A 243793-nucleotide genomic window follows, 5' to 3' on the forward strand; every position below is an offset into this window, starting at 1 on the left:
CAGGCTCCGGACGCGCAGGCGCAGCGGCCACGGCTCACGGGCCCAGCCGCTCGGCGGCACGTGGGATCTTCCCGGACCGGGGCACGAACCCGCGTCCCCTGCATCGGCAGGCGGACTCTCAACCACTGCGCCACCGGGGAAGCCCTGTCTCTGTTATTTTTATTTTGCTTAACTTTTATTTTTTGGCCATACCACGCAGCACGTGGGATCTTAGTTCCCAGACCAGGGATCAAACCGGTGCCCCCCTGCAGTAGAAGCGCTGAGTCTTAACCACTGGACTGCCAGGGAAGTCCTTCTTCATTATTTTATCTGTAAAACGGCAAAGATGTTTTTCTTCTCCATCTGGAAGAGTTCTTGGCAGGATTGGTAAAGACGATAGGAGATGAAATTCTTATTTAAATTCCCCAAGAGCAAGGGGGCTGTCTCCTTACACATTACACACCCAATAAACATTTATTGAAAGAAGGGAAAAAAAAAAAAAAAAAAAAAAAAAAAAAAAAAAAAAAGAAAGAAGGGAGGCACGATTGAGTCTATCACGTCAATGGTAGACCAGGACCTGCAACCTGGAGCCATGTGAGGACTTCCCTGGGCCCCTCCCTCCTTAAAAATATATTCAAAAGTGTATTTTAAGGCTGCGTTGATAGAAAGAGGAATATAATCCAGGTTGGATTCATTATTATATTTTGGTTATTATTTTTATTCAGGCTTTTCCCTCCTCATTAAAAAAACTTAAAAATCAAGCATTTCCCTGGGTCCCTAAAAATATCATGGGCCCCAGGTGCCCAGCGGGGAAATCAGCCCCGGGCCTTTGTTGCAGCCTGGGAGATTCTGATCCAGTTGGTCTGGGGTGTGGCCAGATTGGGGAGTTTTATAAATGCTCCCCCAGCCCAGGCTGAATGCAGGCCAGGCCTGGTCCTGCTGTGGAGGTTTCACTAAGTCTTTCCCAACTGGAGTCACCCCCTACCATGGGGAGTGATGACAAGGTCAGGGAGGCCAGGGTGTCCACACCCACGCAGTATTCCAAGCAGCTTACATGTAGGGAGTGAAAGAAGAACGATCATTCTCACCCCTTAGTGGTCTCACCCCTGAGATCAGCTAGGTGACAGCCATTCCCCCGCTGGGTTGGTTGGCCTGAAGTCCTTGGAGGCCTCCCAAGCTGAGGGACTGAAGGCGCCTTCAGGGAGCCCTGGAGGGAAACGCAGCTCCAAGTAGCTCTGTCACTTCTCTTTCCCCTGCAAATATCCAGGGACACACACACACACACAGCCACTCACAGTGGCTACAGAGACACACATCACAGACACCTAGAACCATCCCTCAGCAAACATCCACAGACACACTCATACACACCCAGACACACACACAAGTCCAGACCCCCGTGTACCCTCACAGAGGCTGTGCACCAACACATACACACACACATATGCTCACACATGAGATCTGGTCTTGATGAAGGCCTGAGCTAATCTAAGACTTTAGGACAGGGACTTCCCTGGGGGTCCACGGTTAAGACTCTGCACTTGCAGTGCAAGGAGCTCGGTTTCGATCCCTGGTCGGGGAACTAAGATCCCACGTGCCGCGTGGCGTGCCCCCCCAGCAAAAAAAATAAGACTTTAGGACAGAGGGCAGGAAGAAGATAAAGTGAGGAGGAAGATACCTAGTTAGAAAAACAACAAGGTAGGGAAAGGTAAACCAATACAACCACAACTTACGTGCAAATTTTTAAAAGTAAGCAAAAGAATATCACAAAACAGAAACAGACTCACAGATGTAGAGAGCAAACTAGTGGTTAGCAGTGGGGAGAGGGAAGTAGGAAGGGACAAGATGGCAGTAGGGGATCAAGAGGTACCAGCTACTAAACATAAAATAAATAAGCTACAAGGATATACAGGACAGCACAGGGAATGTAGCCAACATTTTATAATAACACTAAATGAAGTTTAATCTATTGAATCACTATGTTGTTCACCTGAAACTAACTGTAAATCAACTATATATACTTCAACTGAAAAAAAAAAAAAAAAAGACAGGCCCTCAGCAAAACTAGGGAAAGAATCCCTAAATCACATCATCACAGGCAGCAGTGATCAGATTCAGCTGATGAAGCCGATGAGTTCAGAGCCTCCGCCCACCACCCCTCTCGCCCCCACACACCTCCCAGCTGCTGGGAGCTCCGTGTTGTGCTAAGAGTTGCAAGTTCAAGCATGTGCAGAAAGGGGAGACCTCAACCCACCACCTCCCCATCAGGCTTATGATAAGCTTTTTTTTTTTTTTTTCTACTACTTTAATTTCAGACATGAACAAGAAATGCAAATTATGGCTTAGAAAACAACCCTGAAGGGCTGTGAGAATTTTTTTTACCCTATGCTCCCTTCCCGGTTCTCTCTGCTGGGACAGTCCCCCCCACCCCCCAGAACAAAGCAAAAAAAACAATCCCCGCTGAAAGAAAAAGTGATTGTCAAACGTTTCCCTTTCCCTTTCTCTGCAGTGTCCTTGCTGGGGATGCTCAGATGAGCTCAGGTTGGAGAGGGGATCACCGACCAGCAGACGCCTGGGAAAACCCTGTGGCCTGCCAGGCAGGCGGAACAATTTCTACTGACCACACCCACCTGGAATCCACCCACTTACTTGAAGTCAGCCTTGCCCTTCCTGCTTATCAACAGGAAATCCGGGGACAAGAGCTAGAGTAAAGGATTAGGTTTCGCTCTTCCAAAGAAAATGGAAAGCACCCAGGGATTCCCCTGAAGAGAGGGAGACAGAGCAAATGAAATCACGTAAAGACACAGAACAGAAATGAACTTTCCTAACACAGTTTTCAGACTCATCAGGCAGTGAAACCTAAAGGCTGCCCCCTAAGCAGGTGAAAACATCAGAATGACTTGATAATTTGAGAGGATGAGGTGCCCCTCCCCCAAATACAATCACTACAAAAGTATCTGGCTACCCTGCGTGCACACTCCCCCTGTAGCTGATATACTGAGCTTGCAGCATTCATTTTGCCACAGTCCCCACCACTCCCTATCATCACACACTAGTCCTGCTTCACTCACAAATGTCACCTGCTGACCCTTTAGGCAGCTGATTTTGTCATTTTGCCTTGTTGAGGCTCCTGAAAGATCCTCTGATCCAGCCTAGAAAATTGAGGCCCAGGGGCTGGAGATGAGAAGGGGTCATACTTCAAGTGGGGTCACAGGACTACAGAGGAGGCACATTTGGGGTGGGGGCCAGGCTGCTTGACTCCTGTCCAGTTGACTTCCTATGACCCCAGGCTTCTTCCCGTGTGAATTGTTCAGAATTTCTTATCGCGCCTGACACCCAAAGTGACTCTCTGACCTTGCTGTCAGTCTACTCCCAAACAGGTGTGCATTAAAACATGGGGCAAAAACAAAAAATAAAACAATGAGGGGCATAGGATCTGAGACATAAAGGCTGGAGCCGTTGGGAGCCAGGACGCTTATTAATTTGAACTCTATTGTATTCTCTTTCCCAATTCTGCTTCACTAATTCAGCAAAACCAAGTCCAGGAAAAGTATAGCAAAACCTCAACAGCAATGCTCTAGGAATGCTAACGTCCTGGGGATTTGTCACTTTCTGGTTAACGAGGGTGATCTGGACGTCCTTTTTTTTGGTTTTAAACTTTAGAATCACAGGATGTTTCTTGAGTGAATGGATGAAGGAATAGATGGAGCTCATGAGGGCCTCAGGAGGTGATACTTTCAACCCCCCACTTTTTCAGAAGAGAAGGCCCAGAGAGGCACAGTGACTTGCTCACAGTCACACGGCAAGTTAGAGGTGGAGCCAGTACCCTGTTCTCTTCAGAACTTCCAGGCCTGTTGCAGGAAACCCTCAGCCCACTTTCTCCCCCTGGTTAAGGAGAGCTGAGGGGTCACACTGAGCCTGTCTTTGCTGTCAATGACTTTGAAGGACAGAGAGCGGTACCATCTGGTCTGGGAATGAAGGTGGCTATGGATTAGGACACACAGGAGGGTTGCCCTTTGAAGCTGCCTTACTCAATATAAGCTTTCATTCGTTCATTCATGTCTTCATTTGAAATATTCACCGAGCACCTGGCACAAGCCAACACCTGTGCTTGGCATTGTGGCCCCAGCAGGGACTCCGCCTGGCTGAGTCCTGCCTTCACAGAGCTCACAGCCTCAGTTGTCTGTCAAACAACCCAGGGAAAACAATTCGGTTTCACTGAGGAGTCAAATGAGATTTTAAAAATGGGCTTCACATGTATACTCATGTCTTGAAAAGGTGAATTTGCAAGGTCTTCTTTTACTCAACAGCTGGATCAGAAGGGGCACCTGGGTCTGAATTCCCTGAAGCTGAGCTCCGCCTGCTCCACGGGGACCCCTCCACCCTCCTCTCTGCCTGAACAGCAGCCCCAGGCCCTGCTGCCGCCCAGGCTTCTGCCCCAGGTCTGTTCGCCGAACCACATCATGTCCCCTCACCGCTGAAATTCACTAGCGGCTTCCCACGCAATCTTTCCCAGCTTCATTGACACGTAAGCAACGAATTGCAAACTGTACATATTTAAGAAGTACGGTATGATCAGTTTATCATTTGTGTCCAACCAACAAACCACAGCCACTAATCAAGATAGTAAATGAATCCATCACCCCCAAAAGTTTCCTCGTCCCCTTGGGCATCCCTCCCTCAACCAGGCAAACACTGATTAGTTCATGGTTTCTAGAATTTCATATAAATGGGATCACACACCATGCACCCCTTTTTTGTCTTGCTTCTTACACTCAGCATATTTGTTCTGAGACTCATCCATGTTGTTGCATGCATCAATAGTTGGTTTCTTTTTATTGATGAGTAGTCCACTGTCTTTCCCATTGTGATCTGAATAAAACTCAGGCCTCTGACTGGCGTTCCACAAACCTGCACCATCTGCCCTCTGCTTCCCTCCACAGCCTCAGCTCCTCCTCATTTCTCCACTCACTATGTGCTGACTGTCCTCTATTTTTCTCCATTCCTCAACACACCAAGTTCTGCCTGCCCCAGGGCCTTTGCACTCACTGTCCCCACTTCCTGGAATACTCTGTGTGTGTGTGGATTCAGCTTGTCATTCAGGTCTGAGCTCAAATACCACCTCCTCCGTGAAGCCTGCCCTGGCCGCTCTACCTCACCTCCCATCTCTGTGACTGTCCCATTACCTTGTTTTACATACTTCACAGAACTTATCACCACCTGAAATCCACAAGAGCAGGATGAATGAATGAATGAAACTATAAACAACCCATTTCTGTCATGATGTTTAGGTGTAGGTTAAAAACTCCAGTATGATCCCAATAAGACAAAGACGAAATTGTCCATCAACTGCTGAGTTTGAAGAAACCTCGGAACATCTACTTAGATGTCCTGATTTGAGCCAAGTAGTGCATTTAATTCCCACTTCGGGAAGCAGTAAATAAAGAGCAGTAACCAGAACCCTCCCCAGACTCAAACCCAGCTCTAGGGCTTTATTCACTCCTACTGCTAGCCGTCTTATACTCAAAAGGCCTAGCTTCATCCCATTGAGATGATCCCAGAAATTAGACCCTTGTGCCCCCCGGATCTATTTCCTGGGAACCCCCCACACACACACCTCCACATTCTCCCTCAGTTGTAGGTTTGATGATGCCTACCTCATGGCCCACACAAGGGTCAGTCAACCGGGAACATGGGTTCTATTTATCATGTCATTTTATGGAAGTGGAAAGTGAGGCCCAGAGAGGTTAAGAATCTCACCCATAGTCACACAGTGAATAAATGGCTGAGGCAGGACATAAGACCAAGTGTGTGACTTTAGGGTCTGAACCGCTGACCCCAGCCTCCCAAATAAGAGAAGAGCTATTGTTTAGAGTGGACCTAGAGTTCAAGAGGGATCTTGTAAGGCCATTGGCAAATCACCCCCTGCAGAGTAGTCTAAAGGAACAGAGGACCCCATAGCCTTACTCTCCAAGCAGCTGACCTGGGGGGACAGCATTTCTCTGTTCTCTGCTAACAAACAGCAGTAATCATAATAATAATTGGAGATAACATCTTCAATGCTTGCGAGATGCCTTACAAACACACTCTCGGAATGGAACCCATTCATATGTAGGGGACTTACTGTATGCTGTTTTCCTGCACTTTTCCCTCCTGGTTTGTAACAGGTTGGAAATGTTAGGTTTTCTTATTTGGTGTCTCTCTCTCCCCTTCTACCATCAATTCCATGAGGGAGAGGACAGTGTTTCCCACTTTACTGCTGTATCCCAAGGCTGGGCATACAGGTAAACAAAGGACAAACAGTTGAACACCTTAGAGGGTCCACTCAGAGGGGCCGAGATGCACCATCCACCCCTCCTCATTTTTCAGGCTCAGTGGGAGCCCCAGAGGATCGAATGGGGTTCAGATCAGAGGAGGAGTCTGGGCAGGACGGCCCGGGGAGCAGGTCTTCCTGCTCCAAATCCAGCTCTGTTGCCACCAGGCTGCTCCAAACAGCTCTCCCTGCAGAAGAGGGCAGAATTCTCCAGGGCAGGGCAGTTCCAAATGGTAGCCTGTGCCAGATGTGGCTTTACAATAGGACACATTTCTTTAAGAAGACATCGGGCAGCTCCTCAAAGAGTTAAACTGAATTACCATGTGACCCAGCAATTCCACTTGTACGTATATACCCAAGAGAACTGTAAACATACTCTCACATAATAACCGGTAAACAAATGTTCACAGCAGCCTTATTCGCAATCACCAAAAGGTGGAAATGACTCAAATGGGCCATCCATAGATAAAGGGATAAACAAAATGTGGCATATCCATACAACGGAATATTATTCAGCCACTAAAAGGAATGAAGCCCTGACACATGCTGCACTGTGGATGAACTTCAAAAACATGATGCTCAGTGAAACAAGCCCAACACAAAATGTCACATATTATGATTACGTGTATATGAAATGTCCAGAATAGATAAATCCAAAGAAACAGAAACAAATTGGTGGCTGCCAGGTGCTGGGGGAGGAGGAGTGACTAGGGACTGCTTAATGGGTATGGAGTTTTATGTTGGACTGATGGAAATGTTTTGGAACTTGATACAAGTGATGGTTGCACATCCCTGTGAATCCACCAGATGTCACTGAATTATACACTTTAATGTTACATGATGGAGGTTGAGATTGACATATACACACTACTATATATAAAAGAGATAGTCAACAAGAACCTACTGTATAGCACAGGGAACTCTATTCAATATTCTATAATAACCTATATAGGAAAAGAATCTGAAAAAAAATAGATGTATGTATATGTATAACTGAATCACTTTCCTATACAAGTGAAACTAACATGACATTGTAAATCAACTATACTCCAATATAAAATAAAAATTAAAAAAAAATGTTACATGAATTTTAGCTTAAAACAAAAAATAAAGAAGCCACCAGAAATGTTGGCAGGGTAGTTCTAGGCCCAGTGCTCACTTTTCCTGGGCAGGGCTGTATCTGGTATCCAAGCTATACAATGCCTTGAATACAGCAGGAGTCAATCAGTGATACATGAAAACCACAGATGTGCCAGACCAGAGGTTCCCAGATGTTGCCCTTGGCACTCACTTTGCACTGTGAACCCCCTGTAACAGCAATCTTCCCAGGGCATAACCCTCATGTCCTCCGCCTGCCTCTTGTATATAGAAAAACTTTAGCCAAGGAATAAATTTAATCAGAGAAGTGAGAAAATACAGAAGCAAAGGAAAATAATCAAACAAGACAAAATATTGGGTTGGCCAAAAAGTTCGTTTGGGTTTTTCCATGACATCTTATGGAAAAACCCAAACGAACTTTTTGGCCAACCCAATAATAATAGTTTAGCCATTAAATGAAGTCAAGGACCTTTAGTTTCCCCTCAAGGGCTATCAATAATATTTTGAGCCGTATCCTTTGAGCTGTTTTGCAGATACTAAAACCCCCACCAGGTGGGAGAAGTTAACTACATGATGACCAGACTGCAGCCGTCACATAAGCTGCTCCATTTTACACAATTCTGAGAACTGGCCTCATAACAAACCGACCCTGGAATTAAAGATGAACTGTACCTAAAACAACCATGATGACGCTGATCAGGCCACCGTATGACTAATTTCAAGGGGATTGTTGGAGCTGACTGTGCTGTTCTGCACGTAGCCCCCTCCCCCAACCCTGAAACACCCTTTTAAAAGCTCTTGCCCCCGACTGACAGTGGGGAGTTGGTTCTTTGGGTCATGAGTCCACCTTCTCCCCAGGATTGCCAGATTCCTCAATAAAGCTATCTTTACTTTTACCCAACACTTGTCTCTCAGTATTGGATTCTTGAGCAACGAACAGCCAAAGCTGAGCCTGGTAACCCCCCAACACATATACAACTATATAAACACAGGTTTCACAAACAATACTGTGCTCTCTGATGACACTGATGTTGGACACACGAGCTGCATTGATTTTGCCCATTTGGGAAACCAGGTACAACATCACCGAGACACTGCAGTACTAAGAACAATATAGGTACTTACCTGTATGGCACATCCAAAGGGATATTATCTGAATAATAAAGAAATGAGCTACCTAGCCTTGAGAAGACATGGAGAACCTTAAATGCATATTGCTAAGTGAAAGAAGCCAATCTGAAAAGGCTATGATTCCTGTATATGTTTCCAACTCTGCATGATTCCAACTGTATGACATTCTGGGAAAGGCAAAACTATGGAGCCAGTCAGATCAGTGGCTAGGGGCTAGTGGAGAGGGAGGAATGAAAAAGCAACACATAGATTTTTAGGACAGTGAAATTATTCTGTATGATGCTATGATGGTGGATACATGTCATAATACATTTGCCCAAACACACAGAATGAGGCGGTCCAGTGGTCATTGGGACTCAGGGCTTTCACTGCCGTGGCCCTGGGTTCAATCCCTGATCGTGGAACTAAGATCCCAAAAGCTGAGAGGCATGGCCAAAAAAATAAAGAAAAATAAAGAAACACACACAGAGAAATGTACAACACCAGGAGTGAACCCTAAGGCCAGCTATGGACTTTGGATGGTGATCAGATGTCAATGCAGGTTCATCAGTTGTAACAAATGTAGGGGATGCTGATGAGGAGGAGGCTGTGCACGTGTGGGGACAGGGGATGTATGAGAACTCTGTACCTTCTGCTCAATTTTGCTATGAACCTACAACTGCCCTAAAAAATAATTTACAAGGGGAAAAAAAAGGTATTTCAATGTGTGAACATTTTCCTAATACTGCAGAGAACAGTCACAAAACAGTTAAATGCACTAGACTGTACACGTGGCCATGAACTTTTTTCTTCCTTCTTTTTTTAAATCTTTCCAAGCCTCAGATTCTTGTTTCTTTAAAATTCTTAAGACAAAAAAAAAAAAAAAAAAAAAAAAAAAAAAAACCTCTGGGTTTCTCTCTTTCATCGCCCTTGCTGGATCTACTTTCAATTCACTGGTGTGCCCATGAAAAACAGACGACTCATTATAAACATCTGAGTCATAAATGCAGGAGATAACTTTAATAGGATCCAAAATGCAAATCAGAATTTTGTAAAATTCCAACGTCTACACTTACTCCTAAACAGAGACCTTAGAGCTCAAAATTCAGAGAAGGATTTGAATATCCCAAACACGAGAGGTTTGTCACTGGGGAGAAAACTGAGGCCAAATTGTGTGTGAGTATATGAAGCCACATTTATAAATAGTTCACGGCCCAATAGAAGTGTTCTCGGTAGCAACTGGGAAGCCAGTTGTCCCAGAGAAAACATTTTCATGGGTAATGTTGTGGTCAGCCAGGAATCAGTCATGTGCTCAAAGTTGGCTTAAACAGATGCAAAAACTGAATTCTTTTTGATAACAAGACACAAACCAACACTTCTATGTGTACAAGGCCTGGATGGACTAACAGTATATAAGATGTACAGCCATTTGGGGTTTGAAATTGGTAAATATTCTTCTTTGAGGTCCAAGTAGATATAAAATAAAGCTCTCGCATTAATTGAATGTGATTCAGTGTTTGCAACAAACTCCAAAGTCCCCAACAAACGGGGGAAGAACAAAAGAGCCTTTTAATTTGTAAGAATATATGAATAAGCCCGTATTTCAAAGAATAAAATAGAATGTCTGACGAACACTTCATGCTCCAGGCATCTGATGTTATTTTTAAAGTTTCCCAGAATATATATATATATGTTACAGTCCTCGAAATAGGGCTCTTGTTTTGAAGACTCTGCATATGTAATTGATAACAGCTTGAGACCATTTATATGCCACCATTTGAGCAAAACTGTTAAATATGCATGGCCTTCAATTTTGTCAAATGCAAGAAAAACACATGCTCAGGATCGGCTGAGTGGCAATTTTTTAAGACCAGAAGTTAGGGTTTAAATGACAAAGTCGCACCAAGGTGGCACGATTTTCAGGCACCTTCCAAAATGAAGCTTTATCACCAGGTAGGAAAAGAGGATGACATTCATATTCCCGGCAAGTTACAATGCCCTCCTTCTAGCATCTCACATCTACCCGGATCAATTAACAAAGCATGTTTTGTTCGGAGCATGAATGAGGACGGCTTTCTTCTGTGCATTTTATTAAAACTTGAAAGCTATGGCTTGCTGCCACTGATGACGCCTATTGGGTTCCAACAGCCTAATGTTCAAATCTGACTCGCTAGCTATCCACCCAGCTCAACATCGGTCATCTTGACATCGGGGGATATTCAGCAAGTCTGTAGTTTTTATCATGAAGGATTTTCTACTGTTATGGAACAAATAAAGGGTTCTTTGTACCAACGGCTGGAAACACAACATGAGACCTTTCTTCACACCGTAAGAATTGATGAATAGTTCACAGAGTGAACAAAAGACTTTATTTTTGAAAAGCAGATAACACCAAAGAACTATGTAGTATCCATAGTCATAGCAAAAATAATTACTGGAACTTTCGAAACATCAACTGAATAAGCTGAATCAATGGGTTATGACTATAATTTTGAACCAATATACAGATTTTCGATCAAGACCTAGGCTTGATTTCTACATAATATTATTCACATGCATTCCCTGTGCGTATTTATTATCAAAACGGGGACTCTTGAAAGTCGAGCCCGGCTTTGTCTTGATTTCAAAGATGACACAGCAGCGCACAGAGAACTCTGGCTTGCTGCTTCAGTCCTAGAAATCATGTCTTCAGATGTTATACAACAAACTGATTTCTGAAAAATAAAATCCAGACTTCAGATGCCTTTGAAACAGTCAGGTCCCCGCACTTTTCAGCACCGTGGTACTCAGACGTGCTCAAACACGCTTTCCTTTGTCTTTCCAAATATCCACCAGGAACCCAAAAGGGAACCTGCTTTAAGAGTTCCATTATGGAGGTGTTCAGGAACAACACTAAACCCAAGTAAAGGCAGTGGATGAAATTATCCCCATTACTTTTTCTGTTAAGGAAAAAGTGAGAATGCATTGGCAAATGGGAAAATGATACCAGTCATATGGTTAGGGAAGACAGTTCTATAAATCCCTCCTTTCAAAATTATGTTCAAAGATGTTTAAGACCAAAAGGAGGTCACAAAAACTGTTAATACAAACAATTCCTCTACCAAAAAAAAAAGCTCTTCGTGGAAAGTGGCTGAGGATCTGGTCCAAAGAAGGCAGATCAGTGAAAAGATCCAGCCTTCTATTCCTAGCCTGCGTTTATGACCTCATGGCTATGTGTCTGATGGGTGTGAATAACCCCTCCCTGTAGTTAAAAACAAATTAAGAAATTAAAGTGAATTTGTGTGCTATTTAAAAGCCTGCAGTTACAGAATCTGAGAGCCAAGCCCTTAGACTGTAAGGCAAGATTTTTGTCATCAGAAGTGAAACAGATGGCTATGACGGTAGGCACTGAAGGTTGGTTCAGCCGTACTGGGGTCAGAACAGTTTAAAAAATAAGGCAATCTGGGGCTTCTCAGTTGGAGACCACCAAGAGAAAGGCCCACTGAGGCAAAAAAATCAGTGGCAAATCACCAGAAGATACTCAGACGGGACAATGATCACAGCTGGATGGGCCAACTTGGGGTCACAGACGGGGAAGGCAGGAAACCATTGAACCAGCACTCAAGGAGAATGTCTTTGCATGTCCTGTGCACGACTCCAAGCAGCAATTTCTGGGGTTTGGAGGTGTGTTATTTTTGCGATATTTTCCCCCCAAAAGAAGACACGAAGGTGGAGACCCTGGAGAGATGAAACCACCAAAATGGACCTTCACCAGGGGCGGGGCTGGGCGAGAGTCGGAAAGGCCTTCCTGCAGCACACGGCTCCCTTCAGGTCTGGCTGAGTCCTACAAACGCTTGTAGGTGCCCAGGAGAGCTTTGCAGTTGGGACAGTAGTGGTCCACATCCTGCAGGGCGTCCACACAGAAAGGGATGAAGCAGCAGCCCGCGATGCACCTAGAACAAAAAAAGGCCACACATGGAGAGTGTTACAGACTGTAGTCGTTTGGATGATAGCCGCCCAAAAGATATGTCGGAGTCTTAATCCCTGGAACCTATAAATGTGACCTTATTTGGAAAGAGGGTCTTTGCAGACGTAATTAAGGATCCCAAGATGGGATCTTCCTGGATTATGAGGGTGGGCTCCTTAACCTCAAAGACCGGGATCCTGATAAGAGGAGAAAAGGACACACAGAAATAGAGAGAGGGACAAAGCCCACGTAAAGACAGAGGCAGAGACCGCCGCGAGGCACCACGGCCAAAGAACACGCGGATTACCAGAAGCTAGAAGAAGCAAGGAAGGATTCTGCCCTCAGAGCCTTCGGAAGGAGCACGGCACCTTGATTCTGGACTTCTGGCTTCCAGAATGGTGAGAGAATAAATTCCTATTGTTTTAAGCCACCAGGTTTGTGGTAATTTGTCATGGCAGCCCTGGGGAACTAAGACCCCAGCCATTGCCAAGGCTGCTCCCACAGACAGACTGCTCTGGGTGTATTATCAAGTCTTGGGACATTTAGGCATCTTTCTAAGTGTTAGACTGGAATCGGTGAACTTCTTTTGTAAAGGGCCAGAGAGTATGTATTTCAGGCTACATGGGTCTTGTTCTGTCACTGGAGCATGAAAGCAGCCACAGATAATCCGTAAATAAAGGGCGTGACGTGTTCCAATAGAACTTAAAATAGGCTGGATTTGGCCCCTGGGCTGTAGTTTGCTGCCTCCTGTCTTGGACTGATCACTTTTCCATACAGAGAGCCTGCTTCTCACAGCAACAACCATATACATTTCCACAAATCACGTCTCTTAACCTGCATAATCCATCATCAGCTCACGCAGGCAGGACCTCCATACAGCCTGAGGTGTAAGAAAAAATATATTTGGTCTTTGGTTCCCGGCACAGAGCTCCAAAACCCCTGGAATGTCCTGAGTGACAGGAGTGTCTTCTGTAATTCACAAAGAGCCCCTTTCAATCACACCTGAGTTTATGCTAATGAGGTGATTAGGGTGGGTCCCTAGATGGGCTGGGGACGGGCTGGGGAGGGGCTGGGGACGGGGATGGGCTGGTCACCAGAAAGACCAAGTGACTAGTGGGCTGGAACTTTCAACCTCAACTACAAACCTCTGGGGTGGAATGGGGGGCTGAGGACTGGGTTATAAAAACACTTGAACAGCTGATTTGGAGAGATTTTGGGTTGGTGCATCTGACATTTATGTGCGGGAAGGGTGGTGTACCCCAGCTCCAAGGGGACAGAAGCCCCTGCACTCAGGACCTATCTGGATCTCACCCTGTTACCTCCTCACCTAGCTGTCCATCTGTCTGTCTCCTGTATGACAAAGCTGTACATGTAAGTAAAGTGCCATTCTGAGTTCTGTGAGCCATTCATTCTAGCATATGATCAAACCCGAAGAGGGGATAGCAGGACCCCTGATCGGTCAGAAGTACAGGTGACCTACGACTTGCGACTGGCATCTGAAGTGGGGGGCAGTCTGTGGGACCTGAGCCCTTAAGCTGTGTGGGGTCTGCACCAACTCCAGGTAGTGTTAGAGCTGAACTGAGACACTGGACACGCAGCTGGTGCTGGAGCCTTGGCCAGTGTCAGAAAACAGCCCACAGCCTTACAACCAAAGTTTGCCAGAAAACAGTTTAGAAAAAAAAAAAAAAAATCAATATTTTACAGGAAGACACTGATTTATATAAAGCAGAATCAGGAAATATCCTGATGAGAAAACTATCTCATGAATGGAATTTCCTATTGCCTAAGCTTACCTGAGTTCAAATAAGGGCAGCCAGTGCATTCAGAGATCATCCTAACCTCCCGCCTGACGAGCGTGGGCATGGCTGCAAGAGGCAATGCACACACAGCCACCTACTTTATCCTCAACAGCCCCGGAGGTGGGCATTAGTACACCCCAGTTTACAGGTGAGGAAACGGGAGCACAGAGAGGTGAAGTCACTTGCCCAGAGCCACACAGCTGTGAGGGGCAGGATCTGAACACACAGTACTGCACTGAAGGAAGAAAAGGAGGAACGGATAGAAAAAGCTGCCTCAATGTGAAAGCCGGAGACCCATATTCGATAAAAGTTTCCATTTTGTCCTTCCCTGATTTCAAAGACAAAAGTTAGTCTTAACAGGAATGTCCAAAGGACGATGAGTTTTTACATAATGTTTTCTGTCTCCTTTCTTCCCCACTGACTGCAAGTCCTCAAGGAAGTTAATTAAGCTCTCAGGGGCTTTGAGCCTCTCTTCAAAATTAGGAAGACAACCATGATTCCCCCTCCACCTAAGTCACGAGCAGATAATGAGGAAAGAGCCAGGCAAGGGCCTCTGAAAAGAAACACACAAACACGGTTTCCTTCAAGGAAGAAAATGGAGCACTTTTGGTTTTCTGAGTGACTTGCATGGCCAGGAATAAGGAGGCTTTCATCTTTTTTGAAAAAAAAAAAAAAAAATTAAATGGTGCTTCCTCAACTTTCTCCCAGAACAGAAAGTATTATCTCTTTCAACATAATACCCTTGGTGCAGACATAAATATTTACACATTCTCCTTGTGTAGGCAACAGAAAACTACTGGGGTTCCTAAAAGGATAAGAAATTTTGAAGAGATGACTATAAAATATTTTAATGTACAGATTGTTTAAAGCTTCTCTTAGGGTCAAGCAAACATTATTAATTAGGTCATGAAATTCTAGAAGAAAAAGAAATCCCCAAGGGTATCGCTGTACACAGATACAAATGGCTGCTACGGTCGTCCCTACACGCAGGGAGTGGTCTGAGAAGAAATGATGGGACAGCAGCTTCCAGGGGCTGATATGCTCAAGGGCAGTGGTTCTCAACTGGGCACGATTTCTGGTTATGACAACGGGGGCAGGGGAGCTCCTGGCATCTAGTGGGTAGAGACCAGGGATGCTGCTCAACAGTCTACAGGGCACAGGACAGGCCCCCACAGCACAGAAGTAGGTGCTGAGGCTGAGAAATCCTACAAGAGAGGAATTCGGGAGAGCCCGGGGTCTGAGTGGACCTCAGACTTACCCCAACAGGCACAGGCTCCCGCAGGAGAGCCAGGTGAGGGCACCGGCATTGTAGGACAGCTGAGTCACGATCATCTTGTTGCAGGAAGGACAACACATCTGGACCGGGCGGTCGAAGAAGGAGATGGGCTGCTGCACGTAGACTGTCTGCACAGCAACTGATGGAAGGAACAGAACTGGGCAATCAGTAAATGAGGAAGACATTCATTAAGTGCAAAACAGTAGAGGCAGGATCTCGACAGATATTTGCTCACCCATGTTCAGGAGAGCACTGTTCACAAGAGCCCGGAGGTGGAAGCAACGCAGCGTCCATTCATAAATGAATGGATGAACAAAATGTGGTCTATCCATGCAACGGGTTATTATTCAGCCTTAAAAAGGAAGGAAATTCTGACACATCTTATAACATGGATGGACCTTAAGGGCATCAGGCTAAGCGAAAGAAGACAAATACTGTTGATTCCACAGATAGGAGGCACCTAGAGTAGTTGAATTCATAGAGATAAAAAGTAGAATGGTGGGTGCCAGGGGCTGGGAGAGAGTGAAGGGGGAGTTGCCATTTAATGGGTATAGAGTTTGTTTTGTATAATGTAAAAGAGATGGAAGGTGGTGATGATAGCCCCAAAATGTGAACGTACTTAATGCCACTGAACTGTACGCTGAGAAATGCTTAAGGTAATCAATCTTATGTTATGTGTTATTTTACCACAATAAAAAAAAATTGGGGATGGGTGAGGAGGGAGAAAAATGACAAAAAGGGAAGAAGAGAAAACAGTGGCAGATTTCCAGAATTACCAATTGAAGGGCTCTGGAAACCTCCACACACGAGATGGGGGAAAGGACTGTGTGTTTCTGGAGGAGATTTGGCCCAGCTCCACCAGGCTTTCAAACTCAACTGTCTCTGGACTCAAGTGCGGAGCTTATTAAGAATGCAGATTCCCTGGTCCTGCCCTCAAGACCGTCTGATTCGGCAAGTCTGGGGCAGGGTCCCCAAACCGCTTTTTAAGCTTTTGAGTGGTTCTACGAAGGTGGTCTGCAGATGGTAATTTCAGAAACAGTGATGTGATGGGTTTTAGCCTCAACTTTCTTCATCCGTAGATTAGTGGTTGCCAGGGGCTGGGGGGATGGAGGGTGACGGGGGTTTCTTTCTGGGGTGATGGAAATGTTCTGGAATTAGTGCTGATGGTTGCACAGCTCTGTGACTATGCTAAAACCACTGAATGGTATACTTTAAAAGAGTGAACTTTATGGTATGGGAATTCTATCTCAATAAAGCTGTTTTTTAAAAAATGGAATAATAAGGGTTGTCGCTAGGATTAAATGGGACAAAGGCAGTAAAGAACCTCACCCCGTGCCTGGTACAGAGTGAATCCTCCATAAACAAGCCTGCATTTCACACGGTCTCCTTAGCAAACTCCAATGCCCAGTAATAAGGCTGGCGTTTACCAAGCCAGGGGATACTGGCCCCGTTCTTTACAAGTCGGGGGACCATATTGATACACGCAGTGAGTATATGAAATCATGCTAAAAAAAGAAAACTATGTGAAAAACATGCACGGACATCCACAAGCATTAGAAGAGCACCTAGGGTGATAGAAATTACAAAGCCCTCAGAGCTTAGCACGTTCTTTTTGGCAAAGTTGTTTAAGCTTGTAGTTCTGTCAAAGTGACTTTTTTCTGTTCTTTTTTATGTTATTGAGATGCCATTTCTGTGATCTATATATTAGGGGACATGAACTGCTATCCAGGAGCTAACCAGACAATATTCCCAGAAAGACCTAGAAAACACCCCTGCCCCGACCCCTGCGGAAGAGCAGCATCAGGGCTTCCCTGGTGGCGCAGTGGTTGAGAGTCCACCTGCCGACGCAGGGGACACGGGAGAGGCCTGCGTACTGCACAAAAAAAAAAAAAAAAAAAAAAAAGAAGAGCAGCATCAAAGCATAATTTAGCACTTACACGTAAATTTTAATAAGGGTTATTTGTGGTGCAAGAATGAGTTATTTATTGATCAGAGTGTGATCTAAAATAGTCTGAAGTTGTTATCTTGTCCTCTTCCATCTCAAGGAGTCAAAGTCACTTGAGCACAACGACAAACAATAGTTCACATTTATCCAATGATTACTCATAGAACCTTATTTAATCTTAACAGCTTGATGGGCCCCATTTTACAGATGGGGAAACCAAGGCAGTCTGACTCACGGGCCAGACCTGCTCTCTGGGCTGCTTGTAATACTGAATCAGCTACATACCTGGGTGCAGATGGGCAGCAGGAAGTACCAAAGGGCAAGGACATGAAGAAGTTGCTGGAAGGCAGGGGAATCACCTGCACTAATGTTGGGCTGGCGGGGGGTGGGTTTCAGCTCACCCATTCCTCACTCACGGCTGCATCCTCTCCCTCTCCTACTCCAGCCCTGGCCTCGGGGCAGGGGTTCTCCCGCCAAGCCTCAGCAGGAAGGGCAGGAGCCCCCAAAAGCACACTCCCATTCCCAAATTTCTTTGGGATGGTTGGTTGTGCCTCTGTGATAAGCACCAGAGGCTCAGTTTATGGTGGACGTGGGAAAGTTCATAAACTGTGCTTTATTATGGAAAAGCCAAAAGCCTCACTGACATGGAACCCAAGACTAGATGAGAAATTTCAGGACAAGGGGGAAAGTTGGACTGACTGGCACTTTGCTTAGACTCTGGGGCACAGTCACTACGGCCACTCTCCTGATTCTCATGGAGTCCCAGGGCTGAGGGCCAAGGAGAGGTAAGGGGGCCCGGGAGGCCGTACGTACTTGCATTGGCATTGGGGACGGGTACTGGCTGGGTGTAGTACCCAGGCGGATTCATGCCCTTCCCATCCGGGCCCGTCATGAGCCCCGTAGCCGGCCCAGGCATGGGTGCTGGAGGTGTGGGGTAGTAACTGTTAACAGAAACTGTCTCTTCATAGGATGGGGGTGCAGTTGGCACCGAGGAAGGTCCAGCAGCCGCCTGGTAGGATCCTGGAGCAGACATTTTACCTAAAGCAAAACCAGAAGACACGAGATCAGAAATTCAATTGACAGGAACTTCCCTGGTGGCACAGTGGTTAAGAATCCACCTGCCAATGCAGGGGACACGGGTTTGAGCCCTGGTCCGGGACGATCCCACATGCCGCGGAGCAACTAAGCCTGTGTGCCATAACTACTGAGCCTGCGCTCTAGAGCCGAGCCGGTGCTCTTCAACAAGAGAAGCCACTGCAATGAGAAGCCTGCGCACCGCAACGAAGAGTAGCCCTGGCTCACCGCAACTAGAGAAAGCCCGTGTGCAGCAGCAAAGACCCAACGCAGGCAAAAATTAATTAATTAATTTTTTAAAAAATTCGGGGCTTCCCTGGTGGCGCAGTGCTTGAGAGTCTGCCTGCCAATGCAGGGGACACGGGTTCGTGCCCCGGTCCGGGAAGATCCCGCGTGCCGTGGAGCAGCTGGGCCCATGAGCCATGGCTGCTGAGCCTGCACGTCCGGAGCCTGTGCTCCGCAATGGGAGAGGCCACACAGTGAGAGGCCCGCATACAGCAAAAAAAAAAATTCAGTTGACATCTCCACATCTCTCTTTTCCACCCTCAATCTTTCATTTTTTTTTAAACATCTTTATTGGAGTATAACTGCTTTAAAATGTTGTGTAAGTTTCTGCTGTACAACAAAGTGAATCAGCTATACATATATCCCCATATTCCCCCCTCACCGAGCCTCCCTCCCACCCTCCCTTCCCACCCCTCTAGGTGGTCGCAAAGCATTGAGCTGCTCTCTGTGCTATGCGGCTGCTTCCCACTAGCCATCCATTTTACATTTGGTAGTGTATATATGTCAATGCTACTCTCTCACTTAGTCCCAGCTTCCCCTCCCCCACCTGTGACCTCAAGTCCGTTCTCTACGTCTGCATCTTTATTCCTGCCCTGCCACAAGTTTCATCAGTACTGTTTTTTTAGAGTCCATATATTTGCATTAGCACCTGGTATTTGTTTTTCTCTTTCTGATTTACTTCACTCTGTACGACAGACTCTAGGTCCATCCACTTCATTACAAATAACTCAATCTCGTTCCTTTTTATGGCTCAGTAATATTCCATTGTATATATGTGCCACATCTTCTTTATCCATTTATCTGTCGATGGACACTTAGGTTGCTTCCATGTCCTGGCTATTGTAAATAGTGCTGCAATGAACATTGTGGTACGTGTATCTTTTTGAATTTCTTTCATTTTCTAACTGACAAACAATCAGGAAATGACCTATGTCCAGTCTTGTCCAAAAGCCAGAAAGGGAGTTAACATCATCCCTTCCAGATCCGAGAATGAGAACCTTAACAAGAGATTCCCTACAGAAAGGTAAAAGGTAGGGGGACATCCCTGGCGGTTCAGTGGTTAAGACCCCATGCTTCCACTAGAGGTTCAATCCCTGATTGGAGAACTAAGATTCCACATGCCGAGTGGAGTGGACAAAAGAAAAAAAAGATTGCCTTGGGTACTGCTCACCCTTTGCATTTCCATTTAAAAAAAAAAAGAAAGAAGGTAGATGATGACAAGAAAATCACCCAAATCCCCAGGGCAAACATCAGCCAAATGCGAACATAAATTTTTTCACACTTGAAACCATCACCCAACCAAGACCTATCTTTCATATCTAGTGTTTTTTCTTTTCTTTTTTTAAAAAAATTAATCACTGTAGTTTTTACTAACAGTGTTTCAAGTGACAGAAAAGACAAAGGCCTTCAAAAGCCAACCACAAACTATGGCAAATACAGAGCAAAACGAGCCAGATGCCAAGAAACCCGCACCGTGAATGCCATGTACCCGAAGTTCAGAAGCAGGCAAAAGGAATCTTGGGGGTGTAAGTTAAGAAAACGGTTACTCTTGGGAGGGGAAGGAGAGTCTGGAAGAGGCTGGTGGGCGAGGGTGTCTAGTCATGTTCTCTTCATCTGGGGGTGGTTACACAGGAATGTCCACTTTGTGAAAATTCGAGTTGTACAATTAAGTTATGTGCCCTTTTCTGTATATATGTTATAGTTTTTAAAAAGTAAACACACACAGGGACACACAAACCAACCAGTTCTCATTTTGAAAAGTGAGAATCAGAGCAGCCAGGCACATATTTCCTTTTGTGAGGGCAAAGAACCGTTTTTCTTTTCCCTGCAGAACTGATGCCCGCCTAGAATTACATGGCCTGGACCCAGGGTGTGTTCCTGTCTGCAGTCCCATGCTCGGCAGCCCCCGGGCAGCTGGAGAAGGACACAGTGCCGTCCTTTGTCTGCTTCTGTTTTTCCAACGGGGCAGGGCTAACGCTGCATTAGAAGATCCATTCAAACCTGTCTCAGGAGAAACGGGGCATGGAGCTCCGAGGGCAGCAAGCCACAGTCCGGGGGCTTGGCCGGGCCTGTGCTGCTTCCCACGCACCATGCCTCCTTTTCTAGATCCCGTGGGAAGCAGAATCGATTCATTCTGCTGTGGGGAGAAGGGGAGAATCCTTCAAGGACGCTCTGTCTTTCAGCCCAGCCCGAAAGAGGAGATTTCTCTGGGGGAAGAGATGAAAGGGCTTTCAAACTGGAAAGAGAGGCATGGGAAAATGACCATGCATAAAACAAAATCCATAAATAAAGCCAGATAGGTTGGAACTGTGTTCTAGAAAATTGTGAAAGTCCTATGGAGATGTTTGGATCTCATTCTATAAGCCTGGGGCTGGTCCAAGGGAAACTTTCCAGAAGAATGGAAATGGTCTCTATGTGGGCTGTTCAATATGGTCGCCAGCAACCACACCACACTGCCAAACGCTTGAAATGTGTCCGAGGAACTGAATTGTTAAATTATATTTATTTAAATTGAAAATCGAATACAGGGAATTCCCTGACAGTCCAAGTGATTAGCACTCAGTGCTCGCACCGCTGAGGGCCCAGGTTCAATCCCTGGTTGGGGAACTAAGATCCCACCAAAAAAAAAAAAAAAAAGAAAGAAAATCGAATACACAATTCACTTACTGGAACATTTTTATGTAAGTCTGGGACTCCTTGGATATGTGAATCTACTTTCTCAACAGCAAATTTAAGGAACTCTGAATCGAGATCAAAATTTTTTTTTTTTTTGCTGCATTGGGTCTTTGTTGCAGTGCGTGGGCTTCTCATTGCGGTGGCTTTTGCTGAGGAGCACGGGCTCTAGAGCGCAGGGTCAGTAGTTGTGGCGCACGGGCTTAGCTGCTCCGCAGCATGTGGGATCTTCCCAGACTAGGGCTCGAACCCCTGTCCCCTGCATCAGCAGGGAGATTCTTAAACACTGAACCACCAGGGAAGTCCGTTTTTTTTTTTTTTTTTAAAGCAGAGGTCTTCTTAGAAGCTCATATGATTTCAATTTATTTATTTATTTATGGCTGTGTTGGATCTTCGTTTCTGTGTGAGGGCTTTCTCTAGTTGTGGCAAGCGGGGGCCACTCTTCATCGCAGTGCGCAGGCCTCTCACTGTCGCGGCCTCTCTTGTTGCGGAGCACAGGCTCCAGACGCACAAGCTCAGTAATTGTGGCTCACGGGCCCAGTTGCTCCGCGGCATGTGGGACCTTCCCAGACCAGGACTCGAACCCGTGTCCCCTGCATTGGCAGGCAGATTCTCAACCACTGCGCCACCAAGGAAGCCCCTAGATCAAATGTTTTTGATAAAATTTTACCATCCAATTTGGGATATGATGTCAACGTAAAATACACCTTGGATTTCAAAACATTTTAAAAATTAATGTGAAACCTCGTTCATAATTTTTTATATTGGCTCTAGATTGAAATGATAATACTTTAGATAGCCAGAGTTAATATGTTGTTCCAGTTCATTTCACCTGTTTCTTTTTACTTTTTAAAATGTGGCTACTAAACTATTCTAAATTGCCTATGTGGTTCGCTTTCTGGTTCTATGGGACAGGAGCCATGGAAGGTTATAGAGAAAAGGAAAGGTCCAACCCTAGACAGGGTAGATGAAGCAGAAGATCTGGAAGGGAAAGAAACAAGAAGCAAAGCTCGGAAGGCCCCTGTGTGTGGGTGGAAGGCCCAGGGTTGGGGGGAGTCCACATACCAGTCTACAGTGGGGGGGTTGACCCCAGAACATCTTTGTGAAAACTGACTGTGAAAAGTGGTTAAGGTATAAAACTGTGTCAATTTCCTCTGACGCACAGGAACAGAAATGCAGAAGTAGGAGGGAAGAAGGGCCACAAACATTAGCCCCAGGATGCCTTTCTACCAGGCTCACCTCCAACTCTGGCTGCTGTTCCCTCCTGGCTGGCCCCAGACCTCCCCACATCCCTGCACTGGGCTGGAGGAGACTTCAGCTGGGGGAAACACGGCCGCCTCGGGCTCCCGGGTAATTCACATCCGTGCAGAACGTCAAGGACTCACTGTCCCTTCCTGTCTCAGGAAAGGCAGACCCAGAGCTGCCAACACGATTTATTATGAAAACTGAGTCATATAAAAAAAACCCCACAAGAGCAGAAAGCACCATGCGTCCAGAAAGCCTAAAATAGCACAGTTTGCTTGTGGTTGCAAACAGAGTGCTTCGGGAGGGGAAACAGAAGGTCTTGGGGTGCCCCAAATTCTGCAAATAGTTTGCGTCAAACCATTGCCTCTCTCCTCCAAAAGGGAAGAAACTCGGAGACTGTAAACTGTACTGCTGAGAGCGAACACACAGGTGTTAGGAAGCTGGGGGGAGGCGGGGTTCTCTCCAAGACATCTAAAGGAAGGAAGGGCCTGAGCTTCTGGTTCTGGAAATGAATGTCTACCCACCCCTGCCCCTGTTTTATTTTTATTATTTTTATTTTTTTGCCCCTGTTTTAATTGTCCATCATCATCTTTCTTGCGGCCACATCCTATTTTCTGGAACTTCAGGACACTCTCTCAGGAACACTGCTTTTGGATCAAACAGCCACAGAAACATGCTCATAATTCTGAAAAGAACAAGAGCAACAGTCTAGAATGGTTTAAGGAAAGGAAGGAAGGAAGGAAGGAAGGAAGGAAGGAAGATGGAAGGAAGGAAGGAAGGGAGGAAGGGAGGAAGGGAGGGAGGGAGGGGAAAAAAACACATAACCAGCTGCTTTGAAAGCTTTCTAAATAAATTCCACAGCTTGCCTTCCCCCAGGCCCCAAGCCAGGAAATGCCACTTCAGTCAATCCCATTTCTCTCTCTTTTTTCTTTTCTCTCCCCACCCCCATTTCTTTTTAATTTGGTTTCCCCCAGGGGCAGGAGGCCCACCTAGCCAGCCACTAAGCCACCCTTCCAGAAAGGATTTGTTCAACTGGCCTCCACACCCCCATCCTCACTCCCACAATGTGAAATTCTTAAGGGCAGACACACATGTGGACACACAGACACACAGACACACTCCACTGTCAGCAGAGAGCCCTGCATGCCTCCAGAGCCGCCGCCTGTGTGCTGAGGCACTAGCACAATTCCATCTAATAATTGTGATCCGTTTTTCTGGGACAAACTGGAAACCACAGGAAAGTGTCTTTTAGTTTCACAAAACAGAAAAGCCACAGTTTTGCCACATAAAAGCACAGCCTTGAGAATCCTTTGGTGGCCCTGGGTGGCTGGGGTGCAGCCTCTGCAGAACCCAGGTTGCCACAGTTACGGGGAGCTTTGTGGGGGGAAATAAAGGAACAAACAAGGGGGTCTCCCTCCTCCCTCCCCAGTTGTTTAATTTTCTTATTAAGCCCCTGAGAGTGGCTTTTCTCGACTGTCTATTGAAAAGGACACATTGAAGGCGATTCTCCACCCACCTTCCACCTGCCCCTGCAGGAGGAATCGAGAAATGCTAAGGGCTGGAGACTTCTGTTTCCACCATCTCAGAATGACTCTTTTATTAGCTCCTTCCAAATGCAGAGAGAGGCATTCCAAACCCCTTTTTTTAAATATGGAAAATGTGACCAGGGCTGACATCACAGGCATGTGACCCGTGTAGTCCCACGGGGCCCTACACGCAGAAGGGCCCCCCAAGCTCAGTTGAATGCTGCCGCCATCTTGAAATTCCAAATACTTCTTGAACCAGAGGCCCTGCCTTTCCACGCTGCACTGGGGCCAAATGTTAGGTAGCTGAATCGTGACCACTGGTTACAGAAAAGGAAAAGGAGGCATTTCTGATGCATGAAGAGATGCCTTCCCGATGCAAGAAGAACAAGGCTGGGCTTCCCTGGTGGAGCAGTGTGGTCAAGAATCCGCCTGCCAATGCAGGGGACACGGGTTCAATCCCTGGTCCGGGAAGATCCCACATGCCTCGGAGCAACTAAGCCCATGCGCCACAACTACTGAGCCAGCGCTCTAGAGCCCACGAGCCACAACTACTGAAGCCCGCGTGCCACAACTACTGAAGCCTGTGCGCCTAGAGCCCGTGCTCCGCAACAAGTGAAGCCATGGCAATGAGAAGCCAGCGCACCGCAACTAGAAAAAGCCCGCATGCAGCAACGAAGACCCAACACAGCCAATCAATCAATCAGTAAATAAATAAGTAAGAATCAGGCTTGGACTTGGAAATTGGCCCATGACCAGCTGCATGATCCTGGGCCCCACTCTCTCATCCGTAAATATGCCAACTGGAAGTTTGGGGTCCCTAGCTGAAAACATCCCTTGTTCTAAGACTCAACAATTCGCTGGGTGAAAGATATTCTCTTAAATGGGCAGTGAGGGCTACATGTATATTTATTCCTGGGCAAGCCTATGGGAATAAGTCTGGGAGTAGTTCATTCACTGAACCCAGTATAAAACAGGATTTCCCAATCTTGGTTTCATTACAGCTGCCTCCCTCCCTCCCCTCCTACCCCTGGCCCCCAAGGAAAAAAATTAAATTATATTTAAATTCAATTAATTAACTTGAATATAATTTAATTTCTCCCTAACAAGAAAAATTAAATACTAAGAAATAAGATTTTGTTGGGCAGGGTTGAGTTTTGGAGGGCAACACACTACTGTAATATCTCAGATTTTTTTCACCTCTCCCCTCCCCCCAAAACCAATTTTCATTCCCTTGGATCCCCAGTGAGAACTCACTGTTTGGAAAGAGGTAGTTGGACCCAATGAGTTCCACTGATCACCCACATTTATTTATTGAGTATTTCTAAAATATGACTCCTCCTTTCTTGGTGTCATAAATGCAATTGTCCGAACTCAGTTTTTAACCTTTTACGGACCAAGTCCTAGGATCCCTTTCATCTGCATGTTCTTTTCCAGGCACGCCCAGCCCTCTCGCAACTTAATCTCATGAGCCACAAGGGAGGGAGGTGGACAGGGGTGTAGGTTGATCAGACGGACGGACACTCCCTTCTGTTGTACTGGGGCCAAGCAGGGCTGGGCTGGCATCTACTTCCTCCTGCACCCATCACTCCTCTGGGTCTTGAATCTGCTGGGTCCTCACTCCAGGAAGAAAGTAAAGGGTGCTCAGGGGTTCCAAATAACAGGACTGTTTACGCCTTATTTTGGCATCTCAGAGTCCAGAGGTCCTGGCCTGATCAGAATCTACTATTCATCTCACAACTGCTCCTCCACACCCCATCCCAGATTCACAACTGCATTAAGATGAACCATAACGGGCTCTTACTTTACCACAGCGGGCCCTGTAATTCACGCCCTTACATGCATCATCCCATGTCATTCCCACACCACTGAGTCAGAAATTATTGTTGTCATCAACCCGATTTACAAATGAAAAAACTGGGGCCCAGAGAGGTTGAGCGGCTTATCCAAATTTACAGAGATGGAGTGGTTTGAACCCATGCCCTTCAGACTCTGGAGCTCTTTAGAACTCATCAAAATACCTCCCAGGCTGGGAGACCCAGACACAATCAGCAACTCGTTTTGCACACTTTGCCCCCCCAATGAAACGTGAAAGGAAAATCAATTCTCAGTGGAAGCAACATACTTGAGCCCAAGGCGACAGGTCACCCCCTTTCTCTCTGCCTTCCTAACACCCGTGAAGAGGCATATACACAGACATTCACACCACACACCCAAGACAAGATTTTAAAAACTACCTGCCCATTATGGACTCCAACTAATTTTGTCATGAGGACTTTGCAGTTCAAAACGATCTACTTCGGGCTTCCCTGGTGGCGCACTGGTTGGGAGTCCGCCTGCCGGTGCGGGGGACACGGGTTCGTGCCCTGGTCCGGGAGGGTCCCACATGCCGCGGAGCGGCTGGGCCCGTGAGCCATGGCCGCTGGGCCTGCGTGTCCGGAGCCTGTGCTCCGCGGCGGGAGAGGCCACAGCAGTGAGAGGCCCGCATACCGCAAAACAACAACAACAACAACAAAAAAAAATGATCTACTTCTTTAATGAGAATCAGGGGTCCAGGAGGTCGGTGATCAGCCAAAGTTAGATATCCACAGAGCAATTCCTGCTCGTCTGGGGGACACAAGCAACGAAGGGGAGATCTCAGAACTTCTGAGATGCCACATTTGCTTCAAGCAGCAGTGAGGGGCTGGGATATCTCTGCCACCTGCTGCAGCTCCCAGGGAAGAAAAGGCAAAGGCCATGCCAACCGAGTCTCAGAGCAGGCTTTTTAATATCGCTGTTGAAAGACAGTAGCAAAAAGCCCTCAAAATCCTGGAGAGAAGCCACACCGGTGGGTGCAGTGATCTTCCCGCCTTGAGCTGAGATTAATGAATTGATCCTGAAACCTCGAGACACAGGAAAAAACTCGGAGTCACTTTCAGCAACAGATTTGTTACTAAAAAAACTCGGCCTAAACAGTCTTAGAATTCCCGGAAACACCCCGGTGGAGCTGCTATTCCGGGCGCTCACACAGGCTCTGGGAGTCATTGTACTCGATCTGAGCCTGCACCGGTGTTCACTGGATAACTTGGGGTCCCAGCCTGGCAGCGTTTGCCTGGAATCCTAAATTCAGAGGCAGGGACCTGACTTCTGGGAAGCCTAGAGATGGCTGGCCGACCACCTCGATCACTGATACAGCGGTTCCAAAACATCGCTGGGATGAACCTCGAAAACATGATGCTAAGTGAGAGAAGCCAGATGCGAAATCATTGTATGCTTCCATCCATTTATACGAAATGTCCAGGATAGGTAAATCCAGAGACAGAAAACCAATTAATGGTGCAGGAGCTGGGGGTGGGGAGGGGAGGGTATTGGGAGGAAACAGGTACCGGGTTTCTTTTTAGGGTGATGAAAATGTTCTGGAACTGGATGGAGGTGATGGTTGCACAACACTATGACTGTACTACTTGGCACTGAACTGTACACTTTCAAACGGTGAATTTTATGTTTGATGAATGTTACCTTAATAAAAAGAAAAAGAGAAAGAAAAAGGCAGTGCTAGAAATCTTCATCTATTGTCTCCATATCACAAGCCAAGGCCTGCAATTTCAGCCTCCAAATCCACCACTAGCCTTAGTTCAATGCATTCAGTGGCCCGTTTACCTAAAATTGAGACCACTGGGGTCTTTCTGACACCGGCCAACATGCCCCCCGACTAAGGTGACCTAAGGTCCTGAGTTGCCTGGGATGGAGGGGGTTCCCAGGACACGCTGGACCCCCAGCTCCCCACCCTGCTTCTCACTTCACCTTCCACTACAGTTGCAAATTGATGTGTCTGCAGCCTGGCTTGGATGTCCCCAAACATGCCCCAAGCATGCTCTTTCCTCTTTGCCCCGTTTCCTTCCTTCCCTATGGGTTTGCAAATTCCTCTCACCCATCATATCCCTGCTTGGCTTGCCACCTCCTCCAAAAGGTGATCTCTGACTTTCCCAGAGGATAACTAATTCCTCCCGAACCTCTCTCTACACATTGCAGAAATCAAGGGTGCAGGGTCTGGAGCCAGAGAGCCTGTGATCACATCAAAGTTCCCCTGGGCATGACTTTGGTGCCTCAGTTTTCCCATCTGTAAAATGAGCACACTGGCAGCTTCTTCCTCATGAGGCTCTTGGGAGGATTAAATGAATCCACTTGCGAAAAGGACCCAGAGCAATGAGAGACACGTATGCCCTCAGCACGTGCTAGCTGTCATTAACATATATTTCTCTTCTGTACTTGTCACAGGGCACCTTTCTCGTCTAAGACGTCTTCCTAACCAGTCTGTGGGCTCTTTAAGGGCAAGGATTGAAATTATTAAAATCTGCATCCCCAGCACCTAGAACTAAGCTCAAAACATCATGGGTGCTTCAAAGGGTAACCAACCCACTGTCCCAGTTCACCCAGGACACAGGGATTTTCCCGGATATAGGATTTTTGGTACCTAAATTGGGAAAGTCCCTGGCAAAGACCAAGACAATTTGGTCACCCCGATATTTCCACAAATGTTTGGAGAAAATGATACCTATGTGTAAAAAGGACACCAAGACCTATCTTGGATGGCATCAAGATTTGGAAGCAGACGTAAATGGGAGGGTCTTACCCTAAGAGCCTCAACTTAGAATCTGACAAAAATGAAGTTTTTTTTTTTATAGGAAGATGTTACTAACAACAGGCCTCAATAACAGATGGCCTCGCAGTTCAGTTCAAGGTAACATGAGGATTTGGCCAAATATGCTCCAGAACTGGAATCACTTAACTGGTCTGGAATCCTTTGTTTCTTCCAGAATTCCTTGGGGAGAATGGTATTTCTCAACAGGGCACCCTGTGATATCCAGAAGATCAAGGTGTGGGCGGAGGGACTTCCTTGGTGGTGCAGTCGTTAAGAATCCACCTGCCAGTGCAGGGGATATGGGTTCGAGCCCTGGTCCGGGAAGATCCCACGTGCCATGGAGCAACTAAGCCCGTGCACCACAACTACTGAGCCTGTGCTCTAGAGCCTGCGAGCCACAACTACTGAGCCCGCATGCCACAACTACTGAAGCCCGCACACCTAGAGCCCGTGCTCCGCAACGAGAAGCCACCACAATGAGAAGACCGCGCACTCCAAGAGTAGCCCCCACTCGCCGCAACTAGAGAAAGCCCACACGCAGCAATGAAGACCCAAAACAGCCAAAAATAAATAAATAAATAAGTTAAATTAATTAATTAAAGAAAGAAAAGTAAGAAGGGCTCTCCTCAGACCCTTTGAAAAAAAGAAAAAAGATGTGGGTGGAAAGAACTTGAAAAGGGAAGTGTGGAGGCAAGCAAACACAAACAAGGCAAAATCAGAGATTAAAAAGCCAGTCTCTAAACTTCAAGATCAGTTCATTTTTACTTTTTCTTTTTTTTTTTTTTTTTTTTTTTTTTTTTTTTTTTTTTTGCGGTACGTGGGCCTCTCACTGCTGTGGCCTCTCCCGTTGCGGAGCACAGGCTCCGGACGCTCAGGCCCAGCGGCCATGGCTCACGGGCCCAGCCACTCCGCGGCATGTGGGATCTTCCCGGACCAGGGCACGAACCCGTGTCCCCTGCATCGGCAGGCAGACTCTCAACCACTGCGCCACCAAGGAAGCCCTACTTTTTCTTTTTTTTAAAAACATCTTTATTGGAGTATAATTGCTTTACAGTGGTGTGCTAGTTTCTGCTTTATAACAAAGTAAATCAGTTATACATATACATATGTTCCCATATCTCGTCCCTCTTGCGTCTCCCTCCCTCTCACCCTCCCTACCCCACCCCTCTAGGTGGTCACAGAGCACCGAGATGATCTCCCTGTGCTATGCGGCTGCTTCCCACTAGCTATCCACCCTATGTTTGGTAGTGTATATATGTCCATGACACTCTCTCACTTTGTCACAGCTTACCCTGCCCCCTCCCCATATCCTCAAGTCCATTCTCTAGTAGGTCTGTGTTTTATTCCCATCCTACCCCTAGGCTCTTCATGACATTTTTTTTTCTTAGATTCCATATATATGTGTTAGCATATGGCATTTGTTTTTCTCTTTCTGACTTACTTCACCATGTACGACAGCCTCTAGGTCCATCCACGTCTCTACAAATAACTCAACTTCGTTTCTTTTTATGGCTGAGTAATATTCCATTGTATATATGGTACCACATCTTCTTTATGCATTCATCTGTTGATGGACACTTAGGTTGCTGCCATGTCCTGGCTATTGTAAATAGAGCTGCAATGAACATTTTGGTACATGACTCTTCTTTACCCTTTGATGCAAGTTTCTGAGGCTGCTCGTCCCCGGGCTCTGCAGAAGGCGCCCCCGAATTTTGCCAACAACCACGGCTGATTCTGGTTGGGGTTTCAGAAGAGAGCAAGAAGGAGGCGCTTCCTGTGGCTGCACCATCCGTCCAAGATCTGAACTTATGAGCAGGTTCCTCGCTGCCACCAGCCCAAACTCTCAGTAACACCTGTCACTCCATGTTCATCACCTGGTCCTTGGCATGGCCTGAAGCCACCTGTTCTACATGGATAGTGTGTCAACCATTCTCCAAAAATGACAATCTTTTTTCATGGGTGTCAAGAAAATTCAGAGGCTCTAATGAGCTTCTACCCCAAGATGCCATAAACATCAGCAACTGCTGCGGACACATGTGGACAGGAAGGGGGGGGCGGAGTTCACACCTTTGCAGCATCTCCACCCTCAGTGCTTACTTATAACCAGCACGATGGAAAGGGGACTCTTGGCAGATGAGGGGCTTAAGGAGTCTCAGGTGATTTTTTTCTTCCCACTCCCAATCCTTTCTGGTGAAATGACCGACAGGCAGGCAGGGTCCAAAAGCAAAGGAGGATGAGGACAGAGAGGTAATGCCCGATGCTGAGAATTCTCCTTGGGCAATTGTACAAGACACATGGGCTTCATAGGCGACTCCGATCAGGAACTGACCTGATGGAGAAGCAAGGCCATGGCCACTGAGCTCAGAAATGTTACAGGTGGGATGTCTCTGCCTGGTACCCAAGATACGGTCGCATGTGGGGTCTTCAGAAACATCTGTGTGTGTCGCCCGTCATTTATAAGCATGGGCGGGCACCACCCACCTCTCAGGGGTCAGTAGGAATGACGTGGACCACGACCTGGCCTGCTGAATACTCAACAGTGATTTGGAGAAAAGAGAAGACATGGAAGCATGTGAGCAGACGGGGTATGGACAGGGGAACAAAAAAGGCCCAAAGAAAATTAAGACGATAGGATTTTAAGGTAGGTTGAATGTTTAACAGCAGTAACTGGGACCAAACTTCCTTGGTTCAAGTCCCAACTCTGCCATGTCTAGGCTGTGTGAACTTGGAGTTGCTTCATTTCTCTGTGCCTTGGTTTCCTCATGTGGAAAATGGGCAAACAATCGTACTCACACCTTCACAGTGTTGCAAGTTGGATGTGCCCAGAACACTGGGCATGTGGGTCACTACGAAAGCATTAGTTCTAATTACTTACAGGGAAGCAGAGTAAAATCTGGGGAGGAGGTCACTTGCCCCCAGTGACACAGAGGTCTCACTGCCAGGAGGCAGGAGGACCCAAGCACAGATCCCATCACACCACGTGCCCCTGTTCTGAGGCCTCTACCTTCACGCCTTTGTTTGTCCAAACCCCCTACAGCCTGACCCTCCCACCCCCACCTGCAGTGCATAGACAGAATAATGCCCCTTAAAGCTGTCTATATCCTAATCCCCAGAACATGCCTTAAATGGCAAAAGGGACTCTGCAGCTGTGATGAAGTTAAGGCCCTTGAGATGAGGAGATGATCCAGGTGGGCCTGAGGCAACCACAGGGGTCCTTAGAATAGGGAAGCAGGAGGGCATGAAAGAGAGAAGAGGCCCATTGGCTTTGAAATTGGCCCACGGAGCCATGAGCCAAGACATGCAAGCGGCTGCTAGACGGATTCCAGCCTAGAGCCTCAAGGAAGAATGCAGCACCTTGAGTGTCACCCAGTGACACCCATTTTGGACTTCTGAGCTCTAGACTGTAGGATAATAAACGTGTTATTTCACCTACTAGGCTTGTAACTTGTTACAGCAGCCAGAGCAAACAAACCTGCCCCCTCCTAGCTAGGTTGTCGAATCCCCCTCTGGCCCTGCAGACTCCCATGGGGGCTCTCCCCCTCCCATGGTGGGTGTCCCCCATCAGATACCTGAGCCCCTCAACCTCCCACCCCAGCTCCCAGGCATCTGTCCGCCCGCCCTCGGTACTGAAGGAGCCCTTCTCTGGTTCAAACTCCACTTAAAGCCCATGAGTGTGGCCACCCCGCCACGCCCCACCACGTCGGGGGACTTTGCTCCAACAATGACCCCTCCTGCCAATCCTGCCCTCTCAGCTGGCTTCTCTCCTGATCTCTAGGCTGGTTCAAATCTTTCCTTATTTAAAAGTAAAAATCAGGGCTTCCCTGGTGGCACAGTGGTTGAGAATCCGCCTGCCGATGCAGGAGACACGGGTTCGTGCCCTGGTCCGGGAAGATCCCACATGCCGCGGAGCAACTAAGCCCGTGAGCCATGGCTGCTAGGCCTGCGCGTCCGGAGCCTGTGCTCCGCAACGGGAGAGGCCACAACAGTGAGAGGCCCGCATACCGCAAAAAAAAAAAAAAAAAAGTAAAAATCAAAACTCCTCTCTTCCCTCAGCCAGAGTCCTCAGTCCCTCTGGCTCCCTGCTTCTCTTCCGTGTCCACGGATTCACCCGTGACCACTAGCCTCCTTCCTCTCTTGGCCATGACCCCTCCAAGCCCACTTCCCGTTTCCTGTCCTCTTCTCCCAAGGCTGCTGGCATCTCCTCTGGAAGGACTGCCTCATTGGCCTGGCCCTGCACCTCTACCTTCAGGGGCTGTGCCTCCCCATCAGCCCATCCACAGCAGGTCCCTGGGGACCCGGGGGTCTGCACGCAATGCCCACGGTCCCCCAAACTCCTCAATCCCACACCCATCATGCTGACCACGACCCACCCCTGGACAGTTCCCCCCACCCCACCCCCACCCCGGCCAACCCAGTCTTCACATACAGAAAGATGCTTATCTCTCTCCAAAGCAGTGAAATGCAGCTAAAGTGACTCAGAGACAGATGGTCAAGCTTAATATCATCAGTGAGAAGTCATGTGGACATCACACACCAGCTGATCTGACAGAGTAAAAAAGGCACTCTGGCTTGGTGGTCTTGCTCCCCCAAACCCCTGACCCCAGGCTCATCACAAGAAAACCTCAGACAAACCCAAAGTGGGCGACTTTCTACAGGGGACCAGGCCAGAACTCAAAACAGCCAAGGTCATGGAAAAAGGAAAGTTTGAGAAACTGTCACAGACCAAAGGAGAATGACAGGTGACAACCGAACAAAAGGTAGGATCCTGGATTGGACCCTGGAATGGAATCCAGCGGAAAAAGTGGTGACACTCAAAAAGTCTGGAGCTTGGTTAATAGGAAGTTACCAATGTCAGTTTCTTAGCTGTGGCAAATACACCCTGATGATGTAAGCTGCTAACAGCCGGGGAGGCTGGATGGAGCATATGGCACCTCTGCACCAGCTCTGCAACTTTTCTGTAAATCCAAAACTGCTCTAAAATGAAAGGTTTGATAGACAGAGATAACAAAGTTATGGTTACCAAAGGGGGAAGGTGGGGAGGGATAAATTGGGAGTTTGGGATTAGCAGGTACACACTAATATACACAAAATAGATAAATAACAAGGACCTACTGTATAGCACAGGGAACTATATTCAATACCCCGTAATAAACCATAATGAAAAAGAATATGTATATATATGTATAACTGAATCACTTTGCCATATGCCAGAAACTAACACATTGTAAATCGATTATACTTCAATTAAATAAATAAATAAAATGAAAGGTCTATGTTTAAAAAAATCCACAACTGATACCAAGATCTTTTTCACCCATCATTAGATTTGCCATTTTCACCCTGGCAAAGAGCAGCATGTTTGATTGTACACAGAGCTGGCCTGGGTGTGGATGAACAGGCCTCTCTCCCAGAGCCGGCAGGAAGGTAACCTGAGTCTCACACAACAGAAGCATCTACCAAAATTTAACATGCGTGAGTCCTTTAACCCAGCAATTCCTCCTTTAGGAATCTGTATCAGAGCTGACCCCATGCATGGGTGCAGTGACAAAATGATAAGCACACAAGGGTACTCACTGCAATGTTGCCAGAAACAGCCTAACTGTCCACCAGCAGAGGCCTGGGTAGACCAGTTATGGTGCATCCACACAAGGGAATAGTATGCAACCATCAAGACAGAATGAGGGGGCTTCCCTGGTGGCACAGTGGTTAAGAATTCGCCTGCCAATGCAGGGGACATGGGTTTGAGCCCTGGTCCAGGAAGATCCCACATGCCCCGGAGCAGCTAAGCCCGTGTGCCACAACTACTGAGCCCGCATGCCCTAGAGCCTGTGCTCCGCAACAAGAGAAGCCACTGCCAATAAGCCCGCGCACCACAATGAAGAGTAGCCCCAGCTCACCGCAACTAGAGAGAGCCCGTGCGCAGCAGCGAAGACCCAATGCAGCCACAAAAAAAAGACAGAATGAGGAAGTTTATGTGCAGAAATGCAGTTATCTCCGAGATGTATCAGTGCATGAAAAAAGCCCAAATGGTGTTTATTGTCATAGGTCATCATTTGGGTACAACGAAGAAGGATATATGTATTTCTTTGTAAGATATGCATAAAATGCCTCCAAACGGATACGCAAGAAACGGATAACTGGGAATTCCCTGGCAGTCCAGTGGTTAGAACGCCACGCTTTCACTGTTGCATGTGGCTAAAAAGAAGAAAAAAAAAAAAAGAAACAAAGAAACTGGTAACAGTGGTTGCCTGTAAGCAGAGGGGGGAGGCACTGGGGGATGTAGCCAAATGAATGCTTTTCACTCTTATACCCCCAAGTTGATCTTTTGTATATTGAGCCACAGCAATATTACATAATCAAAAAATTAAATTAAGAAAAAATTAATAAGTTAAACATTTATAACTTTAAAAATTTACAGTTCTATAATCTATTATTTAATTATTTATATTAATTATGATGTATTTATAATAAGTTTTAAAATTAATGAAATTTAAAATAAAATACGTTAAATCTTTTACTTTAATAAATTTATTTTATTTATTTATTTATTTTTGGATGCGTTGGGTCTTTGTTGCCGTGCACCGGCTTTCTCTTGTTGTGGCAAGCGGGGGCTACTCTTCATCGCGGTGAGTGCGCTTCTCATGGCAGTGGCTTCTCTTGCTGCGGAGCACAGGCTCTAGGCATGCGGGCTTCAGTAGTTGTGGCACACAGGCTCAGTCGTTGTGGCTCATGGGCTCTAGAACACAGTCTCAGTAGTTGTGGTGCACGGGCTTAGTTGCTCTGCAACTGGCATGTGGCATCTTCCTGGACCAGGGCTCAAACCCATGTCCCCTGCATTGGCAGGTGGATTCTTAACCACTGCGCCATCAGAGAAGTCCCAAAACTTTTTTTTTAAATGGGGAAAAAAAGCCTCTTCTGCAAACCCATATTTGCCCTCCCCAGGTTGGTCTCTTTTGTCCTCCCACCTCTGGGTGAAATGACATCATCACTGAAGTTGGTTACTGATTACTTCTCTTTGGTGAAAAGATGTGCACTCCACCATTTCTGCTATATCAGCCCCAAATCTGTACTAACAACATCCTATTGGCCAAAATAAAATTCTTCTCTTCACATTTTACACTATGATCCATTTTTCAGGCGGGAGGTTTTTTTTTTTTTTTTTTTTTTGCTTTTGTGTCCTCAACCAGATTATAAGTAGCTTATTTAAAAATTCCTCTGGGGCTTCCCTGGTGGCGCAGTGGTTGAGAGTCCGCCTGCCGATGCAGGAGACACGGGTTCGTGCCCTGGTCCTGGAGGATCCCACATGCCGCGGAGCGGCTGGGCCCGTGAGCCATGGCCGCTGGGCCTGCGCGTCCGGAGCCTGTGCTCCGCAGCGGGAGAGGCCACAACAGTGAGAGGCCCGCGTACCGAAAAAAAAAAAAAAAAAAAAAAAAAAAAATTCCTCTGTACCCCTTATAAAAGGCTTGGAAGAGTGATTAGTCCAAAGTGGATTCAATCAATGCTTGCTGATTGACTAATTGAGCAATTTATTAAAATGAGACTCACCTTCATCTAATCTGTTGTTCTCATAACTGAACACTTACAAAATTCTTTATTTTATTTTATTTTATTTTATTTTATTTTACATCTTTATTGGAGTATAATTGTTTTACAATAGTGTGTTAGTTTTCCCTCTACAACAAACTAAATCAGTTATACATACACACATGCTCCCACAGGCGGGAGGTTCTGAAGGCTGATGGCAGATGTGGGATTGGGGAGGCATGGACCCTCCCTCAGTGGCCTAAAGGAACCCATCTAGGGAGGCAAAGTTAACCAACATGGAGAGACATGGGAGCAAATGCAAAGGGGAAACTGAGCCCAGATTCTAAGGCAAGCGGAGGGTCTAAGACAAGAGAAGGACACAGGCGAGGGCAGAACAGGAGGGGGGTGAACAGTGTGGCAGAAGACACTGAGGCAGGCACACCTGTGTCCTGTGGGGGGGTGAGCAGTGGTTAGCCAGGAGGGTGGGGTCGGGTTACAGGAGCACTTCTGCCATCAAGAGCCTGGCCCTGGGACTTCCCTGGCAGTCCAGTGGTTAAGACTCCCCGCTTCCACTGCAAGGGGAACAGGTCCTATCCCTGGTCGGGGAACTAAGATCCCGCATAACGCACAGCACGGCCAAGAGAAAAAAAACAAAGAGCCTGGCCCAGGCGAGGTGGGGACCAGGCTACCAGGCTGGACCTTCTCGGGAGGGACTCCCCCATGCAGGTTCTGTTTCATTAACCAGCAGCCCAAGAGCGACTTGAAAAGCTCCCCAAAGTTTTCAACTCCTGCCAGGGAAAATTCAGATTCTAAAAATAAGCCTCAAAACCTAGAATACCAGGAGAAAGCAACCACAGCAGAAGCCATCCAACAACTCCCCATCAGTATAAACACACATCAAAGGCCCAAAGGCCCGTAGCCAAGGGGTCCTCTCCCCAGATCACGTCTCAACACAACAAAAACTCCAGTCTCATAACTTCTGGTGTTGCTTCATTCTGATCGAGGCCCCTTTTTCAATATCTCTCCCCTGAAAATCTCTTCACCATTTTCTAAAATGATCCCCTATTATTTCTCTCTGCCTTCTTAAAGTCAAGAAAGAAAGGGAGAGAGAAAGAGAGGGAGGAAAGGAGGATTGGAAGGAAGGAGGGAAGGAAGGAAGGAAGGGAGGGAGGGAGGGAGGAAGGGAAATGCTTGTGTCAGCATCCTGTGGTTCTGTGACACCCCAGGCTGCTGGCAGCCCCCATCCTACTCCTCCATTTGCTGCTTCAAAGCTTCCGAGGACTGGAAAACCACAACCCAGTGCGTAAGAACTCTGTGTAAAGTAAGAATTACTAGTTTCCTTGGGTGCCTCCCATGAGGAAAGTAAACAAGCTTGGGCATTTATCTTGATGATAAATACCTGCGTTACTTGGGCGACTCTTATTTGCTTATTTTCTCAATTCTGACCATAGTCCAGATGACTGTAGGTTTTATAAATGTCATACCTTTGAAAATTATAGAACAGTCTTGCCTTTAGCAAGACTTAAGGTGAGAACAGGGTGGTAAACGTTAGCTACTTCAGTCTTTTTTTTTTTTTTTTTTTTTTTGTGGTATGCGGGCCTCACTGTTGTGGCCTCTCCCGTTGCGGAGCACAGGCTCCGGACGCGCAGGCTCAGCGGCCATGGCTCACGGGCCCAGCCGCTCCGCGGCATGTGGGATCTTCCCGGACCGGGGCACGAACCCGTGTCCCCTGCATCGGCAGGCGGATTCTCAACCACTGCGCCACCAGGGAAGCCCTACTTCAGTCTTTTAAGGCATGCCCCGCTTCCCCTTTTACCTATCCTATACAACCCAGCCCTGCAGGACAGAAGCCTTCCCCCTGTGTCCTAATTGCTTCCCGTCTGCAAATTAGATTCTGTTTCCCTAACTGGACCGACCGCATTACACCCCTCCAGGGAAGGGCTATCTTCCATGTTTCTCTGGATCCCCCAGAGCTTTAGAGAAAGCAATGCGCAGACAACCTCCTGGCAGAGCTGAGATTTCATGTGCACATATGGCGTATATATAGCCCATATACGATGGGGGAATCTATAGTGCACGTTCTTTGAAAGAGTGTATTTTTGGGGGGTAGTTTTCTTTTCCAGTTTGAGATATAACTGACATACAGCACTGTGTAAGTTTCAGGTGTACAACATAATGATTTGCCATACATCACGAAATGATTACCACAGTAGTTCAGTGAACAGCCATCCTCTCATAAAGATTCAACACTAAAGAAATAGGAAAAAAATTCTTTTCCTTGTGATGAGAACTCTTATGATTTACTTTCTTAATATGTTTCATTTATAATGTACAGCCATATTAATTACCTTTATTATACATTTACATCCCGAGTACTTACTTATCTTACAACTTAGAGAAGTATTTCCTAAATAAAGAAAACAAATCTTCCTTACAGAAGAATTCCAAATGATATGTGTAGAAGCCCCCTCCCTCCGGGAGGTGGAGATTAATCTAGCCCCTCCCTCTCCTAGGTGTGGGCTGGATTTAGTATCTTGCTTTTAAAGAAAAGTCTAGGGAAAGAGAAAAAGACTATCTACAATTGAGAAACCTGGCAAACACCACCTTAACCTTAGAGACGAAGGTTAACTTCATTAGCAATCTCTCTTGGGTATCATGTAGCCCCTGATGTGATGTGATCAAAGAGCCCTTCATCTCTGTGGCCTTCTTCCCCCAAACCCATAACCCCGGTGCAATCATGAGGAAAACATCAGACAAATCCAATGTCAAGGTAATTCTATAAAATCTCTGCCCGGTACTCTCCAGAAAGTCATGAAAAGCAAGGAAAGGAAAGACTGAGAAACCGTAGTAGACTGGAGGAGACTGGGAGATGGGGTGATTAGATGCACTATGGTACCCTGGGTGGGATCTTAGAACAGAAAAGGGACGATGGCGGGAACACTGGTGAACTCCAAATAACGTCTGGAATGCGATTAACAGTGAGGTACCAATGTCAGTTTCCTAGTTTGACAAACGTCCTGTAGTGATGATGTAAGATGTTGGGGGCTGGGTAGACAGAACGACTGGGTGAGGGGTAGATGAGAACTCCCTGAACTAACTGCTACTTTCCTGCAAATCTAAAATTTAACTATAAGATGAACTGGAGCAGGCAGGCCTCACTCAAAAGCATTCAAGTTCAGTTTTTAAAAACAAAAACAAAAAAATTTTAAGGTTTACTTTTTAAAGTTTTTTTTTTTCCCCTCAAGTGTATTTTGGTTAAATGGGAAAGGTTAAGTGGAGGCAGGGGTGATGATCAGGGTTTCTATTATTTCTCACTGAGGATGAGTGGATGGATACTTAAGTAGCTAGCTGGCTAGCTACATAACACCCTATTTAAGCAAATGGGCCTCAGAGTTTAATGAATCTCCAAACCTCCCAGCTGAATGCACACTGATTACCGGTCACAAATCTGTACCCCCTCCCTTAAGATAGATTTTAAAACTCTCACAAAGTGGCTTTAACCACAGGTAGGTGATAAACTCTTCTAAAAATATATCCTCCTGTTTTCTAGATTTAAGGTATCAGTTCAACATACAAAAGCGCAAAGCCTTCAGAGAGAAGATAAAGCAGCTTTTTCACCACCAACTTAATCCTCTAAGATCAGTTCTTGCAGGAAGAAAAAGAGGAAGACTATTCAATTCCACTCTCTGCCCCCACCCCGCGGCCCCAGAAAAGAATCTTGCTCTGAGTATACTTGCATCGCAGAAATGACCCCAGGAAAAAAGGCATTCCTTCAGCAAAAGAAGGACACACACACACATGCAAATTGTCAGGTCCCCTAAGAAAACAGTCTAGTTTGTACACAAGGTGGAGAACCAGCTGAGGTCAAAGAGAGCTGGTCTTTCACAGTCTCTAGAGAAAAATGTTCTTTACAATAACGTGAGCACAAGTGAAACCTGATTTCAAAAACCCTAACGAACTATCTGACTTCTACATTTAGTCAATCAAATATTGTTCAAAATTCTTAAACTAAAGGCCACTGGCTAGCAATCTTTAAAATACAAAGATTCTGCGACGCTGTGTTTGCTGTAATGTAATTTAACCTGTATATGGCACCAGAAAACGTCCCAGGCAAATGGTGCTTCTGAAACTCTCAGTCAGGAAGGAGGAAGAGTTTAGACAAAAGGGGAAATTGGGATCTCCAACTCTCTTTGGGAAAGGAAGTGAGAAATTACACTAAGGTTCTTAGGCTAATGGACCCCAAAACAAATTCAGATTCGGTCTCCCTCAGTTAAAAAATACCAAAGCTCACAGGGAAAGATTTCAGAGACATGTTTTCAAATGACATCTTCTAAATTCAGTCTGTTTCACAAGTCAAAGATAAAAGTGACCACAATCTGAGAGCCAGGTTCAAAGATGGCATAACTACAAATTACAGTGATTTGTAGAATGGAAAATCCTTCCACTGGGGAGCTGGGCTGCTCCCCCAGAATCAGAGAGGGCAATTTCCCCCTGGATTCCTGGTGAAACCACCATCCCCAGTTTCCACATGAATGATAGTTGTTTTTTGTTTTGTTTTGTTTTGGTTTGGTTTTGCGGTACACGGGCCTCTCGCTGTTGCGGCCTCTCCCGTTGCGGAGCACAGGCTCCGGACGCGCAGGCGCAGCGGCCATGGCTCGCGGGCCCAGCCGCTCCGCGGCACGTGGGATCCTCCCGGACCGGGGCACGAACCCGTGTCTCCTGCATCGGCAGGCGGACTCTCAACCACTGCGCCACCAGGGAAGCCCCGAATGATAGTTTTTGATGCAACAGCACAATGAGAACATTAATGGGACTACATCAGAAGACAAAATGATACGTACCCTGATTACAACTTCATTAAAAAAACAGGCACCATGACAAAAGATAAAACTGCCAAATAAAGAAAACTGATGCTAGTTGTTTCATTCACAGGGTGAGATTATACCTGATAATCTTCTTTATCTTTCACACTTTCTGTAATATTGTTATTTTTTACATAACTTTAAAAACTATCAATGCAGCCTTTATGAATAACCTCCCTGGATTCAAGGTTAGGGCAAGTCAATGCTAAGCTCTTAAATTTACCCCAGGAACACTGCCAATTCTAAAACTCCATGAGCTAAGTAAGCGTCAATTCTCCATCATCATTTTCCCTGAAGTTACCTTCTTCACCCACAAAGAAGAAAGTGCCTCTGGCTTTTCCCATCTTGGTGAACTAACTTCCTACCTACTAGGTGAACAGGGAATCACCACACAGACACCCTTGATATTTCCTTTCTTCTGTCCAGGTCTTAAACCCTATGAAACTACACACAGTTCTTCTACTGAAATAACCTGTGGCTAAAGGACAACTTCATTAGCTACGGAAGTGTTAGGATCCTGACTGCCCAGAGTACAAACAATAAGATGAAATTGTGAGGACCCAGGAAAGTACCACTTAGAACTCAAATAACAATGTTAAGATAAGTAAACACCAGTCAAGTTCAGAACAGGCCATGGGGGGTGCCAAATGGGCAGCAAAGACACCATAAACACATCAGTACTGAAGTCGGCAGAGTTAAGGAGGCCTTATTTGCATGATGAGATGGACCACCTCGCCCACTGAGCTATTTTTGTTGCAGTAAAAGCACAAATAAGGACAAGTCGGGATGCCAAGACTCTAGGACTTCGTGTCAGATCCCGCTTTTTCCACCGTCACTGTAGCTGGGGTTGATTCCTCTTCGGTGGGAGAATTTTAAGTCCCTAATGGCATACTCCCGTTCTCAGAGTGGCACCATAGTACCTCTGGTTGTGGGTAATGGCAACAAAGCATGCCCTATCTCCTTGAAAATGAACTGAGGCCTTCCGGTTCCTTTACTCTCAGTGGTTCCCCTTTAACTGTCCTCAACTATGGTCTAGTCTGTGCCTCCTCCGAAGCTTTGCCGAGCCCCTTCTGCTCATTCGGAATGCTGCCTATCTAGTCCACATGGACCTTCTGCTACATGTACTCAGGCCTCTGCTTTTCTATGAAACTTTCCCTGACTAACCTGGCCCCCAGCTCACAACTCCCTCCTTTCCATTCCTTTCAATCCTTCCAGAGTCACAAGGGCATTGCTGAGCACTGGCTTTTCACCTGTGTGTGTTTCCATTTTCCACCCACAGCATAAACCCCTCAGGACTGGGAGCCATTACTTTTGTGTCCTTTACAAGGCAAGGGTAGCACTTTATTTCCCCACAGCTATCCCTTAAAAGCGACCACAGGAACAAAGGGACGTTTACTTGCCAGAGACAGCAAATGACTTCAATCTAGTATTTTAGAGACTTAGAAACTGATTCTCCATCTCAGATCAATCACCGAGTCACTTAATCCACAAAAACATTACAACGAGGATACTTTTACAAATTTGAATAAAAGCATGTATTATTCATGCCTTTCAAGGAAAGAGGGAAGATGGGCCTCTCTCATGGTAGATCTACAATAAATGTTTCTTAGAGAGTCTGGTGCACATTTAAATTCCAGAGCAAGGACTGGCTGAGAGGTAAGTCAAGTGCAGCATGGGTGTTATTCTATGCCAGGTAGAGCAAGTCACCTGCTCTCTGGACTCCAAGCCAATTGTGATAAAACCAAACATGCTGGTAGAGTCCCAGATACCAGCTCATCCCACTACGCGGCATCCAGGTTAGTCGCATTTTAAGAGTCACCAGAGACGTCTTGGGGTGGGAGTAGAAAGGTAAGGGAGGCAGTCAAGCACACACTAATGCAAACCATGTCTTTCCTTAAAAGGGCCCCAGGGGAACTGCAGGGCCAACCTGCATTCCAGACAGCGCCTGAACCAGGGCCAGCTCACCAGGCCAAGGATTTATTCCCCTTGGGAAGACCGGTGGGAGAGTCTACACTGATGGGCTAAGATGGGAAGGTCCTGTGGCTTCCAGAAACTGGATTTCCCAGCCACCAAAGCTCAGTCCAACAGGCAATGACATCAGCCCCACTTATTGGAAGCACAAAAGCCACCAGAAAACTATTCAAAGACCAGCTGGCCTGATCCCTGGAATGCACAGCCCTTCCAGAATACACCCATTTCCCATCACCTCCTCTCCCTGACCCTGACCAAGGGCTTCTGGCACAACAATGACCCCACTGCCCAGATCCACAGGGGCCTGTACAGCAGAGGGAAGGGGGTGACCTGACTATCTTGCTAGGGAGGGGCGATGTCCACCTCGCCGGCATGTGCCACTGGCATCCATCCAACACCAGCAGTGGATGGGGTCCCGGCCCAGCCCTGCACTCTCAGGGTGCCCACCTTACCCCCCATGAAGGGGGCGTCTAGCCAGGGCCCAGGCTTCCTTTGCTGTGTCCCGGATTTTCATCTGCTGGGGGCTCCCTAGGCCCTCGGGGGTCCACACAGTCACCGGCTGAGTGCCGTCCTGAATCTTGCGGGGAACCCCCGGGGTCGCGGAAAAAACGCAGATGCCGTGGCCCCTAGAAGTCGAATTTCTGGGACCGCCGTCCGGAAATTCGTCGGGCTTTTTTGTTTGTTGTTTGGTTTTGTTTCTGAATCACCGGGTGATAATTCTGGAAATCTCAACTTTGAGATAGCTGCCACCAGAGCGAGTCGAGACTTTCCTGAAAAGCCTCGGGGCGTTCTCTCCGGGGAGGCGGCCCCGCGGGTAGGAAGGGGCGCGCTTTCAGGTTGGGGCGGGACGACCCCAACGCGCACGATCCGCGGGCGATCTGCCCACTTAGCAGAGCAGAAACGGAACCAGCCTGTCCCGCGGCGGGAATAGGCGCCGAGAGGCTGGAAACCCGGCCTCACCGGCCCCGCACGGAAGATCGAGGCGGGACCTCGACGCCCTCCACCCCACCTCGACCCCGGGGACCCGTCAGGGTTCCCGGCCGCCACGACCCGCGTGGAGCCTGGAGCAGGTGCTCGCGCCGCACAGAGCCCGCTCGCTCCCCACCGCCGGCCCGGGGTACCCCCGATCCGCGCCCCGGCCGCTACCCGCCCCCATCCGCGCCCCACACCCGCGGCCCGGCCGCCCGCCCTCCCGCGCCGCACTCACCGCCGCCCGCGCAGCCAGTCGAGCCGGGAGGTCTGAGCTGGCGGTGCAGGCTGGCGGGCTGGCGGGCGGGCGGCGGGGAGGAGCTCCCGGCGGCGGGGGCGGGAGCTGGACCAGCCGGGGCGGGACACTGCGGCTGCGGCTTCGGCTTCCGGCTTCTCCACGGACCGCGGGACCCGCGCCCAGCCACCTGCGGGGGCCGCTAACCCTGGCCTGAGAGCCCGCCAGGGACCTGCGACCCTCCGGCTTCTGCCCTTCCCCTCCACCCCTCCTATCTCCCACTACCCTCGAAACACCCCGGGTTACACCCCAGACCCCGTTCACTCCCTGGAACCCCCAGTTTCAGCCCAGACCCCACTCTCCCCATGTTGGTGTCTCCCCTTTCGGATTCTGCCCCTGCTCGTCGATCCCCGCCACGTGCCCGGACACCGTTGACTCTCCCCTCCTGATTCCCACCCCCTGCTCTCCCCGGCTCGCATGGGTCCCCCATCTCTGGCATTCCTTCTTCCCGACCCTCAGACTACGCGGAGCCCCACCCTCGAGTTCCAGATCCCGCGCCAAGGGATCCAGTGCTCCCTGCCCTCCGGAGGGCGGCTCTTCTCTCCCCATAACAAATTTCTGTACATTCAGACGCATCCAGACAGCTCAAGATGCTCTATGTGCCTTTGGCCAAGTGCCCACTTGCTCTGAGCCTCAGTCTCCTATCTGTAAAATGGGCATAACAGTGCATATCTCATAAGATATACGGGAGAATTAGGTGAGCTAATGCAGGCAAAGCATTTAACACAGATTGCGTTAAAAAAAACTTACCCTATGTTATAAAGCAGAAACTAACACACCATTTTAAAGCAATTAGACTCCAATAAAGATGCTAAAAAACAGAAACAAAACTTACCCTATATGCTAACTATTGTACTTTGTATGCCCCCAGGGTGGCCAGTGGCCCTAGGTACTTTCTCACTCCATCGCTGAAAACTGGAAATCAGTAACTACTGTTTCAGCAAAACCCTCTACCCCTAAACAGGTGCTGCGTATCTGATAAGAGCCCCCATTATGCTGCTACAGTAATAATAGCAGCCCTGATCCAGCAGGGCCCCCTGGGAAGTCATTACAGGGCACTGATGAGCTGATGTGGCTTTGAGAGTACAGAGTCCTGGAGAATGGGCGGAACCCTAATGTGGCTACCTAGAGAAATGCCACCTGGGCGGGGAGCCTAAGATCCCCCTTGCGGATTCATAGACCTGGATCCCAGAACTCCTCTGGTGGTGGAACCCTCCCGCCCTTTACACTGAGATCCAGGCAGAGAGTGACTTGCCCAGCGTCTTACAGCAAACTGTCCCATTCTTCCCTGCCCAAAGCTCTCACCACCTTTCACCACGTGGACCCAGCTACCAGCAGCCACGTATTACGACCAGCCCTGGACGTATTACTCAATTAAAGGAGCGGATTTCAAAGTTCTCCCCAGCATGAGAAGTTGCCACGTAGATGTTATTAATGATGCCAATCTTTTCTTGTTTTAAAACTATAGAGAAAGCTGGATTGTGCCCAACCCCTGATGTCTTGACATTAACCCAGAGTATCACAGACCACTGATAGCAAGAGGTGAGCCCTACAGAAAATCTGTCAGAGCAAAATCTTGAAGAAACAGCCTTCCTTCCTTCCTTCCTCCCTCTCCCCCATCCTCTTCTTTCCTTCTTCCTTTCTACTGAGGGAAAAGCAATCACACACCTGAATTTCCTTCTCTATTACTCATTGCTAAGCCATCTTCATTCATTTTTCTCCCCCCAAGTGCTGAGCCACAACAGGAGCTGGTTTTGTTTTCTCATCTGTCCTAAATACTTACTGCATCCGTGAGTTTGCGATTATTTATGGGGAGAGCTATAAAACTGTAACCCTTTTTTGATCCCTGAAAAAACCACAGAGTTGGAATTTCCAACCCAATGCTTCCAAGAAGGGAAGAAAAGTAAACCAGCCACATGATCATCTTTTTCTGTGTCATCAATAGACACAGAAAAAGCATATGACAAAATCCAAAACCTTTTTTTTTTTTTTTTTTCAGTTTTGGCCATACAACACGGCATGTGGGACCTTCATTAGTTCCCCAACTAGGGGTCAAACCCACACCCCCTGCAGTGGAAGTGCGGAGTCTTAACCACTGGACTGCCAGGGAAGTCCCCCAAATCCAACACCTTTTCAAGATATAAAGACACTCAACAAACTTGGAATAGAAAGACACTTCCACAACCTGATAAAGAGCATCTACGAAAAGCCCACAGCAAACATCATCTCCATGGTGAAAGACAGGATGCTTTCCCCCTTGAGATCAAGTACAAGCAAGGATGTCTGCTTTCACAACTTCTATTCAACACTGTACTAGAAGTTCTAGCCAGAGCAATTAGGCAAGAAAAAGAAATAAAAAGCATCCAGATTGGAAAGGAAGGAGTAAAACTATCTCTATTTGTAGATGACATTATCTTATATATAGAAAATCCTAAGGAATCCACGAAAACTATTAGTGCAAATAAACAAGTTCTGTAAGGTGGCAGGATACTAGATCAACATTTTAAAAATCAGTGGCATTTCTAGACACTAGCAAGGAACAATACAAAAACAAAATGCAGAAAACAGTTTAACTAAGGAAGCTTAAGACTTCTTCACTGAATGTTGCTGAAGGAAATTAAAGAAGACTAAATAAATGGGAAGATATTCATGTGGTATATTGGAGTTCTATCAGAGAAATGGAACCACAGATAGATAGATACATAGACAGATAGATACATAGATATAGATAGAGATATAGATACAAAACTCCTGAGCAGGAGCTGAAGCTCTAGTCCATAGGTGGAATTCTTCTGGGAAACCTCAGTTTTGCTCTTAAGGCCATTCAACTGGTTGGATAAGGCCCAAATTACCAAAATAATCTCCTTAAAGTCAACTTGTTGTAGAAGTTAACCACATCTACAAAATACCTTCATAGCAACACCTAAATTAGCATTTACTTGAATTACTGGCTACTATAGCCTAGCCAAGTTGACACATAAAACTAACCGTCATGGATGGTAATACTCCCCAAACTTATGTAGAGATCCAATGTAATCTCTATCTAAATCCCAACTGCCTCTTTGGCAGAAATAGATAAGCAGACACTAAAATTCATATGAAATTGCAAGGAACTCTGAACAACCAAAACAATTTTGAAAAAGAACAAAGTCGGAGGACTCACACTTCTTTTTTTTTTTTTTTTTTGCGGTACGCGGGCCTCTCACTGCCGCGGCCTCTCCCGTTGCGGAGCACAGGCTCCGGACGCGCAGGCCCAGCGGCCATGGCTCACGGGCCCAGCCGCTCCACGGCATGTGGGATCCTCCCGGACCGGGGCACGAACCTGTATCCCCTGCATCAGCAGGCAGACTCTCAACCACTGCGCCACCAGGGAAGCCCTTTAGGTAAGGCTTTATTGGGGCTCCTGCTGCAGCAGGAGGGAGTGAAAACAAGTAACAGATGCCCTTGGTTGCTCCCCGAGGGGCGTGGTAGGCTGAGTCCTGATATGGGGTGAGGGAAGAGGCGGGGCCATGGGTTGGGCAGGAGTAGCTTAGGTGGTCTGCCCACCCTTTTGGTGGTGTTGTGTGCAGGGTGCATGCACAGTACCCTGTTTTTGCTCAGGACTCTTCAGAAGTGGCAGTTGGGTTTTTGGTCTTTTTGTATCTTATTGTCCATAATTTGCCCCAAGTGCACATGCACACAGCTATTTTTTTTTTTTTTTTTTTTTTTTTTTTTGTGGTACGCGGGCTTCTCACTGTTGTGGCCTCTCCCATTGCGGAGCGCAGGCTCCGGACGCGCAGGCTCAGCCGCTCTGCGGCATGTGGGATCTTCCCGGACCGGGGCACGAACCCGCGTCCCCTGAACTGCGTCCCCTGCATCGGCAGGCGGATTCTCAACCACTGCGCCACCAGGGAAGCCCCCCACACACAGCTATTTTTAATCCCATATAGTTTCTTCGTATTTTGTTGCTCAAGGACACGTTTGTCCAGGTGCAAGCACTGCAGCAAAGGGTCCCAAGTCCCAGGTCCCAGCCTGTCTCAGTACCACTCTAGTGGGGGATGCTGATAATGGGGGAGGCTATGCATTTGTGGGGACAAGGGGTATAAGGGAACTTTCCGTGCCTTCCTCTTAAGTTTGCCGTAAACCTAAAACTGCTTTTAAAAAATAGTCTTTTTAAAAAAAAAAGTTTTAGAGATGGATAGTGGTGACAATTGCACAATATTGTGAATGTACTTGATGCCACTGAACTGTACACTTAACATGGTTGAAATGATAAATTTTATGTTATGTATATTTTACCACACACACACACACACACACACAAATTTAACTTAAACAAAAAATTGGCAAAGAACCTGAATAGACGTTTCTACAAAGAAGATATACAAACACCAACAAGCACATGAAAGGACGCGCAACATCTTTAGTCATCAGGGAAATGCAAATCAAAACCACAATGAGAAACCACTTCACACCCACTATGGTGGTCACAAAAAAAATTTTTTTTTTTGTTTTAATGGAAAATAACAGGGAGGATGGGGAGGATGTGAAGAAATCGAAACCCTCATATGTTGCTGGTGGGAATATAAAATGGTGCAGCCACTATTCTACCCCTGGTATATACACAAAAGAATTTAAAACAGGTATCCAAACAAAAATTTGTACAGGGATGTTCATAGCAGCATTATTCACAATAATCAAAAGATGGAAATAACCCAAATGTCCACTAACTGATGCACGGATAAACAAAATGTGGTATACCCTTATGATGGAATATTATTTGATCATAAAAAGAAGTGAAATACTGGGGCTTCCCTGGTGGCGCAGTGGTTGGGAGTCCGCCTGCCGATGCAGGGGACGCGGGTTCGTGCCCCGGTCCGGGAAGATCCCACGTGCCGCGGAGTGGCTGGGCCCGTGAGCCATGGCCGCTGAGCCTGCGCTCCGCAGCGGGAGAGGCCACAACAGTGAGAGGCCCGCGTACTACAAAAAAATAAAAAATAAAAAAAATAAATAAATAAAAAGAAGTGAAATACTGATACCTGCGACAGTGTGGATGGACCTTGAAAACATGATGCTAAGTGAAAGAAGCCAGGAACAAAAGGTCACATATCATATGATTCCATTTATATGAAATTTCAAGAACAGGAAAACTCTATAGATACGGAAAGCTGATTGGTGGTTGCCAGGGGCTGGAAGGAGTGGGGTAATAGCTATGGGGTTTCTTTTGGGGGTTGCTAAAAATGTTCTGGAAGCCAATAATGGTGAAGGTTGTGCAATATTTTGAATTGTGAAGTTTACTGAATTGTAGAGTTTAAAATGGTTAAAATGTTAAATTTTATATTATGTAAATTTATCTCAATTAAAAAAATAAAAGTAAACCAGGCATCTCACGTATGCTCTGTGAGGACAGAGCAGAGGGGGGGCAGTTATACATACATCTGTGACTGTTTCTCTTCCCACTAAAGATTTTGCAACTGTATTCTAACCTGAAAGGGCCCAGAACAAGATCTGGGAAGTGGACACATTATATGCCACCACGCCTGGCATCACATGAACCAGACAGAAAGGGGAAGATGTCCTCTGGGTATATTCTGAAATTTCAGCAGCCAGGGGAGAAAAACAGTTTTCATGAAAGAATGCAGGCTATAATCCCATTTTTTGTTAAAAAGAAAAAAAAATACACACCCATACACCTGGAAAAATGTCTTCACACTTTTTCAAGGATAAAAAACTTGATAAATAGTTGTCTCTGAGTGAGGAGAACTAAGGATTTTTCTTCTCCTTTTGCTACTTTCCATTTTCTAACATTTTAAGAACAAACACAAATTTCTGGTTTAGGAAAACTAATTTTCAAAAAAGGAAACCAGTTGTCAGAAACAGACTCCACTGACTGGTCTGTGTTATTCATAACAATGAATTCTGGTAACTAATGTTTCCATAACACCTTTTTCATTTCCAAAATATGTTTCCCACACACATCACACGATTCATCCTTGCAAAAGCCCTGTGCAGCCGAGATTCTTCCTGCTGAGTTACACAGATGGGGAAACTGAGGCCAGGCACAGGCGAGGCGCTCCCCGTGCCCAGATCCTAGCTTGCTGCCCTTGCCCGGGCTCTGGCCCTGGATAAGCCCTTTGCTTCTGCTGCTGCCAAGATAGAGCTGAAATGGGGTGAATTCAGGGGCAGAGAGAGGCCTTGGTGGAGTTGCCAGATGTAGCAAATAAAAACACAAGACTCCCAGTTAAATTTGAATTTCAGATAAACAGCAAGTAATTGTTTAGTATAAGTATGTTCCCAATGTTGCAGTGTTGCAGACTTGTAATATATTCTCAGCATTGTACAAGACATACTTAAACTAAAAAATAATAATAATAATAAAAATAATCACTCGTTGGTCTGAAATTCACATTTAACTGGGCATTCTATTCTATCTGGTAATGCTACCTGCCTGGTGCACCAAAGTGATGGCACCTACAGACAGTGGCCCAGGTGGAGGCCCCGGTGAGTTTCCCCAACCCTGCGATTACATGGGTCAGCCTTTCCCCTGGAGGTGTGGGAGACTGTCCCCAAACTAGCCAGGCCTCTGTCTTCACCAGGCCCAGAAGAAGTAGCAAGTGGGGCCTTTCCTGGCCTGCCTAGAGTGAGAACTTTGTTACCTGCTTGGGGGGCGGGGGTGGCCCGTTAACTGCAGGGGAAAAACAGGTCCTCAGGATGAGAGGCCTGATCCCCTCAATAACACCACCTAAATGACACGCTGTGTGCCTGTAGTTCTATTTAACAAGATATACCCTGACCACAGCAATGGGCCAAGGATGCAGAATAAACCCCCAGTGCAGAAGGAGGAGGATGATGATGATGATAGTGATGGAAAACACTAACACTAACCCTACCCCTGCTGGGTGCTGGCCACTGGCCACTTTTATATCCATTATCTCCTTTTCTTTAATAAAAAACCTCCTGTTTTACAGATGAGGCATCTGAGGTCCAGAGAGGTTAAGTAACAAGCCCCAAGTCACACAGCAAGAAGGTGCCTGGAGATGGGATTTGAACCAAGTCCAGCTGACTCCTGAGACTGACGCACAGCCTTCTCACTCCCTCAGCTGATGTGTCCTGGGTGCCAGGACTGTTCCAGAGCCTAGAGCTGGGGTAACAAAACAAAGGGCAAAGTCCCAATTCCCCTGGATTTTATGTTCTGGTTGGGAGCAGGAGATAGATAATGAATCAATAATGAGTACCCTGTGACTTTGCAGTCATCCCTGGCTCTTTCTAATTGCCGTAGCTTCCCGGAAACAAATGTCTTCATGGCACATAAAAGCTTCGTTCTCTGGGATCCATTCCAACCGCCCTGGGTGGGGAGAAGGGGCGGTGTGGATGGAGCCTGAATCCCAGAATCATATTTATTTAACAGTTGGTGCTCCCAACAACCCTGTGAGGGAAGTATTATCATCTCTACTTTACAGATGTAGCCATTGGAGCCCAGAGAGATTAAGCAAGTTGCCAAAAGTCACACAGCTAGTAATGATAGCAGTGGCAATTTGAGCCCAGGCTGGCTGGCTCCATGTTTAGTCACCACGCTGTGGAGAGCTTCTTGGTGCTTAGAGCCTTCTAGATCACCCAGACTGTATCTTTCAGCCTGTTGAACCTCAGAGCCTTTCCCTCCAATGTAGCCTCCTACAGAGCCACAACCCACAAAACAAAAATAAGCATTTCCAAGCAACACTTGGCCCTCCCTAGTCTGAAACGGAACAGCCCACTTCCCACCTCCACCCCCCCAGCCAAGGTCTCCATGCAGGTTCCTCTCTTCCCTTGGAGCACCCACAGAGGCCGTTGGCCACTTTTCCTTAATATTTTTGTATGTAGATGTAACTAACATATAACATTATATATTAGTTTCAGGTGTACACATAATGATTCCATATTCGTACATACTGCAAAATGATCACCGCAATAAGTATAGTTAACATCCATCACCACACACATAATTACAAATCTTTTCTTCCTTGTGATGAGAACTTTTAAGATCTATTCTCCTAGCAGCTATCAAATACACGATACAGTATTATTATTAACTATAATCACCATGCTGTACATTACCTTCCCAGGACCTATTTATTTTATAACTGGAAGTTTGTACACTTTGACCGCCTTCACCCACTTCACACACACCTCACCCCTGGCTTCTGGCAACCATCAATCTGTTCCCTTTTTCTATGAGTTTGGTGATTTTTTTTTTCAAATTCCACGTGTGAGAGACTTACTTCCCTGGCAGTCCAGTGGTTGGGACTTCGCACTTCCAATGCGGGGGTGCGGGGAGGCGGAGTGTGGCCCTGGTTCAATCCCTGGTCAGGGAACTGGGACCTGCATGCTGCACGGCGCAGCCAAAAAAAAAAATTCCACATGTGAGTGACATCATATGATAGTTGTCTTTCTCAGTCTGACTTGTTTCACGGAGGCCCTCCATCTCTTGCACCACTGTCTTTCCAGGTGCCCCAAACACCAGAGCCACCTTTCCGCTCAACTTTCAAAGGGACCTCCTCATTTGGGGTTTTCTCCCGGGCACATTGCTGGACTGATTCTGCAATTCCTGGAATTTGAACCTGAATGCCAGTGTTTGTCCATCAGTTCAAGGCTGGTCTCTCTTCCGGCCAGAAGGAGAAGTGCAGGCCAGGGGCAGTAACTGTAGGTCTGGGAAACCTGGAATTGCCCAACCTCCAGAGGGTCAGACCAGGGCTTGGGGGTGGGAGGTGGGCAGTCAGGCCCTCTCTGTTTGAGGAAATAGATGGAGCAGTGGTGATGACATCAAGTCTGACACAAGGCCTGGGCCCCAGTCCCGGTCTTGGCTCCTTCCCGGTGGCTGGACCTCAGCCAGCCCCTCCTTCCAGACTCTCTTTTCTCTGCTGCCCCAGCATCTCCAGTGAGGTCATGACAATGAGACGAACTCATTAAGGGAAGTGGCCTGGCACATAGGAAGGCTTCAAGTGTTCATAACTGCTATTATTATTGTGTTGCTGTTGCTGTCGTTCTTAACTGAATTGTAGTTGATTGACAATGTTGTGTTAATTTCTGCTGGACAGAAAAGTGATTCAGTTACACACATACGTACATTCTTTTTCATATTCTTTTCCATTATGGTTTATCACAGGATATTGAATATAGTTCCCTGTGGTATATGGGAGGACCTTGTTTTTTATCCTTACTATATGTAATAGTTTGCATCTACTAACCCCAAACTTGTTGCCGTTGTTTTTAAGCACCTCTTCCATCAAAACCAAATACTCACAAGGCCTATGAGCCCTTTGTTTCTGGAATCACACTTTAGTTCTGCTAGCAGCAGCCACAGCTCCGTGATAAGAAAATAATCCCACCCAAGCAAATATACTCATGACCCATCCTGAGCTCCTGACTCAGTTTCCCCACAGTCTAGAGAGGTATCAGGCCCTCCCTATGGCCTCCAGAGCCCCACATGATCTAAGCCTCACTACTTCTCTGTCCTCGTCTCCAAACACCCTCAATCTCACTCACTCTGCTTCAGCCACACAGGCCTCCCTGCTGTTCCAGCACTGTCTTGCCTCAGGGCCTTTGCACTGGCTGTTTCCCCCTGCCTGAACCACTGGCACCCCAGGTATCAACATGGCTGGCTCCCTCATTCAAGCCTTTGCTTAAATGTTACCTTCTCAACCAGGCCCACCCTGACCACCCTCTCTGAAATTACAGCCCCTCCCTCACACTCTTGACCCCATCCCCACTTTTCTGTAACACTTACTACCCTCTCATTAATGACATAGTGTTTATTATTCCACATCTGATGGTATGCTGCTCATGGATGTGTCCCAGATGCCCAGCACAAGCCTGGCACTGGAATAAAGAGAAGGCAGGCTGGAGGGGAAGTGGGGAACACCTTGATGTCCCTGACATCCCCCACTTCCCTTTTCTGCACCCCACCCCCAAGCACATGTAGCCCTGAGGCTGTAACCTGGGAGCATCCCCAGGAAGCCTTGTTTCCAGATCATTTCCGCAAAAAAGACGAAGTACACCACTTCCCCTTTCACCTACCCACGCTTCCGGGTTGGAAGTTGTCTCCCCCACCCCCATCCTCCCCTCCTCCACCTTCCTGAGCCACTGAAATGAGACACTGAAATGAGACACTGAAATGTGGAAGAAACACTTGCGAAGAACCCCGGAGCAGGAGCCTCTAAGATTTCTTCTCCCTCCTGAGCTAGTCAGAGCCAGGGCTAAATGTTCATTACCAGACCTACCGCATTCCGAACCAAAAATATCCTGTCTAAAACTGTCATTTCTTCTAAAAAATTGTGATCATTTACTACATGCCAAATCCAATAGGAGTGCATTTAGATCCATTATCTTTTTTTTCTTCTTTGTTGCGCCGGGTCTTAGTTGTGACATGCAAACTCTTAGTTGCGGCATGCATGTGGGATCTAGTTCCCTGACCAGGGATCAAAGCCAGGCCCCCTGCATTGGGAGCTCAGAGTCTTAACCACTGCGCCACCAGGGAAGTCCCTAGATCCATCATCTTGTTTAATCTTCATGACAACCCATCATTCTTAATAAAAACAACAATAGGGGCTTCCCTGGTGGTGCAGTGGTTGAGAGTCCGCCTGCTGATGCAGGGGACACGGGTTCGTGCCCCGGTCTGGGAAGATCCCACATGCCGCGGAGCGGCTGGGCCCGTGAGCCGTGGCCACTGAGCCTGCGCTTCTGGAGCCTGTGCTCCGCAACGGGAGAGGCTGCAACAGTGAGAGGCCCACGTACCACACCCCCCCCAAAAAAAATAATAACAATAATAAATGCATAGCCAGGCATCAGCCTAACATGTTTATTAACTCACTTAATCCTTGCAAGAACCCTAGGAGGTAGGTGTTATTATTCTCCCCATTTTACAGATGAGGAAATCGAGACACAGAGAGGTTATGTAGCTTGCCCAAGGTCACACAGTGGGGTTAGTGTGAAGCCAAGATCAGAATCCAGAGAGGCTCTTTCTAAAGTCCCTGGTGGTCCAGTGGTTAAGACTCCACTCTTCCACTGCAGGGGGCACAGGTTCGATCCCTGGTTGGGGAACTAAGATACCACAAGGCACAGCCAAAATAAATAAATAAAGTCTGTGTGCTTACCCACAGACTTATTCTATCCTGTTTCCCCGAGTAGGAATTCTAAACCCCATTTTATAAATGATGAAGCAACCAAGACCCAAGGTTTTTCCCACTTGTAAGTGTCAGAACCAGGATTTGAACCTAAGATAGGACTGCAAATAAGCGCCCATTCTAATGCACTGCAGCTGCGGGGTCCCAGTCCAATTCATGTACACACGGGCATGGAACCGGCTTTGACCCCCTGGGAACTTACTGCCCAAGTCACACAATATAAAAGGCCCAAGGACTACAGACAGAAAAGCCATCGATGTGGAAGAGCTTTGGAATCAGGATTGAGGAGGGTTCCCTCCTCCAAAGCCCTCGAGTGACAGAAGAGGAAGCAAAGGAGGAGAAAGAAGAAGTGAATTGGAACCTGACTCACTTCTAAAACCCATATATGTATTTCCCAGCATCGTAAACAGGGCATGATACAAAACAAAATCCTGTGTGGCCAGTGGGTGTAGGGGACCCTGGGGGAGCAAAGTGTCCTCTGTGCCCCTAGATGCACACCTCAATGAACCCCCCCACACCAGGCCATTCCCAGCAGCAATCACGATGTCTGAGGGGTGCTTTCTTCCTGACCTGCAGATCTCATGCTGGGAATCACTGCACAGATGCCCCTGTAGCTGTGCATGGATGGGGCATCCCCTCCCCCAAACCTTGCTGATGACAGCCCAATGTGGAGACAAGGCAAATGGCTGTTAAGAAGGAGCTGGACAAACACCTCGTGAAAAACCACTCACGATGTTTCCTCTGGTGCCATTAAGGAGGAAGAAATAGTGCTCTATGTCCATTTACGGAAAGTGGGCTGTAAAATCCTCAAGTGCAGAAAGCAAGTCATAGAACAAGGAGTCGAGAACAATGACATTATGTGTTATTAACATCTACAGCAGGGGACTTCGCTGGTGGCGCAGTAGTTAAGACTCTGCCCTCCCAATGCAGGGGCCCGAGGTTCAATCCCTGGTCAGGGTACTAGATCCCACATGCATGCCACAACTAAGAGTTCACATGCTGCAACTAAGGAGACCGTGTGCCGCAACTAAGACCAAGTGCAACCAAATAAATAAGTAGAGAAATAGATATTTTTAAAATAAATAAATAAAACTAAAACTAAAACATCTACAGTAGTAGTTTCACTGACGGTCACACCAAGGCATGTGAGACATGAAATTATGTGACTGGGTTAAGACCAGCCACCTTTCTTTTTAAAGGAAATGGGATAGAATGGAATAGACTGTCATAGGACAAAACAAAACAGAATAGACAACCCCAGCCAGCATTCCTTATAATAAGCATCATTGCATAAAACTTCTGTTCTACCTATATTCCACTGTCCATGTGTACTGGGTTACAATGCAAAATCTATTTTTCCATTGTGGCTCATAGCTAAACAAAAAGTTTGAAAACCCCTGATATGGAACATATCTAAATGATATGGACCCAACGAACCAAGAGAGTTTCCCTCTGAAGAGAAGAAGGAGGCAGGCAGGGGCTTTATTTTATACAATTCTATACTATTTGGTTTTTTCTTTTTTAAACAATGAGTATGCATTGCTTTTGCAATAAAATAAAGAACTTTTAAAACCTTTTAGTAAAAATAAACATCCCTGCCTCAGTCTCCAGGAAAGAGGCTGTGCTGTTTGAGCTGTCAACAACTTTTTGATGTGAAAAAGACCAAATCCCTACCCCGAGGGGCTGTGCCTCCCAGTGGGCTATAAGCGCCTCCCTGGTTTTTTTCCACCCATCCTTCTCTTCCCCTCCAGAAAGCCACAGGATCATCCAAAAAAGGAGACACGCCTTAAGCTGTCACTCTCCATTTTCAAAAATGGAACAGCCGCACCAGTTTTGGGGCTGGATTGTCGGGCAGAGCCCTGGTGATGCGTCTGCCAGCTGGGGAGGGGGCTGGAACGCCCCCTCGCCACACACAGGCCGGTTTTCCTGCCATTTAGAGCAACAGGAGGATATCACAGACTGTTAGGAAAATCAACAGACCCCCCCCACACCAGCCCTGCCCGCCATCCCCACATTGTGTTTTCAGCTTGGTGTTATATCGTAAGTATTTTCTGTGTTGATAAAGAGCTCTCATAACTCCTTCTTCTAAATGCCTCTTAAGAATCCACAAAGGGGTTACAACAGATGTGTCACGCCCAATGATTCCTATTACAAATGTCATGGCAGTAGATATCACTGGGCACTCAGTCTTTCTTTCCTTGTTTTAGGATTAGTTCCTTTGGGCAAATTCCCAGAAGCGTGATCGCTGGAAAGGAAAGTGTAGGCCTTTCCAGCCCCTGAAACACTCTGTCAAACTGCTTTCTGAAAGGGCTGAGACCCACACCTTTTTAAGGAACTGCAGGCTGGCATGATTAAGTCACCACCACCTCTTGACTCCTGACGTGAAACATCTGTGACCCAGGCACCCTGTGTCAGGAAGAGACAGTAATGTAGGAAAGAGAGAGACTTCCTCTCCTACTGTGGGAACTGGCCAGGGCCTGAGCCACAGTGGAGCGGACCCTCACCCTGGCCAGTCCTTGAGGACTCCGGAGGGGAGGGAGGGCATCACTTCCTCTCCTTCCACAGTGGGAACCTGGAACCCAGGCCTTCAGCATCCCAAAGCCAGGGCTGGGAGGATGGACTTCATCGTTAGGCTGTCACCATGAAGAATGTGGTCCAGAGCATGTTCTGCTGGTGGCTTAGTCAGGTCGGCTGCTATACAAGAATACCACAGATGAGATGGCTTATAAACATCGCACATTTATTTTTCACAGTTCTGGAGGCTGGGAAGTCCAAGATCAAGGGGCTGGTAGATTCTACATCTGGTGAGAGCCCACTTCCCAGTTCTTAGATGACTGTTTTCTCTCTGCGTCCTCACATGGTGGAAGGGTTGAGGGAGTTCTCTGGGGTCTCTTTTATAAGGGCACTAATCCTATTCACAAGGGCTCCACCCTCATTACCTACTCACCTCCCAAAGGCCCCACCTCCTAACACCATCACATTGAAGGTTAGGCTTCAACATATGAATCTGAGGGGGACAGAGACATTCAGTCGTGGGAAAATGCTGAGCAAGGAAGACAAGGCCTATGGTTTGTCCGGATGGGGCAGATGGATGGGTGGGGACACTGCTCAGTGTCGGCTCTGGCTTTGGGGACCCCGCAGACCCCCACAAGGCCTGGGTCCTCATGGCTGAAAAGCTGCAGCTTCCTGCTTCCAGGCAAGACCCTTGCACACTTCTCTAAGGGTTGGCAATGAGGAAAGGAGGTTGCACTTGCCCTGTGTGACACCCCCTTTTCCCAAGGGTATGGAGCCCTCGCCAGCTCAGTGTTGGAGGGGAGAGATTGAGGACAAGAAAGAACAAAAAGAAGCGCTCTGACGAAGCCCCCAGCGGTGTGCTTGTTCTCAGCCCTTCAGCGAGTTACTTAGTATTCTCACAACCACACCAAGCCAGGCACCAGGGTCCCGGCCAAAACCTATCACCGGCTGCCCACTTAGGATCAAGATCAAACTCTCACCATGGCCTTTGACCTCCAAAGCCTCCGGCCCCCACCTCCAGCTTCCCATTTTCTCCTTAGGGCATCGCTCACTGAGGGTGTGTAATTACCCATGTGGTTGAGAGATGCCTTTTTGTTAAACTCATTATGGACCGTTACAAACAGCTTCCCCATCACCTACTTGTGTTCCTTCTGATACCGTCCATGTATCCCCACGCCTTCCTCGGCCACTGGATTTTTTAAAAAGTAAACTTTAAAAAAGAATAATTTTAGGGAATTCCCTGGAGGTCCACGCTTTCACTGCCAAGGGCCTGGGTTCAATCCCTGGTCGGGGAACTAAGATCCTGCAAGCCGAAAGGTGCAGCCAAAAAAAAAAAAAAAATTAAAAAAGAATAGCTTTAGTTTTACAGACTGGATTGTTTCAAAGCAAATCCTTGACATCATACGTCATCTGTAAACACTTTGGGTTGAGTCTCTAAAAGATGAGAACTCTTTTAAAAAAAATATAACCGCAAAACTACGATGTGCCCCCACCCCTCACCCCAAAATGAACTTCTGAATTTCATCCAATGTCATCCAGTCTGGGTTTATATTTCCCTGACAGTCTCATAAGTGTTTTTAAAAGAATCTGGTTTGTTTGAAACAGGATCCTGTTCACGGTATTGTCAGCACCTGGCACTCAGCTCATTTGGCCCATAGTAGATGCTCAGTAAACACTCACTGGGTTACCAAACGAGAGGAGAAAATAATCAAAACGACAGCTCACATTTTCAGAGTACTTCTAAAGCTCGGCCCCATGCATGTTCTCATCTGTCTAACCCAGGCAGCCATACCAAGAGGTGATGCCTTTTGTTGTCCCATTTTACAAAGGACAAAACTGAGCCCAGAGAGGTGAAGTGACTTGCCCGAGGCCACACAGCGAGGATAGACTAGACCAGTGAAGTGGGCGTAGGGTGCTATCTCACTGTGCCAAGTGCTACCCTTAACCTGACAACAGCCCTCAATCTGCAGGTGAGGAAACTGCTGGGCAAGGCTGGCCTCATCCACACCCAACTGTTCCCCAGCAACATGAAGACAGACAGGCACTTGGCACGATTTCTAGGGCCAGGAGTTAATCCCCTCTCCACCCTAGACCCCATCAGTGCCCTGCAGAGGGATTCCTAACCCACTTTCCCTCCTCCAGGAGGACTCCAGGAACATCCTCCTCTGGACCCCTGAAGGAGGAGCAAAGTCATCTCACGTTGCCCTGACCCTGTTTGGTCAGGCAACAGATATTTATTTCTCATCAATAGTTGCCAGACATTGTGGCAGGCCCAGGAGAACAAGTAATGGCCGAGACCAAGTTTAAGTCCAGTGGGGAGAAAGACCTTAAAGGAGACCACCAAATGCATTTATAATGGTCAATGGAAAAAGGGCACGAGGGAAGGATGTAGAGGCTCTAGGTGCATCTGGGTGGGGTGGTCAGGGAGGGCTTCCTGGAGGAGGTGAGGCCATGGCTGATGATTTTTTTTTTTTTTTTTTTGCTATGCTGCCACACAGCTTGTGGGATCTTAGTTCCCTGACCAGGGATTGAACCCGGGCCCTTGGCAGTGAAAGCACAGAGTCCTAACCACTGGACTGCCAGGGAATTCATGGTATTTTTTTTTTTGAAGTATAGTTGATTTACAATGTTTCAGGTGTACAGCAAAGTGATTTAGTTATATATACATATTCTTTTTCAGTTACATATATATTTTATATTATATATTCAGCTATATATATATATATATTTCTTTTTTTCTTTTTCAGATTCTTTTCCATTATAGGTTCTTACAAGATATTGACTATACTTCCCTATGCTATACAATAGGTCCTTGTTATCTATTTTCTGTATAGTAGTGTTTATCTGTTAATCCCCAATTCCCGATTTATCTCTCCCACCCTGGCTGAGTCCTCTTATTATTTATTTTGAACAATTTTAATTAACTAATAAAGTAATGAACAATAATAGTTCTGAATAACAATAATAATGGCTAACAATTATTGGGTTATATCATTTTGGTGTTTTACATATGGCATCTCCTTTCATCTTTACAATAACCCAATGGGTAGAGACTATTATAAACCCCATTTTAGGTGAAGGAACTCTGTGGCTCAAGCAAAGACCCAGCACAGTCAAAAAAAAAAAAAAAGAAAAGAGTGAGTGAGTGAATGAATGCATATGTGTTCTGACTGCAGTCTTAGTGGAGTAGCTGGGGAGGGAGGTGGATACAAAGAAGAAATTACTGTTCCCTAGCGGGTAGGAAATCCAACAAAGTCTTTTTAAAAGGGCTGATGCTCAAGTCCAGTCTTAGGCAGACAGGGAGGAAGAGCATTCCAGGCAGAGGGCACCAAATGGGCAAAGGCCTGGCAGGTTAACAATCGCCTGGAGTTCAGAATTACTGGGGCGTAGGATGGAGGTGGGTGTAGAAAGAAATGTTGGTGGTAAGTCAGGGATGGGCCCCCAGGGTCTGGGATGAAGCATTTGAATACTGCCCTTATGTGATGAGTCAGAGAAGGTTTTAAGTAGGAAAACAGTGGGATCAGATCTGACCATGTCTGGCTGCAGGACTTCCCCAGCCAAGACCCTTTACCCTTTCACTGCCTTCCACAGGAGGACTGGATCCCAAACACATACCCCCCACTCCAAAGGCTGAATCTTTCACTACTTGTGAAAAAAAAAAAAAAAAAAACACGCAGGTGTCTCCAAAGTATTTACCCAGCACCCTCCATGGCACAGAAATAATAGCTGGATTAACTATTTACTTCTGCCAGGTCTGGGGTCAGCCTTGGGTACATGCTGCCTCATTTGATTCTCCCAACAGCCCTGTGAAGTAAGTACTTTTTGGGCCCCATTTTATGGATGAGGAAACTGAGCTCAGAGAGGTTTAAACAATGGCTGAATGTCACACAGCTACTTGGGAGTCATTCTAGGCCTTGACCCCAGGCAGTCTGGCTCCAGAGCCCCTGTTCCTATCACCATTCTGAACTGCATAAAGCATGAACCCTGCTTTCTGCCTTCAATCTGGGAAAGTAAACCACCACACTCAGGGCAGGCACTCGAAAAAAGGCTGCCTTTGCCCAGCTGGCCTCAGCCTTATATCACAGCCTGCTTTGGTGCTATCAGCCCTAGCACGTTGTTGTGGCCCCTTTATAAGGACCTGTAAGAGAAAAGCCCTGAGTTCTTTAGGCCCAGGAAAGCCAGACTTCCCCTGAACCCTTGATTTGTTTTCACCTTTGGAACAGTGAGAATCTTGAAATTGATTGTGTTTCCCCCTTTGCTCTGGCTACTAGGAAGCTCAGACCAAATGTACATCCCAGCTCTGGAAGCAGAAGTGTGCTTTAACATGAGTGTTGTTTTATTTTCCTTCCCTCCTATTATTTTTCATAGTTTCCTCATTAGAAAAAATTTCATTGCTCTGTTGATATCTTTGTTAGTTACTTCTCATTCATTGTGGCAAGAGGCAAGCTTACAGATAAATACATACACACATGAAAAATGAATAACAATCATACCATTAAATCAGTGTTTCTCAACCTTGGTGATATTAATATTTGGAGCTGGATCATTTATTGCTGTGGGCCTGACCTGTGCACTGTAGGATGTTTAGCAGTGTCCCTGGCCTTTACCCACCAGATACCAGTAGCACCCCTCCCACCCCCACATTGTGACAACCAAAGATGTCCACTGTCAAATGTCCCCAGGGCAAACTCTTCCCTGGTTAGGAACCTCTGCTCAGGAACCTCTGCTCTAGCCTGAACTCCTTAAAGGCAGGATGAGAGTGGTTTATAACAGCAACCAGGGCCTAGCTCAGGGCTGGAAGTTGGCAGGATGAGAACAGCTGGCTTAAGAGATGACCAAATGTCCACCCTAATACCTCATCACCCTTCTCCAGGCCTTCTGCCCATAGAGCTCTTGCCATCTCAGTCCTCATAGGAGCCCCATGGAGTCATAATTAGAACCCTGCTTTACAGATAAAGGCACTGGGGTCCAGAAAGGTTGAGTGAGTAGACAAAGGTCACACAGCAAGTGGGCAACAGGGCCAAGAGGCACAGGGAGTGGTCACTGTGAGATAAAAGGATGTAAGCTGGATTCTGAGGAGTAAGTCGGACTTGACTGGGCAGGTGGGATCCCAGGTGGGGTAATCTGAGCATGAGAAAGGCCCATAAGTGGGCATTTGAACAGTTTCCTTAAGCCTGGGAGATTCGAGAGGGAAATGAAAACCTAACCTGTATGTGGATGTTCATAAGAGCATTATTCACAATAATATAAAGGGGGAAACAACCCACATGTCCATCAACAGACAGATGGATAAACAAAATGTGGTCTGTCCATACAGTGGAATATTATTCAGCCATAAAAGGAATGAAGTTTGCTTCATGTTGTGATGTGGATGAGCCTTGAAAACATGATACTCAGTGAAAGAAGCCAGACACGAAAGGTCACTTTTTGTATGATTCCATTGACATGAAGTGTCCAGAAGAGGCAAATCCACAGAGACAGAAAGTAGATTAGTGGTTGCTTAGGGCTGAGGGGAGGGTGGAGTGGAAGGTAATAGCTAAAGGGGATAGTGTTTCTTTTCCAGATGATGAAAATATTCTAAAACTGTGACGGATGCACAACTCTGTGTATACTAAAAGCCATTGAACTGTACACTTTAAATGGGTGAATCATATGGTATGTGAATGATGTCTCAATAAAACTGTTAGAAAATAAAGATGGGGACTTCCCTGGTGGTCCAGCGGTTAAGACTGCACTCCCAATGCAGGGGACCCCGGTTTGATCCCTGGTCAGGGAACTAGATCCCACATGCCCCAACCAAAAGCCTGCATGCCGCAACTAAAAAAAAAAAAAAAGATCCCACACACTGCAACAAAGATCCTGTGTGCCACAACTAAAACCCAGCACAGCAAAATCAATCAATCAATATTTTTTAAAATAATAAACTAAAATAAAGATGGAGTGGGGGGGATATTCCCAAGGCAGAGGATGCAGGCTTCAGTGCTGGCTGTGCCACTGCCTGGCTACATGACCATGGACAAGTCACTTCCTCCCAGAGCCTCAGTTTCCTTATCTGTAAAATGGGTACATCCATGACCCCCCATCTGCTAGGGCTGAAGGGAAGTTGAAGGAGATAAAGCATGCAGCCGAGAGCATGCCATTCGAGTGCTCCACAGATGTTAGTCACTGGACGTTATACTCTGGATATGTCTTGTCCCGACCCACTTCTCATTCATACTCCAGAAACCTCTAGAGCACCCATTCCAGGAATGAGGCAATTCCTTGAAATCTGAGAAGACCTCACAGGCTTTCTTGCCCTGGGAAGAAAATAAAAGCCCTCACTGTTGTCCTAGCCCCGGATCCTAAAATCACGCAGGCCTTCTTTCCCCAGATCCAGAGGGCCCAGTCTGTCATTTACAGTTTCAAGACACCAAATGACGCCAGTGATCTGCAAAGAGGTCCTCATGGCCCCCATCACCTGGGGCCCTCGAATCTGTGCTCCACCCCCTCCAGTCCCCACTGCTCCTGGTGGCTTTGAGGACCTCAGGAAAGGCAAAGAGAAGCTGGCACTGACCCTGCAAAATAATCCAGCCTGGGTGGGATGGGGTGGGGGAACCCCACAAAGAAGCAAGTGTTGGGGGGGCTCATCCCTGTACAATGGCTCCTCAGAAACCTGTCCCTGGGGGGAAACAGAGGATCTCTATCAACATGGCCTGAGAAAGAAATGTCTGTATTCTTTTCGGACCTGCCCCCACAGGCTCCAGGCCAAGAATGTACAGCACAGCATCTATTAAGTTTCTAAAATTATGCCTAGGTTTGGGGGTTTGGCTAGGGCGAGGAGCGGGAAAGGATGTGGCGGGTGGGCAGGCAGGCAGGCAGGAAATCTTTAAACCAGCGCCTTGCACCCCGACCTGCACGCTGGGCAGCGAGAAGGGAATGCCCTTCCAGCAGATGTCAAATTGGTCCTTAGAATCAAAAGCCCTTCTGTGCACAGCCTGGGCATTCAACCGTTTTTAAACATTGCTGCACTGCCTTCCCGGATTGTTTGAGTTTTCCTTGGATCGACGGAGTTGGGGGGAAGTGGATGATGTATTTGGGCCTCCCAGTTTGAGGAGTAAATGAGAGAAAGAAAACTCCTAGTGGTCAAAATCTAGAAGTGGGAACAGGGTTGCTGTAGAGGGTTGTGCAGGCTGTGCACTGCACAACTGCTGAGGGTCCTTTTCTCAAACATGGAGTTACACTGTGTACACACATTCGAGGTGGCCCATCATGTACCAGAAGGAGGACCAGCTGGCTCATGTGGTCAAGGCCTCATTCTTGGATGGAGTTGGGGGTATGGGAATCAGTGCCCAGTTTGTATGTGGGAGTCAGAGAAAGACCTTATCACAAATGTCAATCCTGATCGAAATACTTAGACACCCCCTCATACAGATAACTAAATCTAAGGGGGAGGAAGGAAATGTCAAGGAGGTAGGAGCCCCTAAATCTGTGGGCTATCCTACCTCCCAGATATGGTTGCCAGAAAAAATAGAGGACACACAGTTAAATCTGAATGTCAGATAAGTAATGAATGGAAAATATCCCCAGGGCTAAGATCAAACAACAAACAAAAAAACAATGAATGAGTTTTTTAGCATAAGTATACCCCCAAATATTGCAGGGGGAAAATTACTCTAAAAAATAAATCATCTGTTGAGGGATTTTCCTGGTGGTCCAGTGGTTAAGAATCCGCCTGCCAATGCAGGGGACATGGGTTTGATCCCTGGTCCAGGAAGATCCCACATGCCGCAGAGCAACGAAGCCGGTGCGCCACAACTACTGAGCCTGAGCTCTAGAGCCCGTGAACTGCAACTACTGAGCCCGCAAGCCCAGAGCCAGTGCTCTGTAGCAAGAGAAGCCACCACAATGAGAAGCTTGCACACCACAATGAAGAGTAGCCCCTGCTCGCCGCAGCTAGAGAAAGTCCCTGCGCAGCAATGAAGACCCAGCACAGCCAACAACAACAATAAAAAATCCTGTTTCTCTCACAGTCAAATTTAACTGGGCATCACTATTTTTCTTTGCTAAATCTAGCAACCCTCCCCCCAGAGGGCATGCCTATAAAAACTCTTTGCCACCCACCATTGCCTGCAAATAGCTGTTGAAACAGCAGCTAATTAGGAGCAAGTTTCGCCCCAAGCCTTTTGGCTGCTGAGCACTCCCCCCAAACCCCCACGTATCATCACAGTGGCCTCTTCCTCTCTTGGGGACTCTGAAATCACCACCTGGCCTGGCTAAGAGGTTTCTCTGCAGGTGGGTGCCCAGCACAGCGCCTGTCCGTGGGGAGTATGGAAATAGCCTCGGAGCCAGAGGATCTCACAGCACTGCCCACGCGGCTGAAACTGGAGGAGTGAATCTTGTATAAGGCCTGCACAGTAAGTCAGACACTATGACTCCCAGGAACCAGGGTGGCCTCGGACTCTGGTGTACTCTCATTCGTCTGAGATGCGCTTGCCCTGGGGGTCAGGTTTGGGGGCCAGTGCTCAGGTCAGAGCGGAGGCCCCTCCCAGGCTGTCCCCCTGGGCTTTCTGGAAGGCAGGTAGAAAATGAGGGAGAGTGCTCTGCAACCCTCGGCGGTTTCTATGGGAATGGCTGGCTGACCTCTTGTGGGGCCAGAAGCAAATGCACGTGACCAGTGGGCAGTGGAGCCAACCCAGCTGGCAGGACACTCACGTGCACAGGAAACCTGGACAGAAAGTTACCCGAGGCCCAGGCAGGACGGACCTGGATCTGGAGCCCGGAAGAGTCTTGGCAGACAGCAGGAGGGTCTCCTCAGTCCCCCACTTCCCCCCCAGCTCAGGACTGGCCACCAACTTCCCCACCCCTGCTCCCCACTCCGTCTGAGACCCTGGAAAGGCTGGGGAGGCGAGGAGGGGCTGAAATGCCTCAGGGATGAGTCAGCCCTGTTTGGGAGCAATTCTACTCTGCTAGCCCAGAGGTGATTGGACACCATCTGGGAGCCTCCCTGTGGCTCCTGAAGACTTGTGAGTCCCCTCCCCATCACCCCAGAGTCCTGTTCCCTATAGAGGCACAGAGGCACCTGATTCCTGCAAAAGCTGTCCCTTGTGGGCCATAACCGGAGACTTGAGATGCCTTCTTCCCATGAGAGGGCCAGCCAACCAGGTTCTTGACTCTATTGACTCTAGTTTTGTTCCCCCCCACCCCCCGTATGCGGGCCTCTCACTGTTGTGGCCTCTCCCGTTTGGGAGCACAGGCTCCGGACGCGCAGGCTCAGCGGCCGTGGCTCACGGGCCCAGCCGCTCCGCGGCATGTGGGATCTTCCCAGACCGGGGCACGAACCCGTGTCCCCTGCATCGGTAGGCGGATTCTCAACCACTGCGCCATCAGGGAAGCCCTTGACTCTAGTTTTTGTTTGCACTTCTGATCCTTGTTGGCTGGAGAGGGGAAAGATGCTCACAAGGGCAAAGAGGCCAGAGCTCCTCTGTCACCTGGGGCACACACGATGCAGCCAGATGCAGTTCCTGGGGGCAGGGTGTGTGTGCACGCGCGCCCGCGCGGGTGTGTGTGGGGGTGCTGCTTTCTCCTGTGTGATTGGGTCACAACTGTCACAATGGGTTTGTTGGAGGTGTCAGACCCTGTTGTTCTGCCTATTTAGACCTGCCCCACTGCAAAGGCAGATTGACATTGTCCTCTCAAACTGCCAACTCCTGGAGGGCAGGGACCCTGCTAATTCAACATGGGCTCCTGGGAGAGGCCTCAGAGGGAGAGGGCAGTCAGGGAAGGCTTCCAGTCGGGAGTGGCACTGGTTGAAGCCAGGGTTCACTGCGGGGAGGAGGAGGAGGAAGGGCACTATCACACAGAAACAGTGAGATGGAAGGTGTGGCACACAGGCAGACTCAGCAGGCCAAGTAACCCAGGGCAGCTCAGGCTGGTGGAACTAGGGCATGGGCTGGGGGCTGGGGGCTGAGGGTCTAGAGAAACGGCTGAACAGAGAGAGCATCCTGGAAACCAGGATCTGGACCCAGAGAGCCAGCCTTGCCCTGCCACGTGCTGCCGGATGACTTGGCAAAGCCACTTCACTTGCTAAGCCTCAGTTTCCTCATCTCTAAGATGGGAACAATGGCGGAGATAAACATCGCTGATCTGCGGGGTCCCTTGGCTCCCTGCCAGGCCCTGGGGTCCGCACGTTTACCGGCACGTCACTCATTCCCATGACACCACTAGGAAACAGGGGGCACACTTATCCCCACTGTACAGATGGGGCAGTTGAGGCTCATGCAGGTTCAGAAAGATGTCCCAGGTCCTAAAGGTCAGGGTTCGAACCCAGATCCAGCGATGTGAGGCCCAGGTCTGAACTGCCCCTTGGATAGAGGGAAGGGGTATGCTCTTTGGGATATGGGCACAGTTGTCTCTCACTCTACTTTTTCCTCCCTGGGGCAGCCATAGGAATTAGCACAAACTTGGTGGCTTAAGAAAGAAAGAAAGAGGAAGGAAGGAAGGAAAGAAAGAAAGGGAGGGAGGGAGGGAGGAAGAAATTTATTCTCTCACAGTCCTGGAGACCAGAAGTCCAAAATCAAGGTGTCTGCAGAGTTGGTCCCTTCTAGAGGCTCTGAGGGAGAATCTGTTCCCTGCTCCTCTCCTGGCTTCTGGGGGCTTCCAGCTAATGAAGTTCAGGACATCATACCCCCAAAATATTGCACCTCGGCATGCTGAATACCTTAAGCAGAAGCAGGAATATCACCCTGACCTTGCCCTTCTTCCCTGAAACAGGTGAATAAAACTCCAATGGAAGAGGTGCCCTCCCTGTACCAGGAGGAAGGGAGACTTTCTTATCACCAGGGATGGGGAACTGGGAATTGAGAAGTCTGAACAAAGTTTGTTAATCTCACCTTTTCCTAGTTATTTCTCCACTTACCACCCCAAACCCAAACCCCTTTGTCTTGTTCATTCTTCACACATTTACTTGTTTCTTTGTCTCCAAGGTATAAAATCTTCCTGCTTTGGTCACTTTTGGTCCTCATTTTCTTGTAAAGACTCCCATGTCCAAGTAAAAGTTCAGTCAAACGTGTTTCTTTTTCTCTCGTTAATCTTTGTCAATTTAACTTCCAGATGCAGCCAGGGACCTTAAAGGGATTGACAAAAATTTTTTCTTCCCCTCATGGCAGTCCTGGAGTTTTCTTGGCTTGTGGCTCCTTCCCTTTAATCTCTGCCTCCATTATCCTCTGTATCTGTGGCCTCTCTTCTTCTTATAAGGACACTTTTCATTGGCTGAACTGTTATGGTCTCTCATTGGCTGGGCTGTTGCCGGGCAAGGAGAAAAATCTTCCTCCTGCTGGGGTAGTAAGTAGTAACTTTCTTCCTGTTCCAGATGCAAGGTACATCTCTTCCTGTTTGGAGTCTACAGACAGCAACGTGTGATAGGGCTTGAGAGCTCCCCCTTCCTGCCTTCCTGACTTCAACTTAAATGAGGTTTCATTTGGTCCTCAGGGTACTTGGGGTGATGGAAATGTTCTAGAACTAGGTAGTGGTGATGTTTGCACAACATTGTGAATGTACTGAATGCCAGTAAGTTGTTTACTTTAAAATGGTTGATTTTATGTTGTATGAATTTTACTGCAATTTAAAACAATAAAAATATGGGAATTCCCTGGTGGTCCAGTGGTTAGGACTCAGCGCTTTCATTGCCAGGGCCTGGGTTCAATCCCTGGTCGGGGAACTAAGATCCCACAAGCCATGCAGCAAGGCCAAAAGGAAAAAAAAAGCAATAAAAATAAATGAGGGAACTTAATTTGAATGATATATTTTTTAACCCAGCCTAACCAAAGTGTTATTATTTCAACATGTAATTGATATAAGTTATGAATGAGATATAATATTTTACATTCTTTTTTCCATGCAAAGTCTTTGGAATCTGGTGTGTGTTGGACACTGCACCACAGCTCAATGCAGACCAGCCACATCTCAAGTTTCAGCAGCCACGTGGGGTTGGCGACTCCCTCGTTAGACAGCAAGGCCCCAGAAAGAGGCAAGCCTTCTGGCTTCTTCAGAGGAGCCACCGGAAAGTAAACCTTTCCCTGTAAAGCCTCCCTCCACAATGTTATTTCCGTGTGTGATTTGCTCATGGAGTTTCTGGGGTCTTATCTGCTCTGGCCAGTACTCCCTCCCAGAGATGGGGAGAGTGTAGGAGTGGAATGGAGAACCTTCCCCCAAAGATATGTCTACCCAGAACATGTGAATGTGATTCTATTTGGAAAAAGGATCTTTGCAGATAAAATTAAGACTCTTGAGGGAATTCCACAGTGGTCCAGTGGTTAGGACTTGGCGCTTTCACTGCCGAGGGCACAGGTTCAATCCTGGTCAGGGTACTGAGATCCCACAAGCAATGCAACACAGCCAAAAAAAGAAAAAAAATCATTAAAAAAAAAAAAAAAAAAAAACGACTCTCGAGGTGAGATCATCCTGGATTATACAGGTGGGCCCTGGCAATTTGCTGGCATTCAGTACATTCACAGTGTTGTGCAAGTATTACTACTACCTAGTTCTAGAACATTTCCATCACCCCAAGTACGCTGAGGACCAAATGAAACCTCATTTAAGTTGGAGTCAGGGAGGCAGGAAGGGGGAGCTCTCAAGCCCTATCACACGTTGCTGTCTGTAGACTCCAAACAGGAAGAGAGTTACTACTTTACTACCCCAGCAGGAGGAAGGAAGATTTTTCTCCTTGCCCGGCAACAGCCCAGCCAATGAGAGACCGCAACAATTCAGCCAGTGAAAAGCCACTACACTTCGAACTCCCAGCTTCCTCCAATGGGCTCTTTGTTAATAACAGCCCTGCCCAACTCCCCTTTCTCCTCTATGAAAGAATGTTCCTCTGCTTTGTTTCTCTGGACTTGCCTATATTTTTTGCTATAACACACACTTGTCACGAATTGCAATTCTCTATTCCTCAATAAACCCATTTGCTGGTAAAAATAACTGGCTGTTTCATTTTTAAAGACAACAACCAATTAGCAGTCACTCCCCTCTCTCCCCAGTCCCCGGCCACCACTAATCTGCTTTCAGTTCCTATGGATTTCCCTATTCTAGTCACACAGCAGGGACTTAAGTGGCTACTTCATGCCAGTGGATGCCCGGCTTCCAGGACCTCGTGGAGAGCTACCGGTTGGGGCCAGGCAACCCCCCCGCGCCAGAGCCAGGTCTGTGCGCTTCATTCCCAGCATTTTCTCCAGCACCCAACTCAGCCCTGTCACAAAGTGCATGCTCAGTAAACATGTATGCTGGGAGAAGGAAGGAAGGAACAGGGACCCCAGAAAGAGAAGCAACTCTGGGAGCCCCATTCTGCCCTGGGGTCTGAATGGTCTGGGCAGCAACTCAGTGGAAAAGGAGCGATGTGTGTGCGTGCGTGCGTGCGTGCCTGTGTGTGTGGGTGTGTATGATACAATTTTTAAAATATATATATACTTGATCTTTGCCCCATTCCTGGCACAAAGCCCCTAAAATCCTTGGAATTTCCTCAGTGATAAGAATGTCTTTTGTATGCTAATGAGAACTCCAGGGGTCGGGACTAGAAAGCTTCAGGAGGGGAGCTGGTAGCCAGAAAAACCAGCCAAGTGATTACAGGGCAGGGACTTTCAGCCCCATCTCCTGAGAAAAGAGGCTGGAGACTGAGATCAATCACCAATGGCCAATGATTTAATCACTTGTGCCTGTGTAATCAAACCTCAATAAAAACCCCTAAATAATGGGGTTCAGGGGGCTTCCGGGTTGGTAAACACATCCATGTGCCGGGGGGGTGGCACACGCTCCCAACTCCAAGCGCACAGAGGCCCCTGTGCTTGGGACCCTTCAGACCGTATTTCCCTCTTCATCTGGCCATTCATCTGTCTCCTTATAATGAACTGTAATATGTAACAGTAAGGATAGCTCTTTCCTGAGTTCTGTAAATCCTTCTAGCAAATAATCAAACCTGAATGAGGGATGTTGTGGGAACCCTCAAATCTATAGTCAGCCGGGCAGAAGTGCAGGTAGCCTGGGGATCCCATCTGTGGCTGGCGTCTGAAATGGGGGCCGTCTTGTGGGACTGAGTGCTTAACCTGTGAGGTCTAATTCTAGTTAGTGTCAGAATTGAATTGCTGGACACCCAGTTGGAGTGGGAGAATCAGAAGGTGGGTTTGAGGGATTCCTCTGGGCCTTGTTGCACGGATGGGCTGAGAGCAAGACGACTTTGTTGCTGGTAATGGACATGGGTGATGCCCTTGCTTTCAGATGGATGGAGTATTTCTGGGGGGGCTGCCCAGGGCTGAGAGCTGGTCACCACCCTGGGCTCAGGAGGAAGAAGCTCCAAGGGAGCTACCCAGTGAAAGCCAGCACCCCAAGGGCCCTGCAGGTCACGTGAATGACAGGTGCTTTGCTCTGTGGGTGAGAGGCTGCCAACGCAGCCCCCTTCAGCGGCCAGGCCAGCAACAGAAATAGGAGAAGGGAGCAGAGTGTAATTATAAGCACGGGGCATTCTTAGCTATATTTCACTCTCCCACTTTTGAAGGTGATATTGGCAGAGGGGACATTTCTCTTCTGTAAGAAAATCAGCAGCACCAGTATGAAGACGTAAGGAATGAATCCTCAGCCTCCTGTCTGGGAGACAGACAACAGGGAGTAGAGGGACTGGGGCAAACTGGAAGGCAGGGCCGTCTAAAGGGTGCAGCAGGCACTGTCATCAGCGCGTATGATGCTCCTCCATCAGTGACTTTCTACCTGAGGTTTTTCTCTTGGGCCAACTGGCAGTGCCAGGGAGCTAATACCCCGATGCAGGCTTCTACCAAGAACAGACAGGCGCTGGCAGAAGACACCCCAGTTCCTTGGCCCATCGAGTGGCAGACGTCCCCAGATGTCCCCAGTGGGATTGCACCCCAGCTGCCCACAGCAGTGACTGCTCGCCCACACCCAGCACCCTGCGCTAGCTCCTTCCTTCCCCGCCTCTCTCCCCATCTCCCATCAGTTCTTCCTGGGATCCCCTCCCTAATAAACTACCTGCACTAAGATCCTGGCCTCAGAGCCTGCTTCTGGGGCAACTGAAATTTAGGTAAGGGACTGAGTAAGGGACCAACTGTTCCTTAGCTGCAGCCAGTGTTTGCTGGATGGGAAGGCAGGCCCTGTATTGCAAGACCTTCCAATTTTTTTCAAAGAGAAACCAAAATCCAGACTTTCCTATGAAACCTTCCGAGTTCTCATTGCCAACTCAAATTAAAGAATACAGAACAAAATAAAACAGAACAAAACAAAACATGTCTGTGAGCTGGCCCTAGCCCTCGACCTGCCAGGTTAGAGCTGTTGGTGGCGGGTGGAGGAGACACAGAAAACTGTAAGCAGCGGGGACTTGGTCAGAGGGGCTTTTTGGCAATCTGCTCAGGCGGCCTGGGTGGGGACAAGCGGAGGAGGCCCGCGGTGGGCTGGGCAGTATGGCCTGTTTACGAGACCCCAGCTGGAAGCATCTGGAAAGCCCTGCGTGGCCGCCCGTGGGCCAGGAGTAGACCCAGAGTAAACAATCAGTCCGAATGCTTTTCTAAACACACAGACCCTGAGCTGCCTGCAGCCTCCCCAGGCTTGCCAGGCTGGGGAGAAATCCCAGGACCCCTCTGCCTGCCTGACTTCTAAGCTCAGGCCCAGGAAAAACAAACTCGGGGCGGCTGGAGTGCCCCGAGGGGGCAGTCGTGAGAGAGCCACTTCTAGACCCCATGCCTGTGAACTCCTTTTTAATTCTGTGCAGATGGAGGAGGCTGTCTTTACAGATTTCCATCTCCCTACAATGCCCACTTCCTTCCTCTTGCAGAGAAAACAAAATGGGTGTCTCTCGAGATTGCTTTTGCCCCATTTCACATGGTTATTTAAAGCCATTGCTTTTCTGCTGCCTTCTCAGGATTTAAATTAAGAATACAGGGTGTCGAGTACAGGCGGGTGATGTAAAATTTGGGCTCTGTGTGTTTATTGTTCTACAACCAGCCAAACCCTTCTGTGCCTCTTCTAAATTGTTTAATACGTTCAGTAGATTTTCAGTTGGAACTATATTCCGTCAGGGGCAGGAGAAGAGAAATTCCTGAAAGTGGACCTTTAATGGGCTCCCTATGAGCCACATATTTCATATATCTTTAACTCATGCAATCTTCATCATGACCCAGATAGCTGTATAGCATTGTATGATTAAGATATCTTCTGGTTGCAAGGGACAGAAACCTACATCAAAGGGAATTTACATGTTTGAAAAGTTCATGGTAAGGACCTCAGACATGGCTGGATCCAGGAGCTCAAATGCTGTCATGGGAATCTCTCCATCTCTTCTCTGCTCTCCTCTGTGACTGTTTCATTCTCAGTCAGGCCCTTCTCTTATGGTTGCAAAGATGGTACCCAGCAGTTCCAAGCCTCCAGTCACCAAGCAACCCTGGTGGAAAGAGAATACCTCTTTCCCAAGAGTTTCAGCAAAAGTCCCATGACTGAATTTCATTGGTCCAGCTTGGGTCATGTGCCCATCGTTTGACTAATCACTATGGTTAGGCTGATTAAGGAAAGTCCCAGAAGTTAGGACTTACTCCTCCAAAGGGTGTGAGTCAGTTCCATAATATTGGGTTGCCTAAAAGATGTTAAGATGTTATGGAAAAACCCAAATGAACTTTTTGACCAACCCAATACTTGTGAGAAAAATCTCATTACTTTCCTAAGTCTGATGAAAGTGGGATCTGATCCCCCTTACCAGGGGTGCAGGCTTTGGCCACTCAGAAGCTTGTTTCCCCAGACAGTTCCCACAAGCTTCTCCCAGATAGCCTGGTTCCATCCCCCTATAGCCCCAGGAGTAGACAATATCTCTTACCTTTGCTGCCAAATCTTCCCTTCCTAGCCCCACCCCAGGCTCTTGGAGCTGAGTTGTGCACATGACCAAGGGTGGCCATGGTGACTGCTTCAGTAATGAGATTGTGACTTAAGCTGAGCCAAAGAGGAAATGTATTGTATGATTTCCTATTCAACAAGAGGAAATCTCCACTAGGCTGGTGAGATGGAAGCCTGGCCTCTGATGCACCATCTTTGCCAGCAGATGGCGAGAGCCCACCTAAGAATTAAGCCCCCACAAAGGAAAGCAGAGTCAAGAGACAGAGACAGATCCCCAACAACTTGCCTGAGCCCCTGGATCCAGCTGTGCCTGAAGCTGTTGCGTTCCTGACTTTCCAGTGACACAAAACAATACATTTTGCTTCACTGTAAGCTAATTTCAGTGGGATTCTGTTATTTTCAGCTAGATGAATCCTGACTAATGTACTAGACTTCAAAAAAACCAAGGCCCAGGATTCCCTGGTGGCGCAGTGGTTGAGAATCCGCCTGCCGATGCAGGAGACACGGGTTCGTGCCCCGGTCTGGGAAGATCCCACATGCCGCGGAGTGGCTGGGCCCGTGAGCCATGGCCGCTGAGCCTGCGTGTCCGGAGCCTGTGCTCCGCAACAGGAGAGGCCACAACAGTGAGAGGCCTGCCTAGCACAAAAAAAAAAAAAAAAAAACAAAAAAAAACCAAGGCCCGTTGATTCTCCACTGGCCCAAGACAAACACAGCCCTTCAGAATGCAAAGTTGGTCCTTGAGAGGGATGGAGTGAGGGAAAATATCTCTCATTCTTTTGTGATGACTCAACAGCTAAAAGAAGCCCTGGTTCATTTCTCAAGCAGGTTATCCTGGCTGACAAACATTACTCATCCTAGCCCCAACCAACTCTGAGGCTGGTGTGGCCCCAGAGAACTTGCTATACTCTAAGCCTCCACAGATTTTCCACATTCATGTGAAAAGCCTGTCTGTGTCATTGCTCCTTTCTCCTCCAGCTCAGAGTTCTGGGAGCTGGGTTTTCTAGAGCTCCAAGAAAACACATTACAGAATGTCCAGCCAAATCAACACCCAAAAAATGCTTACAGTGCACAAGAGGCCACCGGAGATCTTGCCTCTATAGAGAACGCCCAAAGAAGTTGTTCTTGCCCCTTCTTACCGAGTGATGGGCTAGCACAGGACTTCAGAAGCGAGGAAGCAGGTCAGTAGGGGCCAGATGAGGAACCTCTGGCTGAGCCAAAGAGGCAAGACTCTTTCTGGAAGGACCTAGAGTGTAAGGGAATATTCTCAGTTGGGGAAATCAGACACGATTTCATCTTAGGTTAGGTTCCCAAGAGACGGAGCCCGAGACGGGGATTTGAATGTACGTAGCTTTTTGAGGGGGAGGTTCTCAGGAGGAGGCGGTGTCATTCCCTCTGGGCTGGAGCGGAGCGTGGTTAAGATGGCTGTGAGTCACTGGCCACCAACACTCACGGCAGCTGGCACAGAGCAGCCTGGTAAAGAGGATTTGGGCAGCCCCTTCCTTCCTCCTCGGGACCACACACCTGCTTTCAGGGAAGGGTTGCACCTGGCAGGGATGGGGATTCACCAGTGACGGCATAGCACAGCGGTTGAGAGCCCAGAGCCTTGGGGGCAGGCAGAGCTGGGTTCGAATCCGGGCTCTGGGACACCTCAGGCACCCATCGGGACCTGCAGAGGTGCGCAGCTCCCAGGACGAGGGCGGATGAAGCATGATCATGTGTTAGGTGCCCCTCCATCCAGAGCCCAGCGTGTGGTGGGTGCCCCACAAGTCTCATCTTTGTACACATCTCTGAGTGTCCCGGGCCTGAGGGCCATGGTGGAAGTTCTGGGGTGTATGGGGGGCACAGGGGGGTCTTCCTGTGCCTTCCCAACACCTACAGACACTGACTGACCTTCTACGTGTGCCAGGCGTTACCAGACCCCTGGCTTTTGGGGTGTCTAAACCTTCTTTGTTGGGGATTCCTAGCTCCCCACTTTCCTTCCCACTCTCAGTCCCTCTGGGTGGAAAAGTACCCTGATTGGCATGAGAATCAGGTCTGGAACACAAAACTGGAGGGGGGTGGGGTGATTCTAACAGAGGAGCAACTCAGTAAGAGATGAAGTCTGGTCTTAGCCTTGAACTAGAATTGCTTCAAATCCTCCAATGACCCCTAAGACCCGGAGGACAAGTCCCAGCCCCTCATAGGCCATGCTCAAGGGGGAGGCCTCTCGGGCCTCAGTGCTCACCATGGCCCCCTCCTGTACCTTGGCTGCTCAAAGTAGCTCTCCCATTGTTCCACATGCTCCTGTCCCTGGGCCTTTGCATGTGCTGTTCTCTCTGCCTGGAATGCCTTCCCCTCCTTCCCCAGGGCTACTTGTCTTTCTGCTCTGGCCTCAGGCCTCCCCTGACTCCAGGAAACCTTCCCTGATCCCGGTTTCTGTGGGTGGGCCCCTCCTTCCCGTTCCCTTCCCACCTCCTCACCCTGTGCCATCTCCCTCTTTGTTCACTTGCCTCCCCAACAAGATGGAGCAGCCCAGAGGGCAGCTGTCAGCCTTGACTGACTTGGTGTTGGCTGTGCCAGATACAGTGTAGATGCTCAGGAAATGGGTGTAGCATGAATGAATGAAAGCCAGTGAGTGGGGTGGGTGGCCCCCCTTGGCCAGTGACTAATCAGGTGCCACCACAAATTATATCCACTTATGTTGCACCAAGCAACACGCTAAGCCAGTGACACTGTCCTCTAAGCTGACTTTGACCATGGTTTGTGACAGCCAAACATTCCCAGATATACCTATCTATAATATACACCCTCCCCACCAAATTAAAATTGGCCATTGCTTTGGATGCATGGATGACAGGTACCATCCCACGAGTAGAAATAGCCACGATAATAACAATCGTTGCTGCTCTGGATGTACCCAGCTCGGCTAAGCATCATCTGAGTATTTTTATTATTATTTTCCCTGTTTTACGTTTGTGGAAGCTGAGGCCCAACATGGTTAAAGTTACCTGCCCACAGCAGGTGGTGGAATAGGGATTAAACAACAAACAAATGACCAGGCTACAGTGAACTGTGCACTGCATGGGGCGGTGGTGTATCAGTTTCCTGGGGCTGCTGCAACAAATTACCACCAACCTGGCTTAAAACAACAGAAATGTATTCTCTCACAGGTCTGGAAGCCAAAAGTTTGAAGTCAGGGTGTTACTGGGGTTATGCTCCATCTGGAGGCTTTAGGGGTGAATTCTTCTTGCCTCTTCCAGCTTCCAGGGCTCCAGGCAATCCTCGGGCATTAGGCGTTATCACTCCCATCTCTGCCTCCATCTTCACATGGCCTCCCCCTCTGCGTCTCTGCACCTCAAATTCCACCCCCCTTTCTCTTATAAAGACACCAGTCACTGGATTTAGGGCCCATCCTAAATCCAGGATGATCTCATCTCAAGATCCCTAATTTGATGACATTTGCAAAGACCCTATTTCCAAATAAGGTCACATTTACAGGTACCAGCGTTAGGATGTGGACATATCTTTTAGGGGGTTACTATCACTGCACTACAGGTGAGCAGGAACAAGCCATCAGCTGCCCCGCCGCCACGGGGCTGAGAAAGATGAGGAGGGGGGCTTGCCCAGGGAGAGTAGGAGACGGGCAGGCACAAAGATCAGCAAGGACAGAGAGGCCACCAGGCTTCATTCCCCACTGGAAACCCCATTTGCAGAGGAGGAAGCGGCCAGGGAGGCTGCGAGGCCACGCAGGTCCCACTCAGGACAAATAGCTGTCTCTGACCCTGTGATCCGTGGAGCCTCTCTGGACCCTCTGGGCCAGCATCCCGGCGCATGGGGTCCCTTGGACCGGTCTGGGGGAGGCCTCGCCAAGCCAGACCAGGCTGCTGGCTGGAATCCAGGTCCAAGGCAGATGCCACCCAGGCCCTGCTTTTGGTTCTGCAGATGCCACCGGCCCTGCTCCCTCAAGGACGGAGAGTCCGGCCCCTGTCCGCATGACCATGCTGTGCCCTCAGCCCCCATCAGCGGTTGGAGTTTTCCATGCACCTCCCTGACCCCCAAAAGGCGGAATGCCTAGAATTCTGCAGGAATTCCCACAGCTGCCCCCACCCCCTCTGGGTCCCCAGTGAAGGAAACAAAGGCCCTCTGCGGCCTGGGGCCGTGGATGGGGGAGGCCCAGGGCAGTCAACGGGGCTGTCATTCCTGGAGGTTTTGCTCTTAGACAGTAAATGATGGTGCCAGAATGGGCCCTATAGATGTTTGCTATGGTTATGATATAAACACACAGGTATGTATGAGGCTACGTACCTACACGTAGAGACACATGTAGAGAGACATATGTAACCCCGAATAAAAACTCACATGCAAATAGATACACATATACATGGGTACCTACGTGCACACACACACAGAGGCACGCACACACACGCACACAGATACACACTCACAATATAAAACTGGATGCACGTACGCCACACGCAGGCGTGCACACAAAGTGATGCTCATACACGTACCCACATGCGTGCACACAGACACCAACCCACACAGGGGGACCACCCCAGCCAGCCCTGCATCTGGCCCACTTCCTTTTCAGTACTTCCCCTCGCCCAGCCCCACCACTCCATTGCCCAGCTGTGTATAAGACACATCTGGCCATGGCCATAGGCACCAGAGTCCTTCCCTGACTCTTGAGAGGCGCCTGTGTCATCTCTCAGGTTATAATATGCTGTCACACACAGGCTGGTTTCTGTCTGTCTGACCAGACACCCCACTGCTGGGCCCAGAGTCTGGGATCAGGACTCTCAGCTGCACAGCCTGGGACCCTTCTCCCCCCCATCTCCCTGCATCCCCCCTCTGCTGGGCCCCATTTCCCAAAGTGGGAAACGAAGCCCAGGTCCCAGCAGCCTCTGACCCCACTCCTCTCCCCACTCCTCTCTCTGTCTCTGTCTCTGTCTCTCTCTCTCTCACACACACACACACACACACACACACACACACACACACACACAGGGAAAACAGATCACAAACCCAAACTGCAGTACCTCCCCCCAACCTCCCTCATCCAGATTAAGGATCAGTGTCACTAGGGCGACACCTTTGGCCATCAGTGCTCAACCCCTGACCCTGTAGATTGAAACCTTTTGTCTGTGGGACCGCAAAGGGCCTTTCTGACCCAGGACTCCAGGCTTTTTACTCTCCCAAGGCCTGTGCTGTGGGCCGGCCCCCAGCATTGCCACACTGGGAAGAGTGGGTTCGGGGCAGCAGTGCAAAGACCCTGGGTGTTTCTGGGAGAGAAAGCAGGAGGGCAGGGAAGAGCTAGACACTGAGGCCATCCAGGCGGGGTCCCTGTCCTCCCTGAGCCTCAATGTGCTTGCCTGTAAAGGGGGTAAGAACAGCACCATCTGCATTGGGCCTTGTTTGGGGCTGCCCAGGCTGCACCCCTCCCCACGCTTGAGGAAATTTCCACCTTCATGGGTCTCAGTGGGAGAAAGCCCTGCTTCCCACTGGGGACACTGAGGATGGCAGCCTGGCGCTTTGTCAGCCTCCTGGCAGCTAGGATGTGGGCACATGTCCCTGGCTGGGGCAATCAGTACACAGGTCCCACAGTGCCACTACTGCCACTAAGAAATAGGGATGGGAGCTCCACCACAGGGACAGGGTGGCAGGGACACCCACCCCTGGGGCCAGGCCTGCAGCCGTGGGGCAGAAGCCCATCTGAAGTTTCCAGGCATGAGTTTCCTGTCCACTTTCTAGACCGTAGTCAGCACTGGGGCTGAGTTCTCCAGTTTTCTTCCTTTTCCAAGAGATTCCTTTTGGCTTATATCAGCCGGGTCTGTTTCTGTTGCTGGCTGCTGGGTCCAGGGCTCATCACGGCCCCCTAAGACTGCTGTGGGGAGTGAGTAAAACAATCCACTGGGGGACTCAGCTCCGCCACCTGCTAGCCGGGCACCTCAGCACATCATACTCCCTCTCTGGGCCTCAGTCTCCTCAGCTGTAAGATGGGCTGATAATAGTTCTCCACCCCCTGTGACGTAATGAGAAATAGATATTTGGTCTCTGCCCCCAGTTCCAGACACAGAGCTCCTAAAACCCTTGTAATCTCCTGAGAGATAGGAGAGTGTTTTGTTCTAATGAGGTGGCTGTTGGCAGGCACCTGGGGTGAGGGCTGGTCACCAAAAAGGCCAAACCATGATCAGAAGCTCGGAGCTTTCAGCCTCAACCCCATCCTCGGGGAAAGGAGGGCTGGAGATTAGTGATCCATCATGCCTACATGATGAAGCCACGATAAAAATCCCCAAAATATGGGGCTCGGAGAGCTTCTGGGCTGAACACATCCATGTGCTGGGAGGGTGGTGAACCCCATCTCCATGGGGACAGAAGGTCCTGTGCTCAGGACCCTTGCAGACCTTAGCCTGTGTATCTCTTTATCTGGCTGTTCATCTGTATCCTTTATCATATCCTTCCTGATAAGCTGGTAAATGCAAGTGTTCCTGAGTTTTGGGAGCCATTCCACCAAATTATCAAATGTGGGCGGGGGTCGTGAGAACCTCTGACTTTGTGGGCAAGTCAGACAGAAGTAGGGGTGCTCTGGGGAGCTCCTGTGGCTGGCATCTGAAGTGCAGGCAGTCTGCAGGACCGAGCCCTAACCAGTGGTCTGATACCCAACTCCAGGTAGGTAGTGTCAGAATTGAATTGAATCGAATGATACCCGGTTGGTGTCTGGAGAATTGGTTGGTGTGGAGGAAAACCCCACGTATTTGATGTCAGAAGTGTTTTGAGTAGACAGCTTTCTTTTTTTTTTTTTTTTTTTTTAGATATTTAAACATCTTTATTGGAGTATAATTGTTTTACAATAGTGTGTTAGTTTTTCCTTTACAACAAACTGAATCAGTTATACATATACATATGTTCCCATATCTCTTCCCTCTTGCATCACCCTCTCTCCCACCCTCCCTATCCCACCCCTCTAGGTGGTCACAAAGCACAGAGGTGATCTCCCTGTGCTATGCAGCAGCTTCCCACTAGCTATCTGATTTACATTTGATAGTGTATATATGTCTCTGCCACTCTCTCACTTCGTCACAGCCTAGACAGCTTTCTTTTATCCTCATGGGGATGGTGTGAGGATTAAATGAGATAATGCAGGAAGAATTTGCCATGGGTAGCATTTGCCTTAACATGGTAACAGCAATGATTTATTTGGTTTTTATGAAATAAGAACTGAGTAGGGGTCCTCAAATTCAGAGAATCTGTAGATCTGGATAGGAAAAAAATTACGTTTTTGTTTTCGCTAGCCTGTAACTGAAATTTAGTGTCTAACTTCAATTCCTGAGGTAGCAACATCCATGGACCTGTGACTTTGTCACCAACAAGAATCACAAGTATTTTTATATCCTATGACTGTCATATATATGACATAGCTGGCTTCTTTTGTAACCTGTGTGGGGTTTTTTTGCATTGAAAAAGACTAATCTGAATATTAAACTTAGTTATTAAAATACATGCCAAAAAATACATGCCAAGGTGTTTAAAGGGACGGGTACTGATGTTAGCAACTTATTTTGAAATTTATCAAAAAATAAAATAAAATGGTTAGATAGAGTTATAGATGGATGGAGAGATAGAGAGATGGAGGAATGGAGAGATGGAGGGATGGATGGACGGATGGAGAAAGGGATGGAGGGATGGATGGAGAGAGGGATGGATGGATGAATAGATATAACAACATGCTGTCTGGGTGTTCACTGCTCAAGTCTTTCAACTTTTCTGTATGTTTGAACATTTTCACAATAAAATGTTGGGGGAAGATTTCTAAAAGAGAGAAAAGGATGAAACCGAGAAAGAAAAAGACATTCAAAGCCTGAAGAAAGAAAGAAGACTCATCTTGGGGCTTCCTTGGTGGTGCAGTGGTTAAGAATCTGCCTGCCAATGCAGGGGACATGGGTCGAGCCCTGGTCCAGGAAGATCCCACGTGCCGCGGAGCAACTAAGCCCGTGTGCCACAACTACTGAGCCTGTGCTCTAGAGCCCGTGAGCCACAACTACTGAGCCCACATGCCACAACTACTGAAGTCCACACACCTAGAGCCCGTACTCTGCAACAAGAGAAGCCAGAGCAATGAGAAGCCCTTGCACTGCAACAAAGAGTAGCCCTCTCTCGCCGCAACTAGAGAAAGCCCACGCGCAGCAACGAAGACCCAACGCAGCCAAAAATAAATAAATAAAATAAATTAATTAAATATTTTAAAAAAGATTTAAAAAAAGAAAGAAGACTCATCTTAAAGATCACCTTTATCATTGAGTCCTTATCAAAGTCAGAGTATACAGAGAAGAAAATGAACAAAAGAAGCACCAAAAGCAGACACATAATGCAGGACTTAAGTAACTGTAACATTAAGGGGGAAAAATTAAGTTTTCCCTGTAAAGAAAGTTCAATGTCTAGGCTCTATTGTCCATGTGACGCCCACTGGCCACCTGTGGCCCCTGAGCAGTTGAAATACAACTGGTCAGATCTGAGATGTGCTGTAAAATATACACCAGATTTTGAAGACTTAGTACCAAAAAAAGAGAATGGAAAATAGCTCTGGAATATTTTAAAATACTGATTACATGTTGAAATGTTAATATTTTGGATATATCAGATTAAATAAAATATATTGTTAAAATTAATTTTCTCTGTTTTTTTTTTAATGCAGCTATAAGAAAATTAAGATGACATATGTGGCTAAATTAGTTATATTTCTACTGGGTAAGACTGGCTTAAAGGAAGTGTCCGCTGTGAAAATTCTGAGTTTACCAAGCTGCATGCATTTCTCTTATGCTCTTCTTCTTTCAGTGGTTGACCAGACATGGATACGCCAAGGGATAATTGTTGCCCTTTGCTTACCTTTGGGGGAGTACCTGCTTTTTCCATTTTTCTTGTGGTCTGTACCTCTGGGAGATATGATATCAAACTAGTGTTTAAGATATTTGGAAATAAAATAAAATCTTTATAAAATAAAAATATTTTTTAGGACTTCCCTGCTGGTGCAGTGGTTAAGAATCTGCCTGCCAACACAGGGGACACAGATTCGAGCCCTGGTCTGGGAAGATCCCACATGCCGCAGAGCAACTAAGCCTGTGTGCCACAACTACTGAGCCTGCACTCTAGAGCCCACAAGCCACAACTACTGAGCCTGCGTGCCACAACTACTGAAGCCCGCTCACCTAGAGCCCGTGCTCTGCATCAAGAGAAGCCACCACAATGAGAAGGCCACGCACTGCAAAGAAGGGTAGTCCCTGCTCGCCGCAACTAGAGAAAGCCTGCATGCAGCAACAAAGACCCAACGCAGCCAAAAATAAAAATAAATAAAAAGAAAATTTTAAAAATATATATTTTTTAGAAGAAATATCCAGTCTTAAATCAACAGAAATAAATTCAGGTACATCTTTCAGAACAAAACAAAGCATATTTTTGGAAGGGGTGCCTGGACCCCCGAAGGGTCCTCAGTGAATCAGCATGTCCAGGTTGGGTCCCCTGCCCTCCAGCCCTTTGAGAATCACGTGGTTTCTGACCAGCATCTTCCTGTTTTCAGATGATTCTGCCAAAAACAGATGGTCATCACAAAAACATGAGGTACCATGTGACAGTTGCCTGGCCCTTCTTGTGGGCAGTGGCCCCTGCCCTGACTGGGGCAGGCACAAGGTTTGGTCCCTCTGGGCCCTGCTCCAGAGTAAGGAGACCTTGGGAGGAATCTGGCCAAAGTGACAGTGGCTCCATCCTCTGGCCAGAGAGTGGCATGGAGCTAAGTCAGAGTCTGAGCACCCTAGATATTTACCCCAAAGGCAGCTTGGGAGGGGGATACCTGGGCTCTGGGAGGTGGGGCCAGGCAGGGCCAGCTGTCACTATCGTCAGCAACTTATTGCGAGGCATTTCCTGGATTGGGGCTCCTCTTGTACTGCTCACCTCTCCAGGCCTGAGCCTTTCTCTTCCTTATTAACATATTTTAAGCATGTTCCAGGTGCTGTCACCAGACAAACATCATCTCATTTCATCCCTACTCATCCTTGAAGAAGGAGCTATCATCACATTTCCTAATTCACTGATAAGAAAACTGAAGCACAGAGAGGTTAAGTGACTGGTCGAAAGTCACACAGCTCAGGACCCATAGTCTTGACAACCACTCTGTGCTGCCTCTTTGCAGAAAGAGGCACTCTTTCTGCAAAGAAAGAAACAGCACTCTGTGCTGTTTCTTTGCAGAAACCCAGGTGCTCCATTCCAATAAACAAATTCCTACCAGAGAGGGCACAGTACTGCTCACCAGCATCTCTACCCAGGAGAGCTGCTCCTCCCCCAGGTGCCTCATGTCCTCAGGGCATCACCACCCACCAGTCACCCAGACACTCAAGCCTGACAACGCTTCCTCCGCAGTCATAAGTGTCTCTGACGTCAGGCCCTTTCTCTCCAACCCTTCCCCTCACTATCAACTGTGTGACCTGGGGCAAGTCACTTGACTTCTCTGTGCCTCAGTTTCCCCATCTGTAAAATGGGGATAATGATAGGTCTGTCTCACAGGATCATCATGAGGTCAAAGTGATTTTTTAAATTTTTTATTTGTTTGTTTATTTTGGCTGCATAGCACGGCTTGTGGGATCTCAGTTACCCAACTGGGGATTGAACCCGGACTACGGGTGAAAGCCCAGAATCCTAATCACTAGGCCACCAGGGAACTCCCACAGTGATTTTTAAATTAAGAAACACACACACGCACACAACACTGTAAATCAACTGTACCCCAATGAAAGTTAAAAAAACCCAAAAAACAAACAAAAAAACCCACATTGTAAAGCCAACCCCAATAAAAATTAAACACACACACATACACACACACATATTTATATATATATGGGGGCTTATCATGACACCTGGCACACAGTAAGAGCTCAACACTATTTAACTATCATAATTATCATCTGCATCCAGAGCTCAGCACAGTGGATGGGACACCAGAGACCCCACAGCAGATGTCTGGGAGGCCAGAGATGGTTTCCTGGGAAATGCAATCATGTCCCTCCCCAGCCAGGGGTCCTGTGGTGCCGTCCCCGTGAGCTCGAGCATGCAGCAGGAGCTCCTCAGGCTGTCTCATGAGTCTTAGCTGATGTCACCTACCCTCTCCTGGCCACAGAGCTCCCTCCGGTGAGCTGCTGCTCCCCTGCCTTCTCCCCCCTCCCACCCCCCATGCCCTGCACAGCCGGCTCTTTCTCATGCTTCAGGGCTCAGCCCACATCAATGCCTCCTTGCCCCAGCTCATAGCACATGGCTCTTCTCCCTCTGGGCCCCACAATTTGTCAGTTTGGACCTGCTTGTCTGTTGACTGTCCCCCCACTGGAATGTCGGGCTATAAGGACCCGGGGACCTCGTCACGTGCTCACAGCTGGATCCCCCCAGCAGGCACACCTGGCAGGTGCGTCAATAAGTGTTTGTGGAATGACCAAATGGTGGAATCAGTGAAGGAACAAATGGGGTCTGGTCCCAACGCTCATTTTGCAGCCTGGGAAGCCAAAGCGGAGATGAGGTGACATCACAGGTCACATACACGGTGGGGGGCAGAGCCAGACTGAGGTTATTATTATGAAATATTTCATAAGGACAAGGGGGCACATGCCATGCAGACAGAGCTCTGATGACTTCGTCTTTGATTTGCCACCAGCCCTGGTGACACAGGCAGCTGACGGCTCCATGAATCACTGCCCTTCACCTTAATCACAGTCACCCCGTGCCAAGGGAGGAACTGGCTGCCAGGTCTTTTCATTCGATGCTGGGATGGGGGCTCAGGATGGCCTCTCTGGCAGGTCACAAGAACCCCCTATGGGATGGGAAATCACGTCTGAACAGCTGAGTCACAGCCAGGGTGTAGGATGGCATCGCTGGTGAGCGTGACTCCATGACATCCATTCCAAACTCATCCCAGCCTGTTTCTCCCCTCATCACGGCTCGGCTGTATTCAAGTCGGCTCACTGGCAAGATGCTGCCACGGAGGAAGGAAGCAAGCCCAGAGAGGACAGAGCTGGTTTGGGGTGGGCAGCCTGGACCCTTGTCCCTTGTGGAGGGAGAGAACCAGGTCATGATACCCAGAAGAGCCAGGCCCACTAGGGGCCTATAGTGCTGAGCCCTCACCTCCACCCTTGTGAAATGGGCCGAACTGTTATCTCCACTTCACGGATGCAGAAGCAGGGCTCAGAGAGGTTGAGGGCTTTGCCCAGGGTCACACAGCTGGCCAGAATTACCTCGGGGCTGGAACTCCAGAGCCTTACACGCAGCGTTCCAGCTAATCGCAATCCACACTCCACCACATGCCAAGTGTTTAGAACACGTCACTGCCTTTAGTTTTTTTTTTACAACAAACCTATGAGGTATGTGCTATTGTTAGCCCTGTTTTACAGAGGAGGAAACTGAGGCTTGGAAAAGGGAGACCATTTGCCCAGAGTCCACCGTCGGGGGCCGACAGGGGTGGGATTCGAACCCAGTGCATCTCCAGGGCGCGTGAGCTTCCCTCTGCACCCGACCTCCTCCTTCATCATCGACTCTTGGCTTCTGCACAGTTGGTCAGGAGCAGGCGGGTTGACCCACACTGTGACCTCTGGGCCAAGGACACGGGTCTGCAACCACCTTCCCGCCCCAGGGCTGCTTTCCCAGGCCTCCGGCTCTCCCAGCATTGGTGTAACTGGTCATTTTATTCACTTGTATGGCCTCCTGCCTTGGCCCTGCCTGATCCCCCATCCCCAGGAGCCCCTTTGAAAGAGTAAACGGAGCTGGAATGAAGGACTGATGCTGAGGGATGGACAGATAGCCAGACAGCCTGGAGGCAGATGAGGACACAACTGAGGGACCCAGACAACTACGGTGAGTGTGAGAAAGCAGGTGATATACACGTGAGATGCTGGCCACAGATGTGAGCAAGGAAGATAAAGGAACCTGGGTCACTGCAGAGCAGAACAGAAATAAAAATGCTGATTTATCACCAGCTGGACACAGCCCCCTGGAGGCTACGTGTGTGACTTTTAAAGAAATACCCTGAAAAATGGGTCTGGCTCAGCTGAGAGCCTTGGAATCCTTTTTTTTTTTTTTTTTTCCTAATAGCTGAGATATAATTCACATACCATACAGTTCACCCATTCAGAGTGTATATAGTTCAATGGTTTTTAGTATATTCAGAGTTGTGCAACCATCACACAGTCAATTTTAGAACATTTTCACCTCAGAAAGAAACCCCGTACCTTTTATTATCACCGCCCTGTTCCTTGTGCCTACTCCTCATAGCCTTAAGCACCCACTAATCTTTTTGTCTCTATAGATTTGCCTATTCTGGACATTTCCTACGAGTGGAATCATGTACTTTGGGGCCTTTAGTGTCTTTAGCATCATGATGTCAAGGTTCACCCACGTTGTAGCACGTATCAGTACTTCATTTCTTGGGGAGGGATAAATTAGGAGTTTGGGATTAACAGATACACACTACTATATATAAAATAGATAACCAACAAGGACCTACCGTATAGCCCAGGGAATTCTATTCAGTATTTTGTAATACCTAAAATGGAAAAGAATCTGAAGAAGAATATAGATATATATAACTGGATATATATAGAATATAGAATATATATAGGTCACTTTGTTGTATACCTAAAACTAACACAAAATTGTAAATCAACTATACTGCAATAAAAAAAATAAAAATAAAATACTTCATTTCTTTTTATGACCAGTAACATTTCGTGGTACAGATACACCACATTTTGTTTATCTACTCATCCGGCTGACTGACATCTGGGTTGTTCCCTCCTTTCGGTATTATGAATAATGCTGCTACAAACCTCCCTGTACAAATTTCTGTGTGTTTCTACTTCTCTTGGGTCCACGCCTAGGAGTGGAAGTGCTGGTCATATGGGAAAGAACCTTGGAATCTTCTTCCAGATTTAGAGATCCTCCATAAACACATAGGCAAGAAATTCCACAAATAATCCCAGCACATCTTATGCAGGCTTCCTGCATGCCAGGTCCTGTTCTATATTCACTTGTAGAATCTTCACAGAAATCTACTGATCAGACACTAGTATTATCTCAACGGTACAGACAAAAAAACTGAGGCATAACTGTGCCTGGCTCCTGGGAACCTGCTCTTAACACTAGACCAGAACAAGGTTTGTGATGGGTGAGAACAAGACCAAGGGCACCCGTGAGTCACACCCTGAGGACCTGAAGCAGTGGCTTCCCCACCCTTCCTGGTGTGACCCCAAGGGACAAGCATCTCCCCCGGGGAGGAGCCCACTGAGGGCCCCCAGGCCTAGCCACACCCCTCCATCCTGGCTGAGACTTTTTGAAGGAGGGGAGGGGGTGGGCTGGGGGAGATCTTTCCTTTGCCATCAGCGAATCTGACCACTTCCCTCTCCCCTCTCCCCCCACGTCAGGACAACGGTCACAAACTCGGTCCAAAAGCATTTAGTGAGCACTTACTACATGCCAGGCACTGTGCTGTGCACAGAAGATCCTGCCAGGAGCAAAACAGACACAACCCCTGGAGCTGACACCCTAGGCGGGAGAAAGACAATACACTGCATAATAATAAATATATACGGCCCCCCCATAGTAGCGGGTCCCTCCTGGCAACTGATGCACGCACCCCTCCTCTGTTGCAGAACAAAGGACCCCATTCCTTTCCCACAGGGGACGGGTACAGCAGTGGGGTGGGCTAGGTGCCATGTGATGCACGCACACACTTAAGCAGGGCAAAGGGGCACACATTGGGTCTGAAACAGGAAGGACATCCTCACACAAGGCGATGAGGCTGAGGGGCCTCTTCAGTTCCTGGTAAGGAAGTGTTCTAGGCTCAAGGCCATTCTATGAGGCCAAGTCCAGGTTAAAAGACTGCACACTCAAGACCCCTTCCCAGCACGAGGCAATGCAGATCAAACCCAAACATCTTCTATACAGCTGGAGGGAAACGTAGAGATGAGCTTAGTCCAGGGTTTCTCAATATCAGCCATACTGACATCTGGAGCTGGAGAACCCTCTGCTGTGAAGGGCCATCTCATGCACTGTAGGGTGTCAGCAGCATCTCTGCATTCTACCCACTAGATAACGGCAGCGCTCCCCACCCTGCAGCTGCAATAGCCATCCAAGTCTTCGGGGTTACAATCTCCACCCCCACCATTTGAGAACCACTGATCTAGATAAACCCTATCCGATTACAGATGGGGAAATGGACGCCGAGAGAGGTTAAAGAATCAGAACAGCTGCCACAGACTGGGCATCTACCTGGTGCTGACCCGAAGCCAAGGGCTCTAGACGTTATCATCTTGAATCTTCGGCACCATCCTAGGAGGGAGGTGTTACCACCTCCCTTTCACACATGCAGAATCTGAAGCTCAGAGAGGCCAAGGGACTTTCCCCAGTCCACACAGCAGGTGAGTGGCCATCAGAGCCGGGCATCCCTGACTTGGGGCCCAAGTGGCCGCCTCCAGGAACTGAAGGTGAGCTTCACTGAGGGAATTTTGGTAAACAGGCAACAGCTGCTGGCAAATTCTTTAATTCCATCTGTTGACATGTCTGGCTATGGTTTTCTTCTACCATTTCTCCCCCTGCCCACATTCTCCAGGCCCCAACTTCTCATGCGTCCTGGGCAAAATGAGAAATATAAAGAGTCTGAATTCTTCATTAACCTGGACGTACTCCATTTCAACTCTTGTCCATTCTGAGATGGAGGCCTTCCTGCTGTTATGAACCTCCTTTCTTTTATGAAACAATAGGGGAGGGGAGGTCGTTGGTGAGGTTTTTAATGTCTTCATTAGGTAAAATAAAAAGTTAGCCATCTCATGTCCAACCTCATTTTTTTAAAAAAAACTTTAAATTTTAGAATAGTTTTAGGTTTAGAGAAATATTGTGAAAGGAGCACAGAGAATTCCATATACTCACATCCAGCTTCCCCTGTTATTAACATTGATACATTATTATTTACTGAAGTCTGTGCTTTATTCAGATTTCCTTAGTTTTTTTCCTAAAGTCTCTTTTCTGTTCCAGGATCCCATCCAGGACACCATATTACATGTAGGTTCCTCTGGGCTGTGACAGTTTCTCAGACTTTCCTGGTTTTTGATCACCTTGATACTTTTCAGGAATATTTGTCAAGTCCCTCAACTGGAATTTGTCTGATGGTTTTCTCATGATTAGAATGGGGCTGTGGGACTTCCCTGGCCGTCCAGCAGTTAAGACTCCACTACTACTGCAGGGGGCACAGGTTAGATCCCTGGTCGGGGAACTCAGATCCCGCATGCCATGCGGGTTGTGTATTTTGGGAGGAAGATCCCAGAGGTGAAAGGCCATTTTCATCACCATCATATCAAGGGTATGTGCCCTGAAGATGACCTATCACGGTTGGTGGTGACCTTGATCACCTGGCTAATCGAGGTAAATAATTTGGAATTCTTTTGGGTGGGAAATTCATCTCTCCTCCAAATTAAAAAAACTATCTCATATATATATATGATATATATATTTTTAACTTTCTATCAGCAAAGCCCTAATCCTGGCTTCACCACTGCAGGCTCCAGCTGGCCATATGGGATTTGCCAGAGAGACAGAGGCCCCTCTGTGTGCCAGGCCTATGTGGGGTATTTTTATTTCACATAAAAGGGTGCTTTCTGGCAAAATGGGGCTCAGCCTCCCCAATTTACAAAAGAGGCTCAGAGAGGCGTGTGGAGCCCCAGGTCACACGCTGTGAGTGGCAGCTGCTGGGTTTGAACCCACGTCTCACCCCCCTCCCCAGCCACCCCTGAGCTGGCTTATGAAAGTTAACTGCTGGCGAGCAGGAAGATACCCAGGCCACGGAGGCGGGGAAATTATATCAGCCTGGATCCTCCGCTCTCAACCCACCGGGCCCCGCCCACCCGCGAGGAGACATCCCGCGGCGCGCGGACCTTCAGCTGCTGCTGCTCCGGAAACCTGGGGTTAGAAAATGGAAAAGGTCTGGAGATGAACTGCAGGGCGCCCCAGCCAGAAGGGCGCCACCTGGCGTCTCCCCTCCCCCAGCGCCCTTTAAACGGGGCCTGGTGGGCGCCCACCCACTGGGAGAAGCCTGAACACGTCTTTAAGGGAGTCTTGGCTCACTCCCCGGACCACATCCTGAGGCTCATCTTCATCATCCCCCTGCCTCCTAGCGGGGCTGGGCTGGGCAGTGGTGATACCCGGGGGGCTACTCCTGAAGGAAAGTCTGGGAGTCCTGGACCCCACTCTTGGCCTCTAAGGTTCCCCTGGTGCACTGGGAAATGCAGCTCAGGTTCCCCGGCAGCAGCACTGGACTGAGGGGGTATCCTGCCAGGCTGATCCACCCCTTGGGAGAGCCCTTCCTGCTCTCTGGGCCTGGGGGTCCTCCTCTGTAAACTGGGGGTAAGAGCTGACTCCCCGGGAGCTGCCCAGTCCCCTGCTTCCAACCCGGACGCAGCTGGCCCAGCCACCTCTGACGGGGTCCTCTCGGCCTCCGTGGCGCGTCCCCTGCTCTCTGCCACCCCCTGCAGGTCATGTGTGGAAGGGCAATTTGGCTGAAAGCACCCAGAAGGAGACAGAACTAGGTTTCTAGACCGGCATTCCTGGGTTCCCGTCCCGGCTCTACCACCTGCTAATGGAACCTCAAGTGTGCCAATGAACCCCTCAAAACTTAACCCAATGCTTTGTCATTTATAAAATGCATATAAACAGGTGAGGACATCTATGTGTCTCTGTGGTAACATTTGCCCGGGAAATTATTGCCTCCAGCCTTGTCCACTCTGTATCCTCAATGCTGTTGTGTCCACCCACCCATCTCTGCCCGGGCTGGGCCTTCAGCCTCTCTCCTGAATCCCTGCCTAGGCTTTCAAGTGGCCTCCAGTCTCCACTTTAATCCACCCTCTTAACTCCAGCCAGGGTTCTCTTTCTAAAACACAGATCTCATGAGTAACTCTCCTGCTTGCAATAATCAGAGGTCCTCTATCGATATAGTCACACCCTTCACAGCATTCAAAACCTTTTCCCTCATATCTGTCAGAATGGCTATTATCAAAAAGACAAGAGATAACAAGGGCTGGCGAGGATGTGGAGGAAAGCAAACTCTAGTGCATAGTTGGTGGGAATGCAACTTGGCTCAGCCACTATGGAAAACAGTATAGAGGCTCCTCAAAAGATTAAAAATCTAAATACCATATGATCCAGCAATTCCACTCCTGGGTATATATCCTAAGGAAATTAAACCACTATCTCGAAAAGATATCTGCATTCATTGCAGCGTTACTTACAGTAGCCAAGACATGGAAACCACTGAAGTGTCCATCGATGGATGAATGGATAAAGAAAATGTGGTATACATATACAACGGAATAGTACTCAGCCATAAAAAAGAATGAAATCTTGCCATTTGTTGCAACTGGACCTTGAGGGCATTATGCTGAGTGAAATAAGTTAGACAAAGAAAGAAAAATACTGTATGATCTCACTTTATATGTGCAATCTAAAAAAGCCAAATGATACAGAAAACAGATTGGTGATTGCCAGAGGCCAGGGGGGCAGGTAGGACTGGGGAGGCATGAAATGGGTGAAGGGGGTCAAAAGGTACAAACTTCCAGTTATAAGATAAATAAGTTCTGGGAATATAACATACAGCATAGTGATTATAGTTAACAATAATGTATTGTATAGTTGAAAGCTGCTAAGAGAGGAGATCTTAAAAGTTCTCATCACAAGAAAAAAAAATGTAACTATGCAGGGTGATGAATGTTAACTATACTTCTTGTGTTGTCACTTTACAATATATACATATATCAAATCATTATGTTGTATGCCTGGAACTAATACAACATTACATGTCAACTGTATCACAAAAAAACCCCCAAAACCAAAAACCAAAAAACCTGTTAGACCCGGGCCTTGTCTTGTCTCTGATCCAATCATTTACCATTTCTTTTTCCATCCTGGGCTCCTGCATATGAATCCACTGGCACCCTCTGCACCCCCTCACCCTATGGTGATTCCCAAATCTGGGCCTTTGCATGTGCTATTCCTGCTGCTGGAAGACATTGCCTGTATCTCTGTCCACTATTTGTCATTCAGGATACAGCTCCAATGTCCCCACTGCTGAAAAGCCTTCTTTCCTTCCCACTCCCTGCCCTGCCCTGCCCTGCCCAGAGAAGAGTGGGTCCCTCCTTTGACTTGTCCTTCAGGCATCTGCTCGGGATCCACCTCCTCCAGAAAGCCATCCCTGACCACCCCATACCCCAAAGGTCTTGAGTTGGGATAGTGTGCCTTTGGTCTGTCTGACCTCGGGTACTGAGCGCTGTGAGGTCAGGGGCTGGGTCTGAATACTCGGGTATCCCTGGCAGCCAACCACGGCCCGGCATGGAGGAAGAAGTCAGTTGGGGTTTGGTATGAATGAATAAATAAATGAATGAATGAACGGAAGAATTTGGACAAGCAAGTTAGATCTGGCGATCACAAGGAAGGGTTCTTCAGTGCTACTTGGAGGACCCTTTGGCTTCATGGGAGGTAGAAAAGGCTTTGCTCTGACAGATCATGGCTCCTTTGACCCCATCTAAGCCTGTTTCTCCACAGGCAAACTTGGGAAAATATTAAGCCATTGCCCAGGTGGTTATAAGGATTGACTGGGATCACATTGTTATTGGTTTATAGCCTGGACCCCGAAAGCCTTATGTCAAAGCTCATGGGACCTTTAGGTGTTTAGCCTTCATGATGGGATTCTAGGAGGGACTGTCCAGGACACACAGTGCCCAAAGTCTCCAGTGCCCACCCTCCACCCCCTCCACCCCCCACTGGGCCCTCTGTACCTAACACTGGCCACCAGTCTGCTCTTCCAGCTGAGCCCCAGGCAGGCTTTTCCAGGGTCTGGGCTTTAGCCTCTCTCGGCCCCTCAGTCTCTGCAATCCTCCCTGCATCCCTGCTCCCCGGGGACATCCATCAGCGTCTGGCCAGCTGTTGTCCAGAGCAGCCACTTCCGACTAGCCCGCCATGCATCACCGCAGCCCAGGGGACTTCAGCCCAGCTGCAGCCATCAGCCCCAGCACCTACCCTGGGGCTGGGGTTCCCGGCAGCCTGTCTGCTTAACCCCAATTCGAGAAATGGACAGAAGCTGGGTGGGGGTGGGTAGGGGAGACCCTCCACTCCAGCTGTTAGGAGGGTGCACCCCTACAACTGACCTGCTGACAGAGGCCTTTTGCAGGCCACCCAGTCAAAGGGAATTAGGAGCCTAATTAGGAGCCTTATTTAGCAGCAACGGACAGCTGACCTCTATTGAGTGTTTGCTGTGTGTTCTGACCCTCCACCAAGCGCATTTCCTGCCTCTGCTAATTCAATCGTCAAAACAAAACAAAACAAAAACAGTCCATGAGGGGGAACTTCCCTGGCGGTCCAGTGGTTAAGACAATGCAGGGGGTTGCGGGTTCGACCCCTGGTTGGGGAGCCAAGATCCAACATGTCTCGCAGCCAAAAAACCAAAACATAAAACAGAAGCAATACTGTAACAAGTTCCATAAAGACTTTAAAAACGGTCCACATCAAACAAATAAACAAAAACAACCCATGAGGTCGGTTCTGTTATCATCCCACTTCACAGGTGGGGAGACCGAGGTTCAGAGTGATGCTGTGACTTGCCCAGAGTCACGTGGCGGGGAAGTGCCACAGCTGGGACTCAGACCCAGACTGAACGATTCTGGAATCCACGCTCCTTCTATACCCTACACAGGTGCCTGAGTGGAAGTACATGGCAGACAGAGGGAAATAAGGACCGGGGTGGAAGGGAAAGAGGGATTCCTGCTCAGAGAGGCATTCCTTGGGAGCTTTGAGAGATGGGCAAGATGTGGGTGGGCAGAGGACTGATGGGGATGTGTGCTTAGCAGGAGGAGCACCTGGAGCAAAGGCACGGAGGTGGGAGCCTGAACAACTATCGGTGCAAAAGAGTGCGAGTCAGCAAGATACACAAGACACACACACAGTGTGAGGCTTGTAGGTGATGTGGATGTGTGTGAATGACTGCATTTGTTAGTGATTGTGACTCTGTGTGTGTAAAAGTATGAAAGGCTTTGAAATGGGCAAAAAAGATGATGGGTGTCTTGCCTAGCGCACCCTTCTGGGTTATCCTGGCCTTTCATCATCTTCAAGGTATTTCACACGATGTAGAAAACCGATTGTAATGCAAATTATTCTCCTCCATAGAAATGCAAATTACTTGCATCCGGTAGAGACACAATTGATTTTTGCCCGGCGCACACTGACCAGTTTTGCACCTATTTGTAAGTTCATTTTAGCACTCCTCATTGCCTGCGTTTGTGTGTGCCTGTGCTTTTTAATCCTCCTTTGAATTGGCTGTAACATCTTACTAGTTCCCTCATAACTTCATGAGTCAAATAAAATCTTTGACATACGTTCAAAGATTTTATATTTGTGTGAGAGTCCTGAGTTTTCTTTCTTAAAAAGATATTCCTGGGCTTCTCGGGCGGCACAGTGGTTGAGAGTCCGCCTGCCGATGCAGGGGACACGGGTTCGTGCCCGGGTCTGGGAAGATCCCACATGCCGCGGAGCGGCTGGGCCCGTGAGCCATGGCCGCTGAGCCTGCGCGTCCGGAGCCAGTGCTCCGCAACGGGAGAGACCACAACAGTGAGAGGGTACAAAAAAGATATTTCTTTACCAGTGCCCTTGTGCCTGCCCGCTCAGGGGCTGCAAAGCCTGCACACCCCCTGCCCCCTGCCCTGGCGCCCCTCAGGCTCTGGCCTGTCTAGCTGACCACAGACAGTATCCCCCCCGTGGGATGCCCAGACCAATCATGGCTCTTGTGACATTAGTCAGCACTTACTACACGCCCAGCACTGGACTGAGCAATTTAAATGTCTGAGATCGATTCTTTCTCCCAACACTGCTGTGAGGCAGGTGGTCTCATCACCTCCATTTGACAGATGGGGAAACTGAGGATCAGAGAGGTGAAAAAGTCAGCTAGAGAGGAGGTGCCAAGGCCAGGATTTGAACCTCAGCCATCTGACTCCCGTGCCCATGGGTTCCTCCACTATCTACAAGTGAGTGGGCTTCTCTAGCTGCTCCAGCTCAGAGAAGGTAGGAATAAGGGCTCCCAAAGGCTGAGCCCCAGCCCTGCCACAGAGCAGTAGGGGAGGCTGTTCCTCAGTGGGGAGCACCTACTATGTGCCAGGCCCCAGCCAGGCACTTCGCATGCACACTCCCACAGTGTCCTCACCATAGTAAGGCAGGTCCTGCCTCATCCCTGTTGGACAGAGGAGGACACAGGCTCAGAGAGGTTAAGCAACTTGTCCAAGGTCACAGAGCAGAGCTGGGATTTGAACCCAGGTCAGTGTGTCTCCCAAGTCTGGTCCAGGTTCGGTCTGCCTTCCCCCGGTCTGCAGGGGGGTCACTTATCCCAGCCAGGGTTCAGAGGGGACTGCAGTCAGCAGTGGTGGACATTGGTCCCCTCCCCGACGTGCATCCTGCCTGGGAGATACAGACATTCCCTTCAGAAGGAGCTGGAGTTGGGAGTGCCAGGTGTGCCAGACCCACCCTGCCCCCTTCTCCAAGAACAGTCTGGGGCCTCCCAATCAGCTGAAATTGGAGCTTTGCTGCTGTCTGCATGCTCCTGCATACCTCAGCCTCAGTTCCCACACCCGGAATCCTGCTCCCTCCACCACGCACAAAGGGTAGCTCACTTGTTAAACCACACAGCACAAGGTTAAAAGGAGCCCTGCAGTGCTTCCTGTCTCAGTAAGTGGCACCTCCACCCACATACGAGCACAGCTGTTATGCACGCTCATAGCACCGTGAACTCCTGGGTAACATGTATCACAGTTATGACTGAAAATCCCACGAGGTCCTCTCAGTTTCGCTGTGAACCTGAAACTGCTTCAAAAATTAAAGTCTTAAGAGAGAGTTGTTTTTTTTAATCCCATGAGAGTATCTAAGAATCTGTCCCCAAAATACAAATCCATGTACGCACAAGGTTTTGTTGTTGCCATTGCAGCACTAATAGTATCAGCAGACTGGAAACAATACAAACATGTACCAAAAGGAAACTGGTTGAATAAAATGGACATCCACATAAGAGAGCGCTACACAGCTATGAAAAGGAACAAAGGTGCTCTCTTAATCCTACACTGGAATGATCTCCAGGATGTATGATTAAGTGAAAAAAGCAGAAATAAAATCCAAGGAGCAGAACTGTGTATGCAAAGTATTCTATCTTCTGAATATGTGTGGGGTGTATATACATTTGCTTATATTTTCAGAAAGAAACAATGGCAAGATAAAGCAGAAGCTAACAAAAGTTGTTACCTATGGGGAGAGAGGTAATTAGCGAAAGGGAAAGATGTGGAAGCTGGATTTCACTGAGTGTATCTGGTTTTAGAGTATTTAGTTTGTAAATGCAAACTTATAAAATTGTAAAGCCAAGACAAAAAAAAAAAGCAATCTCTTAAAATAAAAATATCCAACAGAAATGAGTAAAGTTGACTAAATGTCAACTTGGCAAACACACTAAGAAGGATTATAGGAAGTGACTTTAAAACAGCATTTTGATTGTACATCCCTAATGGGCTTTAACCTAAGGACCACAGGAGCACAACGAAATCTTCAACAGCACTCAGTTATCTTACAGGTAGTGATTATATTGGTATTATTAGGTTGAAACTTTCTGCTTTATAATATAGGATAAAGAAGAAATTGGATTAATATTGTTAGGAACAAAGATTTTCTGTGTAAAAATAAAAAAAGATACACAAAATCAAATAAGTTAACTGAAAACCTTGTAATCTTTTTTTTTTTTTTTTTGCGGTACGCGGGCCTCTCACCGCTGTGGTCTCTCCTGTTGCGGAGCACAGGCTCCAGACGCGCAGGCTCAGTAGTTGTGGCTCACGGGCCCAGCCGCTCCGTGGCATGTGGGATCTTCCCGGACCGGGGCACGAACCCGCGTCCCCTGCATCCGCAGGTGGACTCCCAACCATGCGCCACCAGGGAAGCCCAAACCTTGTAATCTTTTTTTTTTTTTTTTTTTTTTTTTTTTTTTTTTTTGCGGTATGCGGGCCTCTCACTGTTGTGGCCTCTCCCGTTGCGGAGCACAGGCTCCGGACGCGCAGGCTCAGCGGCCATAGCTCACGGGCTTAGTTGCTCCGCGGCACGTGGGATCTTCCCGGACCAGGGCACGAACCCGTGTCTCCTGCATCGGCAGGCGGATTCTCAACCACTGCGCCACCAGGGAAGCCCAAACCTTGTAATCTTAAATGTGAATGATAATTATCATTGTCTCCAGCTTTAAGCCTAGATGCAATGATAACCCAGTGGGAATGAGCATCCCTAATATCTAGATTGTGATTCCTAACTCCCATTTATTGCCAAAAGGAACAGGGCTCCTCTGAGAAACAGCTGATTCCAGGCAGAAAATGCATGAGATGAATCTGGGACATGTCATCCATAAATCAAGAAAACTGTCAAAGACTACAGAGGTCATGTCGAAAGGAAGCAGGATGCAGGGGGAAGAGACTCCCGTTTACTTGTGCTGGGTACAGTTCTAAGCACTTTACAAGTATTAACTCACCCTTAGGAAAATTACTTAACATCATTTAATCCTCACAATAAGCTTGTCATGAGATTTGCATGATCACGCTCGTTTTATAGATGAGCAAACTGAGTCCCAGGCGATGAAGTAAATTGCCTAAGATCACGCAGCAGTTAGATGGCTGAGTGAGGATTTGAATCCATGCCCTTGGCCATCTTCTAAGCTGCCTCTTCATTAATGCAGGATGATCAGCATCGAAGTAGAAAAGGAAAATCAAGAAAATGGCCCAAGGCTTGGCAGAGGCCAGTCTGGGGAGTGGTTAGAACCACAGAGAGTACCCCCTTGTTGGGCCACCTGTGCCTATAACCAGGGTGCTCAGAGGCTGACCCCAGTGGGGATCAAGGACCAGTTGTGATGTGCTCGGCTCCATACCCTGGTCAGCTGCAGACCACACTCCCATAATGCTCAGCCTCCCTACAGCTACTCCTCACATCCTTCTGACTCTCCTGGGGACACCTGGGCTCTCTTCCTCAAGACCACCACTTCAGAGCAGCTCACCATTTACTTCCTCACAGTGCCCAGCCAGGTGGGAATGGGCATTCCTATTGCTCAGATGGGGAAACGAAGGCTCGGAGAGGTATTGAGCTCTCCAAGGTCATGGCGCTTGGGAAGAGGCTGATTCTGGCATCCGTGCCCTTGTCCCACCCTCTCTCTTTCTTCAGTTGGCTCGTTCTCTTTGGAAGGTGGAGCACGGGGTGTTGGTGGTCCATGCCGAGGAGTGAGTTACCCTCATTTTGGTGTGGGTCATCGCCCCAGCTTCAGCTGGGAGCTTGGAGGAGGGGTCTGTGTACATGAGCTTGAGGCAAGAAGGCTGCTTTCCCCAAAGAGAAAGGAGCCTGCCATCCAAAGCACTCTGGACAACTCCTGCCCTCCGTGTCCATACAGCCACTGCACCCGACCAATTCTACCTCCAGAACACTCCTGGAATCTGTTCCCTCTTCACGTGAACTAAAGCCACCACCCTGGCCCAGGCCACCATCAGCTCTCACCTGGACTGTGGAAGCCCCCCCCCGCGCCCCCCCCGCCCCGCTTCCTCCCTCTTCTCCTCCAATCCACTGCAAGAGAGAAAGGGCAGATTCCAGACGTGCTTTGAAGGTGGGATTGACAGCATTTGTGACAAATGGGCAAATGAATATATTTAGTTTCTGCCATCATCAATGTGCCTCCCTTTTCTACCTAGGCCTGATTTTATTTCTTTTTAGATAACCAGTAAGGTGGAAATACCAGGCTCTCCACAAGACCTGGAGGCTGGGCCAAGCCCCCACCATTCCCTGCCCCCTCTACCCCCCAGCCCAGCCGTCCACTTTCTGCTGGAGGCTGTTTAAGAGGCAGCAAATCAATGCTTAAGAGCAAGGATCTCACACTCTCTGCAGTGACTAAAAGGCAAGGAAATAAAAGAGAGAACCGTTATAGCTTACAAGGGATTTAAGGGAAATACCAGCCAAATGAAATGTACAGACTTTGTCTCTTGATTTGAACCATTAAACACATTTAGAAAACAAACGGGGTGCGGGGGAAGATGGGATTCGAGAGGATATTACAGAACCATGAACTTCTTGTAGGTGTGATGTGAAAGTGATTAAAAGAAAATGTGGTTATTTAAGAAAGTTCACATCACAGAGATACATTCTGAAGAATTTATGAATGAAATGCTTAGATGATATGATTTGTGATAGAAGAATCCAGCAGGGAAATGGGTGGGGGCAGAGCTGCAACCAGATGGTTTAGAGGACGGTGCACCTTTCTCAAAAGATATGGAGGTTCCTTAAAAAACGAAAACTAGAGCTACCATATGATCCTGCAATGCCACTCCTGGCCAAAAGGCATAATTCGAAAAGATACATGCACCCCTATGTTCACTGCAGCACTATTCACAATAGCCAAGACATGGAAGCAACCTAAACGTCCACTGACAAATGAATGAATAAAGAAGATGTGGTACATTTATAAGATGGAATACTACTCAGCCATAAAAAGGAATGAAATATGCCATTTGCAGCAACATGGATGGACCTAGAGATTATTATACTAAGTAACTCAGACAGAGAAAGACAAATATATGATATTGCTTATATGTGGAATCTAAAAAAATTTGATACAAATGAACTTATATACAAAACAGGAATAAACCCACAGACATAGAAAACAAACTAACGGTTACCAAAGGGGAAAGGGGTCGGGGGAGAGATAAATTAAAAGTTTGGGGGGCTTCCCTGGTGGCGCAGTGGTTGGGAGTCCACCTGCCGATGCAGGGGACGCGGGTTCGTGCCCCGGTCTGGGAGGATCCCGCGTGCCGCTGAGCGGCTGGGCCCGTGGGCCGTGGCCGCTGGGCCTGCGCGTCCGGAGCCTGTGCTCCGCAGCGGGAGAGGCCACAGCGGTGAGGCTCGCATACCACAAAAGAAAAAAAAAGAAAAAGAAAAAAAAAAAAAGTTTGGGATTAACATATACACACTACCACATATAAAATAAATAAATAAGGACCTACTGTGTAGCACAGGGAACTACATTCAGTATTTCGTAATAACCTATAAGGGAAAAGAATCTGAAAAAAAATATATATATGTATATATACCTGAATATCACTTTGCTGTACACCTAGAATTAACACATTGTAAATCAAATATACTTCAATTAAAAAATAATTAGATATATACAACACTATGTATAAAATAGATAACTAATGAGAACCTACTGTATAGCATAGGGAACTCTACTCAATGATCTGGGAAGGAAATCCAAAAAAGGGGATATGTATACATATAACTGATTCAATTTACTATATAGCAGAATCTAACACAACACTGTAAAGCAACCATATTCCAATAAAATTTTTTTAAAAAATCATTAGAAAAAGACATACTTCACATGATTCCAGTAAAAGCACGGTGTCTAGAACTAGAGCAGCCTGTGGTTTACTGATGCTGATAAGAACATGGGGGAAGCACTCTTGCGCTGGGGACACTTATTGACTAAACTCTTATCCTGTTTACTCTTGTCTATATCAGGGACGGATGTGAGGATATTAGAGCTAGACTGTGGAGTTCAAACCTTGCTCTGACACTTCTTTGCATGTGACCTTGGCAAGTCACAGTCCCACTGTGTGCCTCAGTTTCCCCATCTGTCAAGGGGGGGTGTAATAATGTCTGTCTGATAGAATTGTGGTGAGAGTCACAGGAGTTAACCAGCATGTCACCACCACTAAAGAAACGTCAGCTCTGATTATTGCTATCAGGTAATATTTGAGTGTTCCCATGATTTTTTTTTCACATTTCATTTGTCTGAGTCGATCTGGACCCCCTGGGGAAGACACAGAACACCTGGCTTTGTTGTTGTTGTTTTAAATAGATATATTGAGCTATAATTCACATACCATGCAATTCCCCCACTTAAAGAGTAAAATTCAGTGGGTTTTTCTTGTGTCATCCATCACCATAATCGGTTTTAGAACGTTGCCCCCAAAGAGGCCACTGCTTCAAGGAAGGGGTAGGGTAGTGACTCTGAGCCCGCTGTGACTTCTCTTCTGGCAGAAGGGGTGGGTTGTGGGGACCACCACCTCCCCACTGCTCCTCTGGGGTGGGAGCAGCCAGCCCGTCCTGCAGTGTTCTTTAGGGACACCAGGGACCGGCCAGCTGGCCTGGGCTCCAGACCCACTGCATTTAGAGAGAGACCTCCATGCACCTCTCTCTAGGTCGATGATAATCTACCACAATTTAATTTCCTCCTTTTTTCTCGGGAGGGAGGGAGAGAGAACCACTAGCCAGATACACTGGGTGTTAAAGCTGCAACAAGGCCTGTCAAGGGGCATTTAATGACCGGCCCCTGGAAGAGGGGGGAAACCAAGGGATCAGAATGGCTCTGGGGCGTCTGGCCCAGCAACTGGGGAGCTGGTGGCGACATTTACCGAATGAAGGGAGGCAGGCAGGAAAGGGGCGGACAAATCTGGATCTCTCATCATCAAGAAACTCTTGCGAGGCTTGAATAGGATTTGACAAACCTTCCAGATGAGACTGAGCTGGGTTCACACTGCATCCGGGTCTCCTGGCATGTAAAACAGGCTGTAAAACCTGAAGGGTCCGTGTGAGGGGCCAGGTCAGGGCACACCCAGCATGAGGCATGGCTCACGGTAGGAGGTCCATGCACTGTGGCCTTGACACTGATGGGTGTAGTTCCCTCCCTGGCTGCACATGTTGGGGAAATTCCAGCCCAGGGAGTACCTGTAACGGGGGTGAAGGAAGCAGAAGGGCTAGAAAGGGCTAAAATAGGGAACTACGGGTAAGGGGGTTTCCAGGCTGAGCAAAAAGGGAGATTCTGGTAGGTCAGGGGCGTGGAGCCCATCACCCCTGCCTGAAACCCGCCAGACCTCCCCAGTGCCATGCTCACAAGTGCCATCCAGGCCTGGTCCACCCCTTGGTCCCCTTCTCCCACCACTTCTTTCCCTCCCAGCCCGCGGCTTCTTTGGTCCCACCTCAAGCCTTTGCCTTGACTGTTCTCCCCACCTCCCCCCCAAACAATGCGTTTCCATGACTGTCTTCTTTGCATCCTCAGATGAAGCATCACCTTGACCCCCTCTCTCACGTAGCCCCCAGCCCACCCTCCCCGAGTCTCTATCACATCACTCGTTAGAGCATTTATCTGTCTCTGAAGTTATATTTCATGATGTATTTATCAATGTGTTTTCGTGTTCCTGGCCTCTCCCTCTTGACTGTCAGGCCCCTGTGGGCAGGGATCTTGTCTCCTTGTTCATGCTCTGTCCCTAGAACTTGGCATGTGCATCCTGAGTGGCCTAATGGACATTCCCAGGGGGAGGGCTGGGCTGAGCCTAGGTGGGGGCTTCCTGGGAGGAGGCCTCTAGGAGCCCTTGATCCCCAAGGAAGGGAATGAGCCTCTGGCTCTCAGCCAGCAAGGCAGGCAAGGGTCCAGCCCAGAGATGGTCACTCAGCAACTCCAGGGCACGGTGGGGCTCAAAGGAGGTAGAAGACTCTTGTCTCCTGGAATGTGTCATCCACGGGGGCAGGGTCAGCACTCCTCGTGTCCCCAGGCCCATGGCTCTGGCCAGGGGGCTCTTGGCTGGTTGGTGGCCAGTGGGTGGCCAGGGCCCTGGAGGCTCGTCAGACCCTTCTCCTGAGAATAGGCTGCTCCCAGCTGGCCCGGCCCTGCTTAGGGCAGGACACCAGGCCTCACCCTGAATCCCCCCTTTGCTCTCTCTGCAGACTCCCCAGGGCTGGGCCTGTCGGCTGACTTGGCTGGCTCTTTGCTAAAAATCCTCCACACCTGACCATCCCTGCCTCAGTCCAAGTCCTTCACGGGCTGCAGGGACCTCCTCCCTGCTCTCCCGGCCCCTCTGATCTGTTCTCCATGAGGCAGACACAGCCAGCTCTTTAAAGTTTAATTTGGGTCCCACCCATCTTTCCAGGGAGGATGAAACCCTTTAACGTCCTTGCATTGCTTTGCGGATAAAGCTCAGCAACCCTCCCCGCTACCTGACCTTTCCACCCCGACCTCACCTCCGTGGCCAGCGGCGTCTCACACATTACTCCCCTCTGGGTGTTTCTTGACCACTGGGCCTTTGCACATATGGTTCCCTCTGCCTGGAAAAATCTTTCTGCCTCTCTCTGCTCAGTTAGTTGTCCTCGCTCAGCTTTCAGATCAGGCCTCAAACATCACGTCTTCCAGGAAACCTCAGGTCCCTGTCAAGGTCGCATCCCTCTACACATTCTTACAGCACCGTATATTTGCCTTTGAGGATTGTTCAGGGTGACTGTATAATTACGTTTAATGTCTGCCTCCCCTTAGACTGAAATGTGCTGAGACTGGGAACCTTCTCTTACCTGCCTCTCAGCACTGCACCTGGTGCATCAAAGTCTGGATGCAGCGGAGACATGTGCGTTCCTTCGTGCATTTGCTCTCCATAAACATTTGATGAGAATCCACTGTCTCTGGGCTACCAGGTTGGCATAGACCTGATCCTGGCCCTCAGGGGGCTCAGCCTGCTGGGGACCACACACTACAGTGAGACCCGGGCTGGGCAGCGGTCATAGAGCAGGACCTCAGAGAGGGCTTCTCAAGACTTGAGCAGTGAGTGGAAGTCTGAGAAAAGAGGGGGAAGGGAACCCCAGTCGTGAGAACAGCCTGTGCAAAGGCCTTGAGACAGGAGGAGACAGGAGGCATCAGGGAACTGCAGTGGCTGAGCGTGGCTCCAGTGCAGGGAGGGAGGAAGGGGTGGAAGATACAAGGGCAGATGGAGATGCTCAGGACCCAGAGTTACCTTCCTGCCTCACTCCCCTGTGGTCTCCCCCCAGGACAGGTCAGGACCTGCCAGAATCACGCTCACCAGCTCCAACTCCCTCCCTCTGGGGCCAGAGCAGCAGGGACAGGGTTTGGCAGGGGCCGAGGGCAGTGTGGGAGGATTTTCCTCTGTGCATTGGGAACCAGGGAGCCCAGGAGGCACCAGCTCTGCTCAGAAATGATTCTCGTTTTCTTGCACAACCCTCGCTCTCAGCCAGTTCTCACCAAGTGCTCAGCTGCCTATGTACCATGTCCATGCTACAGATAGAGAAACCGAGGCTCGGAGATTGGGGTCTTGGAGCTAAGATGAGTCAGAGCCGGGCTTGAACCCACAGGCTGTGTGACTCAGAGCCCAGAACGTGTTCCTTGCAGAGCCTGTACCATGTGGGGCAGTCTGGTTCCAGCACAGGGCCCATCACGCTCAGGACTATCAAAACAGCATCAGCTCCCTGTCTGAGGGGATTGCTGGCTCTGTTCTTAGGCAGGTCCTACGGCTGCACACCCCATCAGCCCATTCCAGAGTTACAGGGGTTCTCTGTCAGGCAGGCACACTGCCTGGAATCCCAGTCTTTGCAGAGGCCCTGAGGATGCCCTGACAGAGCTGCTGGTGCAGGACCCCCATAAACAGGAGGGAGCACCTTGCTGGACGCAGAGGGTTCTGGGGCTCGGAGGGTGGGCTGTGGCCTTTGCCCACCTCTCACCTCACATGGGGAGGCTGGCAGGTAGGTTCCATCTTAATTCCTGGTACCACTTTCCCTTCCGGAAGCTTCTCCTTGACCGGAGTGAGATCCAAGGGGGTAGAGTCCTGCCTGCACCCCTGGACCCCAGGGCCCCATCCACAGCCTCATCCCCAAGCACAGCCCCAGGGCCAGCCCTGAGCCTGCGGGCTCCGGGCTCAATTTGTGCGTGAGCAGCCTCTCAGCTCTTCCTGGCTTTGTTGTTTTTCCAGTATTTTCTCTCAATTATTTCTTTTCCTCTAAATATGACTGTATAGATTTTGTTATAGATACAATACATTAAATATTTTCAATAAATTACATATCTCTTTTCATTATATATTAATAGGTTAATATATTATGTTAAGATATTCCTATATATTATAATGATAATGCATATTAATGTAACAATAACACTACACATTAGAATTTTATTATTCTGTTAACTTCAACAGGAAGAGCTCTCAGACCCTATCATTTGTCAGTACCGCAATCTGGGACTTGACATTTCTCTGAAGTCAGTAGTTGTTATTATCCACCTGTTTATAAAAGCTGCCCGTGAACTGCAATTCTTTTCTGGAAACAGCACCCACCTTACGGGGTTGTGGGGAGGGTCAGATGAGGTGACTGGCACTCAGGACAGTCAGCACTCAACAAACACCAGCTTGTCATTCTGGCTCAGCAGAACTGTGTCTTCATATGTTTCAAATTATCCTTTAAAGTCAGTAAATCAAAAAGAATAAGGCACGTCTATGTGTGATGATAAGGAGTGAATTTCAAGATATATTTTCAAGTGAGAAAAGCAAAGAATAGAACACCATGTATAGAATATTACCATCTGTGCTTTTTAAATAGGGATATATCTTTATCCATCCATCCATTCATCCATCCACCCATCCATCTCCTGCGTTCAAACAGGATAGCTCTGGAAGGACACACAGAGAAGATGGAGCACATGCACCTGCACCCCCACCTCCTCCCCTTTTCCTCTGGTTTTCTCCAAACGTGTATGGTATATGATGCATGATACTTCTGTATTTATTGTCCATCCCTCCCAGTAGAATGGAAGCCCCACGAGGGCAGGGATGTCCACCTGTTGTGTTTGCTGTTGTGACTCCCACACCCAGAACTCTGCTGTCCAATGGGTCAGTCACCAGCCACATGTGTTGCTTGAGCCCTTGACACTGGGCTGGTCAGAACTGACATGTGATATGTGAATCAAATCCACATTGGGTTTTGAAGACTCAGTGTGTCATGGACTGAATTGTGTCCCCCCTTCCAAATATCTATGTTGAAGACCTAACCCCCATTTCCTCAGAATATGACTATGTTTGGAGACAGGGCATTTAAAGAGGTAATTAAGGTAAAATGAGGCTATTAGGGTGGGCCCTAATCCAACCTGACTGGTGTCTTTACAAGAAGAGGAGATTAGGACACTGAGAGAAACCAGGGACCACACACACAGAGAAAAGACCATGTGAGGACACAGCAAGAAGGCAGCTGTCTGCAAGCCAAGGAGAGAGGCCTCCCTCAGAAGAAACCAACCCTGCCAGCACCTTGATTTTGGACTACCAGCCTCTAGAACTGTGAGAAAATAAATTTCTGTTATTTAAGCCACCCCACCTGTGGTATTTTGTTATTGCAGCCTGAGCTAACTAATATACCATGAAAAGATCATTAAATTTCATTAATAATTTTTGTATTGATTCTATATACTAGATTTGGATATACTGGGTTAAAGAAATATATTATTATTTCAAGAAATTAATTTCACCTGTTTCTTTTTACTTTTTTTTTTTTTTTTTTTTTTTTTGTGATACGCGGGCCTCTCACTGTTGTGGCCTCTCCCATTGCGGAGCACAGGCTCCGGACGCGCAGGCTCAGCGGCCATGGCTCACGGGCCCAGCCGCTCCGCGGCATGTGGGATCTTCCCAGACTGGGGCACGAACCCGTGTCCCCTGCATCGGCAGGCGGATTCTCAACCACTGCGCCACCAGGGAAGCCCTCTTTTTACTTTTTAAATGTGGCTCTTGGAAAATTTTAAATTTCATGTGCAGCTCTCATTGGTGGCTGACATCATACTTTCTGACACCATAGCCTGGCACAGTGCCTGGCACATAGTAGGTGCTCAGTAAGTATCTGTTGAATAGATCAATTAAAATAGTTGTCTTTGGGAAGTGACTGGAAGATGGGAGGAAGGGTGACTGGCTTTACACTGTATTCCCTTTGAGTTTACCATGAGCAAGTATCTTCTTAAAAAAAGAGGGAGAACGAGAGATCTAAAATAAAATACGATCAAACACTCCCTTTGTGATGACTTAGTATATTAAGACAAAACAAGAGTCGCCCTCATACACTTAAAAGATGCCTCTTGGACTTCCCTGGTGGCGCAGTGGTTAAGAATCCGCCTGCCGGGTCTTCCCTGGTGGTGCAATGGTTGAGAATCTGCCTGGCAATGCAGGGACACAGGTTCAAGCCCTGGTCTGGGAAGATCCCACATGCCGCAGAGCAACTGGGCCCGTGAGCCACAACTACTGAGCCTGCACGCCTGGAGCCTGTGCTCCACAACAAGAGAGGCTGCGATAGTGAGAGGCCCGTGCACCGTGATGAAGAGTGGCCCCCACTCGCCACAACTAGAGAAAGCCCTCACACAGAAACGAAGACCCAACACAGCCAAAAATAAAAATTAAAAAAAAAAAAAAAAAAAAGAATCCACCTGCCAATGCAGGGGACACAGGGTTCGATCCCTGGTCCCAGAAGATCCCACATGTCGTGGAGTAACTAAGCCCGTGTGCCACAACCACTGAGCCTGTGCTCTAGAGCCCACGAGTCACAACTACTGAGCCTGTGTGCCACAACTACTGAAGCCCGTGTGTGTAGAGCCCGTGCTACACAAGAAAAGCCACCACAATGAGAAGCCCATGCACTACAGCGAAGAGTAGTCCCTGCTCGCCGCAACTAGAGAAAGCCTGCGTACAGCAACAAAGACCCAGCGCAGCCAAAAATAAATAAATAAATAAATAAAATAAAAGATGGCTCTCGCAGGTATGCACGTAATAGTCAGTCACCAGGTGCCCTCAGATGGATGAGTGTGTCAGCCACGAACTGCTGGAAACCTGAGTCTCGGATGTGGGAGATTCCTCTCCACACCCCAGGCTCAGGCAGGGAAGCAGGTCCCAGAGTCTCCTGCACAAGTCCCCTCCCCAGGATGAAAAAAACACAGGGCTGGGCCCAGGGACAGCCCCCCAGTGTCAACAACCTAAGGTGCCCCCCGAGGTCCCTCCAGTCCTCCTGCCTGGGGTTTGCTTTGTCCATCTATACAATGGGCACATTGGGCTCACTCCATTTTTCAAACTGTTTTTTTCGGCCACACCGCAGGACATGCAAGATCTTCGTACCCCAAACAGGGATCGAACCCACGCCCCCTGCAGTGGAAGCACAGCGTCCTAACCACTGGACAGACAGGGAATTCCCATTTTTCAAACCTTTTTACCACGGAAAATTTCAAACACATACAAAAACACAGAGAATAATAAAGGGAGCCTCCAAGCACTGTTCCCTCCCCTCCCCAACCATCAACTCAACATTTTCTTTCACATTTACCCCCTCCCCACCCTGACTATTTTAAAGCAATTCCCCAACAGAGTATCACTTCATCTGTAACTAGTTCAATATGTTTCTCCAAAAGACAAAGCCTCTTTTTCAAAACATAACCACAGAACCACTATCATACCAAATAAAAGTGAATAACAGCTTAATATCATCCAGGATCCCCTTGGTGGTCACATCCCCCAAATATCAACTTAAAACAAAACAGTTAATACGTTCAATCAGGATCCAAACAAGGTCTGAACATTGAAATCAGTTTATGTTTCTTAAACCCCTTTTATTGTAGACTTTATTTTGTTGTTGTTGTTGTCCTCCTATTTTATTTTTTTATTTTAAAATTTTTATTGGGGTAGAGTTGATTTACAATGTCGTGTCAGTTGCAGGTGTGCAGCAAAATGAATCTGTTATCCATATACATTAAAGTAGACTTTAGATTGCTCCAGTATATCCTTCTATTCCCTCCCATTGCCCATCTCTCGCCCTCCTGCCAATATCCACCATATTAGTGATCTATTTGCTGCATAATGAATTTCCACAGAACGCAGCACTTAAAACAACAAACATTTATTATTCCATAGTTTTTGTTGGGCAGGAATCTGGGCGTGACTTCCTCCAGTGAGAACCCTTAAGAGTTTCTCACTGCAATCTAAGTGTGGGTGGGGCTATGGTCTCACCTGCAGGCATGACTGGGCAAGGATCCAGCTTCCAAGCTCCCTCAGTACGCGCTGGCAGCATTCAGTTCCTTTCCACGTGGGCCCCTCCAACGTGGCAGCTCACAACATGGCAACCTGTGTCATCAAAGTGAGCAAAGGAGAGGGAGCAGTGGGTCTCACACTTGTGTGTGCACCAGACTTTCCTGGAGGAAATGTTAAAACAGAACTCTCTAGGCTCCACCCCCAGAGCTCCTGATCCAGCAGGCTTGGGTAGGGCCCAAGGACGTGCATTGTAAAAAAAATTAACATTTATTTATTTATTTTATTTTGCCTGCGCCAGGTCTTAGTTGCGGCACGCAGGATCTTCGTTGGGGCAAGCACAATCTTTTAGTTGCGGTATGCGGGATTCTTAGTTGCAGCATGCACATGGGCTCTAGTTCCCCGACCAGGGGTCTAACCCGGGGCCCCCTGCATTGGGAGTACAGAGTCTTACCCACTGGACCATCAAGAAAGTCCCAGGATGCGCATTTCTAACAAGCTCCCAGGTGATGCTGGGGACCACACGTTGAGAGATACAGAATTATAGGTACCCCCTCTCTAATTTTTTATTTCTTCATTGCATTTTATCTGTTGAGGGGCCACTCTTAAGAAGTCCAGGGTGAAGACGATGGTTTCAATCTTGGATGCAAATGAGAATTACTTGGTGAAAAACTAAAAATACAGTTGCCATATGATCCAGCAATCCCACTCCTGTGCATATATCCAGACAAAACTGTAATTCAAAAAGATAAATGTACCCCCTACATTCACAGCAGCACTATTCACAATAGCCTTTTGGCTATTGTGAAACAACATAAATATCCATTGACAGATGAATGGATAAAGAAGATGTGGTATATATATACACACCTATATATAATGGAATACTACTCAGCCATAAAAAAGAAATAATGCTATTTACAGCAACATGGATGGACCTAGAGATTATCACACTAAGCAAAGGAAGTCAAAAAGAGAAAGACAAATACAGTATGATATCACTTAAATGTGGAATCTAAAATGCAACACAAATGAACCTATCTACAAAACAGAAACAGACTCACAGACATAGAGAACAGACTTGTGATTGCCAAGGCAGAATGGGGTGGGGGAGGGAAGGATTGGGAGCTGGGGATTAGCAGATGCAAACTATTATATATCGGATGGATGAACAACAAGGTCCTACTGTATAGCACAGGGAACTATATTCAATATCCTGTGATAAACCATAATGGAAAAGAATATGAAAAAGAACATATACATAATTGAATCACTTTGCTATAGAGCAGAAATTAACACAACATTGTAAATCAAGTATACTTCAATAAAATTGAAAAAAAAAATTACTTGGTGAACTTTAAAGGGTCACACCCTCTCCACATCCCCAGCGGGGCCTGGGAGACAATCACTGAAAAAGCAAATGTCACAATAGCAACTCTGATGCTCAAGCCCAGCTATGGGCCACTCATGCATCTAGTTGTAGATTATTTCTAAATCTTTTAGCAAAGTGGGGCCAGTTATTCCCATTTTACAGATAAGGAAATTGAGGTCCCAAGAAGGTAACAGGAAAGTGGCAGAGCTGGGCTCAAACACAGACCCAAGTGCTTTGTCTGTCAGTGGGTCACAGGCCTGTAACTTATGCTGGAGTCTCCGTCCTCTCTCGGTGGAAACTCCTCTGCCCTCAGATCTAGAGAAGAAAGTTGCTTGTGGTCAGGCTCAGCTGTGGATAAAAGTGCCTAAGAGCTGGGCCTTGGGAATAATTCCTGCCTGACCCCAAAGCAACCCCAGGCCCAGGATGGCAGCTGTGAATAATGGATGACACTGGGGAGAACCTTGTGGCCTGTGATTCATCTCCACTGTGATGGCCAACTACCTCTGGGGATGGGGAAGATGGACGGACTTCCCCACCAGGAGGCCCTGCCTCTCCCCTCCATCCCCAGCCTCTCCCCAGCCTCAGAGTCAAAGGTAGGGGCCACCAGGGAATCAGGGGTCAACCCCACTGCTTATCACATCCTCATTTCAACCTCTAGTCCCTTCCTCCTGGAGAGGCAGGGCCCAGAGACTAGATGCTGGAGGGTGAGGGAGGGAGGGAGGGAATGGCTTTGATGTGTGGTGGTGACGGATGAGGGCTCTGTAGCTAGACTGCCAGGGTTCAAGTCCTCTGACATATGCTAGCATTGTGCTCTTGGGGGACTCACTCATCCTATTTGAGACTCAGTTTCCTCGTCTGTAAAGTGTGGAAAATACCATCGACATCATGGAGTTGTCAGGGGTTAAGTGAGTAAATAACACATGTAAAGTGCTTGGCATCACCTGGCACATGGTAAGTACTCAATAAATGCTAGTTAGTGTTCTTATGCTGTGTACCCGGCAATGTGGGAAGCTTCCTGCGTAATTTGTCTTATGCAATCCTTACGGCAACCAAGGGCAGTATCTGCTATAATTCTCATTTTACAGATGAGGAAACTGAGGACCACGGAGATGAAGTATAAGATCGCAAAGGCAGTCCACGGGAGAAGCAGAATTTGAACTCAACATCCAGTGAACAATTTCCAGTACACTCAAGAATCCCAGTCGAACGTCCTGCCCCACTGTCCCCAAAATACATTTGTCACCTTACAAAAGCTCCTAAGATTATATGACCCATCCCTCCTTACACAAAACTCAACTCCAGATTAAGGGCTTAAATGCCCAAAACAAACAAACAAATAAAAACCACTTTAATATTTTTAGTAGGAATTAGAGGTAAATATCCTTTGGAACTTAATGAAGGAAAGGTGATAGATTATGGACTTAAATGTCAAAACCAAAGCTTCAGAACCCTTAGTAGGAAATATAGGTGAATATATTTTAGACCTGTGTTGACAAAGATGTTCAGCATAATTAGTGATCAAGAAATGCAAATCAAGATCTCAGCTGGCAACAATTTCACACTCAACTGGAAAACATTTTTAAATCTAATAATACCAAGTGTCGGAGAGGGTGTGGATCATACATGCTGCTGGCGGGACTGTAATTAGTGCAACTGCTACAACTGCTATATAAAGTACCTTGTTATCATCTCCTAAAGTGAAACATTCATGTATTCTGAGTCCCAGTGATTCCATTTCTGGGTAAACATCCCAGAGAAACTCTTGCACGCGCACCAAGAGCCACTTATGAGAATGCCCAAACAGCACTGTAAATTAGCAGACACCTGGACACTACCCAAAAGGCCACCCACAGGACGGCAGATGGGTCAGCCATGGTACACAGACCTAGTGGATATATGACACAACAGTTAAAACGAGTGAACCTCAATATGGTCCAATCTTAGCTATACATAGACTATTAAAGAAATTAAGCCCCATAAGAGTCAGACAGCTTGATACTTTTTTTTAGGTTATCTGGATTCCCTTTGTTATGGGTTGAATTGTGTCCCTAAAGAGAAACACTGAAGTCCTAATCCCTGGTACCTAGAAATGTGACCTTACTTGGAAATAGTGTCTTTGCAGACGTGATTAGTTAAGTTTAGATGAGGTCCTATAGGTTACAATGGGCCCTAAATCCAATGAATGGTGTCCTTATAAAGAAGAGGAGGTCCTAGTCGTAACAATCAGGCAAACAAAAGAAATAAAAGGCATCCATATTGGAAAGGAAGAAGGTAAATTATCTGTTCACAGATGATATGATCTTATGTATAGAAAACCCTAAAGACTCCATCCAAAAGCTATTAGAACTAATAAATGAATTCAGTAAAGTTGCAGGATACAAAATCAACATACAAAAATCATTTGTGTTTCTATATACTAACAATGAACTATCTGAAAGAGAAATTAATAAAGCAATCCCATTTACAATAGCATCAAAAAACGATAAAATACTTAGGAATAAATTTAACCAAGGAGGTGAAAGACCTGTACACTAAAAACTATAAGACAAAACAAACAAACAAACAAAACCCTGATGAAAGAAACTGAAGAAGACACAAATAAATGGAAAGCTCTCTTGTGTTTTTGGACTGGATGAATTAATATTGTGCGGGCTTCCCTGGTGGCGCAGTGGTTGAGAGTCTGCCTGCCGATGCAGGGGACGCAGGTTCGTGCCCGGGTCCGGGAAGATCCCACATGCCGCAGAGCGGCTGGCCCGTGAGCCATGGCTGCTGAGCCTGTACGTCTGGAGTCTGTGCTCCGCAAAGGGAGAGGCCACAACAGTGAGCGGCCCGCGTACTACAAAAGGAATGAATATTGTGAAAATGTGCAAACTATCTAAAGTGATCTATAGATTCAGTGCAATCCCTATCAAAATTCCCAGGGCATTTTTCACTGAAATTTTAAAAACTACCCTAAAATTTGTATGGAACCACCAAAGATCCCCAATAGTCAAAGCAATCTTAAGAAAGAAGAACAAAGCTGAAGGCATCACACTTCCTGATTTCAAGCTATGTTACAAAGCTATAATAAAGCATACTGGCATAAAACTAGGTGCAGAGACCAGTAAAAATGAAGAGAGCCTAGACATAAATCCACACATCCTGTATGTCATACAGTTGACATACAATCAACTGATTTTTGACAAGGCAACAAGAACACACAATGTTTGAGAAAGGACAGTCTCTTCAACAATTGGTGCTGGGAAAACTGAATATCCACATGTCAAACAATGAAACTGGACCCCAGTCTTCCACCACTCACAAAAATTAACTCAAAATGGATCAAAGACTTAAATGTAAGACCTGAAACCATAAAACTCCTAGAAGAAAATATACAGAAAAAGCTCTTTGACATTGGTCTTGGCAATGATTTCTTGGATAAGATCCAAAAGCACAGGCAATAAAAACTAAAATAAACAAGTGGGATTACATCAAACTAAAGAGCTTCTGCACAGCAAAGAAAACAATCAACAAAATGAAAGGCAACCTACAGAATGGGAGAAAACATTTGCAAACCATATATCTGACAAGGGGTTGATATCCAAAATATACAAAGAACTCACACAACTCAATAGCAAAAAAAAAAAAAAAAAAAAAAGTAAATAATACAATTTTTTAAATGAATGGGCAAAGGACCCGAATAGACATTTTTCCAAAGAAGACATTCAAATGGTCAATAGGTAGGTGAAAAGGTGCTCAACATCACTAATCATCAGGGAAAAGCAAATCAAAATCTCAATGAGATATCACCTCACACCTGTTAGGATGGATATCATCAAAAAGACAAGAGATAACAAATGTTGGGGAGGGTGCGGAGAACAGGGAACCCTCTTGTGCTGTTGGTGGGGATGTAAATTGGTGCAGCCACTGTGGAAAACAGTATGGAGGCTCCTCAAAAAATTAAAAATAGAACTACCACATGATCCAGCAATCTCACTCCTGGGTATATATCCAAAGGAAATGAAACCAGTATCTTGAAGAGATATCTGAACTCCCATGTTTACTGCAGTATTATTCATGATAGCCAAGATATGGAAACAACCTAAATGTCCTTCAGTGGATGAATGAATAAAGAAAATGTGGCATATATAGAGAATGGTGGTTGCCAGGGGTTGGGGGAAGGGGGAAATGAGGAGATGTAGGTCAAAGGGTACAAGAATAAGTTACAAGAATAAGTTCTGAGGATCTAAGGTACAGCGTGGTGACTATAGTTAATAATTCATTATTGTATACTTGAAAGTTGCTGAGAGTAGATCTTAAACATTCCCACCACGTGCACAGTTGTGCGTGCACACATACACACAAAAGGAGTTAACTATGTGAAATGACGAATATGTTAATTATCTTGATCTGGGTAGTCATTCTGCAATGTGTATTATATCAAAGTATCACACTGTACACTTTAAATCATATTTGGCAATTATTCCTCAGTAATGTTGGGGGAAAAAAGAAGAGGTGATGACACACAGAGGAGAAGGCATGTGAAGACAGAGGCAGGGGCTGGAGTGATGCACCTACAAGCCAAGGATTGCTGGCAACCACCGGAAGCCAGGAGAGAAGCATGGAGCAGATCCTTCCCTAAAGCCTGCAGAGGGAACATGGCTCTGCCAGCACCTTGATTTTGAACTTTTAGCCTCCAGAACTGTGAGAGAATACATTTCTATTGTTTTAAGCCATCCAGTTTGTGGGAACTGCTTCCAGCAGCCCTGGGAAGCTAATATAGCCTTTTAATAAAGTTAGTAAGAAGAAACTAACATAAAAAAATATACTTTGAGGGACTTCCCTGGTGGTGCAGTGGTTAAGAATCTGCCTGCCAATGCAGGAGACACGGGTTCGAGCCCTGGTCCGGGAAGATCCCACATGCCTCAGAGCAATTAAGCCCATGCGCCACAACTACTGAGTCCTTGCGCCACAACTACTGGAGGCCACGCGCCTAGAGCCCGGGCTCTGCAACAAGAGAAGCCACTGCAATAAGCCCGTGCACTGCAACGAAGAGTAGCCCCTGTTTGCCACAGCTAGAGAAAGCCTGCGCGCAGAAACAAAGACCCGACTCAGCCAAAAATAAATAAATAGATTTTTTTAAAAACCTATATATATATATATATACACACACACACACACACACACACACACACACTTTGAGGATAAAATCATACAAGAAGGAAAGCAGGGAGTAATGAAGACAGGACCCAAGGTGATGGGACCACGAGGTGGGGGATGGGATGGGGAAACCTCAAGACTGGACTTGGGCCATTGTTAGGGTTCTGGCTTTTGATTAACGGGTTACTTGGTGTGTATCACGTGATTAAAGTAACTGTGGAAATTTTTAAGAAAAGCAGGTCATGTAAGACCAAAGAGAATATGCCATGATCTGGATTATGATCAGTCCATCATTCTCTGCACCTGAAGTTTCATTAAAAAATTACTTAAAATCAAAATAAAGGGATCCCTGCACAGCTCACTGTCTGCCTGCTTCCATGTCTGTTGAGTTTCTCTGGTGCCAGGATGAGGCTGCATCCTCCCAGTTCGGGGCACACCTTCTCAGAGAGCCCCTGCCACCACACCTCTCACACTACTGTCTTTCCCTTTTGCCCTAGCACATACACTGTCTGATAACCCCTATAGTGTACTCATTTCTGTGTTTATCGTCTGTCTTCCCCCAGGAGACTGAACCCCGTGAGGGCTGAGTTTCCCGTCTGATTCACGCCTGTCTCCCCGGGAACTAGCACAGTGCTTGGCACAGAGGAGGTGCTCCATAAAGATTGGCTGAATGAATGAAAAAGTGAGTGAATAAATTAATGATTTAGTGAATGGGTGATTAAGGGGCGCCAGTGCCCAGGTGTACGTGTGTGTTTCGGGGGGTGGGTACCACATGTGGGAATGCAGGGCAGGATCAGGGCAGGGAGCACCTCAGGACAGCCCTGCCCTACCCCCTCCCCAAGTCTGCCCCTCATCACGCTGAAAACACAGACTCCAGGAATGAAGACCAGAGCCAACCCAGGCCACCCTCAACCCATGACAACCCAGCTGGACTCTTCCGGTCAACACAGGAGCCCATGGGATGTCTCCATCCCGGCCAGGGGCTCTGTCTGGCCCTGCAGTAAGAGGACTGGGCTGCGAGCAGCTGTGGGGTTCACCTCTGGCAGGTTCCCCACTTCAGCCATCCGTCTTCCACTGTCTTCACTGCTTCCATATCCCTGTACCATCTCCAGTTACTTCTGTTACATTTTGCTTTAAATTAACTCACTTATTTTTTTTCCCTGAATAGACTGAATTAAAAAGGAATAGTGGGGGAACCCCCTGGCAGTCCAGTGGTTAGGACTTGGTGCTTTCACTGCCGTGGTTCTGGGTTCAATCCCTGGTAGGGGAACTAAGATCCCGCAAAAAAAAAAAAAAAATTTTTTAATAAATAAATAAAAAGAAATGGGTATGTCACTATCAAAAATGGAAAAGCAATATTTGTGCCAAAAATAGAAAGTAACATAAACTGCAGAAAAACTACACGTTGTTAAATTCTAGATCAAGAGTGTAGATTGCCCAAAACTGTCAGCCTGAGGTCTGCTCCCTCCTGGTTAAAAGGGAGCCGAGCCAGTGCTAGAGAGATGCTAGAGAGATGTTAAAGCCACCCACCAGCAAGGGAGGATTTCTCTCCTTGACCAGGATTGCTGTGTGATTCAGAACAAGATGGCGCCCTCTCTGTGTCCCACCTAACCTCACCCTGCAGAACTCACCAGTGGCTCATTTCTCTCCCTTTGGGGAACTTCCCTCTGGCCAAGCAGTTTTCATTTCATTTTTAGGCCTGGAACCCTAAGAGCTGTGGGCTTGGCAAGGAGGCCCCACTGAAATCTCCCCAGAGGTTGGCTGATGCCTGTCTACTCCCCAGCAAACCCCTCCCTTGTCCCAGTCCCTCCAGTGCCCCAAGGGAAGCAGGCACAGGGCCAGCCTGGCACAGGGCAGGCCCGGCTGGGCCCCAGCAAGCCCCAGGGAGCCAGGGTGATCTCAGCCCTCGCCCTTAATTATCTTCTTGGCTAATGAGCATCTGAAAACCTCCATGTCATCTACAGGAGGACCCCTGGGATGCTGGGGGCAGGGAGATTCTACGGGCCAGATGTCACCAATGGAGGGAGGTGGTAGGGGCCCCAAGAGAGGAAATGGGCTTGGGGAGGGGAGCTATACTTCCTGCCTCTTTGTAGGGGAGAAAGCTAGGACTGGGGCAGGCAGTTACGGTGCAGTGGCGGTTAAGTGCAGGACTCAGCAGCCTACTGTGTGGGCTCAGATCCAGGCTTGTTGCGCACCATCTGTGACCTTTAGCAAATGCATTAGCCCCTTGCTGCTCAAAGTGTGGTCCCCAAACCATCAGTACCACCTGGGAGCTTGTGAGAAATGCAGAACTCGGCCCCGACCTACTGAGTAAGTATCTACATTTTAACAAGACCCCCAGGTGATTTCTGTGCACATGTGCCACTCTGTGTCTGTTTCCCTATCTGTAAAATGGGGATTAAAATGAATTTATGCATACATAGTGTTTAGAACAGGCTTTGCTGCTATTATTATTCATTCATTGTTATTATTATTGAAGCAACTCACTCTGGGCAAGAGGGATGACTGGACCCAGGTGGGCTTTTCCCAGTCCCCCACCTCTCAGGGTCCCAGAGGTGGGCTGTCACTTTGAAGACCAGGAGCCTGAGGCTCACAGAAATGCAGTGATTTGCCCAAGATCCAAATGGGGGAGCCCAGGTTCAACTCCATTACTGTTGAACCTTATTACTAATGTTAAGAGTGAGTGAAATTGTTTCCTCTGCACAAGTACTTGTGGTGCTCACAACCGCCCTGTGAGGTCAACTTACTGTCACCCCCATTTTTCAGATGATGAAACTGAGGGAAAGCGAGATTAGGGTGCTTTTCTAAAGCTACCCAGCAGGAAAGGCTGCACTGCAGCCGGGAAGTCTGACGCTCATCTTCTATGCTATGCTGCTTTCCCCCTCTCGGTTTTTCCTCCCAGAACCTGTTCCCCCAAAATGTCCCTGCTTCCCCTGTCATTTCTTTGACAACCCTGGCTCCGGGGCTCCAAGCCTGCTCCTCTCAAGTGCTCACCACTAATGAGGTCTTTGGCTACTTGAGGTTGGGACCGCAGAGGCCGCTGAAACTGGCTCTGTGGGAAGAAACTGCTTCCTTTCACCCTGGGCTCCCAGGTGTGGCTAATGAGGCAGGAGCCCTTGAGGGCCGTGCTGCGCAGACTCAGGAGCAGGAATTGTTCTGGGCTGTCTGGCTCTGGCCTCTGGGAAGCTGGCCTGGAGCTGGAAGCTCCTCTGCCTCTGTCCCCTCTTTCTTTCCCCTCTTACAGCTCACATCCTGGGCCTGGCCTCTTGGCTAGGGCGCAGCAGGGCCAGACCTGGAGGTCTGCAGTCTGCCCATTCATTCATTCACTCGACAGGCATGCAATACACTCTTGCAAACATAAAATTTTGCAATGCACAGGCGGGAAAATAACAAAGGGACCGCGCTAGGTGGAGATCAGGGAGGGCCCTCTGAAAGACAGGAGTGGAAGAATGTTTCAGCTGAAGGAAACAGCACAGGCAAAGGCCCAGAGGTGAGAAACAGCTTGGCACATTTGAAGCAGGAAGGAGAGACCAGCGACAGTGTGGAGACTATGGCCTTGAGAGCTGGGCCCTCCATCTTCTCCCAGAGGCCTCTGCTTGAGGCTGGCAAAGACATTTCCAAACAAGACTCCCAGCTTCCAGGATGGGGGCTCCACCTCCCCGCTCCTGCCTTCCAAGCCAGAGGTGGCGATAAAGGGAACTTGGGTCACAGAGGTCTTGAAGTACCCACCCTTGCCCCTCTGATGGGCCCCGGATGGCCACAAGGGGGAGTGTCCTCCTGCTGGACCGCCTTCTTGGATGGACAAGTGGACTAACCTGCAGCAACTCCCAGGCAGACAGGCGTGGCCTCCAATCCTGCCTTCATTATATGCGGGCTGTGGTACTTCAGCACTTTGGAGCGTCAACTGGAAAATGAGTAGCTCTTCCTTTCCCCGTTGTCCCCGTGAAATGTGTTGAGAGCTGAGTACAGGGCATAGCTCTTGGTGAGGGCCTAATCGCGAGGTTATTAAATTAAATAACCATGACTATAAAAGGCCAAGAGGCTGCAAATTCCCCACAGCTTCAGCCCGCAGCAAAATGAGAGCTCTGTGAGGGCAGGGTCCTTATTTGTCTTGTTCGTGGCTGTACCCGCGACCACTGGTGTACCCGGTACATGGTCGGTGTTCCATAAATGTTGAATGAATGGAGAGATGGATGATGAATTAATGAACTAATAAACGAGTGAACAAGCAGCTCCCTCCCCAAGGAAGGACATTTAAATTAGGGGTCCTGCCTATCTTTTGCTCCTGCCCGGGATGCTGCCGCTCCCTGCTTCCGGGCAGCATGCCACACTCTTACCTGCTGTGCGCCTCACTTTTCCCCTCCGTAAGCTGGCGGGAGTAAGGGGAGCCTCTGGGGGGTTGGAGGCAGGGCTCCCGGACTGGGCCTCTCACCCACCCGCGCACAATCGGCGCGCTGGGAGACCGAGCCCGCGCCCCGCCCCCAGTTCTGCCAGCTGCGCTCAGCCCCCGCCCCGCGCGCACGTGACCCCGCCCCGCCCCGCCCCGCCCCGCCCCGCCCAGCCGTCCCAGCGCGGACTCCCATTGGCTGTTCTAGGAGGGCCCTGCCCCCGTCCGGAGCAGAGCCGGAGATACCCCGCCCGTCGCAGAGAGGGGCTCCTGCGTCTGGACTGTGCGCTGCGGCCGGACCCGGCTGGCTGGCTGGCTGGCTGGCGGCTGGCTGGCTGGCTGGCAGGCGGGCGGGCGGAGCCGGGCCCGCGGGGCTGCGGGACGCTCGGGGCTATCGGGCCGGGCTGCGGGCGGCGCCATGGTGAGAGGGGTCGGGCGGGCCGGGCGCTCGGGCCCGGCGGGGGCCTGCAGTAGGGGAAGGGGCCGCCCCGGATGGGGTGGGGGCGCGCGGGCGTGCGTGGGGGGGGGGGGTGTCTGCGGCGGGGGAGGGGCAGCCGGGGCGGGGGCGCGGCTTCGGGGGGAGGGTCTGTTCCGGGGGGCCGCGCCCGCGGGCGGGGGTTCTTTGTCCGCTGCGCTGCAGCGAGATCGGGACAAAGGAGGCGGCGGGGGGCGGCGGCGGCTTTGCAGGGAGCTGGTGTCCCCCCAACCCAGTGCATGCCCCTCACCGCGGCCCGCAGTTCTGCGCCCCAGGCCGGCCGCGGGTCTCCTCTGGACGCTTAGGGATTTTTTCAAATAACAGGAGGCGGGGATCCTGGCAACCTCCAGAGTGGTCAGGAGGGCTGCAGGGGGTAGGGGTGGGGGTCCTGGCGATGCCTGGCGCCCATTTCACAGGTGGGGAAACTGTGACGGGCTGCGGCGTTTGGTGCCCGGTTCCGTCGGTGGTGACTGCGCGGTGTGGGCATGACTGAGTCTCGTAGTCCCCCGTTCCCTAAGCTTCCCCCGCGCCAAGTCGAGCCGACTGGAGTTGCCTCTCCAGCTGTCGTTTCCCCTCCAGCTGTCGCCCCCTGGGCCGAGCTCCTTCCTCCCTCCAGCCTCGCTTAGCTCTTTGGTAGAGTCCGGGAGAAGACGGAGTCGCCTGGCAGGGTTAAATGAGAGGGTGCGTGGAGCGCGCCTGGCACTGCGCCTGCACGTCGCCCGCGCTTGGCACGCGGGAGCTGCCAGGGCGCTTATCATCCCTGTGTCCCCAGCATGGAGCCGTCCACCCCAGTCACCCAGACTCTTCGGGTGGGGGCGGACTGGGGTTCACTTGTCCCCCTTGGCCCCTCAGGCAAGGGAGCGGGGAGGCGGGGGTCAAATAATATGACATTTTAGTGTCAGAATTGAAATCCCGGATTCTGGATCCAGGCTCCCTGGGTTTGAATCCCTGCGTAGTTACTTTTGGGCTGTGTGACCTTGGGCAATTGATTTAACTTCTCTGGGCCACAGATTCTTTATCTGCAAAGCGGGCATAGTAATAACTCTAGGGTTGTTTTGATGCTGAAAGGAGATGATCTGTGTGAAGTGTTCAGCCCAGTGTCTGGCACATAGTAATTATTGCCAACTTTTGCCAGGCGTCTACTGTTATTACCAAAGTTGTTTGGCAAGTGAGCTGAGCCTGGGGCAGCCTGTGAGAATAACCAGTGGCTGATTCACAGGGTGGGGGCACAGGAGACTTGCACCGACCTTGGGGCAGTCCCTGGGGTTCTGCCTGCGCCAGCTTCCTCTTCTGCACAGGGGAACCTGGTGGGTGCTGGCGCGAGTTTCCTCTCCGGGAGAACCGTGGTGTAATGGGTGGGTGGTGGAGGGTGAGGTGACACTGGCCGCAGAGCTGGGCACAGCCCAATGATTGTCAATCTCTCATCCGCATTCCCACTGTTCTTGCCCTGACTTTTGGAGGGAAGGGGCCTGTGTGATGCTTCCTTGGGTTCCAGCACCTGCTCAGGCCTGGCACAGAGCAGATATGCCACCTGACCCCTTGTCATGCCCCGTCCTCGCCACAGTCCTATGTTTCTAATCAGAAACTGGGCAGGAAATGTTTCCTGTTTGTGAACTGGGGTCCCCTGAAGAGACAGAGCCTGGTTTGCTGGCACACCTGATAGATGGCTTTGTTGGGGGAAGGGGCATGGCTTCACCCCTGTGGAGGTGGTGGGTGCCCTGTAAGCAGGGCAGCCCCAGAAGGTGGAGGCTGCGGGGGGGGAGGGGTGGCAAGCTGGTGTCCAGCTGGGCTGAGTGACACTCATGATGTGCCCAGTTAAGCGAGAAGAAGGTGGCAGTGTGTCCCTGAGGAAGGCGGTATTTGTGGCACTGGGCCTGGACCAGGCCCTGTACCCTCCTGGGAGCAGGTCCTTTGGGGGGAGTGAGGGGCGACCCTGTGACACCCAGGAAGGTGTGGTGCCTGGTGACACACAAACCTGGTGGCCCCATAGCCTTTCTGTTTTCACATTTCTTATCACTTCTCAGCCTCCCCACAACCTGGCGGCTGAGGTCAAGGCCTCTTTCCCATTTTGCAGGCTGAGAAACTGAGGCCATTAGGAGCAGCTTGCTTGGCTGGGTCACAACAGCTAATGATAGTGAAGTGGAGGGCAAAGGAGGGGACTCTAATCTGCTCTGCTGCTGGCTGGGCTCCACTGGGCCTTGAGTGTGTGAAGGGACCTGTGGAGTGGGGTTAAGGCTTCATTTTGGGGTCCCCTGAAGAGGCACGGGTAACTAGAACCCAACCCAACATCGGGGAAGACCTAAGCCGTGGGCCTCCGACGGCAGCAGGACAGTGGGGGACGCCTGTGCTCAGCTTGCTGGTGGCCGATGCAGAGTCTGTCCTTTGAACTCGTCAGTGGTTGGGGGTGGGGCAAGGGAGAGGTCAGAGGGGTGGTGTCGGCAGACGCTGGGCTCTAAGCTGGGCTTTAGAGCCCGAGGGAGGTGGGAGCGGGAGGGCGGAGGGAGGGTGGAAGGAGGGTGGAGGATTGGCACTGTGTGTTTGGGGGATCCAGATGGCCTCGGGCTTCCAGTGCCAGCTTTCGTCCTGACTGAGGGAGCTGGCAAGGAGATGCTACGGAGGTTGGGGGAGCATGGCCTGTCGCCCACCCTTAGAGTGCCTGGAGACTACAGTCCTCGGCTGTGCTCTGGCTCCCAGGCTGGCCTGACCCTCTGCACTTAGAAGACCCCTCCCTTTATTCTGCTGGGCCCCACTTCTGGGTCCCATCCTCCTTTATTCTGTCCAAGGTCACTCTTGGACGATCCATTCAAGCTCTCCACGCCTTAGTTTCCTCACCTGTGAAACTTGGATGGTAACAGTGAGCAGCGCTAGCCACCGGCTTGTTGGGAGGAGTAGATGATGGTATGGAGTAAGTGTTAACTGCTTTGGTGATTGTTCTAAGGGGGTCCAGGTTTCCCATGTGCCATCCTGGGCGTCTACCCAGCCCAAGCTGTGGTCCTCCGCGTCCTGCCCTGTGTGCTTTCCTGGATCAGGGTGAGGGGTCAGCTGACTTGCAGGAGACATCTTAGCTCGGAGGGGCAGGAGGGAGGCCCTGAAGAGATGAAGCAAGGGGTGGGGTCCAGCCCAGGCCAAGAGGGTTCAGAGGGAACTGGCCAGCTGCCCTCATGCTTCAGGTTCCTCTGGGATCTGCATCTCGGTGGCATCTTCCCTCCCCTCCCCTTCTCTCCCCTCCCCACAGCTCGTGCAGGGACAGCTGCCCCTCCGTGGGCTTGGGCCAGGCCTGCCTGGGACCCACTTGCACACGTGGCTCCTGCCCCCATGCTCAGCCTGCAGCCTGTCCTTCCACGCAGGCTGCCGGCTCCCTTGAGGGGACCCGTGGTGGCTTTGAGATTCGGCGGCATTCGGGTGGGGGCTGCTGACCGTGATACCCATGCAAGCAAGGTCTCCTCTGATAACTGCCTCCCCGGGCTTGGAGTGGTCGGTCAGCAGACATTTATTGAGCACCTGCTGTGTGCTGGTAATAGGGCTGGGGATCCAGCAGTGGGCAAGATGGACAGTGCCCTCCTGCAGGCTCAGAGCCCACTGTGGGAAGGAGACGGCAGCCAGGGAAACACCTTCCCTGACCCAAGAGAATTTCAGGTGGCAGAGTGCCAGGAAATAAGAGGAAGTAGTACGAGACGATGGCCGGGGCAGTAGGGGGGGCTGCGGCTGGAGCCTGGGTGATCTGGGAAGGCAGCCCCCAAGACGCACCTTCTGAGAAAGTCCCGTCTGATGGGAAGGAACCAGTCACGGGACACTCAGGGAAGAACACTCCAGGCAGAAGGAACAGAAAGTGCAGAGGCCTTGAGGTGGGAGGCAGAAGGGTATGATGAAGCTGGGGAAACAGGGAATTTGGATTCTCTGCTGGTACCAGGGAGGGTTCTGAGCAGGGGATGACATGATCAGATTTTTTAAAAGATAGGTTCTCAGGAAATACTTGCTGAGTGAAGGAACAAACACATTCAATGGAGGGCCAGGACCGCAGGCAAGGCATGACTGTGGCCTGGTCACCTGGCTCTGCCCCCTCCTCCTGACCTGGGGCGGGGGCAGCAGACAGGGTTTTGAGGTCACCTCTCCTCTCAGAGGATCCTTGGAGCTGGGGTTAGCTCTGCCTCAGTTTGCTGGTTGGTCGTTGGTCCCGGGACTGCTTGTTCCCCACCCACAGGACCCAGAGGCACTTCCTGGGCTCCTCAGCTGGTTTGGCCCCTGGGGTCCCCCCTCCCCAGGTCTTGCTGCCATTGTTTGATTTCCTACTTCCTGAACCACCCCCCTGCTCCCTAAACACACACACTTCCCCTTCTAAATTGATACTGACTTGCCTTCCTGTCCAGGAACCCAGGGGGAGGGCAGGCACCCCAGCAGGCGCTGGACACAAGGGCCAGTGGAGAGGGTGAGGTGGGGAGGGACAGGCAGCTAGGGGTGCTTCAGAGCGGGCTGAGGGCACGGGGGTTGGGGCAGGTTCACCCAGCTGCAGCCAGCAGGCTCTCTGGGGGTTGGGGGGATCACCTGCTCCATGTGGAGGCCCAGGAGGACAGGCTGAGCAGAGTTGTGGGAGCTGATGGTAGCCCTGATGGTGGCAGGGGAGAAGCCAGGAGGACCTGTGCACTGGGTGGGCACAGAAGTGTGCAGGGCCACTCACAGAGCACACAGCCCAACAGGGGAGGCAGGTGCCAACCCCATGGCCCTGACACAGAAGCCAGGGTTGCACATTGAGGCTGGTGCCCTGGAGGGAGGGGAGGAGGGAGTGCAGCCACAGGACGAAGAGGACTTCCTGGATCGCGGGGTTAGGAAGGCTCCCCAGCTGAGCTGGAGTTAACCAGGGCAGCCTCCACATGTTGATGTTTGTCTGGGGTCTTTGGGGGAGCTGTCCCATGCCATGTGAAAGGTTTACCAGCATCCCTGGTCTCCATCCACTTGATACCAGTAGCACTCCCACACACATCAGCTGTTATAATCAAAAATGTCTCCAGACGTTGCCAGATGTCCCCTGGGGGCATAGTTGCCCCCACTTGGGAACCACTGCACAGGGTAAGGGGAGCAGAGCATTTGGGCAGAGGACCTGGCTGGGCAAAGGTCTGCAGGTAGGAAGGAGCGTGGGGTCAGTGGAAGAGGAGCAGGGGTAGAGATGCTTCGTTAGGCCCCGTAGGTCACTGTAGGGACTTGGGGTCTTTTCTCTGAGTGACAGGGGCACTGGCTGCAGTGGCCCCCACAGGTGGACCAGGGAGCCTGTTGAGAGTGATGGCAGTGGCTTGACCCTGGGGGCAGTAAGAAGGGGGCAGACTCCAGGGATGTCGCCCCCTCCTGACTAGGACCCCTCTGCACAGGTGGGCATGGGAGCAGGGCAGTTCTGGGGGTCTGTAGGGTTTTCTCAGGGCCCGGTCCCCAGACAAACTCAGGTGCATTGACTTAGCTGCCTTTGACCTTCAGGCGAACCTGGCTCTGGGGTGGGGATGGAGGGCTCCCTGGTGTGGATAAGAATCATTTCTAATTAAGGCTGTCATTGCTCAAGGAGGGCAGGTCCCATCCTGTCTGAAGGGAAAACCTTCCGCTTCCAATGATATATACCTGCACTGATGTCTGTCTTCTCCAGAAAAACCAGATTCAGACAGCTGAGCCTGTGCCCAGGCGTCGCAGGTATCCTCGTAACCAACTGGGTGTTAGTTACTATTATTTACTCCGTTTATGGTCAGGCAGGAGAAACTTTTTTTTTTTTTTTTTTTTTTTTTTTTGCGGTACGCAGGCCTCTCCCGTTGTGGAGCACAGGCTCCGGACGCGCAGGCCCAGTGGCCATGGCTCACTGGCCCGGCCGCTCCGCGGCATGTGGGATCTTCCTGGACCGGGGCGCGAACCCGTGTCCCCTGCATCGGCAGGCGGACTCAACCACTGCGCCACCAGGGAAGCCCCCAGGCAGGAGAAATATTTAAAGTGCAAGGTCTTGGGACCCAGGGGAGCCACCACCTCCAACCTCAGTGGGTTGTCGCTGTCTGGGCATTGGGGCACGTACACCCCCTCCCTGCCGCCACCCAAACCAGCTGATATCCAGCTGCAGCCACCGGCGGCTCCCTCCGCTCCTCGCACTTGCCAGCGGGCCCTCCTGCCTTCAGAGCCTTAGCAGACGGTGTTGCCCTGCCGGGAACGCTCTTCAGGGGCTGGCTTTCCCGCACATCTGGGCATCAGCATCACCTCCCTGAGTTTCGCCTGCCTCGCCCAGTTTAGCATCGTGGCATCTGGTCCCGTATGTTCCCAGCATTACATTCCTGCATTTGTAGTGACAGGTGTTTGGCATATTGACCCGTTTGCGGTCTGACTCCTGCACCAAGATGCCAGCAGAGGCTGGTCTGTCCCTCTCTCCCCTGCCCTCCTCTTAAGTTTTTCCAGAGCCAGGTCAGCTACAGCTTCTTTGTGGGCAAAGGCTGTTGTCAGCTGCACTCTCTCACAGGTGTTCCTGAAGACTAGTTGAGCTATATATGTCCCCTGGTCATGAGAGGGGCTGATGTCATTTCCCTGCTTTTGAATCCCTCATCTCTGGCCGTCTTGAAGCACTTTATTTTTAAAATTATTATTATTTTTAAAATTTATTTATTTTTGGCTGCATTGGGTCTTCGTTGCTGCGCACAGGCTTTCTCTAGTTGTGGTGAGTGGGGGCTGCTCTTCGGTGCGATACGCGGGCTTCTCATCGCGGTGGCTTCTCATGTTGCGGTGCACGGGCTTCAGTAGTTGTGGCTCTCAGGCTCTAGAGCACAGGCTCAGTAGTTGCGGCGCACGGGCTTAGTTGCTCCACGGCATGTGGGATCTTCCTGGACCAGGGCTCGAACCCGTGTCCCCACATTGGCAGGCGGATTCTTAACCATGTGCCACAAGGGAAGTCCTTGAAGCACTTTCAATCTGTGAGCAGTTACTGAACACCTAGTGGTGCTGGACTTCTAGAACATTCACCTTAAACAGACCCTCTTTCAACCTCTGTTGCAGTGGTGACGGAGGTCTCGGGTGCCCCCTCTCCTGCCTGTCGGGTTCGTGGCTGAGCGAGGATGACTGCCTGTCTGGTAGCAGAGGCACTGAAGGTATTAAATGGAAGTGGGTGGGTTGAGTGAGGAGAACGCTGGTGTCATCGTGAACAAAAAAAACCCAGCAAATGCCAACCAGCCTGTTTCTCACTAGGATGAGGGCAGGACCGTCAGGCTTAAGAACTGATTAAAAATAGACCCCATGGAAGAGCAAGCCCGAGCGTGTGAGCTGTCAGGGCCCCCGGCGGAGTCCCCAGTGTAGCCTCATCTTGCTCTTTCTTTCAGGGCTCTCGTGTCCAGCCTGGGTTCCAGCCTTGCTGAGCCGTCCCCATCAAGACCTTCCTGCAGAGGCCCCCCCCCACCCCGGCTCAAGTGCTAACCATGTCCATCATGGACCACAGCCCCACCACCGGTGTGGTCACGGTCATCGTCATCCTCATCGCCATCGCTGCCCTAGGGGCCTTGATCCTGGGCTGCTGGTGCTACCTGCGGCTGCAGCGCATCAGCCAGTCAGAGGACGAGGAGAGCATCGTGGGGGATGGCGAGACCAAGGAGCCCTTCCTGCTGGTGCAGTACTCGGCCAAGGGACCGTGCGTGGAGAGGAAGGCCAAGCTGACCCCCAACGGCCCTGAAGTCCATGGCTGAGCTGGGATGCGGAGGCTCCTGGGCCTGTCTGCCGCCAGCCAAGAGGTGCAGTAGGAGCGAAACCACAGACGTGCTGCCATCTGAGAGGAAGGGTTGACACTTGCTGGCATGGCCTCGCCGGACTTCGTCATCGCATGCACCGACTCCTGGGGTCCTGGCGGTCCTGAGCCAGGGCTCAGGGGCACTGGGCAACCCCTCAGCCTCCTGGTAGGACTGCCCATTGCAGGCAGTGGGCAGGCCTGACCTTGCTGGGGCTCATGGCCCCACAGCGCTTTTGTTACTTGAATGTTTAGCTGAGCCTGTTTTTGATGGAGCTACTACTGTAACGCGTGAACTCACAAGCCTGTGAACTGTAAATAGGCCCCAGAGCACGTGCTTAAGCCTCTTTTGCTGATTTTTTAAAAAATATAGAGCACATGGGACTGACCGTACTAACGCTGAGCTGAGTCAAGGCGGGAGAGAGAGTCTTGGCCTTGTAAGGCCCACATTGCACTTGGCAGGGGCCTCAGATACACGTGTGTATGTAGAGTACGTGACACGTCGGCTTTAAGTCTCGCAGCTGACCCGTTGGGGTGCTTTGGCGACTTCTGCTTCGTGAGCAATGAATGGGAGCAGCAGCACGTCCCGCCCCCTCCTGCTCTAGGTAAATGAGGTTGTTAAATGCCAGTTCCTGTTGCTAGTGGAGTGATTGCAAGGAAGCTACTGCAGCTGCTTGGGAGCCGGTGAAGGACAAGTTAGGGCACGAGGCCCAAGTCCCGAGGCTGCCAGGCGTCCTAGTGGCAGAGCAGTTTCTGGCCCCCATGGTCTTGAGCATGCTGAGCACCCTGACCCCCACCCAGCTTTACTGAGCACAGGCTTCGCTAGAAACACCAGAGCCGCGGTGGCTACCTGTATCCCAAACCCGGTTGGCCTGGGAAGGAGAGAACATTGTGGTTTTTGTTTGTTGTTGTATTTAATATTTTCTGCACTGGAGGGGGCGGCGGGGGGCGCTTGGTTTCTTCCTCCTGCCCTTTTCACAAATTCGCTTCCTTTCCTCCCAGATTCCCACCCACCTGCTGGGTTCTGGATTTCATTTTCCTCAATGGGCCACCTAGAAGGAGGGTCCCCTGACCTTACTCTGAGAGCGCCAAGTGTCACTTCTTGTGTGCCTGTGCACACAGGAGCCCCCAGCAGCCTGTGCTTAGTGGGCACCCAGGGGAGGAGGCTGGGGGAAGAGCGAGTTTCAGGTTCAGGATTTGGTTTTCACAAAGGTGAGGAGTTTGGTGGCTCTTGGTCAGGCCAGTGATTCCCACCCTGCCCCTCCGAGATGTCCCTTGTGTATACTTCAGTGAACTTGCTTAGGTTTTTAACCCCACCACTGTAAGCACACCCTAAACTATGATTAAAATGTGATTTTTGTCTGCATCCTCGTGAATAAACTGGAGGCCAGCCCTGGGTGAGCTGGGGAGCGCTGGCCCTCAGCACTTGAGCCGCCTTGCCAGCAGCGTGGGCAGGGAGCTCCCAGGTGGCCAGGGGCTGCCCCCCATTCCCAGCTCCCCCTCAAAGCTCTGGCCTCCTGGTCAGGCAGAAGGCGGCTCCTCTGGCCTCATCCAAATCTCCTCTAAAAAGCATGTTGAACTAATCAACTTTCTAGAACCCCTAGTAGGGAGCTTAAGGAATACTTCTTTTAGCGGCGTACCCCTAAATTAATGGTCAAACATTAAGGTGTAGCTTGGGGGGAGGGAAGGAGTAGCTAGTTAGGCCATTTGAGCTGAAGGCAGGATTGAGACAGCACCAGGTGGGCTACTAAGGAATCCTTAGAAGGCATCCGGACTTTAGTACAGGGGAGGAAATGCCTTTGGCCCCCACCTGGGGATGGCCAAGCATGAGTCAGGCTGGAGGCCAGCAGAAGGCCCTGTAAGCAGCACACAGGGTGCGGGCAGGGGGAGGGGTCAGAAGTTCTACAGGGGTCAACTGGAAGGTCAGGGAGGTGTGTTTCCTAATGAAGGACATAAGAAAAATGGGGCAGGTGTAGGGGTGTTCGATCCATTCCCCTCACATTTCAGAACTTCAGGCTTTCTACCTCTACTTTCTGCAGCTGGCAGCCTGCACCTAAGGCTGTCTATCCTTTACCCAAGTAACCGAGGAGCTCCCGGGACTTGCATTTTCAGTCCCTGAGCCTGACCCTGAAAATGACCATTGCTTGACTTGTCAAACTCGCCCTTGAGCTTCTTACCGTGCCGGTGCAGTTTCGGTTTTGAAAAGATGAGGTATCTCTATCTCCTCAGTTTCACTCCTGGAGGTTCCTTATCCCACGACATCTGTGCCACTTGCATCAGGCCCATCAGCACGGTGTCAGTGCCAGGTGAGGGTCACGGGCATGGTGGAGCACTAGTGGGGTCTCTGGAGGCAAGTGGAAGTGCCTGCAGAACTGGTGACCAACCATATAACAGCTCTCACTGTTCTTGGTCAACAGCTACTTTTTTTAGCATAGACACCAGAGCCACACACTCAAATGGCTTAGTTAAGTTATGACCTCTCATTGAATTCTTTCTGAATAGCCCAACTGTTGCGTCCAAGTTTTCTGACTACTCAGTCAGGACATGAGCCTTTCGTTCTGCATGTCATCGCAGAAGCAACAGCAGGGGGATGGGGAGGGAACGCCGACACTGAGCCACTAAAATATGGACTAACTTTTCAGACAAATCTTCAAGTGGACTGTGCTACTGTTTTTCTCTCAAAGCTACCAAGTTTGTGCAATAAGTGGAGGGGATGTCATCCCTGTTCAATAAAAGCTGAATGACATTCAAGCTGATTTTCTAGACCACTGAGAAAATCTTTATTTACAATAAATTTCAATAAAATTTGCATAAATATATTCGCAATGTACAGTCTTCACCTCTGATTTCTTTGTGTCATTTTCAGAGTTAGTCTGTCCTGTTCTCAGTGCTCCTTTCGGAGGCCAGCGTGGAGCTGACGTTGGAAGGCGGAGAGTTGCTGGCTGCTAGCCGGGGGGTGCCCGAGGGCTTGTGGTAGTCCGATCGCACCTCATCCAGGGGAGCACGGTCTTCGGCCCTGTCCCTGCCCTCCAATCTCTGCTCCATGGTGGCCACCAGGATCTTGAGCCACGTGCTCTCGGTGAGGAGGTTCTCCGAGGCATCGGCCAGCTCCTGGAGCTTGCGGGCCACCTCCTCAAGCTCCCGGGTTTTCTGCTCGTAGAGGGCCTGCAGCTGCTCGCTGTGCAGCTGGAGCAGGCTGTGCTGCCTCTCCAGTGTGTGCTGCTGCCGCCGCAGCTGCTGCTTGTCCCTACGTGTGCTCGAGAGCCGGGCCTCCACCTGCCCCTGCGCCTGCTGCAGGGCGCTGATCTCTGCCCTCAGCTTCTGGATCTCTCGCTCCAGATGGGAGATGTGCCCCTGCTGCAGGACGGCCTCTCTCTGAAGACACTCTTTGGTAGGAGGGTTAACCAAGTTCTGAGGGGCAGAAGCAGGGTCTGAGTGATGCAAAATGAACCTCAGCAGATTTGGAAGGGTGATGGGAAGGTCTTCGGGGTATTTCACACTTAGGTCCTTTCTGGAGAGAAAGGGAAAGGAGTCAAAGATAAGAGAGTCACACCAACATTCTTAGTCCAAAACCAGACTGCCGCCGAAGGTCAAGCTGCTTATTTCCTACCAAAAGGAAGTCAGCATGGAAAATGTCATCTGGCAAAAAATTTTCTACAAAGCTGATGTCCCATATGCTGCTTCTGTAATTAAGGTGGTTTATCTCAAAGGTGTGTCTGTTCCTGAGGACAGAGAGCTCAGTTTCTGTTCACAACCTTCCAAGAAAGATAAGAACTCAGGGCAGAGGGGCCTCCGTGTGCTCGCAGACGCCCAGTGGCGCATCAGGAAGGGTGTCCAGGGGCAGTACTGCCACCCATGTCACTATTGTGGCCATCGACAGTGCTTGGCGAGATGGGAAAAACCTCCAACACTCAGCCTGGCTCTTCAGCAAGCATTTATTACACATTATCCGAGGCAAGAGTTCTCAACTGGGCTAACTGTACCCTCCCTTCCCCAGGGGACACTGGGCAACATCTGGAGACACATTTTATTGTCACGATGGTGGAGGTGCTACTGGAGCCCCAAACAGACCAAGGGGCTCTGAGGAATTAAGGTTGCCGGGCCCTGAGGGCAGAGAATAAGGAAGGAGGGTGACATATGAAGGGGATTTTCCCCAAAGCTTTGCTGCAAGTCCTGATGTACAAAATTCCTTTTTAGAACTTGTCATCCAATTGTCTGATGACCAAAATTTCTACCACAGATACATTTACCTGTGTATACACCACCTGGCTGCAATAAATCCAAACCATCAGCTTTAGCATGAGGGGGGCAGACACCATCCAGTATTAAAGGAGTGGAGGTGAAGGGCACGACTCCGGGGCCCACCCGCCTCCGGGGCCTCACAGGACTCCTCTGTGGCTTGCACTGCCTTGTCTGTAAAGGGGGGAATACGAGTCTCATCTACCCCAAAGGACTGCTGTAAGGACTGCATGAGTTACCTGAAGGCTCAGGGAATGTTAGCTTGAAACAAAAAAAGATCAACCACATTGTTCCTTAGAGAAACTGACCAGAAATCCTTCATTAAGAGCTTGCACACCCTCTCCACACACAAAGCCAGTGGCCAAACACCTAAGAAAAGACAAAAGGTGTTCTAGCAAAGGGTAGCCCTTTCCCTATGAAATAAAAATCACAGGGAAATTAACATCAGATATGTCCCATTTTAAACGTTTATGGAAACTTTCAGGTAAATGGAACAATTTTTAAACTTTGGGGGTAAGTATATAACCACGTCTTCCTTTAAATCATAGTTTTCTTAACATGTAAGCTTTCTCCAAGTGGGGCCTCCCAGCCATTCAACTGACAACTAAGAACATCCTGATGGCCCCTGTGAAGTGAAGGTGAGGACGGAGAAGCAGAGGCTGGATCTACCCCTAAGTTCTGCAACACAACCTGGTCTTCTAGGACAGAGCAAATGTGAACCATCCCCAGCAAAGAGCTTAGTGTTTGTATCTGGAGACATTTATAGGACAGAAAACGATACTGGTAAACATGCTATTTTAGAGTTTCTGGAGCAATCTCCATGAACCTACCTGGTGGGTGTGCTAAAATGCTTTCAAACTTCTTAGAAGTAGCAAGGATACAGAGCGTCAACAAACTGCTTCCAAAATGGTAATCATTTTGAAAGTGTAGAGGTAAAAGGTCCCACTGTTTATTTGACTCTGGTCTAAGTTCACCAGGAGTATGTGTACGCACCTCTAGCGTGTAAAAGGCTAAATACAAAATGACCAATGGGGTAGAAGTTATCTGCTCCAAAGAGGGGCTATAATACTGAGGGAGGGTGGGCTGCTCCTCTAAAGAAGCGAGGTCCTTCCCCAGGGGCACATCAGAATGAACCCCCCACCCACTTCTGATCTCCTGGCCCAGGGCCGGGCCAGAGCACCTGAGTTTTGGAACGTCACACAGAGTGGGGAAAGAAGAGTGGTTCTAAGGTACCCCTGCACAAGAAGGTGGCCCTGCTGGGAGCAAGAGGTAGTCCAGGCTGTGCACTGTGGCAGAGGACAAGCTCTTTCCCATGGTTTCTTTCATGATCATAAAATACAAACGACATGCTCACTGAGGACAATTTGCAAAGGATATAAAAAGCATACAAGAGGCACCCCTGTGACCACTGGTAACCTTCACTCCTCCAAAATTATTGTCATCAACATCTTGACACCTTCCCTTCTGCACACATTTTAACCCAGTGCATGTGTAAATTTATATTTTACCAAAATGCATATATACTTTTTTATTCTTTTCACTAAAAATAACATAAGCATGTGCCCTGTGAAGAAGGTCTTACAGCTTGTTATCAGTTTTTCGTTTCCTCTTTTGTGAGCTGTCAGCTTTTTGCCCTTTACCTTCTGAGTGAACTGAACACTCACTTTGGACCAGTTAATGAAGAGCTTGCTTCACTTCTGATTACCATTTATTTTTAGGAAATAAGAAAAATTCCATTCCAAAGCAGTAAGGCTTTGGTTTACCAAGCTCTCTGCATTAGAATGGAACTGGACAGTCTACTCCTATTCAGTATTTACTTTCTTGACTTTTCAATACAAGGGAACTAGGAAGAGGCTGTAGCAGCGACCTTCCTGCAGAGCATGGAAAATGAGCTCATCTCTATGCTCACTCCATCAGGCAACCTCAGAATGAAAGGCACTCGACCCAAACGCGAAACAATTCCAGCTGCTGAGAACCTCTTTGTGCAAAGGCATGTGCTGGGTGTTACGACGTCAATGTTTTTTTCCAACTATGAAATTCGAAAATTATGGTTTGTTAAACTTCATGCCCCATCTCTGTCCCACAAACGATGAAATTACTTGTGTTATTGTCCACGGTTCCTGGACCGTGTGGTACCTGCCTGAGACACTTCTTTTTTTTTCTGCGGTACGCAGGCCTCTCACTGTTGTGGCCTCTCTCATTGCGGAGCACAGGCTCTGGACGTGCAGGCTCAGCGGCCATGGCTCATGGGTCTAGCCACTCCACAGCATGTGGGATCTTCCCGGACCAGGGCACGAACCCGCGTCCCCTGCATTGGCAGGTGGACTCTCAACCACTGCGCCACCAGGGAAGCCCTGAGACACTTCTTAAAAAGAAAAAGCCTCGTCATAATACAGTCAGCAGTAGAACTGGGTGAGTCACACTCTGTTTTCAGTGCGTGATTTGACAAGACCCTACTACCATAGAAGTATTCCAGCAAAAATTCTTTGAGATAAGGAGGAAAAACCAAGGAGGTGATTCAGTACACATGAAGGAAGCACTCTCCTAGAGAAGCATGAAGAGCATGGCAGTGGCTGCAATAAACGGTAAAAGCAAGCGCCAGAGAATAAAAGACATGTGAGTTAGGGAATGTCACTAAAATCATCCTGCAAATGCTTTTCCTTATAAAGATAGTTAAAGCCATGTGACTGGGTCCCTGCGGACCCATCCTTTTAAAAACAAACAGGAATCTGTACCACGAGCACATCTGGTTTATCAGGCTTTAAAAGGCCAAGAGTTAATTTCCCTTCTACCAAAATATGTGGATCCACATTTGCTAACTGCCAGGTCACGTCCCCTTGCTAACGGCCCATCCCTGCTCACTGGGCTTTCAGGGAAGCTGCCTTGATCACTCACCTTGGAGCACCACTTAGACAAATGTGAAGAGATCAAGGTGACAGCCCTGTCAGGTGACATTAACAGAAGTCTGCACACCTGGGGAGAAGGCTTCTTGAGCCCCAGTATGCGGGTGTAGTGGGTAGGAGGGCCTCCGTTTCCTCCTTGTACCAGGGGGCCGAGGTGGCCGTCCGCAAGGCTCAATGACAAATGACTCATGTGGAAGCGAGCAGGCCGGGCCTGACTCCCCGTGGGGCCCAACAGTGAGCTGTTGTTTTGCCCCACGTGAACCTGGGGCTCTTTACTGTCAATCTCAGCACTCACTGTGTGCTCATAAGGCTAAGAAGGCGAACAAGTTCCAGTGGCCACATTCATACTCGTGTAAAACACACTCTGGGAGGGGGCAAACTTGAAAAAACTACCACACCTGACATCATGACACCAAAGCCCTTTTACTAACCCTTGGTTCCCAGTGGCACATTTTTTGAACAATACATTTTATTCTAAATACTTTAATAATAAATAATGATGTACATTTCACTTCTGTGAAGTACCTTAAACCCATTTCATTTTCAGCAAAAGAATCCCATCTGCCCAAATATTGAAAAAATTCAGCATTACCTGTTACAGGGAAAAAATAAGACAGTAGGAAGACGGTCAACCATAAATTCCCAAGGAAGATCATTCTGAGATACATCAATCCTGGCAAAGGGAAAGAACAGAAAAAGCAAAAGATCAGCCCAAGAAACTCCAACTTGAAAGGATCTTCTCAAATAATTGAAGAATCCAGGGCACGTCTGTGCCCACACAAGACTGGCCCCTGGCGGTGAGTGCACCACTGGGTATAAGACAGGCACAGCTTGTGGGAGAAGCAGCGAGACTTCCAGGACGTGCAACTGCCCACCTAACTCACTGAGGGAAATGTCATGTCTTGAAAGTAAACATAGAATTCCCCTCAAAAAAGCCTTGCTGACACCTCAGGAGTAGTCCATGCACCTGACCAAATCTGGGCAAGTACCTTAACCGTTGAATCAGCTCTGGAAAAAGGAAATCATTGAGCAAAACACACTGAGCCTCTGAAAATGTAAGAAAACAAGACAAGGAAGATTATATTCTATATTTTGTAAGTCTAGACAGAGGTCAAGAAAGCTGTATTTTCTTAGCAGATTTTAGATGCATTTTCTAATACAGGAAATGACATCTGTGTTCAATGAGCCAACCTGTGCTTAATTACTACTGAACTAGGTGGGGGCCCCTCCTGCAGTGCACACTGAGCTGGGCCTGCAGGAATGTCTCCCCACTTGCCCCCAGGGACTGCTCAGTTGAAGCAAAAGGAACATCCCAGAAGGAGGAAGCAAAGCAGCAGGGCTGCTAGGCCAGGTGTCAATATTCACAAATAGTGCATAAAAAAGGTGGAAATGTTTTGAATCATTAACTTGACAGGAGTTTTCAGAAAAGTATAATTGGGGGCAGAGTGGGGAGGGGGGGAAATCAGTGCTTCACATTTGTCCAAAAAGATGAAATACACTTAAAAAAAAACTGACATAACCAAATCATAATGGTTTTAAATAGCTTCATTAACAGAACAGTACTCCTGCCTCTCTGCCTGTGAAAGCCTACCTAGAACATCAGAGTTTCTATTTTTTAAACAAATGGCGTTGAACAGTTTATCCTATAATCAAGTGTTTCTTTCTCCTGATTTTTACTTCAAAGAAAAACCAAACTGTAAAATTAAAAGAAAAACATTTGTAAACATCCACTCAGAATCCCATTGTGCTAATCAGGACCTTCTTTCTGGGATTCTCACTCAGGCTTTGGTGTATATGCCTACATACTGATAAGAGCAGCAATCGTATTTCATACTCTATTCTTTTCAGTTAATTGTATGAAAAGCATTGTTCTAACGAAGGGGTAAAAATCCCATCAAATGCCCAACCATAATTTACTTAACCACTTTTCTACTGTTGGATATAAATAATGCTGCAATGACCAGCACATGCTTCTCTGGAAGTCCTATTTCCTTAATTCCCCAAAGTGAAATTAACTGGATCAAAAATGTAGAACCATTTTTGCTAAAATGTTGCTAAAATGCTTTCCAAAAAGTTTATGTCAATTTACTTGTTCTGTTAGCTACATCTGACTGTGCCAATTTTATTTTATCAACACAAGATTCTACCACTTAAGAGTATTCATTAATTTAATAAGTGTAAATGATACTTTGTTATTGTTTCAATTTATATTTACTAGATTATAATTTCCCCACTTGTTTATTTACTCTCTTCTCTTACATGAAAAAGGCTTTTCATGACCTTTCTTCACATGGCAATCGTTCTCAGCTGTTTCTCCCTCCATCCCCCATTTTTTAAAATTGTGGTAAAATATACATAACATTTACCATCTTAGCCATTTCTAAGTGTACAGTGCAGTGGTATTAAGTACATTCATTATGCTGTGCAACCATCACCACCATCCATCTCCAGAGCTCTTTCATCCTGCAAAACTGAAACTGACCCCATTAAACAACTCTTCCCCCTTCTCCCCTCCCTGCATCTCTTGGCAACCACCATTCTGCTGTCTCCATGAATCTGACTACTCTTGGGGCCTCATATAAGGGAAACCATACAGTGCTTGTCCTTTTGTGACTCATTTCACTCAGCATTAATATCCTCAAGGTCCACTCATGTTGCAGCATGTGTCAGAATTTCCTTCTTAATTTTTAAGGTTGAATAATATTCCATTATATGTACAAACCACATTTTGCTCTCAGCAGTTTTCTTAAACCATTTTAATTTCCCAGGTTCTGGAGCATGAACACCTGATTCTGAATCCTGCTCCCTCATTTACAGGTTGTGTAACTCTGGGCAAGCTGCCTAATCTTTTTGAGCCTCAGTTTCCTCCTCAGTAGAAAGAGAGTGGTAATCATACCATGCTCCACTGAATGGTCTAAGGATTAAGTCAGATAATATGTATATATAAAAATCTCGCAGCATAGTAACTCCTCAAGTGTGGCTCTAATCATTACTTACAGCATACACAAAAGGTAAGACATATATGCTGTAAAACATAGCTATCGTCCTTTTGTAAGTTAGTTTTATTTTCGTTGCACATTTTTCTAGTGAAATCTGTTCATCTTTCTTGCATTATTTTTTCAACTGCTTCATTTTGGCAAGTTTTCACCTCTCAAAGGAACTAGCAAATCCAATATTCTAGCTTCTGTTATTTTTTTCTATGATTTGATCTTTTATATTTAAATTCTATCTATCTGAAGGGTTTTTTTTTTTTTTTTTTTGGTGGCGGGGAGAAGATATAGCTTAAATCTAAATAATTTTCATCTCAGACTGCCTACTACCTGATCAAAAACTCTTTGAGCCTTGTTTTTACAAAACAATGGTTTAACATTTTTTTGTTTGCTACACATACACATACAGTATCAAGAAATCACAAAACTAGAACATGCAGGTATCAGCCAATCTTGCCTCTTACTTTTAGGAATGAGGAGGGAAAGGAGGCCTGGTAGGGAGATTTGCTCCAGGTCCCAGGGCTGGTTGGCAGCACACCAGGGACTGGCCTCCTTTTGCTGGGCCAAGGCCCCAGTGCCATGTATTCCAGAAAGCTGGCCACTTGGGGGGCTATCCGAGCAACCAGGTCAGCACTAATCCCTCAGAACTGCACTCACCCTCCTATGAACTCAATCAGGACTAAACACACTCAACATCGTGGAAGGAACACTCAGCATTCATCAGGAAAACTTTGGCTCCAATGAGGTTTTGCTCACAGCTTTAAGCTGACAATCAACCAAATCTTACCCAAGGTCAACAGAAAATGGGCAGACCCTTGCAGGCCATAATGGCTAAGCTGTAAGGAGGAGTGAAGGCAGGCACATAGCGCTGCAGCACAGGCTTCCTTACCTCGCCACAGTGAATGTATCCGCGGGCAGGAGCCGAGCTAGCTGGATAAAGACGTGATTGAGGGCTGGACAGAAGCCGCACCACTGTGCATAATAAAGCAGCAACACATCCTATGGGAAGAGAAAGACGGCTGTTACTAGGCTGCTCAGGTCCTCACTGTGCTTAGAACCTGGCAGGCATTCAATAAATATTGCTAATGGACAAATTACAGTGAAAATTTAATCTTCAGGTATTTTCAATTATGTGATTTCTTCTTTACTTTTTAAAATAAATTTATTTATTGATTTATTTATATTTTTGGAGGCATTGGGTCTTCGTTGCTGCATGCGGGCTTTCTCTGGTTTCGGCGAGCAGGGGCTACTCTTTGATGCAGTGCATGAGCTTCTCATTGTGGTGGCTTCTCTTGTTGCAGAGCATGGGCTCTAGGCGCCCAAGCTTCAGTAGTTATGGCGCACAGGCTCAGTTGCTCTGTGGCACGTGGGATCTTCCCAGACGAGGGCTCGAACCTGTGTCCCCTGCGTTGGCAGGCAGATTCTTAACCACTGCACCACCAGGGAAGCCTTCTTAAGGATGTTTTACAATCACAAAACCACCATGTAATTCACATGTTTTGCGGTAAGACTGTCATGTGGTCAATCTTTTGTACGTCAAAATCAACCGCCCCCTGGTGGTGCAGTGATTAAGAATCTGCCTGGGGCTTCCCTGGTGGCACAGTGGTTGAGAGTCCACCTGCCGATGCAGGGGACACGGGTTTGTGCCCCGGTCTGGGAAGATCCCACATGCCGCGGAGCGGCTGGGCCCGTGAGCCATGGCTGCTAGGCCTGCGCGTTCGGAGCTTGTGCTCCACAACGTGAGAGGCCACAACAGTGAGAGATCCGCATACCGCAAAAAAAAAAAAAAAAAAGAATCCGCCTGCCATTGCAGGGAACACGGGTTCAAGCCCTGGTCTGGGAAGATCCCACATGCCGCACAGCAGGTAAGCCTACAAGCCACAGCTACCGAATGAAGCCTGCGTGCCTAAAGCCTGTGCTCCGCAACGAGAGAAGCCACCGCAATGAAAAGCCCATGCACCACAACAAAGAGTAGCCCCTGCTCGCGCCGCAACTAGAGAAAGCCCATGAGCAGCAACAAAGACCTAACGCAGCCACAAATAAATAAATAAATAAATAAATAAATAAATAAAAACAAGCAAACAAAAAAACCACAACTGCTCACCCCGATGACTGCAGCTTTAGAAATTACTATAATAGGGACAGATGGCTTGATTTTTGCTTCGCTCATGATTCTATACCTGTTTTTGAAGGACTACTTCCCAAAAGGTATCAGTTGTCACTTCAGTGATTAAACGCTGAGATGGGAACTGGGCAGAGTCACTTCCAATAAGATGCCTTTTCAAGGGGCTGTAGAGAACGCTGAAGTTTTGAATGAAAGACTCTAAAAATAAGAAGAAAATGAGATCAGCTCTTCTCTCAGTACAAGGAGAGTAGCTGGCCTACTTTAAACTCTACATCTAAAAAATTGGGCTGGCTTTGCAGGCCCACATTTTTAACACTTTACATACAGGCAAAACCCTGAACAAAGCCACCCGGGGGGACAAGGGGTAGCTTTGGCAGTACTAACTCAGCAGACAGCGCTTTAGCTAACAAAGCATCACTCGGTGTTCCGTGTTCTACTATGCAGGGACTAGGAATTTGATGCTCCTTTAAAAACAACGCTGGTCCACAAATGGACACCCGAGACTGTATAAGTCATCAACATGCCACCATGGAGATTTCAACCTACTATACCAAGACCTTTAAGCGTAACTACTGATGCAGTAATTGCACAAGCTACTGTAATGGGGAAGGTGTTTAAATACTCATTAATTTAAGGATAAGGAGCTATGGTTTTTGTTTCCTTTATTAAAGTCCTTCAAGTTTCTTTCTTAAAAGGTTAAGAAAAATAAACTCAATTATATTTAGTGGAAAAACACATAAATAAAACCCATAAATAATCCCAAACCCTAACCTGAACCAACAGTTTTACCCTTCCCACCAACTCTACTACCTTCAGATTCCTTTGTATCATCTGAAGCAGCACTAATCTGAGTTTTACTTCTTTTTTTCTCTCCATTGAGAGGCCCTAGTGAACAATGGTATGTTCCGTGGAGGGAGGAGGAAAGGAGGAAGGTCTTGTGAAGAGAATCTGTCATCAACATCTGACTGATACTTAGTTGGCTATGTTTTTGAAACATAAAACCAAGAATTATTTACTAATCTGAATGAAGCCTAAATTCTGAAACTGACCCAGAGACAGCTGACTTAAGAGTCAACTCTCCAAGACAACAATGATGCACAGTGAATGTTTGTTTTTGAACGAGGACCCTGACAGATTTTGTCACCAACCACAGCACAAAGAACAACGGAGCTAGATGTTTCAGAGGAGATAACAGAAGATGAAAAGAAATCGGAAGAAGGCTTCTATCAGATTACCATTAAATTGAGGATGCACATACCATGAGCTAGCTCACTGAATGCTTGAGTATTAGAACAGAATGCAGGAAAATCCAATAAACACTTACTTCAAAAATACAGGCTTGTTTCATTTTCAGAAAACTCAGTACAGTAAAATGTAACTTTAGGAAACATGAATTAGGAGCAATTTGTAGTATCAAAAGAGTACACACTTCATAAAGTGACTGGTCACAGGGTTCCTCTAAGCACTCAGGAGGCTTCGTGTTTATAAAATTAAGCCTTTTATTAACATAAGCCTTTTAACGTGTCTAATGTAAGAAAGGAGCTTCACCTGGACTTAAAGGACGGCAGCTAAAATGACCATCATTTAGGCTTTGACTTGAAAATAAAAGGTTTCCCTCCCCACCAAATTCCTCCTGCCTCCATTTGGCAAATGCTAACTTTCCCCCATGTTTCCATCGAGGCTGAACTAACACGGCTTTTGAATTCTCATTTCCTTGTGTGCACATCAAGGATGGCAGCAAAGCCCTGGGAACAGGACAGCATTGCTTAGTTCACTGCTGCTGCCAAGCCTAAGGGCAAGTTCTCGGATACACTCCCATAATGGGGCTTTACCCGCCACCCCCCCCCCAAAAAAAGTGGGTTTTGCTGGTTTGCAACCTGACACTTGTTTATTGCACTTGACACTTGTTTGTTACAATCTAGGCTCCCAAGGTCAGAGCAGCATTTCTCAACTTGTTATAAAAGAGTAGCAGAACAAACTAGGTCTGGTGGCCTTGATGCCTAGACAGTTAAACCTGTGAGACAAAAAGGGGGGCCAGGCGGTTCTATCGTTTCACTGCTTTCTGTTTAAGTACCTTTCGAATGAAGCCGCTGTTGGGGCTCATGTTCATCAGCCCCTGGGGAATTACCACCCAACCTGAACGCTGGACTCTTAGTCCCCAAGGGCTAAGTGACAAACTTATCCAAAATTTGGAGTTAGGAAGTTTCTGTTCCATTTAATATACAAAATTAGCTTCTTTTAAAATTATGACCAGCTACAGTCTAAAGATTTCAAATGTGCTAAGAGCCAACCATAATGAGATCCCTAAATAAAAGTTACCTATGTTAAGTTAAGCAAAGCATTAGGCTTGGGGAAGGAAACTGCCCGCAGTACCTAGGGTGAACTTCATAAGAGCTTGTTTTGGATCCAAGACATAGTGAGACTCTTCTTTCACGTCAACAATTGCAGCAAATCCTTTCACCCGAGCAGCGCTTGGAGCACCCAGCCTCTCTGCATACAACCAAAATAAATTGGAATCCAAAAGGTAGATGTTCAGGGTCTTGTTGGTTCTGCAGCTCAGGCCTATGAAGCCTGTGCTATCCACATCCAGTTCAGGAAAGAGATACCTGTTCTCCTCAATGTGAGGAACGGAGCTTGTGGTATCAACCTCACATTTCTTCTCAAGGGAAGAAAATGCAATGGTTGGGGTTTCAAAGACATCTTGTTCAGAATCAATGAAGCCTGTCACGCCCCTGTTTATGGTCCTGCAACATGCAGTGTAGTAGCTGAAAGGGCTATAGAAACTTAGAAAATTCCTGCATTCTACGCTGTCTGATGCCACATGATAAAAGGTCTGCTCCTTGAGGTAGAAAGAATCCAGAGCTGCTGCCATCTCGAAAAAGCTGCACTGGGGCATGCTGACCGAGCTTGGCCTGAGGCCGCCGGCGGTCTGGTTGACACACAGTTCACACACGTTGTGGGTCCTGGAGATGGAGTGCCACTGGGGCAGCACCACGGTGTTGCAGCAGGGGGACTCTGTTATCAGCGGCGGGTCTGGCAGCTGGGCTGGGGGCTCAGGTGCCAGAGACTTGAACACCGGGGCATCCACTCGCCGCAGGTGCTGAAGGAGCCGCTCCACCACCTGGTCCCTGTGACAGTTGTTGTACTCCAAGGCCACTTCGGTGATCTGAAACACAGGGCGGAGCTCATGAGAGGTGTGGGGGTGACTGAGGGACAGACCCCGTGGCTCTTAGACCTGGAAAGCATCTTGTCTGATTCACAAGAAGGAACCCTGGCTGGAAACACAGCATCAAACAGGAAGCTGTCACACCAAAAGCTATTAATAAAGAGGCTTGAGTTATTTTTCAGATCCTGTCACTGCTAACAAATACTGAACCGCCTGTTCAGAGACAGAAGGGGTCTTAGAGGGAGACGTCAGTCTACCCCGTGATGGGGTGAAGTGGCTCACACCGCGACACACATCAAAGAACCAGGAACAAAATTTAAATCTCAATGCCCAGTTGAGTGCACTTTCCTTTACATCCTTAAAACTCCTCCAGACGATGTCTTCTTTCTTCATCTTAAGTAACAGTCTAAAAATTTCCCAAATATTTGGTCCACTTGTTGATCCACCTAGCAAGTGGATCAAATATTTCACAGCATATGTTTCCAAATAAATTCATGCCTCACAGGAGGCTACGAATTCAGCCTCTTCCAAACCATACTCATCCATTTCGCCTTTCTCCTCCTGTACCACCCTTTCAGGAAAATGGTATCATCAAACTGGAAAAATCAGCTGACCCTCAATTTCTCCTCTGCATCACCCAAGCCTCTAATCCAGCCAGCTCTGACTTCAGCATCATGAAGCAGCCCCCCTTTGCACCCTCACAGTCACTGCCTCAACTCAGGCCCTCATGTGTCACAGAGCACCCCCATTTTCTCTCCCCCGCCTTAACTGAGCCTCCACACTGCCACCACTTATTTTTAAAAATACAACCCTAAGCAGGAGACTCCTCTGCTAAATGACATTCGACGGCTCCCTATTACCTGGAGGGTAACCTTAACATAATCTGACCTGCGTCTGCCTTTCCGGTGTCACCTTACCACCTGTAGAGCATCCAGGCCCTTCCACGATGCCTTGCCTTCAGAGGCCTGGCTGGGGCCTCCTCCATCTGACAAACCTCAACGCTCTCCCCAAGACCCTGCACCAGGATGGCTGCTCCAACAAAGCTAACCGCCCCCTCTCCCCCAGGAAGAGTCTACATCTTCAGGGTTAGTCCCAGAAGCCCTTCCCAGACAGTCTCCCAACTATCTGTCAAGACGTCCCTCTTCCCCACAGGCTTAAGGATCCTCATGGGCAGGGACCATGTTTGATTTATTCTGCTATCCCCGCAGCCTAGCTCAGAGCCCGGAACATAACAAATGGTCGATAAACAGCTGGTGAACGAAGGGCATCTCAGGATAATGTACACGCTCCCACTTCTCGGGGAGATGAACCGCTTTATGCTCAGATCAGTGTTAGCCACTTAGATTCACATTTCACATTTCATTCCAAGACTCTTCCATTTCCGAAATGAGTACCTTTCACCACCCAACAGCCACCCCAGGTCAATGAAAAAGATGAGCAAGTCATTATAATCCAAAGGCATTTATACTCCCTAAAATAGAACTGTGTGCTAACTTAAATCTCACCAAGGTTAGTTAAAAGGTGTCAAGTCACTCAGGATTTTGTTTCATTAAAGAGTGTGTGTGTGCGTGTGTGTGTGTGTGTGTGTGTGTGTGTGAGAAAACCATTTAATAAGTGCTTTTCCAATTTAAAAGAAAACCCAAATTTTATAACATATGATACTTATAGACAGAGTTAATTTAAGACATATGCGTTTGTACAGGAAAACATTGTTTGAATAGTTCTTGGGCATAAAAATGGTTACTTTAGATGATAAACCAGTGTTTTGGATTTTTCCCCCACACAAAAACATCTCACCCTTTTTTAAAGGATAAGGCTCTGACAGCACATTACGCTAAAAAGGTCAAGCCCGTATGATTCATAAATAGCCCAGCTGCCCTCTTGCCCCATCCTGGTACTACTTTATATTCAAAGACATAATAGATTACCACCCCCAGACCCCCCCACAAACCCCACAAAAATTCAAGTACAGTCAGCCCTCTATATCCTCAGGTTCTGTATCTGCAATTCAAACAACCATGGATCGAAAATATTCAGGGGGGAAAATGCCAGAAAAGAAAGCTTGAATTTGCTGCACATAGGCGATTATTTACATACCATTTATATTACATCAGGTATCATAAGTAATCTTAGAAATGATTTAAAATATACGGGAAGATGTGCGTAGGTTATATACAAATACTATGCCGTTTTACACATGGAACTTGAGCATGTTGGATTTTGGTATCTACAGGGGGCCTGGAACCAACTCCACTGTGGATACCAGGGGACGACTGTATTCGCCGTGGGCTTTTATGAAGAGTCCACGTAGGAGTACACTGAGGACAGCAAAACTCCTTATGAGGTCTTCCTTCCTCATCCCTTTCATTCTTAATGTCTCTCACAAACAGAGCAGCCGTGTAAAGGATACTCTTAAGTGAAGAAAATATTTCATACAGTAATGCCCCTGAAAAGTGAGGAGTTCTTAGTTTTCTCCTACAAACTGAACCAGTTTTTACTGTTATATTCCTTTTTCATAACAGGCAGTTTTGTAAAGGCACTCCAGTTATATCCCGTATGTGAATCACTTGATGTCACATTTAATTTCATATGAACTAATAAGGAAAATTTGGCAAAAAACTTTAAACATTTGCACTATAAATGCTTCCTTCCATTTTCGTTAATCGGAGAAATCTTTAAGTCTGGACAAGATGCCTTTGTCCCCCAGACTCATACGCAGTGGACGCCTCAGAGCAGCACTGTGAAAGCTAAGAACCTGGGACTTCCCTGGTGGTCCAGTGGTTAAGAATCCGCCTGCCAATGCAGGGGACACAGGTTCGAGCCCTGGTCCAGGAAGATCCTACATGCTGCGGAGCAGCTAAGCCTATGCGCCACAACTACTGAGCCTGCGCTCTAGAGCCCACGTGCCGCAACTATTGAAGCCCGCACGCCTAGAGCCCGTGCTCCGCAACAAGAGAAGCCACCGCAGTGAGAAGCCCGCTCGCCGCAACTTGAGAAAGCCCCCGTGCAGTAACGAAGACCCAATTCAGCCAAAAATAAAAATTAATTAATTAATAATAAAAATAATTTAAAAAAACAAGCTAAGAATCCACACAGAGCCTCTTCTGGCTGCGCTAAGAATTTCTTTTGATAAGCACACTGAGATGTCTCATGACCTCTCTGGGACTCTCTGGAGATGCTGGGGTCAGGGGCCTGATGCCACGCGCAGTGCAGGCCGTGCTCTCCCAGGGGCGGGGTGGGGCACATGTGTGGAAGAGGAGCTGCCTGGTCTCGGCCTGGGCCTCACAGGGCGGTCCCCACATGGCCGTCCCTTATTGACTGACTCTCCCGCCCCGACTCTACAAGGCAGACCTCCTCCATCGCCTGCCCAAAGTTGGGCCTAAAAGCATAATGGAAAAATAAGGCTTAAGGATTAAATTCTTTTGGGGTCAAGGAGCCTTTGAGTTTCAAACTCACCCTCATGTAAGGGAGGTGTTCATCCCTCCCATCCCGCCCAACCCCGAGGATGACTTCCTTACTTCTAGTCACTGTGTCACTCTCTCCATGGTCACACGCCCCACTTCCCATCCCCAACACCACCGTCCAAGTTCAGAATCTTCCTACTTCTCACTTTTCTGGAACACGGCTGCTAGGAAAACTTTAATAATGGTAACACAGCTCTGTTGACAGCGCTCCATTATCAGACTTTGATGGCTATGATTAATCCTGGAGTCCTCAAAGAAGCACCCAGAAGCCTCTCCTCCAATGTTTTTTTCCTGGGTCTTCTTCAATCAGTCCTTTATGGAGACCATACAACCTGTCCTATTTCCTAATATCTAAACCCATCGCCCCCTGCCCACCCCCATGCCTTTGCTCAGGCTATTCCTTCCCTTAAATTTCTCTCAGCCCATCACAATTCTGGCCACCCCTGAAGGCCTGTCTCAAACACTCACCCCTCCCACAGCCCCCTCCTGCCTCCCTCCTGCCCAGCCCCCAGCTTCCCGGGACAGCACCCACTCTCCTCCAGTTCCTTCTGGGGCTGAGCACCCTCTGCCTTGAATTACAAGCAAGTTCTTGCTCCCCTACCAAACAGGCCTCCGAGACCATGAGACCAAGGCTCTGCCTTCTCCATCTTTCTCCACCGTGGCTTCCTGGCACAGTGCTCCATAAACGTTTGCTAAAGGGGCCTGAAATGAACAGGGAAATGTACTGCACTTGGCTGAATAATCCATAACACTGCTAAGATGCCACCTGGTTTAACCACAGGCTGCAATTAAGGTACTCTCTTCACCTCACAGGGACACTAAGAGCCCGGAGGAAATGAGCTGTGGGCAAAACCTTGATAAACAAAGACAGAGGAGTACGGGGAGATGGGGGAGACACTCACCCAGAAACAAAGAGTTGGAAAGCAAGTGTCTCCCACCAGGTGTCTAAATCCAAGCACAAGCCCCCAGAGGAACTGGGCTCCAGTCACAAAATACCACCCAACCCAGAACCCCGACATGCCCAAGCCAGACAAGACAGAACTCTCCAGGAGAAAACTTTAAAAGTTAAAATCCACAACCATGGCTAATACCTTGGTTGAAAACCCCACCTTTCCTAAAAAGAGTTTTAAGGGTTCTTAATACTAGAGTGTCTTAGTAAAGAAAGAGTGTCTTAGTTCATAAAGTAACTGTGTAGTGAAGATTTTCTAAAGAAATTAAGTATTACTTCAAGTCCTCCCTAATCAGAGAATAAACAAAGCTATTTCATCTCTCTTCTTTCCTCCTCTAAGCCATGGTAGCAGCATTCACTCAGAAGGCCCCCAGCAGGGATAATAACCTCAACAAAGAGGCTCCAGAGCAGCCAAGTGAGGGGCCTGGCCTGGCCTCCCGGTTCCCTCAGGAAAGCAGGCCATCAGGCTCACATGGAGAGCTTGAGAGAGGTAGCATCTAGGAAGCCTGGCCAGTGATTCACTGGCTGTCTGAAATTGGTTTTGGCCAATTAAGGGATCCTTGAGGGAAGGAAAAAATAAACCCCCCAGTAAATCCAATTTAGCAATCCCAGGAGCTCTCGGCTGATTGTTATTGCTCTAAGTGCCTCCAAACGATCCCATGTATAAAATAAACTCACACCCAGAGACAGTGAATGCACCAGATGAAGCAGAAAAGGCAGCAGGGAGGTGCTGACTCCTGATGGCGTTTGTCTCCAAAAACTGCCCTGTGAGACATGCAAGGTTTAGAAAAACATGGGATCCCAAGGTCACCCACCACCGCTACTGGCTTCTGGGCTGAGAGTGGCCAGGGCCAACAGTCTGTTCAAACCCCTGTGACAACAGCATCCCAAAGGCCACACTAAACCCTGCCTGTGCTGTCCATCCTCTCTGCCCCTCTCCCAGGCATCTGTTACCGCAGGAAGAGGGCCATCTGGTCCTTTTCCAGAGAGGCACAGTTTGCCTTCCTTGTCCCCTCCGACTCACCCAGACCTGAGCAGCTGTCAGTAATGTGGCCAGATAGGCTGTGGTGTGTCCTACCCAAGTCACAGGCTCTCCTGCTCACTTACAGGAGAAAGGAGTAACGCCACAGAAACGCAGCAGCTGCTCCTGGAGGCCGCTCGGCGACTAGGGGAAACTACTCTGATCACGGAATGAGAAAAGGCTAAGTTAATGAGTTTCTCAACTCCTTATGAGACACCTTTTACCATTATGACTCTTACCTCATCGATTAAAGGATGACTTTCGGCTAAGGGATTAAAAGGTATAAATACAAAAAGTGCTGGTCCCTTCTTCAGTTCATTGTTCAGCAGGAGACTCTTGCCGCCGTGTGGCCGCAGCCATCGAAGGAGCGTCTCTCGGTTTTCTAAGGCCCACTTATAGATGTTCTCAGCTGTGTAGTTGATGACCTCCCTGGGAAAGACCTGGGAAGGACAAACGCACAGAGGATAAAAGGCAGGGCAGGATCAAAGCACATCAGCCCTGTCCTCAACCCCACACTTCACAGGTGAGGAAAATTGAGGCTCAGAGCAGTGACACGACCTGTCCCCTGCCTGTGCAGCTAAACCCTAGCCTCTACTTCTCCAGACAGAGTGCTTCCTCACAAGCAGCTCAGAAAAGCAAAAGCAGCTGTAAGAGGTGACTTCCATATCATGTGGTTCATCTTCTTCCCTTTAGACAGACTCGTCTATCAACAAATAAGACTCCCTGCCTGCTGCTGGCAACAATGACCTCTACCCTGCGCAAGGGGAGCTCTAAGGGAACAGAAATGATGGAGTCAAGGATAATTTTTACCTTGGTAAAATCATGTTTAACTTGGTCCCTGGCAACCCTCTGTTAGGGCAGAAGTTTGGATCTGCCTTGCTCACATGTACCCCCAGTGACTAGAACACCCGGCACAGAGCAGGAACTCAACAAATATTTGCATGAATCCATGAGTGACCTAGAACTTGTACAAGGCCACGGATCACATTTTATGTGTACAGAATGGAGAGATACACCTAGATTTTTTGCTTTGTTTTCCTATAATAATCAAGACTACGTCAACACAAAATTATTTTTGAAATTCCAGTGATATAAATCACTGGGTTTCAAACAAAACTCCCCACAGAATGCTTTGGAGAGTTCCACAAAATGAGATATTTTACACTCCCCAAAATAGAGGTTGAAATTGGCTTACAACAAAGATGTCCACTGCTTTTATTTTTTAAAAATACTGGTATCCCAGTAATATTTCATTTGCTAAAAGGAATTCTGCTGCTACACCAACCAAACAACCTTAAAAACTATGGAACTGATGCAGTAAACCCAATATCTTTTTCAGTATCATTCTCAGTCCTACCTTCTTTTCTCCGTCTATTTTAAATTTCTTCCTCAGTACCCTTTACTATACATAAACATGATATATGTTGGTTGTATAGCATGCTATAAAGGAGGGATGAAGGAAAATGATAGCAAAGGCAGATGAAGTCTAAAGAAGATTAGACAGAGAAACAAGGAGACTGGGTGAGTGGTGGGAGAAACCATCACAGCGGTGATTCCCAAAGTGGGATGGTGGGAGTCTGAAAAAACATGATCATCATAATCAACATTTCTATCTGAAAAACAAAGAAATACATTTGACTTTGGGAATATAAACTGCAAGAAGTAAAGCCATCTGGGATGTAGAGATATGCAGAAGCCAGGGTGACTGGTACTGAGGGCGCCCCCCGGGAGGGTCTAACAGCATGAGGCCTGCACGCTGAGCTGAGGGGAACATGGGATTAAAGGGCTGGGCACTCTGGGTATGGGAGATCTGGTCTTCACTCGACCTGTAAGTCACTGACACCATCAATGAAGTCAGAGAGAGAAAATACTGAAGAAAAATAAACTCAGTGCTGGGACTGAGGAAGTAGCAATAAACAGAGCAGAAGCACAGACTAAGCAGGATACAGGCCAAAAGCTCAGAAATAGCTGAGTTGGGGCTGGTCCATCAGAAAGCAAATAAAATCAGGGAACAAAGACAACAATGGAAAACGAGGCTCTCTGGGGTGGAAAGCCAACAACTTCTCACTGTGACTTGACAAGAACTTCAAAATCCATTTCATCAGCTAAAGGAGAAAAGCATGTCACATTACTACTCTTGATAAATGGAACAAATGAACAAAGAACATTGCCCAAAGGAAGCTTAACCTCTGAGAATATGGGCCCAGAGTAACACTTCTCCAAGAGTAACTCTGCAATTTCATCCAAGAAGGAAAACTAACAAGGCTGTATCAAAATCTAAGAATATAAACAGAATTTCTAGATGTTAAATCCAAGAGCCCTCTAATGCATGAGTTCTAAACCAGGGGCATGGGCGCTACAGAGGGGCTGTAGGGACTCTCAGTTCACAATATAAAATCATGTGCACTCTCCTAGAGAGAGTATCCATAGATTTTATCCAATTCTCAAAGAAGTCTGTGATCCAAACAAGGTTAAGAACCACTGCGCTAATATAAACGTGATTTCAAAATACTTACAAGTGATGTGTTGAAATGTCTATGTAAATACACACTTCCAGAGTGTACTAAGGATACCAGTTTCGCAAGATGTTTATTTGTGATAACCCCAAATCGTACTGTTCCTAGGTAATCTGAAACAGAAAATTTTCCTTTATTAAAAAGAAAAAGCCTATGCCTTAAAACAACCACAAAACCCAGTGATCAAATCCTGACGCACAAATTCCCCAGAGCAAAGCTCTTTTTGGGCACCTAGCCTAGACAGAAAAGGAGAAGCCGAAGAAACAACCTCCTGAAACAGACCTCATGTCTACTTCTGTGCAGCTGTCTCTGACAAGCACTCGCGCTGTGTCCGTCCGGGTCCCCCCGACTCACTAGCCCCACCTGGGAGCCCAGGCACATGCTGTTCTGCCTGCACACTTCCACGGCCAATTCCTTCTCATCATTCAGATCTCAGCTCTGACCCCACCTTCTCTGAGAAGCTCTCCCTGACCACCCGCCTCTGGGCAAACACTCAGAGGACGGTCTGGAAGGGGAAACTGGGGCTCCCTCCTGACTCAGGTCCTCTCTCTACCATTACTCTAATTTTTTAATAGCACTTATTAACAGGTACATAATCCTACTGATTTATTTAGGTTTTCTTTGGTCCAACTTCCTCTTAAGTTCTGTGAAATTAGAAACCTTGTTTATTGCTGTTACCCCAGCACCTAAAGCAGTGTCTGGGCATATGAATATTGATCTCTTGATTAATAAATATTAGTTAAGTGAAGCAATCTAGCATATATAGAAACTCATATAAAGTAGTAAGAAAAAGAAAGCAGTTAAAAATGGACACATCACAGAAAAGGAAATGTAAAAGGCTAAAAATACACTCAACCTCACTATTTCAGAGGAAAGCAAATGAGAACAAAATGCCACTTTTCACCTTCAAAATCTGAGACACAGGAAATATCAAATATTGATAACCAGCAGAGAAGCGAGTACTCTGATGCAAAGCTGGTGGAAAGGGTAAAATGGCAGCTGCTTGGGAGAGCAATCTGCTGTAGTGATCACAGTGAGACAGCGACACAGCCTGCAGCCCCTCCACTCCACTTCTTAGTGTCTACACATGTGCACCAAGAGACACGCAAGGACAGTCACCAAGAGATACTCTGCAGCTGTTAAAAACAGTGGGGCAAGGCTATCTATACAACATGAATAGATTTTCTAAGACACATATGAGTAAAAAAGCAAGCTGAAGAAAGATAAAGTATACCTTTTATGTGGAAAAAAGCGTCACACAAAATGTTTTCCCCTACAGGTACGTATGTTTAGGAATGTGTACAGAATCTGAAAGGATAATAAAAATTGTTTCGTGTTGGGGGACGGAGATCAAAGGGGACTTTATCCTTAGGTGTGGAGCTTTCTTCCCCCACCCCCAAGGAGTATATTTAATGTAATATTTGTGTGATTAAAAACGGACTAAAACATCTAGTATTAAAGGTGTAGGAAAAGGTGCATTCTTTCCTATCCCCTCTGATTTATTAGCAAACGTTAAATAAAATATCAGTTAAACTTTAAATGCTACCAACTGATATCCAAGTAGTTAAAACATGAAGGTGCTAAACACACGAAGTTTCTAGCTTAACCACACGGCCCACCTTCCAGCAGTGGCGGCATCTTCCTCTCAGAGGAGGAGTGGCTGTTGAGGATGAGGTGAGAGTGACCGTGTCCCTAACGGCGGCTGGACAATCTAGCACAAACCTGATGAGTTTAAAATGGCATAAAACCAAAGAAACACAAGAAGAGTAAATCAGAAATGGGGCTTCCCTGGTGGCACAGTGGCTAAGACTCCATGTTCCCAATGCAGGGGGCCCGGGTTCAATTCCTGGTTGGGGAACTGGATCCCACGTGCCGCAACAAAGATCCTGTGCATTGCAATTCTAAGACCTGGCACACCCAAATAAATATAAGTAAATAAATAACCAGTAAAGAAAATAAAAATAATAAACCAGAAATGACGGAAATGGCTTACTTATAGGGTGGGTGGCAAAGGGGGCATGGGTAATGGGAACTGGAGAACGGGGTGAGGCAGCCTGACTTTCCTCTGAGTATCAGAGCCACAGCAAAGCTCACAGCCTTCACACACTCAAAAACTAAAATCATGATACCAACCAGCATGTGTGGGGATCCAGTGGGGAACACAAGCACTAACAAACCAACGTAGCTGTACTGCAAATGCATCACACCTCAGTGAAGGGGTGGTGAGTGGGGAGAAAGAACTGAACCAGAAGAGAACAGCAAATGGTATCTTGACTGAATACTGTAAAACTAAAGATGATGAGAGCCAGGCTTCTCAAGGCAGGAGAAAAGTAACATATGAAGAGGGGAAAGCGAAAATGAACTCTGTGGTGTTAGATTGGAATCAGAAGAAATTAGTATAAACTTATGACCTTTCGTATACCCTTATGACTTACGACACAGATAATAGATATAGAACTATGGAGGCATGCATGTGTGTGGGTATAAATATGTATATGTCCTAGCTCTGTCTGCTGAAAGGGCCTAGAAGTAATGACACCTGATACTGAAGAGCATATCTTGTACCCAGATTTGGGTTTCTAAATGTCACTCTCCAATAAAAAGAAACCAGGGCTTCTTGGAGAAGAGGCTGATCTCAGAGCTGGGGCAAAGGAAGTACAAGATGAGCCTGAAACATCTTGTTGAGTCAGAACAAAAGATGTGCTTGTAAAAGGAGGGGGATATGTTCAAAGGACACAGGCGCCAACCCAAGATGCTCCTAATGGCCAAAGCCAGAACAATTTGAGCAACAAAATAAACAACCAGTATTTTTCAAAAGTGTCAATATCACAAAAGACAAGGAAAGAGTGAGGAACTGTTATAGGAGGAGACTAATAAATGTGATGTGGGATCCCAGATCAGATCCTGGAACAGAAAACAGTCACCGGTAAAATTCAATAACGTCTGCAGTTTAGTTAATAATCCTGTACCAATGTTAATTTCTCAGTTTTGGCAAAAGCACCCTAACGAATGGTTAAATAATATGTTAACAATGGGGGAAGCTAAGTGAAGGCAGGACGTTAGGAAACTCCCTGTTCTATTCTTCCAACTTTTCTGCAAGCATAAAATTAGTTCAAAATTTAAATTTAAAAAAATGGCATAACATATAAGTTCAGATTCCAAAGCTGTCAGAAGAAAAAGCAGGACCCAAGAGAGGATGTGAACTGGTAGAAGCAAAGACACCACTCTCCAGGAGAGGGCTGAATTTTGATAGATTGACATTGATAAAGAGAGGCGTGAAGGAAAAGCAGCCAGTAGGAAACTCATTTGATAGTCCGCCAAAGTCACCAACATGATTTATTGGAGCAGAGGAATAAGTAGTGACAGCTTGACTCAAAAGCTGAAAGGGGTCATTCAAAAACCTGTTTAACTGCATTAATAAGAATGGACAGCCGCTTGCACAGAGCAGATTCTAACATGCCCAAACATGTTACAATTTCAAAACTTTATTTTTTACAGAGAAATTTACAAAAATTACACATTTTTAAAGTTCCTGCATATAGTGGAAATCTTGCTGGAAGAAGCAGCTTAAGTTTGCAGTCCCATGTGTACAAGGAGTACATGAATTAGCAGAGGAAGTTTACAGTGTCAAAATGACACAAGAGGACTTCCCTGGTGGCGCAGTGGTTGAGAGTCCGCCTGCTGATGTAGGGGACACGGGTTCGTGCCCCGGTGTGGGAAGATCCCACGTGCCTCAGAGTGGCTAGGCCCGTGAGCCATGGCTGCTGAGCCTGCACGTCCAGAGCCTGTGCTCTGCAATGGGAGAGGCCACAACAGTGAGAGGCCCGCATAATGCACAAAATAAATAAATAAATAAAATAAAAAGACACAAAACAACACTTCTCATCTCCATATCCAGAACTTTCTGTTAAGCAGGGCTCCAGGGCTTTCTACAATTGGGGCCGTTGTCATTTATAAAATGAGTAATTTTGTCCTAAAATTAATGAAGCTTTAATATTTTAATTAAGGTATGTGAATATGTTAATAATTAAAAATAAATTCAGAATCATGCTCTCCCCTCCCCCAACAATGGTCCAACAACGGCATGATCCTATTCAGTTAATAATAATAATAAAATTTCCAAACTTGCACAAGCTTCTTAGATAGCCTCATCCACCAGAGGGCAGACAGAAGAACTACAATCCTGCAGCCTGTGGAACAAAAACCACATTCACAGAAAGACAGACAAGATGAAAAGGCAGAGAGCTATGTACCAGATGAAGGAACAAGATAAAACCCCAGAAAAACAACTTAATGAAGCAGAGATAGGCAACCTGCCAGAAAAAGAATTCAGAATAATGATAGTGAAGATGATCCAGGACCTCGGAAAAAGAATGGAGGCAAATATCGAGAAGATGCAAGAAATGTTTAACACACACCTAAAAGAATTAAAAAACAAACAAACAGAGATAAACAATATAATAACTGAAATGGAAACTACACTAGAAGGAATCAATAGCAGAATAACAGGCAGAAGTGACGTGGAAGACAGAATGGTGGAATTCACTGCTGCGGAACAGAATAAAGAAAAAAGAATGAAAAGAAATGAAGACAGCCTAAGAGACCTCTGGGGCAACATTAAACGCAAAAATATTTGCGTTATAGGGGTCCCAGAAGGAGAAGAGGGAGAGAAAGGACCCAAGAAAATGTTTGAAGAGATTATAGTCAAAAACTTTCCTAACATGGGAAAGGAAATAGCCACCCAAGTCCAGGAAGTGCAGAGAGTCCCATACAGGATAAACCCAAGAATAAACACGCCGAGACAACACATAGTAATCAAATTGGCAAAAATTAAAAACAAAGAAACATTATTGAAAGCAGCAAGGGAAAAATGGCAAATAACATACAAGGGAACTCCCATAAGGTTAACAGCTGTTTTCTCAGCAGAAACTCTACAAGCCAGAAGGGAGTGGCATGATATACTTAAAGTGATGAAAGGGAAGAACCTACAACCAAGATTACTCCACCCGGCAAGGATCTCATTCAGATTCGATGGAGAAATCAAAAGCTTTACAGACAAGTGAAAGCTAAAAGAGTTCAGCACCACCAAAACAGCTCTACAACAAATGCTAAAGGAACCTAAGTGGGAAACAAGAGAAGAAAAGGACCTACAAAAACAAACCCAAAACAATTAAGAAAATGGTAATAGGAACATACATATTGATAATTACCTTAAACGTGAATGGATTAAATGCTCCAACCAAAAGACACAGGCTTGCTGAATGGTTACAAAAACAAGACCCATATATATGCTGTCTACAAGAGACCCACTTCAGACCTAGGGACACATACAGACTGAAAGTGAGGGGATGGAAAAAGATATGCCATGCAAATGGAAATCAAAAGAAAGCAGGAGTAGCAATACTCATATCTGATAAAATAGACTTTAAAATAAAGAATGTTACAAGAGACAAGGCAGGACACTACATAATGATCAAGGGATCAATCCAAGAAGAAGATATAACAATTATAAATATAGATGCACCCAACATAGGAGCACCTCAGTACATAAGGCAACTGCTAACAGCTATAAAAGAGGAAATCAACAGTAACACAATAATAGTGGGGGACTTTAATAACACCTCACTTACACCAATGGACAGATCATCCAAACAGAAAATTAATACGGAAAGACAAGCTTTAAATGACACAATAGATTCGATAGATTTAATTGATATTTATAGGACATTCCATCCAAAAACAGCAGATTACACTTTCTTCTCAAGTGCACACGGAACATTCTCCAGGATAGATCACATCTTGGGTCACAAATCAAGCCTCAGTAAATTTAAGAAAATTGAAATCACATCAAGCATCTTTTCTGACCACAATGCTATGAGACTAGAAACGTTTTTTTACAGGGAAAAAAACGTAAAAAACACAAACACATGGATGCTAAACAATACGTTACTAAATAACCAAGAGATCACTGAAGAAATCAAAGAGAAAATCAGAAAACACCTAGAGACAAATGACAATGAAAACATGACGATCCAAAACCTATGGGATGCAGCAAAAGCAGTTCCAAGAGGGAAGTTTATAGCTATACAAGCCTACCGCAAGAAACAAGAAAATCTCAAATAAACAATCTAACCTTGTACCTAAAGGAACTAGAGAAAGAAGAAAAAACAAAACCCAAAGTTAGCAGAAGGAAAGAAATCATAAAGATCAGAGCAGAAATAAATGAAATACAAACAAAGAAAATAATAGCAAATCAATAAAACTAAAAGGTGGTTCCTAGAGAAGATAAACAAAATTGATAAACCATTAGCCAGACTCATCAAGAGGGAGAGGACTCAAATCAATAAAATTAAAAATGAAAAAGGAGAAGTTACAACAGACACCACAGAAATACAAAGCATCCTAAGAGACTACTACAAGCAATTCTATGGCAATAAAATGGACAACCTGGAAGAAATGGACAAATTCTTAGAAAGGTATAACCTTCCAAGACTGAACCAGGAAGAAATAGAAAATATGAACAGACCAATCATAAGTATGAAAATGAAACTGTGATTAAAAATCTTCCAACAAACAAAAGTCCAGGGCCAGATGGCTTCACAGGTAAATTCCATCAAACATTTAGAGAAGAGCTAACACCCATCCTTCTCAAACTCTTTAAAAAATTGCAGCCAAAGGAACACTCCCAAACTCATTCTATTAGGCCCCCATCACCTTGATACCAAAACCAGACAAAGATACTATGAAAAAAGAAAATTACAGACCAATATCACTGATAAATATAGATGTAAAAATCCTCAACAAAATACTAGCAAACAGAATCCAACAACACATTAAAAGGATCATACACCATGATAAAGTGGGATTTATCCCAGGGATGCAAGGATTCTTCAATATATGCAAATCAATGTGATAAACCATATTAACAAATTGAAGAATAAAAACCATATGATCATCTCAATAGATGCAGAAAAAGCTTTTGACAAAATTCAACACCCATTTATGATAAAAACTCTCCAGAAAGTGGGCAAAGAGGGAACCTACCTCAACATAATAAAGAAAAAAAATTTTTCAATAAACTGTTAGCCAGGTAACTGGCCAGTTATAGTCTCTATTAACCATCCAGTGCAAGGTGTCAGAAAGACACCTGCAAGATTTAACATCTTGAAAGAACATCTGGGTGAAGGCAGTAGTTACTGAGCAGTTTCTGTAGCTGGTCACACAAACACTAAGTATGTCAAGATGACCACAGCATGAAGACTGCCGCCTGCTACAAAAGGTGCCGAGTCCTTGACACTGTGTCCCTCAGCTACAAGGCAACCCACTGCACATACAGCCACCACTAGGCTCCCCATGAGACGTGGGGTGATGAGAATGAATACTATCATGCTGATTCGCTGTTTGTGTGCTTTGAGTAACAAACAGCCTTTCTCTGATCCATTAAACATTGTCTACTTTTAGCATGTATTGTAGGTTTACCCTTTGCTATCTTTTATGAGACTAGGGTTCTTTACTGACACTAACAGAATGCTCTATCCCTGCTTCCCACACTCCCATAGGTGGAGCTTCTGCTGACCTTCTTGTACCTTCCACACACCACTGTCACCATTTACCTCATAGCAACCACCAAGGATGCATCGAGAATGGAAAGATCTGAAATTCTATCTGGTTTCCATTCAGATTCATCTGGCTCACTTGTGACCTTTCTGGTGTGCATTCAGGTTTTTTGTTTTGGGCCACTGCCTAATGTTTTAATATCAGACTACTTTATTTTGCTTAAAACCATTGCTTTAAATTCAATTTTTAATATTAAAACTTCAGTTCAGTGTAAAGCAAACACATTCTGAGGCAAGACCTCAGTGAGGCAACATATTAAAATTCTCAAACATTCCAGAAAGAACAAGAATTCATTTCTTTTGTTAGCAAAAGAGAAGTTTTTTCTTTTTATTGAAGTATAGTTGATTTACAATATTGTATAAGTTTCAAGTGTACAGCAAAGTGATTCAGATATGTACATATGTATATATATATATTTCACATTATTTTCCACTAATCGATTTTTAACTGTGCTTTAAAGTTAATAAAGGGTCCTGCCAGAAGCAAAGCTACACAATTCACACTCAGCAACTACCAGATTACCAAGACTACCGGGAGGACACTGCCTACAGGAAGGAGACTCAGCATCTTAGGAAGTAACTGTTTTCCCTAGGATACTTGGATAATGAGGCCTAGGCCCTGAGTGCACTGTCCTATGTCGTAGCCACTAACCATATGTGGCTAATGAGCACTTGAAATATGAGCAACCAAGGGACTAAATTTTAACTTTATTTGATTTTAATTAATTTAATTTAAAAGTGATACTCAACTCAGTTGTCAGAAAATGTTTAAGTATGTTTAAGACAACATGGGTATGTAACCTGAAGCTAATATAATATTGTAAATCAGCTATATTTCAATAAAATAAGTAAAATGAAACAATATAAATATTTGGTATATAAATCACTTTTTCAACTGTAAATTTTATGAACTCTAAATACAGATCAAGTATTTCCAATGAACATTTAGCAGCTGAATTGAGATGGGGCTGTTAAGTATAAAAGACTTGGTTCAAAAAAAAAAAAGTAAAATATCTCAATAGTTTTTAGGCTGATTACATGTTAAAATGCTAATAATTTGGGTACACTGGGTTAAATGAAATATAAATTATTAATTTTACCTATTTCTTCTTAAATTTTAACGCAGCCAACAGGAAATTTTTAAATACCTCCAAGGTTCATCTTATAGTTCTACTGGACTATGCCAAGGTGGCAATGATGAAAAAGCAAGATTCATGTAACTCAGGAAGAAGATTAGGCTAAGATAATAAAATAAGCCCATTAGCCAGTAAATCTTAATAATGGACAATTATCTGGGAAAGATACATAAGACAAAGATTTTTTCGTGAATGATTATTTTTAAGAATCCAAGAGCAGTGAATGATTATTTTTAATAATGTGTCCCACTCTCTCCTTCGGAAAGGAAAAGGTGGGGCTCTAAACCTTGTGACTCTGGGTATAAACTGCTGAGCTTCTGAAATTAATTCTCTCAGAGTGCTAGAGTAAACAGCGCTTGGTGTCCTACAAAGTAAGGTACCCAGGAATACAATGAAATAATGAGCAGAAATGCTGGAACCGAACAACATGGAAATTTTTACATCAGGAATAGCCATCTGCTCTCCAGGAGGCTTTCACGTGAGCTAATCTCTCAGGGATCATAGGACAAAATGGAATATCAGGTGAAGAAAAATACTGATAAAGGAAACTGCTACCAAATAAACCATGAAATACTTCAAAACGATACCACTGGATTAAGTCACATGGCTTTTTTTTTAAACATCTTTATTGGAGTATAATTGCTTTACAATGGTGTGTTAGCTTCTGCTTTACAACAAAGTGAATCAGTTATACATATACATATCCATATCTCTTCCCTCTTGCATCTCCCTCCCTCCCACCCTCCCTATCCCACCCCTCTAGGTGGTCACAAACCACCTAGCTGATCTCCCTGAGTCACATGGCTTTTAATCTGCATGGCTAAGAAGTTATTTACTCCCTGCGAAAAATTCTCTCACTTCTTTACTCTGGGAAGTAGTGACATTCCAAAAGGCAAACCTGTATTGTGGTACCTTCCATCCTGGCAACGATTCTCATTTTACTCTATACTCTGCCATTTTTATTAACTTCTGCTTTCCCACTCTTCTTTACAAGGTTTTGGACAAGGAAGAAAAAGGAAAACGACAGGATTATATAAAAAGGAATAACAACAGCCCCTCCAAGATTACTCAACATTTACATGGTGATTCAACATCATTCACTAGCTGATGACTTCACACACTTTAAATGCATTCATTAAAATGAAAAAATCTTCAAATAAATGCAATAGTTTATAGAAATGTTTGTTTTCAATGTATGAACTATAGCTATTGCTTGCATTTTTTTCCACAGAAATCTGACTCTGAGATTTGTATACTGTCAAAATTCTTTTTTTTTTTTCTTTTTTTGGCTGTGCCGCATGCCTTGTAGGATCTCAGTTCCCCAACCAGGGACTGAACCCGGGCCACAGCAGTAAAAGCACTGAATCCTGACCACTAGACCACAAGGGAACTCCCTCAAAATTCTTAATATAAAGCACAAAGCAATTATCTAGAAAAAAAATCTGGCATATGGGCACCAGAGATACAATATGCGCATTCTGGTACATGCCAAAATACTGCTAAACTCTAAGTAAACATGTAACTCCTTAGCTGTGATTTTTCTCTTTCTTGTGAGTTAGGGAGGAGGGAAAGAAAAATATAGTTCCAAATACGTCATTTCAGGGGAACATAAACTATAGAACTAAATATGCACTGTTCTATATACTAACATGACAGTAAACTTAACACCCTCACACCATTGTTCTCATTTAACCAGAGCATAATATTAAAATGATCAATTCAAATACGTCCCTTGCGTGTATTTCAATTAAATTCCTTTTTTTAAAAAAAAAAAAAAACACCCGCAGGGAGGGAAAGACTTCACAAAAGAAACACATCTGCTTAGAAATCCCTCCTCCATCCCCTCTTATGCTGCTCTTAGGGTCTAGCATAGGTGTCACATATTCTTCTTTTTTAAATAACTCTTTACAAATATAAAAACAATTCTTAGCTTCCAGGTCTAAAAAAAAAAACAGGCCAAGGGCCAATGCATTTTCAAGCTTAAGTTTCCTTTAGAGGCAACTAGGGCAAAGTTACCTTATCCTGCAGATGGGGAAACTGAAGACCAGTGAGAAGGGGTGACTGGTGAGCTGTGGTCACACAGGACATCTGCCACTAACATGACTCATCAGGTCAGTCTCTGACTACTTGTTAGCAAGATACTACTAAAGTCTAAGGGAAAATCAGAAAACAACGTTGGTTGCTAAGTGGGAGACACAGCCAACGAGTGCAACAGGAGTTCCAAGAAGGGAGCCAGTGGATGGAAATCTCCACTTGATGTCCACAGTGTGCCAGACACCATGCTGACCGGGCAATATTTACAAATCCCAGAGGACTTCAGTTAGGCCTTGAAAAATTAGGAAGGCAGATAATAACTAGGGCAAGGCATTGCATTTTAAGCAGTATCATGGGCAAAGACCAGGAGGTAGGAATCACCATATTGTGCCACCTGCCCCACCTCCGGAGAGTACGGAGGCTGATGGAGTGATGTGGTCCTGGATTCCTATCTCACTCCTCATTTACTGGGACGTGACTATATCAAGTTGCTATTTCTGCTGTAACAAATTACCACTAACTTAGTAGCTTAAAAAAACATAAATTTATCTTACAGTTCTGGGGGTCGAAGTCCAAAATGGGCCTCATTGGGCTAAAATCAAGGTGCAGCAGGTAATGTTCCTTCTGGAGGCTCTAGGGGAGAATGCATCTCCTTGCCTTTCCTACCATTTAGAGGCTACCTGCATTCCCTGGCTTGAGGCTACCTGCATTGGCTTGTGGCCCCTTCCGTCTTCAAAACCAGTAATGGCCCGACAAGTCCTTTTCATACTGCATCACTCTGACACTATTCTTTGCCTCTTGATGTCACTTTTAAGATGCCACTTTTAAGAACCGTTCTGACTACACTGGGCCTACTCAGATAATCCAGGATAATCTCCCTTTCTCAATGTCAGATGATTAGCAACCCAAATCCACAGGCAACCTCAATTTCCTCTTGCCATGTAATGTAACATATTCACAGGTCCTGGGGATTAGAATGTGGACATCTCTGGGGAGCTACTGTTCTGCCTCAGTGTCCTAGATTCTGTTAACAACCTCCTCCAAGCCTCAGTTTCCTCACCTGAGATAGTAACACTGAGATAATAACAGTTTCTACTTCAAAGAGTGGCACTGGAGACTGGATCATCCAGGTAAAGTACTCTGTCCAGTACCAGCTTATCACGCTCAACGTTACATAACAAGTGGTCAAGTGGAGACCAGAACAGGGTTTGTCTGCACTGAGGCGAGTCGTTTCACTGTAAGTTTGTGACTTTATTATAGAAGGTGATCCCTGAGAGGTTTCTAAGATTTTAGTGTTTTGGATTTTTTGTCTAGGAGTCTTATTTCAGCTTAAACAAAACAAAAAACCAAAACGCCCCGACAACCTTGAAGAAATAGGATCAAAAATCAAAACACACACATACATACTACTAAAACAGGACACCTGTAAAAAGGCAGAAAATACCGTAAGACAATTAGAAAGTAAAGATGTTGTAATTTTTCAAATACATGGGTTCAAGGAATCAAAGTATCTACAAATGGGCACTAAATTTAGTTCTGAGCTCTCTGCACACCTTTTGCTCTTCTCAACGCCGCCTATCTTCCACTCTCTTGTTCCTTACACACTTACCTGAAGGCTGACCCTCATTCTCCTGGGAAATCATCCCCACCTCCAGTCTTCCCTGATCTGATCCGCACGCCCCACCTTCGTGCTGACAAAGCCTGTCACAGACGTGTCACTGCACTCACATTGTGAGTAAGCCCACCTGTTGGCCACACTAGCTGGTGGCACCCCGATGGTGAGGAACAGGTTTTACTCCTCTTTACAGCTGTAGCACAAAGTGGATCCTCAAATGTTTGCTGAATTAATAAGTCATGCTTCTGAAGCTAATTCAAAGTGCAGGGATGTCTGTTTTTGGCCTTAGTGCTTATCCAGCAGCACTTACAAGGCTTAAGAGATGTCATAATAAGAATAAAAGCATTTCCTGTGAAATATGATCACATCCTTGCTAAAATAATAGCAACATAATTAAAAAGTCAATTTTAGGTATGGGAACAAAAGGTATGGAATTTCTAATGTGTATTAATCAGTACCCAGAGGGCCTCAGAACACAGGCAGTTAGAAAAAGATTTCCCTCTTTAAGTGAGTATAGTGACAACAAATGAGATTATGTGGGAAAACCAGTGACCTAGAACCTGTTTCATTCACGGAGAATTGTTAAACCCAATGCTTGGTCCAAACTCCCAAGAGTGAGACCCAGGAACCTGAGAAAATAAAGCAATTTCAGAGTCAACCTTGCCTAAGAAGTCAATCCCTTGTCTTTTCAATGACTTTAAGAATGTCACTTTCAGGATAAGAAAATCCTACTTTTCAGACCTCTTGATGTTGTACAAAGTTTCACAATCTAACAGAAAAGTGCTCCAAAAAAGCTTTATCTGTGAATAAGGATATGGAGGAGGGAGATTTTTTGTGTCCTGACTCAATTCTACCAGCAAATCACAGCACCATCAGACACCACCTAGTGGAGTAGAGGGACCCTACACTGGAATTACTTCTTCCTCTAAAAAATTCCTATTAAAAAAAATTCATTACAACAGTATTTTCCAAAGGTGTTCCTTAGAAAACTAATGCCACAAGGTTCCCTGTCAACTATGTTTAGGAATTCCTAAAGGTGGAAGGGAGTGGAAACGACGTCTTTAGTTAATAGTTTAGTGTATTTTGAAGATGACATTTAAGTATCATGTGAATTTCAATTCAATCCATGAGGACTCTAGTGTCAGGGGACGGCGAGAAGCCAAGAAAAAAGAGTTAGGAGAATAAGCCAGGCAGGGACACCATCCAGTCCAGTGGGAGTGATTCCTGCACATTGGTCTATGGAACCTGAAAGGCCAGGCATGAGGAGAAGTGGTGGTGGGAGGGTATCCAAAATGACTCAACATCCCTCTGCCAAAGTCACTCCAACCTGAGCAATTTCAAGGTAAAGTATCCTTTAACTAGTCATTCATTCAAACTTTTAGCTGAATTGTTAGAGTTGTAGGAGAAAGACAACAAAACCTTGGCCTCAAGGCGCTCAATAAATACTGTCTGAACAAACCAGCTCAAATTTTGGTGGGACAGACGTGCAGTCAGCTCCACAGCGAGAACACCATGCAGTACTGTCATCCTTTGGTGTCCACAAGGAATTGGTTCCAGCCCCCACTCCCCTTGGATACCAAAATCCATGGATGCTCAAGTCCCTTATATAAAATGGCATAGTATTTGCATGTAACCTCTACACATCCTCTGGTATACTTTAAATCACCTCCAGATTACTTATAACAACTAACAGACTGTAAATGCTAAGTAAACAGTTGTAATTACAACATAATGCTATGGAAGTAGTTGCCAGGTACACGATACATTCAATTTTTGCTTTTTGGAACTTTCTGGAATTTTCTTTTTCCTAATATTTTCGATCCAGGATTGGCTGGATCCAAAAGTAAAGAACCTGTGGGTATGGAGGGCCAACTACAGAAAAAACAGCAGGTATGGAGTGCTCCAGGAAAAGGGCAGAGGAAGACCTGTGTCTGCTGGTCGTTCAAGGTACATACTATCTGGTGTAGATGCTTTTAAGAAAACAGACACAGTACTTACTTCAGGTGCTCTCAGCCAGTGGCTTTCTCATTAAACTGCTACAGATTTTCAGACTATTACTTTATTCACACACAACATACTTCACACATGATGTGGCCTTGTAAAACAAGCATTTACCCTTACCTTCACCCTCTCCAATTTTACAGACAGAGAAACTCAAACACAGAAAAGTTAAATGTTTTGTTCAAGTTTATAAACCTGCCAGGGGCAGACAAAGGCTAAGGACCAGATACTGCCAGATCCCAGGCCACTGCTTGTCCCTCAGGCGGCACTGCATTCCTTTTGAACAAAATTTGTTGCAAATTTTCTCTTTTAAAAAGGTCACTGAATCATAACAGAATATAACATTTTACCAGAACACATTTTTAGAGTAAATAATGAAATAATCATAAGATGGAAGAAAATCAAGTAAGCAACTTAAAAATATCAACCCCTCTACCAAATTTTCTTTAGACAAATTTTTTTTAGGCCTGTCTGCCAAGATCAAAGGTGGAAAGGCTCCAAGAGGAACAGGCTCTGCAGTCTGGGAAAAGTGAAGAAGTACAAGAGATGGGCTTCCCCAGGATCCTGAAACACACAGACTGCCAGCCCACAGTTAATCATTCAGCACTTTAAAAGGATTAACCATTAATGAGGGATGTGTAAGACCTTTTACAAAAAATTGAAAGGAAGGTTTGAATAAATTAATATCATGCTGTGATTCTAGAAAGGGGGGCTAAGTTTTATGAACATGTCAATTACCTCTAAGTCAACTTAAACATTTAATAAAATTCCAACCCAAATTCAGCCAAATGCATAGATGGATATAAAAGAATATTCCATAAAACACCAGAACTAGAGGATGCGGAGTCCAGAGTTCACCAGGTAATTACTTACAATGTAAAAAATGAAATATTTACTCATAGAAAAAGAGGGATCTAGACCAAGAGAAAACACAGAAATAGACCCAATTACATATTAGAAAATATTTTGTGATAAAACAAGCATCATCAAGATGAAGGATAAAGAAAGCATTATTCTGTGAATGGTGCTAACTGATTAGCCAATAAGAAGGGAGGAAAATCAACTGTGCTCTGTATTTTAAGCCAAAGTAAATCCAGGCAGCATAAAGTGCCAAATAACTTTAAAATTCAAAAAGAAGTGAACTAATTAGTGACCAGATTTTTCTAAAAAAATAAATCAAGAAAAAGAACCACAGATTTAACTACATGAAAATATAAAACCGCTAAATAAAAAATGATAAAGGTAAAATGGCTAGGAAAATAATGGACAGAAATAGAACAAAAGGGTTACTGCCCATACCACCTAAGAGGAGGGGCGACATCAACTGACGAATCAGCACCAAGTTGGAGAGCACTAGGTAAAGGACACAGGTAACTGAGATGTCCCCTCTCAGCAACCCCACAGCACCCAGGCAGGATGCTTCATATACGGTACATTCTCAAAATATCTGTAGACCGATGGCCAACTAGCTTCAAGAAACGAATGTTAGAGAGTGTTCTGGCTATTTCTAAGGCAATTAAAAAAAAAACAAACATTTAGGCAATGGAAAGACGTGTATTTTATATATGCTTGTGGCTTGGTGAACCAGGACATCTGCTTTCTACCACAACAGACTAAACACTTCGTCAGTTAAGCTCTCTATAACCAAATGTTAAGTGTGTCAAATGTTCCTCAGGCCTCAATTTGTGTACACAATAGAAACACAACAATGACCTAGAATTTACATTCCAAACTGTCCCATTAAAAGAAAAGTCTGCACGTGTTTCTCTTACTTGACATTGGCTATTAATAATAATAATATAATAATAAGTAAAATACCATTTGACTTCAAGGTAGGAGAAAGAAAAGGGGAAAAAAACTCAGATGCTCAAGGCAAGATTTATTTTAGGTAATCCTTCCAAATTTGTTTTTTTCTTCTAAAAATGGTTCATTAAGCTTAAGTGGGAGTTTACCCACAAAACTGGGGTGAAAAATTATTAATTAGAATGAACTCAGTTCTTGCAAAGTTCATATGCAACAGGATTTTATAAGACCCAACCAGAATCACAAAAGAGGGAAGAAATGTAGTACAGGTAAATTGAGCTGATTTATTCTGAGAAGAAATTTCATGTAATCATTTGTCAAAATTAGTGATTTGACCAAAAGGTTCATTTTGTACCTTCAAGTAGTTTTTATCCATTTATTACCTTCCTTGCTTAAAAAAAAAAAAGAAAAAAACAAGGGTAAGTCAACTAAAAAAAAAAAAGGGAGGAAAAAAGGCTACTATCTTTTTTGTGTGTATGTGTGGTACGCGGGCCTCTCACCGCTGTGGCCTCTTCCGTTGCAGAGCACCAGCTCCGGACGCTCAGGCTCAGCGGCCATGGCCCACGGGCCCAGCCGCTCCGCGGCATGTGGGATCCTCCCGGACCAGGGCACGAACCCGCGTCCCCTGCATCGGCAGGCGGACTCTCAACCACTGCGCCACCAGGGAAGCCCAAGGCTACTATCTTATACTTAGAAAGGTTTTTCCAAAAAGAAGCAAAATTTTGGAAACCTCTGAATGAAAAAGATGAATCATAAACACACAATATAAGCCAACTAGATAACAAAACATCCTTCCAAATCTTGAAATAGCTTCTCCATCTCAAGTACTTGAATGCTGCCATCATTTTAGTGACTGACTCTAGGCTACCCTTTTATACATAATCTTCAAAGGACTTTATTTAGTTTCCTAAGATTTTTGAACATCTATTTGCTTAAGCTTATTTAACTTGGTAGTATTTTGTTTTCAAAATTCAAACTCTGACTCACTGAGCCTTCTTAGTCACCTGAAGCTGTGCAGCTCAAAGTCTTTCAAGTGGATAGAAAACACACCTAATGTGACAGCTTGAGTTCCTCTCCCAGAGTCCCCTGCATGAAAAGCATAAATACAGTAGATTCTCTATGTATAAAACCTTAAGACAATGGACATATTAAAATAGCAAGTAATATAATTATTTGACGTATTAATAGTATACTATTATAATACCCTCCCCAAAATATTGAAGCAATGTAATATCCAGTAATAGGAGGATGACTACATATTTTTGGCTGACCTACTGAGGGAAAGATGACATGGCCATCAATCTGATCACTCATTTGGCAAATAGTGATTGAGCCCCTGCTATGTGCCAGATGCTGGAGAAAGAACACTAAACTGAAGACAGACAATCCCCACCCTCAGAAATCTCCCAGCCCAGGGAAGATGAGAGACAGTAAACCAATCATCTCATAACTATACACATATTGGGTGGGCCAAAAAGTTCATTCAGGTTTTTCCATAAGATGTTATGGAAAAACCCAAACGAACATTTTGGCCAACCCAATAAATACAAACTATATTGAGTGCTATGAAAGAAAACAACAAATCTCTCTCCAGGGGGTAGTCTGTGGACGTGATATTTAAGCTGGAATCTGAAGGATGAATAGGGGTTCAACAGGTGGACAGCTGGGCCCTGGGGAGGGAGAGGGCACATTTCAGGAAGAAGGACTAGCACAAAGGCCCTAGTGTGAGGAAGGAGGGGCGAGACTGGATACCAGTTAAGTGCCCATTGGCCTAGGGTAGGGGTGGGAAAGTGGCTTGGACCAGAGTGGTAACAAGGAGATGAGGAGCAAATCAAAGTATCTAAAAGAGAGCTGACATATAAGGTCATGGCTGATATAGAGAAAGAACATGGAGCAACACGAAAAAATGGGCAACATGAAAAATGTTTAATTTAAAAAGTAGGACACTCAAATAATACAAGATTTAGCTAAGTAAAAAAATATATATGGATTTGAGAATAGTGAACCTGGCAGTAGGCTTATCCTGTAATGTGACATGACTTTCATTGTTATAGAAATACTTCTTTAAGAAAATGTATTCCTAAATTATGATACATCCAACTGACAATACAACCACTGAAAACTTTGACCAAAATTTGTAACGCCACACAAAAAGAGAGATTATGATATAATAAAATTTGAAGTGCAAAGTATATCATTGCAGACACTGTGTGGTCAAGCTACATTTAAAAAAATAATAGTCTCTAAACATTTAAGAGACTATACTTGAAACAGCACAAAATTTTGTTTGCCAGTGCACCATAAAATAATGTAATTATTTAACACAAATACAGAGAAAAAGAATCAAGAAAACTGAAATATATAATCATAAAGATAACATGCAACAGAAAATATCAATATACAAACATTTCTATTAAAGTAATAATGTCTTAATATGAATCATGTTTACCTTTCTTTAATGAATGTAATGCTGAAGTGAAGAAGGTCAAATAACCAGGAGGCTGGGGTGAGCCACTGAACTCAAAGTACCCGAGTACTCCAGGCTGCAGAACAAGAGCAGAATTAGGTGCCTGCGGTATCATTGGTCACTGTGTAAAGGGAAATATTTCAAAACAAGAAAGACATGCCATTACAATTTAACAACTGCAATTTGTTGCATTTCATTTTTAAAAAAGCCTAATAAGCCTTTGAAAAAAGTTGCTGGTTAGGGCTGACCTTTCCCTCCATTTAGACAACAAATAGGGCAAGGGATGGAGTGGCAGCAGCTTTTACAGAGGCAATTCAGAGTTGAAACTTCCTATGCATGTCTTTCCACCCTCTGTGGACAGTTCTCCTACACCCCTGGTTTGAAACCTCACTGTCAAGTTCAAGCACTCACTTGCTTTTGTTTAGCAACTCCAGGCAAACTAGGTCAATGATCTGTAACCTTTCTTACATTTCTTCTTCAACCTCTTCCCTGCCTCACTCCAAACACACCTTCACACTCACTGGAAATCAGGCTACCTCTGACTGGCTCCACTGGGGCTCAAGGTCATCCTTTGAGGGGCTCCTTCTTCCCCACCACACGCAGAACCCAGCATTCCACAATGGCACCCCTCCTCTCTTGTCAGGTCAGTCTGCTGAGAGCCCTCTCGCTCCTCCACCCCAATTTCCACCTGCTCATTCCACTTCTCTAGGCTTAGCACAGAATACCCCACCGTTCTAACAAACTAATTAACTGTCCCCACCAGACGCATTCTGCCATCTTGTGCAGAATAATTTCTTCCTTCTTAGAAGGCCTTGTGGGCACTCGTTCTGTCTGGTTTTGTTCTATATGTTTTAAAAGCCCAACTGTGAGAACTTTGAGGAAAGAGTGTTGGGCTTGGAGTCAGAAGACCTAAGCTCAAGTCTGACCATTAAATGATCTTGAGTGAATGCTTCAGTGTGAAGCTCAGTTTCCTCATCTGGCAAATGGGGACCATTCATCATGGGGTTACTGAGAAGAATGAGCTTGATGAACTATAAAGCACTTGGCAAATGTAAAGGGTCCTTTCTAGCCCTAAAACACAAAGCACTATGTTTTTTTTTTTGTTTTTTTGTGGTACGCGGGCCTCTCACTGCTGTGGCCTCTCCCGTTGCGGAGCAGAGGCTCCGGATGCGCAGGCTCAGCGGCCATGGCTCACGGGCCCAGCCACTCCGCGGCATGTGGGATCTTCCCGGACCGGGGCATGAACCCGTGTCCCCTGCATAGGCAGGCGGATTCTCAACCACTGCGCCACCAGGGAAGCCCAGCACTATGTTTTTAATAAATAATTTTGGAGCTGATTTGATCATTGGGACAAAGTCAGATCCAAAAAGTAAAACAGAAATTTAACATGCTGGTAAAGTTTAAAATCGGTATGTTGTATAAAAGGGGAAATTTCTGATTGCAGTGGAACATACTATCTTTCAAATCTAAATCACCTGTTAATTCTAGTAAGATTCCATTTTAAATAGATCAATTGGTTTTCACTCTGGTAGAAACTGAGATAGAATGTTTAATCTTAACATCTAAAAAAATCTAGCAAATAACTAATTTCTCAAACAACTGAGGAAATCAGAAAGTAGTCATTGAAACAGGATTTTCTTTTGCTAAACTCCTTAAAATATTTTCAACAAGCTGGTCCAGAATTGGCTCAATGTAGAATTACACAGTGTTTGGGTTCTTAAGGTTTCACACCAGGCTATGATGGTGTATAAGTCTTTCTACCATGAACAAAGGAAGAGAAGATCTTCAGAAATTTTAGTCACTTAGTTAATACTGGACACAAGATAAAAAGGAAAAGTAACAGAAAGAAAATAGACTCATTAGTTTCTTTCAATTCTGACCAATCTCCTAAACCCAAACCAAATGGAATAAATTCGTTCTAAATATTAAGAAATGTTTCATGGCTAATAATTAAATGAGGTGAGTTTCAACCTCTTCTCCCATCATGTTATCTCAGGTGGCTTCACAGGAGGAGACATATGGCCCATAAACATGTATCTCTCTACATGTATATATGCAACTACATATGTGTTTATGTAAATACACATTAATGGAAGTAAAAACTATGTGAATTCTGAGTCTTCATGAGAAACCCAGATTAAACCTTTAAAAATGAATAAAGGTTAGACCATTTGCAGGGGTCCTTTACAGACCTTTCTACAGTGTAAGGGTTTATTCTTGTTGATGGCACCACTGCTACAGTTTTCCAAGGGGCTACATAGCTTCGATGAAAGAGCCTGTATCCTCAGAAGACCTGGTACTAAAATTTCCAAGTAGTTTGACCAAAGAAATTCCACAAACAATACAACAACCCCATAAGTAAAATTACTTTTACTTTTCATTGCCAAAGAAATGAAGATCATAAGATTACACAACTATATGAGAGGATTAAAGGTTGTATAAATTATAAAATACTAGCTCTTTGAAAAACAAGATGGGATTCCTGGGTGGTGCAGTGGTTAAGAATCCGCCTGCCAATGCAGGAAACACGGGTTCGAACCCTGGCTTGGGAAGATCCCGCATGCCGTGGAGCAACTAAGCCCATGTGCCACAACTACTGAGCCTGTGTTCTACAGCCCGCGAGCCGCAGCTACTGAAGCCTGCTCGCCTAGGGCCCGTGCTCTGCAACAAGATAAACCACCAATGAGAAGCCTGGGCACCACAACGAAGAGTATAGCCCTTACTCTCCGCAACTAGAGAAAGCCCAAGCCCGCGTGCAACAACGAAGACCCAATGCAGCCAAAAATAAATAAATTTAAAAAAATATATATATATATATAAAATAAAACACAAGAAACAGGCAAAGTATATTTTAGGTACTATTTTTCAAATATTCACAATACTGTGAGTCTGCATTAAACTTTGAAAAGTGGCATGTTTAGGGCTTCCCTGGTGGCGCAGTGGGTGAGAATCCGCCTGCCGATGCAGGAGACACGGGTTCGTGCCCTGGTCCGGGAAGATCCCACATGCCGCGGAGCAACTAAGCCCGTGAGCCATGGCCGCTAGGCTTGCGCGTCCAGAGCCTGTGCTCTGCAACGGGAGAGGCCACAACAGTGAGAGGCCCACATACCACAAAAAAAAAAAAAAAAAAAAAAAAAAGGCATGTTTAAATGTTAAAATTACCATTTCAAAATAATAAAAAGAGGAAATAAAGTGAAGTGATAGTTATGTTTATTTCTATTGCAAATTATCATTTAAAAGTTATTAAACTGGCTCTGGTTACGCTTTAGGTAAAATAAATTTTGCAGTCATTTCCCCAAAGTTTCAGTGTCTCTCCAGCTGAAGCTGTATTTGAGAAATGATTACACATTTCAGAGTTTCCTCCACAGTTCTTTCTTTAATCTGGAAAAAGGGAAGTTTGGGGAACAAAACACATGCATATTCACATACGTCTACACCCCTTGTTTGCTGGGTTGCAAATAAACCCAGGGGCTGGTTCAAAGCAGACACCTTGGTCCCTGTCTCTTACTTTTTTTTTTTTTTTTTTTTTTTTTGCGGTACGCGGGCCTCTCACTGCTATGGCCTCTCCCGTTGTGAAGCACAGGCTCCGTACACACAGCCTCAGCGGCCATGTCTCACGGGCCCAGCCGCTCCGCAGCATGTGGAATCCTCCCGGACCGGGGCACGAACCCGTGTCCCCTGCATTGCCAGGCGGATTCTCAACCACTGAGCCACCAGGGAAGCCCTCTTACTTTTAAGGCTCTCTTTCAGATGAGCGGGCCAAGCACGTGAGCCAGCCGGACCCTGGGCTGAGGCTGCAGTGGAAGCCTGCTGGCACGCAGGCTGTCTCTCCTCACTCGGATGCTCACCAACATGTAAAGATGGTCCAACCCCAGGTTCCAGCTGCAGTGTTTCCATCAGTCCCTCCCAAATGCCTGGACGGCTGCCAAATGAATAGAACAGCCACAGGTACCTAACTGCCAGCATTCCTCTTTCCTTCATTTGCCCAACTAATCAAAGGTGTAATCAGGACGCACCACAGTCACAAGACACCTCTGTGCCCTCATCTCCTACCGCTCTCCTCTCTGCTCCGGCCCCTCCATCCTGTTCCTCCCTCAGGACCTTTGCACTTACTGCTCCTGCTTCCTGGAGCGCTTTCCCCAAATTTCCTCAGGGATGGATCATAGCACACAGGCTTCACTCTAAGTATCTGTTCAAATGTCATTTCCTCAGAGAGGTTTTCTCTGTCTTCTAAAATAGTTATGCCCACCCTCCCTGCCCTCATATCTATCTTATCACCCGTCTTTATTTCTCTTTGTAGCACTTATTACCTAATATTACCTTGTATGTTGTTTCCTAGGGTTGCCATAACAAATTATCACAAACTTGGTGGCTTAAAACAACAGAAATTTATTCTCACAGTTCTGGAGGCTAGCAGCCCCAAATCAAGGTGGCAGAAGGACTGTGCTCTCTCTGGAGGCTCTAGGGAAGAATTCTTCCTTGCCTCTTTCCGAGCTTTTGGTGGCTCTAGGCATTCCTTGGCTTAAGGCTGCATCACTCTGGTCCCTGCCTTCATGTTCACAGGGCCTTCTTCCCTGTGGATTTAGGACCCATTCTAAATCCAGGATGATTTCATCTTGAGATCCTTAACTAATGACATCTGTATAGACCCTATTTCCAAATAAGGCCACATTCTGAGCTTCTGGGTGGACACAAATTTTGGGGGGATACTACTCATCCCCCTACATCTTGTTTATTTATTTTCATGTTTGTTGTCTATCTCCACATTTTTTTTGGCACACTGCGCAGCATGTGGGATCTTAGTTCCCCAACCGGGATCAAGCCTGCACCCCCTGCATTAGAAGTGTGGAGTCTTAACTGCTGGACTGCCAGGAAAGTCCCCTGTCTCCATATTTTAACTCCATAAAACACAAGCTCTCACTTGTTCATCACTACATTTGCAGCTCAGACAGTGCCTGGCACAAAGCAGGCACAAAATAAACATTTATTAAAGACTGAATGGGGGTAAAAAGATAAATAAGACAAAGCTCCTCCTCACCGAGTTTACAATTTAGTGAAGAACAAAACATGAGTACCAGATTACAACTTGACCCAGTTTGTGTGTTTCAACTCCATTTAATGATGTACAGTATATTCAGTACCTCCTAAAACGAGGAGGCTGGAAACAGGCTATTTATAGGAGGCCAGCACATCCTCATCGGCATAAAATATTTATTTTCCTAAGTGAGCACCATTTGCAGTATGGCATAAATTTCAGCAGATGGTGTACATGCCCTCTAGTGGCCAAGAGAATAGTTACCTCGGTACATGCCCTCTAGTGGCCAAGAGAATAGTTACCTCGGTGTGTTTTTTTCCTCAATGGCAATTGAAATATTTCTGCATTAATGTTAACTCACACTTAGAAAGTTTAAAGCTACTTAATTCACAGTTGTATAGAACTATGAGTTAACAGAAACAGTATCAAGTTATGTATGCAACATTCAGGGTACAAACAACCCTTTTACTAACAAACAACAGGATAACAGCAGGTACTAGGCAGTCTACTAGGTTCTTCTCCAAAGTGCTCAGGTTTCTGTCACCTGGCAATTTACCCAATGCCCTGCTTCTCCCTTCAAACAATTCCCAAGCCTTCTTCTTTCTCACTTAAAACAACTTGGTTTACCAAAACTGCTAAGAACAAATGAATGGATGTGTGCTAAATCACTGTTCTTAAATAAATTATAGAAATTCATGAAAAGATTTCAAAAATATTTTGGCTACAGGTATAAGAGTTCTAAGGCATTTGGTGGGTAGACTATAAGGTACAAATCAGATAATTCTGTCACATTCTTTAAAATATGAAAAAGAAAGCATTATTGATATAGAAGCTACCGATACTTAAGACAAATATGTCTAAAAAATACTGACAAATGAGCCCTAAAACTGCGACTGTGAAAGTGACATTACAGTATTTGGTCCTATTCCCTTTCCAATCAACTTAATTTCTATCCAAAATAAAAATGACACTGGGTTATGTTTGCCTATGTTGTCCACAAGTAATAAATTGTCCTGTCTGTATCTTAAATATGCAGGAAGAACTTTCAAGGAAGAGGAATTTTACAACTGGAGTAAATGAAGAAAGCAGAATTTCTTAACATGGTTTGCAACAAGATGACTTAAAGTTCCTGATCTCCCTCTGCAGTGTCCACCAGAAAGTCCACTTTTTTAATGCAAATCTGGGAAGAAAATTCTGGACTCTACCCAGCCTCAATACTGTGATTAACATAGACCACTCCCAGTTCTGCAGAATAAATGCTAATGACCCAATTAATAACAGGAAATAGTAAAACTCTACTGCTTTAAAAGTAAGTCAATAGCCACGGCCCATCCTTTATCACTAATTATTCTTAGAACCATTCCTAAAGATGAAGGAAATAAGTTACAGTCAAATTAAGAAGCTGACTTTCAAAATTTTTCTTTCATGAAAAAGGAATATTCAAAACTGACATTAAATAATTAAATATTCAAAGTTTTAACTTCTAGATACATAGTGAAGTTTCAAGTCACAGACCTTAACCATTCCTTTGTGTACAAGGAAGAATTTTGGGAGCCAGAAGACCTAGGCTTCAGTCCAGCCTCCACTTAGGGTACATCACACCCAGTCTGTACCTTATCTTCTTAATCTGTTGAAAGGATCTATAATTTCCATCTATCTCACATGGCTGTTGGGAAGATTAGAAGTAAAAGCACTTGAAAACTGAAGGACACTTACCAATGCATAGTCTACTCATTTTTTGTTTGCTAATAATGTCTAAAGTATTTTGGAATCTACAGTCAAGTATTTGTAACAGTCACTCTTTTAATGTCTTTCTACAATGTTCAGTAAATTAAAGGCAAAATTGTTTTCCTAGAAATTACATCTGGGGAACTAAGATCCTACCTGCTGTGGGGCAACTAAGCCTGTGTGCCACAACTAGAGAGCCTGTGCACCAGAACTACTGAGCCCGCTCACTCTAGAGCCCCTACACCACAACTAGAGAGAAACCCGTGCACCACAACAAACAGCCCGTGCACCGCAATGAAAGATCCCGCATGCCACAAGGAAGATCCCATGTGCCATAACTAAGACCCGATGCAGCCAAAAAAAGAAAAAAAAATTGCATCTGGTTTCAGTGTCATATTTTATAAACATAAAAGTATGGAGAATGATGCGCAATCTGATTTGGGTAGGTTTGAGATATCTAAGTCAAATAAAATATTTTCCATTGGTTAAAAACTTCTACTCTTCTAGGTAATTATCAAATCATCTGAAACAGGCTTTTAAAAGGATTCATCAGTAGGACTTATAAAAATTCAAACCAAGCTAGAATTAGAGCATTCTTCTTCTTCTTTTTTTTTTTTTTTTTGTGGTACGCGGACCTCTCACTGTTGTGGCCTCTCCCATTGCGGAGCATAGGCTCCGGACGCGCAGGCTCAGCGGCCATGGCTCACAGGCCCAGCTGCTCCATGGCATGTGGGATCTTCCCGGACCAGGGCACGAACCCGCGTCCCCTGCATCGGCAGGCAGATTCTCAACCACTGCGCCACCAGGGAAGCCCAGAGCATTCTTCTTTATAATAGCAATAGAAGCATATGTGAATAGAGTTCAGTATACACATAATAAAAGTTTATGTCAATATAGGAAGTTGTTAATTTCAGGGTATCATCACTTCCCAAGTAATAAACCCTAACTACACAATCTTATGATGATCCAAACTGTTCACAAATATCTGGATTAGAGACAAACTTATGAGTAATCAATGTGTTTTTTTTAAATGAGGGGGAAATTATCAAATGCACTCCTATAAGACGTCACAAACACATCTAGAGATAGAAGCAAAAAACAAAGTCATCCTAACAAACCTTAGAAGTGCCACAGAAACATTAAATAATTATTTCGGCCCAATTTTGGTATACCTAAATTTAAACACATTTGATATTGAAATCTATATAAAAAATATAAATTAGGAGACAAGGCTCTTGATCAAAACAAGTATCTTTCATACTAAGACTTCTTTAAATCATCAATACCCTTAACACATTTAGGATGCATACTTTTTAGGTGGGGGGATTGTGGTACAGACAAACAATTTGAGTAGGAAGTTGAATATCAGGGACATCTATTGATGACAACATAACTCATTCCTGGCTCTAGCTCCCCACAGGTAACACTCCAGAATTTTCTAGTTAAGGCACTGCTTAATTTTCATCTTCTTTCTACTGATACTGTTATAAGTAGATAAACTTACAACAATTAGATTGTGGCATTCTGTGTGCTACATGAAAAAACGTGTTTATACTAAGACCTGTGGGGCACCCTTAAGGCCTTATTTGGGGAAACAATAATTGAGAGCAGTGGCTCTCAACTGAGGTGATTTTGCCCCCCAAAGGACATTTGACAATGCCTGGATATTTTTGGTTGTCACAAGTAAGAGGGGGGTTCTACTGGTAACTAGTAGGTGGAGGCCAAGGATGCTGCTAAACATCCTGCAAAGCACAGAACAGCCCCCGACAACACAGAATTATCTGATTCCAAATGTCAATAATGCTGAGGTTGAGAAACCTTAACTTAGAGGAATGTCTAAAAGTATATGATGCTCCAGAGTGGGGCCTCCCAAAATTCCTTTATCTTTCCTATTTATTCAACTATCAAAAACCATGACAGTGGTTTCATTTCTGGATCTGGAATTTTGTCTTTATGTTATCTTACAGAGAGTAAATGAAATTGATATCACTTCTTTCTAGGCAGTATTTGGTATGTTTCACAAGATAAATGGCTTCACATTTGAAACCACGCTGGGCTTGACTCCCGAGTTCTCTCACAATTAATCAAATACTGACTCTTGCCAACCCAACAATTTCATCTCCGTGAAAAGAAGCCCAGCAAAGGTGATTCTAACATGATAAAAGCCATCTACAGCTTTCAGGAGGCACTTGAAAGGCTGACAGAAGCTATACAGCGTCCCAGCTTGGCAGCACTCTCTTGGGTCTCATCTTAAAGGCAGACTCATCATTGCTGTACACCTTCTAATTAAGTGGGCTGCCAAAAAACAACCTTGAGTAATGTCGTGTGGACTCAACGTCAGACTTGGAGCATAATCTCTGAAAGTGTTGCTGGAAAGCAGGTACAAAGAATGCAGAGGCTCAAGGTCAGGAATCATCCTGGCTGCTCAGTCATAACCATGCACTTGTCTCCCCTGCAGATCCAACTACAAAGACACTACAAACATCATAGAGGCAATAAATAAAAAAGGAGTAGAAAGATCTCTGACACAGATGCTCAAAGGTTTTGTGTCAAAAATATTTTCCGAACCACAAATGATGAACCTTCTTCTGTCTGCCTCTTTCCAGCCTCTAGACTTCACCAAACCCAACAGTCAGGAGGGATTATCTGAGCCAACTCCCTTATTTCAGAGATGAGAAATCTGCATAAAATGCAGAAATCACAGATTTCTGTCAGGGCTAAAACCCAGGCGTCCAGAGTGCTAGCTGAGTCTGTCTAATCACATGACCTCTGCTAAGAACTGGCTCAGAACTCTCTGGATACAAATCTCTGATAGAGCTGAATATAATAATAAAGCCACCTCTCTGTGCTTTTTTAAGGCTAAACAATCTCAATTTTTTCCACACTCTTTTGGTGTAGGGTAAGTACATGCTGTATGCTATTTGATGTTCCACAGCTCTTCTCCCATTTCTTTATTTTTTAGAAGACATTGACTGAAAATATAAAGAAAAAAACAGAGGGTACCAATCTGGGCATGGTGTTCTATAAAAGTCCCAACAGAAACTAAGCTGAAGGAAGAACTCTTGGCCCTTAAAGGTCATTTTTTATCATCTAATTACAAAACAAACAAAAGGTATTTATATCAATATAAGTTGGGAATTCTGGCAGGTGTTGTGCACATTTTGAGCTCTCTCAGTAGTGCTAAATAGCCAGGATTTTTCCACCATGTCATTTTCACTGATAAATTTTCATTTATTAGGACTACATCCTAGCAGGCATTTCCTTTTTTTTTTTTTTTTAAAATCTCATCCCTGTTTTACAGATGAGGAAATGGAGGCATAAAGAGGTTAAGTGTAATACTAGCCGGAGGCCACACAGCTAATAAGGTAGAGATGAGTTTGGATTCAAGTCTGTCCAAGTCCTGATTCTTCAGCTCCAGTGACTGCTTGTCATCTAGTGCAAATCTGTGTGAAAACCCACATCACGCAATCATTGCACCTAAAAGTTAAAGGGAATCTCAAGAAAACCCTGTTCCCAGGCCCTGACACCTGACAGATGAGTGACCTGCCCCAAGTCACAGACCCAGTTAGTGCTGCCAAAGGGACTAGGCCCAGGCGCCCTGCCTCCTACTATAGCTCTTGCCCACCAGCCTCCCAGGCAAAATGGGAGCAAGACCATGAGGGGCATGGAAACCCACCCTTTATCCACATAAGAGTCAGGAAGCATTCACCCTAATGCACATAAGAACTACAAGCAGAGTAACTAGATAGTAACACTGCTGCTTAGAAAATCTGCTAAGAGTTAACACAAAGTGCTCCTAACATAATTGAAAAAAGCTGTAAATGATGTTCTAGGGAAAGAAATTCACATCCTATCTACATAAAATATACATAGTACAAAAGGTAAACTTCAACCGAATGACAATTGCTAAATTCTGAATTACTGAGGTGTGGATTCATATGATTTTTATCTCTGTCAGCTACTTATGGTCTTGATTTTGTTGTAGCTAAGTATCATTTTTACTTGTGCCCCAGTATGATTTTACACTTGATCCAATGAATTTTTTTGTGGAACTATTTTTATAATTTACTGAGATTGTTTTAAGTTTTATACGGGCCTCTCAATAAGCTGTCCTGAACACACACTGAGGATCCTACCAAACTCATCCATCAGGGGTTGACTGGCAATGGGAAAGCAGTAGAGAAGCCATGTTAGGAAACTTTCTGTTAATGAACCTTGAAATTGTTATGCACTTAATAAAACAGAAAGGAACATATTCCTAGTTTTGTTTTGCTTTTTTAAAGCTAAACTACAACTGACAAGAAAAACCAGAGATCTGAGTAAAATGCTGTAAGCAACAAATAAAATTTTTAGAAATCTGTAGCTGCATATAAATTATAAGTTAATTTTTACATACTCTAACTTAATTGTGAGACAAACTGAAAGTTTGTTAAAAATTCCTGAATAGGGCTTCCCTGGTGGCGCAGTGGTTGAGAATCCGCCTGACGATGCAGGGGATACGGGTTCGTGCCCCGGTCCGGGAAGATCCCACATGCCGCGGAGCGGCTGGGCCCGTGAGCCATGGCCGCTGAGCCTGCGCATCCGGAGCCTGTGCCCCGCAACGGGAGAGGCCACAACAGTGAGAGGCCCGCATACCACAAAAAAAAAAAAAAAAAAAAAAAAAAAAATTCCTGAATAAAAAATAGACAAGGTTTTGCAAGTATTTTACTCTCTAAAAACTCACTTGGCCAAACCATCCCTATAATCAAGTATCTCAAAAAGCATTTAATTGGGGCTTATCTCTAATGTGATCTTTTAATTGCTACAAATCAGGAGATATAAAGACTCTTCTAATATAAACAATCCAGTGCAACCCAGTGAAGCCTGGGGGGAATGGGAGAAGACAGGAAAGATAGGTACCTCATAGTTTGAGAGAAAATCTAGTAATTCTGATTGAGATGGGATGTAGAGAAGTGGTTTCATCACCCGGCGGACAAACTTCTCAATGTAAACAGCACTCATGGGGCCTTTGTATTCGATTGGTCCAAAACTAGTGTCAAAAAAATAAAAATTAAAAATAATACACCATGCATTAAACCTGTAATATATACCTGAAATCATTAACATCACAAAATGAAAAAGTCTTGCTTTAGGATCCCAACTGTTTCATGTGTAGGTAGCCTTTCTTGTCTCAGGAGGTAACTGGAGGGCCAATTAAGAACAAGCATTTTATGTAAGGGGGGGGTACAAGTGGCCGTTATTTTTTTATATGAGCGTAATTCTGCAAACTGAATTTCAGAGCAAAGAACATTCATTCTAGTCTCTGAAAAAAATTAATTCTCACAATATTTCTTTAAAAAACAAAACAAAACAAAACAAAACAAAACAGACAGGCGACCCAGGAAACTGACCAAATGCCAAAGGATTCCAGGATCTTAACTACACAATTCAATTGGGGGTGGGGGAGGAGGTAGGGGCAGACTTTCCAAGTCACTCCAAACCAAGGAACAAGTTGAGCAGTTGGTCCTTGGCCTACTAAAAAGTAGTTATTAAATATTCTTAGATGCACTTACACAAAGGATCACTAAATGAAACTTAAACCTATTTAAAACTTTATTACAACAACAAAAAATTACATGAAGGTATGAAATCAGGGACCTATACAAACGATCTTCCTTATTCCCCCCCCCCCCCAGTTGTGCTTGGGAATGCACAGGAATTTGCTTTAGTATTGCTAAGCAATGCTTCCAACATTCAGTTATCCTAAGCTAATCAGAATCCTCACATGGCTTGCTTCAATCTTGCACAAAAGAGACATTGCTCAAATATAATTGGATGGTATGTGGTGGGGGTGAGGGAGTATGGTGAAATTCACCAATTCCAAAACCATTCTTCTTTCTAAATAGAAATTGACATTAAGCTTACCGTTAATAGCAACAATAGAGCACAGTAAAGAAATGTATAAATGGTGATCACATAACTATAATATATGGTTACAGAAATTAACACACATATAACGTGATGACATAAACACAATTCTTCAGTGTGCACTGAAGAATATGATACCAGACAGAGGAATATTAGCATGAACAAAGTAAAAATAGCATTCTACATGCAAAGCTGAGAGACTGGGTGAACAATTCTGTCAATTCAAGACTTACTACAACTCATTTGTTAACTAATTCAAGTTTTAAAATTACTACCACCACCAACCCCATCAACCACCACCAATTTTTAATTTAAAGGAAGAAATTTAAAAAAATCATCAGATAACTTATTTTGTTGAGCAAAATGGAGGCAAGTCATCTGTAAACCTCATTACTCAGGCAAACAGGCTCTGCTGAGGTTCCCTGGTACCATGTTAGAAGGGTCCCAGTGACTCGTAATGCGACGATCCCAGGATGCAGGATGTAGGACACATTTTGCCAACACACTATAGCCATTGCCTTTAGGACAAGCTGACCTAGGGCAGCTGAAGTTTGCACAGAGTGTTTTGAGAAAACTACTCCCTGCTTCAGAGCCTTTTATAAACTGCCTTTGTAACTGGCATCAATACAAGCCAAAAAATGGAATCTACTTTCACAAAACAGAAAAGCCTGTTAATTTCTGTAAGCAGCTACTTCTAGTTAAGCCATTACACAAACAGTAGCAGCAAGAACACACACAAACAGCAGTGGTCTGTCCAGTGATGAGACTCGAGGGCCATATTTGCAACCACCATTAGCCAAAAGAACCTCAAGACTACCAAATGCTCACAAGTGAGTTTAGCTGAAGGAACACATTCATTCATATGTGTATGTATAAAATAGAGAACTTGAAGATTCTTAAATAGAATATGAAAAGGCTACCTTTTGGGTATCTCTGTGCCTTAGCACTTTCTTCTATTTTTGGAACATCGGGAATGGCAGATGTTGAAACAGGTATTAATGGGTCTGAACTGACTTAAACAAGTAAAAGTTTAACAGGCAAAGATGAGGGGCAAGCACTTCAAGGCAAGTACCAGCCTCAAATTCCTCATGTATAAAATGAGAGGGCTGGACTAAGTATTTCTAAAGTTCCTTCTGTGTCCTTCCAATCTTTCTATAAAACTAAGAAAACAAACAGTGTAAGACAATGTTATACACCCACGTATCCCAAAATGACATTTGTACTCAATTCAAGGGAACTCTTGTGATTTTAATGTCACATCAAGTTAAGTCTATCTCTGGGCGGCTGGCGTGGTTACATACAGTTGCACGACCTACACTCCCTGCTATCCATCTGTGCCCTATTTCCTATTTCAAAAAAAAGAAACGCAGGGATCTCTCCAGGGGAAGCTTATCGCCCATTACACAGCACTGACTTTGAGATCCTTCAAGTATAACACCTTATACTTACCTTTAAGGAAAAAAAAAAAAGTAACTATCAGAAAGTCACTCTGAGAAACTGTTCTTATACCCAGAGGAAAATTTGAGGGTGGAGATAGGGTAGGAAAGCGTGTTTTTGCCCAAATACTATTTAATAGCTCCTGAGAAACAACACTCTATTCCACACAAAGTTTATGTTAGAGACATGGGAGTGAGCTGAAAGATGACAGATAATCCACAAATGATGGTCTGTTGATATTTGTAATAAATCCCCATTGATTAAGGCCCAGGAATTTTAGAGGGAGGCTATAAAGCCTAAAAAAGTAAAGCTCTTACTGGTGAGCTCTTCTTAAACCATTTTACAGTAACAAACTTCAAGCCAATTACGAACAGTAACAAACTTCAAGCCAATTACAATACACAGAGTCCAGAATCCCATCTCCTGTCTCCAAAATCCTTCAAGTTAGATTTTAGGCATAACTTAACACCCACAGCAAGGTCTGGGCAGTTCTCCAAAATCAAACACCAGTATTTTTGCAGCAAAATGAGTACAGTGGCACCTGATGTGGTATAAAGACTATAGGTGGCCTCTTGGTACTTCAGGCCAGATGAATGCATTTGGGGACAAAGTTCATAGAAGTCTCTCAGGTTTTAAAAGCTCTCTGGATTTCAGAATGATAGATTATAGGATTGCGGACTTGTAGTCTTTTTCTTCGCAATTTGAAAAGATGTTAGATACCCTCTTGACTATGCTATGCTGCCAGGTAATGGGATAAGGACTTCTGTTTATTTTTATACCATAATATACTTTTCAAACATTTGAAATGTTCAGCCACACACTGGAGTAACTGGTGTAATAAAAACAATGCTATTGAATATGTAATGACATGAAAAAGTGTTCACAAAATAAAGAAAAAGCAGTTGAAGAGATAGTATTACTACATGATCCCATTTTTTAATTTAAAAAGGAGGGGTGGATATGTATACTCACAGGAGGATATAAATCAAAACACAATGATTATGAATGGCTAATAAAATCACAGATCCTTTTATTTACTTATTTTTGCTTATGTTTATTTTCTCAATTTTCTACAGTGAATATAACAAAATTCACTTTGAAACTGACAAACTTAAATGGAATTAGAAACGCTACTTGAAAGTTCTTACCTCCGATGATACAGATATATTACAGGAAAATAAAAGAAATGTTTCTGTTTTCTGCATTTCCCCTGATTCCACCAACAGTTAACTGCAACAAACAACACCTGCAAGCCAAAGAAGGTTTCAAGTAACTATAAATAGCAACTGAAAAATTGCCAAGATTTAAAAGATAAAATTATAGAAATGGAACAATTCCTCTCTGAAACAGAAAGTATTAAAAAAATTGTTTTGAGTGTTCAAAGAAGGTCATCATTTACCACGACAAGGACAAAGAAAGACACCTGTCCACAGTGTCCAGCTAGGACTGAATATTTTGGAGTCTGGCCCAAGAGGAGAATGATTTGCTTCAAATTCTGAAGTGAATGACACCAACAAACTTTTTCTAAGCATGATTACACTAAAATTCAGTAGTAGGATGTGTCTTTTGTTAGTCAAACTGAGCATCTGAGAAGGAAAAAAATCTTACCTACAGATGAAATATCACAAATTTCAAAGGACCATTTTTAATAACTGTATTAAAAACAGGGCTTTCCTGGTGGCGCAGTGGTTAAGAGTCTGCCTACCAATGCAGGGGACATGGGTTCGTGCCCCGGTCTGTGAAGATCTCACATGCCACGGAGCAGCTGGGCCCGTGAGCCATGGTCGCTGAGCCTGTGTGTCCGGAGCCTGTGCTCCACAATGGGACAGGCCACAACAGTGAGAGGCCCATGTACCGGAAAAAAAAAAAAAAAAAAATTTCTCTTACATAAAATAACTAATCAGAAAATATCAAATGTATATTCAATGAGGATTTTCAGTCTTCCCACTGAAGCCAAACAGCATGGCACCCTGAGATAAGCACTGGCCTGCACCACAAGGAATTGCAGAATCTCCTCCCTCTCCTGCCTCTGACCAACTATGACCATCACAGTCAGAAATTCTATTTCTTTATAGAAGGCTTTACAATTTACGAAGTAAGGGTCCTGGCCTTCACCCTGGCAAAATCAGCCATCTGGGTAAGGTGTCTCTATGGGGAGAACCAGCCCTACACAGGAACTGAGGGTCATTTGATTCTCAGGCTGAATGTCAGCATTACCTGGTCTGAAAGCTGACTCGCTACTTGTTCAATTTCTGCCCTGGCAGCGATGGACTGTCCACACCACGGAGCATAGAAGAACAGGAGCACCACCTCCGAATCCTGGCGAATGTGCTCTGCGTAGTCCAGCTGCCCCTGGAAGAGGTCAAGAACCGGAGACCTCGAGGAGAAAAAGCTGACAGGTGGCTTTGCTGGAATTATCACATCTTTTGCTCGACTAAAAAAAGAACAAACACATACAAGATTATTTAGTTTATCTTCTTCTGACAACAGCTCTGTGTGGAAGAAGAATGAAGCTTAGAAGAAAAGTCTTCTTTTGAAAAAGAAAATGGATTTCCCAAAACACTGTCCTGGAGTATAAAAGTAATATTTTGTGCTAAGTTAAGGCAACATTTGGCTGAGAGAATGTAAGATATGAATAACATGTTAAAACGATTCTTGGACTTCCCTGGTGGTGCAGTGGTTAAGAATCCGCCTGCCAATGCAGGGGACACGCATTTGACCCCTGGACCGGGAAGATACCACGCCTCGGAGCGACTAAGCCCGTGCACCACAACTACTGAGCCTGCACTCTGGAGTCCGCGAGCCACAACTACTGAGCCCGAGAGCCTAGAGCCTGTGCTCCGCAACAAGAGAAGCCACAGCGATGAGAAGCCTGTGCGCTACAACGAAGAGTAGCCCCTGCTTGCTGCCACCAGAGAAAGCCCGCACACAGCAATGAAGACCCAACGCAGCCAAAAATTTAAAAACATAAATAAATAACAAAAACTATATTTTTAAAATTTACTTTATTTACTTATGTTTTTAAATTTTTGGCTGCGTTGGGTCTTCGTTGCTGTGTGCGGGCTTTCTCTAGTGGTGGTGAGCAGGGCTACTCTTCTTTGTGATGCGCGGGCTTCTCATCGCGGCGGCTTCTCTTGTTGTGGAGCACGGGCTCTAGGCGCGCGGTTTCAGTAGTTGTGGCACACAGGCTCAGTAGTGTTGCTTGTGGGCTCAGCAGTTGTGGCACATGGGCTTAGTTGCTCCGCGGCATGTGGGATCTTCCCGGACCAGGGCTTGAACCTGTGTCCCCTGCATTGGCAGGCGGATTCTTAACCACTGCACCACCAGGGAAGTCCACAAAAATGATTCTTAACAATGCCTGCCCAGGTATGGGGTGGGAGGGCAGTGGAGAGCAGAAGAGAAGGGTGTCTTTGAGAGAGCGCCAAATCCTAACCACTAGACCACCAGGAAGAGTTAAGAAGGGTGTCTCTGAATAATCCAGATCCTTTCCTCCCCCACCCAAAAGACTCCATCCTCATCTCTCTGCAGCCTTGCTCTCCACAAAAGCCACTGATCTCCAGGGTTTCAGAGCCACCAGTGAGTCACTCAGAATTAAGGGGAAGAGCACATGTGGCACCACTAACAGGCATGGGAAATGCTTACAATCAACTCATGTTAAGTTTATTGGCTGGAGTTGGCCTGTAGTTATCCAGGGCACTCAGGCAAAAGTAATAATTAAATAATAATGTAGATTTCTCCAGATATGTGTCATGATCCAAAGGTTAATAAAGATGAATAACAAACCAACAGCCCATTTTACTGGAAAACAGGTTTCCTAAGTACGTATTTGAGATTCCCAGAAGGTCAGGAGGAGAAAGAAAATAAAACTAAACAAGTAGGCAGAAGTCACAGAGCTGCCACTATTTCCCCATCAAGACAAAAAGGTTGCAGCTCAAGCTGCATCCCACCAAGTTAAAGAGTCCTAGTAAATGCCTTGAGCTCTCCACATATCTGCATTAAAATAGTATAATACCATTATAGCAGCTTAGCTAAGAAACCAATAGAGGAAATAAAAATGGAACCCTAAAAAATATTCAATTAACCCAAAAGAGGTAATTCCCTGGCAGTCCAGTGGTTGGGACTCTGTGCTTTCACTGCCGGGGGCCTGGGTTCAGTCCCTGGTTGGGGGACTAAGATCCCGCAGGCCCCAAGGTGCAGGGGGTGGGGGGAAAAAAAAAGCAAAAAAGGACCAAGAAAGGAACAAAAACCAGAAGGTACAAATGGAAAACAAATAGCCAGAGGTAGACATAAACCCAACCATATCAATAATTACATTAAATATGAAAGGACTAAACCACCCAATTAAGAGGAAGAGATTGCCAGGTTGGATAATGAAGCAAAACCCAACCATATGCCATCTAAAAGCATTCTGAACATAAAGACATAAGGATGGGAAAAGATAAACCACATAAATAGTAAGCATAAAAAAAGCTGTAGTAACTCACTAGGTGAAAGAATAAATAAACTGGGGTATATTCTTACAATTAAATGTTACTCAGCAATAAAAAAAAAGAACTGATACACACTATAACTGGATGAGTTTCAAAATAATTATGCTGAATGAAAGAAGTCAGACACTAAAGAATACATATGAGTGCATTTATATGAAATTCCCAAACAGGCAAAACCAATCTATAATGAAATAAATCACATCAGTGGTTGTCTTAGAGCTGGGAGTGGGGCAGGAAGGCTAACTGCAGAGGGGTACTGAGGATATTTTCTGGGGATAAGGAAATGTTCTATATCTTGACTAAGAGAACGGAGGTGGTTACATTTGCCAAAAATCATGGACCTATACATGTAAAATGTGTGAATTTTACTGAATGTAAATTATACTACAATGAAGTTGATTAGCAAAAAGCTTTTCTGGTGTGTCACCTCCTTGGTGAGGATTGCTCTGATGAGTCTACCAGAAGCACGCGGCTCTCAAATTTTTTAATCTCAGCTTCCCGTTGAGAAGTTGCTTTCATAGCCCTCACCATAATCTGTAACTTACTTATTTTACCTGTTTATTAACTCCATGAGGGCAAGGATCCTGGCTCCCTTTTTCACTGTTATATCCTCACTGTTTAGCAGTTCCCAGTACTCTGAAGTTCAGTAATTTGTGAAATGAACAAACCTACCTTACACCTTACCTGAACCTATGTGAAAGCAAATTAAACATAAATCCATACAGATGTATATTATATTATTAAGAACAATCTGAAAGAATCAAAATGTCAGGGACTTCCCTGGTGGTGCAGTGGTTAAGAATCTGCCTGCCACTACAAGGGACACAGGTTTGAGCCCTGGTCCGGGAAGATCCCACATGCCACGGAGCAACTAAGCCCGTGCGCCACAACTACTTAGCCTGCGGTCTGGAGCCCGCGAGCCACAACTACTGAAGCCCATGCACCTAGAGCCCGTGATCCGCAACAAAAGCCACCACACTGCAAAGAAGAGTAGCCCCCACTCGCCACAACTAGAGAAAGCCCACATGCAGCAACACAGACCCAACGCAGCCAAAAATAAGTAAGTAAATAAATACATTTATTTATTTTAAAAAAATGTCAGAAGATCCATTTGCCTTACTAGGGGTGATTCTAAGGAACACCTAATTGTGTTCTAACTTTACATGTGTGCAAATGAACTTGATAATCTGGTTTCTCAGAATACAGCAAAGTAGAAAGAAGGAGGAACAGGAAGGAATGTGCTGCTAGCTCTGAGATACGCAGCAGACAGCCAGATATTTAGAATCAAAAGAGAAATCACACATACACCCAACACCTAAGCTACTCTAAGAGTCTTGGGTCACTTAGTTTGAGGAAAAGAGTCCACCCCCTTCTCTACATCTAGAAGGTGTCAGTTTCCTGAGTTAAGACAGTTTTAAATATATTGCTTCCCCATTTTAACCAAAAATTATTAACATCATAAAGTAATGCTGTTAAAGGTTGCTATTAAATGCAAATCTCCTATTTATCCACTCACACTAACATTTTAACTCTGTAATCAGGGAGGTCTGTCTATGTAAAATATCTTCATGACCTGAAAAACAGTCACTTACTGTTCAGTAAAGTTCAGTAAGCAAATGCTACTGTGCTTCAGGCACTGCTCTACAGGAACCAAGGCTATAGGAGGGAGCACATGTTCTCAAGGGGCTTCCTTTCTCAGGGAGGGAGACAGGCAAACAACTAAACGTGTAAACAAACATAAAACCACACAAAATGATCATGTTCTGTGGAGAATTTAACACAGTGATGAGACAGGAGACCTGGAAGCTCCTCAATGGGGTGGTGGGCAGGGTGGAATCTTTTTTATAAATTTATTTAATTTATTTTTTTGGCTGTGTTGGGTCTTCATTTCTGTGCAAGGGCTCTCTCTAGTTGCGGCAAGCGGGGGCCACTCTTCATCGCGGTGCGCGGGCCTCTCACTGTCGTGGCCTCTCTTGTTGCAGAGCACAGGCTCCAGACGCGCAGGCTCAGTAACTGTGGCTCACAGGCCTAGTTGCTCCGCGGCATGTGGGATCTTGCCAGAGCAGGGCTCGAACCCGTGTCCCCTGAATTGGCAGGCAGATTCTCAACCACTGCGCCACCAGGAAAGCCCAGGGTGGTATCTTTTAAGCTAAGACTTGAGTGACAAGAAGACAGTCATGCAGAGGGGAGGGAGGTCTTGCAGCGAATAAGTAACACATTTCTCAGCAAGTCCAAAATGCTCCTATTTGGAGGTATTATTTTTCTACTATTCAAATTTCCTCTTAAAAGTTAAATATGCAATCTGAGGGAAAATGTAGGTCTGTGACAGTCAAACAGAGGATAATCATCAACTTAGTACTGGTTGCTCTGCATGTTCAACAGAGCAGCTCCTCAAGTAAATGAGCCAGATAAACCCATGGCCCGTCAAAAAGCAAACATTAACCAGGGCAGAGAAACATATGCCTCTGCCCCAACAGAAACATTCACGAGTTTCCATTTAACTCCTAAATATGCTCTTGTTTTTGAGAAACTATACCTAGATCAAAGATTTCCTGCAGCTTTGAAGTGTAAATCTCAGGCACCAAAAACTCAAGAGTTGGTTGCAAACAAGGAAGGCCTGTTGCAACTCCCAATTTTTGTATGAGACTCATACTCTACACTTCGTCCCAAAGGATCTGAAGCAGCTTTGAGCTTACAAAACGAAATAAAGCAAAATGAATATATAAAGCAAAATACATATAGAGATAATAGAGACAAACACACACTCACAATTTTTTTCCCCACAAAAAAACACACCCACAAATCAGGGTAAAAGGAAAGTGAGGATGAAGTCATGGAGATTCAATGCATAGAAAAGCAGGTAGCACACAGATTTAAGTTCCCAGAAATGCACAATTATTCATAGTGTTTCAACCCCAAATCAACCTTTTCTTAATGCTGATTTGAACTCAGCTAAGCAACAAGACAGTGAAGAGGGCTGTCACCTATTTCAGGCCTGGAGCTATCAATAAAAATTAATTAAAAAAAATTCTACTCTCCTTTAAGCCTCTGTCCTCATTAACACAAAGATCTTAAGAGTAAAATAGGAAAAGAGTGGCAGAAACATTAGTCAGTTGTAGAGCGATAAAGTAGTATCATGACACCACTCCATCAAAGGAGACTCTAAAAAAATCAATCTGAGTCTATTAAAAGACTGAAATTTGCCAGTGGCACACAAAGAAGCTGGACAGGCAAGCAGCCCGTTCACTCTCCTTGCCTGAAGTAGGTGGGGACCTTGTTCAGTCTGCTCTAGTAATTGGATTTACACTCTTCCATCTTCCTGAAATCTCAAAGCACTTTCATATCTATTAAGCCCTGTTCTCTCAGAGCAAACACCCCACGTTATTACTACAGATGGACAAAGTGATGCAAGTAAGCCCCCCAACCCTTGCAGGAGAGAAAACCTCTCCTCCTAATTTGAATGCAAATACCACCTTACAATATTCTACCTTGTAAAATACTTTGTCTAATTTCCTTGTGCAGGACGTAATAAAGAACAAGGTAAAGAGACTAATTCCTGACAATAAAGGATTCAAATTCCAGTTCAGCCACTTATTAGGTGGATGTGATTTGTTTGGGGCAAGTTTTGCATCACGACCAAAGCTCCACTCCTTCGTGTGTAAACTTGAAGGGTAAGAGTATGTATATCCAGACTTTACTGGATTGAGACTTAAGTGATCCATACTAGGCTCTCAGATCATGTGTTAAGTGAATAAATGCATTTGTGTTATCTGTAGTTCTCAAACAGGCGATTCTGTTCCCCAGAGGGCATTTGGTACTGTCTGGAGATACTTCTAGTTGTCACACTGGGGTGGAGGGGTAGGAGCAGGTAGTAGGTACTGGCATGTAGTAGGTAGAGGCCAGGGATGCCGCTAAACATCCCATAATGTACAGAACAGCCCGCCACAACAAGGATTATCTGACCCAAGATATCAACAGTACCAAGGCTGAGAAACCCAGCTGGTAGTATAGCACCTGGCACATAGCAAATACTCAACGACAGTTATTATAATTTGTTCTTTCCACTACAATCCCCAATCCTTTGACATCTCTTTGACAACGGGGGCCACATATTGTCTTTAACACTCAATAAAAATGTTCCAAGCTGAAATCTTCCTCGTGGCCAATATACCAGTCAGTGGCACCACAGATTTATAAATTGGAGTCCCAGGAGATACACTGCGGATTTGGGAGCCCAAAAGTGCTCCTGAAATTTAAAGTAAATTTTTTATTTGTGTACTTTCCCAAAGAGAGACTTTCACTCTTCCTGCTCACTGCACTCCAGCCTAATCAGGCCTTCCTTCCAGTTCCAGGAAAACACCAGCCTTGTCCAGCCTCAGGTCAAAGGACCTTTGCACTTGCTCTTTCCTCTCCTCTGGACGCTTCCCCCAGATCTCCCCAATGTTGGCCCCTTCCCCTTCGTGGGTGCGTTTCCTATCTAGCTCCCTTAGGAAGGCCTTTCTGCCCCACCCCCTTCGCTTCTATTCTCTGCATAGCACTTACTAAGCTCTTTAAAATTATATTAAATTTTCTTATTTACTCTCTGTACCACCCCCTGGAATGGAGAACAGGGACTTTTTTTCTTCATCGCTCACCTGGATGAGCGCTCCGCACACAAGAGGTGCGGATAAATAATCGCTATATCGATGAGTGCATGAATTCTCAACATGTGGGACGCTAAAGGTTGTCTACGCCGAGCCTAGGCATAAGGGAAATAAAATGGGTGATAAATGAGGATCCTGCAGCCTGGGCAGAAGTGACAGGTGCACCCCCAAGAAACCCCAACAGCTGACAGGCAGCTCGGAACCTGGACCGCCTTCCTCGGGCGCCAGGCAGCAACCCAAAACCTCGCCTTATGGCTCGCCGGCCGGAGAGAAGGGAACGCGGCGGGCATGGCCGCACGCTGGAGGAGGGTCAAGTCCATTGCTCCAGGCAAAGTCAGGCCCGACTTCCCCAGAGGCCGCTACGACCCTCGACCCCGAGGCCCAAGCCGGCTACTCGCCGCCCGCCAGGCCGAGGGGGCGCCGGGCCCGGGGGTGCGGGCCAACTCACCTGCAGGTGAACTTGAGTGCGAGGAGCAGCGCGCAGCCGAGCGCCACGGCCCCGCAGAGCAGCTCGGGCCGCCGGCGCGCCATGAGGGAGGCGCCGCGCAGCCCGCGGCGGAGCCGGCCCTCCGAGGAGGCAGCCGGGGCCGGGCTGAGGGAGCCGGAGCCCACGGGGCCGCCGCCACCGCCACCCTCGTCCTCGGCGTCGTCGCTGCTGCTGCCGCCGCCGCGGCCTCCGCATTCCGACATTACATGCTCCCCGTCGCCGGCTTTATACCGCCGCCGCCGCCAAGGGCCCGAAGGCCCGGCCCGGCCCGTCGCTCCCCAATCCCGCAACTCGCCGAGCCAGCTAACCCGTACGGTCCACGTCAGCCCCGCCGCAGCCGCGGCGCCCGCCCCCGCGCAGGAGGCTCCGCCCCCACCCGAGAGTCTGCGTGGACACCGCCCATCAGCCCCGCCCCCTCGCTTACGGAGTCTGCGCGGATCCGTTCCCCGCTGGCGGCGGGGCAGCCGCGGCGTAGTCCCACAGGCCCCGCCCCCGTCCCTGACGTATGCGCCGAAGCCGCCGTAGCCACATGCTCGCTCCGGTATCCAGTCCACTGAGTCTGCGCAGGCCCCGGCGCCTAGCGTCCGGCCCTATCCCTGCATCCAGCCAGTGCAGACCTCAGCAGCCCCGGGCTACTGGGAGTTCCCTCTTGGCTCCTTGAGTTTAAAAAGCCGTGATGGTGACAGGAGTCGTGTCTGCTAATATCACTACAGGCTCCGGAGGGAAGCCCTGCTTTGAGAATTAAATGAGGTCATTGATGGAAACCGCCGGGCCCATAGTGAGTACTCAATAAATTTTAGTGACTGTAGTCTCCCAGTGTCCATTTCCTGCACCAGTGAAGTGCTGTGCGCCTGAGCACCATGTCCCTACATCACACCCCTGGGAGGAGGGTCTGTACTCACTTCACAGATGCGAAAACCTAGGCTTGGAAAAGCCACGTGACTGCGGCCACAAAGCTAGTAGGTGAGGAATTCAGGCTCAAAGTCAAGGTTAACACGCCGCTCCAGCGACCCACTGTCGACTCTAAATCCTCTGTGACTCTAAATGTTAGGTCCTTTCTAAGTAAGTTGTCTTTTTTAAAAAATTATTTTTGGCCGCATTGAGTCTGTTGCTGCGCAGGCTTTTTCTAGTTCGGCAAGTGGGGACTATTCGTTGTGGTGCGAGGGCTTCTCATTGCGGTGCCTTCTCTTGTTGCGGACCATGGGCTTTGGGCATGTGGCTCAGAGGTTGTGGCTTGCAGGCTCTAGAGCGCAGGCTCAGTAGTTGTGGCGCACGGGCTTAGTTACTCTGTGGCATGTGGGATCTTCCTGGATCAGGACTCGAACCCGTGTCCCCTGCAGTGGCAGGCAGTCTTAACCACTGCGCCACCAGGGAAGTCCCTCTAAATAAGTTTTGTGATTAAAAACAAGTCGGAGAAGGATGAAATATGAGTTGAGAGTGACAGGAAGGGATTGTTTCCCTGGGACAAGTGTACCTGGAGCTAAGAGAATGTCCGTAATTACCAAATTGCTGGGGCCACAGATCTAGACTCGACTTCCGTTGTCAATAACTACAAACCAGGCAGATAAAACTCGGAGGGAACTAAGGCAGTATGATACCACACACAAAAAAACAAAAAAAAACAGGAAATGAGACCCTACCTGTGCCGCAATCCAGCTGCATGACCCTGGTGCAGATTTTCCAGGGATGTAAAATGTGCTATGAATGGTCACCTTCGTAGGTGACCCAGAGCATTACCGCGGAGGCCCAACATGGTAGCGCATATTCACCTGCCATTTTGCTGTTTGGTTTCTACATCTCTTTGTTCTTTACTTCTTTCTTTTGTATTAAGTGGATCTTTTATAAAACATTAATTCCTTTAATGATTTAAAACTTTTTTTTTAGTTACTTCAGATTTATACTAACTTAATTTCAGTAAGATAGGAAACTGCTCCAATACAGCTCCGTTTCCTCCTCCCTTTTTTATGCTATTATTACTCCTTTTTTAATCTACTACAAACTGAATAATATAGTGTTACATTATTGGTTTTTTGTGTTTTTTTTTTTTTTTTTTTTTTTCCGGTACGTGGGCCTTTCACTGCTGTGGCCTCTCCCGCTGTGGAGCACAGGCTCCGGACGCGCAGGCCCAGCGGCCATGGCCCAAGGGCCCAGCCGCTCGGCGGCATGTGGGATCTTCCCGGATCGGGGCACGAACCTGCGTCCCCTGCATTAGCAGGCGGACTCTCAACCACTGCGCTACCAGGGAAGCCCTACATTATTGTTTTATATAATCTTATTGGAAGAAGTTAGAAGAGAAAAAATATTTCTAGTTTTTAAAATATATTAACCTTATTTACCATTTCTAGTTCTCTTGATTTCTTTGTGTAGATTTGAGTTACATAGTATATTACTAACAAAAACAAATATGGTCCGAAGTCACCAGTACCCATTCACTGTAGGTTGCTAGAACAGAATCCACACTGCTAGAACAGAATCCACACTACTCTTCCGTAAGACACCTGTCGTTTGCACAGACCTTTATAAGGTTCAAAGTACTTTTGCTGCCTGTGGTTTATCTCATGAGACCCACAATATCTTATGGCAATGCAGGGCAGCGTGTTACAGGCCAGGAAACCACCCTGGATCAATAAAAGGATGTTTCCTTTACTATTCTTTCTAGACATCTGGCTGCTGCTCTGGCCCTAGGTGTTCTCCTGAAACAATGATAAATTCATTTCAGATTACACCAGGCCATCTGGGTCAGGCTGCACTGCTCTTCAAGGCTATGTCAGCCCTAACTAGTCTACATCAACCAATATCTGAGCTTTCATGGCCACTTTTTATACCATGATCAAGGTGGTGGCATTTGAGTAGGGGGCAGGGGGAAGATTACATATATTTCTCCCAGGTATTAATCCTTTTCTTAGAATTGGAGAGAAATAATGCTTGTTAATTTTTTCCTTAATCAGAGCTCTTTCTTTTTTTTTTTCCTTTCGTGTGCTAATAATCATTTTTCCCCTGCCCCAAATTTTGTAATTCTGTCTTTTTAACTGTCTCATTACTATTGTGTCTAAGCCAAATTTGGTTATTTTAAAAAGTGAGTTACTATGGTAACTCAGTATCACTTGCTTCAAATATTTTATTCTACTTTGTCCTTTCAGCTGTTTCCTTTTTTTAGATAAATTTATTTATTTATTATTTTTGGCTGCGTTGGGTCTTTGCTGCCGCGTGTGGGCTTTCTCTAGGTGCAGTGAGCAGGGACCACCCTTCGTTGTGGTGCATGGGTTTCTCATTGTGGTGGCTTCTCTTCTTGTGGAGCACAGGCTCTAGAGCGCAGGCTCAGTAGTTATGGCACACGGGGGCTTAGTTGCTCCGCGGCATGTGGGATCTTCCCGGACCGGGGCTCGAATGGGTGTTCCCTGCATCGGCAGGCAGACTCTCAACCACTGCGCCACCAGGGAAGCCCAAACTTTTAAGTTTCTAGCCTAGATTCCAAAGGTTAAGACAACCAACTTGTTAAACTGCAAGCTAAAACAGAGCACCAGAGACCACGTTTTTTTTTTTTTCTTTTTTGCGGTACGCGGGCCTCTCACTGTTGTGGTCTCTCCCGTTGCAGAGCACAGGCTCCGAACGCACAGGCTCAGTGGCCATGGCTCACGGGCCCAGCCGAACTGTGGCATGTGGGATCTTCCCGGACCGGGGCACAAACCCATGTCCCCTGCATCGGCAGGCGGATTCTCAACCACTGAGCCACCAGGGAAGCCCCAGAGACAGCTTTTTAACATCTATTCTCCCTGGGAAAAAAAGGGTAAAAGGAGTTTGGAAGGATGGAGAAAAAAAACATCATGAAGGCCATCAGACTAGGGAGACCTAGCAGAATGATAACACTGCCAGTCTGCTCTACAGAAACAGATTACTTATTTGGCAAATAAGTTGCACTGCTAACGCACCTGCCAAATAAAACTGGTCCCAACTGCCTTCCATTCATGGAGGGAAACCAGTCTCCTGCGGTCTTCAAGGAGTCCCCTGGGGTTGCCTTTCACTCTGCAGCCTCTGGTTCTGCTGAAGGCACCGCTTCTCTCTCATCTCTCTGCTTGCAGCCATGCTCCCCCCACCCAGGCTGGACTCGCACTGAACAAAGACCCTTTTCTGTTTGCCTCAAACCCCACTGACTCAAGGTTGTCACGAAGAAGTGACTTTCGAGTCCATCAGCCATTCCTTCTAACTCCCACTCCCAACAGGGACTCTGCACCGGCAGTGTCCTCATGAGGTGGCGGCCCCCAAACCCTGACAATGACTCTCCTCCCTAGCTCTCCAGGTCAGGAGCAGATCTGGGTCTCAGGATAGCTCAGCCCTTTCCTTGTCTCTGCCAGCCCGTCCTGACTACACCTTCAGTGGTCTTTCAACAACCAAAACGGCCCTATAGAAGGCGCTGTGCTAGACAGTTGTGTCTGTGGAATCCCACAGCCCACGTCTTAGCTGACCGTGTGTCCCTTTGCTGGGCATTCATCTGAATGAGATACGGAAGAGCCCCCAGAGGGGTTAGCATGTCAGTCAATAAGAGAAGCCTCTTAGCAACCTGAATCGGAGGAGAGTGGGACAGAGTGAAAGTTGCTGCCATGTCTCTCTAATTTGCCTTCTGTCATTAACTGCTTAAATGAAAGTGTTTTTTAAAAAAATCTAGGGAATTCCCTGGCAGTCCAGTGGGTAGGAGTCCACGCTTTCACTGCTGAGGGCCCAGGTTCGATCCCTGGTCGTCGGGGAACTGGGATCCTGCAAGGCGAGTGGTGCGGCCAAAAAAACAAACAAACAAAAAAAGTCTAACCTTGTGATTTTAGTACCCAGTTTTGTTTTTTTCTTTTTGTTTGTTTTGTTTTTTGTGGTACGTGGGCCTCTTACTGTTGTGGCCTCTCCCGTTGCGGAGCACAGGCTCCGGACGCGCAGGCTTGGCGGCCATGGCTCACGGGCCTAGCCGCTCGGCGGCATGTGGGATCTTCCCGGACCGGGGCACGAACCTGTGTCCCCTGCATCGGCAGGCGGACTCTCAACCACTGCGCCACCAGGGAAGCCCCTGGTACCCAGTTTTAACAATTCTTTAAGGAATTGGCAAGGACCACACCAAAAAAATGAAAGACATCTATATATAAAATCTTTATTACGGGCAGTATTGGTCCATACACTACACAATACCAACAGTACAAGTTTAATCTTTCAAAATCATCATTTAAACAGCAAAAGACCAAGAAATAAAATTTGAGTCAACTGATTATTTTTCAAAATATTCTCAATGCACATTATCCTCAGTTCCCTTATTATAGTGAAACATACAAATACAGAAAAATACCCCATTTAACATATACTAGTGTTAAATGGTTATTTGGCTTAAAATCTGAGTTAAGAAAATCCTTTTTAGCAACCTACATACAGATAAGTAGCAAACTTTATTATATTAGACAAATTCATTCCTCTTAAAACGTGAAGAATTTCATCCATCATGGGTTCTGATCCTAGTACAGTGTTTCTCTCTCACCATCGTGATTCTTATCTGAAGGACCAACTCAAGAAGTCGTCCTCAACATAACCTTATCCTCTTCCCCAACACAATTCATCCAAAAGTCTGTTCAACAGATGGCAACCAGTAGCGGTCACTTTGCCATTTGATGCCGTGAGAGCCTGGCCAGACCTGTCAAACAGCCCGTTTTCCTACCTACTGTGGGTTGCTGCTCAGGAGGGACGAGAGACGCCAATACAAGCAGAAAATCTGCAGCTCCTCTGCTACGTGCCTTACAACACTTTCAATTTTTCTGGTCAATGCTCTGATTAGGTAACATACATAAAAGCCAGCATATTAGTTTAAATCTTTAAACAAAAAACTATATTTTCCAAAGTCATTATCATTGGGGGCAATTAAGTGATCTTTTCGTGCTTTGTTGAGCTTCATCTTTAGGGCATCTCTTCTCTCTTCCCATTCATGAAGTTCAGCATTGCCATGTGCAAATTTACAGCTGCTTCCTTCTGTGCAGGTACCATTCATATACCTGTTAGGACAAGTCAGCTTGGTAAGCGTCCACCAGCTTGGTAAGCGTCCACCAGTTGTTTATAAAAATCTCTAAAATGTGCTCTTCACTACCTTTATGGTTTGCATTAAACTTTTAGCTCGAAATCTTAATCCTAGAAAAATGAATATTTTATTGCCTTGACAGCTACAATAATTAGTACTTTAAACTACTTAAATGCACTATTTAATGAAAAATACAGATTGTTGGGGAAAAAAAGACTATGCTCCTTGATGCAGTGGAAAGAAATCAGAAGGGGCAGGAAGTAAAAAATATCTTCAATAATTCTATGTATCACATGGATCTAAGTTTGGAAGTCAAATAGAAACAGCAACAACAAAATGAGCAATTCAAAATTATCTAGCTTTTCATTGAAAAATTTTCTAAGTAAACTTAAAATACTAATATTTTCCTTTGACCTGAGAAAGTTCCAGATTTATACTTGGAATATAATTCAAAGGCAGTTTCAAAACTGATGAACATCTACTACGAGAAAGATTGTGAAGGGTCAGAGAATCTCCACTGCCAGCTCAGAGACTGTTTGGGCAAGCTTGAACTTATTTCCCTATTTGGTTATCTTTAAGACTTTCACGCCAGTACCGGCAGACTAGTGAATCTTTTCATGTAATGCAGAAGAGTGAAGAAATGTTCAAGGAGCAACTAAACTTTGAGCTCAAATCCAAGCATCCAGGATTGGAAGATTTCATCACCCAGATACTCTGTCTACTCACAAGGTCAGCAGTTTTCATGTGGGAAACTGAAGAGACCCACGTACCTATCGCAAATACTAAAATATCCTGTTGGAAAGCGGTGCTGCCAGCAGTACTGGTCATCTTCAGTGTGGAAAACCTTCTCCTTGTGCTTCTCCGAGGAGATGTGGCCCTGCCACTGCTTCTCACTGTTACAGTTCTTCCCACACATCCAGCAGTGGAAGTCCACCTACAGTGCACGGAAGACACGCATCCCGTCAGTGGCTGCTGTCTGTGTGGCCCCTGACAGGTCACGTGTTCAGGCACCAGAACAACTAGAAACGACTCCACCTAAGACCCGGACTCTACTCTTGGGAAGCCTGTCCAGTGGGGGAAGCTGGGTGAGAACATAAAACTCAAAGTCAAGAGCAGGACCAAGGAGAGGGTGGCCAGCACACAGGAAGCAGAGAGCAGGGGCGATGGACTGGGCCAGGGGTCCAGGCAGTCTCTGGCAAGGAGCTGGTGTGCAAACAAGGGAGTCTGTCGGCAGGACGAGGGGCCAGGTTCAAACAAGGATTCCGGGGAGGATTAATACCACGAGGGAAAGCAGAGAGGATGTGAAAACCCGGGACTCGCCCACTGCAGAAGGACGAGCAACTCCATCCTTGCACATGAACTGAACCCCTACTATGGGCCGGGACTTGTGCCAGGGGCCAGGGAACTACATGTGCTGGGAAGACACCACCCTGGGGGCACAGACCCACACATTAGGGGCCCTGTGCTCCCACATATGCAAGTGTGCAGTGTTTGAGTAGTATTGACTATTTCCCAAATGCCCTGCAACACTGGGTAAGGACAGGTTCTCAGAGACAGGTCAACCTCATGACCCAGCAAGTTGGGGTGACCCTGGCTCTGGAAACCCTGGTAGTACTTAAGAAAAGGTGGTGAGGGGATCAGTGCTGAGCCTTGGCAGAGAAAGCAGAGTTCACAGGGCGTATCGTGCACAGAGACGTGTCCATCACCCGCATCTGAATGACTCAATACGGAGAGGGGACAAAAACAAAACAAGAAACAAGGAGCAGAGTAACACATACTCCTGTCAGTTTTAAAAAAACATGCCAGGCAGAGCAATAGGTTAGGAATAAACAGTCCAAGATATGTAAACATGGCCTGGAAAAATATACACTGGATCTGGTCTCTCTGGGAAAGGGGGACAACTGGGGTTCCAACTTTATCTGTGACATTTTATTTACTTTACAGAAGCAAACACAACAAACTGTTAACATCGGTTCACCTGGGATGGTGGGCTTAAGACAGTCATTATACTACCCCCTTCACTTTTTTGAAAAATTTAAAAGACAGCCAAAACAGTAAAAGACCACAGGTGACTTAATATCTCTGTAGAACCCAGAGGCGGAGGCCAGACTGCAGGATGGTGATAAGAGAACACGAGGACTTGGGGAAGAGGGGATCCCACACTTCCTGAGCACTTTCCGTGGCCCAGCACTGGGATAAACCTGCAGGCTCATCAAACTTCGTGGCTCCATCACAAGCAACCCCCTCAGAGACATTCAGTAACCTGCCCAGTGTCACAGGCTAGTAAGGAGAGGGAAGCAGGACTCGGACTCACAATTTCCTGGCTCCAGAGTTGGAAAAAAGATCCAGGAAAGGCATTTTTAGGATGAAGAGACTTAAACTAACAGTGGAGAGCCAGCGCGGAGAGAAGATGAAGATAAGGGGGAGGGCAGACCGGGGGCGAGGGAGCCAGGTTTTGGAGAAGGTGGGAAAGAAAAGGCAGGCCTGGAAGCAAAGGTGAGGAGAACCAACCTGGGGTACTTACAGTAACTTCCGCGTAATCTGTCGGCATGTGAATTTGTTTTCCATTTTCTTTGTTTGACTGACTGGCTACATCATCGCTTTTTTCATTTTTTTGGCTCTTTAGCCAGAGTTCATAAAACTGCTCCATATCTTGTACTAAAGAAAAATGAACTCCTTTCAGCAGCAAATATTTAAATACGCCATTTAAATACATACAAGAACACTCACTCTTTTGGTATCAGTCGGTGCAATTTTCAAAAGAAACTTGAGGGCTGAATGGAAACTGATCATATTTAGACACAGAGAGACAGTCCATTTCCAGACTCTCAGGGGTAAGAACCAAATTTGGGACTGTAAGACCACAAAAGTTAGTTTTCTTTTCTTTTCTTTTTTTTTTTTTTTTTAATAGTTAGTTTTCAAGATTAACTCCTCCCTGCATTTGCAAGACACTATGGGGGTGTTTAAAATTCAGAAACCATTTCAAGGGCATTGCTGAAAAGGAAAGCTTCGGCATGGCTTCAGGATGCCCCACGTTAAACACTTGCTACCACTGCTGTAACCACACAGGCTACTTACACACCTCCTCACTGTCTACTGAGAAACCTACTATAAGGACCGAGATTCTGACCCTGATGGGAGCCCGTCAGTTGAGGCACAGTACCAGAAGACCGACATGCTGGGGTGCAACTTAAAACAACACAGCCATGACCAGGTGCTGGGCAGTGGCTACAAGCTACTGGAACAAGTGTATCTGGCATCACTGTCAAGCAATAAAACCAAGGTTTCTCAACCTCAGCGCCGCCAACGTTCTGAGCCAGAAAACTTCGCTGTCGGTGGCAATCTTGTGCGTGTAGGATGTTTAGCAACACCTCTAGCCTCTACCCACTAGCTGCCAGTAGCACAGCCCTACAAGTCATGACAATGTCCAGACGTTGCCAAGTGTCCCCAGAGGTGTGTGTGTGGCAAAATTCATCCCCAGTTGAGAGCCACTGAGTTAAAAAAAAAAAAAATCTGGTAATGAGGATCTGGTCAAAACTCGGCTTTACTGCCTGCCTAAGTGTTTCTAAGATTAGAGGTAAACTAGGAAATTCTTCTTCCTTCAGACCAGTGGTAGCAGGAATCACTGCAAGAGCCCTGATTTGCAAGGACACCTTCAGTAAGGCCCAATTCTATGTCCCCACTCCAAGTAAGAAGGAGTCCTTTCCACACAAGTCACTGAATTTTTACATGGTTGAAATACGATAGGTGACATGCTTAAATCAGATGGCTTCTTGTAATCCAGAGATCACAGATCTTAAGTAGTCGGTAAATTTCCATCAGTTTACTTAAGACTGAAGAATAATCCTGGTAGCAAAAACTTTTCTGGTTGGAAGTGAAAGTTTGTCTGAGGCTCCTCTCAAAGTCTCTCACAATAAACCTGATGTTTGACCAAGACACACACTCTCTCCTCAGGCCTTTGAATCTGGGCCTGTTCTACCAGTAAGGGCTCCTTGAAGAGACCTCCAATTATAACCTGATTAATTCAGGGGTGACTATTCACAAAAGGAGCTCACGGAAGGACTGAACTTCCCCAGATCATGAATCACGCCTATGACATCAGAGGATGCTGACCTATGTATTTGTATCTGAATCTGACCTAAGCAAACATGACTGGACGTCAGACTCTGCTTCACTGATAAAATGGTATAATGGTTTAGAACACAGACTGCTTTCTGTGTGCACAGTAAGTTGGCATATTTAGAGAGGAAAGAGACTTTCAGACAAGCTAGATTTCACGGGTGTCAAGGCCACGGTTAATCATCAACTTACTCCCGTTCTCTTTCATGTACGTCCACACTTCTCGTTCCTCAGGACTGTGAGCAAAGGAACAGTTTCCAACATACTGACATTTTTTCCCAGAAGCAATATGATTGCACAGCTGTATTAGAAAAATATGAACATGCTTTAAGACAGAGTACACTTAGTAAAACTGCCTAATTTTTACATTTAAGCAAAATAAATATTACTATCCATGCTAATGCCGAGAACATAATTTTAAAAGGAGATTAATTTGCTTCTATTCAAATTGACTATAAGCCCCAATACATGAGATGATATTAAGCTTTCTGTCTCAAAACTTTTCAAAAGAAAATTTCCAAAAGAAAGTAAGTATGAAACTGGAATATGCAACATTTTCTTACAAGGAAATGTCAACAAACTCATTGATTCAGGGTATCTGCTTTTAACACAGCAGAACATTTTATCTCTGCAATGCAAGTCTCTAGCCCCCTCAGTCTGAAGGATCCTACTCTCCCCTACATGACACCCAGGATGCCTCCTTGTCAGCACTTGGGAAGCGATAAAGAAACTGCAGACTCCTCCAAAGGTACTAAACAGTGTCAGAAAAAATCTTGGACGTTTACTTATCACCAATACTGGCAGCTAATCTTGGGCCATCATTCACTAGCTATGTGTTATTCAGAGACAATTATTCCACTAACCAGGCCATCCAGTTATACAGTGTTCAAATAATACCTCTTCTGGTTATTTGCATTTTTACTTTACAGAGTAAATACAGTGATACTGGTAGGAAAATAAAGTGAGAGCAACCAGCAGAACACAGACTCCCCTAAGACCCATGACTATTAAGAACTAGGAAAACTGCCGTCACCAAGAGCTCATTCTTAGATATCATCAATGTACTTGTCTTTATAGAGCATAAATCCTAGTACAATTAATTTTTAGCTTATTTTAGTTTATCCGTGTTTCAACAGGAGTTGGCCCTATATATTAGTTTACATAATAGATGCTTAGCATTGACTTTCACTAAAAATCAAGAAGCAGTCAACACTTAACACTGCTCCTTTCCTCCCCTGGACCAACGTCAGGGACCCCCACCCCTGCAACCCTTACAATTTTCTGCATGAAGTCAATAGTCAACAAAACATTCTTGTAATAGACTGTATTATATTCTTTTCCCAGTCAATCCCCAATAAGTACTTAGGTATTACTAGGTAGACATTTACCATCATCTTTCAAAACAATGATAAGGAGCAGGGAGAAGAGAAAATAAAGGAGAAGGCCGCTCTGTGCTGGGTTTTTACACAACACCATCTCCTGTATCTTCCCTAGGATGCAATTATTCTCACTTACAGATGAGCAAACTGAGGCTGAGTAACTTGCCCTTCAGGCAGACTCTGAAGCACATGCTCTCTCCACCTCACCACACTGTCTACACACATACAAACACAGAGTACTATTTCTTCTCTTAGAAAAAGGATCCCTTAGCAATACCTAGTACAGTAGGAAAAAGAGGAAATAAGCTCCTGTAACATTGCAAGGTAGAACACCACGTCCAAGATGAGAGAATAATCAGTGGTCCTAGGCAGCTGCCTCATGAGCTAGAATTGTTCCCAGTCGTCTTAGTTTTAGCAAAGTTTTGAGAAATACGCCCATAATCTCCACTATCTTTTGAAGCACAAGACATCAATGGTTCCAATAAACCTTCCTCCCCTCCTACATAACCCATGGATTAAATCACCCAAATCTGAGGCTGAAACCACTGTGGATAAACACAAACACACCACCTCCTTCAAAGACTGTCCTTTATAACTTGTGTAAAAAGCAAGGTACCCTGGGTGATGGGAAATTAACCCTCCTCTTCCTCAACTCTCTGGCAATTGGGAGAGGGAGCCTCATTACATGGGGACTCTGCAATCCACCTGCACTGCTTCTCTGGGCAAAAGGCTCTCTCCATACTTCCTCCGCTGCAGCTGAAAATTTCCGCCCTGTCAGCTCCAAGTGTCCCTTGCATAGTGAAATTCCTCCAGACCCTCTCTCTTGTGAAGAAGCAGGTTGGGCCAGCTCCAGGGCTTTGCCCAGACAATCGTCTTTAAGACCATGTAAGGCACCAGGGGACCAAGTTGAAATGTGCTACCTAGTGAGTGAAATGCTACCCACACATTAAGTTGGTCTAGTGTTTTCATTCTAAGGGCTTTTGAGGAACACATTGCTCTAACATGGAGTGTTTTTCCTTTGGGTTACTTCAAGAAATACTATAATGTTGGGCATCCTTTAGCGACCATCCATCCAGTGCTTCAGTGAAAGAAACAGCGTGATAAAAACACCTCATCGGGGCTTCCCTGGTGGTGCAGTGGTTGAGAATCTGCCTGCTTAATGCAGGGGACGTGGGTTCAAGCCCTGGTCTGGGAGGATCCCACATGCCGCGGAGCAACTAGGCCCGTGAGCCACAACTACTGAGCCTGCGCACCTGGAGCCTGTGTTCTGCAACAAGAGAGGCCGCAATAGTGAGAGGCCCGCATACCGCGATGAAGAGTGGCCCCTGCTTGCCACAACTAGAGAAAGCCCTCGCAGAGAAACGAAGACCCAACACAGCAAAAATAAATAACTAAATTAATAAACTCCTACCCCCAACATCTTCTTAAAAAAAACAACAACAAAAAAACCCCCTCATCAACAGCATCCATAATAATACGGAAGGCCCTGGGTTTGACAGCAAAGCTGAGGAATCAAATTTAAATGAAATCCTCTCCCATTTGCTCCCAAAGTAATTCATCTGGAAAATAAGCTGAGCCATGACCATCACTTTTCTCTAGTTCATTGTCTACTTACTTTTCCTCAGTAACTCATACGATTCCAATCAATCTAAAGACTGTCCCAGAACCACACATTCAAAAGGGGAAGGAAAACGAAAGGACCACTTCAATTTCATTAACATGATGAGCATTATTTAAAGGGTACCAGTTTCCATCTGAATTACTACTACTTTCTAATGATTTGAAATGCCTAATAAAAAAAAGTGGCTTAAAAATTACGTATGTACATCAAACTGTAAAGGCATTTGTTTCTTTGTGGGGAGAGGACGGATGTTCATCCACTTCTTACGTTCAATAGACATCACTCTCATCGCACGACGATCTTTGGTCCACCTAAGAAAAATGGAGTTCAGAAAAAACAAAAAACACACTGGCAAAGGCATAATATAAAGGGGCAGGTACAAAGTTTGTACCTAAAGGACCAGAGATTTTTTTCCTCAACCCTTCTAAAAGAAATGCCTTATGATTCTGTCATTTCATTTCCTGTCGATAATTATAAACAAACATGCCCTAAAAATCCTAAACACGGAAATGATGAAATACAGGAAAAACACTTGAATTGTGTGCAGAATTCTTAGCTACTAAATTCTAAAAATCTCTTCCCTTTTGCTTTGCAATTATTCCTAAATTGTCTACTTTCCTTTGCTCTCTTCAAAGTCTTAATCTTTTTTTCTTATATGCATGATTTTACACCCATGAAACAGATCATTATGATCAGGCACTATTTCCACACACACACTACTTACGAATGCCTTGCTTTTGCACTACAATATTTTCTGTTTTTGTCTGGTTCAATGACTTGACCATTTCTCAGACACTGAGCACATACAAATTTTATCTTCATATTAAGGGATCCGGGCATTATTTGATTGCCAAGTACCTTAAATAATTAAAAGATTAGTTTTAATTTAACAGAAAACCAGTTTTCTGAGAACACAATCACCATGCATTTTTTTTCATAATAGCATACAATTTCCATTTTTGTCTGGTTTGATGATTTGACCACTATATATATATATGATCTGATAACTAAAATCTCCAGTTCTCCACCCCAATGCAAGAGGATATGATAAAAGCATATTACAGATGCCAAACCTCAATTTATGAAAGTCAGCTTAGGAGTTAATGACTAGGATTTTTGGCAGGGAGGGGAAGGAGGGTAATTGGGTGAAGCAGTTTGGCTGGGCGGTAAGCAAAACTACAAACACAATCCACCTCCCTTATTCCAAGGATCCCCACAGTGCAAGACCTCAACTGTTTTGCCAATTAAGCTGAATAAGAAAACTGTATCCTACAGTCTTTTTTTGGCCATGCCGCTCGGCTTGCAGGATCTTAGTTCCCCAACCAGGGGTCAAAACCGTGCCCCCTGCAGTGGAAGCACGCAGTCCTAACCACTGGACCTCCAGGGAATTCCCTATCCTACATTCTTGGTGGGTGTTATGGGATGCCTAACTTTTTTTCTTTTATATGATCAACTAAAATTGAGAATTTTTTTTTCACATTAAGAATTACTCAACTGGGGCTTCCCTGATGGCACAGTGGTTAAGAATCCGACTGCCAATGCAGGGGACACAGGTTCGAGCCCTGGTCCAGGAAGATCCCACATGCCACAGAGCAACTTAGCCCATGCGCCACAACTACTGAGTCTGTGCTCTAGAGCGCGCGAGTCACAACTACTGAGCCCACACGCCACAACCAGTGAGCCCACGCGCCTACAGCCCATGCTCCACAACAAGAGAAGCCACCGCGATGAGAAGCCTGTGTACCACAACGAAGAGTAGCCCCCGCTCGCCGTAACTTGAGAAAGCCCGCGCGCAGCAACGAAGACCCAATGCAGCCAAAAATAAATAAATAAATAAATAAATAAATTTTTAAAAAATTAATCAACTCAATAAACATTAAGAAAGTAACTGGACTGTATGTAAGTTTTAACTGCATCAGCCAACAACTAACATCAATTAGGCCATTCCAGAAAGGATCCCAAATGCAGAAAGTACACAGGAAAAAATACCTGAGCTCCAGGTATGTTTGCTTCCAAATTTTGCCAATATCGTTTAGATTCCTGGGCAATAGCGTCATGTGAGATACCTGGGAAACGCAGAAGCCTTTTTTTAGGTCCTCTACACAATAACAGGCCACCAATCTAGGCACAGTCAGACTCAATTCTTTAATTAACCCCACTTGGCATAATCTGTTGCCAAGAATGAACATCACATTATTCTTTCAAAATGGAATATTTACAAATATAGCTCTTGGTGTCTTACGAGGAATCTTTTTTCCTCACAAGTCCATACTTCATACATGAACTTGTATCAGCAATTACTTATACGAGACCACACTTAAAATAGGCCACTCTAAAGATGAAGTGACTACACGGTTTAAAGCTCAGGATAAAATCAACAGTGTTGCCACACCAGGTTGTTGGAGAAGGGTCTCCAATACCACTTCATAAACCCTGACGCTCTTGAGGAGACATTTCTCAATCACACACAAACCTACCTGTTTCATTTTCCAATATCCAGACTTTCAATTCTACAAGACTATGTGCATAAAAGCACTCGTCTTCCCTTAAACAACCATATCGAACCTCATGTCGGCATAAATCAAGCTGACATTGACCATGAAAAGAACGTATTTTGGAGTATTTTACTGTTGTCTCTCGCAAAATGTGGACAAGGCACCTAAGAGGAAAAGGGAGTGACATTTTACTATTGTTCTGCTATAGCTTTAAAAAAAATGTACATACACATATAAAATGTAAAGTTCTAGACTGAAAATACATTTTAAAATCTTTATCAGAAAATATAAATCACTGTATGCAATTGTTTTACTGGGAGGGGAGGGGATAATTATATGTTAACCTATAAAATACCTAAATCCATGTCATGAGAAGCTATAAATCAGTATTGCTTTTCTGTATTAAATTTCAATTAAATAATTCATTTAAAAATTCTCAGCAAAACCTATTAGCCATTTAAAAATAGTCACCATCTTTCAAAACAACAACAAAAGGAGAGGGGGAATGCCTGAGCGGATACTACTCTGGTTTTATTTGGATCTAAAAAAAAGACTCTGTGTTGTCACTATAAAAATTAGAAACTACCAACATACTTATTGTCTTCAAACTCATGCTTTGTAACCGGATGAGAACAAGAAGTAGAATTATCTTTGTTTCTTTTACTTATCATTCTAGGCTTATGATCAAAACATTTCTGAAACAGAGAAGAAGAATTATCATGAAAACATAATATGAGATAGAACTTCTGTGCCATGCTTATGATGTACATACCTATACATTACATGCTTACACCAAATAACACTCAGTAAGTACGAAGTCTTAACAGTATTCTTTTGGATAATAGCAGTGGCTACAGTTGCTGAGCAGATGCTTTATCATATGGCAGGACCAGAGCTAAGTACTTGATACTTCTGGGCTTGTGGGTCGGAAGCTACCACCAATTTCACAGCAGAAAGTAAGGTTTGGAGAAAGTACCTCACAAAGGAATATAAATTCTCCAAGATGCTCTTGGAGCAGTTTGAACACGGTAAGGTTGATCTTTCCGTTGCCACCAAAGAAAGCCTCCCTGCTGAATGCTCCCTTTCGCTCTAGCGTCCAGACATCTATCTCTTCTTGGCAATAAGCAAATGTGCAGTGGCCCAAATATCTACATTCCTCCTCAGCAGCAACATCTAGAAAGACAGGGAATTAATAGACATTTAAAATGCGGACCGTTGTTTTTTCAAAGCCAATGAATATTAAACATGCTTAGGGAGACTTCCCTGGTGGCGCAGTGGTTAAGAATCCGCCTCCAATGCAGGGGACACAGGTTCGATCCCTGGTCCGGGACGACCCCACATGCCGTGGAGCAACTAAGCCCGTGTGCCACAACTACTGAGCCTGCGCTCTAGAGCCCACGAGTCACAACTACTGAAGCCCACGTGCCACAACTACTGAAGCCCACGTGCCACAACTACTGAAGCCCACACACCTAGAGCCCGTGTTCCACAACAAGAGAAGCCATCACAATGAGAAGCCCACGCACCACAACGAAGCGTAGCCCCCGCCTGCCACAACTAGAGAAAGCCCGCACGCAGCAACGAAGACCCAACGCAGCCAAAAATAAATAAATAAATTTATAACAACAACAACAAAATATGAGAAAAGTTTTTTTTTTTTTAAAAAAACAACATGCTTAGGGCATCACCTGAATTTTTATAACAATTCATGGATAGCTTCAAACCATGATATGCATATTACAATGCAGGGATGGTATTAACTCTTAAAAAAAGAAACCCAAAATCCAGCACCACAGTTCTAAATTATTTTTATTTCAGACAGGAAAAAAAAGCCTTGATACCCAGATGTACTCTACCTAAGTTTAAAAAGTCTTTTAGGTACATTCAAAGCTCGTTCAGGTGAAGTGGTCTGACAAAAATGAAAATACTAAGTTCTCTCAAAAACAACTTAAGGGAGCAACATTTTCAAAGCCTTAGTTCAGTGTTCCGATTCTGTTTAGACCATGTCAGAGAACCCAAAGTTTGAGACAGTTTTCTGTTTAAAACCTGGGGAAATCCTCATTTCCATAAATAACTATAAAACACCCACAAGACAGCAAGTTAAAAACAAAGGTAAAAATAATATAAAAAATACTAATGTCTCAATCCAAGGAACTTTCTGTTAACTCTATCTAAACATTTTTAGTTACAGTGATACTGGAACCATTATAACAAATGTAGCAAATCATTTCTTGCTTAGGCGATGTACACCAATTAAGTAATTATAGCATATATACCTTTACATATATAATAAGGTCCTTCATAATTTGTTTTTGTTGGTCTTGGACGTATTTTTTTCCATGATTTATCTTCAACATTCTTTATCCTACCAATTAAAATATCTTTCTTACATTTATGATCTATATTAGCATGGTAAGTGAAATCCATTAACTTAGGGCCTGAAAAAGATGTAAAAAGGATTGCTCATATGCACAAAAAGTATCATTTCATTTTACAGGCACATTTATAAGCAGATGCGAGCAGATGGATTATGATTATTAAATTCCCATTAAAAAATCCCATCTTCATAACCCCCAAATGTAAACAAGCTATGGAAGTAACTTTTGCCTTTCGTGCTGTTTGTCAGACAAAACAAAGATCAGGACAAAACACCAGTCTTCCCAAAACATAACCCTTATTTAACTATTAGAATAGGAGTTTTGATGGCTTCTAAAGGTAAAGAACACATTTAAATAAGCAACTAAGAAAGAAAATTAACTTGGGTCGAGTTTAGAATAAATAGTGTTCGTATCACTTGACTTAGGGGTAAAGATATGAAATAATCCAACAGAAAGTACTTTAATTTTCACAAACATTATGGTCAGGTAAATATTCTATCCCATATGATTCTATACATAAAATTTTATCAAAGGAGAGCAGCAGCCTATCCTATTAGACTCCAAAGGTCCCTAATCAATAACTGCTGCTTCTTTAGAAAGAACTCAGAGACTGAAGAATCACAATGGCTGGTGTTTCCACATGTATCTACAAATTCCTAAGAACTCTCAGGTTATTGACTGCTTTAATCCTGTCTGCTCCTTTGTTTGGTCCTGACCTGATTTTACGAAACAGATCTGGCAAGCTTGTCTCAGTTCATGGGTTCCTTCAAGGGGATGTCTCGGGGTCACTGAAGAAGGTGGTTTAGTTACTGCACTTCCAAAAAAGTTTCCAAAGTCATTCCTAGGGTGACTTGACATTCCCAGGAAACTCTCAGAAGCAAACAAACTGCCTGGTCCATTCATCTGCAAGAAGAATTAAGAAAACAAAAAACAAAAAAAAAACAAAAAAAAAAACAGCCAACAAATATTGCACTATCACTAAAGAAGGAAACAGATGCATCTGAAAAATAAGACATTCTGCACAGACTGAAGTTGGGACTATTCTGTCCTTACTGCGTTTCTATTTAAAAACCATTTCCTTCTACATTTTCCTCTCTTTTGGGTCTCTAGGCCCCTCCCCCACTTTTTTGGATGCTCCGTGAGTTGTTATAAGTGATGGGTAATTGTTCTGCTTCATCAGCCAACACGTTTTTCATGCCCTGATCTTGTATTTCCTTGTTGTTCAAGCTGTGCTAAAGCCTCTTACACTGCCTGCGATTGTGATTAATTTGCTATGACAGATCCAGCCTTAAACGCAAAGCATTTATTACTGGATGTTCCAGAAGAGTCTTATTTTAGCACTCTTTCCCACAGCACACACAAAACTTCAGGGAGACGGTCACGTTCATTCAAATAACTCAGTTACTTAAGTAAAAGACCTATTTGCAATTTAAGCGACGTATTTACAAAAGAGGAAGTGGCACTTACAAGTAAAAGGGAAGAATTACTGTTGTTAAGCGGTGTTCCCTCTCTAGAAGTTGAGGTGGACAGATCTAAAATAATAAAAAAACTTCAACAGACCTTTTCATTCTAATCATGTAATAAGAACATCAGGGCTTAGTAGCTAACTGTGGCTTCCCACGTTATTTTCCCATCCCAATTCCAAGAAGCTTTCTTGCTCATGATTGACACTCAAAGAGGGCTATGGAGTATTCCCTCTCCTCTAGAAACCAAGGGCATAAATAACCCTTAGACAAACAAATTTAGATAAAAAGTGATTTTCAGAGACATAAGCTAAGGCAGGGCCTACCAAGTGGGACTGTTAAAAAGACTAAGAAAATAATTCGTATTCAAAATGGGAAAGGAGCCTCTCCTTTTGAAAATATGAAGCAGGAACTCATCATAACATTAAGAAAATCAATAAAGTTCAATTACTTTCTTTTTCTTAGTCTACCACTCAGTTACCTTCTCTCTACCCTTCTGTCTCCCACAAATTTTAGTTTCTTCAGTTGTCAATCTTTAAATCAATTATTTTGATTTTTATCCCTTTAACCATAACAAAGCCTCACAAAAATATGAAGATTTTTACTGTTATTGTTTAAAGTATATATTAAGCCTAGGATTACAGAAACAGGAGTCACGCCAAAGCCTCAGCAATCCCTTGCAAAACTAAGGCACCAGATATACTTTGCTGAGCTCAATGGATGAAGCCTAAAATAGATGGATCTATTATCATTTTAAACACTGATTTTAAATTAGTCTTAACTAAGTATTTGCCTAGTTCAGAATTTAAAAGGATAACCTGTCTTTAAGACCCTTTAGATGGGGTATCCCTTTTTTAGAGAACACATTAAAAGTCATTTCACCCAAAACAATAGACACCCAGCTTAACAAACTATCCTATTAAAAAACCAGTGCCACATACATTCCTACTCTCAGGGCTTTGATTCTTGATCTCCATAATGGCACAGTTAAGTCCAGGTGAATTTAAAACAGGAGGGTTTAGATTTTAGAGCTACAATATATTTTCAGCTACAATAAAAATAATTCAAGTACCAACTATCTGGAGTTAGTTATACACAGTCAAACCAAATTGTCTTTTTTAGAAAATGAACTGTAACTGTTTATATAAGTGGCTCGAGTCTTACCTCGTTTGGATTCGCTCATTGAAAATGAATTTAGAGAAGAACAGAAATCTTCTAAGGATGAAGTCAAAGGCGGATACAACTCCGAGAAGGAGGGTGCAGGCGCGTACCTCGCACCGATGGGCAAGGCGCCCAAAAGAGATGCTGAGAAGGGGATGCTCGGAGCGACACTGGCCGTTGGGAGGGGGCCTCTGACTAAGGCTGATGGCTGGAGAGGAAACAAGACTGGATTAAAGTCCATGAAACTCAGTTCCAAGCTGGCCAAACTGCTTTTAACATCAGCATATAAAAACAAATTACTTCACTGGGTGATTTTGTTACATAACAAAGCTGAAATCAATATCAAGACTCAGTGGCAGAATCCAAGCTACAGAGCTGATTTCTTCTCAAGCCTACTTTTTAAAAAGGATGGAGATGTGATGTCTAATATTGCTGTAATCCAAATAAGACGTTCATGGTTCGTCTTCAAAACTTCCTTAGGATTCCCTACATGAGAGATGGCTTCATCAAAGAGGAACTGTGAGGATGTGTGTGGGGCTGGAGTGGAAGGAAGGGTGCTGAAGAGAAGGGAGCTGGAGCAGCCTGGAAAAGTGGGGACCATCTTTCTGGAGATGTGAATGTACAACCTCACAAGAACAAATGGAATGCTACCTTGCCCCTCCCTCACGGAGCGAGGAGTTTTGGAGAGCTTCCATGTGCCTTATACTATGATAAATCATATACCATCTATTTAATCCTCCCAACCCTCTGAGATGTATCGTACGAGGGCTGCCACGGTACAGATGAGAAAACCAAGGGATTGAAAGGTGAAATAACCTGCCCAAGATCAAAGTGGTAGGAACCAATCCCCTATCTGTCTGCCTTTTACATCTCTCTATCAGCTCTACGGGGACATCACTGGTTTCACCCACCCTGGAAACCAGCTCTGAGCTTCCCCCCCACCATCATCTTACTGCTGCCACTATTTTAATATACTTCACGGCAGGAGTCAGTAAACTTTTCTATAAAGGGCTGGATATTAATATTGTAGGCTTTGTGGACTACACGGCCTCTGTTACAGCTAGTCAACTCTGTTACTACAGTGTCATGAAATATTTTCATGTGTCTTAAAATATTACTTATTTATTTATTTTTTCTTTCAACCATGTAAAAATCTAAAAACCATTCTTAGTCCGTGGACCATACAAAACAGGCAGCGGGCCAGGTCAGGCCTGTGGACCAAAGTCTGCTGACACTTGCTTTATGATATATGGTTATAGGAGAATTATCCTTAAGGAATGAGAAGTCCTTAATCCATGAATTCATTTTGCCTTACAAGTCAAATGCCTATTCTTTGTCAGAAAGTTAAATTTACCGTTTCCATAATATGTGATTCCTAGCACGTTTCCCTTTTTTATTTAAAGAAATGACCAAATTAGCCAGTTACCACTGAAAAACGACAGAAGTAATTTTCAAGAAACCCAAAGCTTACTCTATAGTCAATACTAAAAATATCTAGCAGGTTATAGTACGATTAAAAAAGAAAAAAAAAAAAAAGCCTGCCTTCAGAAGGAATCACACTGAAATTTACCATAACATTTTCATTAGTTTCAGGTGCAGAATCAAGGAGGTCATCTATTTCATCTCCAAGGACCATATCTCCATCATCTAAAAACGCTTCCGGCATACTGAAGGGGATCTTTCCTCCATTTGCCAACACTGTCGATGGCAGAGAAGTCTCTTCCACTTGCAGTGGCAAAATAGAAGTTAAGGGCATAATGGGAACTGAGGCCAGCTCATTTCCAACTTGGTGAGAAAAGCTGGATGCAGGTATAGAAACAACAGGAACTGCTTCTTGCCTCGGAGTTAATAAATCTGTAACATGGATGGACATGTACTCACTTATTTTCAGTGTATTTATGTAATACTAGTGTTAATAGCCAATAATAGAAAAAATGAAGAGCTAGGTGAAAATATGAAAGCAATTATAAAAATAAATAGATACAACAGTGAAAACAATTCAAATAAAAGAGTACAAGTAATCCTAAAAATAATTTGTTTTGCACAGGAACAAATATATTGACTTGTGAAAACTTCTCCTTTCTCAAAACTCCTGGGCCCCTTTTGGATGGAACTACTAGAGGGTGGTTAAGCCACAGTGGGTATTGAACGATTGCCCACTGACATCCAGTACTGTCACTCACTCACTGGCACATCCAGAGGCACAGAGGTGGTTTTTGAAATTACTCATTTTAATACTAATAACCACACAGCAATCTTATTTGATAACACTATAATGTACATAACATCTAAGGCTGGCACTTTTCATATTAAGAGGATGTGTGTGAAAACGTACCTGGCTCAATATCTTCCACAGAACAGTTCAAAGCCTAGAAATTAAATCAAATAATAGATCATAGTATTTTCAGGACTCTAAACCATAAAGCAAGCTTTAAAACTCACTCTAAGAGAGCAATGCAGGTTCTCACATTTGACCTCCTTCCAATTAAGACAGAAATAAACAAACGTGTAAACCTTTGTAATACATGGCAGTTAAACTGTGCTGGCCTACTGGCACTTGTTTCTTGTGGCCCAGTATTTCTCAAAGGATAGTCAGGAGCCTTCTAGTTCCAGAGGAACTAGTCTAGCCACCACTCTCTCCCCAACTCACAGTGGCATCCTCACAGCTCTAAGAAGACTTACCTTTAAAAAACAACTTGTTAATTATGTTTAACCCAATGACTCCTAAAATTAGTATGTGGCCCTGACCCACTTTTTCTAATAAAACCTAACATCTATTAAATTCCTGTAAAATGCTCCATTGGCCTTCAGGAAATGCTGATTGAGAGTAACAGATATTACTTGAGTTGTTTGTTTTATTTTTCTAGGGCAGGAAGCTCTGGTCACTTTTGTGTTTGAGGAATAAAAAGGTCTCAAAATAGACACAAACCAAAAATATTAGAAACAAAACTACTAATGCTTCTATCTTTTCTTCTTTTTTTTTAATTACGATTCTTACAAGAGTAATAACCTTACCTTTGTAGCCCCATCCCCAGGAACTGTTTTTAGTGAGAGCTGAAAGAAAAGTAAGACGCTAATTGAAAACCAGAACTGACTCCAAGCTACAAAACAAAACAAAAAAATACCTTATGGAGAGAACTCCACCTTACCTCAGTTCTAACATATGCTTTTCTTATTTTAAATCCCAATTTCTGAGCTAGTTCTTGAGTTAGTTTTATTACATGTTCATCCTGAAAAAAGTGAGAATATATGATTAGTGGAGGGCTATATTTACTAACTGTAAAGACGAAGAGGCAAAACAGTTCTACCTTATACTCTGTCAAGACACTTGTTTTATGGGCAATTATTCCCAACTGCAGCAGGTGGGTGGCTGGCTGGAAGATGTAACTTTTTAAGGTCATTTCTCTACACAGAATCAACAAAATGGTTATGATGTAAACGAATGAACTAAAACATAAATTCCATACCTGAGGCACTGCCAAGGAGCACTTTGCCACAGCGTCGTAAGCCTCTTTGTACCTTCCTAAATCACTTAGAGCCTTAGATTTCCGATAGAGAGCTTTGCAGTTACTGGCATTTAAACTGAGGACTGTATCACAGTCTTCTAAAACTTTATCATGGAAACCCTGGTGAGGAAGACCAAATAAAGTTAGCAATCAAACAGTTCACATCTTGTGATGATGTCTCCCTGCAAATGGAAACAAATTCAGACTTTTCCTTGAAATTGAGTTAGTGGTATTATTTGTCTTTTTAAAAATTATTTTCATTATGAAATTTCAAATACACAAAAGTAGAAAGAATATCATGGCTACCCATGTACCCACCACACAGACATCTGGCCATAAAATACCCCAGATCTTCAAGAAATAAAACTTTCCAGGTATGGCTGCGGCCCCCATGTGTCACTCGCCTGTCCTATTTTCCTCCCAGTTGTAGCTACCCCCCTTTTTGGAACTCATTAAAATGTTAAATGGAAATGTAACTCCCAAGCAGCTAGTTGAGGAGGAATATATTATAGAAAACAAATCATAAATGAATGCTCGTTAGCAAAGAACTAGGTGACAACATGGATACTTTTCTTAAATTCACAGTTAAATTTTACTGAATGTCTACAGTGAAAATTATAAGCACATCAAAATATTGCTTTCTAAGTTCAGACATGTGAAGAGCTTATGTTAATTCTTTTGAAGGCTGACTACTGTTTTGTGCTATTAAAAAAAAAAAAAAGCTCCTAAGAGAATCTTGACTAAGAAGCAAACTGTCAGCAGAGCATCTGTGAACACCTGTATCTTCCTAGGCTGACTTTTTTATGAGCAGACACCCCCCCACCAAAAGCCATACTCAAAAGGGAATCTCCAAGGACCAGTATCTAAGAAACAAATTATTTTTAAATCCCTAAGCATTTGGCCAAAGCTGATTTTTCAAAGCTTGAGGCCACTCTAAAAGCAGTTAATACATCTGTCTTATAAACTGAAATTAGGAAACTGACTTTCGCTAGTATACTATGTCATTGAAAACCTTCTTTCTCTCTAGAAACATTGCTTTAAAAATCACAACTCACCATATTAGAATAGCAAGCAATACGATTTATATACAGTTTTTCAATGATTTCTTTAGGGATTAAAATTTCTTCAGACTTTGCATAATCAGCTATACTCAAAGCTTCTGAATATTGGCTCATAGAGTTGTTCCAATCACGTTCCCGATAAACATCATTTCCTTCGTTAAAAAGATTTCTCACAAGAGCATGTAAATATACCTAAAAAAAAAGAAAGTTACCACTTGAAACCCTTTAAGGAACAAGTCAGAGTGTAAGCAAATTTTAATTTTTGTATCTAAAACCAGAGGAAATAATTTGACAGAGCAAGAAGCACTGTTGTAAGAAATTATCAAATCCAGGCCAAGTCACTGCTGTTTCAGCTAGGGTTTCATCTTGCTTGCTTTTTCCAAGAAAAAATTCAATGTCTCATTATTAAGAGAAGTGCTGCAAAAGCACCTTGTCAATATTTGTTGACACTGCCAACTCTGTGCCTGGGATAAATTCCTACAAGTGGAATGAGGATTTTGAGGCTTCTGACTAGTATTTCTAAATCGTCTTCCAAAAAGGCAACAACAACGAATACTTATAGCGGCTTGCTTCAGAGCCGCCTCCACCAACACGTGTGCACTCGTGCGTGAGCATGCACACATAAAATCTACACATTTCTAGGTGAAAAAACGGTATCCTTTTTTATTTGCATATCTGACTACCAGTGAGGTTGAACCTCTCCACATTTTTATGGACCATTTGTGTTTCTTCTTTTGTAAATGTTCAGGTCATTTACTGATTTATGGGCAGGGGATGGCAAACCTTTTTCTTATTGTGTAAGTATATACACTCTTCTGGTAGGGGCAAATGTTCTTAAGTCTCCTTTAAGATATCTATCATTGCTTTAAGATTTTAAGAGTCCTTTCCTATCAAAGGATCAGATAAACATTCAGCTCTTCTTTGTCTCAGTTTATGAATTCACGTCTAAGCTGATGAAAGTAATAAAGAAAACTGTCCAGATCAACCTTTAACAGCTGAGGTGACTGGAGAGACAGGCCGTTTCACCTCCCTGGACCCCAACTGCACGTTTGTAAAATGAAAAGATTGCTCCATGTGATTGCTAGTCCTCATATTTTACAGTTCTACGTCTGTTTGGAGAAAAGGAAGGAAGGAAGAGAGAGACTGAAATGAACGGAGAGGGAGGGAGAGAGGCAGAGAGAAAGGAGTGACATTCAGTAGCACCAAAACCCACAGAGATGCAAAGCCACAGGGGAACTAACGGTCTGCAGGACTGAGGGCCTTTAGTCCAAGACCCAGTCAGCTGGGCTTTCTCTCTAACTAACTAGATTCCTCTCTAGCTCTTTCCCCTAATTATCCAGTCACCTCTTTACTTCTGTTACAACTTCTCTTCTAAGGAAGAACAGAAGATACTCTGCACTCTCCCTCTCAGCATATTCTGTCCCCCTCATTTTCGATGAAATGAAAGGCTAAAAGTAATTGTCAAGGGGCTCAAAAGAAATTAATTCAAAACTACACTAATAGGGGGAAGAAAAAATAGGACAACTGTCCAAGTACGCCGGAAAAAAACAACGTTGTCTTATACATACACGGGTCAGCAAACTTTTTCTGTAAATGCCCAGAGAGTAGGGATTTGAGGCTTTGTGACCCATAAGGTCTCTGTCTCAACCACCATGTTGTGAAAGCAGCCACAGATAACACATTGACAAATGGGTGTGGCTGTGTTCCAATAAAACTTTATTTATGAAACAGACAAGGGGCCACATCTGGGTTTGCCAACCCAGGCTACATGTGGCAGTTCACAGGCTACTTGTGGAGTTCTCAAGCAGACCTTCCCAGAGTCCTTACCGCATACTGTTCCTGTGTTCCTGGATACGACAGCGGTGACCTAAGAAGAAGAAACAAATCAATTCTGATGATCAGGTTCTTATCAGGATTTGTTCACCCAGGAGTCATCTTAAAACTGAGGTTCTCATGAGCGCACCACTGGTTCAAAGCACATTTTAAAGACCTACTTCTCCTTTACGATCATTATTCACATATAACTGTAGTCATGAAAAAAAAATCTAAAACTATTCCTTTGTATTTTCTTGAGTAAGTGTAACATTTTCCCTGCAAATCTACTCCTAATTAAAGACAGCCTAATTCTTCAGATGCCGAAAAAGTTTTAAAATAGTATAGAACCACTAGTACTATTTGATTCAATTTACTATAGAACAGAGGGGAAAAATGTCCCCTTCCCAGGAGGGACAAAGAGGCCTTTCTGCCTGGACATGGCCACCCGGGCTGTGGTCCTGTCACTAACATGCTTCATGAAGGCCAGTTAGAGACCGAGCTTCTTAACAGAAAGAGTGTGATCACAAAAGCCCTGTGTGCTGACAGATGTTGATTTTCACTCATCAGAACTGTTCTTAGGAGATTAGGTTCAAATTCCTCAGTCTAACATTTTAGAGGATACTTAAGGATTTCAGCCCTAAAAATCAGCGACAGCAAGAGCCAGTTCAGAACACAAAGAAATCGATGTCCAAGAGCAGAAAATACTGCTGGAACAAAAATATCTAACGTCTAATCCAAAAGAACAGGACTTCTTAAACATAACTAAAGGTTTCCTAATCCCTGCTACATGCAGAGCCACACCAAAAGGAGTTACTCCATGACGAGAACATGAGGCACGCAGTGAGCCCTTACTGTATAAACTGTAGTCCTTCCTTAATGTTCTGCTGCCTTTTTCTTCTCTCCTCGGACACACTGGACATGTTATCCCACACATCCACTTTCTAAAGGAGAAATCTGGAAAGAAACAGGCAAGAAATTACACAAGGCACGGGGCTCCTGGACCCTAGTTAAAACACCCATAATCTAGGTCTTGTCACACAATTAGCTGTGGACATGTCCATCTCCGCCGCCTTGACTAGGGTCCTGGACGCTGAGGCCCCCCCCCTGAGTTGTGTCTGTGGCCCCCACCATCTCGTACGCCACGAGCAGAGGGCTTCCACACTGCTCACTCCACTGAACAGCCGCGCAGACGCTGCAGGCCCCTCCTAAACAATCCCCACGCTAAAGTCATCTCTCTCCCCATTTCACCTTCCTTCCTTCGACGACAGGATTTGTTCCTGGTCTGTCTCTACGCACGCGGAAGCAGCCACGAGAACAGTCCTGGCCTTGTTTTGCTTCTGGAAGCTTTCCAGGAGCAAAATGGTTTCACGTCTGCTTGACTCTGGGGGGTTTTGACTTCCTTGTGAGCAGAGTCTAAACCTTATCTGTGTTTTCTGAAACAATCCTTCTTCGTACAACTGATAGAATAATGATCTAAGTGAAGTTACTTTAATTGGAATTTTCTGGAAGGTAAGGGTTTTTACCTTCGATGTAACACTGGCAAATGCCAACACCATGAGTATTTAACCTGACTAGTCGATGTTCATTAAGCAGTTCCCAGAAAGCAATGGGAGAACAACAGAGAAGAGATCTTGGATAAAACATCGTCTCCCAATGTCCTAAACTAGGGTTTCTCAACCTCAGCCATTCAGGCCGGATAGTTCTCTAGTACGGAGGGCTGTCCTGTGCACTGCAGGATGCTGGCAGTATCCTGGCCTCTACCCACTGGGTGCCAGCAGCACCTCCTCCCCTCAGTTGTGACAAACTAGTGTCTCCAGATATTGTTAAATGCCCCTTGGCGGGGGTGGGGAGGGGCTGGGGGGAGTCCACACAGTCACCCCTGGATGAGGACTACTGAGAGCTAATGCTGAGAGGACACCGTGTCACATAAACCATGTATGTGGGCCCACGTGACAGGGAAATGGCACCCATGTTTCAAGTATGGAGGTGAAATGTTTTCGTTTCATTATTGCTTACCATTTGTAAGCCAGTTTTATTTTTAAGTCTACCTTTATTCAAAGTGTAGAGTGGGGGGCTTCCCTGGTGGCGCAGTGGTTGAGAGTCCGCCTGCCGATGCAGGGGACATGGGTTTGTGCCCCGGTCCGGGAGGATCCCACGTGCCGCGGAGCGGCTGGGCCCGTGAGCCATGGCCACTGAGCCTGTGCTCCGCAACCGGAGAGGCCACAACAGTGAGAGGCCCGCGTACCGCAAAAAAAAAAAAAAGTGTAGAGTGGGGAGGGAGGCTGGAATACCCTGGAGGCTCATAACTGGTGCTAATACTTTTTGTCTTTTATTTTTTTCTCCTTCCAGTTTTATTGAGATTGTCATTGAAATATAGCACTATATAAGCTTAAGGTATAAAACATAATGATTTGACTTACATACATCATGAAGTGATGACCATAATAGGTTTAGTGAACATCCATCATGTCATATAAATACAAAATTAAAGAAATAGAAAAAAAAATTTTTTCCCTTGTGATGAGAACTGATCTACTCTCTCAACAACTTTCATATATATCATACAGCAGTGTTAATTATATTTATCACATTGTACATTATATCCCTAGCACTTTTTTATCTGATAACTAGAAGTTTGTAGCTTTTGCTTTTTGTCTTTTAAATATTTGTCAGTTCTAAATATTTTGATCTTGTATCTAAAAGTTGGTTACTTTACTCAAGTATTACTATTCACGTGTGTACCTGGTATTTGCCTTAAAATACTATGTTTGAAATTATCCACAATTAAAAGTTTAAAAAGCCTGTTATACTGAAGTAAAACAGCATTGTTTCTGGAATTTGTTTTTAAGATAGTGTAGCTTAAAGGGGGGGTAAATGGGTGAGCATGAAAACAAGAGTAGCAAAAACATGGGACACTGCTCCAGCTGGATGAGGGGAGGGTATGTGGGGTTCATTCTTCTACTTGAACATGTCTGGCCATTTCCATAATAAAAAATTTTTAAATTCATATGTATGAATATTTACAAGGTTCTTTAAAGAGGCACTATTTCTAAGAGAAAAAAGATGGGAAATTAACTCAATGCCTGTCAAAAAGGAAATGGTTAAATAAATTGTGCTGGAGGGAAAAAAAGGCAAAGTGCAAGTGTCCACAGTAAGACCCTGTTCTGTTATTTTTAAAGGGGGGAGGGGTATATGTTCATATTTGTTTGTGTATACACAAAATAGCTCCAGATGGGATCACAGAAAGCTACAGCAGTGAGAGAAACCCAGGGGTTCAGGGAAAGGGGTGGGACAGCATCTTTTCACTGCAAACCTTTGAAACTTTTTTTTCTTAACCTTGTAAACAAATGATCTCTGGGAAAAGAAATAAAGTATTAAAAGAAGTCTATGGGGCTTCCCTGGTGGCGCAGTGGCTGAGAATCTGCCTGCTAATGCAGGGGACATGGGTTCGAGCCCTGGTCTGGGAAGATCCCACATTCCGCGGAGCAACTGGGCCGGTGAGCCACAACTACTGAGCCTGTGCGTCTGGAGCCTGTGCTCCGCAACAAGAGAGGCCGTGATAGTGAGAGGCCTGCACACAGTGATGAAGAGTGGACCCCGCTTGCCACAACTAGAGAAAGCCCTCGCACAGAAATGAAGACCCAACACGAACAAAAATAAATAAATAAACAAATGTGGGGTTTAAAAAAAGAAAAGAAAAAAAATTGTATTAAAAAAAAAAAAAAAGTCTACGTAGCTTCTGAGCCCTTCCTTAGAAAGATGACTTACAGGGTCACCCAGCCTTTTTCTTCAATTTTACTTAAAACAGAGTCAGAACCTTAGAGCTCAAAGGCACCCAGAGCTGCACTTGGGGGTCCAGGGAGGTCAGGCCAGAGGGACTGGGACAAAAGAAGTGAAGCCAAAGACAAGAAGCATCCCCTCTCCTTCGGTGAAGGACACGTGTCTCCCAACCCCTGTCTGGTGGGGTGGGAAATTAGTTTGAGGTTCACTCAAAAAGTAAATCTGTTGGCTCAGAAGGAACTCCGGGGTAATGATAATCCGCCAAGTTAAGAGCCTTAGAGCTATTTCCCCAGAAAGTGCTCGAAAAACCTTGAACCTTGCCCTCTTAAGGACAAAGGGCAGGTAGAGAGCTGACAACTCAAGCAAGTGATTAAGAGAAAATAAGACGCAGATTCTTAACAGCATGAAATGCCATGCCTCCTTTAAATGTTTAAACATTTGAGGACATAACATCAGGTGATGTTTAAATATAATATGGCAGGGCATTTCATGTTCTGTAGATTTTCCCCTAAATTTTATTATGAAGAATTTTACACACACAGTAAATTTTTTTTTACAATGAACAACATATACCTCTATACTACCTATATCCTACAATTAATATTTTGCTATATTTATTACATCTGCCCACACTTCTGTCCATCTACCAATCCAATTTTGGTAAACTGCAAACTGAGTGGCAGACATCAATTATAATTTACCACTAAACACTTCAGCATACGTATCATTACCTGGGGTTCCACATTTGTTTACAGTTTTTTAAGGTAAAATGCACACAATTTAAGGCAACTTTTAACAAATGATACACTCATGTAACCCAGACCCCGGTGATGAGACATACCATCACTGTCACTCCAGAAAGTTCCCTCAGGCCCCTTCTCTAGCCAATCCTTGCCCCACCCCCAGCCCAAGAATCACTGTTCTGATTTCTTTTCCACCATAGATTAATTTTACCTGTGAAATAAAGCCTCCCCACCCCCCCATCTCATTTTAAAAGAAAACTATAAAGGCTTTATACACCATCTTATTTTCAGACCCAGTCAACAAAATCTGGCCTCAATTTTCAAGTGAGGAAGAATTTGATAAAGTTAACCCAACAATCACTTTCCTTCTTCAAACTCAGCAGCACATGACAGGTGTCCACTGTCTCCTCAAAACAGGGGCTTCATCTCCAGCTGACCTCTAAATGTGAGGGCCCTGGGGCGTCATCAGACCCCGCTTCCCCCAGGCACCCTCTCCCCTCAGGGACCTCCTGCTCTGCCCAGATGTTAAATACACTCATCTAGGGTCTGACAACTCCCCACGTCTGTCCCCTGGCAGAGCTTGCTAGATACCCTCTACCTGGTAGTTCTACTTGGGCGTCCAGACATCACACACTGTTCGTTCGGAGAGTAGGAGTTTAAATATTATGACAGTGAAAAGGAATGTCGCCTTCCCAACCCTGTCATTCAACCACCCATTTGCCCTGTGAAGGCAATCAATCAATACCATTGTTACCAATCTGTTGTGTCCTGACAAAGACACTGTGTGAACCAAGCTGTATCTTTTTTTTTTTTTTTTTTGCGGTACGCGGGCCTCTCACTGTTGTGGCCTCTCCCATTGCGGAGCACAGGCTCCGGACGCGCAGGCCTAGCGGCCATGGCTCACGGGCTTAGTTGCTCCGCGGCATGTGGGATCTTCCCGGACCAGGGCACGAACCTGTGTCCCCTGCATCAGCAGGCGGAATCTCAACCACTGTGCCACCAGGGAAGCCCCAAACTGTATCTTGATTGTAATGGTAGTTACATGAATGTATACATGGGATAAAACTGCATACACACACACACACACACACACACACACACACACACACAGGCGAGCGCACGCACATACACGAGTGAATGTAAAACTGAGTCAGGTCTGTAGTCTGGTTAACAGTATTATGTGAATGTCAGTTTCCTGACGTTGCTATTGCACTACAGTGAGGTAAGATGGCAGCATTGGGGGAAGCAGATGAAGGGCTCATGGGATTCTATATATGACTTTTGCAATTTCCTGTGAGTCTATAATTATTTCAAAATAAAAAGTTAAAAATATCCTGTGCATACGTTACTTTTTATACAAACTGGGGCTCCTAACGTGTTCTGCACCTTGCTTTTCTCGATTGGTACCTCATATCTTGAAGGTCAGTCCATATCAGCACGTATCAAGCTGCATTACCTTTAACAGCCATGCAATGTGCTCCGTGATATGGCTGCACCATAACATCACCAGCCCCCTAGTCACGGACATTTTGGTTGTTTCCAATCTTTAAAACTTCACCAGGTACACAGAACATTTCATATATGCGTATCTTCAAAGAATTTCCATAGGATGAAGGGTATGTACATTTTTTTATTTTGCCAGCTACTGCCAAGTTTTACCAAATGACCCTACCCACCACGAGTGCACAAGGGTTCCTATTTTACCCCTTCACCAAGAAATTATCAAATGTTTCCATCGCTGTCAGGGAGACGAGAAACAGTGTGACAACTGTGGTTGGGGTCCTGCTTGTTCTAGTCTATCATTAGTGAGGCCGAACACCTCTTCAGATTTAAGAGCTGTTTGCACTTCCTTTTCCATGAACTGTTTCATTTCCTTTACCCATTTTTCTTCCAGGCTGAGTTTTCTGACTTATGGAAGTTCTTTATGTGTTGAGGAAAGCAGTCCTTTGTGATGTTATTATTATTTTCTCCAATGTGATGTCAATCTTTTGACATTGGTTATGGTTTTTTTTTTGCTGCATTGGGTCGTCTTTGCTGCTGCGCGCAGGCTTTCTCTAGTTGCGGCGAGCAGGGGCTACTCTTCACTGTGGTGCACGGTCTTCTCACTGCGGTGGCTTCTCTTGCTGCGGAACACGGACTCTAGGTGCGCGAGCTTCAGTAGTTGTGGCACGTGGGCTCAGTAGTTGTGGCTCGCAGGCTCTAGAGCACAGGCTCAGTAGTTGTGGCACACGGGCTTAGCTGCTCCGCGGCATGTGGAATCTTCCCCAACCAGGGATGGAACCCGTATCCCCTGCACTGGCAGGAGGATTCTTAACCACTGCACCACCAGGGAAGTCCCAGTTTGGGTACTTTTTGATAGCAAAAGTTTTATTTTTAAGTAGCTGAGTTTATCAATACTTATTTTTATGGCTTCTGGATTTTGACATACTCAGAAATGCCTGCACCACTCTGAGATCATAAAATAACTCTCCACGTTTTCTTCTAGTATTCTCACTGTTCCATTAAAAAAATTTTTTTTCTTAAACTGGATATGTGTGTGTGTGTGTATTTCCCTCCCAGATAGCTACCAGTTGCCCAAACACCATTTACAAAAAGGCCTTCTATCCTACACTGATATGCATAAGGCGCATACAAAATTCTGCGTCAGTCTGTGACCTTTACTCAGCGTTTTTAACTAGACTGCCCCCTAATCCTACGCCCTCCTCCCAAGACTAACCTTTTGCCCAAACTTACCTTCTTAGTACTAAAACCACCTTCTGGCCAATTGCTCAAACCGGAAACCATTCTCTCACCACATCCAGTCAATCCACCGACAAAGGCTCCTTCAGTGATAACGTCAAAATACATGCGTGGGCTTCCTTGGTAGCGCAGCGGTTGAGAGTCCGCCTGCCGATGCAGGGGATACGGGTTCGTGCCCCGGTCCGGGAAGATCCCACATGCCGCGGAGTGGCTGGGCCCGTGAGCCATGGCCGGTGGGCCTGCGCGTCTGGAGCCTGTGCTCCGCAACGGGAGGGGCCCCAACAGTGAGAGGCCCGCGTACCGCAAAAAAAAAAAACAAAAACATGCGGGACACCCCAAATCTGTCAGTTCTCAAACCTCCTCTGCCACCTCTGCCTGAGCCACAGGTGGATGTCGAAATACCCTCCTCTCCCACCTCTGCTCTCAGCTCCCTAACCTCTCCACTGTCCCCTCCCCTATGCAGTTCCCACATGAAACTGAAAGGAATGCTCTTTCAAAGCACAAATCGGTTATTGCAGCCCTGCTTAAAATCCCCTGCTGGCGTGCTGGGTGCTCAGAATCAAATCTAGACTCCTGACCGTGACGCCGCCCCCACCCGGCCCGTTGCCCTGGCCTTCTTCCTGGGGGTTCCTGGGATGAGTCAAGGGCTCTGCGCTTCTGGGACCTCGTGCCTGCAGCTCCCTCCGCCCATGACACTCTCCCTAGATCTGCACAGGCCTTTCACCCCAGAGTCTTGGCTTCAGTGTCAGCTTTAAAGGCCATCCCTCCCCCCAACTGTCGCCACACCCCACTCTCACCCCATCATTCCCTTCCAGGGGCCCCCTATCTTTCTTAGTCCTGATCACCTTACACTCTCTGGGTCCAAGTCAATGAAAACTCGAATGAAGAATGAATGAAGTGGCCAAGCGTAAAGACAACGCTCCGGGGCTTCCCTGGTGGCGCAGTGGTTGAGAGTCCGCCTGCCGATGCAGGGGACGCGGGTTCGAGCCCCGGTCCGGGAGGATCCCACATGGCGCGGAGCGGCTGGGCCCGTGAGCCACGGCCGCTGAGCCTGCGCGTCCGGAGCCTGTGCTCCGCAACGGGAGAGGCCACAACAGTGAGAGGCCCGCGTACCGCAAAAAAAAAAAAAAAAAAAAAGACAACGCTCCGTACAAAGTACCTGGTACAGCCGTTCACTCAAGGCAAGCGTGACAAACCAAAGGACACGGCCAAGAGGATGTGACCAGACGCCAGCAGGGCCGGCTGAGGTGGACCCCACCTCCTTAGGGAGCAAAGCAGGGAGTAAATCAATAGGGTGGGAATCAACCAGAGACAGTGACAGAGAAAAACCTGAAACCGTAAGCAGCTCAAGGAGTGCCGAGAAGGGTTTCATTCATTGCCAACAGGGGAAAAACAAGTCAGCCACACCTTCTTCTCCTTAAACAAAAAGGAAAAGAGATGGGGGTGGGAGCTTTGAACAGTAAAAATAAATAAATAAAATATGCCAGAAACTCAATTAGATAGGAATTTCATTCAATTAACTAAACTTGCAAGCTGGAACACACATCACTTTTCTGGAATCAGCTGATTTTAAGTTCTTTACTCACTCTGAAGCTTTACAGGAGCAAAGGTCCCCTGGTTCTCCAGTATAATTACTTACATATTTATTCCGTACTTGTTAGGTGGAACCCATTATAGTGAAGTCCAGTACAAAGCTATAACTAAACCATGAAACGCTAAACTGTGAAATTTTGGCCTTACATGGTAACTTCATAAACTAGCTCCCGTTATCAGAAAACACCAAGGAAACGAAATGTGACTACAATATCCGGTAGAGATGGAAATAATAGCTAACACTGAAGCCTCTTAGTGGACGCCGAGTATTGTTCGAAGTTCTTTACACATATTAAATCATCTAATCCTCCTAAAACCCTGAGAGGTAGGTACTTAAGAGGAAACGGAAGCACAGAGAAGTGGCACAAACAGTCCAGGATCACACAGCCTGGAAGTGGCCGAGACGGCCAGGCTGGCTCCGAGCCTGAATTCCTATCCACAGAGCAATTCCACACCACGCGTGCCAGGAGGTCGAGCACGGCTATGCTGGCCCTGGGCTGGGCTCTGAAAAACACATGCAGCTGCAACAGACAGGTGGGCACTTCAAAGCCACTCGAGAGGAACAGGACAAACACACGTCTCTGCGCACGCAGGCACACACGATGACGTGTGCAAGGGACATGATTTAAAGCAACTCAAGAAAAGCAGAGGGTATCCACAGCGAGGACACAGAGAGTTAGGATAGCACTCCGGGGCCAGAGCTTTGAATGGAAATACGCTCCGCCCACAACATCACGTGTTTAGATGCAAGGAATAAATATTAAACAGCCTTACTTCCGAGACAACTTCACACAGGACCAGAGAAGGTGACCCAGGGAATGCGACACAGTGCCTGTATTTTTGCCTAAAAAGGTATTCCCAAGTTTCAAGTGAAAAATTATAATTTCCAGTCTGTATTCAATGCTACTCTCAGACTCAAGCCTGTCATGGTGATGGCATAAACAAACACGCACACAAAGTAAAGTTCCTGTCACCCCAGCTTACAACAGTGTTCGTTCACTCTGGTAACACTTACAAAAGTGCGTGGATATATTACATCCCTCAGTGACCACAAACCGAGGGAGGGAAACATTATTATAGATGTTCTATCACTTTCTTGGAACACTCAAACTCCTACTGGATACTTTATGAGACAGTTTTCCCCTTTTACTGGAAATGAAACCCCCATGATAAAGGCTGTGCTAAACAACATCAAGAAGGAAATTTCATATTTTTGCCACACTCCCACCCCTGCCCCCGAGTTATCCATTTTGAACTTGCTGCCAGGTGCCCGTTATAGGGCCCAGCCCTCCTAAGGCCTAGGGGACATCTCAGCTCATACAGGAACTCTGTATGGGAGGAATGAACAAGAAAGATGTGAAATCTTCCAAACAGCTTGCCCAGGGGTGCCCAGACTCTGGGTCAGTGACATGTCCAGGACTGCAGAGGAGGTATTCTGAAGTGCCAGATTACTCTCCTGCTCCAGACTCAGGTATTCTAATAAAATACAAAGGTTCCACTTCCTTATTTGTGAAACAGAAAAATTTCTGCCTCTCTGTTACTGCATCCATTACCTGGTTTCCAAAGCTTTGAAAGATATGTGAAATTAATAGTAATCAATTAACTAAAAACACATCGTTAAACTCATAATAAAATTAAAAAGCAAATTTCTTGTTGGGGCAAAACCTGGTAAGGACAAGTGGCCTTGTTTCTTTATATCAAAGAAAATTTTCAACTCCACTTAATATGCTTCGTGTGTGTGTGAATTAAAACAAACGTATTGGGAGTTCCCCGGCAGCACAGTGGTTAAGAATCCACCCGCCAATGCAGGGAACATGCGTTCAAGCCCTGGTCCGGGAAGATCCCACATGCCGCGGAGCAACTGAGCTCGTGCGCCACAACTACTGAGCCTGCACTCCAGAGCCCGGGAGCCACAACTACTGAGCCCGCATGCCTAGAGCCCTGCTCCGCAACGAGAGAAGCCATCAAGAGGAAGGAGTAGCCCCTGCTCCATGCAACTAGAGGAAGCCCGCGCGCAGCAACGAAGACCCAATACAGCCAAAAATAAATAAATAAAATAAATTTTAAAATAATAATAAAAATAAAACAGATGTATTGTCACAAGCATAAACTTTTAAACTTCTGGATTAATGTTTTACTATTTCTTCCCCCTAAAAATACTATCTAAAGTTTTCCTCTTGATTTGTAAACACATCACACTTTGGAGAAAACAAATTTCACTTCCAATCCTAAGATTCTGGAGAAAAAGTATTTTCATTTAAAAACAAAAAACAAACCAAAAAAACACACCTCAAGATATTATCTGGAAGTCAAGTCTCCATACATCATACTTTCTCTCGAAAGCCCTTCTAGAGTAACCAAGGCAACAGAATACAGACATATTGTTTCTACCCTGTCCTTTATTGGAATGCTCACAACTTTCCAAAAGTCACTCTCACCATTCCTAAAGTTGAGGATCTATAGTAATTGATTGTCTCCCACTTAACATTGATTTAACCCTCCCAAACTGGCAAGCTTTACAGTTAATCAAAATTAAGAATTAGGGGACAATATGGTTGACAACCACCATTTTTATTGGCAAAAACTGACAGCATCTGAGGGCTGGGAAGGGAAAAGGGTGTAGGTCAGGGTATGACGGGTGCCCAAGAAAAAGCCACAGTAACTTGGAGGAAGGCATTTAGGTGGCAGAGGCCCTGAAAATTAACATGCTCTTTGCATTACACACAAAAATATTGAAAATATTCAGCTTCGATAGCTCATGATCTCATTCTGAGTCGAATCTTACACAACTATTTCCAGACTACAATACACAGCACATACAGACATTTTTTTCAACAAAGAAAATTCTGTCCACTAATTTAAATTATTGTTCAAATTAGAACAAGATCCTCATTAAGCAATCAGCTCGACAGTTCAGTTGAGGGTGAGAAGGAAGAAGCAGGGGGTTCCTTGAGAGGCTAAGAGAGAGGAGGCCACGTGCCATCAGAAAAGCAGTTAAAAATAAGCAGATGCCATAGGCTCCCAGCTACCCCTGCCCCCATTCCGATGCTCTGGCTGAACACTGTCCAACAGAAATATAATGCGAGTCATATATCTAATTTTAAATTTTCAAGTAGCCATGTTAAAAAAAAAAGAGTAAAATGAAACCAGTGACATTAATTTTAATAATATATTTGCATTAACACTATGTTCAAAACATTATCTTATCAACCTGTACAATTTAAGCAGAAAAAAATTACGAATGAGGTATTTTACTTTTTTTTCCTGTTTAAAATCAGGTGTGTCTTTTTCACTGGGAGCGCATCTCCATTGGGTCTAGCCACATTCCAAGCGCTCAAGAGTCCCTTGCGGTCAGTGGCCACCTTCCTGGGCAGCTCACATCGTCTTTAGGCAGACCCTTGGTTCTTAAATACCTAACTACATATGGGGGGACGGGGAAAATACCCGACTCCAGAAAAATTCACCCAATCAGGGTGCAGGCGCAACCTCTCGGGACCAGCCGGACCTTTCCAGCTGGACCACACCCCTGCAATGACCGTCCCCAACAGGAAATTCACGCTAATGGGAACTGACAGGTCTTCATTCTTTAAGGGTGGGGAAAAGAAATCTAAAGCCCGGCCGTCTCCGTATCCACAATATAAGACAGGAAACCATTCGCCGCGCGTCCTAGACGTGCGCCCCGCGCAAAAAAAAAAGGGGGGGTGGTGGTGGTGGTGGGAAGTACCCGAAATAAACGAGCCAAGAGCCCCGCGAGCATCCTTCCCGCCCCCAAACCCAAGGAACTGAATTAGGGGTCCTAGATCACCGGAACATTTACAAATAATGGGAAAAAAAGAATCTTTTTTTTTTTTTTTTTAGTTAACCAGAGAGGAGGTATTTTGCCAACGGAAACACATGCTGGGACGGAGGGAGCGGCAGCCCTCTGCGCCCCACTAGGAGGAGACGCGCCCCCAGGGTGAGCCCCGCACCGCCCCCAGGGAGGGAGGGGACCGGGACCCGCCCGCCCCCGTCGACTCGCCCGCGGGGCCCGGGCGGCGGCGCGCTCGGACCGCCCCTCCGCCGGGGCCGCGCGCCCTTTGTGGCCGAGCCCTCCGCCCCTAGGGCTGCCGCTTCGCCGCGGGGGGAACAAGCGCACCGCCCCTCCCCCGCCCGGCGTCCGTTACCGACCGCGCGCGAGCACGAGGCGGCGGCGGGCGCGCGCCGGGCGGGGGCGCCGGGCAGGGGGTCGGGGCGGCGCGCGGGCCAGGCGGGCGGCGGGGCCCGGCGGCGCCCACCTACCTGCGGGGACGGCAGCGCCAGCGGGCAGGCAGCGGCGCGCGGTGAGCGGGCAACGGCGGCGGCGGCGGCCTGGGCGCTTGCTTGCAGCTTCCCTTTGCGACCGGGGGTGGCGGTGGCTCCGCTGCCCCCGCGCGGCGCCCTCTGGCGGCCGGAGGCCGCGCCCGCCGCTCGGGAGAGGCCGCCATTGGCTGCGCCCGCGAGCGTCGGCACCGGGGGCGGTGGCGGCGCCACGTCGGGCCGGGCGGCGGCGACCCTCGGCTCTGGGTTCGGGGGCCGCCCCTGAAGCGGGCGCGCGGTCCCCGCCGGGCTGGGGCCGCGGGGTGGAGCCAATAAAGGGCCAAGCGGTTCCGGGACGCACCCATCCTGAGAACTGATTGGGGCGGCATGCAATTCAAATTGATGGGCGCCTTGGGTGTTTTTTCTGGGCAGCGGCCCCGGGGCAGAAGAGCAGGGAGTTAGAACAGCGTCTAACGTGGAACTGACCTAGTTTCGGGTGTCGGGAGGCCTCCCCTGAGATACTGTTTACTTAGCAAATCCTTATCCGGTACTTCCTACTTTCCCAGTTGTAACTCTGTGGAGCCTCCGGGCAACTATTGTCCCCTTTCCAGCAGATGAGGAAGGGGAGCAGGGAGCTCCGCGGCAGCTCTGCGATGGACCCTAGAGGGCCTGGCTCCCTGTTCTTCAGACCCGCCGCCCCCCAAATGCCACCTCATACACCTGTATTTTCAACAGCCAACTGTGCTCGGGGTTCAACAGCGGGCAAGGCAGAGTCCCTGCCCCATAAGGGTATTGGGGGGTGGCGGTGGGGACCCACAAGGATGCAAAAAAAAAAACACCGTTTCGGGCAGTGAAAACCAAGGAGACTAGATCAGGGTAATGAGACCATAATGGGAGGGCTCCACTTAAGGTGGAATGAGTGAGAGCGGGGTGGGGATCTGAGAAGGTGACAGTTGTGCAGAGACGGGGAATGTGCTCCAGGAAGAAGGAAGGTCAAGTGCAAAGACCCTGAGGCTGGAGCTTGGTGTCTGGGGAACAGGAGGGGCCTCTTTGGCGGGTGTTTTATTATTATTTTTTTTTCGGTACGCGGGCCTCTCACTGTTTTGGCCTCTCCCCTTGCGGAGCACAGGCTCCGGACGCGCAGGCTCAGCGGCCACGGCTCACGGGCCCAGCTGCTCCGCGGCATGTGGGATCTTCCCGGACCGGGGCACGAACCCGTATCCCCTGCATCGGCAGGCGGACTCTCAACCACTGCGCCACCAGGGAAGCCCCTGGTTGGTGTTTTTGAGGGGAGAAAGGTCTGAGTGACAGAGAGGGGCCACAATTTGGAATTTGGAGTTTCTTCTGTGTGGTGCTAATGAGTCTGAATTGGGAGTGACACAATGTGATCTACATTTCAGGAAGTTCTCTCTGACTGCTGTGCAGAGACTGGGCGGTAGGAGGGACAAGAGGAGAAGCCGAGGCGGGGAGACTAGCTGGGTGGCTCTGACAGTCGTCTGTATGATGTAGGTTTATAAACCAGATGTACTAGCTCAGGCTGCTACAACAAAATACCACAGACCTGGAGGCTTAAACAAGAATTCATTTTCTCACGGTTCTGGAGGCTGGAAGTCCAAGATCAGGGTGTTGTGTTGGCAGGGTTGGTTTCTGATAAGAACTCTCTCCTTGGCCTGCAGGTGGCCAACTTCTCACTGTGTCCTCACATGGCCTTTCCTCTGTGCACAAGCATTTCTCTTCCTATAAGGACACCTGTCATTTTGGATTGGGGCTGCACTCTTATGACTTTATATAACCTTAGTTACCTCCACAAAGACCCCATCTCCAGATACGGTCACTTTAGTGCTTAGGGTTTCAACATATGAATTTGGAGAGGACACAATTCAGTCCATAATACCAGGTAAGCACCGTGACAGAAACATTCAAGGAAAGCTGATAGTAAGTGGCTTTAGGGGAGGCCCTCTGAGGAAGGAGTTCTGCTCATCACTCAGGTCTCAGCTCAGACATCTTCTCTTGGAGAGGCCTTCCCTATGGCCACCTAAAATTGCCTGTTAACTCAGCACCCTGTTTGGTCATCACTCTCTGGAATGACCTTGTTTAATCATTTGGGTACTTATTTGTGGTCTTCCTCCACCCCTCCTAGGACAGCAGAGACCCTTCCTGCTTTGTTCTATATTCCCAGCCCCTAGAATAGTGCCTAGAACTCTATAAACATTTCTCAAATGGATGTCCCTGTGAAACTTGGAGCTAAGATCTGCAGGATGAACAAGAAGTAATGAGCTGCAGGAGTGCGTGGAGAGAGAGGAAACATTTTAAGTCAGAAGATGCTGAAAGGCCAGATTGGCTGGATCACAGAGAGCTGGGTGGGGTCCCAGGGAGATGAGACAGGAGATGAACAAGGGCCAGGCCCTGAAGGCTATTGTAAAGCTACATGAAGCTAGACATCATTCTGCCAGTACAAGGAAAAACTATGGGACTGTATAAGTTTCCTATGGCTGCTGTTACAAATCACCACAAACTTAGTGGCTTAAGACAACACATATTTATTATCTTACCTTTCTGGAGGTCTGATGTCTGAAATGGTTCTCAGTGGGCTAAAGTCAAGGTTTGGGCAGGGCTGGTTCCTTCTGGAAGCTCTAGGAAAGACTCTATTCTCTTGTCTTTCCCAGCTTCTAGGGACTGCCAACCTTCTTTGGCTCATGGTCCTTCCATCATCTTCAAAGCCAGAAATGATTGGTCAAGCCTTTCTCAGGCTGCATCTCTCCAACTCAGCTTCTGATCTCACATCTCCTCTGACGCTCCCTCTTTCTTCTTTCCCTTATAAGTACCCTTGTGATTATACTGAGCCCATCCAAACAATCCAGGATGATCTCCATATGTATATATGGAAGAGTTCTTATGACCAGAACATATGTATTCTAAAGAAGAGAAGGCAAACAAGACCTGTTCTTTTTAGATAGGTTTTGGTTTTGCTAAGGTACGTTGAATTAGTTTGTGATTCCATTCTTCCTACTCACCTTGGATTCTCCACTCCTCTGCATGTTGTTCTGTCAATTCTCAACTGTTTAAGGAGTCAACATATAAGTCTATCTTTAGTTGCCTTGGTTTTCCTTTCAGCTTGGCACCAAATTAGGAATCTTAGTTTAAGAACCTCATCTCCTAGCACTCATCTGGAAATATGGGAGTGAGTCCTTGGGCCATGGACATCTCTGGACAGCAGCTCTTGTTACTATCCAGGTAGTAACAGCAGTGGTAGTTCTGTATCATGTATAAAGTTCCCCAAGATTCTCAGCTGAAGCTGGCATGCATACTTGACAAAAGTGGTTTTTGTTTTATACATTCACATCCTAAGTCCCCGCCAAAGGAAAAACAAGGTGTTTATATCATTATAAACACCATTCTCTCTTACCCAAGCTCCTCCAAATAAACATAAAGTGAATGTTCTAGAATGAATGTTTGTGTCCCCTCTCCCAAATCCATATATTAGAAATCCTAACCCCCAATGTGATGATATTAGGAGATGGGCCTTTGGGAGGTGATTAGGTCTTGAGGGTGGAGCCCTTATAAATGAGATTAGTGCCCTTATAAAAGAGGCACAAAGGAGATTATTTCTCTCCCCATCATGTGAGGACACAAGGAGAAGACAGCCTCCTGCAAGTGAGGAAGAGGGTCTCACCAGACATCAGATCAGCTGGCACCTTGATCTTGGACTTCCCAGCTGTCATATCTGTGAGAAATAAATGTCTCTTGTTTAAGCCACCCAGTCTATGGTATTTTGTGAGAGCAGCAGGTATGAACTAAGACAGTGAACATCTAAGATACAAGCATCTGGTCAGTATCAGGTAGCACAGTGGTGGAAGGAGAGGGACTTTGGAGTTTGGGAAACAAGGGCTAAATCCCAACTTGCTCCTTACCCATCTGGATGGCCCTGGGCCAGTTTCTTACATCTGTCTTGAGCTCATCATCTTTTTTTTTCTTTTCTTTCTTTTTTTTTTGGCTGTGTTAGGTCTTTGTTTCTGCGCGTGGGCTTTCTCTAGTTGCGGCAAGCGGGGGCTAGTCTTCCTTATGGTGCGCAGGCTTCTCATTGCTGTGGCTTCTCTCATTGTGGAGCACGGGCTGTAGGGCGCGCGGGCTTCAGTAGTTGTGGCATGCAGGCTCAGTAGTTGTGGCGCACAGGCTTAGTTGCTCCACAGCATGTGGGATCTTCCCAGACCAGGGATTGAGCCCGTGTCCCATCCCCTGCATTGACAGGCGGATTCTTAACCACTGCTCCACCAGGGAAGTCCCCTCATCATCTGGGCAGGGTACACTTGCACCCCACCCCATGCCCAGACACTGTGAGGCATGCTCCCCAGTACCCCTGGGAGCTACTGCATTTCGAGAAACTATTATTGAGGGGCGTGACGGAAGGGTGAGAGATCTCTTAGGTATCCTGAGGTGGCAAAATGCTTGAGAGTCACTGGCTTTAAAATGGAACCTCAGGGCTTCCCTGGTGGCACAGTGGTTGAGAGTCCGCCTGCTGATGCAGGAGACACGGGTTCGTGCCCTGGTCCGGGAAGATCCCACATGCCGTGGAGCGGCTGGGCCCGTGAGCCATGGCCGCTGGGCCTGTGCGTCCGGAGCCTGTGCTCCGCAACGGGAGAGGCCACAACAGTGAGAGGCCCGCATACCGCAAAAAAAAAAAAAAAAATGGAACCTCAGAGATATACCCACAACTTGAGGCCACTATCACAGTATTAACTACAGAAATGGATTCACCACAGGGCCAACCTCAAATAAGAATGAAAATAAAAATGATCCATTTTCAAATATTACACACCTGTACCAGAAAAGGAAAACCTTCAATTTTATAGCAACTCAGAACACGAAAGTCATGTGTTAAAATATTTGCCAAATGACCCCATGATACTGTGACAAGCCACATGCACTGAATTTTGTCAGCACTCATATGGAAATCTGTTCTGGAACCTACATGAGCAGCATAAAAAAAATTTATATTATTAAATTCCTTCTTGAATAAGCAAGTAAATTGATTAATCACTGTGAATCACATGGGCTATATTTTTTCCACATTCTGCTTTGATGAAATGCTGAAGTATAAGAAAGATACAGAAAATATTGACTGGATTCTTTTATTTGGCTTTTTAGGTGGTATATGGATTAGGCATTTGCTTCCTCTCCACTTTCTCTTGGTATTTACCTTGTGTTATTCAACCTTGAAGATGGCTTGCTAAAACCTCTGCCCATTGGCTGGTTGCATGGACATCAACTTACATGTGTAACGAACTGCAAGCGGGCTCCTAAACATTGTATAAGGCAGGAGAGCCCTAATTACCCAAGGTAAGAAAAAAAAAAAAGGAGCATATACATAAATAATCGGGGGAATAATGAGATAGACTTTACGTTTTACTTGTCAGCACTTTTTCCAGGAATTCTTTGGAGCTCCCCTCCCACCCCCATACTAAGTTTAGTGCCACAATGTATAGCACAGTTGCTTGCTTTTATTTGAGGAGACACATTTGACAGTCAGAAAAAGAGTTGATCCAACTCCTAGTAGCTTCTGGGGATATAGGAGTATGAGAAATCAGGAGTGCTGGCTTCTCAGTAGGAATTCTTTCCAATTCTTTCCCCAACTTCTTTCTGCCCCGAGTTGGGAATACCTTTTCCATGCATTCTGTCTTCCACTCCATACCTGTTCCCAGCTAGCTATTCCTCCCCATCCTCTGATTAATCTTGCCCATAATTTCTACTGCCTCCTGCCTCTGGGACTCAAGCCACCTGGAACTGGTCCTTCTGGAATGGTGGATGGGATCCAGGGAGCTCCGTTCATCTGTTCAACAAATATAAGTGCCAGCTGCATTCAGGGCAGTTTGCTGAATTCCAAAACCTACAAGTCACGGTTCCTACACTCAAGGTACTTAAAATTAAAATTGCTGTTTGATCCCACAAGAGGTGGGCTTGGGAAATAGCAAATTAGAACAGGAAAGCACGGGGACCCCTATGATGAACCAGAAACACAGGTTAAGGGAACCTGATCTGTAGGATGTAGGGTCCAAGATCTTTGTCTTTTAACATGTGAGATTCTCAGGACATGGGTAAATGAGGAGAATTAACATGAAATCAGAAGAAAACTTACCACCGACACTGCAGTTTAAAAGACAGTGCCTCAATTAAAGGAAACTGCTGTCAGGCTCCTTTAATCCAACTAATCTACAATAGAGTGTTTTTTTTTTTAAACATGTTGAAGGATCATAAATTTTACTCAGTCTTTTATAGCCTCTGGCAGGGTGCCAAGGCTTATTAGGAAATTGCAGAAACCATAAATATAAAAACTGTACAAGTTCTCCTTTGAATAACCACACAAATGTTTCCAAAAATATGTCCAGAGCCATTTTTCCCTTCTGTGAAGTTGTTATAAAATGTACTTAGCACAGACCTACATCTGCTGCTCTAGACTGATTTATAGCAAAAATTTAAATGAATGTATTTTAAAGACATTTGCAAAAAGGAATAAATGTGAATAAATTCTAAATCTGAATCATGGTCATCTGGTTGTGCTGTAAATTTTAAATATCAAAACAAAACAAAACAAAACAAAAAAATCCTGAGCCAGCTCTTCTCCCTAACATTCAGCATCCATCCTCAGGCATGATATTTAAGGCTTGTGTCTTCATTAGGAGAGATGTTTCTAGGAGCATGCGTGTGTGTGTATGTTGCAACCAAAAAAATTCATATAGGGACTTCCCTGGCGGTCCAGTGGCTAAGGCTCCACACTCCCAATGCAGGGGGCACGAGTTCGATCCCTGGTCGTGGAACTAAGATCCCGCATGCTGCACTATGTGGCCAAATAAATTAATCAATTAGTTATATTCCTATGGAAATATAAGAAAAATTTTTCATGTATTTCACACAAATTTATTATAGGATGGACTTAAATCTTAAAATTTTTTTGGCTGCATTGGGTCTTCGTTGCTGCGCACAGGCTTCTTATTTATTGTGGTGGCTTCTCTTCTTGTGGAGCATGCGCTCTAGGTGCACAGGCTTCAGTAGTTGTGGCACACGGGCTTAGCTGCTCCACAGCATGTGGGATCTTCCCGGATCAGGGCTTGAACCCGTGTCCCCTAGCATTGGCAGGTGGATTCTTAACCACTGCGCCACCAGGGAAGTGCAACATACCTAGCTAGGTTTCAAACATTCTTGGGTTCAACGTGACTTTGTGAGAGCTTTCTTTGATTCTCAATTCAAATGTTAATTTTCTTCACCTCATCTACAGTATGCGCAAAGTCTGTCTTGCTTTTCTTCAGCTTTGATCAGGTGAATTGGTTTCAAGTCTGCTAGTTTATCCCTAGTGAACATTACAGTAGTGTGGCACCTTTCTTTTTGGGAGGACCATCAAATTCTAGCAAAGAAGTCCCTCTAATCAGGGGGACCCAAAATCTTAGTGATTCAGTTACCTTTTGGGGGGGCGAGTTCCTTCTCCAGCACAATATTTTACTGGTATTTTCTTTCTTTCTTTCTTTCTTTTTTTTTTCTGGCCGAGCCATGCGGCTTGCAGGATGTTAGTTCCCCAACCAGGGATTGAACCCGGGCCCCCGGCAGTGGAAGCTTGGAGTGCTAACCACTGGGCAGCCAGGGAATTCTTTACTGGTGTTTTCTTTAAATAAGTTCATGAATGGGTATGTCAAGAATTTTTTAGTAGCAATGCTCTTTAAGTGAATCCTGCTTACCCTAGATTAAGGCAGAAAACAAATTTATAAGCACATGTAACTTAATCATCCAGGTAAAGCCAGCCTTGATGTCAAGAAAACCCAGTCTTTCTCCATCTGTCAACTCTGCTTTTCATTCT

At 46.1% G+C, this 243793-nt stretch overlaps 4 protein-coding genes across 11 annotated transcripts; 1 reads left to right on the plus strand and 3 right to left on the minus strand.

Annotated features, from left to right (window-relative positions):
- Window positions 1-10835: 10835 nt before the first annotated feature.
- On the minus strand, window positions 10836-121923 carry LITAF (lipopolysaccharide induced TNF factor). Of its 5 annotated transcripts, XM_059036293.2 has the most exons (7): window positions 121763-121914; window positions 110897-111010; window positions 76151-76257; window positions 52746-52852; window positions 18280-18504; window positions 15504-15660; window positions 10836-12432 (listed from the first exon to the last, which is right to left on the minus strand). In XM_059036293.2, exons 5-7 carry the CDS (start codon window positions 18497-18499, stop codon window positions 12324-12326), a joined length of 486 nt encoding a protein of 161 aa, XP_058892276.1. In that variant the 5' UTR covers window positions 18500-18504; window positions 52746-52852; window positions 76151-76257; window positions 110897-111010; window positions 121763-121914; the 3' UTR covers window positions 10836-12323. The 5 variants fall into 5 exon arrangements, with proteins under 5 accessions (XP_058892276.1, XP_066869553.1, XP_066869554.1 ...); XM_067013452.1 differs by lacking the exon at window positions 76151-76257 and having other exon boundaries at window positions 121763-121923; XM_067013453.1 differs by lacking the exons at window positions 52746-52852; window positions 76151-76257; window positions 110897-111010; window positions 121763-121914 and adding exons at window positions 22738-22918; window positions 44452-44503.
- A 153-nt stretch (window positions 121924-122076) lies between these two features.
- Window positions 122077-132836, plus strand: SNN (stannin). Its single transcript, XM_067011841.1, has 3 exons — window positions 122077-122233; window positions 129293-129384; window positions 129613-132836. Exon 3 carries the CDS (start codon window positions 129709-129711, stop codon window positions 129970-129972), a length of 264 nt encoding a protein of 87 aa, XP_066867942.1. The 5' UTR covers window positions 122077-122233; window positions 129293-129384; window positions 129613-129708; the 3' UTR covers window positions 129973-132836.
- On the minus strand, window positions 132767-196115 carry TXNDC11 (thioredoxin domain containing 11). 4 transcript variants are annotated; one of them, XM_059036292.2, is made up of 13 exons: window positions 195744-196115; window positions 195287-195390; window positions 188380-188596; window positions 187311-187408; window positions 183718-183847; window positions 172038-172131; window positions 153384-153496; window positions 151107-151307; window positions 144641-145433; window positions 142323-142465; window positions 141032-141141; window positions 137745-137825; window positions 132767-133521 (listed from the first exon to the last, which is right to left on the minus strand). In XM_059036292.2, the coding sequence occupies exons 1-13, from the start codon at window positions 195975-195977 to the stop codon at window positions 132879-132881; spliced, it is 2961 nt and encodes a 986-aa protein (XP_058892275.1). In that variant the 5' UTR covers window positions 195978-196115; the 3' UTR covers window positions 132767-132878. The 4 variants fall into 4 exon arrangements, with proteins under 4 accessions (XP_058892275.1, XP_058892272.1, XP_066867940.1 ...); XM_059036289.2 differs by lacking the exon at window positions 195287-195390; XM_067011839.1 differs by lacking the exons at window positions 183718-183847; window positions 187311-187408; window positions 195287-195390 and having other exon boundaries at window positions 195744-195841.
- Window positions 196116-200886: 4771 nt separating this feature from the next.
- On the minus strand, window positions 200887-236096 carry ZC3H7A (zinc finger CCCH-type containing 7A). The gene is made up of 23 exons (XM_059038665.2): window positions 235954-236096; window positions 223673-223774; window positions 222833-222872; window positions 221000-221197; window positions 219906-220064; window positions 219588-219668; window positions 219454-219492; window positions 218774-218807; window positions 218009-218292; window positions 216442-216646; window positions 215282-215346; window positions 214531-214717; window positions 213713-213874; window positions 212413-212609; window positions 212031-212131; window positions 211419-211600; window positions 210931-211007; window positions 209666-209799; window positions 209147-209252; window positions 206134-206242; window positions 204347-204480; window positions 202593-202756; window positions 200887-201799 (listed from the first exon to the last, which is right to left on the minus strand). Exons 2-23 carry the CDS (start codon window positions 223738-223740, stop codon window positions 201610-201612), a joined length of 2916 nt encoding a protein of 971 aa, XP_058894648.1. The 5' UTR covers window positions 223741-223774; window positions 235954-236096; the 3' UTR covers window positions 200887-201609.
- Between the last annotated feature and the right edge of the window lie 7697 nt (window positions 236097-243793).

Source organism: Kogia breviceps, chromosome 14 (genome assembly GCF_026419965.1).
Source record: "Kogia breviceps isolate mKogBre1 chromosome 14, mKogBre1 haplotype 1, whole genome shotgun sequence".
NCBI classification, from domain to species: domain Eukaryota; kingdom Metazoa; phylum Chordata; class Mammalia; order Artiodactyla; family Physeteridae; genus Kogia; species Kogia breviceps.

What these genes read in the sequence shown, in the direction of transcription:
- ZC3H7A (XM_059038665.2), bottom strand. Translation starts at nt 223,740, where the DNA reads ATGTCCAGTGTGTCCGAGGAGAGAAGAAAAAGGCAGCAGAACATTAAG. An exon ending in CATGAGTTTGAAGACAATAA is followed by an intron (nt 211,601 to 212,030) that starts GTATGTTGGTAG and finishes TTTTCCTCTTAG; the next exon opens with GTGCCTTGTCCACATTTTGC. An exon ending in AAATGCCTTTACAGTTTGAT is followed by an intron (nt 206,243 to 209,146) that starts GTACATACGTAA and finishes TTTCTAATACAG; the next exon opens with CTGTGCAATCATATTGCTTC.
- LITAF (XM_067013452.1), bottom strand. Translation starts at nt 18,499, where the DNA reads ATGTCTGCTCCAGGATCCTACCAGGCGGCTGCTGGACCTTCCTCGGTG. An exon ending in CGTCCCCAATGCCAATGCAA is followed by an intron (nt 15,661 to 18,279) that starts GTACGTACGGCC and finishes TCCTTCCATCAG; the next exon opens with TTGCTGTGCAGACAGTCTAC. An exon ending in GGGAGCCTGTGCCTGTTGGG is followed by an intron (nt 12,433 to 15,503) that starts GTAAGTCTGAGG and finishes TTTTTGTTCTAG; the next exon opens with GTGCATCGCGGGCTGCTGCT.
- SNN (XM_067011841.1), top strand. Translation starts at nt 129,709, where the DNA reads ATGTCCATCATGGACCACAGCCCCACCACCGGTGTGGTCACGGTCATC.
- TXNDC11 (XM_059036292.2), bottom strand. Translation starts at nt 195,977, where the DNA reads ATGCGGAGGCCGCGGCGGCGGCAGCAGCAGCGACGACGCCGAGGACGA. An exon ending in GTCATCCTTTAATCGATGAG is followed by an intron (nt 145,434 to 151,106) that starts GTAAGAGTCATA and finishes CCTGTGTTTCAG; the next exon opens with ATCACCGAAGTGGCCTTGGA. An exon ending in GATACATTCACTGTGGCGAG is followed by an intron (nt 137,826 to 141,031) that starts GTAAGGAAGCCT and finishes TCCCTTTGCCAG; the next exon opens with GATTGATGTATCTCAGAATG.